Source organism: Balaenoptera physalus (assembly GCF_965194825.1).
Source record: "Balaenoptera physalus genome assembly, chromosome: 21".
NCBI lineage: Eukaryota > Metazoa > Chordata > Mammalia > Artiodactyla > Balaenopteridae > Balaenoptera > Balaenoptera physalus.
Genome location: NC_138902.1, coordinates 26061655 through 26350012, shown reverse-complemented (window position 1 = coordinate 26350012; position 288358 = coordinate 26061655). Strand labels below are relative to the sequence as shown.

The window sequence follows — 288358 nt, the reverse complement described above, 5'->3', positions numbered from 1 at the left end:
AATGTGATACATGGATTTTTCTATTTTTTAAAATAAATCTCAAAAACTGCATTTAACATAGTTTCTGTGTTTGGAAATATTTATATTGAAGGAATTAAATAACAGGTATACATTTTTAGGAGATATGGCTGCGGTCTGGTAAGATTATTTGTGGACCAAGGGACAGTCAGATGCCATCAATAATTCATATATATGTGTGTGTGTGTGTGTATATATATATATATATATATATATATATATATATATATATATACACACACACACACATATATATATATACACATATATATACATATATATATATATATATATATATATATATATATATATGTTGTTTCTCAGCATGGTAGGAATTTTAAAACCTTCTAAAAATGTGGAAAATAAAAAAAATATATCATTATAGCTAAATTGAATACAAGCTTGGAATTTATTTGTTCTGCTTGTTAAGGGCCTGAGCTTAGAGGAAATTTCTGCCCATGAAAAGAGTTCATTTAGAGATTAGGGAGAGAGCAGTGGTGGCCTGGTTTTCCAGGAGTCGGCTCGAGGGTCATGTGTATGAATGTCCTTAGCTTGTACTGTGGAGGTAGAGAAATTCAGTCTCCTCCTCCTTCCATTCAGTACCTATATCATGAGACTATAAAAATTTGCTTTTTACAAGATAAGAAATAGGAAAGTGTATTTGCCTCTACCACCTCTTCCTGGCTGTAAAAATAATGATGTTTATGAGGACCAACTACCTTGCTAGCATTTTTCCTATCTTGTGTTCAACTCTCATAGCTTTACCCAGGAGAAAAATTTCAACTTTTCCCAGGAAACAAAATTCTATTCATCAATTTTATAAATTAGGAAACTGAAACACCCAGAGGATAAATAAGTGATGCAGGATCTGAGAGCCAGGATTTGCACCTGGTCCAGGATGGCTTCTCCAGGACCAACAAATGCACTCAGACCCTTTCAGGAAAGACGAAAGGGACAGAGAAGTTGTGTCCATGCTGTTTAAAAACCCACACCAGAAGCCGCAGGGCTCACTTTAGATTCTATCCCATGAGCCAGAGGTTGGTGACGTGGTCACACTGAATCATAATGGAGACTGGAAAATACGGTCTTTATTCAGGAAGGCTGTGTTCACCTAAATGTTTTATCTATAAAAGGAGGGAAAGCAGATTTTGGTGAACAACTCTGTAACAAATGATAAATTTCCATCAAATTGTTCCATTTGAAAATTATTCTTATTCTTTTGTAACTTCATCAATGGAATCTGTCACTGAGAAGACTTTCAAATTGAAGACTCAATAGTTTACATTTCCAATTGCTAGGTTTTCCTTAAAATTTAACTCCAGGAATGATCTTCTGATTTGGATTAGTGAGGAGTCACCCAAACATAAGAAGAAGAAGCATACAATATTCACCCATTGAATTATTGCAAAATGAACCTTATATTAACAAGCAAACAAAACATTGAATTCATTTTGTATCTTGTACTGGGAAATTGAAAATTTTCGTGACCAATTTAAAATTTCAGCATTTGAGGCAGTAGTGTTCAGGGGGTTTTTGAAGGGTAAAAATAGGATTTTAATTCTCACTTTTCCACAACTTGGGACTTAGATTTCTTATTTGTAAAATATACCTAATAATAAATGCTTAATAGAGTGCTAAACTCAATAAGGGGTATGTACTCGTGTGTGTACATCTACATGCATATGATTTCCTTTATACAAAAACCATTTAGTAGTCATAGTTTGTATACAACTTCGGAACTTGATATTTTTTACTAAATTACGTATTGTGAGCACTTCTTCATATATAAAAACATGCATCTACACTTGTATTCTTAATTGATTTGTGGTATCACATTCTGTTGATCTCAGTACAAAATTGATAAAGTGCATAGGGATTAGAAAGGGAGAAAACATTTTGCATTATTCACGGGTGACACGCCTTTTACATTAAATTGATGAACATTTGAAAAAAACTATTTGAGTTAATAAGAAACTTTCGTAGGTGGCCTGGGTTTTTACACTGTTCTGGTAAACATTTAATAAACATACATGTGTGCTTGGGATACATCAGTGAGTATAATTAATATCCTTGCCCTGTTGGAGTTTACATTCCAGCAGAGAATGTAGGCAATGAGAAATAGTAAATATAATAAATATATTACATAATGTGTTAGAAGGTGATAACTGCTATGGAAAAAAATAAGGCAAAGTCAGAAGATTTAAATATGCTTGGAAGAGGTAGAGTTTTCAGTTTTAAATACAGTGTTCTAAGTAAGCATCTGTGAGAAAGGGACATTTGGGCAAAGGCATGTAAAAAAGATATGAGACATAGCCAAGCAGTTTTCTAGAAAAAGGGCACTGCAAGGAGAGGAAACAGTCAGTGCAAAGGTCCTGAGGTGACTGAGTGCCTATCTTAATTGAGGAGCAGCAAGGATGCCTGTGTGGCTGGAAGACATGAAAGGAGGGAGAAAGAGGTAAGACATGCTTGAAGACTAATGGGAAGCTGAGTTCTCTAAGGGGCATTGTTGGGACTTTCGGTGTTTACTATGAAGAGAATGGGGAACCATGGAGGGTTTCTGAGCAGAGGAGGACCATGATATGATTTATGTTTCCAAAGGATGCTCTGGCTACAGAATTGTGAGTAGACCACAGAGGGTAATCATGTATGCTGAGACCATGGCAGTAACCCAGGGGAAGTGTGATGATGGCTCTGATGACAGTGGTAATGGGAGGTAGGGAAACGTTGTCTGATAGATTTTGTGGATAGATACAGTTGGATTACCTGAAGGACGACATGGGGTATGGGAAAGAAAGAGAGGAGGTGGAGATGTGTCTGTGGTTTCTGGACTAAGCAACAGGCGGAATAGAGTATCATCAACTAAAGGGAAGAGACTGTGGGAAGAGGACCATGAGAGAAGATCAGGGTTACATTTGGACATAATAAATTAATACATAGGACTGATTCAGTAGGGAAGGAAAAATTGTTACTATAGGTGAGGGAGTGGAGAAATTCTGGAGCATTAAGTAAGCAATAAAAATAGGATCTAGTGCCCTTTGAAGGGGCTGGCTTAGCAGAAGACAAATAGTTAATTTCTAGAACTAGGAAGGCAGAGAATATATATACAGATGCTGCTAAGTGGGCATATGTGGTGTCAGCATTCTGTGGAATTTTACTTATGGTGGTTTAATTTTTTTCCAGTGAAGCAAAAAGCAAGGCTTACAGCTTAGAAGAAAGATGGGGAAAGAGATGATCAAAGTTTGAAGAACTAATAGAAAAGTGAAACAGTCATTTAGAAGAAAGAGTGATTGGGCTTTTCCCAATATGCTTGCGTCAAAGCAATCCTTGTGGGCCTAGTTGAAATTAATAGTCATAAATTCAAAGTAAAACTAGAGACATCATTTTTTGGTTTTCTGTTTTTCCAACCACATTAGCTGAAAAGATACAAGCCCAGAGATGCAAAGAATTAGATTTTACCAAGGCTGTGTTTTTCTCCAAGTGAATGTGACAGCAAGAGAGAGGCAAGAGAATTGAGATCACATACAAGGGAGTGATTAAAAGTTTGCCCCCATGGAATTTTGTACCGATTAAAGAGGACAGAGGGGCAACATCTGGGCGAAATAAAATGTCAAGATGGGAGGATGCATGGGTGGGTAATCCTAGTGAAGAATTAGAGAATGTAAGAGTTGCATAAGGGAGAAAGTAAACTGAAAAGGTATGAGGCAGAGAGGTGCCTTCAATTCACAGAGAAGTCACAGGTATCAGTAATAACTAGATCTAGAGTAAGATTATGGAGATAAGTTGTTGGGTTAAGACAAAGACAAAACTCTTTGGGATAGAGAAGTTCAAAGAACTAAGCACACAAGTTTATTGAAGGATTGTTTGGATGTGTGTTAAAATAATAGAGTTCAGACGAAAATCAAGGAGTTAGGAGCCAAGCCATAGAAAAATGAATGACTGACCCAAGAATGGGTGGATAACACCAAAAATGGAAATAGGGAGTAACAGAGTCTATTGACATTAGAGTTCTAATGGAGGTTTCACATAGGCAGGAGGGAGAATGATCTGGGACTGGTAAAGAGGAGTGTCAGGGGACCACTCATCTATACATCTCTGAGTGTGAGGAGCAGGGGTACCAGTCACCTAAACACTCACAGGTACAGGGAACTTCCCTGGCGGTCCAGTGGTTAAGGCGAAGTCTAAGATCCCACATGCCTCGAGGCCAAAAAAACCCAACAAAACATAAAACAGAAGCAATATTGTAACAAATTCAATAAAGACTTTAAAAATGGTCCACATCAAAAAAAAAAAAAAAAAAAAGGAACTTTGGAAAAAACCAAACACTCAGTGGTACATACAAGGGCTGTGGGAGAGGAACTTCATGGGCTGCAGGGGAAGCAGTGTCCTCAGAGGAGCCAGATTTCTGTTAGATCAGGAAATTCAACACAATGTTTGGAGAAGAGATTCAGGGTGTAGATTTTGCTGATAATGGACCATTAATACCAGAGTACACAGTGGAAGATTCCAGCATTTAGAGGGGAACTGATAATGGACCATTAATACCAGAGAACACAGTGGAAGATTCCAGCATTTAGAGGGGAGTTGATAATGAAACAGAATAATGGATTTGGAGAGTCTTTATGAGGTTTAGAGGTTGTTAGATTAGGTGAGATTTGGAAGTCTGGGTCTCCTCATGATTATTGCTGTATTAGTTCCCCAGGGCTGCCTTAAAGCACCAAAAATTGGTGGCTTGAAACAACAGAAATTCATTGACTAGACAGCTCTGGAGGCTAGAAATCTGGAATCAGAGTGTCATCAAGGCCAGGCGCTTTCTGATGGCCCTGGGGCAGAATCCTTCCTCTCCTCTTCTAGCTTTTGGTGTATGCTGGTAATCCTTAGCATTCCTTTGCTTCTAGATACATCATTCAGATCCCACGGTCATCTTCTCCCTGTGTCTTTACATTATCTTTCCTCTGTGTGTCTCTCTGTCCCAATTTCCCCTTTTCATAAGGACAACCGTCATGTTGGATTAGGGCCTACCCTAATGACCTCATTTTAACTTGAATACAGTGTAGAGACGCTATTGCCAAGTGAAGTCACATTCTGAGGCATTGGGGGTTTTCAACATACCATTTTGGGAGGACACATATCAATACATACAATGACATAAAGAGGAAGGAAGAGCATAAAATTAGTTGTGGTGGACTTAAAAGAAATCGAACTGGCCCGGCTGGGAGATAAGAGACAGGGAGGACAGCGTGGGGTGGGTGATTAGAGCTCTTTTTTCACCCATTTGATAGAACAAAGGAGATTTCGAAAGACAAGTACTTATTCCTAGCCTGCAATAGTCCCCTTTGCCTATAACTGGAAAAGCCCTGAGTTACTCCTAGCAGACTATTTCTTGGCAATTTCCAACAAATTTTAAGAAATGTTCTTAAAAAGAACATTCTCCTTTGAGTTATTTACGTGCTAAACAATCACAGATTGACTTTGATCAGCTCTTCAAATTCACTTTCACTAAGCTCTAAAATTGAGTGTGGCATATCCAATGCCAGCAGATTAAAAAGAATCTTTTTTCATTAGTTTAGTTAGTTCCTCTATTTATCTCACCTGAAGTAATGACTTCTTTAATTTCATGTGCATTGCTGTTGCTCATTAGAGCAGTGAATTTCTGCAACAGGGAAAATGAAGGATTCTAGGCAGATATAACTGATTGAACTGAAATCCAGGTAAGCCTGATATATTTCAGAAATGGAAAAGCCACCCACCGGTTCTCTGGGATGCAAAATGCTGTGCTAAAGGTACATCCTAAATCAGTCATTTCTAATTCCTTTCATGTCGGGGTTATTTTTTATTACTTTATACATGTACTTATGCATGTTCAGGGCTGAGGGTTGGCATTAAATAAAGAAGTGGATTGAAGGTTCTCAAGCTCAGTCTTGTGCACATTTATGGAGGGTATAATTTTCGTTGTCAAGAATGAGAGAGGTTCACATTCTGATAAGGCAATTTCTTCTTAATAATTTTTATAGTAATTCTTATTTCAAAATAAATATCTTTAAACTGATAAAGAAGTTAAGTATGTGACTTAAAGTACTAAGTAAACATCATGTTAGAAATATAACTTTAAAACACTTGTCCATGTTACCACTTTCTTTTACAGTTATGTTATACTCTAACTAAAAAAAAACACACAAAAAAAATGAATTCAGGGTCAAAGGTGGAAATTCCTTTTAAACTCTTTCCCCTCTGGTCACATTTACTCGCTAAAACAAAGAGAGCTTTTACAAGTAATTTGGCATTTATCCCCACAAATCCTTTATTAGTGGACTTAGATATAAAATGTGTATACCGCAAAACATCCTCACATAAAATGAAATTCAAATTCAAATAAAATCTGTTTTTTATTGTGCTGATTGCTTTTTTCTCTTGACAATGTCTTGGAGAACTTGTCACATCAGTACCTACAGTTCTACCTTATTTTTTTAAATTGTTTAAGAGCCTTTGTTTCTGTGGAGGTTTGTTTAACCAGATCCTAATGATAGGTTTTTCACTAGTTTTCATTAGGGCATGTAATATTATAATGACCTACCTAGTACCTTCCTCTTTTTTTTTTTTTTTCATTTATTTATTTTATTTTTGGCCGCGTCGTGTCTTTGTTGCTGCGTGTGGGCTTTCTCTAGTTGTGGCCAGCGGGGGCTACTCTTCAGTGTGGTGCGCGGGCTTCTCATTGCGGTGGCTTCTCTTGTTACGGAGCATGGGCTCTAGGTGCGCGGGCTTCAGTAGTTGTGGCTCGCGGACTCTAGAGCACAGGCTCAGTAGTTGTGATGCACGGGCTTAGTTGCTCCACAGCATGTGGGATCTTCCTGGACCAGGGCTCGAACCTGTGTCCCCTGCATTGGCAGGCAGATTCTTAACCACTGCGCTACCAGGGAAGTCCCATTCCTCTTTTAAGTTTACATTTGTTTCCCGAAGTCTGAGGAAGAAAAATGAATTGTTGGTTCCCATGAAATAAGTATTTACATTGTAATGGATATTGTCAAATTCTCTTCCTGAAAACTTTGTAAATTTAGATCCTCACCAACAGCAAATAAGTGTAGCAATTTTCCATATGTTTGAGAATTTCATTTCGTGAAAAATTATTTTACCAAGGACATGAAATAGAATTTGTGGTTTTCTTTTTTGCTTTAATTTATTTTGATTTAAAAATTTTTTATTTTATTTTGGAGTATAGTTGATTAACAATGTTGTGTTAGTTTCAGGTGTACAGCAAAGTGATTCAGTTATACATATAGAGGTATCTATTCTTTTGCAAATTCTTTTCCCATTTAGGTTATTACAGAATACTGAGCAGAGTTCCTTGTGCTATACAGTAGGTCCTTGTTGGTTATCTATTTTAAATTTCCTTGATGATTAGTGAAGTTGTACAGCTTTTAATATATTTATTAATAGCTTTTAATTATTTTTCTTGAATCATCTATTCATATTCTTTGACCATTTTTCATAGGGTATGTTTTTTCCTTATAAATATGCAGTATATCTTTGTAGATTCTAGAGACTTATTTTTTCTATATATATTAAAATTACTTTTTCCTAGTCATAGATTAGTCTTTTAAATTAGCTTAAGCCTCCTTTTGACATAGAAAAAATTTGTATTTGTACATGTTTAAACATATAAAACTTTACCTTTATAAGTTTTTCTTTTTTTGTGTGTGTTGTTTATGGAAGTCTTCCTTGATGTAATAATACAATAAAAACATTTTTATTTTTTCCCTTATTTATATCTTTGATCTGTCAGGAATTTATTTTTAGTTTCAGTATGGGATATTTTTCTAATAGATATATAATTACATTAGATATTCAATTGCCCCATCACAATTTATTGAATACTCCATATTTTCACCAATAACTTGAAGTACTTTGTGATAATCATTGATACATATTTACATTTACAGTGTTTCTGAGCATTCAGTTCTATAGTTCTGTTTTCTTTTATTCTTCACTGAAACATTTTTAGTGACTCTAGTTTTATATTCTGCTTTGTCACCTGTTAGACAATTTCCCCTTACCTCTTCTTTCTTTCTCTTTCCAATAACATAAAATCAGTTGTCAAATTCCATAAAAATATTTGTTCAGATTGCACGAAACTTATATATTTATGAAGGGAAAAAGACCATCTTTTAAAATAACATCTCTTCATCATCTTGATAAGTATCTCCATTAATTGTGGTTAAATATTGTATTTTTCATTTATATATTTAATAGATCAGTAGCCACAAAATATCTCATATAAGTATTTGATTAATTTGTACTTTGTAAACAATGCGTTGCTCTGTGAATGGGATATTTTCTGTTTCATTATATTTTTAATTGGTTATGAATAGTTTCTAGCAATCCATTAATTTTGTTGTTGGTAGTGATATATTGAGTAATCTTGCTGAACGCTCAGTGCTATTTAGTTTGCAGTTATTTGTCTTGATTCTTAAGTAGAATATCATAATCTCTGCAAATAAAAACAGCTGTGTCTTTTCCTTACAATATTTCTTCCTCTTTTCTTTTATATCAGCTGAACTGCTGACTTGATGAAAACACTTCTAACTGTTCAACGTGAAGTAAAAATTCTTGTGTGTTTCTCATAGATACCCTATATCAAGTTTTGGAAACCCAACAAAATGAAATTTAAAAAATCTGGAATGGATATTAAATGTTACATCTAGATCTTCTGATTGTATTAATTTTCAAGCTCTACATAGTATTTCTTTATACTATCTAGCTGTCAAAAAGCCATCTAATTTTTGGCATTTTTAAAATCAATTATGATCTTTGTTAATTTGCATTTATATTTATTTTAAAGTTAATTACCTGCAATTTTTCCTTATTATTTATTTCTACTTTCTTTAGATTTTTAAAAATTTCTCTAGTTGAAACAGAAGTGTATTGATTTCCTAGGACTGCCATAACAAAATACAACAAACTGAGTGGCTTAAAAAACAGAAATTTATTGTCACAAAGTTCTAGAGACTAGAATGTCTCAATTCAAGTTGTTAGCAGAGTCACGCTCCCCCTAAAACTTATAGGGGAATCCTTCCTTGTCTCTTCCCAACTTCTGCTGGTTTACTGGTAAACGTTGACATTCGTTGGTTTGGAAGCACATAACTCCAGTATTTGCCTTTGTTATCACATGGTGTTCTCCATGTATGTCAGTGTTTCTTCACATGGTCATCTTCTTATAAGACACCAGTCATATTGGATTAAAGGCTTATACTTTAGTATGACCTCATCTTAACTAATTACAGTTGCGATGACCCTATTTCCAAGTAAGGTCACATTCTTATGTGCTGGGGAATCAGGACTTCATTACATCTTTTTGCAGGGATTCAACCTTTAATTAACAAGGGCTTAGTTTCTTTATTACTAATCTCTTTGTTTCTATTCATCAATTCTGTAAATTCTCATCTCAGTATTGTTATGACCACATATCGTAAGATTTGATACATATCTCAGGGAAAATTAGGCACAGAGAATAAGCTCTATTATTAACTAGGATTTAAAGGATAAACATTTCTCTTTAGAACTGAGGGAACAGTTTTTCTTGATAAAGATGGTCAGAGAAAGAATAGAGAGATAAAAATATCACCTGCAGAGAATATTGCTAAAAGGTAGAGTAAGCGATAGTACGTGAAGCCTAATATAAATAAAAATGAGGGCATTTGATATTGAAATGTCATAATGAAGATGAAACATGAGGCAATTAAAAGTTTTAAGAGGTCAACAGAATATTGCAATGGGGGAGGAACAGAGGCAGCGTCTTAGAGCCAATCAAAATGGTACTGGCAGGAGGAAAGTAGAATTTAGTCTTATAGAAAATTGAATTGTAGCAAAGTTTTGAAAGTGAATTCTCAGGGAAAACTAAATTACATATTTATTAAAACTGTGCAGAAAGTATAGACTGGATCTCAGAATTAAGTTTTAATTGCAGAAGTAGAATTGGAGCACACTGAGATCACAGATGAATTCTCTCATAAAGCTTCTGGTCTGGTGCTTAGCTGCACTGTCTTGGGCAAGAACACCTCATAACCTTATTGCTGTGTTTGAAAATTTGCCTAGAAAGAGATCTAGGAGGAGTCTGAAGTTGCAATCAAGAGGTTCAGTAGCCAGCACTGTGTCTGCTGTACATGAAAGGCACTTATATTTCTTAAAAGAAAAAAAATCAATCAATGCTTTCAGTTTACAAAGAGCGGACTGCAGGGGTTGTTAGGAGGTAGTGATAAATTTCTGACACAGCAATATGCCCTAATGGTCTATTTGCACATCAAATATTGAAAGGAGCAAAAACTGTTTAAAGTAGAGCAGGGACTTTTGGAAACCTTGAACAACACTTTACTCACCTCACTTATGATTTTTAATGGCTATTTTATGGTAACCAAACATAGCTCTAAAAATGATAATTTAGACAGGATCATCATGAATAAATTCCACAGCTTTACGTGTTATTATCCTACATCTAGTTATGCAGATGACTTTTAAATCTCAATAAATTAGGTGGTTACATAATATTCAGGGAAATTAAAGCAAATGGAACATCAAATGTGAAATGACGCTGGTATTTATCACATCAAATTTAAACAAGTCATTGTGGTATTTACACTTTAAATTTATATGTATAATTCAGTCCAAACTGCAGGGAAACCCAAGAAAACATTTATGATAATACATTGTGTACTTCAAAATTAACAGCTTGAGACTTCTCCTCACTAAACTTCTTTCTTATATATTTTGGAGAAAAATATATAATAGAAAAAAGAATATTTGAACCCTATTTACATGGAGTATAGATTACTTGATCAAGACTTGCTTTTAGATTTGATATCCATGAAGTAGTAAAATAGCATTAACATGCTCCTTTTTTAGTCTACTCTGATTCTTTTAAGGATTTCTGTTTATAAAATTGTTGGAAGAACCAGAGCTACTGAGATGGTTTCATTTTTGCAAGGTGCACTACTACAAACTACAAAAATCTGAGCCCTTAGGAAATAGCCAAAGGATGACAAGTGAGAAGTGGGTTCATCACCTTTGTTTATAATGCAATGTACTGAGTGAACACTAACTAACGTAGAAAAGATTATGCTGCACTTTATTTTTGGTCTGATTTGTACACTATTTTTCTGCAGTCTATGTTATGTTGTCTATTCGAGATTATTCTAACTTTCCATAGCAAACACACAGTTTTCAAATAAACAGTTGTTTTGAGAGTGATGTTTCCATTATCATGGTCACTGCAACAGTACCTCACATCTCATCTCTTTTCACTACTTTTAACAAACTAACACCATTTTTGTTTACTCTTTTCTCTCACTTCATGCAGTAAACCTCTAATTTGATATCAACGTATACATGTGCAGAACGGGCAGTTACATTTAGAATTGAACACACCGTCCCCACTATTAACTCTTGGCCTGGAGAAACCTTATTTATCCTGTTTTCTCGTTCTCAAATTAAATGGCATTTCCTCAAAGAAAGCATTCCTGATTAGCTCCTTATCTAAATTAGGCTTCCTTCTGTTGGTCTCTATCTAAATCAGTTTTTCCTTCCAGTGTTTGTAATTCTATTTACTTTGTATATTCACTATTTGATTGAATATCTCTTCAAGAGCCGTAGCTCATCATGAGTTACCATACTGCTTGGTGCGTAGTTGGCTTGCAATAAGTATTTATGAAAGGAGTAAATGATTGGGCTTTTTATGTCCTCAGTAAAGAAATAAAGGTTAAATAAGTTATTTATAAAGCATGTAAAATGGTGACCAGCCCTTGATAAGTGCTCTATAATTTTTTGGATTGAGATTTGTTATACAGTATGAATTCCCAAAAGTGGAATTGCTAGAGCATAGGGTTTATGCAATTTTTTTTTAGTAATTGCAACTAATTAACTTTCTTGAGGTATGATTTATATACCATAATTTCCCCTGTTAAGTTTATAATTTTCTACATAAATATTTTTAATAAATAAAAACACATTCTGAAATTGTCAGACCTACTGCTGTATTCTAACAGAAACATACAGATCTTTTACTTGAGTCATTTTAGTTATTATTATTGTTATTTTTTCCCCCAGATTCTCATTGCAAAGGCAAAACTTGGAAATGCTGGAAAAAATAAACAAACACAACCTCTATCAGTTTTTCTTCATGCCTCTAACCACATATCTTAGGGTGAGAGATATTTTTATTATTGTTTGTGTTAAGGGGCACAATTGGCTGTCCAAACCCTGGATGTGAGCTAAGCTATATTGAATTACTTAACTAATGTTTTAAAACAATGAAGGTATAAATTGCTACCCACTTTAGGGTAGTTGTCCTGGCCTCAGTGTGGCACCCTGACTGTTCCTTCATGAGATTCTAGATTCCATGGGATTGAAATTGCTAGCTTAAGAAGGTAGAAGACACTGCAGATGGTTTATTTAGTTGGCTAACTAAAACTTGGCTTTAGTGGTGTAATGTGAGGAATGATTTTGAGGAGCTGGAAGTTCCTTGGTATTGTAAAAGAAGAAACCTAAAGGTTTAGGGTGATTGGTATCTTGGAGTGGATTTATTGTGCGTGACTTAGTCATTTATCACCGCACCTGCTGTCAAGCTCATCCCTAGAGGTTGTGGCCTTCCACAAGGTGCTGAGAAATCTGTTGGTATCAGGAACATCAGCATCCTTAAGTGCCCTTCAGTGGTTGTCCTTTGTCAGCCAGTGATGTAAGGAGGAAGTGATCCCCTGGAATAAGCGCCCTGATTTCAGTGAGGAAGCAGCAGTGCACGGGCAAGATGGGAGTGGTTATAACAGGGAACAAGGCAGCAGTGATTTATGAAATGGTTAGATTTTATGAATCTTTGGTTGAGGCTGATTGATCGTAGTTTCTCTAGAACCCAAAATATGGAAAACTCACTGAGTCCCTTTTTATTCTTTTTAAGTGAATAAACTCTATGTATGATGAAAAACAGTGACTGAGGTATTACCCTGGGGAGTAATAAACTCTCTCACTCAATTTCCACATCTGAATCACTTCATAGTCCCCAACCCCTAGGAGTGTGTGGGAATATGGCTACCTTTGGGAAGAAGGTTCCTGTGATACTATCGTTAACACATTATAGATTTTCCTGCTGTCTTTCCCTAAAGACACCAGTCACCTTTCATCAGAATCAGTGTGCTCACCTTGGAGGGCTACTGACCACTGGCTCTGAGTTGACGCCTGTCCCCAGGGCACACAGTGCCTTTCTTGTCTGCTAGGTAGGGTTGTGCCTTGTGGGTATCAGTTGATAACTGGAGTTTTGTCTTAACCTCTGTCTCGTAGTTGGCCTAGGAGCTCATAAAATAATTCTGAGTTAATATCCCAAGTGCTCCAGAGTATAATTGGCATCATAGAAAATGGTAGGATGTGGGCAAGGGTGCTTGATTCTGATGATCAAGTTGAAATAGAGTGCCTTCTACGCAACGCGGACATGAAATCAAATCTTCAATCCAGGGCATCGTCTGTTGAGAGATAGAAGTTAAGAGAAAATAAAGAAATCTTGGTAGGCATATTCTCTAAGAGACCAAACACCAGAAATGTAGATTTGGATACCTCACCGGGTAAGAACCCGGGCCCACTAAGGTGCAGGCTGAGGGAAAAGGGAACATTGATAGGACCAGGGAGAGTAACATAAACGCTGATGAAACCTTCATGAACGTTGCAGAAATGATAATAATAATAGCTGCACATACTCTTCTTGCTCTGTCATGTACATTTTAGATTATATATCTTTTTTTTAAATTAATTAATTAATTTTATATTTATTTTTGGCTGTGTTGGGTCTTCGTTTCTGTGCAAGGGCTTTCTCCAGTTGCAGCGAGCGGGGGCCACTCTTCATCGCGGTGCGCGGGCCTCTCACTGTCGCGGCCTCTCCCATTGCGGAGCACAGGCTCCAGACGCGCAGGCTCAGTAGTTGTGGCTCACGGGCTTAGTTGCTCCGCGGCATGGGGGATCTTCCCAGACCAGGGCTCGAACCTGTGTCCCCTGCATTGGCAGGCAGATTCTTAACCACTGCACCACCAGGGAAGCCCCTATATATCTTTTTAATCATGTCCTTTTTTTCATTTTTCTACTGTTTTATATTGAAGTTTTGGTGGTGGTCACCGTTAATAGTTTTTTCCCCACAATTTATAAGACATGAAGACAGCATTGTGAGTGTAAAAGAGAATTAACACTATCCAGAATAGATGTAGTAATTAATGAGACTTTGGGTTTTCCCTTTCAGGGAGATTATGAGTATTCTTTCATTTGAGGACACATTGTGTTACATGGGAGCACGTTGCTCTTGCTGTTACTCAGGAGTTTAAATGTGAGAAGAAACGTGTGCATATGTGTGGAGTAGGCAAAGGGCCAATATTGTAGATTGTTTCAGTCAGTATTAATGCCAAGACCCCCAGCTAGATTCCAGATGTGACTTAAGTTCCACTTGATCAAAACTTTAATTCAAAACTGCATTATATGGAGAGAGAGGCCAGTTACAGGTACCCATGTGACTGTCCTTGCCCTGAGAGAAGGGGGTGGCTCTGGCCCCAGCAGCTCTGGTGGCAGCTTCTGGATTCTGCTGCTTCTTAACTCTGATGGAATCAGCATTGCAGTTCCTTTGGTGCTCCAGTTTTGCCTAGAGTCTGTTTCTGCACCTTTCAAACAATTCATTGACTAATCTACGTTCCCTATTGCTTAAGTTGAAATGATTTCTCTTGTCTAAAACTAAGAACCCTGATTCATACAGGAAATACTGTTAAAGCCTCATATCATGTAGGCATTCAAATAAAAAGACACAAATTGGCAAGAATCCTCTAACATCCCTAAATCTTTTTACAGCTGTTTTTTTGAGGATAAGAACCTATTTGTTTATTTATAAATTTATTTATTAAAAAATTGTATATATTTAAAGTGTACAATGTGATATTTTGATGTACATGTACATTGTGAAATGATTGCCACGGTCAAGCAAATTAACATATCCTTCGCCTCATCTAGTTGCAGTTGTGTGTGTGTGTGTGTGTAGTGAGAACATTGGACTGGATTTGATTAAATTTTACTGTGAGCATGCATCGTATTTTTGATGAAGATATAAAAATGTTAATTATTATAATACTTAAAGACTACCAGGAGCCTTTGAAACTGGGCCTAAGGTGGGGTTGAAAACAGGAAGCTGGGTTGAGAATCTATTTAATGTACAGTAGGTCCCTGTGTTCAATCTCCCACCATGCACAACTGGTTGATTGACCTCCCGTTCCAAGGACGAAGGATGAAGACTTACTTTCTGATGAGGGTATTTCAGAGAGACCCTGATTAAGGGAAATCTAGCAGAGCAGAGGGGGAGTACCATACTAAAATCTGGCGATTATGTAAATCTAGGTGCTGAGTGTTAACAATCTCTTCCCACCCCCGAGCTCACTCTTATTATTCAGCACCATTGGGCATAAATGTTCTCGGATGACTCTTAGTAACCTAAGAATATAAAATACTTATGACCCAAATAACTGATATTAGGAGTCATTTAATAAACCAACCCAATCAGAAATAAGAAGCAGCACTGGGAGGAAAATAAATTTTAAATAATACTTGCAAATTTAAAAGTTGTAAATGCTTTAACATTTTAAAATAATACCTGCAAAAAGACGAGGAAATATTATATCCCTTAAAAACAAAAGGACACTATTAACAGAGAAATTCAGAGATCCAAAAAAGAGTTGCCAGAAATTGAAGAGCTTAATAGATGGTATATTAGTCTGCTAGGGCTGCCATAACAAAGTCCCACACACTGGGTGGCTTAAACAATAGAAATTAATTTTCTCGTAGTTCTAGAGGCTAGAAGTCCAAGAGTAAGGTGTGCACAAAGTTAATGTCTTCTGAGGCCTCTCTCCTTGGCTTGGAGATGACCATCTTCTCCCTGGGTCTTCACATGGCCTTCTCTCGGTACATCTTTACCTGTCTGTGTTCAAATTTCTTCTTCTGATAGGGGTCCACTCTAATATTCTCATTTCAACTTAAAGGAGAACTCTTTAAATACCACATTTCCAAATACAATCACATTCTGAGGTACTGGGGTTAGAAATTTGTGGGAATGGGAGCACAAAATTCAGTACATACAGATGGCTTGCAAATGAAAGTTACAGAAATGACCTATTAAGTAAATTATAAGTTTAAAATACGATACATAGAAAAGTTTAAAAGTATGACAGGATTAGTTCTTCAGGTTGAACGTAATGAGTTCCAAATGGTACAGAGCCTCCCCCCACCAAAAAATTAAATTAAGACATTTTTACAGTCTGGCATGTTTTGAGTTTTTTGATTGAGAAGATCTACCAAACGCCTATCACAATTAATTAAATGAATACCTACCGTAAGACACATCATCATGAAATGTTGGAACACTGGGGACAAAGACAAGAACATTTCACCTGGATATAACTAGATATTAGTTCATTTTATTTATACTTTATTAATAATTAACGAGTAGGCTCATGGATTTGTTCAGCTCAGAAGAGATCACTTCTTCGGGACATTCGCCTATTTTCTTTAGTTGTCTTACTTCTCCAGTTGTCACAGTTTGGATCTCCAGCCTCCATCCTATTCATGTTCTCACTCATTTTTTTTTTTTTTTTTTTAATTTACTCTGACTTTGGGAATGGCCTCCAATGTCGCTGATTTGATTTCTCCAATATTAGCCCTAATTTTCACTTTAAAAATTTTAATAATAACAAACTCCATTACTGCACTTCATCTTTCTTTATTCAATCTAACTCTCTTGCCATATCTACTTTCTTCCCGGCCAACTTTTTTTCTAGGGTCTATTGCCCAAACATCTCATCTTTCATACCAGAACATCCTTTTTTTGTGAAATGTATTGAGAAAATGGAACAGATTACCTATAAATTAGTATTTGCTCCTTTTGTAGAGCCTTCCTTCTAAGTTTTGAATACAAGGTTTCTTTTTTTTTATGTTGCTTAGTCTTTTTATAGGCTTGCCATTTTTAAAAAAATTATTTATTTATTTATTTGTTTACATTTTATTTTTGGCTGCATCAGGTCTTAGTTGCGGCATGCGGGATCTTTTGCTGCGGCATGCGGACTTCTCTCTAGTTCTTCTCTCCAGTTGTGGCACGTGGGCCTAATTGCCCCATGGCATGTGGGATCTTAGTTCCCCAACCAGGGATCGAACCCCAGTCCCCTACATTGGAACACAGATTCTTTACCACTGAACCACCAGGGAAGTCCCGCCATTTTTTAAATTTGTGTATTTATTGGAATGTTCTCTTGTGCTTCATCTGGAAACTGGTTTGGACCTCACGTTTGTCTTTCAAGAGATTGGGCAAGCTCTCCACATTTTTCCTTGTTCTCCTCTTAGTTTCTATTGGAACCCTTCTTTCTATTAACTGGAGGTTTGGTTGTCATGTTCAACCCCTAGACCGAGTTTGAGGGTCTGTCAGATGTTTTTGTCTGTGTACTGACCTGAGGAGGTGTCTCCAGCTCTTACTGCCAGATTGCTAATGCCTAAGCAGGAGCCTGTCCTTGTTACTTTTAACAATTTGTTGTTCTGCTCTTATCAAAAACAATTCACTATGAAGGCTGTGGAATGTCAGCATCCCCAGGGTTTGTGGATGAAGGAAATGGCCACAGGTCCACTGTGGTCAGCGCGGGACCTGGCTCTGAAGGAAGGAAGGGGTGAAAAGGTCACCCCTTCCTAATCCTTCACCTTCCTAATATTCTGTGTCAGGATTCTTACCACAACCAAAGACACAGCTTTTCATCTTTTCAGTATTTTCATGAGAATTTCATCAAGAAGCTAGCTGCCACTATCTAACCTCTATGTTTTATTTTGTTTGTTTTTTTGTTTTTTTTTTAACCTCTATGTTTTGATGTCCCTCACAAGACCTGGGGGCTCCGTCCACTCTGGTTCTGAGTTGACTCTTTCATCTCCAGGGATAATAAAAAAGGCTTCTGGGAACTTTCTCCTGATTAATATATCTTCTTCAGGGTCTTAGTCTTCATCATTTCCTTTGTTTTGCCTGAAAGACTTCTGCCGAATTGAGCCAGCCATCATATATCACTTTTCTATAATATAAATGAGTTTAAACTCACTAGGGATCCTTTTCAAAATTCTAACAAATTCACTGTGTAGTTTTAGGATACACATATAATTTTACCAAAAGAAATTTTCTATTTTAGACTCTCTTGGGCTAGATTTCCTTTCCTTTGTATAATCCTTTAAGTTTTCTATTATTTTACTTATCTTACTGGTATAATCTGAGGTCAGATTTATAAAGCATTCAACAAGAGGTTGCTGTAGAAATTGAATCAATAAATAACTGTGCATTCAGCAACATTTTTCTCTCAAGCTTTATGTGCATTTATTATTATTCATAATTTAACATTTATTGAGCACTAAGAATCATATTCTGTTTGGAACAGAAAAGTAGTTGCTATTCTGCCCAACAGACTTATATTCTCATAGAGAATTCAATTTGTACAAGGTTTCGAAACTTAACCCTCACTGTTAGATAAATCAAGGGAGAAAATAGACTGTAAAGTCTGAACAAACTTTGATTAAAATTAATTTTTGCCCATGAAACCCTGACTAATGTCTGTGTGGAGATTAAAATCTTGCTAAAAGCATGATTGACATTCAAGAGTATTAACTGAAAGGTGTGACCTTGATATCTGCTGTATAATTACAGGCTTGAACACTAAATGAATCCAGTTACAACTGGATTGAACAAAACAACTATCTGCCCCAGAAACAAAGTCATTTGTGTTTCAAAGAATTCCAGGAAATCTTGGTCTGCTTCATTGTTGCTGCTAACATTCAGATTTAGTTTCAATGGGCTTTGGTATCCATTTTAGTTGAGAAATTTAGTAGCTTCTCTAGTTTATTCAGAGAAGGTTCATAGGCAATTCCACAATCTATGTGTCTCCTCTTGGTTTTGGTTTTTATGATTTAAGTATAGCTTAAACAAAGATGAGGACTGTTCACAACTGCAGTACTTATTGTCTAAAAGCAAGATCTAACTCTCTATGCCTCATTTTTACCCTAGTCTGACCTGGAACTATGCTCTTGATTCTGACCAAATAAGACAATTGAATTGTGAGGACAAAGCAGATAGCTATTATTGGCCTACCGTTTTCTCCTGATAGTCCATCTTCTACAGAAAGTGATGAGCTGATCTTCTATTTGCAACATTGGAAGCAGAAAACATTTAAAAACAAACAAAACAATCCCACAGACTCTAGAGCTTCAAACACACTGTAATGGACCCAATTAGTTTAATTGATCTTTTTTCAGTCACATACCTATTGACAGACAAGGATTAGTACCTATAAATAACAATACTTCATGTGATGAGTAGGTACATAAATTTGAATGGTGAATGGCACCTCATCAGCCAGAAGCAAAGGTATAAAGTTGGATGCTTTCAGCTTCAAGCAATAGGAATGCTTGATTCCAATAGGCATTTGAATTATCTCCTTCTACAATAAATCTACAGATAAGGCAGACTCCAGGTTCGTATGTCAAGACTCTGGCTCTCTTGGTTGTTATGATTCTCTTAGTTTCACCCACTTCCATTGCTTAGCTTCAAGGCCAGGTTGGTGGAAATAAATTCAGCTTTAGCAGTTTCAAACATCGTTTGTCCTGAAAACAATAGAAATCAACTATCTTTGTGTCTCTTCTATAGAGGCAAGAAATGTTTCTGAAGAGCTCTTTTGTAGCAAAATTTTCTCACTGCCTGCTATCTAGATCTGAGTTATTTGACCTTCCCTAAACCATTCACAGTAAAGGGAAATGAGATTTCATTTGGTGTAGATGGATGTTGAAAATGGAAGCATTGTGACCATTACAGAATGTCATTTGCGTAGGGTAACAGCACATTTTTTTTTTTTAAGTATCTTAAATTGAACTTTTTAGAAGTGATATGCTAATAAAAGCTTGGCCTTTTAAAAAATAACATGTTATAATTCCTAGTGGTTGTCTTTTACTTTCCTATTTTGTGCCTTAAAAACAAATTTCTTCCAGGTATAATTGCCTTCCATTTTGGTCTGATAAAGTTTCTATGGATCTCATACCCCTCTGCTTTATATTTTTACTTACAATTGCTTCTATAAACATACATGTTGATAATTGCTTTATATTTTCCTTTTATCTGGAAAAGTAAAAGCTTTTTAAAAATTGCTTCTTTCAGTATTTGAGGAATAAAACTTGACCAGTTTTATCAAATTTCTTGGATTATTTTATGCACTGTTTATTACTTAGAATGAGTTATTGCTATGGTTTAACATATATAGTCTTTTATGATATAATTCTGAAATTCCACATAATTCAATGACAAATCTTTCCTCTATTTCTTAAGTACTCTTTCTTTGGGGGAGAGATTATTGGCACTTTAGAGTTAAATTTGTCCTGTTTAATAACTCTAAAACTTGAAGCAGACTGAGGTCCTGATTCCTTTCTTACACTTAGCAAATGAAGGCAAGGCCATAGGATTTGGTCTTACCTAAAATTACTGAAGAGAAGGGAGAGGAGCTTTCATTAGTGTTGTACAAACTGTGTGCTATGGATTGAATGTTTGTTTCCCTCCAGATTACATCCTGCAGCCCTAATTGCCAATGTGATGGGATTTGGAGGTGGGGTCTTTGTAGGTAATTAGGATTAAAGGACGTTAGGAATAAATGTTTGTCGTGTAAACCACGCAGTCTGTGGTGTTTTGTTATAGCAGCCCAGAGTAAGACGCTGGCCTACAGACAATGCTGTACTATGTAAAGTTTGTTACTGTCATGTGATAAGTGCAGACACTGAGAATAAGTATTTGGTTTACTCCATTTGTTGCATAGGGTATAGGGCAGTTTGTATGTTGTAGACCTCACAAAGCCAATTGACAGTGGAGAGAGCTGCATGCTGTCTGTCGTGGGATGTGGTGTTTTAAGGCGATTTTGTCAACTGTAACCTGTAATGTTACTGAACTCAGGTCTGGCTGCTTGCTGCTCAAAAGCCAATACTTGAGAGGCAAGTGTTGGTAGAAAGAAAAGTTTGCTTTATTCAGGAGGCTGACAACCTGGAGAGAAGGCAGACTCGTGTCCAAAGACCAACTCCCCACTGCTGATCAGTGGGCCAGAATTTTTAAAAGGGGAGTTTCAGTGGTGTATAGGTGGAAGGAGGGGGCTACCTTCAGAAACAGCACAGTCGGCTCTGACAGTCTTCTTGAAGTTGGTGATGCAATGGTCTGGCCAGCATCATCTTGATCATTTTAAGTACAGTTAATCTTCAGTTCCAGGGTTGGTTTGTTCCCATTTTCTTGAGGCCAGTTCTCGGAATTGTGACAGCTTATGTCATGGCTAAGGTTTGGTCATCATGTAGTTAACTTCTTCCACCTGGTGAGGGTTTCAGCATCTATAAAACAGCTCAAAGGATACGGCTCAGAATATTATCTGTAGCCCTTGAGGAGGGACTAAAGGTCCTTGGCTTTAACCAAAGTATTATTATTTTGTCCTGTTTGACTGATTTCCTTTGTTTCTATTTTTTTCACTTCTCTGATTAAACATATTCTGTGGCTAAAGTTTTTCTAGAGACAAAAGGCAGGCAGAGGACATGGGAGGATGGTGTCTGTCCTGGCAAGGCCCCAAGGGTCCTGCTCCATTTCAATAAGTATATAAAATCCAGAACCCATTTGTTTCAAGAAAAGGTAATTGAAATTTAACTATAACTTTATAAGATACAACTAGCTACTGATGAAGAATTGAAAATGAATTTTGTAGTACAGCATCAATCCTTTCATTTTGGGTAAACATTAAGGATGAATATGCTGAGCTTGCCCAAACTGCTCTAAAATCTCTTCTTCTATACCTGTCTACTCTCCCAGCAAGACTGCTTTTTATTTTGTGACTATTATTAAAATAGCTTAGATGTATATTGTATCCTACCCTATAAGTAGCATGTCTATATAACCAAATTCATAAGCTAACAAGAAAGAGACAGACTCATTTGCCACAGTTGCAACTTTATTGAAAGATATACTGTTCATTCAGAGTGCCAGGTGTGCTTATAGCTGTTTAATATGGAAAATCACTATTTCAAGCACAACCTTTTGTATAAATAAAATTGTGAAAACAGAAAGAGTTACAACATGTATAGATTTTGGAATTCTTTTATTTTTCCTATGTTATACTTTTAAAAATTTGAGGCTTTTACTTGATGTGTCTGCTTTTATGTCATTGTTCTAGTTATTCATTTTTTAAATTTTAACAAAATATTGGTATAAAATAGATTAGGGGGAAACAGCCTGATCCTTTATAACAAATATTTTGAGAAGCACATCCCTAAGGAACAGGGCTAAATCTATTCTAATCTTATATGGGATTACTGAGTAGTGAAAGTAAAGATACTTCTTAAATAAAATTCAGCTTTAAAATGAAAAGAAACAAAAATAATTGTGTAGGTTATATCTACAAAGATCTCCAGAAAAAGTACTCCTCCCCTTTCAGAAGGTACTAATCATGAGCCTCAGTATCCCCAAATTTTATTCATAAATCTCGTGGGTATGGGGATGGAGGGAAGAAGCAAATAACCACATTATAACAGAGTTGTAATTGAGTCATGGATGAATCTAGGGATGTGGCTATAGAGAAGATGCATATGAGGAAGAGAAACAAGCCTGTAGCCAAGGCAGAGAGAAAAAAATACAGGGAAAATAGAGACAGACATAGTGAGAGCCAGCAAAAATAATTAACTTTCCGTCCACCATATTGAGAAGGTCTTCGCATCCTGTGTGTCTAGGGTAGAAAGTAGACTAAAGAAGTCATGACTAAGTCTTAGAAAGTGATTTCCCCAAGGCATGCAAAATTTTAAAAACACATTGAATTAGCTAGGAAGATGGTGCCAGAAAGAGTAGAGAAGAGTGAAGAGAAGCCAAGTGGCCGGAGAGTGCTGGCAGCTTTAACGGGTCAGGGTATGTGATGGGTCCTGAGGAAGGCCAATTCTACAATGGTAGCAAATCTAGTCAACTCATCTATTATTCAGTAAAGACAATACATAATATTTAAGGAGAATTCACTTTGTACCAGACACGTGCAAATTGCTTTATAAAGATTATTTTACTGAGTCCACATACCAATCCTATGAGGTGTCATTATATTATCTCCATTTCATTGATGAAGAAACTGAATCTTGGAAGTTTGGGGCAATTAGATGCTCTTGTTAATGACTATACTATCCTGCTTCAACAATTATATTTCCTTTCATATGAGTTTTGGTTAAGAGATCTTGTTCCACATTTCAGATACCACCGTAAGTTTGGCAAGTAAGGAAGGGGTTTTGTGTTCTGACCACATTCTGAAAGTAATTTCCCTGAGATATTACATGAACTTGAACAAATACGAGTTCTACACATTTTGAGGGCAAATAAAAGGGTGAAATTAGGGGAAAAATTTAGGCCTTCAAAAAATATTAGACATATTAGAATAACTCTTTTGACTCAATGATTTGAATACATTGTTATCTAACTTTTATCTACCCAATAAGGTGTCTTTGAAATTAATTCATTCCCCAGTAGAAGAAATTGGAAGACATGGAAACACAAATTTTCTTGAGCTGTGACCCTTTACGCAGGGGACGGTATGCATAAATATAATGATGAGCTTTGTTGGAATTTCAGTATTAGAACAGGAAGGCTACTCCTATCTTCTGTTCTTGGCAGACACGACCAGTGGTTCAAGACCCTCTTTCTTCCTGAGTTCAGATTGGACTTGAAAGTCTCAGGAATTAGTACACCAAAATGCCATTATCTACCAATGGATTACAGCTGATACCAGAGATGATCCCTATTTGCCATCCATGGGTTAGGGGAATCCCACAGCAGTCTTTATTCTCAGTTGTATATTTTAAGCTTTACTATAAAGTTGACAAAATATTATATAAATTTTGAGCAGAATATTGCTGTAATAACTACAATGTCAGTTGCCTTAAACATTTGCCAAAGCTGCTCCAACCACAGGAATTCTACAGCCAAAACAATTTTTTTTATAACTTCCTCAGTCTTTGAGCACATGTGACAGTCAACTTTGTTTAGCTTTTGAACTCTGACAAAAATAAAGCCTCAGGTGGAGCAAGGAGGAGAAGAAAGCCTCTGTGAAACAAAATATTGAAAAAAAGTGCCGACCCTGAAGAAAGAAGAAAAGAGAGACTGAAAAATAGATATTTTTACAGTTTTGCTTCATGTGCAAATTGTAAGTTGCTCAAACAATTGATATAGAAAGATCTCCATTTTTATTATGTCTTGCTGCCTTTTCTGCTTCAGCCCCTTAACTGCAAGTAAATGTTTATGTCTTCTGAAAAATACAGAATAATTATGTAACAGAGTGTCAAATCCTCATAGGGAACACACTGCACTGGCAGTTTTATAAGGCACTACTAAATTGCTAAGAAAAGAAAATTACATTTGGATGAGTGTAAACGAATGTTGAATGAATAATTATATCTACAGCTTTTAATATATTGACCAAAGAATATGTGCAATGCATTTCTTAAGGTTTTAAGCTATGGGTTCATTGGAAAACAATCTATTGTACTTGTCATGCTGCTCTGAAGGCTAATAACTAGTTTTATTGGGAACACTGTGGCACATTTATATCCCCACTGCTGAAGTGTGGTCGCTGAAATGTGGTGAGAGAATCAAGAACAAGCACCCTCAGACAGAGCACACCACCAGCCTGGATTCGCAATTACTCAGTTCGTAGATGGTCTGGGCTCACTGTTTCTCCCTCCTTCAGCTTTTGTATGAGCTCTGTACCCCCAGAGGGAAGGCAGTATATCAGGTGTTTTATACTGGCTAGTCCAACAGAGGGTTTCATGAAATAGTAATTTACAAATATGGTACAAATGAGATTTCTGATTATTTGTGCATTTCAGTCAGTCAGTCTCCCTGTCCCAAAGTCATATGAGATGACTGTGCACTGTTTATGGTACTCACAGTAGGATTCTTTGCATATTTTAAATAAAATTTACAGCAAACAAAGACACAACCATCTGTCATGCTTATGTAATTTGGATTTTCATGACCAGTCCTTTATAAAATGTGTGCCATAATTTAAAAAGCTGAAAATCTAGGATGGAATGAAATTAAAAACCCTTTCTTCCAATTCAAAAGGTCCAGAACACATGCTGTTTACCTTTGGGCCAATTATACTCTTAATTAGAATTAATTTTCCTGTATGAATCTCCACCATAGTCTATCGTAGAGTTGTATTAAATTAATCCTTAATTAAAAAAAACCTTTGCAGCAGTGGATTTTTTGATCTAATGCTAATCTTATTGCACAAATTTTGAGTCTATACAGTTTATGTTCAATCATTAAGTAAAAAATAGGAACTGAACACCCACCATGTGTTAGGCAATGTTTACATTAGAGATCAACACAGACAAAAATCTGTGTTTTAATGGAGTTTTATTATGAGGGAGGGAGGACACTCAGTTGGCTAAATGTGTGAACATTTACAGCACAAGGGTAAATGCTAGGAGTTGTAATAAAGTGGGGAAGTGATGGTGATGGTAGGCAGCCATGAGTTGAAGTTGTTCACAGGGCAGCCAGGAAAGGTCTTGCTGAAAAGTTCCTTCTGAAGGAAGCTCTGGAAGGAGCAATGAATGTATCTGGGGGGAAAGCATTCCAGGCAGAGGAAATAGCAAGTGCAAAGGTCCTGAGATGGTTGTTTCTCTCACATTTCAAGGAGCAGAAATGTGGTCAACTCTTCTGGCTGGAAGAGAGGAAATATCAGAGGTCAGGGTGAAGGTCAAGAGGTGAGAGCAGTGAAGCAACAGAAGTTCTGATCTTACAGGGTCTTGACAGTCACATGAAAAGTCTGAGTTTTATTCTGAAAGATATGGAAGGGTTTGAACTCAAGAGTGAAATAATGATCCTATATTTTTACAGTATCCTTCATACTGAGAAATCAGTTACAAAGTTATTGCAGTCATTTTAGAGGAGAGAAGATATTATTTTGGACCAGAGTGGTAGGTTGGAGGTAATGAGAAGTGATCTGGCACTGGATATACATTTTCCATATTTTTTGTTTTGTTTTTTTGTTTTTGTTTTTTATTGACGTGCAGTTGATTTACAATGTTATGTTATTGTGGAAGATAAATTATACATTTAAATTGCATTTAAATAAACAAAAGAATTTGATAAGGAACATAAAATATTTTTTCACCACATCTCATCCAAGTAAGAGATACAACTCATTATTCTGAAATATCAAATTATAGAATACAACCCATATTTTGAGGAGAAGGAATTATGTTTGAGACTTATTCTTTTTAGAAGTTCCCACATAATTCAAACTTCTTTTTCCGTGGGAGATTACGTATCACCAAACCGTGACATATTAGGCTGCATTATGAGTTTGCTAATATTCAGTCATTCTTAACCTACAAATTAGGAATTCCATATAGTCCAAACTAATACATTAAACATATTTACCTCTTAATAACTTATAAGTATATCTTAAATATCTCTTGATAAATGTAAGATCAACTACCTTCCTCCAGAAGAGATCTAATCTCTTTTTTGCAGATGAGAGTGATTTTGCTTGAGATGGTATATATTCCTAAATTGTAGTCTAATATATAGGAAGATATACTTACTTTAATTGAGTATGCATCAATCATAAGCAAGGAATCGAAGCAAAGCAGTAGAAGGCAGAAATGCCACTGTATGTCACTGTCATGGTAATTTTTAAACTCTAGTACAATATTTATAACATTTTTAATCAGCTGGGAATGACCAAAGAATGTTTCATTGCTTTTCCCCTGTAAAGTACTTATACAGATTTTATTGCTGCTGAATAAAATGCAATTTATTTTTGTATACTGATTTTGTATCCAGAAACCTGATATTGTAAATACATATTGGGAGATTTTATTTTGTATTTTTGCTGTAAATAATCATCATACGAAAATAATGAGAACCATATTCCTTCCTTCCCAGTTGTTGCAAACCTATACTTATTTTTCTTGACTTTGCTGAGCTGGCTAGAACATTTAGTACAATGTCAAAAAAAAAATTGGGTATAGCAGGCATTCTTGTCCCTAATATTAGAGTGAATGTTAACTTCTTTTCTCTACTAAGAATTCTGTTTGCTACAGGTTTATAAATTTATGGAAGTTTAATTCAGTTCATAGTTTAAGTTTTGTTTTTGGGGGTTTTTTTCCACAAATGAATGCTTTTCTTCATCTTTGAGGTGATTAAGTGTCTTTAATATTTTTGTATTGGTGAACTTCATTCTTTCTAATGTTAAAATCAACCTCTCACTTCTGGGATAAATTTATTAATGTTTTATGAATAACTGAGTCTATTTGCTAGTATTTGGTTTAGTATGTTCACATTTCTATTTATGAGTGAGATTGACATGCCGTTTTCCATTTTTTGTACTATCTTTGTTAGATGTGGATATCAAATCAAATTTACTAGTCCTGTAAAATGACATGGGTAATACTTCTCTATTTGTATACTCAGAAGTATTTATTTTATTTTATTTTTTAAAATTATTTTTATTTTTATTTATTTTTGGCTGTGTTGGGTCTTTGTTGCTGTGCGTGGGCTTTCTCTAGTTACAGCGAGCAGGGGCTACTCTTCGTTGCAGTGCGTGGGCTTCTCATCGCGGTGGCTTCTCTTGTTGCAGAGCACGGGCTCTAGGTGCATGGGCTTCAGTAGTTGTGGCTCACCGCTCAGTAGTTGTGGCATGCAGGCTTAGTTGCTCTGCGGAATGTGGGATCTTCCCGGACCAGGGATCGAACCCATGTCCCCTTCACTGGCAGGTGGATTCTTAACCACTACACCACCAGGGAAGTCCCAGAAGTATTTATTTTAAATTAAAATAGTTTGTCCCTTAAAAGTTTGGTAAAACTCATCTGCATAAGGATGTTGGCCATACTCTGTATTCAGAATTCAATTTTAAATGCCTGCTTACTTCATCAAGTTCCCACCTTTACAGAGTTTTATTTTAAGTTCTCTTTTTCTATATTTTACATGTCATTTTTAGATTATTTTAGATGGGAGCGTCTGTCAGAGTGTTTAGTCTATGTACTTCCAGAAATGGAAGTTCTCTCTCATCCATGTTAATATTTATTCTTATGCTTATTTTATATGGAGATCTCTGCTTTGGAGGGTAAAGAAACTTTCTCATATGGGGAAACACTTTTCTTCTATTTGGTCTTCTTTTGAGTGAAGAAGGAAAAGAATATATTCAGGGTGAAATAATAGCATATTCAAAAGTCCAGAAGTAAGAGACCACTTGTCTTATTAGGAGAACTGAAAGTAACTCACCATGATTGGGCTTGGGGAGTATGTTATCTCATTCCTACTGGAGATGTGGACAGGCATAAAATCTTGGAAGGCATTCACAGAAAACTGAAAATTTTGAATTTTATCCTGAGAATAATGGAGAGAATTTGGTGATGATGATAATGATGGTTGTATAAATATATACTATTTATTGAATTATTACCATTTATTATGCCCTGTGCTGTAAACTATATAGATTGTTTTTAACCCTCAAAATAAACCTGTGAAGTAAGTTTTGGGGATTTTAAGAAATAAATACACATACATCAATTCACTATGTAGAGGGTGTTCTGGGAACTTGTGGTATGAGCAGATTTCAGTAAGAATGAGTGATTAGAGATGGCTAGAGTCTATGAATGGATAATATTAATAATAGTAGTAAAGTAATAATATTATGAAGCAAAAGAAGTATCTTTTCTTTTTTTATATATATATTTATGTATTTGGCTGCACTGTGTCTTAGTTGCAGCATGTGGGATCTTTAGTTGCAGCATGCGGGATCTAGTTCCCTGACCGGGGATCTAACCCAGGCCCCCTGCATTGGGAGCACGGAGTCTTAGTCACTGGACCACCAGGAAAGTCCCAAGAAGTATCTTTTTTATTGAAGTATAGTTGATTTACAGTGTTGTGTTAGTTTCAGGTATACAGCAAAATGAATCAGTTATACATATACATATATCCACTTTTTTAGATTCTTTTCCCATATAGGCCATTACAGAGTATTGAGTAGAGTTCCCTGTACTATAGAGTGGGTCCTTATTAGTTACCTATTTTATATATAGTAGTGGTATATGTCAATCCCAATCTCCCAATTTATCCCTCCCCCTGCTTTCCCCCCACCCCGGTAACCGTAAGTTTGTTTTCTACATCTGTGACTCTATTTCTGTTTTGTAAATAAGTTCATTCGTATCCTTAGATTCCACATATAAACGATATCATATGATATTAGTCTTCCTCTGACTTACTTCACTCAGTATGACAATCTCTAGGTCCATCCATGTTGCTGCATATGGCATTATTTCGTTCTTTTTTATGGCCGAGTAATATTCCATTATATATATACATATATATATATATATACCACATCTTCTTTATCCATTCCTCTGTTGATGGACACTTAGGTTACTTCCATGTCTTGGCTATTGTAAATGGTGCTGGTATGAACATTGGGGTGCGTGTACTTTTCGAATTAGTTTTTTTCCGGATATATGCCCAAGAGTGTGATTGCTGGATCACATGGTAACTCTAGTTTTTTAAGGAACCTCCATACTATTTTCCATAGTGGCTGCACCAGTTTACATTCTTACCAACAGTGTAGGAGGGTTGCCTTTTCTCCACACCCTCTCCAGCATTTGTTATTTGTAGGCTTTTTGATGATGACCAAGAAGTACATTTTTATACTGTAATCTTTTCCATTGTATAGTAGCAATATTTTGCCCATATCACATATTTATTTGCTCAGGTATTATCTTTCTTTTATCATCAAAGCTGAGCCTTAGAAAATGATGTTATTATATCACTCAAAATTAAGCTAAATTTTTATATCTCCCAAGGGAATTAACCTTTTATTTTGGAGGAAGAAATATTATTTAATTGTTCCACTGTAACCATCATAAAATCAGTAAAAAAGGAAAAATGTAAGAGATGTACAAAACTTCTTCTCACCACTCTGTCAAAGAACAAGGGGTACTCATTTCATCCAACTACATGAAAAGATATTTCAGGTTTCAGACTGATTTCTTGTGTCATTTATGTGTAAGGATTGTTTGGTTGAACTGAAAACTTTCTAATTTTCTAGTGGCTATATATTATATTTATGTATTCATTCATGCATTAATCTTTGTGCATCAAGCATGTATTGATAATCTATTATATGCCAGGGGTTAGGGACCTATAGTGATGAATTATAAATAGTTCAAGACTTGCTAAACTTGTAGTAAAATGGAAAAATATCCACATTAAAAGTATGCAAGTGAGAATTCCAGGTTGAGATAGTAGTGTAAAGCTGCCCACAGCATTTCCCATTCCAGTATCTAACCAAGCATTCCTTTATGTACAGAAGTGACAGGCAGGCCTTCTCAAATATGAAAGAAGTTGTACAATACATCACCTGTATATTGTATATTATAATTGTAAAATGTATACTGCAATAGAATTGATAAAATAATTCAACAAATTATGTACTGCATCCTTGTAGGGAATTCAGGAATGGCAGAAAATTTGATCCAGTAGTGATTATCAGAATTTCTATAAGAAAATGTGTGAAACTGGTTGCAGAAGAGATTGAAATATACATTTTGTTTACAAAAATAAGGAAGTGATCAGAGTGGAAGTGAGAACTATGAGAGTTTCAAGTTTTAATCTCTGAATCTGGTAATATCTAAAATTAAAACACATAGTTAAATAATACCAACTGAAGTCCTTTGCTTTAATTACTATTTATTCCTAACCTCTGAGGGATCTTTTAAGAGAACAATCTCTCTTATGATAAAGAAATTTATATTTAATTTTTCAGCAGGGTTTTACTGAGGTTTTCAGTTTTACTTGAGATGTTCTTTTACTAAATTTAAATAAATCCAATTAAATATTGTTACTAAAATAGCATTAACTGTATGAGCACATTTTAAAGATTGCTTTATCTCCTGACTGATCAGTCCTTCTACTTGCATATGTCGTATGAGTCAGGATCTGGTCCAAGAAACCGAGCTCACACGCCAGGTAGTCCAATGGAAGGACTTGACTACTGGAGACTAATTGCAAAGATGTTTAAAGAGCTGAAAGGCTAGTAGGGGCCATTTAGAGAATCTATAGATTAGCAACACCAAGAAGTCCGTATCACCCTACAGCTGGAGATGATAGATGTGATGGTACCTCAGTCCCAAAGCTAGGGTTACCAGATTGGAATGGGTTGACTGAATGTATGTGAAAGCTGCATGGTAGCAGCCAGAACCACAGATTCAGGGACTGTCCAAAGTGAGCTGCGGCTATGGAGAGAAATACCTATTGACAGAGAAGCATCTCAAAGCAGAAACAAAAGAGAACTAACTCTTCCCAGTCTTTGTGATCCTGTCAATTCCTCATAACAGCAAAACCTAGCCAGAACCCAGTGACCAAGGATGGCAGAATATGCAGAGAAAAGGCAGAATAAACATGCAAGTGGCTGGTACATCTGTCTAAAGAGATATTTGAGTTGATAGTTATCTTTTGCTTAAAAATGATTATTTCTAAATGTTGGACTTTTGGATGATTTAAGTTTTCTTATTTTTACTATAGGTAAGCTAGAAGAAACTTTCAAATGCTAGTTGTTGAACTTAGTATTTGAACTTAGACTGGTAAATGAGTGGGGAAGAAGTGTTTAAAGTGGAGTTCACCACAGTGGAAAAATTATTAGAGTATTTGGAGAAGAATACCTTGGCTGTTGCTACCACAGGTTACACAGCATAACGATTGGTAGAGCAAGATGAGAAGACAGCAAGGCAGGGATGGAAAGGGACCTTCCTACTTAGAAGTTTGAGTTTTTCAGTTTGCATTGGACCATTCTGAAAAGTTTTTAAGTTACAAAGAGACACAATCACAGATGTGGGGTTTTTTTTTGTCTTTATTGTAGTATAATTGCTTTACAATGTTGTGTTAGTTTCTGCTGTACAACCAAGTGAATCAGCTATATGTATACATATATCCCCATATCCCTCCCTCCCACCCTCCCTATCCCACCCCTCTAGGTGGTCACAAAGCACCAAGCTGATCTCCCTGTGCTATGCAGCAGCTTCTCACTAGCCATCCATTTTACATTTGGTAGTGTATGTATGTCAGTGCTACTCTCTCACTTCATCCCAGCTTCCCCTTCCCCCCTCTGTGTCCTCAAGTCCATTCTCTACATGTGCATCTTCATTCCTGCCCTGCCACTAGGTTCATCAGTACCGTTTTTTTAGATTCCATATATATGCATTAGCATATGGTATTTGTTTTTCTCTTTCTGACTTACTTCACCCTGTATGACAGACTCTAGGTCCATCCACCTCATTACAAAGAACTCAATTTCGTTCCTTTTTATGGCTGAGTGATATTGCATTGTATATGTGTGCCATATCTTTTTTATCCATTCAACAGATGTATTTTAGATCGACTGCCCTGATAACATTAAGGAGTATAGTGGAGGCAAAAATAATTCAGAAAATATTTCCTGGGTCTGCATTAAAGATAAAAAATGAAATGTTACAACAGTGTATTTACATCATATGCATGAGTTAGTAATTATGCTTTAAACTTGCAATTATGTTTGAGAGGTGATCAACTTAGTTCTGGAAAAGACATTTGTGTTGTCTTTAGGTGAATACTTTCCTTACTTGATCTAATAGGGATGTCATTGGAATACAGACTAATGAAAAATTTAGGAAATTTGATAACTCATTATAGTTGGCAAAAATATCATATATAACTTGTTGAATAAATTAACCCTGGGTCTAAAACTAATTATCCAAGAATTCCCCATTAACTCTTAAAAAAAAAATTCAGTTTTCAAGTATTGTTTAATGCCTAGTGTATACATATAATAATAGGTACTGAAGAGAAAATATAAATGAAGTGTAATATATTTACCTTAAAAAGCTCACAAGTTAATGGAAGCTATAATTTGCATTCAGTATTAGATTCAGTGATAATGTCAGATTGTATACAATGAAGGGCAAATTGAATGGTTGGCAGCAGATGTCATAAAAGCTCAAATAATTGGGACACCAATATGGAATGATTTGGATGAAGAAAACTTGATAAAGTAAAGACATCTTAGGATCTTCCTAGAGTTTTATGTCATTTTATTTTTTTCATGATTATCACCATTTCATTATTCCTAAATGACTGTTTTAAATATTTTTGCAGCCTGTTGATACAGAATTATTTATTAACAAATGAAATGATTGCATTAGGTTTTTCTTTATTTCACAAAGAGCAGAAATAATTATGATCAAAATGTAGTCCAGGTGCCTACGTTTGTTTTTTGGTTCTTCCTTTCATTTTTCTTTCAATGAAAATATATTCATCACCACATTGGAGCACTAATGTTCAAATTTAGTTTTATTAAACCCATTGGGTATGTATATCCTTGAATTATTTCAAAGCCACTGAAAATATTAATTGATGAAGTACCATACTGGTGACATGGCAGATAATGATTTGTTTTTCAAAGAAACCCTTTGGCATAGTAGATGACATACTTGTTCATTTATCAGTATATGTAGAGACAGATCACAAGAATATAAAGTAAAGCATTAGTCTATTATACCATAAAATTTTTTTGAAGTATTAAAAATAAAAAATAGGATTCAGTAGGTTGATTTTGCTTAAAATGTAATGACATATTATCTTTAGTTTTAATTTAGGAATCTTAAACTCGAAATGTGAGCTGAAATAGTTCTCTCTGTTCCCTAGTTTTGCCAGAGTGATGAATATTTGGTATGATTTTCTTTCTGCTGGTTAGTCATCTTATGGGAGACAGCTTTTTTACCTACTAGTTTAAAACCAACCTTCTTTGAGGTTCTGTTTCCCTCCAGTCCAACCATGAGGTCATCATGTTGGAGCTAGCAATTGACAGACCCTGGCACACTGCCCACAGTCAGGCCCATGACAAAGGCCTGCTCCCTGTTCCATAACCAGGAAGAGTGGCCTAAGAATTAACATGTGAACCCAGCAAAGTAATTGAATATTTTATCCAATGTATTTCTATATGGAGTTGGCACAGAAAAGCCTCTTTCTTCTATGATGTAAGTATCAGAGCTCTGAGCCCCTGAAGACCTTGTCTTCCTTCATGCAGAGAACTGAGAGAGGCAGTAGCCAACAATTTGCTTCGACTGCCTGAATTCCCTGATTGAAATCATGTTAAACTGAAACTACTATAATTTGCATCTCTCTCTTCATTTCTGTGTGCAATTGAAGTATCCTTCTGTAAATCTCCTTATTTTAAATTCTTTTCTTAAATTTCTTGAAACCTAAGAATATCACCTGTTATATACCTTCCTCATGGCAGTATCTGAAAAATAATTGCAGGTCCACAATATTTTATTCTAAATCCTTGGTGCCAGATACAGTTCAGAATTTAGATATGTCATGTAGAATTCCAGGGTTTGCAGGGCAGCACTCTGGAGGCAAACTCATTAAGATTTCTATAGTAATATAAATGAACACTCACACTAAATGGGATTAAAAAGAGTTAGGAATGTTCTGCTGTCGGTTCAGATCAGTTTTGTTTCCAAATGAGTTTTAACACCAAACCCAGGAAAAAAACTTGTTTTCAGGGATCTTTGGATTTTGGAATTGCAGAAAAGGATTGGGAACTGTACTCTAGTTTATGTTCACTATTAAAGAATATATCTCCTAATCTTAAAGATAGAATTTATAGATCCATACCTGATGAAAACTTGTAGTAATTATCTCATACATTGCCCCCAGCCATTCCTGTCCCCCACCTACAGGCCATTCCCAGTGTGGCAATATTGTATGTGGGGATGAAATTCATAGGATGAATGTGGGCATTTGGGGTTGAAATGTAAGCAACAAGACTTCTATATCTATCCATCAATCCATCCATCCATCCATCCATCCATCCATCCAGGGACAGAGAGAGACAGAGAGGGACAGAGAGAGAGATTTATTTTAAGAAACTGGCTCAAGCAATTTTGGAGGCGGCCATCCAAAATAGGCAGAGCCAGTGTCCCTGTTCAACTCCAAAGGCTGAAAGCTGCTATGGAACCAGCAAGAGCAAATACTTCTGTTCAAAGGCCACCTGTCAGGTAGGAGAATTCTCTCTCACTCAGGGGAAGGTCAGCCTTTTGTTCTATCCAGGTCTTCAACTGATAAAATGAGGCCCACGCACATGATGGAGAGCAATCTTCTTTGCTCAGTCTACTGATCTAAATGTTAATCTCAGTCAAAAAACTCTCACAGAAATACCCAAATAATGTTTAACCAAATGTCTGGGCACCCCAGGGCCCAGTCACGTTGACATGTAAAATTAACCATCACAAGATAGTGTAAATATTTCCTGTCTGGGACTGCTTTGTAATGTGATATTTAAATATCATATATAAGAATAGTCATAATTTTTCTTCCCATTATTTTTTCACTTATTGCTGTTCTACTAAAGTGAAAATAGATTCACTCAGTCATAGGGTATTTAATTCATTTGTAAATCATGCTCTTTTCCGCTTAAAATAATTCATAAATTTAGTATAGTGTATTGTCCTTTCATCACCATTGACACTCTCCCCTGGTTCCTCTTTGAGTTCCCAGTATTCCTATTACAAAGGGAAGCTGAAGGAAATATTGCCTGAGTTTCCATATGTTAATTTATTTCTGTGAAAACCAGAAGTTGACAGATCATCATATAATACATTGCCTATATTTTGATGATTAAGTTAGTCTTCTGAAGAAAAATCACTATTTGAGATTTTGTCTTTCATCTTACAAATGTGAAATAAAAATTAGTTTAATTTTGTAATTAATTTCTGTTATCCAGCATTGATTTGATTATATTTCTGTCATGTTACATATTATTCATATGAGGATACCTACTTCACTGCCCTATGTAGTTGAATATAAATTTGACTTTAAAATTTTTTTTTAGGAAATGAATATATTGCATGAAAATTTTCCTATGTCACACAGTCCAGTTATTTGGCTTTATAATTTTATTCCAAGTCATAAAGAAACATTGTTCCCCCCCCCCCCAAAAACAATGGAAGGCATGAAAATATGCTGTGTCTGACAAATGGTCTTTCTTCAAGACAATGAACTTATAACCTGCAACGGAGAATTGCTAGTTCTAGAAAAAGATATACTGCTAATTATTTATAGTATTTTTCCCCAACCAGTCATATAGAACTATTATCAAATAATATCTCACCAACATCCTCACAAATACCAATGAAATCACAGGGATTACCAATGATATCATTTCTTGTAAATAAAGATCATAAATGTACAACTTAAGTAAATTAAAAATCACTGTAAAGTTGCCTATCAGTTAATTCAACATAAATGAAAGCTTCAAAGATAAATATAAAACCTTACTCTCTGTCAGGCATTCAGGATACAAAGGTGAACACGCCTAATGCACTCCCTGCCCACACACAGAATATAAATTGCAGGACATGTTGTGGATCATTGCTAAGAGCCCTCAGTTTGGCTTTCCAGCATTGTCCAGGCCCTGGTGCTTCCTTTGGTTAGTGTTGTTTCTGGTCAGGTTGCTGTTTCCTCATCAATTCTAAGGGAAACGATTCTTGAGAGCTATTTTCAAATATTAAAAATTTAGTGTTTTTTTTAAGAATTTCAACAGGAACATTAGCTTACATTTATTGAAATGGATACATTTTACCATATACAAAGATATACATAGCATACGCACAAAATTTCAGGACAGCATTTGATTGTTTTTTTAACAGTACCTTTTTGACCTTCACACATATAGACTGTTTGATTTTTACAATCACTATTGCTATGTGTTGGCATGCCTTTGAGGTTAAGGAATAGAAAAAGTATAAGAAACTTAAAGGCAAAAACAATTTAAGTTGCAAAACAGCAAGACAGCAACAGAAATAAATCGTCCCCTGCTGGGAAGTAAGCTGATTAAAGATGATAACCAGATGCAAACAGGAAGCACAAATAGATAAATTACATAAGGTCATAGCAGGAAGTGAAAGTCAGTACTTTCACAGTGAGACAGCAGTCCAGCCAGTACTTACTTCATGGAAGTGTAGATCAGAGTTTAAAGATCCAGATTGGAATTCTTGAGTCCCTTTCTCTAGTTCTTTACTTTATAATACCCTCGTGTCACCCACACATATTTTGGTCAAACATAAACAGTCAAAACATACACTGGGTGGACATTGTTGAAGACTGTTAGGGGTTTGAACACTGGAAAATGATTTAGATTTTTACATCTGGCAGTACAGTCACTTCTTGAACCATCCCATAAAGTCCAAAATACCTATACTTAAGAAAATAAAATAACTTAAAAGTTAGGCAGGTTTTCAAATTCCACGACGAAGCTGAGAGTGAAGGACTCCAATGTCCCAGGAGATGGCAAAATCACAAGTGAGAAAGAAGCTGGCTTTCTTAATTACCAGGTGGAAGGCAGACCTTACACATCTCAGAGGACTGTCACAATATATGCAGTTTCAACCTTAGTGACTTCAAAACAATAATAGCTTTATAATTGTTAGGATTTTCTAGTAAACCAAGAAAGGATCAGATGAAATTTCAAAAATATGCATAAACCATTCCCTATAACAATACTTTAAGAACTGAGATAGAAGACCTTCAAGATGGTGGAAGAGTAAGATGTGGAGATCACCTTTGTCCCCACAAATACATCAGAAATATATCTACATGTGGAACAACTCCTACAGAACACCTACTGAATGCTGGCAGACCTCAAATCTCCCAAAAGGCAAGAAACTCCCCACGTACCTGGGTAGGGCAAAAGAAAAAAGAAAAAACAGAGACAAAAGAATAGGGATGGGACCTGCACCTCTGGGAGGGAGTTGTGAAGGAGGAAAGGTTTCACACACTAGGAGCCCCTTCACGGGCGGAGACTGCAGGTGGCGGAGGGGGGAAGCTTCGGAGCCACGGGGGAGAGCGCAGCCACAGGGGTGCGGAGGGCAAAGTGGAGAGATTCCCGCACAGAGGATCGGTGCCGACCAGCACTCACCAGCCCGAGAGGCTTGTCTGCTCACCCGCCGGGTTGGGTGGGGGTTGGGAGCTGAGGCTCGGGCTTCGGTCGGATCGCAGGGAGAGGACTGGGGTTGGCGGCGTGAGCACGGCCTGAAGGGGCTAGTGCGCCACAGCTAGCCGGGAGGGAGTCTGGGAAAAAGTCTGGAGCTGCCAAAGAGGCAAGAGACCATTGTTTCAGGGTGCACGAGGAGAGGGGGTTCAGAGCACTGCCTAAACGAGCTCCAGACCCGGGCACGAGCTGTGGCTATCAGCACAGACACCAGAGACGGGCATGAGACGCTAAGGCTGCTGCTGCCACCACCGAGAAGCCTGTGTGCAAGCACAGGTCACTCTCCACACCGCCCCTCCCAGGAGCCTGTGCAGCCTGCCACTGCCAGGGTCCTGTGATCCAGGGACAACTTCCCCGGGAGAACACACAATGCACCTCAGGCTGTTGCAACGTTACGCCACCCTCTGCCGCCGCAGGCTCGCCCTGCATCCGTACCCCTCCCTCCCCCCAGCCTGAGTGAGCCAGAGCCCCTAAATCAGCTGCTCCTTTAACCCGTCCTGTCTGAGCGAAGAACAGACGCCCTCAGGTGACCTACACGCAGAGGGGCAGCCAAATCCAAAGCTGAACCCCAGGAGCTGTGTGAACAAAGAAGAGAAAGGGAAATTTCTCCCAGCAGCCTCAGGAGCAGTGGATTACATCTCCACAGTCAACTTGATGTACCCTGCATCTGTGGAATACCTGAATAGACGAAGAATCATTCCAAAACTGAGGTGGTGGACTTTGGGAGCAATGATATACATATATTTTTCCTTTTTCTCTTTTTGTGAGTGTGTATATGTATGCTTCTTTGTGTGATTTTGTCTCTAAAGCTTTGCTTTTACCATTTGTCCCAGAGTTCTGTCTGTCCTTGTTTTTGTTTGTTTATTTGTTTTCAGTATAGTTTTTAGCACTTGTTATCATTGGTGGATTTGTTTTTGGTTTGGTTGCTCTCTTCTTTCTATCTTTCTTTTTTTTATTACTTTTTAATTCTTTTTATGTTTAATAATTATTTTTTATTTTAATAACTTTATTTTATATTATTATTTTTTCTTTCTTTCTTTCTTTTTTTCTCCCTTTTCTTCTGAGCTGTGTGGCTGACAGGGTCTTGGTGCTCAGGCCCAGTGTCAGGCCTGTGCCTCTGAGGTGGGAAAGTGAGTTCAGCACATTGGTCCACTAGAGACCTCCTGGCTACACATAATAGCAAATGGCAAAAGTTCTCCCAGAAATCTCCATCTCAATGCTAAGAGCCAACTCCACTCAACAACCAGCAAGCTCCAATGCTGGACACCCTAAGCCAAACAACTAGCAAGACAGGAACACAACCCCAACCATTAGCAGAGAGGCTGCCTAAAATCATAATAAGGTCACAGACACCCCAAAACACACCACCGGATATGGACCTGCCCACCAGAAAGAAAGAAAAGATCCAGTCTCATTCACCAGAGCACAGGCACTAGTCCCCTGCACCAGGAAGCCTACACAACCCACTGAACCAACCTTAGTCACTGGGGGCAGACACCAAAAACAACAGGAATTATGAGCCAGCAGCTTGAGAAAAGGAGACCCCAAACACAGTAAGGTCAGCAAAATGAGAAGACAGAGAAACACACAGCAGATGAAGGAGAAAGGTAAAAACGCACCAGACCAAACAAATAAAGAGGAAATAGGCAGTCTACCTGAAAAAGAATTCAGAGTAATGACAGAAGAGGTGATCCAAAATCTTGGAAATAGAATGGAGAAAATACAAGTAACGTTTAACAAGGACCTAGAAGAACTAAAGAGTAAACAATGATTAAGAACACAATAATTGAAATTAAAAATTCTCTAGAAGGAATCAATAGTAGAATAACTGAGACAAAAAAACGGATAAGTGACCTGTAAGATAAAACAGTGGAAATAACTACGGAAGAGCACAAAAAAGAAAAAAGAATGAAAAGAATTGAGGACAGTCTCAGAGACCACTGGGACAACACTAAACACACCAACATTCGAATTATAAGGGTCCCAGAAGAGGAAGAGAAAAAGAAAGGGACTGAGAAAATATTTGAAGAGATTATAGTTGAAAACTTCCCTAATATGGGAAAGGAAATAGTTAATCAAGTCCAGGAAGCACAGAGAGTCCCATACAGGGTAATCCAAAGAGAAACATGCCAAGACACATATTAATCAAACTATCAAAAATAAAATACAAAGAAAAAAATTAAAAGCAGAAAGGGAAAAACAACAAATAACACACAAGGGAATCCCCATAAGGTTAACAGCTGATCTTTCAGCAGAAACTCTGCAAGCCAGAAGGGAGTGGCAGGACATATTTAAAGTGATGAAAGGGAAAAACCTACAACCAAGATTCCTCTGCCCAGAAGGGACCTCATTTAGATTTGATGGAGAAATTAAAACCTTTAAAGACAAGCAAAAGCTAAGAGAATTCAGCACCACCAAACCAGCTTTACAACAAATGCTAAAGGAACTTCTCTAGGCAGGAAACACAAGAGAAGGAAAAGACCTACAATAACACACCCAAAACAATTAAGAAAATGGTAATAGGAACATACATATCGATAATTACCTTAAATGTAAATGGATTAAATGCTCCCACCAAAAGACACAGACTGGCTGAAAGGATACAAAAACACAACCCATATATATGCTGTCTACAAGAGACCCACTTCACACCTAGGGACACATACAGACTGAAAGTGAGGGGATGGAAAAAGATATTCCATGCAAATGGAAATCAAAAGAAAGTTGGAGTAGCAATTCTCATATCAGACAAAATAGACTTTAAAATAAAGACTATTACAGGAGACAAAGAAGAACACTACATAATGATCAAGGGATCAATCCAAGAAGAAGGTATAACAATTGTAAATATTTATGCATCCAACATAGGAGCACCTCAATACATAAGGCAAATGCTAACAGCCATAAAAGGGGAAATCGACAATAACACAATCATAGTAGAGGACTTTAACACCCCACTTTCACCAATGGACAGATCATCCAAAATGAAAATAAATAAGGAAACACAAGCTTTAAATGATACATTAAACAAGATGGACTTAGTTGATATTTATAGTACATTCCATCCAAAAACAACAGAATACACTTTCTTCTCAAGTGGTCATGGAACATTCTCCAGGATAGATCATATCTTGGGTCACAAATCAAGCCTTGGTAACTTTAAGAAAATTGAAATCATATCAAGTATCTTTTCCAACCACAGCACTATGAGATTAGAAATCAATTACTGGGAAAAAAATCTGTAAAAAATACAAACACATGGAGGTTAAACAATACACTACTAAATAACCAAGAGATCACTAAAGAAATCAAAGAGAAAATCAAAAAATACCTAGAAACAAATGATAATGAAAACACGATGACCCAAAACCTATGGGATGCAGCAAAAACAGTTCTAAGAGGGAAGTTTATAGCAATACAATCCTACCTCAAGAAACAAGGAACATCTCAAATAAACAACTTAACCTTACACCTAAAGCAATTAGAGAAATAAGAACAAAAAACCCCCAAAGTTAGCAGAAGAAAAGAGATCATAAAGATCAGATCAGAAATAAATGAAAAAGAAATGAAGGAAACAATAACAAAGACCCGTAAAACTAAAAGCTTGTTCCTTGAGAAGTTAAAAAAATTGATAAACCATTAGCCAGACTCATCAAGAAAAAAGGAGAAGACTGAATAGAATTAGAAATGAAAAAGGAGAAGTAACAACTGACACTTCAGAGATACAAAGGATCATGAGAGATTACTACAAGCAACTATATGCCAATAAAATGGACAGCCTGGAAGAAATGGACAAATTCTTACAAAAGCACAATCTTCTGAGACTGAACCAGGAAGAAAAAGAAAATATAAACAGACCAATCACAAGCACTGAAATTGAGACTGATTAACATCTTCCAACAAAGGAAAACCCAGGACCAGATGGCTTCACAGGCGAATTCTATCAAACATTTAGAGAAGAGCTAACACCTGTCCTCCTCAAACTCTTTCAAAATATAGCAGAGGGAGGAACAGTTTCCAACTCATTCTACAAGGCCACCATCACTGTGACACCAAAACCAGACAAAGATGTCACAAAAAAGAAAACTACAGTTCAATAGCACTGATGAACATAGATGCAAAAATCCTCAACAAAATACTAGCAAACAGAATCCAACAGCACATTAAAAGGATCATATACCATGATCAAGTGGGGTTTATCCCAGGAATGCAAGGATTCTTCAATATATGCAGATCAATCAACGTGATACACCATATTAACAAATTGAAGGAGAAAAACCATAAGATCATCTCAAAAGATGCAGAAAAAGCTTTGACAAAATTCAACACCCATTTATGATAAAAACCCTCCAGAAAGGCACAGAGGGAACTTTCCTCAACATAATAAAGGCCATATATGACAAAGGGACAGCCAACATCATTCTCAGTCATGGAAAACTGAAACCATTTCCACTAAGATCAGGAACAATATAAGGTTGCCCACTCTCACCACTATTATTCAACATAGTTTTGGAACTTTTAGCAACAGCAGTCAGAGAAGAAAAAGAAATAAAAGGAATCCAAATGAGAAAAGAAGAAGTAAAACTGTCACTGTTTGCAGATGACATAACACTATACATAGAGAATCCTAAAGATGCTACCAGAAAACTACTAGAGCTAATCACTGAATTTGGTAAAGTAGTAGGGTACAAAATTAATGCACAGAAATCTCTTGCATTTCTATACACTAATGATGAAAAATCTGAAAGAGAAATTAAGGAAACACTCCCATTTACCACTGCAACAAAATGAATAAAATACCTAGGAATAAACCTACTTAAGGAGACAAAAGATCTTTATGCAGACAACTCTAAGACACTGATGAAAGAAATTAAAGATGATACAAACAGATGGAGAGATAGACCATGTTCTTGGATTGGAAGAATCAACATTGTGAAAATGACTATACTACACAAAACAATCTACAGATTCAGTGCAATCCCTATCAAACTACGAAGGCATTTTTACAGAACTAGAACAAAAAGTTTCACAATTTGTATGGAAACACAGAAGACCCTGAATAGCCAAAGCAATCTTGAGAAAGAAAAACAGAGCTGGAGGAATCTGGCTCCCAGACTTCAGACTATACTACAAAGCTACAGTAATCAAGACAGTATGGTACTGGAACAAAAACAGAAATATAGATCAATGGAACAGGATAGAAAGCCCAGAGATAAACCCCCGCACATATGGTCACCTTATATTTGATAAAGGAAGCAAGAATATACAATGGAGAAAATACAACCTCTTCCATAAGTGGTGCTGGGAAAACTGGACAGCTACATGTAAAAGAATGAAATTAGAACACTCCCTAACACCATACACAAAAATAAACTCAAAATGGATTAAAGACCTAAATGTAAGGCCAGACACCATCAAACTCTTAAAGGAAGACATAGGCAGAACACTCTATGACATCAATCACAGCAAGATCCTTTTTGACCCACCTCCTAGAGAAATGGAAAGAAAAACAAAAATAAACAAATGGGACTTACTGAAACTTAAAAGCTTTTGCACAGTAAAGGAAACCACAAACAAGTCGAAAAGACAGCCCTTATAGTGGGAGAAAATATTTGCAAACAAAGCAACTGACAAAGGATTAATCTCCAAAATATACAAGCAGCTCAATATTAAAAAAACAAACAACCCAATCCAAAAATGGGCAGAAGACCTAAATAGACATTTCTACAAAGAAGATATACTGATTGCCAACAAACACATGAAAGAATACTCAACATCACTAATCATTAGAGAAATGCAAATCAAAACTACAGTGAGGTATCTCCTCACACCAGTCAGATGGCCATCATTAAAAAATCTACAAACAATAAATGCTGGAGAGGGTGTGGAGAAAAGGGAACACTCTTGCACTGTTAGTGGGAATGTAAATTGATACAGCCACTATGGAGAACAGTATGGAGGTTCCTTAAAACACTAAAAATAGAACTACCATACGACCCAGCAGTCCACTCTTAGGCATATACTCTGAGAAAACCATAATTCAAAAATAGTCATTTACCACAATGTTTATGGCAGCTCTATTTACAATAGCCAGGACATGGAAGAAACCTAAGTGTCCGTCGACAGATGAATGGATAAAGAAGATGTGGCACATATATACAATGGAATATTACTCAGCCATAAAAAGAAACGAAATTGAGTTATTTGTAGTGAGGCGGATGGACCTAGAGTCTGTCATACAGAGTGAAGTAAGTCAGAAAGAGAAAAACAAATACCGTATGCTAATTCCATATATATGGAATCAAAAAAAAATGGTTCTGAAGAACCTAGGGGTAGGACAGGAATAAATGCACAGACGTAGAGAATGGACTTGAGGACATGGGGAGGGGGAAGGGTAAGCTGGGACGAAGTGAGAGAGTGGCATGGACATATATATACTACCAAATGCAAAATAGATAGCTAGTGGGAAGCAACCACATAGCACAGGGAGATAAACTCAGTGCTTTGTGACCACCTAGAGGGGTGGTATAGGGAGGGTGGGAGGGAGACGCAAGAGGGAGGAGATATGGGTATATGTATATATATAGCTGATTCACTTTGTTATAAGGCAGAAGCTAACACAGCATTGTAAAGCAATTATACTCCAATAAAAATGTTAAAAAAAAAAAAGTTAGGCAGGTTCTCAATTTAAAAAAAAATCTAAACATAAATTTGTCATCCTGAGTAGAGCAAACGCTACAGGGAAGAAGACAAAGGGAATTAATATGAAACTAAATCTGAATTGAAGGCCTCCTTGCTGATTTAAAAATAGGCACTTCCCTGCCAATGAAACAGAACATGTGAATATTCATTTGTTACCGTGATAATTAGTTTGCTTCCTTAAGAAAGTGCCAGTAGCAGCTGTAATTGGCACAATTACCAGCTTAAAGTTTTGTCTTTCGTCTTCCATTTGAAAATTTAAAGAAGTTTGATTATCTGTACTAATCAGGCTGACAAGTGATATGTACAAAATATCTAGTTCGTCTGAAAAAGAAGTTTCAAGCCATATATATATTTGGTTTCAATGACCCGAAGTATTCATCTCAAGAAAGTTTACTTCTATCTGCCAGTTAATAATTCTTCTGGAGTATTTTTGATGAAATGAGAACCAGCCTCGGCTGTGTCAGATAAATGTTTACATCATGCTTCTCCCTTACACGTGCTTACAATCTGGTGGGAGAAATGATTTGCACAAATTTGTCACAAGCAGTACAAGGAAGCATTTAATGGCTCAAGTGTATGACATCAGCTATTCAATTTGTGCTAGCTGGACAGCTTGTTTCCAACTAATTGGGAGGAAACAAACCATGGCTCTCCTGCCTTCTCATGCCCGGGGTCTTTTTACATCTGAGCCTACGGAGGCCCTGCTCTGGAAAGCTCAGCCAGATTCTAGAATCTGACTTTTCTGCACATGTTTTTATTTTTCTGATGGCCTTTTCTTTCCACTTTTCTCCTGTCAAATTCCTACTTATCACCCTGCACATTCCAAGAGGGGGCCAGCTTCTCCAGTAAGCCCTACTGGACCTTCCAGACCGAGTCAGCGTCCCCTCCATGTGCTTCTGCAGCACCCTGGGTGAGCCCCTCCCGTGCCCACCCCACTGTACTGTAAGCACAGGCCCATTTGCCGCCCTCCTTCCTGATTGGACACAGAGCTATGTTCAAGCACTTAGCACAATGCGTGTTTCATGAAAGTAAGGGGGATGGATGAATTCAGTGAAAAGAATGAAGTAGAAAGTGCATCTGTTCTCTTCCAACCCCTAACAGAGAAGTAAGACTTACAGCGCTGTCTCTGGAGCTGAGATCTGGTGGTCATACACGGACTGCCGGGCACACACGCTGTGGTGTTGTCATTAGCAATCACACCTGGGATGGTGCTTCTAGCCCCCTCTCACCGTGGCCATTTCACGACCTCCTCTCTCACTCCCTCATGTACCATCCATTCCTGAGTACAGGACAGTTTACTCTAAATCTCTCTCAAATGTCTCTACTTTTCTTATCACTTATAAAACATTCTAGTCCAAACTACTATCATCTCTCACTTGGACAAAAAGAAGTTTCACCCAAAACAATTCCCTCAACTCTGCTTTTACTTTCTTTTAGGCTTTTCTCTTCACTGAAGCCAAAGTGATAATCTGAAGACACAGATAAGGTCAGAGTAGTTTCCCTTCAGTGCCTTCCCACTGCTTTGAGAAGAGAGACCATGATCTTTAAGATCACTTATACCACGATGCTGAATCTGCCCTCCCCAGCCTCAGGTCCCACCAACTTCTGCTTTGTGCCATGCACTGAGCTACAGCTGTATTCACTCAGTTCCTTCAGGATGTTAAGCTCTTTTCTAACTCGAAGGCTTTCTATCTGCACTTTTCTCTTCCATTAATCCTGTTTTTCTGTCCCACCTAGCTCACTCCATTCATTCCTGAGAGAACAGCTCAAATAATCTTCCAGGAGAGCTTTCTCTGTCCTCCTGATTAAGTCTGGTCTGTCTACTCTTCCAACACCTGTACTTTTCCTTCAGTATTACTCACTACGACTTGTAATCCTATATTCACAGATGTTATATCAAATTAATCTCTGTTTACCCTACCAGGTTAAAAGCACCCTAGAGATGAGGACCGCTTTGCTAAATGTATCCCTAATGACCATTGTAGGGCACAATGACATTGTAGGGCCTACTCCAAAAAATTTGTTGAACAAATTAATGAATTAAAACTGCAACAAAAAACAAATTGAAGAATCATGAGTTTAACAAACAGTAAGATTATGAGCTTTTAGTAATAACAAGGACAAGGGAGAAACAAGTTACTAGAGTATCATGCTGAGGGTAAAACTAAAGCATGCCCTCATATGATTTCCTTTTCCCCAAACATGATTGGAATGGTGAAGAATAACTGTTTTTAAAGAAACTGGCAAATGAACAGCAGACATAGCAGGTATATCAACATAAGAATTGATTGGGCACACATAGGGCTCAGTCTTCCGCTGTACATTTTGCATTGAGAGCAAAGAGGGCAGAAGGTGAGCAAGACCTATTGGGCTAACATTGTGTGAATATGTGAAAGGAGATATCACAATGGAATAGCCCAGTAGGAAAATCAGACTCTTCCCCCTTTGTTAATAGATATTAATGTGAATGAGTTCATTTGCATTTTTTTCCAATTACACATATAAGCAGTATCATGTGAAAAAAAGATACAAATGAACTTATTTGCAAAACAGAAATAGACCCACAGACATAGAAAACAAATTTATGGTTACCAAAGGGGAAGGAGGGGGAGGGATAAGTTAGGAAGATGGGATTAACATATACACACCACTATATAAAAAATAGATAACCAATAAGGACCTACTGTATAGCACAGGGAACTGTATTCAATATCTTGTAATAACCTATAAGGGAAAAGAATCTGAAAAAGAATATATGTGTGTATGCATATATATGTAACTGAATCACTGTGCTGCGCACCTGAATCTAACACATCATTGCAAATCAACTATACTTCATTAAAAAAGGAAAAACAAAAAAAATAAAAAAGAAATTAATATGAATGAGATGAAAAATAATGATTGTAAATTTATTAAATCATCTAAAAACTGTATTTGGGTATGAGGAAGTTTATGAAAAGGAGGAAAAGCTGAGTAAATCAGGGAAACATTCATGACAGATGTTGGCCTTGATTATGGAGTGTGAGGTTCTTCCATGTGTGAGAAATAACTTGTATGAAGACTTTGATGAGAATGTTTTCCTATTCTTACAACCTTAGAGAATTGGAAGATTAAAAGTATCTCCGTTACTTCAATTATCAGCTGCCACAAAGGCCTAGCCAAATACAGGTGACCAGGGCTAAGTTAACTGTCTCTTCCTAAGAAAATTAGGCATTTTTAAACTTAATAATTTCCCTAAAATATAAAAGGAAAGAATGCTTGGAGTGGACCAGTGAATAAAGGAGAAGGGGGCCAATTTTGGAAGATTGAGTATCTTACATGCAGCTTTTGAAGTTTCTTGCCTGGAGTGTATCCAATATTTGAGGGCTTAAATATTACCTTTCCTATCTTTGGATTTTTTTATATGAATGATATATTATAATGTTGGTTGGTTCACGTTTTTTATTTCTCTGCTTGCAATCAATATTTGTTTAAATCTTTGTTTTCTTTGTTGTTTTTGTAATTGCTTCCTTCTCACCACTTCATTTATAGCACCAAAACAAAGAGGTTGGTAACTTTGGGCCAAATTCTCCTAATTCTGATCCAGATTTGCAAAAATGAAACAAAGGCAACATTTGTCAGTTTTCTGGCAGAGATGCTTATGTTGGGCAATCATTTGTGTTGTTTTTGGAAAAGGAAGGCCAAAAATCTTATTTTCTCATTCCTACATAAAATAAATTCTGGACTGTATGACAACCTTCAATGCCAGCTCCAATGTGTAGAATTCCAGCAGTTGGATTTTTTTTCTGAAATGACTTCAAAATTCTGTGCTTCTGTTTGTTGCTTTATAAAAAAGCACCCATCTTCTTATTCAAAATTGCAAGTATTCTCCAGATTATCTGCTCCCTCCTTAAACCGAATACATTGGTTCTGAAAGTCAGTTAGGATCAGTGTGGCTTAAAAAGACAGATCATGGGCCTTGTAGCTCTCTGCTGAATAAATCTATTCCTTTTTTCCTCCTCTTCCCCTCACTCCTCCATCAAAGTGTCCTCTGTTGCATTTTTTCCCACCCAACAATGATCCCCTGTGGATGTTGATTAGAATTTGGAAAACAAGAGCTGAACATGTACTTTGAATACCCTACTGCAAGTTTGAAAAGTGATTTGGCATGTTGGGCTGGTATCTCAACTTCCTTTGGAACTTGACCTTTGAAGTGAAGACGTTAGGATACCCGTTGGGTTATTCCTTCTGCAGTATAATGACTCTCAAGGAGCATTAAATTCTGACACTTCATAACAATAAGCTTCTCCATGCTCTATATAATTTACTTAGCTCCTTTGGTGCTAATAGGATCTAACCCCAATATGGTGCACAACATGGCTTCCTAGACAAACATAGGTCCAAGGCAAGGACATAGAATCTATGTTTTCTGCTGTGCTGCCTTGACAAAGCTGCTTTCTCCAGTGGTTTTTTCCTACTCTACTCTCTGCTTGCTTATTTCTAGCATTCCAAATGGTGAAGTGATGCTGTTGCATTGCACTGTTTGTATGGAAGAAATTCAGGAATGCACTCAGGAGGTGCAAGTGTGAATTCATGTTAGTTCTAGAGACTAGCCAAATTTTAAAACTAGTTTTAGTTACAGAGACGTTGTTTTATATTACTTGAAAGTGTTTTTTCTGTCTTCTAACTGAATACTAGTTGTAGAACTTCAGCTTTTCTTCAGTTAGATAGGAAAGATTCATTGGTTCTTGGGAGTCATCCTTTGCCAGGCATAGTGCTAATTTAGGTGTGGCAGTATCACAAGTGTGTTCTATGACACAAAGATACACTTAGAGCTTTCCAAACATGAAAATTTCTTATTTTTATTTGCTTTGGATAAGATAGATTATACTTTTCCAAGTGGGTGTGTGTATCAAACATCACAATCAATAGATTTCCAACATAACAACAGACATGTTATTAAATAATGTAATAATGTATGCAAAATTCCCACTACCTAGTAGAAGCCTAAAATGGAAAGTCAGTCAACCATCTTTGTTTTCTAGGCTAGCTAGGAATTACAGAATAAAATGTGGGGAGGAAGTTGTGAAGATACCTTTTCCTCCTTATAAAGATTCAAAAAGGAAAGCATTTTCAATTGCCTGCTATGAGATTTTGAGATTTTATAAGTATTCCCTATAGGCTTTAGGGGTTATTTTCTTATTTCCTGTTTAAATATTAGTTACAGAATACTAATTATACAATACCTATAGTTATATTTCACAAATAATGTAATTATAAATGTTGATAAATTGATTACCACTAATTACAATATTCTGATAGAAAACTAATTGTAAAACTGACTCTGTACTCTGAGAAAATGTAGATGGTAGTAGTTGCTACAGTCTATTTTTCTGCTCAAATAGCTGTACTTTTAATAATTTTATTCCAGAGTTTAAAGAAGCAGACTATACGTGTCATTTCTTTGCTTGTTTCATTTCTGTTAAGTTAATATTTTTGTGGTTAAATGTACTTCAAGCACTTTTTTCAAACTCATACAATTTGCTTTCGGGTTGAGGCAATTTCAAAACCCAGATAAGTGGCTGAAGCAGAAAGTTTTATCTCTGTTAGCAATAAATCAACAAATCCAATTAGGAAAATGCGTATCTACAAAAACTTGACAAGACGATATAGTCAGCTTTCAGTTTTATAGGATCAGCAACTTAAGGCAGGTACACATAAAACAAGCTCAAATATATTATTCAAGAAATGGGCCATAAAATTCCATTGTTTAATCAGCAGAAAAGATTTGTCAAGGGGATAAATTGTTCTGTGGACCCTGCAGGTTTAATCTAAACCTGAATCTTGGTTTGTAGTGCACATGACAGCTTACCCTGAGGCCTGAAAGGATGAGCTCCCCTAGGACCACAGGTGAAGAAAATCTCTCATACAAGGTTGACTGCACCCACCACTACCTTTTCTCTTAGAATAATACATAATTAGCTAATGACTTCTTCGAAGTAAAGATTGGTTTTACTGATAGAATATCTTTCTCTGAATTCTCTTGAAGTAATATATAATTTTATAAATCATAGTGACATAATTCAACTATTGGAAAATGTCTTTCAAAAATTTCGTAGTTGTATTTTTATAGTATTTACTTCACAACAGATATAATTTCAGTCCTGGGGAATGCGTTACAGTCCATGTAAAAGTAAATGACAAGGTCTAGAAAAAAAGAGTTGATTGATTTTAAGTTTTAACAAAGTTTTATTAAATAATAGGTTGGCATGCTGAGGGACTATGTAAAGAACATTAAAAATATTTGACCCTGTCAAGGCATTATGCTAAATTAATACATATTATAATTTTTAATGTGTGGTTACTCTGCAGTGCTTAACCTCTGTGAATATTGATCGTTTCATAGCAGAAGTTTTTAATCTTTATAGCTTAAAAGTTGCTAAACATGAATTAGGAGGAGGTGGCAGGGGGTGAGACTGAGGTGGGCTGATAACATATCTTTCTCCCATTCTTCTGGAATCATCTCCATTCAGTTTACTAGTCCAGGTAAGGGAGATCCTTTTGAGAATTGCCTCTAAAGAAATAAGGCATGCTAATATTTGACCCATGATGTGAAGTGTACACAGTTTTTGTTGTTATTGTTCATGTAACAGATCTTATGAGCCCACCCTATAAACCAGGCAACTTTCTGAGTATGGGGGCTGAGACCAGTGAACCAAACAGACTAGTTCCATAAAATGGAGAAGAGGAAAGGCTGAGGTGAGCACATGTGACTCCTTGTCCTAAACCCACCAATTAGAGGAATCAGTCCTCTTTCTTCAGGGTGGAGTGAACAGGGATCATGGAAAGAACTAAGAGCCAGCCAAAGTCAAGTGGGAGTCTCTTTTTGGAAACGTGGAGTGGAGAGATTGAGGCTCCCTCTGGCTTAAACTAGGCACAGTCAATATTAAAATGGGAACATTGTAGGAGAGATAACAGATTAACCTTATCTTTCATTTAGATTTCAGGGCGATATTTTCTGTGAAGATCTTTTGTAAATGGGCATCAGGGAAGGCTCTAGGAACACTAGAAGTAGTGATAGTCAAAATACTTAACACGTAGTTTGTCATGGGTACTGACTGGTCTGAGTGGACGCTGGCTATAAACTACCCTATGGTCACATCAAGGTATACTGGTGAATCTTGTCACTGGGCACTGAGGAACTGAGGAAAGATCAAAGTAGAGAGTGACCAGGAATCTGGAGTAACTAAGTATAAAGTCATTCACTTTTGCTTTCTGACACCTGGCCTCAACATAATTCTGATTCTAATTTTAGTAAATTACATGATCAAGAATTACTTTTACTCTGAAATTAAAAAGATTGCATTCAACTTTTAAATTATTTGGAAACATAGTCACTTTCCCATACATTCTAGATATAACTTTTTATTTGGTAATGTATTAAATGTTTATTTAGCTCTTTGACTGACTGGAGTTTTGAGCTAGTGTCTAGCTGTGCAAGTAATCTTCAGTGTATATGCTTATTCTTCCTTTCAGTAATTTTTAATTTTTAAAGTATTTCGTTGTGTGATTTTATTATTTTTTATTTTGTATTATGAAATGTTATAGAAGTTCTTGATATATTTTCAGTAATCTCACTTGATTTGTCATTATCATCAATGCTGGGTACTTTTAAGGCATTTTTAACTGAGGGCCAAGCCATTAAAATAAATGTATACAGTCAACTTTTAATTGTATCATGTAAAATATTGTGGCTATATATATTAAAATATTTTTCTAAAATTATTTTTATAATCTTATTTATAATTTTAATGTTTTCAAGGACTGTCAAAAACATTCACTTTCATAATCAAAAAAATTTTGCATCAATTAAGGCTTTTGTACACATAAGCTTGATACATTGGATTGCCTTTTTTTTTAGGTATGGCATAATTTCATTAAAATAAAATTGGAGAATTTTATAGTAAGCATACTTTTATTCAGTTGCATTGTTTTGAAAAATAACACAACTGTGTTCCCAGCTATTGCTAAAATATATGTGTGCTTTAACTAAAAACTTAGAAACTTAGATATATTATAAGTCAATAACAAAAACACAATTTCCTTCTAAGCCTGTTGCTAACTAGATCTTGTTAAGGTGTATTGATTTAGTAGTATTGTACTTTCCTGCCCAGGAATCTCAATGAAGATAAATAAAAAGGCAACTGCTAGATTTTTAATTAGAAAAATATATAATAATGACATTATTTTCTTGGTATATACACACACATACATATACATATTTCAGTTTTATAACCAAAGACACACAGCTTTGGATTTCACAGCTCATTTAATATTTATTAATTCAAATTTCAGTATCTAATGATTTATTCATTTAAAGTTTTATACCATGATAATATATTATAGATTAATTTTTGCAACCTGTATTTTTAAATACTAGAAATTTGATCTTTTATATTAAAATATCTAACTTGCTAAATTATAAGAACTGAAGATGTGTAATACAACATGGAACAAACCTCATTTTTCAGAAATATTCACAAAATACCCAAATTGTTACCTGCAATTTAACTGACTTAATTTAGAAGGGTGAAGCGTAAATTCTGCTCTACTCAGTACACTCGTACTTCCAAGAAGACAGAATTTATGAGGATAACACTGGCACAGAACCCACCCATAGCTTAATTGTCCACTGTGATTTGAGTGGATAAGTTTAAGCTACACATCAGTGTCATAAGATTAAAATGATTGGTTCATATGTAGTGTAAATTAAGCTTTCAACCTTTACCACTGGAAAAGGTAGTTTGCATTTTGGGTTTTTCTTAATCTTGGACCTCTCCAGTCCTACCAGTATGTACTATCATCATGTTCCATTTTTCTTTCATTAAGTGAGAAAAAAGAAGGGGATGGGTCAGAATGGCTTTGGAGACTCCTGGCACTTATGTGAGTATGTCTCCAAAGCATGTAACTCAGATTCTCTCCAGAGTTCACAGAACCCCTATAGAAGACAGTTATGCAGTTATTCTATCCCTAGCTACAGGAGCCAATATGGTTAGGAATATAGGCTTTGGCATCACATATGGATTCAATGCCTCCTTTTAGCACTTACAATCTGTGTGAATTTAGGTAGGTTAATTAATGTTCCTCTGCTTCAGTTTCCTTAGTTTAAAAAAAGAAATTTTAATGGTCTTTAAGATATAGGCAGTAATACCTATAAAACCCTGTCACAATAGTTACTGTCTCTCAAATGTTGGATAACAGAATGTGGACACTCAGAAATGATCTTCGTTAAGAGTTTGTTTGTTATCATAAACAAGTTCAGCTTCTTTCTGATCACTTGATTTTTTACCAAAGCAAATTAACTATAACCACCTTTGTGATAGTTGCTTACTCATTATTTCTGAAAGTATGACTTGAGTCTATGCCTTTTAAAGAAGGAATGACACATTCTTTATTGAATGAAGTTAAATAAAATTGATCTCAAAATTTCCTTTCTTTTCCTAATTTCAAAAAATTAAGATACTGAACTTTAAGGTTGAGAAATGTTTTTATGCTCAAAATTGTTTAAATCATGTCCTGGAATAGAATGAGAGTTAGAAATAATGTGCCTTTATGGTGATTAGCACACATTAAACACTCCTTTATTTAGATGCCAAGTAGTACTGCCATGTCACAACTCTTTGAAAATGAGTAAGTTGGATTTTTGTATGCTACTGAGATTATAGCATCCTTGGATATTACTTTTTCTGAATCCAAATTGCAACATGTTTGGGGTTAAATTATGCCCCCCTGCAAAGATATGTTGGAGTCCTAACCTTCAAAGTCATTTTTGCCAGTAAAATAACATATTCACAGACTCTGGGGATTAGGATGTTGACATCTTTGGAAGGCCATTATTCAGTCTACATACCAATAGTAGTATATTTGTAAAATATGTTGCTCTAACTATCAAATCTTAAACTTTTAAAAGCTGATTTTTTGAAATTGTTCCTACAGAAACAGCTGGGGAAGAAATCCTACAGAGTTGATACAACTGCTACATCTTTTCTATGATAATCCATTCATTTATTCAGAAAATATTTATTAAACACCTATTGTGTTCCAAGCACTATTTAGGTTTCTCCCTCATGGAGTTTACATATTAGTTGAGGAGGGAGGCTATAGTAAGTAAACAAATAAATAAATGCTATAGTTTCAGGTCCTGAGAAGTGGTCTAAGAGAAGAAATAAAGATGAGTGAACTGATACTGATGGATTGCTATCTTGGATGTGACATTTCTCTGCAGGGAAGAAGCAAAGTGAATACTTGGGTGTAGATTTTTCTGGGGAGAAAAATTTCTACTAGGTGGTTGTTTGCATCAAAGATACACTGTTCTTAAGTGAATAATAATACATTAACTCTTAATTTAAAAAAAGAAATTTCTCTTAATCATTTATCATGCCAGATATAACCTAAGGGATCCTGTATCCTGACACAAAGTAGCAAATGATGACGCTGTGATGACGCTGTCTCACATGTGCTATGTGGCAACAGACTCACTTGAGGCCTATGACCTCGGATAGAATCAGCTCCATAATCTTCAAAAAGGGTAGCGCTCAAGGTCATTAAATTCTTTACTCACTGAGGTGGAGATCAGATGCATGTGGCCAAAATTAAAAATATTCTACCCCCATCTCTCTCTTTATATATATAACTCTTTCTATATAACTATATATATAATTTCTATATCTAGAAGAATAAATGGTTGACTTATTCTTGTATGTGAAAAGGGAAAATTAATTACATATGAAATTTATACTTTTATTTTTCAACTATTGGTTGATATATAGCTGTAATATATTAGATGTTACAAAAGTTAATGTATATCTGGTTTGATACAGAGGCACTCAAATAAACCAAGACTTTAAATTACATGGTATATCATTTTGGAAAGTAAGGATTAGCAAAAGGCCTGCAATCCATTCTCTCCCTTTACCAGATTATCCAAGGAAAGAAAAAGAAAAAGGCAACCTGCCAAATCACCTGGCAACACACTAATGGTATTTGCTGATGGAAGAGTTGCTAACTTTGAAGTGATTTTAGCAGAATGCATCTGGTCTTTCTAGATTTACTGATGACAAACAAATCTGAAATCTGTGGATTGGTTGAATGTATCATCTGTTATGTCAGTATCAGAGCATAAAATGGAGATGCTTGACATAGGCAGAATAATGCCCCCCCAATGACGTCTACGTGCTAATTCTTGGAAACCTTGAATATGTCACCTTACATGGCAATGAGGAATTAAGGTTCCAGATGGCATTAAAGTTTCTAGTCAGCTGACCTTAAAATAGGGAGATTATCCTGGATTATCTGCATATACCCAGTGTAATAACAAGGATCCTTAAAAGTGGAAAAGGGACGCAGAAAAGGTGAGAGTAATACAATGTGAGAAGGACTCCACCCACTGTTTCTGCTTTTGAAGACGTAGGAAGGAGGTCACAAGCCAAGGCATACTGTTGACTTCTAGAACCTGGAAAAAGCCAGGAAATTGGTTTTTCCTTAGAGCCCCTAGAAGGGAATGCAGCCCTGTCAAACCTTGATTTTATCCCAGTGAGACCCACCTTGGATTTCTAATCTACAGAACTGTCAGATAATAAATTTCTGCTATTTTAAGGCCTTAGGTTTGTGGTGATGCATCCACAGAGATGAATATAATATTTCATGATCAAAATGACTTATTTTGTGTAAGTGATGATGCATCCAGCCCTTAGAGAACTCATTTGCTAAATCAGATTTAGCCAGGCTATGTCCTGATGCAGCAAAAAGCACCTTATGAGCTATATTGGTGATCCATTATTTTTTGCTTTATTTCTGCCTCATGGATACGTGTATCCTTGACATCTATAGTAAAGTGTGATACGGTCTAAAATCTCTTATTCCTGTGAGTCTGACTTAGCAAACCATTTCTTTGAATATTCTTATTGCCTATTTTTTCTAAATGAAACCATCAATGGTATATTATTTTTCAATTCAATAAGTGTTTAAGAAGATACCATATCTCAGTACAGATTAGATGGTATATAAATGCATAATAACTGAATGAAATAATTACTACATCAAAGAACTTACAATCTACTTGAATCATCTCAGTTACATCTGAATAGATATCAGAACACCATTTGAAGGCTTATTTTCCCTCCACACAAGATGAGAATCAAAAGTATCTGTGCTGGGACTTCCCTGGTGGCACAGTGGTTAAGAATCTGCTTGCCAATGCAGGTGACACGGGCTCGATCCCTGGTTAGGGACAATCCCACATGCCGCGGGGCAACTAAGCCGGCGTGCCACAACTACTGAAGCCCAAGCGCTAGAACCTGTGCTCCGCAACAAGAGAAGCCACTGCCATGAGAAGCCCACGCACATCAACGAAGAGTAGCCCCCGGAAGAGTAGCCCCCGCTCGCCGCAACTAGAGAAAGCCAGAAAGCCTGCATGCAGCAGCGAAGACCCCATGCAGCCAAAAAAAAAAAAAAAAAAAGAAAGAAAAGAAAAGTATCTGTGTTGATCTCAAGAAAATCCAACAAAAATTTTCATATCTCTACAGTACTGTGGAGAGACCTTGAGTCCTATTACTGAAAAAAAGAAAATCAGTCAGTTCTGGAGAGTGGTTTGAGCAGAAAAGAAGATGCTAAGATAAGTTGCTTTATTCTTTGTGAACCTAAGGGAATTTTATACATGGTATACACAGTCTTCAAGAGCTGTTTGTTGAGAGTAGTTGAGTCATCACAGAAGCCAGATAGGGAAAATAATTAAGTCTGATCCATCATGCTCTGCTTTTGTCCCCTCTATTGATGTAGCAGCAATAACGCCAACTCAATAAGGTGAAATGTTCAAACCTGTCAAGCCAAGAATAAACAAACACATGATCTAGATCATTACTATAACAGGAAAAAATTGGAAAAGCTGGCTTAGACATTGCTGTTATACTTTAGTATGTAACTGTAGCTTCAATTTTGAGAAGATTTATGTTGTGATGCTTCAAACACAATCAGTACAAAAGTCTAGGTTGAAATAGCAAGGAGGACCAAAATAAAAATAAGAAAATCTCTGGATTGAGGAAATTAAACTTGTCTAAGAGTCCTGACAATTATCAGGGATTAATATCTGATTAACTTTCTGTAAACTAGAACTGAAAATAACTTAAATAATTAACTGAGATTATTGATTGATGTTATACAAGATTACTTAATGTATGTAATGATTACCTAAAAACAAAAGTAATGATTTCAGAAATGTGCCAAATTTTATTATATCAACTCAGAGCTTTATTATTTTATTGTCTATTATTGTTCCTATTTCACTTGAAAAATAAAGGAAATCCACAGTGAATTGAATACACACTTCAGAAGGCACTTAGATGTGAGGACGATGATAATAAAAATAATGATGGCCAGCACTTATTGAGTACTTACTATATGTCAGACACTGCATGCTCTTTGACTACCTGCATTATCTCACTTACCTCTTCCAACACCTAATGAGGTTGGTCTTTTATAGCCCTTATTTATATGAGGAAGTTAAAGTCAAGAAAGATTAGGTTACTTGGCTTGATAATACATGCAGTACATAGAAAACCTCAAATTGGAATCCATGCCTATGACACAGTACATGCATTTAACAGCAATCTAGGTAACTTCTCACTGATACTTCCTTCTTTATTTACCTGTTCTGTCCATCTGGAAAATGTCAGTTCATTTAATACTCAGATCAAAGGTCATTACCCATTAGAATATTTCTCTGACTATTCTAGGCATAGTCTAATGCACCATCCTTTTGCTAATCTATAGAAAACATTAAAAAGTTGTTTAATTTTAAGCTTTTCTATAACTGAGAGCATTATTTGATAGAAGTTCTTTCATGAACTGATAAGTACAGGATTACTGATAATATGCAATTTACAATCAGAATGGGAATAGCCAAACATCACTTAACACAAGAACATTGAAAACACTTAATAATTTCAAGGGATTTGCCGGCATCAGAATGGATGTAGAAACACAACGAATGTCCAGACAGTTAGATTTGCCTCCTGAACTTGCTTATTGTCCTGACTCTATTGAGAATTTCCCAATTTAAACATCACTTCACTTTTTCTTCTTCACTTTCAATGTGTTAATTCTAATAGCTGCCTCTCTCCACCACCATCCTTTCTGTCTCCCCTTCCCTCCCCTCCTCTCTTTCTTCATAACTCTCCCTTCTCAGAGGTCACTAACAGTTTGCTTTCTTAAGCAAATTGTTAAAAGATTAAATTTGTCTTCAGCATATTCTTCTCCCATAGCCCACACTAAATAACATATTGACCTTGCAGTTCTAACTACCAGTAAAATGTCAAGGTTGAAAGTATAAACTAATTAATATAATTAACTTACAGGTATCCTAAGCGTACGGGAAAATCTCTTTCATCACGGTTGTAATGGAGCCACTGGGATGATTTCCGGCAGTGGCCAGCAGTGAGCAGCCCTGGCAAGCTTCGGTGGGTACGCCTGGCTCTAAGATCAGCCTCACACTGGAAATTTAAATACTTCAAGTTATTTCAATACATAAAAGAATACAATGCTAATTAAAGTAAAATGAAAATATATTGTATGTGCTGGCGTGACATATCTGTGAGTGAGTAGGAAGATACCCATCATCCTTGAAGGACTGTATTTTCCTGGCACATGGTTACTTGGGTATATGCCCTGAGATGTTTAGAACATCAGTTATGTCTGGGTGCTACTGTCGCATGCAAACGGTGAACGATTAGACAGAGCAATCTACAAAAGTCAAAATCCAATGAACTAGGTCTGCTTCCCTGACTATTCTGGGACCATTTTCTGTGCAGGACAGTGTTTTGGTTGTTTATAATGATTGTGTTTACTCTCACTGACAAGTGATAGCCTTTTGTGTAGAGGTATAACCAGTCCCTAATGTACTTCTGGCATTTCCAGCCAGAAACGTTTATTATTGGAGATATGCTCACACACAGCTCAGTATCTCTTTGCTGAAACTGCCTCCTATTTCCTAGCATGAAATTACAACCTTTGGGAGTCCTCATGTTCCTTTATATTATGATGTGATGGCAAAGACAGAATAGGATAGCCTCAGGAGGATATCTCTGAGAAACTTGAAATAACTGACACGATGTGACATCCCAGTACGTTACTGAGGATCTAAACAAAACCTGTGAAGTGTCTTTAACCATTTATTCATTATTATTAAAAATTGTGGGACTTCCCTGGTGGCGCAGTGGTTAAGAATCGCCTGCTGATGCAAGGGACACGGGTTCGAGCCCTGGTCCAGCAAGATCCCACATGCCGCGGAGCAACTAAGCCCGCGCACCACAACTACTGAGTCTGTGCTCTAGAGCTCGGGAGCCACAACTATTGAGCCCACATGCCACAACTACTGAAACCCACAGGCCTAGAGCCCATGCTCCGCAACAAGAGAAGCCACTGCAATGAGAAACCCTCGCACCACAACGAAGAGTAGCCCCCGCTTGCTGCAACTGGAGAAAGTCTGCGCACAGCAATGAAGACCCAACGCAGCCAAAAATAAATTAATTATTTTTTTAAAAAAGTATTTACATTTTTTATTAAAAAAAAAAAGTTATGAACAACTTTCCTGAACTTGATTCTTTAAAATTAAATCATTCTAATTTCTTCCCTCAAAATCTTTTAACCTAATCATCAGGGCTATTAACATGCCCAGTTAGGCAGTTATGACATTAACTAAAAATAAGAGCAGAGTTTGAGTGAAGGAGTTGCATTTTATTAACATTATGCTATAACTTCATCACCCAGTTGTAGTAACAGCAAGCAAGTTGTTGTTCAGAACTGGCACAGATACTCAGTTACCCTGTTGGAGTTCAGCTCCTTAAACCCAGGCTGACATTTGCAGTTGCTTAAAGTGATTTTAGACCAAACTTGCTTCAAGGGCATATTTTTCTGTAAAGTTGGGTATTTCAGCTTAGCATAATGCTTTTTGTAAGACTTTTTGTAATGTTCTATTATAAAATAATGGTAACATGGCAACTGTGGCTTTTGAAACCAGTTCCATATAAATATACAAAATAGATTCTCATGTGTTTGTGTGTGTGTATATATGTATAACATATCTGTTCTATATATAATATATAATATAATACGTATTATATCAAATCATATAACTGATCACGTTTCAGTCCTATATATAGTATATATAATATCTGTTCTATATATAACATATATATAATATATACATTATATATATAATACGTGTGGAATTTATTTTATATATAATATATAAATATAATGTATCAAATCATATAACTGAACACAAGGTCGAGAAAACACTAGAAAATGAGAAAACATCGAAATCAATTTTTTAAATGTTAGGCTACGTATTTCTCTCCTAGAGCTGCCAAAACAAGGAAGCACAGAGCGGCTTAGAAATCAGAAATCTGTCTCACGCTTCTGGAGGCTAGATGTCTGCAGTCTAGGTATCAGCAGGGCTGTGCTCCCTCTGAAGCCAGTGGAAGGTGGCTCCTCGCCTGTGTTTTCCGCAGCTGCAGCAGCGTGCTCCTGGGCTTGAGGCAGCTTAGCTCCGGTCTTCGCAGGGTATCTCCTTGCATCCCTCCCCAGTCTTGCCTCTGGGCATATCGGTCTCTGTAACCAAATTGCTTTTTATAAAGGACACCAGTCATATTGGATTAGAATCCACTCTTAACAACCTTTTTTTAACTTCATTATCTCTGTAAAGATCTCACTTCCAAATAGGGCCACATTTTGAGGAATTGGGAGTTAGGGCTTCAGCCTACATTTTTTTAGGAAGAATACAGTTCAACCCATAGCAGGTTACAAATATTTTTATTTTAATTTGTAAATTTTCCAAGATTTCTCCTTAGAAGCCTATGCATTTTGCCTTTTTGTGCCACAACACTTTATTATCAGGTTCCATTGATATAACATTTCTGCTTTTTGTGAAATATTGGAATTCCCTCTGTTCATAGCTAAAAGATTTATTATACCTAGCTTTGTTCCACAGATAAGGTTTGAGGCAAAATTGAATCATATGATAGTGATTTATTAGAATTCAATTATGACTGTTGTTTTATGTAAGTCTCTGTCTAAAGGAAGGCAAATAAATTACTTTTGCCTAAGAATTTTGCTCAACATAGATTGTTGTTTTCCACATTTTATTGTTTTTCAAATGCTTTCACAAACAATGTTTTCCTTTCACGTCAGGTGTCTACTGTGTTATTCCAGTTCTATTTCTGGATGACGGTGGAGGTTTGAGGGCATGAGAATAGCTTGTTTGACTTATCAAATTTTTAGTTGCTATGGAAAATTATCTTTGTCCTTTCTTTGCCAGTGAAGCATAGCACTGAATGCGGGGAATGAACACACAGGTGTTCAGGTGTCATTGTCTAAGAACTGGTGCAGGATCACTAAGTAGAGCATTTCCATATTGGGAATTTCAAAATAGTAGCTTGAACTTTATATTTCAGTGAACTTAGCACACAGCTTTTATTGAGAAATAAATGAGTTTTTTTTTTTTTTTAAATAAATGTCTTCCTAGTTTTCTAATAAAAGATTGTGTCACGATTTAGGTTGCCGATGCTGTGATGCCACTTACCATGCAGGACCTTTAATAAGGCATCCGCTTGGTTTAGCACTTGAAAAAGATGGTAGAGAATTCAGGATTGGGCAGAGGAAGCAGGTGAACTGTGATGCAGACCCAAGACAGTCTTGGTTAACTCCATGGAAAGTTCTGGAGGTAGAATGGCCCCTCAGAGTTGTCCCTAGTTGGGCTGAGCTGGCCAGGCCAAAGTCATCTTTCAGAGATCAGTCATTAGATGTGAGCCATGGGGAGAAAGGCTGCCATCTTGGGGAGACAGCCTTCTCCAGCCGAGGCAATCCCTGAAGGAGGTGACAGCTGACAGATACCTGTGCAGAGCCCACCCAACAACTGGGCACCTGGACAGCACATCACGGTGTGCACCACAGGGAAAAGAATCATATACTAATTTTGAGATGGGCTTTCAACCATACACTGCTGGCTATGTACCAGTAATGTGGATCTACACAAGCTATAAAAAAATTTTTTTTAAGTTTTATTCATTGCATAACAATTTAAAAAACCCTAAGCTTACTTTTTATTGGTTTTCATTTTCCTTATTAATCTTACTGAGACATCACATAACTGAACATTGCTTCACTTTCATTGTAACTTGAATTAGAGAATATTAACATGGGGATGTTTCTACCCAAAATTGCTAATCCTGTAAATCATCATCCTGATCTGATGTACATCATCTTGATCTAATGTTTTTTAATGTGAAGAAGTGTGCATGCATGTGCGTGTGTGTACACGTGCATGGGGATATGCATGTAGTCCTATTTCCATGAAGACATGCATGTAGTCCTGAGAGCAACATCATTATGTTACCAAGTACTTTACAATTGTCTTTGCTATAGCCGGAGAAAATATGATGGAAAAATCTAGGTGCTATTCCCATATTCCCAGCATTGTCTTCGAATTCTGCCATAAACCAAACAATATCTTGGATTCAGAAAGTCCAAATCTATCTCATTTGTTGAGATTTCCACCTTGAGTGTGGGTAATGCCTTTCGAAAAATTGAATGGAGAAATAGTAAACATTCAGTTTTGTCAGCAGAACCTTTCTGAATTGTGCTAAAGTAAGAAACTGAAAAAACACAACTTGTTTTCCAGTGACAAGGGGAATGATTTTTAGGGAAAACAGATATATTTTAACTGAATAATCAGCAGTCTTGATGGGGGAGCATTCAAGAGAGTGCAGGAATGTGACACTATTGCCGGCTGTCATTTTCCTGTCACATTTGTCTCTAAACACATAGGAGTAAATCTGGTCAGTTGTAAGTACACATTGCTAATATATAATGTCTGCTTAGTATTGATCCTTTTCTATTCTGAGGTTCGGTTATATTGGCTTTATAACAGCTCCTGGACTATAACAAAATTTTCCATTCTAATCAAGTGAGTTAACATGCCTGTTTGGGTTATTGAAACAGATTTCTATATGGTTTCCATATGTCTCCTACTCAAAATCAAAACAGTCAGTTTAAATTTCCAAATATGCACCTGTGTTTGAATTACATCTCTGCTCAAAAAACTCTATGTTGTCTAGGAAAACATAGGCAGAACACTCTATGACATAAATCACAGCAAGATCCTTTTTGACCCACCTCCTAGAGAAATGGAAAGAAAAATAAAAATAAACAAATGGGACGTAATGAAACTTAAAAGCTTTTGCACAGCAAAGGAAACCATAAACAAGACAAAAAGACAACCCTCAGAATGGGAGAAAATATTCGCAAATGAAGCAAGTGACAAAGGATTAATCTCCAAAATTTACAAGCAGCTCATGCAGCTCAATATCAAAAAAACAAACAACCCAATCCAAAAATGGGCAGAAGACCTAAATAGACATTTCTCCAAAGAAGATATACAGATTGTCAAAAAACACATGAAAGAATGCTCAACATCATTAATCAGTAGAGAAATGCAAATCAAAACTACAATGAGATGTCATCTCACACCAGTTAGAATGGCCATCATCAAAAAATCTACAAACAACAAATGCTGGAGAGGGTGTGGAGAAAAGGGAACCCTCTTGCACTGTTGGTGGGAATGTAAATTGATATGGCCACTATGGAGAACAGTATGGAGGTTCCTTAAAAAACTAAAAATAGAACTACCATATGACCCAGCAATCCCACTACTGGGCATGTACCCAGAGAAAACCATAATTCAAAAAGAGTCATGTACCACAATGTTCATTGCAGCAGTATTTACAATAGCCAGGACATGGAAGCAACCTGAGAGTCCATCGACAGATGAATGGATAAAGATGTGGCACATATATACAATGGAATATTACTCAGCCATAAAAAGAAACGAAATTGAGTTATTTGTAGTGAGGTGAATGGACCTATAGTCTGTCATACAGAGTGAAGTAAGTCAGAAAGAGAAAAACAAATACCGTATGCTAACACATATATATGGAATCTAAAAAAAAAAAAAAAATGGTCATGAAGAACCTAGGGGCAGGACAGCAATAAAGACGCAGACCTACTAGAGAATGGACTTGAGGACATGGGGAGGGGGAAGGGTAAGCTGGGACGGAGTGAGAGAGTGGCATGGACATATATACACTACCAAATGTAAAACCAGTAGCTAGTGGGAAGCAGCCGCATAGCACAGGGAGATCAGCTTGGTGCTTTGTGACCACCGAGAGGGGTGGGATAGGGAAGGTGGGAGGGAGGGAGATGCAAGATGGAAGAGATATGGGGATATATGTATATGTATAGCTGATTCACTTTGTTATAAAGCAGAAAGTAACACACCATTGTAAAGCAATTATACTCCAATAAAGATGTTTAAAAAAAAAAGCTCTATGTACCTTAGTGCTTATAAAATTAAGTGAAACTTCATCTTGGCTGCAAGGTCATTTTTAAGATTGTTTCAGTCCATATTTAAGCTCTGCATTTACACTACTCTTTCTGATGGCTCATATTAACTTCCAACCTGCATGAGCCAAATCAAATGAAGCATAATTGAACTCCAGGATCTTAAATTAGAGGTTCATATGATGATATATACCTCCTCCCCTCTCGCATGTTGACAGATAGGTTACTTGACTAAATTTTTAGTATTTCCCGTGTTCTAAAAGTTTTGCAAAAATAATTACTTTCATTGTATTGAGTCTTCCTGATTATAAATTTCCTTCTTTCCTCTCTTCCTTTCTTTCCTTTTCTTTTTGTTCTACAACCCATTGTTCTTCATCCCTGGAATGTGGAGAACAATATTAAACAGTATATTCCAAGATGGATTTGACTTATAAATACCACAGTTGTAAGATGACTCCATGCATTCAGCATGCTCTTCATTGTTCTTTAAATTACTTTATTTTTCTTACTTTTAAAAATGATACAATAACTTTCTGAATTGATATTCAAATAAACACACATGTATTTATTCCACAATTTAAATTTTAGGTTTTTTTTAAAAAATCTTATTTAGTATGCCAGTCTGGCAGTAATCACTTTACTTCACCATTCTTTCATCTGAGCAGACCATTTGAACTTTGTGCATAAATATAATCTTCCAGTCTATTTGTGTTTGGAAATTCTAATTATATTCTTTAATCTTTGTGTCTAAAAAGAGCTTAATTAGTGTCTTAGACAACTGAGTTGATAATAAGGGAAATGTTTTTTGATAAATTTTCCAATGATGCAGCATAAAAAAAAATAGATGAGAACAATTAAGAAATCAGTTTTAAATAATTATGACAGAAATTGAGATTCAATATAATTTTGAAGAAGAATACAGAGCAAATGTAACAGAAACAATAGTCAAACATTAAAAATTAAATACAGCTTTCCTGGGGCTTCCCTGGTGGCGCAGTGGTTGAGAATCTGCCTGCCAATGCAGGGGACACGGGTTCGAGCCCTGGTCTGGGAAGATCCCACATGCCACGGAGCGACTAGGCCCGTGAGCCACAATTGCTGAGCCTGCGCGTCTGGAGCATGTGCTCCGCAACAAGAGAGGCCGCGATAGTGAGAGGCCCGCGCACCACGATGAAGAGTGGCCCCCACTTGCCGCAACTAGAGAAAGCCTTCGCACAGAAACCAAGACCCAACACAGCCATAAATAAATAAATAAATAAATAAATAAATAAATAAATAAATACAGCTTTCCTTAGGCCAAAAAAAGATGAGGAAGATAGATAAGGAAAAAACCAGGTGTAACCTAGGTAGGGGAGAAAAAACAACTTATCTACAAGAGAGGCAAAGTTAAGCTGACTGCAGACTTCTCAGCAACTCTAAATGTTAGAAGACAGTGGAGAAATATATGCAAAATTTTGAAAGGAAAAATATTGTAAAGAATTTTTTTCTCATCCAAACCTGTATTTCTTGGGTAAAGACAATAGTAAGACAACTTCAGTTATTCACGGACTTAAAATATGCATTATTCTTATTTTAAAAGTACTTAAATTTGATGACCAGCAAACCAAAAAATTGGATAAATTTAAGAACCAATTAATACAAAAATTATTCATACAATATCTGACTATAAACACGCAAACCAAATAAGCATAATATAGGTATCTATGCTATTGTTAACCTCATTACAAAAGTTGAATGCAAATGTTAAAAAATGATATTTAAACAGAAAAATCTAATTCTAAATGTAGCCCTTCAATTCCTAGATCCTATTAACACCTATTGGGAAGTAGTTAGGCAAGAGAAATGAGTAAATAAATAAATAAATATTCTTCCTCCTTTTGTGTGTATATGTTTGTGTGTGCTGTTATTAAAATGTAATTACCAATTACATTTTAAATGTATCCTTTCATATCAAGATACATACCAAATTCACATGACACAATTTAGGCATCTCTATTTGCAAATCCCTGAGCCTGACATATCATATTCCCTTCCCAGTGTGTATCATGTGTTCTATTTCTGGAATGCTTTAGAAACAACCTGTACTTCCTGAATGTCAGGATCCTTATTCACCAAATAGATAATTATTTATTCTTCAGTGCTCACCTCTGGGATGTACCTGACCTCCTCCATCAAGGCAGAGTTAGTTATGTCCCTTTCTATCTCTCTCTCTCTCTCTGCTCCTAGCATTCTGTGCATACTCTTCTTCTGTTAAAACTCAAATGATATATTCTTTCCACTACATTTTTAAGCACCAAAGAGCAACAGATATGTTGGATGAATCTCAGAAATACCAGTAGATAGCACAGTGCCCTGAAATGAGTTAGCTCTTGATAGATAATTTCTGTGATTTGATAAAAAATTTTGATACAGAAGTAGGAAGCAACTGAGAGGTATTAGTTAACATTGGAGACTCTGAGATAAGAATGAGTGGACTCAGAAGCATCTTCAACACAGTAAAGGCCAAATATGGAAAATCCACAGCTAACATTATACCCAACAGTGAAAGACTAAAAGTTTTTACTCTAAGATCATGACCAAGACAAGGATGTCCACTTCACCACTTCTATTCAACGTAGTATTGGAAGTTCTAGCCAGAGCAATTAGGCCAGACAAAGAAATAAAAGGAATCTAAATCCCTTTTAGAATTTTAGTAAAGTTCCTTTTAGTAAAGTTATTTCTGTTCACAGATAACTTTAGCTTATATACAACATCCTCTAAATATTTCATAAAAAAACTACTAGAATTAATTAGAATCAATAAATGAATTCAGCAAAATTACGAGATACAAAATCAACATGTAAAAATTCATTGTGTTTCTCTACAATAACAATAACAATGAACAATATAAACAATAAACAATATAAAAAGAAAATTAAAAAATAGCATCAAAAGGAATAAAATGCTTAGGAATAAACTTAACAAAGGAGGCAACAGACTTGTACATTGACAACTATAAAACATTGCTTAAAGAAATTAAGAAAGATGCCAATAAATGGAAAGACGTCCCATGCTCATGAATCGGAAGACAATATTGTTAAGATGTCAATACTATGCAAAGCAATGTACAGATTCAGTGCAATCCCTATCAAAATCCCATTGATGTTTCTTTGCAGAAATAGAAGAAAACTCTCCAAAAATTCATATGCAATCTCAAGGGATCCTGAGTAGTCAAAACACTCTTGAAAAGGAAAACAAAGTGGAAGAACCTTCACTTCCTGATTTCAAAATTTATTATAGTAATCAAAACAGTGTGATACTGGCCTGAAGACAGATCTATAGACCAAAGCCCAGATATAATTCTCACATATATTGTCAAATGATTTTTAACAAGGGTGTCAGTGGGAAAGGATAGTCTTTTTAAAAAATTGTGCTGGGAAACATGGATATCCACACGCAAAAGAATGAAATTGAACCCTTAGCTTAAACCATATAAAAATTAACTCAAAATGGATCAAAGTCCTAAATGTAAACCTAAAACTATAAAACTCTTTGAAGAAACAAAGAGGAAATACTCACAGCAATGGATTTGACAATGACTTCTTGGGTATGACACCAAAAACATAGGCAACAAAAGAGAAAATAGATAAATTGAACTTCTTCAAAACAAATAACTTTTGTGCATCAAAGGACACTAACAAAAAAGTTAGAAGACAACCCACAGAATAGGAGAAAATATTTGAAAATCATATATCTGATAAGGAATTGATATCTAGAATATATAAAAAAACTCCTACAATTCCACAATAAGGAACTCAACTAAAAAATAGAAAAGAACTCGATATACATTTCTCCAAAGAATGTGCACATATGACCAATAAGCACATGAAAAGAAAAAAGCAAATCAAAACCACAATGAAATACTACTAATGTGAAAAAAAAAAAAGAAAAAACAAGTGTTAGCAAGGGTATGGAGAAATTAGAACTCTAGTGGGCTGCTGGTGGTAATGTAAAATGGTGTATGGTTGCTCTGGAAAATAGTAATTGTGAGGCCTTGCAACTTAAACATACAATTACCATGTGAGTCAGCAATTCCACTTGTAAGTATATATCCAAAAGAAATGAAAGCAGAGCTTCAAACAGTATTTGTATACCAAAGTTCATAACAACATTCTTCACAATAGCCAAAAGGGAGAAACAACCCAAATGTCCATCAACAAATGAATGGTTAAACAAAATATATACATGCATACAATGGATTATTATTCAGCCTTAAAAGGAAGGAAATTCTAATATATGTTACAGCATGGCTGAAACTTGAGGATATTATACTAAGTGAAATATGCTAGACACAAAAAGACAAATATTGTATTATTCCCACTTATATGAGGTACCTAGAACAGTCAAATTCTTAGAGTCAGAAAGTAGAATAGTTGAGGGAAGAAGAAAATGAGAAGTTATTGTTTAAGGGGTACAGAGATTCAGTTTGAGATGATGAAAAGTTCTGGAGATGGATAGTTGTGATGGTTACACACCAATATAAATGTGCTTAATGTCACTAAATCATAAACTTTAAAGTGGTTCAAATGGTAAATGTCATTTTATGTATATTTTACCACAATTATATAAAAAAGAATGAATTAACTCAAATCTAAGCCCATAGAATTCTAGAAGTATGAACTCCACATCTGTAAAATAGAGATACTATGCCTATTTCATACGATTGCTATGAGAATTAATTGAAGTAACATATATAAAAATGTAGCACAATATCTGGCATGTTAAGCGATAAAAACAATTAAATATTAAATTTATTGTTATGTGGCATTAAGTCAGATATATGTCATTTTATCCTTTGCCTTAAAGTAGATTTCTGAAATGCATTGTCATTTTTATAAAACATAGAAAATTCCCCATTTTTATCATGTGTTCCCGTTTTAAATGTTTGTCTTTGTTCTGTAATTTCCAAATGAAAGAGAAAATCCTTCTTAGGTTTGGAAGCTATCAGCAATTTTAGTGCTCATGAAAAATATTTGAATTCATTTATTTCTTCACAACTAATATGCTTTTATTACATTGGGTAAAATGAATTATAAATGATTTTTAATAAGCAACTTTAAATGCCAAAGCTAAATATGTAGATATGCATTCTCTAATCTACTTTTAATGATTTTAAAATGAATTATCTAATTTTTATTTTATAGTACCTGTCTGAGAAAGAGACAAAGCCTAGAATTAAGCTAAAATGTAGAGACAATGAGGCTATGGTATAATTATATTTAAACATCTAGAGCAGTAACTAACATATATTAGTTTAATGAAGAAAGCAATTATATTAACAAAAATTCAATTCCTTGATACTGTACATTAATATTCCATTGACGATCTGCAATTATGGATCAGTTAGAGTTTTTAGTAACACCCTTTTAGTTCAGGATCTTCATCCAAAATATCAGGCCACTGGGAGTTAACCAATGAAAGATTTACTAAACTCTGCTCTTCCATTCCTCCTATGTTCCAGGCATTATAGTAAGACTTCTGCATACAGTGCCTCTAATCTTGAATTAATTCTAAGGGCCAGATAGAAGAGATGAAGCTCAGCTTTTGAATTATGCCTGAATCACACAAGTAATAAGGGCATATACAGATTTAAATGCAGGACTATTTCCTTTTTTATACCCATAGGAATTTGCAATGATGTTCTCCTCTATTCTCTGATGTATATTTATACTTATTTCATCTCATTTTGACCCAGAAACTAAGCAAAGCAAGCAAAGCTATCTAAATCTCTAGCCCTGACTTATTATACAAAATAAAATTACAGATCACTCCATAATAGAATTCAGAGTGAATTTGATGAGTTTCAGAGGAAATCTTCTTCAGAATATTCTGTATTGAAAATTCTCTATACCTTTGCTAAGACATTAACTATCCAATTTCAGACTAAGCCTAAAAATTCTAAATGACTTAATTTCATCATGACTCTCATCAGAAACACCAGACCTATACTCCTAAGAGTGTTTCATGGCACCAAGTACAAGATCCTTTAGAAGTTCCCACCTTGCCTCCCCAACTCCCATTCTTTCCACCTCAGTCTTTTTGCCTATCTTTAGCTTGCTCTTACAGGTAGCAGACCTTTCATGAATATCTCACCAATTGTTATTCAGTGACATGCTATTGTTCTGTTAACGCAAAGTTGTGTGGTTAAGAAGTCCCTAAAAATTTTATCAGATATTTAAATGAGATGTGCATAACTCAATATAAAATACAGTTTCATTACCTACAGAGTAGTTGGGGTTTGTAGTCACATGCAGGATATTTTTAAAGAAGCATTGTGTTCCCCTTCTTTATTCTCTGAGTTGCAAACTGAAAAAAAAAAAAAGAATTCTAATAAACCAAAAATTACCTATAAAATTAAACAGACCTGAATTAAGCATATTACATGTTTCTTATCTTGCATGGTAATCAGGTTTGTTTTCTGATTGGTGGGGAGACTTACAAACTATTTTGCAGACTTTGCAACACTAAAAAGGACAATTGCAGTAAAATTCTTCCAATTAAATAAGATTCTTGGGAAAGCAGATTTGCTGAGTCAGGAGACTGCTTTCCTCAGCTCTGCTCATTCTTTAGAAATTACACATTTAACACATAAAACAACACATAACAGCACTATTTTACTGTGAAAGAAAAAAAATTTGATAAAAATATACAATGGTATGTATATAGATAAAAATGTGCTTTATGTGAAATACATATCTCTTATTAGACCAAATTGAAGTATGGCTGAAAAATATGTCATTTTTTCACATTGTCAGACTGAGGTATTTTTGCATGTTGCCACATTGCAGCAATACAGTTCTGTACATGTATTTGATTTTGTTGTCTTTTTCCTACTATTTTGTCAGTGATAAAATAAGCAACAAAACTTATCCATGTAAGTAACTTCAGCAGGCAATGACTTGATATGTAATGATCTCATGGGCAGAATTCTAATAAGCAGTCTCATGAAATCAGAGATGTTACACACCTTTAGATAATATTATTCTACCATGAGATGGCATCTAGTAAGCTATTTCCTGAATTTCAATTCTTTGTTGCTGGATTGGGTAAAATAATTTAAAATATTGCATTCTTCATGTAAACATGTTCACAATATTTTGTAGAAGAATGTGTTTTCCTAAGATTATCAGAAAGAAAGATGGAGTACAGGAAAATTGTATGTCTCAGAATTTTTTTATTAAGTGGAGAATATTTAGGTTGTCAGCACATAGAATACAGATATAAATAACATATCACATATGATTGTTTGTCCCTAATGATTTCCAAGTCCATCATATTAAAAGTTTCTTTCTATTTAATTTTAGAAATGTGACAATATCTAATTGCCTATTTTGCTTCTAGTAATGATGTAAAAGTCACAAAAGAACATCACGCATAGCCTAACATGAAAAACAAGCCAAATAATCTACAAAATCATTGTTTTTGTTTGTTTGTTCTACCAGCAAGACCTGAAGACTCGATGAAAGTTAATCAACTAAATTCTAGATAGTGACATCACTTTCTAGGAGGTAAGAGAACTATGGTGGTGGAGCTTATCACCTCATCTCTGGTGGAGTAGTGGTAAGACGAGAAATTTACCATAGAAGGGGTAAAGAAACTGATAAATTATCATGAGCTTTTTATGGCTGTATATGGACTATTATAACAGATTAAGATGCTGGCAAGCCATAGGCATCATGTGAGTCTGAACCTGGCTACCAATTTTTTCTCACAGATTTTCACTTGGTGCCTGGGGGTTCTTCACAAAAGACTAGGGTCAGAGCATGATAAATCCACTGAAGGCACTTCAGACTTTCAGCAAGTGAAGGCTGAGATTGGCACAGGAAAACTGAGAAATTTTCCAAGACATGCTTGGCTTTCAACTCTGGAAAGCTAAAGGTGGGAAACCTGAGAGAAAATGCTCATAATTATTCTTAGTTGTCACAAAGTGTAGAGCATCTGTACTCCAAAGATGAGGCGGGGCAGAAGGCAAGAGTCAAGGCCAAGGGCAGGACTGGAAGACAAAGAGCAGGATGAAGGGAAGTTATCTTACAATTTCTAAAGCTGGGTCTTGGCTGTAAAGAGCAAATGGCTTAGCAGAATAACACCAGTCCTCAGATACCAAACACTACTGAAAAAACATTTCTGATCTTACACTCAAAGCCAATGGGAAATTGTAACAAATAAAATTCATAACAAATAAAATTTCACTGTAGATCTTACTGACTTAACTTATTGACTCTAGTAGCTTATCAGTATAAGGAAGTATATCTTGCAGGTTTAGTTTTTGACATCACAACATAACAGTTTCTATTTTTATTTAGTACAAAATAACTAATGGCCCCCCCAAAATACAATAAGAAAGAGCATTTAATCCAAAATCAGCAAGATAAATAGTCCATATAGATAAATACAGAGATGACTGTAAAATTAGAAATGTCAGAAAAGGTATTTAAAGTCACTACTATGATGAAATTTAAAATGTCAGAAAGAGACTTTAAAATAACTGATAAAAATGCTAAAGTATTTGGTGGGAAAGGTGGCCAACGTGTGTGAACAGATGGAAAATTTCAAAAAAAAGAAATAAACTACAAAAAGGAGAACCAAATGCATATATTAAATAAAATATAAGACAGAAAAAAGAATTCATTAGATAGATTTTACATCAGAGTAGAGGCAACAAAGGTAAAAAATCAATGAACATGACAACAGATCAAGAGAAAGTATCCAAAGTGAAACAAAAACAGAAACAAGAGAGGGAAAAACAAACAAAAGAAAAACAGAACAGCCAGTGTCTGTGGCAATCTGTAAAAAATTAACACAAGGAGGTGGAGCTAAAAAGCAAAAGAAGAGAAAAATTGGAATTTCAAAAATATTCAATTCACTGAAAAGAAGACAAAAAATAGGAGCAATGAAACAGAGGTAAAGTAGGATAAATAGAAAATAAGTAACAAATATTAGACTTAAGCCTAATCTTATCAGTAGTTATGTTACCTGGAAATGGACTAATGCCCCCTCCCCGCAATTAAAAGCCCAGGATTATCAGAGTGGGTGAAAAGTAAGAGCCAACTATGTTTGGAATAAAAATAATTATATTTAAATATAGAGAAAGAACTATTTTAAAAGTAAAGCTGTGTGAAAATGTACGATGCAAACACTAAGCAATGGCTGTATCAGACAAAGTAGACTTCAAGGGGAAGAGTATTACTAGAGATTGAGAGAGATAATTTGTAATAATAGAAGAATCAATACTTCAATGAGGCATAGAAATTTGAAATATGCACGCACTTAACAGAATTTCAAAGTATGTTATAAAAAATTTTACAGCATGAAAAAAGATATAGACAGATCCGCAACAGGGGCAGATTTCAGTAATTGGTAAAACAAATAGACCAAAAAAAAAAAAAAGTTTATTAAATACACAGATTTTAACAACACTCTAAAACAACCTGAACTAATTGATATTTATAGAAATATTATATCCAACTACTTAAGGGTATACATTATTTTAAAAGACACAAGGCATTTAGTAATTCTCAGTATATGTAAATGTACATCATAAAAATATTTGTCTGACGACAATGGAAATATATTCAAAATCAATTAGGAAATGATATGTTGGAAACCCAAATATTTGAAAATTAAGTCAAAGAAGGAATTACACAAAAAATTTAAAACACAAGATTTTGAATGACAATGGAAATTTGTTGGGTACATCTAAACTAGACTTGAAAAAAAAATGTATATTGTCATGTGCTTTTATTAGGAAAGAAGAAAGTAAAATTAATGGTCTAAGCACCCAACTTAAAAATATGAAAAAGAGAAATAAAACCAGAGCAAAAGAAAAAATAAAATTGTATAAATAACTGAAATAGTAATAGACAAAGACTAGCTTGAGGAAATTAACTCAAAAATTATATTAAAAACAAGAAAAAATTACTTTTGTATGAAAATGAAATATGTAGGACAATGCTAACTAGGACTTAGAAAATTATAGCTCTGCTTATATTTGAGAAGAAAATAGTAAAACTAGTCATCTAAACCTTAAAGCATAAGAAAATAGAAAAAGAAGCAGAAACTTAAACTAAACTAAAAGTAATTGAAATAGAAATGGGCAATAGCCTATGGTAGGTGTGTGTTGACTGGAAAGGGTAATGAAGAACCTTCCTAGGATGATGGAATTATCTGTTTTCTTTTGTGTGGTAGTTCCTGAGCATATGTAATTGATGAAAATCATGGAATTAATCACTTAATATCTGTATAATTTATTATATATAAATTATATCTTAATAAAATATATCCAATTGCATAAAATTTTCTAACCTTTACTTCTTAAATATAAAGAATCTCTTTAAAAATATTTGAATTATTGTCCTGACTTGGTCCCAAAGTTTTATCTAAGCAGTTTAACTACCTATGGAGATAAATTTTACCTTACATTGTAATTGTGTTCAGTGTTTTTCAACTATTAGCTATTTCACACCTTAGCACTAAAGGTAGAGATGTTCTGGAAGCTGCTCACCTACTTAAGGTTAATAAAACTCTTCCAAAGTTTCAGACTTACAATTATCAAATAACAACAACAATGACAGACTGGGAGGTGGGAAATAAAAGTAAGCCCTGAAATTGTATTCATCTTGTCGAAATAAGCAGTTCAATCAGAAGAGTTAAAATTTTGCTCATAGGTTTTACATAGTATGAATAAATGAATGCTTTTCTTGTGCTCATTGTGTAAATGAGGAAACACTGTAGAGAGTGAAGATGGCTTGTATTTTAAAAAATTGGAATAGAATAATATTCTAATTTGGGTTTTTACATGGTTCAATTTTATGTCTCTTTTTAAAGTAAGAGGAAAATAATATTATAAAATCCACATGGGAAAACAATTATACTCAGAAGTTTAACACCAACTATTTATTTGAATTTTTATTTATTTGATTATTTTAAGGCTTCTCAATAGTTTTTACACAAAATTTTATTAGAAAAATTGTTAAAATACATAAGATAGAACAAAAATGAACAGAACACGAAAAATGAACAGAATATCTCTGATCTGTGGAATAATTTTAAGCACCTAACATATGATGTTTAATTGAAGTTCTTGAAAGGGAAGGGGGCAGAAAATCTTTAAAGAAACAAGGGCCAAAAATTTCCAAATTTTTGTGAAAATTATAAACCCACAGATTGAAAAAGATCAATACAGTTCAAGCACAAGGAACAAGAAGGAAAAAAAAAAATCAAGGCACACCATAATCAAATTGCACAAAACCATGATAAAGTAAATACCTTATAAGCAGCTGGAAGAAAAAGACACATTAAAAACTGAGGAACAATAATTAAAATGACAACAGATTTTTTTTATTGGATACAATGCAAATGAGAAAACAGTACCTTCAAAAAGTTGAAAGAAAAGGTCAATCCAGAATTTTATAAGCAGCAAAAATATCTTTCAAACCTGAAATAAATAATAAAAACTTTTCCAGGTATTCATCACCAGTCGACCCCGAAAATAATACCAGATACATAAATTAAACAAAGTAATAAAAAGCATTTATAATGGCAACTACATAGATAAATACACAAGATTCTTTTCTCATTATTTAAATTCCATTAAATAATAACAACAAAATACTGTGGAGTCAATTACCTCAGTATCTACCTTAAAAATCTAGAAATAGGAGGTAAATTAAGCCCAAACTAAGCAGAAGAAATAATAAAGATCAGAGTAGTAGAGATGAATGAAATAGCAAGCACAAACACAAAGAGAAAAACCATGAAAACAAGAGTTGACTTTGAGATAATAAAGTTGGTAAAATTCTTGCTGGGCTAATCAAAAATAAAACAGAGAAGACACAAATTACCAATATCAGGAATGAGAGAGGTGACAATACTACAGATTCCGTAGCTATTAAAAAGAAAATAACAAAATATATTTAATTACTTAATGGCAATACTTTTTAAAGCTTAAATGACGTGGACAAAGTACTTTAAAGACATAAACTAACCAAACACAAGCAAGAAGAAATAAAGAAATTTGTAGCTAAACATTTTCCATGGGAAAAAGAAAATTCCATGGGCTAACAACTTCATTGGTGAATCCTATCAAATTTTTAAGGAGGGAATGATACCAAGTCTACACAAATCCTTGTGGAAAATTTAAAAGGAAGAAATATGTTCCAACTCTATGAAACCAGCAAACTCTTATACCAAACCCAAAGACATTAATAGAAAACAATACTCCAGAATAATATTCCTCAAAATCCAATAATATGTAAAAACGTTAATACATCATTATAAATAGAGTTTATCTCAGGAATCCAAGTTTGATTTAATACTTACAAACCCATAGACATGTAATTTAGAGTATTAACAATATGAAGTGCTTATGGATGAAACTGAGAAAAGTTAAGAACTACCTGTACACTGAAAACTCCAAAGCATTGCTGAGAGAAACTAAAGAGCATTTGAATAAATGAAAATATATTCCATGGATAGGAAGATTCAAATCATTAAGATGTAAGCTCTCCTCAAAAGCATGATCCATACAAGAAAAAAATAAATTAGAACTCCCCAAGATAAAACAATTTCTGTCTCCAAAATACATTGTTAAAGGAATAAAAAAAAGATAAGTAATAGACTGGGAGAAAATATTTGCAATTCATCTGTCTAACAAAGGACTTATATCAAGAATATGTAAATCTCAAAACTCAAAAATATGGAAACAAGCAATCCAATTAAAATGGTCAAAATATGTAAACAAGCACTTCACCAGGTAAGATACACAAATGGCAAATAAGCACATGAAAAGATGCACAACATCCCTAGTTAATGAAATGCATATTAAAACCACAATGAGATGCCCCTGAAGCTCTATTAGAATACCTACAATTAAACTGACTGACCATTCCAAGTGTTGGTGAACAAATAGAGTACCTGGAAATCTCATCCACTGCTGGTAGAAATGTAAAATGGTACAACTACTTTGGAAAACTGTTTGGTAGTTTTACAAAAAGTAAAACATACACTTAGCATATGACCAAGCCATTCCACCCCTAGGTGTTTTACTAAGAGAAATGAATGCATATGTTTCTACAAAGATATGGACATGGACATTCATGGCAGCTTCACTGTATAAAGTAAAACATGGAAGCAATGCAAGTAGTCATCATGAGAAGAATGGATAATAAATTATATTGTATTCACATAATGAAATACTCATAGCAATAAAAAGTAATGAGCTATTTATACATGAAACTTTGAAGATTTTCAAAATAATTATCCTGAGTGAAAGAAGTCAGATAATAAAGAATATATATTGTATGGTTCCATTCATGTAAAATTCTAGAAAATTCAAACTTATGCATATGATAGGATGCATATCAGTGATTGCCTGGAGATCAGGCTAAGATGGGATGTGAGGCAGATATAAAAGGGGGTACAAGGAGACAAGAGGATGATATATGTGTTATCTTGATTGTGGCAATTGTTTCATCAGTGTATACATTTTCCAAAACATCAAATTGTACACCTCAAATGTACAGGTTATTTTGTGAAATTATAGCTCTATAAGGCTGTTAAAAATGGAAATGTATATTTTGCTGGTGAAATAAGATATATTGTTAAATAAAATAAAAATAGGCACAGAAGAATGTATACAGTATGGTATGTTTTAATGTAAGTAAGGGAGAGTAAGAATATATTAACATATGCTTATATCTGATTTCAAAAATACTATAAAGATTAAAAATTGGGCTTTCCTGGTGGCGCAGTGGTTGAGAATCTGCCTGCCAATGCAGGGGACACGGGTTCGAGCCCTCGTCTGGGAGGATCCCACATGCCGCGGAGCAACTAGGCCCGTGAGCCACAATTACTGAGGCTGCGCGTCTGGGGCCTGTGCTCCGCAACAAGAGAGGCCGCGATAGTGAGAGGCCCGCGCACCGCGATGAAGAGTGGTCCCCACTTGCCGCAACTAGAGAAAACCCTCACACAGAAACAAAGACCCAGCACAGCCATAAATAAATAAATTAAATTTAATTTAAAAAAAAAGATTAAAAATAAATTAATAAAAGTGGTTTGCCATGAGAAGTGGGCAGAGAGGAAGGTGATACAGAAACAGGAACAGGAGTATAACTTATCAGGATCTATGTCTACTAGGGTTTTGATTTTTGCAGCATGAAAATATATCATCTATTTCAAGGAAAAATTAACTACAAATATGTACCCAATTGAAATTATAATTTTTGTAATTATATTGTAATATAATCATAATAAAAGTATATCTGCCAGGTAAAAGAAATCATAAGAATGACCTATCTACTCATGAATCAAAATAAGCAGATGTAGAAAAGGTTGTGGTGTGGAAATAAAGATACAACAAATGAGAATAAGCAAAGTCCATTTATTGAGACCTTGCCATAACAAGGGAGCCAGCCACCATCATTTGCATTTTGGCAGAGACCCAAATGCCGGCAGGGGAGTGGGAAATTTTTATGGTGGAGGAAAAGGGAGGCTTCAGGTATGCCCTGATTGGAGGCTGTTGGCCTGAGGAAGCTGTAGGAAGACTAATGAGGAGTGGTGTCCTATGTGATTGGTTAAGTGTGTGTATTTGGCTTTCTCGCTTGGTCCTAAATTGGAAGTAGGGACAACATGCAGGAAAGCTATCGTTATTAATCATGTCCTGGCTGTTTGGGGCTGCTTGTTACAGAGCCTGTTGTTTGGCTTCCTGGAGCAATGCTGTTAACTAGAGAAAGCAGTCTCGCTTCCTCCAAGTCTGACTTACAGTGGACTGACTTCCTGGGCTAGTTATTGTAGATAAGGGATCGATTTCCTGGGAAGGTTGCTGCAGGCTGTGGGTCAGAGTTCTATTTTTATATTTGGTCTGGTCATTGTTCGTTTGTATATTTAGTCTCTCAGTGATAAAAATGTTCATGATGAAAATTGAATACATTTAAATGTTGGCATTTGAGTAAACCTCTGTGGGCACTGTGGTGGTGGAATGAACATATATATCATAAAAACCAGTAGATGGGGATTTATGATTAGGGAGGAGATCTTATGATTTATGATTAGGGAGGAGATCTTATGATACTAAGGATAATGATACCTTATCCTTCTTTGTAGGAATGTAATCAATATCCTATAAAGCAGAAAACATTAGGTATAAAAATATATTGATTCTTGCATCTTAATGCTTTTTTGTAATCTATTTTTATAACCTTAGAGAGATATATTGTGGTAAAAAAAAAAAAATTAACTGGAATCCTAAAATTCCTTCACTTTGGTCCAGTTTCTTTTTCTCCTGTCAATTTCAAGTAAACAAATGTAAAGCTTTTATTAATCTGGCATAGGATGATTACATTTTTATAAATCATTTCTATATATGTAGCTAGCTGGTTGTCCTTTCTGTATGTTGGGGAGTTTGAGAAATGTTCTTGAATGCCAGAGCTTTATCTCCTGCTGTTCACACATCCCAACCACCATAGGAGCATGCCTAGACTAACCTGCTGGAAGGATTCATGAGAAGCACGTAGAGAAGAATGGGTTTTTCCTATTTACTCCAGCTGACCTAGCTTGTCCAACCTGAGGTTTTCCTAGATAAGCACGTTTGAATCCCAGACATAGATGGGAGCCTAGCAGGGATCTGAAAAACTGCCCAGTCAAACCCAGGTTAAATCACCAGCCCACAATGAGTTAAATAAACAGTTGTTGAAACCATGAACTTACTAGGTAGTGTGTTATACAACCACAGAAGCATATACCAGAGGGAGGAATTGCCATAACAACAACAATACAATTAGTTAAAATTTGAATCTGTGACTGGATAACAGGAAGAATCTGGAATTAGGTGATGAAATTGTTAAAAGAGATTGAAAAAAATGATTCAATGCAATGGTAAAATAATTGGTATAATTGTTGCCTGCCGTAACGTGGGTGACAAAAAAAAGTAGCAAAGCTACACTGTCTAAAACAATAGCCACTAGCTGCAAGTGGCTAATTTAATTTAAATTAACTAAAGTTAATTTGAATTAGAAATTTATTTACTCAGTCACATACCCACCCTTCAATTGTTTAATAGATACGTGTAGAAAGTAGAAACCATTTTAGACATCACAGATATAGATCATCCCCATCATCTGTTTGATATTGCTGAGGGAATTTTGGATTTCAACCACATGATTGTTGAAATTGGCAGACGTTCAGAAAGGCAGAATGCAATTATGCAGAATGTTGAAAGTGTCAGCAACTATATGGTTATGTATAGCAACGAACTATAAGAAAAAACATAAGCTAAAGAAAGAACTAGCAAATTTACAAGCAGAATTTTGAGAAAATATAGAGAAACGAGGATTAGTTGAGTTGGAAAATAAATCTATTTCCCACCTCCAGACTTTCTATCAAAGTAGAATACAACCTGGAGGCAAAAATCAAACCAAGGTCTGATAAGACTTCTGGATGCCTCTTGCAGTTATAAAGTGAACTACTAGGAACCTTAAGGACATTGTCATACAACAACTAAAATTAGCAGTTCTTAAGTCTGGAGAGACAAAGGAATGTCTAAAAAAAAAAATGGGTGCTTGGCTTTTGGTGCAGGGAATGTAATATAATTGTATCATGGGAAACCCACACAATTTCTGAGAGTGCTTATATTAGAAAAAGTAGTGTGATCTTAGTTTAAAATGGTGTGATATTATCCAAAGTGCAAAAAGGCATCTAGGGCCCCAACTTTCTACAAGAAGGACCAGTCTGAAAATGTTGCTCAACGGATATAATTTTTAATGAAGTCTCAGAAGTGGCGGAGCCAAGATTCAAAGAGATATTGTACTGGAGAGGCATCTCCAAGGAGCATAACTAAGCCTTGATCTGAAAACATTCCCTATGTACAGATCAGAAGTATCTTACAACATTTGCTCAGCAGGATTTCAGAATTGTTATGGACCAGTGACTATTATGCTCCTTCCTCTATTCCCCTTTTTGAATAATAGTGTTTACTGCAGTTTTCTTGTTCCTGTCTCATGGTTTGGTATATGGAAATGGGATAAATTATTTTAGTTAATTGGTCTCCTTATCAATAGAGACCACATCAGAATAGATAAGTCTGGCTGCAAATCATGATATCCTGGGCTCCAAGCTTAATGCAAGATTGGATGAGGTTTTAGAGATACTGGATGAAGTGGAGCATATTTTACACATGACAGGGTGTAGCCAGAGAGTGAACTGTGATTTAGTAATTATACTGATTGCTCAATATTAGTTTCTGTTATTGCAGGTGGATAGTCTGAAGCACGTTTGATTCTGGGCTCAGTCATATGAATGGTTTGGCTAACTGAGGTCAGCAAATGTGATGCTTATGGGCTTGCAAACTGTGGTTTGCTTTGCACCCAGACTTTCACTACAGAAAAATTCCCAGCGTAGTCTACTGAAGGAATGTGAGAAACATGTTAAAAAGAGTTACGACATCCTCTTTATGTCCATTTATGCCAGTTGGCCCATTTGTTCCTGCTGACACCATCCTAGAACAGCTGGTATCTAGCTGACTCTTGGACACACATGGGAGTTCTGGGGAGCCCAGTTGAGCCACCTAGCTAAGCTCAGCCTAAGTTTTTGATCCAAAGTGAGCTAAAAATATGATTCTTTCTTAAAGTAATGATATATTTGATGGATTTTTATACAAAATTAGCTCATTTATTCAAAAATCTATAGTATTTATCTGATTTTCCAGTTGTGTTGCATTCAGAAACAGAAAATAAGGAAGTGCTGGCAGACTCCTAGTACTCATAATTTCTCTTTCCAAGTATTCACTACCCATTCTTTTTTATATTTCTAGGCCCCAATGTCTTGTAGTTATAAAATCCACTGTATTCCCTTTCTGTGAGAAGAACTACATTTTCCAATTTCCAGGGATCACACTGATCCCTCCAACTGGAATTAATTTGCAGTGATTTCAGATAGGAAAGTAAAGTCTCACAGTTTCTCTGAATTTTTATCTCCTCTTGTAACTCCAACTTTCTTAGAACAAATTCTTTGTAGAATTTTGAGAAATTTCCCACTGAGTCGTGTACATAGTATGACATACAAGTTATTAAAAAGTTTCAATGCTTCTGAGGACTTCAAGTTGCTGTACATAATTTCCATTAGCAAAAAGAGAGATAAAATAAGTATCATGCTTTGTCTATTCATTTCATTGGTTCGTAATAACATTTCCTTTTAGTGTTTTGTAGCAGTATCTTTTATAACGGTCTGAAATTTAATCTTAAAATCCCGATGATTAAAAAATTCTCGAATTTAATTAATACTGTGACATGTTTTCCTTAAAAGTTTTCTGTAATTTTCCTTCTGTAACAGACATTTTATTTTTTGTATTTCAACCAGAAGTTTATAACTTGTGAGTTTGTTTCTTACATAAAACTTTGACTCTTTGTATATTTTCTTAAAAGTTTTATTTGTTTTAGATTTTTAAGGGTTAATATCCTAAATCTTAGCATATAAAATTCTGCTGTTTAGTTAAATTAACATGCATTGATTTCTACTAATCATATAACTTTCCAAGAAGGTTTATTTAATCTTTAAGTAAGCATTAATTTCTTTGGGAGTGGGACAAGTTGAGAATATAAAGGCATCAAATGCAGGCTATTGCTTGCTTATATATAGAAATTATTTCCATGTAACAAGTACTCTCTGAAAAGATACATAGTTTCATAATATTTACTCTAAATACTTATAGAATATGTCTTTTCTGAAGACTGCAATTTCCTCTTGGACATAAAATCTGAAGAAATCAATATGCTCAGTCACTATCATTTAATGATTAAATTTTCAGAAACGTGCATCTTCCTTTTTCTCTATTTCGACCTTCGGGGTTCACTCTTCCGTTAAAGGGAGAAGTTTCCTATGTTCTCTCTTGCATAGTCAAAGGACTTTTCCTAATGTTTAGGAAGTATACTGCTGATTGATCATTTAACTTCAAGTAGCAAGTATGAAAATACATGTCATGCTTCTTCTCATATTGAATTCAATTTTTAAAAAATAAGGATTTTTTTTCCCCCACAGAATGGATGGTGACACACAAAGTTTGGAAAATCACCCAATACTACCGAACTGAAAGATTATCAAAGAAATTTTGAATCAAACTTATCTTCAACTCTGAAATGCTGGAAATTGGTTGAGAATATAAAATGTTCAGATAATTTCTAAGCACAGAGTAAAGGCGATTGCCCTCCATTAGATTGTGATGACAATGAGTAAACAAAGATTAGGTATAAAATTGAATGAATTATTTAAGACCCAGATAAAATGTAATCTCCCTTAGAGATTAATCAATTTCTAAACTTTGGGCAAGATAAAGTAACACAGAATAGCTGGAGCAAAAAAGGACCTTGACTGCCTTAGAGAGCATTAGAGAGAATAAGAAATACTTTAGACTGAGGTAAGCTAATTGAGGAATATGGGACCACAGCTGGGAACTTATCAACTCGGTTTATAATTAACATTAACTAACTATAAAACTAGTTTCCCCTTAAAATAACCCTTTTTCCATTGCACTGTAAGATATCAACCCTTATGGTCCATACCCATGCATGTTCTTCCAGCCCCCGTTGTCTGCGTTAACTAAGACTTGCAGATCTTTCAGTGAATGATCTCTTTCCTTCTAGAGCAGAAGAGGCACTTCCCAGTGAGGCCATGCCAAGTCTTGATCTTACTGCTCAGTTAGAAGCAATGAGGGGAGGTATGAGCAGATCCAGAGGAAGACAACACAACCACCTGGCGAAGGTGAGGCATTTTCATGGTCTCTAGGAAGACCCTTTCTCTAGGAAGGGGAGGTGGGGCCACTTCAGCTGGCCCAAAGGATTTAGGGCAATTTGGTACCCTGGCTTTATTACAGGAGCCAGATTATATGACCTTGTCAGATATTCTAGTTTGGCTTTCTTTGGAATTTTTTTAATCTCACAATCTGATCCTGGACTCAATTTTCAGCATAGTCTGAAAATATAGTTCCCTGCTGCTGAAAATGAAAGGCCCTTTAGATACTGACATGAAAGCCTTCTGGCTTTCACACCAGGACTTGAGTTAATAATTGACTACAATGGGACTGCCATTTTCTTCCTTAAAGGTGTCAATGGCAATTAACAACAATGAGCTGTTTCATAATTCTTGTATATTTATCAATGTATCCATGTCTTTCATGCTCAATATGTTGCCTAAGTCAGTCCATCCTTTTCATCAGTCTCCATCCCAGTTCACCTCAGGTTGTTGGGCAGTCAGGCATTCAGATCATTCTCAGTCACCCCTAGTCCTAAGGTCCATATTGTCATGTGCCATGTGACTGAACCAATTCTAAAATTCCACCATGAAGAGTCAGTTTCCTAGGACCACTTTTGGTACCAGCTCGTTGATTTGAGTTCTCCTAGAAGCAGTCTTTGAGGTGAATTTTTGAGTGTTAAGTAGTTTGTTTGGAAGGTGAAGTCAGAAAACAATGGTATGGGAAGTGAAAGAGGGAAGGCATAAAAGCCAATAAAGCAGCTTATCAAGAAAGTTATCACTGTGGGCAATTACATCTCAAACCTGTTGCGGAATTCTGGGAAGCAGCAGATCATGCCTTGGAATTCAGAGAGGTGAAAGATCTAGAATATTTTGCAGTTCCTATATAGTCAATGTTTGAGGGATACTCCTAGTGTATGTCAGTTTCTGAATACTTCTGGACTGCCCTTTAAACCTGAGGCAGCTTTGGAGGGGCTGGTGGTTGAAATTTAGGCAGCAATGTGCGAAGTAAGTTCTACACTGATATGAGCAGCACAGTGATACATGTACTACGGTAAGAAAAAAAAAGTTTTAATTAAAATATTTACTGGTCCTTGTACTCTCAAGAAGGATAAAAATTTTAATTAACATATGTCTGATAAATTAAGTATTCATGTTTTAACCTCTGGGATAACCTATTTAAAAACAAGCAAACAAATTATTTGGAATAGATACCATGCTGTGTTGATAATTTCCTTTTGTCTCTAACAGTAAAGATCTCCCTAAGAGGTCAAACTTGTAACTTGGTCTCTTTTCCCTTGGAACACATTTTCCAAATGCCATTAGGCTCTAGAAGTTTTTGTATTTATTTTCTAGAAATGCTTAGAAACATCACAGTCTCACTTAGAATTAACCTGAAACACTTGGCCATATTATATTAGAATAATTTTTTCTGACACACAGAAATACAAAAAACATTCAACTGAGCACATATTTTTGAAAAAATAATTAGAAAATATACTCCAACAGATTACATATTTTTATACCCATGTTCATACCTCATATAAACAAAAGAAAATGAGATTGCCATCAGATTTTTAGACACTAATATTCAATGTTAATAAGAGTTGAACCATACTTAATGATACTCAAGGAAAAAAACTGTGAGCCAAGGATTTTATAATTAACTACCCTTTCTTTCAAATCAAAAGCCTACAGAAAAACCATTTTGAACACAAAATATCTCAGAAAATATGGGCTTCCTGATAATTCTACTCCTGCAGGATGTGTTTCATTTAAACAAAAGGTGACTGGGAAAACCATAACAGACAGAGGCAGATTGATGGTGAGTACTGAATATTTTTGTTTATAAAATTAAGAACAAAGAAATCAAAGGCTGGTTTCAGGTGACAGAATATTAGTATAAATGTTATACATTCTGGCAATGTTGAAACAGCCCAACTAACAAAAGATAAGAAGAGAAGAGTTATTATAAAATAAGCTCACCTACTGGCTCACAGGTAATAACTTAAATACATAAAATATTCTTAGATTTTTCTTTGCAATTTTTAAAGTATTATATCTCAGATTATTTGGATTGGCCGGTACCAAGCTACAGATGGTCTGTGAAGTAGTTTATACAGTATGAAGTATCAATGTAGTTTTGTTATGTAAGATTCATTTCAAATTCTTCTCTAGCATGTTAAAATGGCAAATATCTTTTCTGGGAAACTATACAGGTTTACATGGATTTTATTTCTTTGAACCATAATTTAATCCTTTTATGAGGCAAAGCCCAAATTCTTTTTTGGTGACTGCTTTAGAAATTTACATGCAGTTTAGTTTTTGAAAATTTGTAACATTCTCTTACTAACTCCCTGTGCTCAAAGGAAGACATTAGATACAAACTTGTTACTTTATCTTCAAAACTTCATACTATTAATTTGAGGCTTTAGGATGTGTTACAACACCTAAAATTGAATTCATTGACTTGATCTTAACCATTCGTACCAATTGTGTTTTCTGGTGCCTTTTTTTTTTTTTTTTTTTTGTAATGACATCATGCATTTCCAACTGCATGGAATTCAAAACTGTTGAACTTCCTTTTATTTCATAGGTTTCTTACCACTCCTCCTCCTGCAAGAATAATTGGTTGCATGTCTTGGTCATTATCTCACAACGCCTTGGTTATTTTCACAGTGCCTCCTCACACTTCTTACACTGCCTTTGCATTCTGGGGTCACTGCTGGCTCGTGTTCATAATAGCGGGAGCCTTCTGGCTAGCAAGGTCTCTCTAGTGCGCTGTGTGCACCGCAGCCAGAAATGTTTGAAAGGCTGCTCTTTTCTTTTCTTTCTTTCAATACACTGATTGATTGATTGGCTGCATTGGGTCTTCGTTGATGCAGCTTTCTCTAGTTGCGGCCAGCAGGGGTTACTCTTTGTTGCGTTGCGTGGGCTTCTCATTGCGGTGGCTACTCTTTGTTGCAGAGCATGGGCTCTAGGCCCGTGGGCCCGTGGGCTTCAGTAGTTGTGGCTCGTGGGCTCTAGAGCGCAGGCTCAGTAATTGTGGCTCACGGGCCTAGTTGCTCCGCGGCATGTGGGATCTTCCCAGACCAGGGATCAAACCCGTGTCCCCCGCATTGGCAGGCGGATTCCCAATCACTGCACCACCAGGGAAGCTCCTGCTCTTTTCATATCACATCTCTGCTTGGAAATTTTCAGTCATTTCTGTTAAATCCAGACTCCTACTACAAACTCTCTTCTGATTGTCATCTCACATTTTCCGGTGATTCATTCACACTGATCTACCTGTGGTTTCCCAAACTGCATGACATATGTTGAGAGGGTCTCGAGTGGTAAAAAAGCATAGACTCTGGAACTAGAATTCCTGGCTTCCAGTCCTGGCTCAGCCACTTGGGAGCTAGATGAGCTTTGAGCCTTTCTAAACTTCTCTGTGCCTTGTGTTGTCATCTGTGTAAATGACACAGCAGTAACACCTCTTTGAGTTATGAGTATTTAAGGAACCAGCAAATGGGAAGCACTTAAGATGGCATCTGACACAGAGTAGGTGCTCATCAAATGTTAGCTGATGCAAAACATTTCTGGATGGTCTTGATTTTTGTATTTCTATTTGTTTTCATTTGCAGTTGGTTTTGTTAATCTTGCTTTACAGAGTCACCTTCTGAATAAACAGAGTTTAATTGATTAATTTTGATTTGGTGTAAAAGATGACAAAAAGCTGATATTGCTGATTTAAACATGCTGGTAGGCATTCTTACTAGATCTTTTTAATGTAAGATAAATGTCTTAAAAGGGGGGAGAGTATCTTAGCTTGGTTGTCAGATTTAAGAATTTAAAAGGGCATTATTCCTTTGCTCTCTTTATGAGTTTATGATTGCCAATATTTCTTTAGATAATTATGTATGTTTTTGTGAAAACTGACTAGCATTCTGCTAGTTTGTAATTGAATAATTTGAACATTTGAAACTTTTTCAAACAATAGGAATATGTGATATCAGTTTTTACAACCTATTTAATACCTTTCTTTTTACAACCCATCAAGTAAACACTGTGTTAACTTGTGACTTAAGGAAAAATGGAGTTCATACAGGTTTCAGAGATCTTAGTTTAGAGGGAATTGAAAGATAATTTTGTCTAGTTTTGTTATTTCTCAAGTGAGAAAACTTGACTTGCCCAGGACCACAGAGTTCATGTATCAAATCCAAGATGAAAACCTAGGTTTGCTAAATCCATGTCTTTTGTTTATCCACATATGCATAAATGTTTGTAGACTTGTACAACACAAATCCAAAGATTCAGGATTTTCATGTATTATTCAGTCTCTTAAATATTGTATTTGTATATTCTGAATATTACAATCAATACATTTTGTATTATTTTTAAGCATTAATAGAGTAATATATTTCAAAATGTTAGTCTTCTTCTATGTTAAACTTCCTCTTATTTTAAGGATTTGAGTCAGAATTTTGGGGGTGATTCAGTACATTCCAAACAGTTACCAATGGCACCTGCCTTATAGAATTATCTGGATATATGTCCAGACTTATTCATAAAGTGAGATTTTTGTGCAATTTACTTTGTATTCAGGCCTTCCTACTACAATCAACTTGCTTATACTAGTATAAGTTTTCATTACATTATGTTATTTTTAAAAATACTTTAAAAATTATAATAATGGCATTTACATTGCACTAAAATTATTATTCTAATCTAATGTTTTTACTGTGTTTTCAAAAAGCATGCATCCCTAATGTGTCATGTTTAATCAGTGAATTTCAACATAAAGTCTTATTCCATGTAATATGCTATCATGTTTTACACCATCTGCATTAGGACTTCCAGCAAAGCAAGGTGTTGTTATTTTATCCCTGAAGAACAATTATCATGTACTCATTTGCTTGGTTAATACGGATATCTTCATTTCACTGTGCAAGAGCAGATGATTGCCTTTCATTCTGTGTCACTGTAGGAGAAGTAAGCTGATGAGTAGTATGTGCGTAGAAACATATTAGTATATAATGCTCTAGCTGCATGGTCACTCTTTGATTCAAAGTGGAGAGCAGATGAATTTTTGTTGCTCCTTTTGGAAACCATTAAATCAAAAGCATCATAACTGAAGAGATTTAGAAAGCATTTTAACTATTAAGTAACTTTGTTTTATTTATTTTTAAATATATTTCTTAGAAATATATTTCTCAGGTTGAAGACTCCCCCACCCCCCAATTAATTCTCATATCATCCCTGTTAGGTAGACCTCAGTGATGTAACAGAAGAACTCATTATACACATGAGCAACTTGAGGCAGTGGGAAGTTTGATGTTAATGCCAAACAGCATGTAAGCAATGAGGCCAGGAGCAGAAGCAAAGCTTCCTAATTCTCAGCAGTGCTCTTGTCACTAAAACACATGATTTCCTCTGTAAGAATTGCAGGGGAGGACCTTCAAGGTGGCAGAGGAGTAAGACGTGGAAATAAACCTCCTCCCCACAAATACATCAAAAATACATCTACATGTGGAACAACTCCTACAGAACACCTGCTGAACGCTGGCAGAAGACCTCAGACTTCCCAAAATGCAAGAAACTCCCCACGTACCTGGGTAGGGCAAAAGACAAAAGTAAAAACAGAGACAAAAGAATAGGGACGGGACCTGCACCAGTGGGAGGGAGCTGAGAAGGAGGAAAGGTTTCCACACACTAGGAAGCCCCATTCACTGGCGGAGACGGGGGGTGGCATTGGGGGGAAGCTTTGGAGCCATGGAGGAGAGCGCAGAAACACGGGTGCAGAGGGCAAAGCGGAGAGATTCCCGCACAGATATCGGTGCCAACCAGCACTCACCAGCCTGAGAGGCTTGTCTGCTCACCTGCTGGGGTGGGTGGGGGCTGGGAGCTGAGGCTAGGGCTTCAGAGGTCAGACCCCAGGGAGAGGACTGGGGTTGGCTGCGTGAACAAAGCCTGAAGGTGACTAGTGCAACACAGCTAGCCAGGAGGGAGTCCGGGAAAAAGTCTGGACCTGCCTCAGAGGCAGGGAGACCACTGTTTCTGGGTGCACGAGGAGAGGAGATTCAGAGCACCGCCTAAACCAGCTTCAAAGACAGGTGCGAGTTGCAGATGCTGCTGCTGCCACCACCAAGAAGCCTGTGAGCAAGCACAGGTCACTATCCACACCTCCCCTCATGGGAGCCTGTGCAACCTGCCACTGCCAGGCTCCCGTGATCCAGGGACAGCTCCCCCAGGAGAGCACACGGCCTGCCTCAGGCTGTTGCAGCATCACGCCGGCCGCTGCCACCGCAGGCTCAACCCGCATCCGTACCCCTCCCTCCCCGCAGCCTGAGTGAGCTAGGGCCCCTAATCAGCCAGTCCTTTAACCCCCTCCTGTCTGGGCGAAGAACAGATGCCAGAGGGCAACCTACATGCAGAGGCGGGGGCAAATCCAAAGCTGAACCCCGGGAGCTGTGTGAACAAAGAAGAGAAAGGGAAATTTCTCCCAGCAGCCTCAGAAGCAGTGGATTAAATCTCCACAGTCAACTTGATGTACCCTGCATCTGTGGAATACCTGAACAGACAACAAATCATCCCAAAATTGAAGCCGTGGACTTTGGGAGCAATGGTACACATGGGGTTTGCTGTATGTGAGAGACAAGTTTCTGATTTTTATGTTTATTTTAGTATAATTCTTAGCACTTGTTATCATTGGTGGATTTGTTTATTGGTTTAGTTGTTCTCTTCTTTTTTTTATTTTTTATTTTAATAATATTTTAAAATTTTTATTTTAATAACTTTTTTATTTTATTTTATTTTATTTCGTTTTTCTCTCCCTTTTCTTCTGAGCCATGTGACGGACACGGTCTTGGTGCTCAGGCTGGGTGTCAGCCCTGAGCCTCTGAGCTGGGAAAGCAGAGTTCAGGAAATTAGACCACCAGAGACCTCCTGGGCCCACGTAATATCAATCAGTGAGAGGTCTCCCAGAGATCTCTGTCTCAACGCTAAGACCCAGCTCCACTCAATGAGCAGCAAGCCCCAGTGCTGGACACCCCATGCCAAACATCTAGCAAGACAGGAACACAACCCACCCATTAGCAGAGAGGCTGCCGAAAATCTTAATAAGGTCACAGACACCCCAAAACACACCACTGGACATGGTCCTGCCCACCAGAAAGAAAATATCCAGCCTCATCCACTAGAACACAGGCACTAGGCCCCTCCACCAGGAAGCCTACACAACCCACTGAACCAACCTTACCCACTGGGGGCAGACACCAAAAACAATGGGAACTACGAACTGGCAGCCTGCGAAAAGGAGACCCCAAACACAGTAAGTTAAGCAAAATAAGACAGAGAAATACACAGCAGATGAAAGAGCAAGGTAAAAACCCACAAGACCAAACAAATGAAGAATAAATAGGCATTCTACCTGAAAAATAATTCAGAGCAATCATAGTAAAGATGATCCAAAATCTTGGAGATAGAATGGAGAAGATACAAGAAACGTTTAAGAAGGACCTAGAAGAACTAAAGAGCAAACAATGATGAACAACACAATAAATGAAATTAAAAATTCTCTAGAAGGAATCAATAGCAGAATAACTGAGGCAGAAGAATGGATAAGTGACCTGGAAGATAAAATGGTGGAAATAACTACTGCAGAGCAGAATAAAGAAAAAACAAAAATAATTGAGGACAGTCTCAGAGACCTCTGGGACAACATTAAATGCATCAACATTCGAATTATAGGGGTCCCAGAAGAAGAAGAGAAAAAGAAAGGGTTTGAGAATATATTTGAAGAGATTATAGTTGAAAACTTCCCTAATATGGGAAACGAAATAGTCAGCCAAGTCCAGGAAGAGCAGAGAGTCCCATACAGGATAATCCAAGGAGAAACACTCCAAGAAACATATTAATCAAACTATCAAAAATTAAGTACAAAGAAAAAATATTAAAAGCAGCAAGAGAAAAGCAACAAATAACGTACAAGGGAATCCCCATCAGGTTAACAGCTGATATTTCAGCAGAAACTCTGGAAGCCAGAAGGGAGTGGCAGGACATATTTAAAGTGATGAAAGGGAAGAACCTACAACCAAGTTTACTCTACCCAGCAAGGAACCCATTCAGTTTAGACAGAGAAATTAAAACCTTTACAGACAAGCAAAAGCTAAGAGAATTCAGCACCACCAAACCAGCTTTACAAGAAAGGCTAAAGGAACTTCTCTAGGCAGGAAACACAAGAGAAGGAAAAGACCTGCAATAATAAACCCAAAACAATTAAGAAAATGGTAATAGGAACATACATATCGATAATTACCTTAAATGTAAATGGATTAAATGCTCCCACCAAAAGACATAGGCTGGCTGAATGGATGCAAAAACAAGACCCATATATATGCTGTCTACAAGAGACCCACTTCAGAATTAGGGTCACATACAGATGGAAAGTGAGGGGATGGAAAAAGATTTTCCATGCAAATGGAAATCAAAGAAAGTTGGAGTAGCAATTCTCATATCAGACAAAATAGACTTTAAAATAAAGACTATTACAGGAGACAAAGGACACTACATAATGATCAAGGGATCAATCCAAGAAGATATAACAATTGTAAATATTTATGCACCCAACATAGGAGCACCTCAATACATAAGGCAAAGGCTAACAGCCATAAAAGGGGAAATCGACAGTAACGCAATCATAGTAGAGGACTTTAACACCCCACTTTCACCAATGGACAGATCATCCAAAATGAAAATAAATAACGAAACACAGGCTTTAAATGGTACATTAAACAAGATGGACTTAATTGATATTTATAGGACATTCCATCCAAAAACTGCAGATTACACTTTCTTCTCAGGTGCTCACGGAACATTCTCCAGGATAGATCAAATCTTGGGTCACAAATCAAGCCTTGGTAAATTTAAGAAAATTAAAATCGTATCAAGTATCTTTTCCAACCACAACACTATGAGACTAGATATCAATTACAGGAAAAAAATCTGTAAAAAATACAAACACATGGAGGCTAAACAATACACTACTAAATAACCAAGAGATCACTGAAGAAATCAAAGAGGAAATCAAAAAATACCTAGAAACAAATGACAATGAAAACACGATGACCCAAATCCTATGGGATGCAGCAAAAGCAGTTCTAAGAGGGAACTTTATAGCAATACAATCCTACCTCAAGAAACAAAGAACATTTCAAATAAAGAACCTAACCTTACACCTAATGCAATTAGAGAAAAAAGAACAAAAAAAAATCCCTAAGTTAGCGGAAGAGATCATAAAAATCAGATCAGAAATAAATGAAAAAGAAATGAAGGAAACAATAGTAAAGATCTATAAAACTAAAAGTTGGTTCTTTGAGAAGATAAACAAAATTGATAAACCATTGGCCAGACTCATCAAGAAAAAAAGGGAAAAGACTCAAATCAACATAATTAGACATGAAAAAGGAGAAGTAACAACTGACACTGCAGAAATACAAAGGATCATGAGAGATTACTACAAGCAACTATATGTCAATAAAATGGACCACCTGGATGAAATGGATAAATTCTTAGAAAAGCACAACCTTCTGAGACTGAACCAGGTAGAAATAGAAAATATAAACATACCATTCACAAGCACTGAAATTGAGACTGTGATTAAAAATCTTCCAACAAACAAAAGCCCAGGACCAGATGGCTTCACAGGTGAATTCTATCAAACATTTAGAGAAGAGCTAACACCTATCCTTCTCAAACTCTTCCAAAATATAACAGAGGGAGGACACTCCCAAACTCATTCTATGAGTTCAGCATCACCCTGATACCAAAACCAGTCAAAGATGTCGCAAAAAAAGAAAACTATGGGCCAATATCAATGATGAACATAGATGCAAAAATCCTAAACAAAATACTAGCAAGCAGAATCCAACAGCATATTAAAAGGATCATACACCATGATGAAATGGGGTTTATCCCAGGAATGCAAGGATTCTTCAATATATGCAAATCAATCAATGTGATACACCATATTAACAAATTGAAGGAGAAAAACCATATGATCATCTCAGTAGATGCAGAAAAAGCTTTTGACAAAATTCAACACCCGTTTATGATAAAAACCTTCCAGAAAGTAGGCATAGAGGGAACTTACCTCAACATAATAAAGGCCGTATATGACAAACCGACAGCCAGCATCATTCACAATGGTGAAAAACTGAAACCATTTCCACTAAGATCTAAGATCAGGAACAAGACAAGGTTGCCCACACTTACCACTATTATTCAACATAGTTTTGGAAGTTTTAGCAACAGCAAACAGAGATACAAAGAAAGAAAAGGAATACAAATCTGAAAAGAAGAAGTAAAACTGTCACTGTTTGCAGATGACATGATACTATACATAGAGAATCCTAAAGATGCTACCAGAAAACTACTAGAGCTAATCAATGAATTTGATAAAGTAGCAGAATACAAAATTAATGCACAGAAATATCTTGCATTCCTATATACTAATGATGAAAAATCTGAAAGAGAAATTAAGGAAACACTCCCATTTACCATTGCAACAAATGAATAAAGTACCTAGGAATAAACCTACTTAAAGAGACAAAATACCTGTATGCAGAAAACTATAAGACACTGATGAAAGAAATTAAAGATGATACAAACAGATGGAGAGAGATACCATGTTCTTGAATTCCAAGTATCAACATTGTGCAAATGACTATACTACCCAAAGCAATCTACAGATTCAGTGCAATTCCTATCAAGCTACCAATGGCATTTTTACAGAACTAGAACAAAAAATTTCACAATTTGTATGGAAACACAAAAGACCCCAAGTCGCCAAAGCAATCTTGAGAAAGAAAAATGGAACTGGAGGAATTGGGCTACTGGACTTCAGACTATACTACAAAACTCCAGTAATCGGGCTTCCCTGGTGGCACAGTGGTTGAGAGTCTGCCTGACAATGCAGGGGACACGGGTTCGAGCCCTGGTCCAGGAAGATCCCACATGCCGTGGAGCAACAGGGCCCGTGAGCCACAACTACTGAGCCTGCATGTCTAGAGCCTGTGCTCCGCAACAAGAGAGGCCACGACAGTGAGAGGCCTGCGCACCGCGATGAAGAGTGGCCCCTGCTCGCCGCAACTAGAGGAAGCCCTCGCACAGAAACGAAGACCCAACACAGCCAAAAACAAATAAATAATTAATTTGTTTTAAAAAAAGCTACAGTAATCAGGACAGTATGGTACTGGCACAAAAACAGAAATATAGATCAGTGGAACAGGATAGAAAGCCCAGAGATAAACCCACGCACATATGGTCACCTTATCTTGATAATGTAGGCAAGAATGTACAATGGAGAAAAGACAGCCTCTTCAGTAAGTGGTGCTGGGAAAACTGGACAGTTACATGTAAAAGAATGAAATTAGAACGCTCCCTAACACCATACACAAAACTAAACTCCAAATGGATTAAAGACCTAAATGTAAGGCCAGACAGTATAAAACTCTTAGAGGAAAACATAGGCAGAACACTCTATGACATGAATCACAGCAAGATACTTTTTGACCCACCTCCTAGAGAAATGGAAAGAAAAACAAAAATAAACAAATGGGACATAATATAACTTAAAAGCTTTTGCACAGCAAAGGAAACCATAAACAAGACAGAAAGACAACCCTCAGAATGGGAGAAAATATTTGCAAATGAAGCAAGTGACAAAGGATTAATCTCTAAAATATACAAGCAGCTCATGCAGCTCAATATCAAAAAAAACATACAACCCAATCCAAAAATGGGCAGAAGACCTAAATAGACATTTCACCAAAGAAGATATACAGATTGCCAGGAAACAAATGGAAGGATGTTCAACATCATTAATCATTAGAGAAATGCAAATCTAAACTACAATGAAGTATCACCTCACACCAGTCAGAATGGCCATCATCAAAAAATCTACAAACAATAAATGCTGGCGAGGGTGTGGAGAAAAGAGAACCCTCTTGCACTGTTGGTGGGAATGTAAATTGATACAGCCACTATGGAGAACAGTATGGAGGTTCCTTAAAAAACTAAACATAGAACTGCCATATGACCCAGCAGTCCCACTCTTGGACATATATCCTGAGAAAACCATCATTCAAAAAGTCATGTGCCACAATGTTCATTGCAGCAGTATTTACAATGGCCAGGACATGGGAGCAACCTAAGTGTCCATCGACAGATGAATGGATAAAGAAGATGTGGCACATATATAGAATAGAATATTACTCAGCCATAAAAAGAAACGAAATTGAGTTATTTGTAGTGAGGTGGATGGACCTAGAGTCTGTCATACAGAGTGAAGTAAGTCGGAAAGAGAAAAACAAATACTGTATGTTAACACATATATATGGAATCTAAAAACAAATGGTTCTGCAGAACCTAAGGGCAGGACAGGAATAAAGACACAGACGTAGAGAATGGACTTGAGGACACGGGGAGGGCGAAGGGTAAGCTGGGACAAAGTGAGAGAGTGGCATGGACATATATACACTACCAAATGTAAAATAGATAGCTAGTAGGAAGCAGCTGCATAGCACAGGGAGATCAGCTTGGTGCTTTGTTACCAGCTAGAGGGGTAGGATAGGGAGTGTGGGAGGGAGACTCGAGAGGGAGGGAATATGGTGATGTATGTATACGTATAGCTGATTCAGTTTGTTATACAGCAGAAACTAACACAACATTATAAAGCAATTATAGTCCAATAAAGATGCTAAAAAAAAAAAAAGAATTGCAAAACTCTTTTGCACATTTAAATGTGATGTAATTTTTTTTCTATGAAAAGAGAGTGAGGCATTCATTTGCTAATCAAAGCATTTGCAGTCACAAACACCTGTGTATACAATGGTGGAATTTGATGTTAAGTAATAGAGTTGGAAGCAAGATCACAGTCTCTGAGCAATCACAGTTTCAAACTTTTGAACAGTTTATTCATTTTGTGGCCACGAAGCATTAGAGGAACACTGATAGGGAGTTTGATAGGTAATGTGTGACCGGTGAAATTCAGGTAGTTCTGATTGTGTCCTTGTGTATTAATATTGCAGAAATGTAGTTCAGCATCTGGATAATTCTATCTGGTTTTGGACTAATCATTTATGAATGCTGTTTTTAAAACTTCCTCTTCTTTCTTACTTAGTGACATAGAAATTCAGGTGGTACTGTAGAGAACTTTAGAACATGATGTATTCCACCTTATTTAAGGAACATGCTTTCAATTCCAAGTAACCTTTTATCAGGTTTACTTTATTGATCAAGTTAAGATTTAGCTGTGTGTTATTTCAGCCCAGTCAGTTTTGTTTCCTACGTGTTTTTATCCTTGCACAAAGTGACCACATGTTTATGATTGGAGAAGGGAATGCACTGTCTTGATATATATAACTAATTTTATGTTTTGTGTGACAGTAGTACTGAGAATCAATTTCAAATGATTCCTCCAAAGTGATTCAAGTGGTTCATGACAGGATTTTAAATAGAAACCAGATACATGTATCCCCATGCCAGCATTTGACTAGAAGTGCTAAATAGAAACATTGCAGAGAAAGAGAAAAGCTTTAAGTAGATCAGTTGTCCAAATTAGATGATTACAAGATACAAGATATGTGACTTCTTGTGTTTGGCTTATAGTTAGCATTTGTTACAGATTTGTTTATTTAGAATGTCTTTTCAATTATAATTTTTTGGCTGGAACACATAGAATTTAAATCAGGCATATAAAAGCAAATCAAAAAAACACCTTTTAAATTTACCCACCATTGTGTTCAAATACTTAATATTCAGTAGCAAATGTACTTAACTACAGAAACAATGTCTTTACATCATCAACCTTTGAACATCTCCATTTTTTTCCTGTAGTTAGTCCCCTTAAATGCAATTAATCAAATACTACTCACGAAAATCACTTTGTTAGTTGCTCTGAGACAGTGTGCAGTATGGTAGCCACTAGCTCCAAGTGGCTGTTGAGCACTTAAAGTGAAGGTAGTGTAATCAAAGAACTGAATGTTAAACTTTAGAAATAAATTAATTTACAATCAAAGTAATCAACAATCAAATCAGCATATCATATTTTTCTATTAAACACAACTTTATTGTTTGTAGGAATACTTTTTTACTTTAACTATTTAATCATGTTAGCTATTGTTATATTGTAGTATTCAGGTATGTGCATCATTTCTATTATTACTCATAAACTCATTACTACTATACTCAGTGTCAATGGATTGATTCATTTTGAATGAATGAAAAAAGTATTTGTAACCTAGCTAGACAGGTACATACCAAAGTTTATGTTGAGTTGAAAGTTTTCAAAATATTTCAAAATAATAATGATTTTAAACATTTTTATTACATGATTTATTATGCAAAAAGGTTTTAATTTTCAATATAAATGACTGCATAAACGACAAGAAAAAATTTAAATAACAAATTATTAATATTAATAAATTAGAGGTACTTTTCAATTTGTGCAAGGTCCCTTTATATATAATCTTAATATTACTGATTTGAATTTAGTGATTTCACTTAATTTGGAAACATAGTTTTGAAACAAATGCTTTTGCTTCAAAGTCAAATCAGTTCTTATTAATAAGTTGAACTAGTTTTGCAAGGCAGATATGAGTATTAAAGAAATATGATTCTGTTACTTGATTCAGTTTCTGGAAAATATAAGTATGGTTAGAACAACACTGGCATATGAATCTTCTTCTTCAACTGTAAACTTTTAAAATCCAAGTATTTCTGATGAACATTTAGTATCTGAATTGAAGTATGCTATTGATGTACCAAACACATCAGAATTTAAGGACATAATATGAAAAAACAATGTAAAAAAACTTAATAATCTGTATTTAGTTACACATTTAAATAAAATATTTTAGATTTATTAGGTTAAATAAAATATATTAAAATTAATTATATCTTTTTTTTACTTATTTAAATGTGACATCTAGAAAATTTAAAATTATATATGTGGCTCACAGTATATTACTATTGGACACGGCTCTAAGAGATAGAAATATACTTAAGTGTCACTCTCTCCTCTCAGTAGTTGTATAATATAATGTGGGAGATAGAGGTATACCCAAGGCTAAAAAACCAGAATGAAGGCACAGCAAATAAATGATTTTTTTGTTTTTTGTTTTTCCCTAAGTCCATTAGTTTTCAGTGATCAAGCAAGTACTTGGTCATTCAGTTGACAGAGTTATTAGTTGCTTGCTGCAAGCAAAGTACTAAAATAGTTTTATCTTCTGATAGATTTGCGATGTTTTCCAACAAGCTCTTGGGGACAGAAAATCATAGATGCTCTTTTTGTGGAGGTATCAAGACAACCTTTGAATATACATGTCTCAAGTTATGAAGGGAAGTTAAAGCTAAAAAAATAGAGACTTTGGAGTCATTGGTATATTTGTGACAATTAAGGTTATGTTTAAGGCACAGATGGATTGCCCTCAAAAACGATTTATAAGTTCATAAGAGGAACAGGTTATCCTATACTAGAGCAAAAAGTCTTCGTGTTTCAGGGGGTCTTTGAGATACACCCTGAAAATGATATAAATTTTTGGGAAAAACATTAAAAGAGAATTAAATTAAATTAAAAGAATTAAATTAAATTAAAAGAGAATATAGCAAGACCAGTGAATGGACACGATAGAGTGATGCATATTGTGCTGTGTATAGCAAATATTTTGTATTGGAGAGCAATAGGTTAGCAATTTAGGTTGGGTTATGACTTCCGAAGTTTTAAATGGTACTATATAAAGAATATGAACAGTACCCTATTATCATTAGGGAGCAGTTAAGAAATTTTGAAAGGAGAATGTTCTGATCATAGTAGAATTTTCAGAACATTACTCCAGCATTATTGTGCTGGGCAGATTAAATTGGACAAGCCAAAAATGAAGAAAGTGGCTTGTCAGTCAAGTTATAATTTATAAATATATGGGTTAAAGTGTTGATAATGCACAAAGGAAGAAATAGATGCAAGAACTAAAAGTAGAGTTTGATTTTTTTTTTTTAACGATTGAAAGTAGCATTTAAGTAGGCCTTAGTGAGTGACGATATGTAGAGGAATAAGATATAGGGACCAGCCAAGGATGAGCAATATTTCCACTATGGCTGACACGAGGCAGTTGAAGTTCAGAAAAAAATGTATATTTTAAAAGTATAGTAAATGCTAGCAGGTAGCTGAAAATATGACTAAACAGAGGAAATATGTCAGTATCAGAAATATACACTGGGAATTCTTCCTTAATGGATGAGAGTTAAAATAGTAAGGAAAAAATTGTCCCCGTAAGAGAAATTATAGGACAGACTAGCAGACTACAGATGATTTTAGGAATGCATTTATTTTGTGGCCAGAACAATAGAGAACATCAGTTAATTATACTTAGTGAGATTAGAACAAGAGAAAGAGAGAAAAAAAGATTGAGTACAAGGAGGTAAATGGAATGAAGACTTCTAAGAAAGAGAACATCGTATGAAATGTTGAAAAAAATCCTGAGGCAAAAGATCTAAGAACAACAAAGAGCAGTGAAATGCCAAATCATAAATTTATTACAGAAATTGTTATTCCATACACTTAATTAATCAGAGACATATTATTTTCTTATAAAAAATGAGAATAATGAATTCTTCCAGAAGAAACTAACAAGAGCATCTAATGCTTGGTGAGTTTACTAGATTCTAGGAATAATTATACAAAAATTCCCTAAATTGCCAGCTTGTTGATCTGGAACTCTTGGAATAGTAACAGTTAACAGTTTTTTAAGAGGTTCTTGACTCTTACATGTACTAATCTGTTTTAGTCTAAATAATATTACATAGTAATATATTTTTTTATTTCTATAGATAAAATAGAATTCATTTTTAAAATGTGTAAGATTATACTATTTTTCTGATTTATTCAACACCACCCTCTTCCTGTAAGATTTTGTACCTGTAGAACTGCCATGTGTTTCAGTTATCTGTTGCCATGATAATGCCACAATAATGAACAAAATGATTGAAAACATAACATCATAAGGCAGCAGCCTTCTTTATTACTTGTGAGGTTGTTAGTCTTCCAGAGTCATCTTCTGGTCAGGGCCAGACTTGGCTGATCTTGCCTAGGTTCATTTTAATGCATTTGTAGCAAACTGAAGAGTTGTCTGTGGCTGTCTTGTCTAGGGTTGCCTCAGTTGGGTGAATTATCTCTTCTCAGGATGTGACAGGGGTCCAGGAGAAAGAGTAAAAATGTGAAAGGTCCTGAAGGTCTATGTTCAAAAATAGAGAACCACCACTCATATCACTATCTTTTGTCCAAAGTCCATCACAAGACCAGCCCTTATTTAAAGGTGGTGAAATACTCTCCATGTCTAGAAGGGAGAATCTAGGAAGTCACATTCCAAGCATTGTGGATACAAGAAGGATAAGAAGTTGTGAATATTTATACAAGCAATCAACAAGTCCAAGTGATTTGGCCTGCCTTGTTGGAGGAGAATATTTTCTTGCCCTATTGTCTGATTTGGCCGTATGATGTGCTTCGGCCAATGTACTGTGAATAGAAACGTTGAAAGTCTCTACCTCTTTATGAGCCATTGCATCCTTTACCCTCTCTCTTGATCTTTTCTCTCTACCACAAAAACAGCTTGTCGCTGGTGGGGTCTGCTTAGTAGCTGAAATGCTGCTATTAAAAGACACATGGAGTAGTCCTACAACCAAACCATAGCCAGCAATCTTCCAGTTGAGTTAGAAATAAACCTTTCTTATTATAAGTCACTTAGATTTTTTTTATCATAATACAACCCACCATGAGCTATTATAAAAGTGTTATTAGGCTTTACATTACTAAGCACTTTCTCAACCAATAGATATCAAACGTAAACCTATTTTCAAGTGTCTGTCAATACACCCTTTTTTGTATTGTAAGATATCCTCATACAGTAAATATTAGAATCTATGTCCCAAGGTAGTTGTTTCCATGAGCTGCAAAAAAAAAAAAGAATATGATGTGAATCATCCACATGGCTTTTCTCCCTGTCATAGAAATGATCTATCTGTGAGTCTCTTGTTTCTTTCTAATTGTACCTTCAGGACTTTTGAAGCCTATTGAATAAGTAGCCTATTGACCTGAGAATCAGAGTGATAAATTCTACCTTCAAGAATAATAGATGAAAGTGGGAGGAGGGCATATGAAACCAAGAAATATTTATAACAGAGAGTTGAGAATGTAGAATTAAACCACTATGTAAACAATGACAAATGTCTTAAAAACTTAAACTCTGAAAATTCTACTTATTTGTTTTGCTATATCATATAAATGAAATCCTTTCTTTGTTTTCCACAGAAGAAAATAGTTGAGAGTTGATGTACAAAAACTCACCCTGTGCTATCTTGGATTCACAGAGAGTATACCCTCAAGAAATGGTTATTAATGATAGCTTTTAGAAATTAAAAAAGAAAGACAATTGCTGGAGCAGTTTGAAAAATAGTAAGTGGTTCATTGGAATCCAGCCCAGTTTGAATATTGAATTTGGAGGCTTACATATCAGGAAAACATTTTTTCTTATGTTTCTACCATTTTTATTCATTTTTTTCTCACATGTTTTAAGATACAGCTTTATGAGGTTAGAAAGGAATAAGATAGAGACAGAAATGTTATAACAAATGGAGTGAACACATGGCAAGGTGATAATGACACAAACACACAGGCAGGACTCTCCTTTTCCACCACCCATTCCCTGGTATTTCATCCTGATTTGAAGTAGAGAAATACCTGTAATACAAACTAGCCAGAAATCCATTCCAGTTTCAATTTAAAGTGAAATGAGAAGCTGAAGGGGAGCATGTTGAGATATGTTTATTTTATGGCCCTTGGAAAGATTGATTTCAAAATCTCTAGCAGAATCTTGAGCGTTCTAATTCTGGAGAAAAATAGTTGAGGCAACAGATCTCTGGTTCAGGATTGCCACAAATTCATGTATTTATGGGCTTCAGGATGTTTGCAAAACCCCAGTCATATGAAGTTCTTATTAATCAAGAAGAATTTACTGAGTATCTGTTATGTAGAAACCCTTTCCCCTCAAGTTTTTTTTTTTTTTCCTGTATCTACTATAGTCAAATCGCTTTTTAGTGTCCATTCTACACTGAGCAACATATACTTTGAAAAGCCAAGGATGGTTATTTACTTATGACTCCTTCAGACTCTTCACTTTCTTCTGCTTGATCAACTTCCCAGTAAGAAAAAGCAATGAAGAGATAACACTAAGTTTTGTACAAATGCTAGTATTTTACCTCTTACTAAGAAAAGGTATAAATTTGTAATGATAGACTCAGCTTTGTTGCAGTGACACACATCCTCAAAATTCTCTGTGACTTAAGACATTAAAAAAAAAAAAAGTTCCATGAAGGTTTGTACAGGGCTCTGCTCCACACAGAACTTTAGGGACTCAGGCCAACAGAAGCTGTGTCATCTTTTAGCTCCACCATCAGGAATATGCCATTTTTGTTGCTCTGGCATGAAATGACACAATAGAGAGATATGCTCTGGAATTAAATTCTTAGTCTGAGAAGTGACATGTGTCACAAATGTCTGCTTCCTATTGGGCAGAGCCAGTCATGTGGTCCCAGCTAAGTGAAAGCTCAGAATTAGAGTTGTCTGCCCACCTAGAAGACAAAACAAAACTTAAAAATCAATATTGGTGAGAAATAGCAATATCTCAGATTTTAGTTCATTTAAGTTAAAAAAATTGTTGAAGATCTTTGAGAATAACATTGTGTCAAATATGGTGACGTATGCATAAATGAGCAAAATGCAGTCACTTTGCCATAGTTCAGAAGGAGTCATACTGAATCTGCAACAAATCGTATCTCTGCCAACAATATTAGTAATAATAGGTAACATTTACTCTACACTTATTACATGATAACTAAATGAATACACTCAAAAACTAGAGAAGTCATTTCTATTGCTTTTTTCCCATTTTACAAATAGAAAAGTGACACAGAAAGTTGAAGGAACTGGCAAAATTTGATTATAAACTATCTTGAGACCAAAGATGTGATGATAGGAAAATAATAAAACACTTCTATTTTGTTCAAAGCACTCAAATTAATAAATCTCTTTCTATTATTTAATTGTCTATATCCAGACTGCTCAATTAAGATAAAACATGTGGGTGAGCCATAGTTAATTATAACCCACGGCCCTTAATTTATTCAAGTTACTCTGGGAGTCATTCTAAAACAGAATGAATTCTGGATATGATCATTAATCTTTTTTGTCTTATCTTTAATAATATATTTCACTTAAAAAGTTTCTTTTTCTTTTCTTTTTTTTTTTTTCGAAGCATTCTTACTATCTTGGGAATATTTCATGTGATAAAATTTATTATATGCTGGATGATCTGTAAAATTTTATTATTTAGTAATTTTGAATCAAATTTTAATATTAAAATTGTTTAGTGTCAGGATTTATTAATTAATGAACATAGACTTATTTGATATTGGCCCTGTTCAATTCAATGGAGATACATTATAAATAAAATTGATTTTCATGAAAGATTATCAAGAAAATAGAAGAAACAAATAAAAATATTAATAACAATAATAAAGAAAAAATTACAGAGGAGAGACTATGAAGAAAATAGGAGAAAACTTTGAACACTGTTTTGTCAAAATGTTTTACTTAGAAAAACGACCAATTCCAAGGAAAACATAGCTTTCAAAACTAACTCATAAGAAGCTTGAAAAAATTTATAACAAATTAAAGAACTTGAATACATTTAAAAATATACAACAAATAGTTTTTAGATGATTTCAAAGTTTAGTTCACCAAACTATCAGATAGATAATCCCTATAATCATATAATTTCTATTATTTACAAACTTTGCCAGAGAAAATAAAAAGAGAACACCATCATTTTGCTTTATAAGACATATAACTTTGTTATCAAAATCAGATAAGGATGAGATATTCTCACTCATCAATACTGATGCAAAAATTACCCATTTGAGTTTATTCAAGAAGAGAAGGCTGCTTCAATTTTGGGGAAATTTTGTTTACCTAATTCCCATGCTAATAAAATGAAGGAACACCACAATATCTCAATAGATGCATTAGAAACATTTGAAAAACTTCAGTACCATTTTATTTTTAAAATACTTTCCAACTAGAAACAGACTGGATCCTTACCACATTGAATGATGTCTACTACTAATATAAAATTAATGTTAAACATTAGAAGCATTTTTAAAAATAAAAAACGAAATAAAAAGGCCATTGTCATGCCTTTTATTCAATATTTTATTTGTTGAATAAAAAAAGAATTTCAGGGACTTCCCTGGTGGTGCAGTGGCTAAAAATCCACCTGCCAATGCAGGGGACACGGGTTTGATCCCTGGTCTGGGAAGATCCCACATGCCGTGGAGCAACTAAGTCCATGCACCACAACTGCTGAGCCTGTGCTCTAGAGCCCGCAAGCCACAACTACTGAAGCCCACGGGCCACAACTACTGAAGCCCACATGCCTAGAGCACATGCTCCGCAACACGAGAAACCACCACAATGAGAAGCCCGCACACCGCACCGGTAGCCCCCACTCACCGCAACTAGAGAAAGCCCATGGGCACCAATGAAGACACAATGCAGTCAAAAAATAAAAGAAAAAAATAATTTTAAAATATAAGGGGATATTTAAACTTTTGAAAAGAAACCAAATAAATATTAATCACAAATGAAATAATTGCCTACATAGGATACCACAAGAATTTAGCAAAAAAATTATTGTAATTCATCAGATAATTCACCAAGTGGCTCGATTCAAAATCAGTATACAAAAACCAATTGCATTTCTCTGTGCCAACAACCTAAAAATCTTTTTTTTTTTTTAAGATCTTTATTGGAGTATAATTGCTTTACAATGCTGTGTTAGTTTCTGCTTTATAACAAAGTCAATCAGTTATACATATACATATGTCCCCATATCTCTTCCCTCTTGCATCTCCCTCCCTCCCACACTCCCTATCCCACCACTCTAGGTGGTCACAAAGCACAGAGCTGATCTCCCTGTGCTATGCGGCTGCTTCCCACTAGCTATCTATTTTACGTTTGGTAGTGTATATATGTCCGTGCCACTCTCTCACTTTGTCCCAGCTTACCCTTCCCCCTCCCCGTATCCTCAAATCCATTCTCTAGTAGGTCTGCATCTTTATTCCCAACTTGCCCCTACATTCTTCTGATCATTTTTTTTTCTTTTTCTTTTTTTTTAGATTCCATATATATGTGTTAGCATAAGGTATTTGTTTTTCTCTTTCTGACTTACTTCACTCTGTATGACTGACTCTATGTCCATCCACCTCACTACAAATAACTCAGTTTCGTTCCCTTTCATGGCTGAGTAATATTCCATTGTATATATGTGCCACATCTTCTTTATCCATTCATCTGTTGATGGACACTTAGGTTGCTTCCATGTCCTGGCTATTGTAAATAGAGCTGCAATGAACATTTTGGTACATGACTCTTTTTCAATTATGGTTTTCTCAGGGTATATGCCCAGTAGTGAGATTGCTGGGTCATGTGGTAATTCTATTTTTAGTTTTTTAAGGAACCTCCATACTGATCTCCATAGTGGCTGTATCAATTTACATTCCCATCAGCAGTGCAAGAGAGTTCCCTTTACTACACACCCTCTCCAGCATTTATTGTTTGTAGATTTTTTGATGATGGCTATTCTGACCAGTGTGAGATGATCTCATTGTAGTTTTGATTTGAATTTCTCTAATGATTAATGATGTTGAATATTCTTTCATGTGTTCATTGGCAATCTGTATTTCTTCTTTGGAGAAATGTCTATTTAGGTCTTCTGCCCATTTTTGGATTGGGTTGTTTGTTTTTTTGATATTGAGCTGCATGAGTTGCTTGTATGTTTTGGAGATTAATCCTTTGTCACTTGCTTCATTTGCAAATATTTTCTCCCATTCTGAGGGTTGTCTTTTTGTCTTGTTTATGGTTTCCTTTGCTGTGCAAATGCTTTTAAGTTTCATTAGGTCCCATTTGTTTATTTTTGTTTTTCTTTCCATTTCTCTAGGAGGTGGGTCAAAAAGGATCTTGCTGTGATTCATGTCATAGAGTGTTCTGCTAAGTTTTCCTCTTAGAGTTTGATGGTGTCTGGCCTTACATTTAGGTCTTTAATCCATTTTGAGTTTATTTTTGTGAATGGTGTTAGGGAGTGTTCTAATTTCATTCTTTTAAATATAGCTGTCCAGTTTTCCCAGCACCACTTATTGAAGAGGCTGTTTTTCTCCACTGTATATTCTTGCCTCCTTTATCAAAGATAAGGTGACTATACTAGCATGGGTTTTTCTCTGGGCTTTCTATCCTGTTCCATTGATCTATATTTCTGTTTTTGTGCCAGTACCATACTGTCTTGATTACTGTAGCTTTGTAGTATAGTCTGAAGTCAGGGAGCCTGATTCCTCCAGTTTCATTTTTCTTTCTCAAGATTGCTTTGGCTGTTCGGGGTCTTTTGGGTTTCCATACAAATTGTGAAATTTGTTGTTCTAGTTCTGTGAAAAATGCCAGTGGTAGTTTGATAGGGATTGCATTGAATCTGTAGATTGCTTTGGGTAGTAGAGTCATTTTCACAATGTTGGTTCTTCCAATCCAAGAACATGGTATCTCTCTCCATCTGTTTGTATCATCTTTAATCTCTTTCATCAGTGTCTTATAATTTTCTGCATACAGTTCTTTTGTCTCCTTAGGTCGGTTTATTCCTAGATATTTTATTCTTTTTGTTGCAATGGTAAATGGGAGTGTTTTCTTAATTTCTCTTTCAGATTTTTCATCATTGGTGTATAGGAATGCAAGATATTTCTGTGCATTAATGTTGTATCCTGCTACTTTACCAAATTCATTGATTAGCTCTAGTAGTTTTCTGGTAGCATCTTCAGGATTCTCTATGTATAGTATCATATCATCTGAAAACAGTGACAGTTTTACTTCTTTTCCAATTTGGATTCCTTTTATTTCTTTTTCTTCTCTGATTGCTGTGGCTAAAACTTCCAAAACTATGTTGAATAATAGTGGTGAGAGTGGGCAACCTTGTCTTTTTCCTGATCTTAGTGGAAATGGTTTCAGTTTTTCACTATTGAGGACGATGTCTGTGGGTTTGTCATATATGGCCTTTATTACTTTGAGGAAAGTTCCCTCTATGCCTACTTTCTGGAGGGTTTTTTATCATAAATGGGTATTGAATTTTGGCAAAAGCTTTCTCTGCATCTATTGAGAGGAACATACGGTTTTTCTCCTTCAATTTGTTAATATGGTGTATCACGTTGATTGATCTGCATATATTGAAGAATCCTTGCATTCCTGGGATAAACCCCACTTGATCATAGTGTATAATCCTTTTAATGTGCTGTTGGATTCTGTTTGCTGGTATTTTGTTGAGGATTTTTGCATGTATGTTCATCAGTGATACTGGCCTGTAATTTTCTTTCTTTGTGACATCTTTGTCTGGTTTTGGTATCAGAGTGATTGTGGCCTCGTAGAATGAGTTTGGGAGTGTTCCTCCCTCTGCTATGTTTTGGAAGAGTTTCAGAAGGATAGGTGTTAGCTCTTCTCTAAATGTTTGGTAGATTTCACCTGTGAAGCCATCTGGTTCCGGAATTTTGTTTGCTGGAAGACTTTTAATCACAGTTTCAATTTCAGTGCTTGTGATTGGTCTGTTCATATTTTCTATTTCTTCCTGGTTCAGTCTTGGAAGGTTGTGCATTTCTAAGAATTTGTCCTTTTCTTCCAGGTTGTCCATTTTATTGGCATATAGCTGCTTGTAGTAATCTCTCATGATCCTTTGTATTTCTGCAGTGTCAGTTGTTACTTTTCCTTTTCCTTTTCTAATTCTATTGATGTGAGTCTTCTCCCTTTTTTTCTTGATAAGTCTGGCTAATGGTTTATCAGTTTTGTTTATCTTCTCAAAGAACCAGCTTTTACTTTTATTGATCTTTGCTGTCATTTCCTTCATTTCTTTTTCATTTATTTCTGATCTTTATGAATTCTTTCCTTCTGCTTACTTTGGGGTTTTTCTGTTCTTTCTCTAATTTCTTTAGGTGTAAGGTTTGGTGGTTTATTTGATATGTTTCTTGTTTCTTAAGGTAGGATTGTATTGCTATAAAGTTCCCTCTTAGAACTGCTTTTGCTGCATCCCATAGGTTTTGGATCATCGTGTTTTCATTGTCATTTGTTTCTAGGTATTTTTTGATTTCCTCTTTGATTTCTTCAGTGATCTCTTGGCTATTAAGTAGTGTGTTGTTTAGCCTCCATGTGTTTGTATTTTTTACAGATTTTTTCCTGTAATTGATATCTAGTCTCATAGCATTGTAGTCGGAAAAGATACTTGATATGATTTCAATTTTCTTAAATTTACCAAGGCTTGATTTGTGACCCAAGATATGATCTATCCTGGAGAATGTTCCATGAGCAATTGAGAAGAATGTGTATTCTGTTGTTTTTGGATGGAATGTCCTATAAATATCAATTAAGTCCATCTTGTTTAATGTATCATTTAAAGCCTGTGTTTCCTTATATATTTTCATTTTGGATGATCTGTCCATTGGTGAAAGTGGGGTGTTAGAAGTCCCCTACTATGATTGTGTTACTGTCGATTTCCCCTTTTATGGCTGTTAGTATATGCCTTATATATTGAGGTGCTCCTCTGTTGGGTGCATAAGTATTTACAATTGTTATATCTTCTTCTTGAATCGATCCCTTGATCATTATATAGTGTCCTTCTTTGTCTCTTGTAATAGTCTTTATTTTAAAGTCTATTTTGTCTGATATGAGAATTGCTACTCCAGCTTTCTTTTGACTTCCTTTTGCATGGAATATCTTTTTCCATCCCCTCCCTTTCAGTCTGTATGTGTCCCTAGGTCTGAAATGGGTCTCTTGTAGACAGCATACAAACGGGTCTTGTTTTTGTATCCATTCGGCCAATCTATGTCTTTTGGTTGGAGCATTTAATCCATTTACATTTAAGGTAATTATTGATATGTATGTTCCTATTACCATTTTCTTAATTGTTTTGTGTAGGTCTCTTCCTTCTCTTGTGTTTCCTGCCTAGAGAAGTTCCTTTAACATTTATTGTAAAGCTGGATTGGTTGTGCTGAATTCTCTTAGCTTTTGCTTGTCTGTAAAGCTTTTAATTTCTCCGTCAAATCTGAATGAGATCCTTGCTGGGTAGAGTAATCTTGGTTGTAGGTTTTTCTCCTTCATCACTTTAAATATGTCCTGCCACTCCTTTCTGGCTTGCAGAGTTTTGCTGAAAGATCAGCTGTTAACCTTATGGGGATTCCCTTGTATGTTATTTGTTGTTTTTCCCTTGCTGCTTTTAATATTTGTTCTTTGTATTTAATTTTTGATAGTTTGATTGATATGTGTCTTGGAGTGTTTCTCCTTGGATTTATCCTGTGTGGGACTCTCTGTGCTTCCTGGACTTGATTAACTATTTCCTTTACCATAATAGGGAAGTTTTCAACTATAATCTCTTCAAAATATTTTCTCAGTCCCTTTCTTTTTCTCTTCTTCTTCTGGGACCCCTATAATTTGAATGTTGGTGTGTTTAATGTTGTCCCAGAGGTCTCTGAGACTGTCCTCAATTCTCTTATTTCTTTTTTCTTTATTCTCCTCTGCAGTAGTTATTTCCACTATTTTATCTTCCAGGTCAGTTATCCATTCTTCTGCCTCAGTTATTCTGCTATTGATCCCTTCTAGAGAATCTTTAATTTCATTTATTGTGCTGTTCATCACTGTTTGTTTGCTCTTTAGTTCTTCTAGGTCCTTGTTAAACGTTTCTTGTATTTTCTCCATTCTATTTCCAAGATTTTGGATCATCTTTACTCTCATTATTCTGAATTCTTTTTCAGGTAGACTGCATATTTCCTCTCCATTTGTTAGATCTGGTGGGTTTTTGCCTTGCTCCTTCATCTGCTGTGTGTTTCTCTGTCTTCTCATTTTGCTTAACTTACTGTGTTTGGGGTCTTCTTTTCACACGCTGCTGGTTTGTAGTTTCCGTTGTTTTTGGTGTCTCTCCCCAGTGGCTAAGGTTGGTTCAGTGGGTTGTGTAGGCTTCCTGGTGGAGGGGACTAGTGCCTGTGTTCTGGTGGATGAAGCTGGATCTTGTCTTTCTGGTGGGCAGGTCCATGTCTGGTGGTGTGTTTTAGGGTGTCTGTGGCCTTATTATGATTTAGACAGCCTCTATGCTAATGGATGGGGTTGTGTTCCTGTCTTGCTAGTTGTTTGGCATAGGGTGTCCAGCACTGTAGCTTCCTGGTCTTTGAGTGGAACTGGGTCTTGGCGTTCAGATGGAGATCTCTGGAAATTTTCCCCGTTTGATATTACATGGAGCTGGGAGGTCTCTTGTGGACCAGAGTCCTGAACTTGGCTCTCCCACCTCAGAGGCACAGCCCTGAAGCCTGGCTGGAGCACCAAGAGCCTGTCCTCCACACGGCTCAGAATGAAAGGGAGAAAAAAAGAAAGAAAGAAGAAGATACACTAAAATAAAATAAAGTAAAATGAAATAAAATAAAGTTATTAAAGTAAAAAAGAATTATTAGAGAAAAAAAATTTAAGTTATAAAAAAAAAACAAAAATGGACAGACAGTACCCTAGGACAAATGGTAAAAGCAAATCTATACAGACAAAATCACCCAGAAGCATACACATACACACTCACAGAAAGAGAAAAAGGGGAAAAAATAATATATCTTTGTTCCCAAAGTCCACCTCCTCAATGTGGGATGATTCATTGTCTATTCAGGTGTTCAACAGATGCAGGTGAATCAAATTGATTGTGGAGCTTTAATCCGCTGCTTCTGAGGCTGCTGGGAGAAATTTCCCTTTCTCTTCTTTGTTCGCACAGCTCCTGGGCTTCAACTTTGGATTTGGACACGCCTCTGCGTGTAGGTCGCCTGAGGGCGTCTGTTCTTTGCTCAGACAGAACGGGGTTAAAGGAGCAGCTGCTTCGGGGGCTCTGGCTCACCCAGGCCGCGGGGAGGGAGCGGTTCAGAGGAGGCGGGGCGAGCCTGCGGTGTCAGAGGCCGGTGTTACATTGCAGCAGCCTGAGGCGCGCCATGCGTTCTCCCAGGGAAGTTGTCCCTGGATCGCGGGACCCTGGCAGTGGCGGGCTGCACAGGCTCCCGGGAGGGGCGGTGTGGAGAGTGACCTGTGCTCGCACACAGGCTTCTTGGTGGCGGCAGCAGCAGCCTTAGCGTCCCATGCCCGTCTCTGGGGTCCGTGCTGATCGCCGCGGCTCGTGCCCGTCTCTGGAGGTCGTTTAGGCGGCACTCTGAATCCCCTCTCCTCGCGCACCAGGAAACAGAGGCAAGAAAAAGTCTCTTGCCTCTTCGGCAGCTGCAGACCTTCTCCCGGACTCCCTCCCGGCTAGCTGTGGTGCGCTAACCCCTTCAGGCTGTATTCACGCCGCCAACCCCCGTCCTCTCCCTGCGATCCGACCAAAGCCCGAGTCTCAGCTCCCAGCCCCCGCCCACCCCGGCGGGGGAGCAGACAAGCCTCTCGGGCTGGTGAGTGCTGCTCGGCGCCGAGCCTCTGCGCAGGAATCTCTCCGCTTTGCCCTCCGCACCCCTGTGGCTGCGCTCTCCTCCGCGGCTCCGAAGCTTCCCCCCTCCGCCACCCACAGTCTCCGCCCGCGAAGGGGCCCCTAGTGTGTGGACACCTTTCCTCCTTCACAGCTCCCTCCCACTGGTGCAGGTCCCGTCCCTATTCTTTTGTCTCTGTTATTTCTTTTTTCTTTTGCCCTACCCAGGTACGTGGGGAGTTTCTTGCCTTTTGGGAGGTCTGAGGTCTTCTGCCAGCGTTCAGTGGGTGTTCTGTAGGAGCTGTTCCACATGTAGATGTATTTCTGATATATTTGTGGGGAGGAAGGTGATCTCCGCGTCTCACTCCTCCGCCATCTTGAAGGTCTTCCTGTCCCATAAGATTCTGGTGCAGTACATCTAGTATGAGGCCCAAAATTTTTCATTTATGCCAAGCAATTTAGGTGATTCTCACGTAGTATCATACTTTTTAAATGTTAGTTTAAAATGTGATATGTAACTCAGAAAATATAATAAAAGAAGCAACAAGGGAATTAACATGATACACTAGAAAATACTTAGAACAGAAGAAGGCAATAATGGAGGAATAGAGGAATGAAAAAAACCTAAGACATATAGAAAATAGCAAAATGGCAGGCAGGAATATTATCTTATCAGTAATTACAGTAAATGTAAATGAATAAAACACTCCAATCAAAAGGGATATATTTTGAAGCTCCTCCTCCCTAAAAATCTTGATAAAATGTTTACCACCAAATTATGCTTATAGAAATTAGACCAAAATATATAGAGACAAATCATATGATCTAGGCAGAAAGACCCACTGTCATAAATATATCTCTTCTGAAATTGATTCAAATATTTGATGATCTTTACTTAAAATTCCAACAGGGATCTTTGTGGAGCTTGCCAAGTTAATCATGGCTGAATGTGTAGACTAAAGGAAACACTTATATACTGCAAGTGGCTATGGACTTTGTGCATGTACTTTAAAAATTTAGTGTGGCATTCTCTGATGGAGTTAAAAATACATGTATACTTTGCATCTACAAAATCCTAGAGAAACTGTTGCCATGTATACCAAGTGACCATCATCAAGAGTGTTCATTGCAACTTTGTATTTAATAGCAAAAGAAACCCCCTAGAAATAATCCTAATGACTATCACCAGAAAAATAAGTAAATACCCTGTCTTATAATCATCTAAAATAATAATATACAACGATGAAAATTAAGGTATCATCCCTTCACTAGTCAGCATGGCTAAATCACAAAAACAGAACATGATAGAATACATACAGTATGGTATCATTTATATAAACTCTATAAACTTACAAAACCTAACTCTGTATCTTTAATGGACATACATGTGTAGTCAAACTATAGTGAAAAACATGAGAATGAGTAACACTAAATTTAAATGATATTAACACTTTTATGAGAGAAAAAATTTATGAAGGAGTGGCAGAAAGAGGCTTCCAGGTCTTTTTAAGTACTCAGTTGCTTAATCTGGGAAGTAGTTCCATAGGTTTTTACTTTATTATTCTTTATACTTTAAGTATACATTACATATTATTTTTCAGGTTTGAAATGTCACATACCAAAAACAGTTTCCAGAAAAAAAAGAAAGAAAGAAAGAAAGAAACAGAGTAGTTATATTAGCATTCTTGTTGGTGTGGGAGTAAGATGAAAGGGGTAATACATTTTAATCAGAAGAACCAGGCAAGTTCAGGAAACAGAGGTAGCACAAAACAAGAACTGGGGGGCAAAACTGTTCACCTTATTTTAGGGCATTCCCTCCCCTATTAGCAGAATTATCCCTCACAAAATGAGTACCTTACATTTGAGTCTTTACAAAGTCTCTCACAGAGTAGAACACTCTTAATTCTTTATTTTGAACAACAACAACAAAAAAAAACCTTTTGGAGGAAAGATATAATAGCTGAAAATTACCTCAGTCTGTGATACTTTTAAATAGTTATAAAGTTCACCAGAGGAAATCAGCAAGACAAGGATTGAGGGATAGTCACAACCCTACTGGGAGCATCTACTGGCAACAGCCCCTCTGGACATTATCGGAATGAGTCCTAAGAAAATATTAAAATTCCAAGAGTCATGGACTCTTATTTACAAGATGAAGGATTTTGAAACTTTAGTTAAAATTTAGACTCTATTTTGATGAAAGAATGTAAAAATGCAAATTTCAGTAACCATTGCGAATTGTTGTTTTATGTATTGCTAAACAAAGGCTTGGAGGTTTAAGTGGCATGGTAAATTTAAGTAAATTTAAATTCACTGATGATTCCTTGTTGATCATCTTTGCTGCCTGTAGCTTTATTTCTTTTTTCAACAAAGAATGAAGAGAAATATCCCCGCCTTTGGTAAAGCTATTTGGGTTTTATGCTTGCAGTGTTTTGAAAGAGTAAAACATTGCCTAAAAGAAATTTTTCTTCACTACGACTGGATGGCAGTACATGACGCTTATAAGTAGGCCATAAAAGCTTTGAAATATACATCTTTTAAAAATATATAAAAACTTTAACTTACGTCTGATAATTTTCTCCCAGATTATATCCTTAAACCATGCTTGTATATGTGTTGGGTGACATATGACTTCATTATTGCTATATAGCTCTGGTTCAGGCCAGCCCTCATGAATTCCAAAGAATAAGTATTTCTCACTCTAAACCCTCAACTGGTACAAAGGTTTCTGAATCATCAGTAAAGGTTGGTTTTGCATCTTCTTATACCTGAATGTTTCTTTTTAGCTTTCCCCAGATATTCGTGCTTGCCAAGCCTGTTCAGAAAAGTACTTAAGCATTCCTGGACTCTTGGTTGAACAGGGCGAGCCTCATTCCCTGTAATCGGATAAAAAAGACGCTTTCATTTGTTGAACAGCATGATGTAGGATTGTATCAACCATGCTTCTCGGAGAAAGGTGAGTGTGACTGCTACTAAATTAATCTTTCCTTAAAACAAAACTAAATTGTGTTTTCTGGTAGCTAATCATATAACAGGTAAATTCTACAGTTCAGGATAAATACCACCTGCTGATAATAGTTATTTCCTTATTCTCAGTTTTTTAATTAATTATATGGTAAAGTGGTTTTAGCAAACTCTTGAAAACTATACCACAAATATTACTTGTAAATTAAATAAATAAGTTCACATTTCAACATTAAGATCCAAAGTTATAAGGACACCACTCTATGTATTATCTGATAAAATGTGTGTTAGCCATAAATAGGTAGAATTGGCCAAGATAGGCATTTACATTGAGATATGGTTTCCTTAGATATTAAATTGTAGATGTGATTAAAAAGTGGCAAAAACAAAAAATTTTAATCAAATTTTATAATATACAGTTTTTATATGAAAAAAGAAGTATTGAATATCTCTAGCTAGAAATAATAGTATTCTGCTTAATAGTCTACTGCTTATGCATGTAAAATAGATTGCTTAAATTATAGACATTCATATAGAAATAATCATGTTTGGCAAAAGTCCATGACCATTTTCTTGAGATTTACAGAGGAAAAGATGTATGTTTCATGATATAAAAATATATTGTTAAGATAATATTTACTTTATTTCACTTCTTCAAGCATCTCATAAAATACTAGTAGTTAATTTTGGAGGTTAAATATTAATATTTATAAGACATTTGTCTTTGTTATTATGATATACCCTTGCTAAAATTGTTAAGATATATTTGGCCAACATAATAACTCTCTACAGAATTTTTTCAGAAAGGGGAAAAATTAAAATGGTTCTCAAGACTTGATTATTTAAAAGTACTTGCGTTGTACACTTCAAAATATTTAAGGGAAATAAAAACTTTGAGAAACCTATTTTGAAAGCTAGTATTTAAAATAGAACCTGGAAAATCCAGTGCTTTAGGAAAACAGAGATAAACCCAGAGGGATGCCCTTTTATGCCAAGAGGTAAGATTTTCTCCAACTCGAGGCTCTCTGATCCCCTACTGTACATTGTTTGAGTTCCATATGTGCCATATTCTCATCTTTCTACAGAGGAAGAATTATTTTACATTTTCTGTAACTATGATGAAAGATTCCACAAAATAGAGTATGATAAGTATAGTTCTTCTATCTTTCGTTTTTAATTAAGCTAGTTCTTGTACTTCGTCTTTTTCACTGTTACCAAGCAATGGAGTCCCCATCAACCCAGATCCTCTTCCACTAACAACTGTTAGGGCAGGATAAGAAAATTAACTGTTATATAGTAAGTAGGCACTTGATAAATGTGCACTGAATTAAATAAGAACTTTATTGTCAGGGTCCTCATATCTAAATTGTCTCTTTTGTGCACGCTGAGTTTCAATGAAATTTTTTTTAAAACTTCCTTTTCTTGTGATTTTTTTGGAGATCCCTTCCATAAAGGTGTTTTTACTGAATATCTGTTCTACCTGTGAATTGCCAGAAACACAGTCAATTTGAATAATATAGAACATAGGAGCATAAAAACAACAAGAGCAAAGAAAAAGAGGATGAAAGAGATTTTTAGTACTTTTATTGCTGGATTTTTTTCCCAGAACTTTTTAGATATCTCTCTTTACCTCACAGTTATTAGAGCATGGCAGGAAATCTTTTGTTATTATTATTTTCATTTGAATCTGCAGGTGCCTTGATCTTGGAATTTCCAGCCGCCAGAACTGTGAGAAAAATTTTCTGTTGTTCATAAGCTGCTTAGTTTATGGTATCTTGTTAAGTCAGCCTGGCAAGGCTAAGACAGGAGCTTTCCAAAACAAGGGGCAAACCGCTCCAGGGATCTAGTTTGATGAGAACATGAAAACTTTTGTTCTCACCACTGACCTCTAAACCGTAGCACATCCTTAGAGGTGTGTGCACCTCTGGCACACACACGTATGTGTTTGTATGTATGTGGTGTGCATATATGCACGTGTTTTTATGAGTGTGCCTCACTGCATCTGCTATCCAAGTCCCTGATGCTGCAGCTCAGCTCAGGGGCCCGGAGCCCCTTTGTGCAACTATCACTATTATTACTGCCGCCAGCATGATGCTTGCTCCTTACTCCATCTATCTTGTGTCGAATACCCAATGAGTGAAGTCTGGCACCAGTGTGTCTGATTAGCAAAGTTGGGATCACATACCTTTGTCCTAGAGAGGCTGGAATTAAGTACCAAGAGCGCAGGTTTCCTCCCCACTAAGATTCATAAAGTGGGAATTGCCCGGAGAGGATTGGAGGTGCTGGTTCTCTGCAGTGGACATTGCTTGCTGTCCGTAAAATCTGTTTTCTCCTTTTCTTGTACATGTGACCGAACTACATTTCTTTATTATTTTTCTTTTATATTTCACTGTAACATGCGGCTGAGGTCTTTCTAGTGGCACGCGAGCAGAAATAACACGTGCACCTTGCAAGCTCAGGCTAAAGATAATGGGCAGGACTTTTCTGACCTATCTTTCCCCTTACGGTCAACCAGAAACCAGAGCAACTCAAATTTGACCATATAATGACAGTTTCCTAGGGGACTGCAAAGCAATAAGACAAAAATGACTCTGTCCTTGAGTTACCGTGTAGAGAACAGCCCCCTGGCAATTGGAACTCCATTTCAGTCTATTACATGGGAGGAGGATAAACTTCCACCCTCTTTAATCCTCTCCTCTATTACAGTGTCCTGTCCTTACCTTGACAGCCTCCAAAACCAATCACTAATAGCTAGTAGGGTGTTCTATGTTTAGCTATATTTATTTCACCTACTGTAAGCCTATGTTATTGGTCAAAAAGAAACCAGTGAACTGTAGTGTGAACTTTAGTTACTATTTTTATTTTGTTTGTTCATTGGAGATTATTCAATTTTAATTTACGTTTCAATGTAACCTGTTTCTTGAAAAACTGTTTCTGAAATGCCAAATGTATTTTCAAGTGTACACATTGTGACCTTTCTTTGTAATACACTCATGATTCTTTAAATTATAAAATATTTCTAGCCTGTATTAGTGTTTTGGAAGATATGGTTTTAGATTCCAAACCATTTGATCACCCTACACTCTTGCATGTAGTATTTCTTCAGGCCCAAATATCTTCTCATTGTCCTTGTCTTATTAGCAAATTCTTATTTATCATTGAAATCCCAGGTCAGATGCAATCTCCCGTAAGTTCCCCTATAAGCAGTCTTCTGTATTGTCTCTGTCCTATCTCTGTATTTGTACATTATTCTATTTTCACAAGCCCTGGATATTTTTAATCGTTTCTTTACATCTCTGCCTCCCATATTGAATTGTGAGTGCTGGTGAATAAGCTCCATTATGCCTTTGTTTTCTGATATCTTCACATTACAAATATTTTCCAGTTGAACTTCATTACATTATAGTGAAGCCATTAGTACACTCCTATAACATAGCAGTAAGCACACTTTTCACTTGAGTATTTGACATGAAATAACATGTGTATTAATATTTCTAGCAATTCTAGCTGTTACTTAAATTGTGTGTGATTCTGTTCTACTTCCTCTCCAAAACACAACATAAAACAAAAGCAGATAGCAAAGATTTTTATGTAAAACTACTTGATATCTGGAAAATAAAATTTCAATATTTGAATATCTCATTACAAGCTTCAATCCTTCCAATCTTCCCAATATCTCTTTACTACCTGCACTTTGCTTTATCAGTTCTCTCAACTTTAGTATTTATTCTCCCAGTTTATCAGTTTCCTCTTACCCTTAGTAACCTGCCTTCTAGTCAAATGAGCTATTATTTAACCAGCCTATTCCATATTTGTATTCTTCTCCTATACAAGTTCAAAAAATTCCTACACAGGGATACATTCTAAAATCTGCATTTTTCATATTTAAAATGGAACAGTTGAGTTCTAATGGGAAAGGGGCATTTCTTAAATGACTTTTCCACCTCGGATTAATAATTCTTATTCTCTACTATCTCATGAAAATTCTTATTAACATTTAATTATATTTTATTATTTTTTCACTTTTATCATTAAGTGTAGTTGCCACCATCCCCCAAATTGCCTTTACTTTCTCTGAGTAAAAAACATCCTTTTATATTTCATCAGGAAGAAACCTCATTATTCATAATCTCTTAAATTTTTAAGACTTGCCACCTAACCTGATTTCAATACTTTATTTAGATGTAATTGGCATATAATAAGCTGGACATAAACTGTACACTTTGATATGTTTTGAAATATGTATATACCAATGAAACCATATCTACACTCAAGGAAATGAACATATCCATCACCCTAAATTTTCTGTACGCCTGTTTGTAATCTCTCCCTCTCACCTCTCCTGCCCCCTCTCCCTCTTCCCAAACACTGATCTTCTTTCTCTCACTCTAGGTTAATTTATTTTCTAAAATTTTGTTTAAGTGGAATCTTTCATTACACATTACACTTTTTTTCTATAAAAGGCTTCCTGCACTCAGCATAATTATTTTGAGATTCACAAGGACTACATGTCTCAATAGTTCATCTCTTTTTATTGCTGAGATGTATTTAGTCATATTGATATACCACAAGATTTTTATTTATTCAACTGTTGATGGGCATTTGGGTTGTTTTCAACTGGGGGGCTATTAGAAATGAAGCTGTAATGAACATCTGTTTGTCTGTGTAGACCTATGCTTTCATTTATCTTTAGTAGGAGAAATACGGTAGGTATATGTTTAACTTTTTAAGAAACTGCCAAATTGTCTTCCAAGTGCTTGTATCATTTTCTATTTATATTGGTTTTTAGAGTTCCAGTTGCTTGGCATTGTTTCCAACATACAATACAGTCAGTCTTTAATTTTATTTGTTCTACTAGGTGTGATGTGGTCTCTCATTGGGTTTTAACTGCATTGCCATGATCATTAATAATATTGAGCGTCTTTCACCTGGAGCCCTTTTATTTACAATCCATAAATCTGCTGTGGTAAAGTGTTCAAATTTTTTAACACATTTCACTAGGTTTTTTATTTTCTTATTGAATTTAATGACTTATTTATATATTCTGGCAGTGATAATAACCCAATTTTGTTCTTCTTTTTAAAGTTATTTTGGCTACTCTAGATCCTTTGTATTCCTGTATAAATTTTAGAAACATCTTGTTAATTTTGTTCAAAGAAACCTGCTCTGAATGTGATTGGATTGGGTTGAACCTATAGATCAATTTGGGGAGAACCAATGCCTTAAAATATTGAATGTTTAAATCCATTAACATGGCATTTGTGATGTATTATTTTGCTAGGTTTGCTGAAACAAAGTGCCATAGACTGGGTAGCTTAAAAAACAGAAATGTACTGTCCCCCAGTTCTGGCAGCTAGAAGTTCTGAAGTGTTAGCAGGCTTGACTTCTTTTGTGTGTGAGGGAAGGATCTGTTCCAGGCTTCTCTCCTTGGCTCATCGATGGTCATGTTCTCCCTTTGTATCTTCACATCATCTTCCTTCTGTTCCTGTCTCTGTGCCCACATTTCCCCTTTTTATATGGACGTCAGCCATATTGGATTAAGGCCCACAATAATGACTTCACTCTAGCTTAATTACTTCTGCAAGGACCCTATCTCCAAATAAGGTCACATTCTGACATGTGAATCTGGGGGGACACAGTTCAATCCATAACATGTAGTTAGTGGCTAACATAGTGCATAGTATAGCTAGAATATCTTACCAGCATATTAAATATTTGGCTCTCAAAGCATTGGTCAGAACTTGTCACATGATCCTGACTCCAATGAGTGTGGGAAAGTGCAGTCTTACCCTGTGTCAGGAAGGCAGGGAAACAAAGCTATCTGGTGAATAGCACTGATGATCACTTGCTCTATGATTTGATTTTTAATATTTTTATAGTAAACAAAGAAGGAATTAATAATCAAGGCAAGATACTGGCAATCACATTTTTCTTCTACACAGTAGTCATTTTTCATATACATTAAAATGTTCTATTATTTCTTTTTAGTTTCCTGTGGTTGTAGAAAAATGTAAGGCTGTGATAACAATAATATTTTGATTATTCTATTCATGGAATTTATATAGTTGGAAAACTGTAGAAGTTTCTATATGTAATCAGATATCTTATTGAAATGTTATGCCACATGAATTCCCATTGATAAAAGGAGAGGAAATCGTGGCAAAACTAAATCTTATTAAAGTTTAGAAGGATATTAAGAAAAAGGATGCCTTCTTGAAGAATAGGACGTTCTACATTTATAATTTGCTATTTAATTTCTAATTAAAATAAAGAACTGAATTCTCCATGGCATGACACATTATGTAATACACATGCTAGAAAACACCTTATAAAACCTAACACATGCTGTATGGTAAATGCTCTGTGGAAACTTATGTCTCTTAATAATATTGAGTTTTATTATCTTGTGTGTTTAATATCAAATTTCAGGGCAGAAATTTATTATTGATTTGGCTTTTCTTGTTTTGGCCACTACCATTATATCAGCACATAATTGAGGGACCCAAAGTAATCCTCCTGTATTTTCCTTCCGTTTAATATTGTAAGCCTCAAAATGTCCCTGTTTATATATTGATATCATCTATCACAAAGTTATTTTCTGCAGGTGCACGTGTTCCTTTGTTTGCTGATCTTAGCTTATTGTTACAAAAACAATTATAAAATGTGATTTCTTGTCTACATAAACAACCTTCACTTTCTCAGTTTTTAAAAGTGAGACTCACAATGCTAGGACACTGTCATATATTATGGTACTTCCCGGAAGATATCTGTAAGCAAATATAAAGGAATGCTCTGGGAAATGAATAAATATTAGAAATGGAATAAAGGAAATAAGAAATAATTCTCAAAGTGTAAAACACTTAAAAGAAATTTAAAGTCACTCTAAACTTGCTCCTTACTTCAGGCTTAGATTTATAGAAAATTGATTATTGAAAGCCCATTTAATTTTGTAAAATATGTATCTCACATTACATTAATGGAAACCATTCAGTGCTCGTTAGAGTAGGTGGGGAGGGCAATATTTAGTACAAAATTTAGGAAGAGGAGATAATTGTCTTGTTTCCTAACAAATCCAAAAACATAAAAATATATATAGAAATATATATCCCAAAAATATAGAAATATTTTAAATATACAGAAATACATAGATGATATTGATTTAATCTGAGACATATTTAAGTTTATACTGAGATATTTCTGAGATATGTTTAAGTTATGCTCAATAATTATTATAGGTGAAAATGATAAAACTGTAAAGAACATGATCTTGTTCAGCTCATATGCTTGTGCATCTCAGAGTTTATGGTGTCATGTGGTTAGCTCTCTGGTTCATTTTATTCTTAACTCATCTACTAAACAACACTCACTATGTTGTTTATTCAACTCTAACTTTAGTTATCCATAGAGACACACCCTTGAGAAGTGGAGGAGGGGGAGCAGGGCCAGTGCGACCCTGCAGTTACTCTTGTCCCCGTGCCCTCACTGCCATTGCTGCCAAACCGCATGGGAATGAAATTCAATGACAGTTGTGGAGGGACTTGGAAATTGCTAGGCAAGTGCAAAGAAATGATGATGCGAGCCCTCAGCGCAAGTGGATAGGAGAAAGTTGCATTTTGTGTTTCCTTCTATCAAAGTAATTCTGCTATAGATCTACATTCCTCTGGATAAATAGCTTTCTTCCTCCACTATGGTTGTTTTCCACTTCCTGCCTCTTGCTAGACCACAGTAGAGTTTCAAAAACTGCCTGTAGATGAATGTAGATGGGTGAAAAGTAAAGGAGGTGTTTCCATTTATTTGTGAGCCCCTTTCTAAAAGTTACTTTTTAAATATTTAATTTATTTATTTTCTTTATTTTTTTGGCTACGTTGGGTCTTAGTTGGGACATGTGGGATCTTTCGCTGTGGCGCACAAGGTTCTCTCTAGTTGTGATGTGCGGGTTTTCTCTCTCTAGTTGTGGCACAGGAGCTCCGTGGCGCGGGGGCTCCCGGGCACGTGGGCTCTGTAGTTGCAGCATGTGGGCTCTCTAGTTGAGGTGTGCCAGCTCAGTAGTTGTGGCACGCGGGCTTAGTTGCCCTGTGGCATGTGGGATCTTATTTCCCCAACCAGGGATTGAACCCACGTCCCCTGCATTGGAAGGTGGATTCTTTACCACTGGACCACCAGGGAAGTCCCTAAAAGTTACTTTAAGTGGTGCTTGGAAGAGGTTTTCCTTTGGTTCATACTTTAGTTTATTTAGCTTCCTGAATTTTGATTGCTTTATCTATCTATTTATCTTTTATTAGTAACTAGGACTAAATGAAAAAAGAGCAAATTAAAACAAAAATAGTATATACAATCAATGATATTTGAAGACACATTGAAAGTGTCTGAAGTAATAATTAGGATAATAAGGAGAAATCATTTTGTAGATTTGTAATATATTTTATTGGTAAGTAATTGTCATAATAGTGACATAAATCATCTTGATAAGTATGGAACTTTAGAAATTTTTTAAAAAGACAAAAGACAGAACAACAACAACAAACAAAACCCAAAACCACCGTGATCAGAAAACTACCTGAGAAAAATTCTAAGCAAAATCTGGTGTATGAAGTTGCAGAGACCAAAGGGTTATATTTGTAGTAGAGTTGGATACCGTAACCAAAACTTGCTTGTATTTCCTTATCAGATTATTTAAAAATAACTTAAGTCATAAATCCTGCTGAAAATGCACAGTGAGCTTTAATCTGTTATTCAAATATGACTGGCAAAGTATGTACTTATTAGCATGGTTAATGAACCATAAGACATATTATTCATTGTTTTATTCAAAGTTGCTCCTGCTAAAAATCTTATTATCTGTACCTGCAGCTATAACTAAAGGGATGAATGTAAAACTGACGTTGCTTCCTAAATCATGTGAACTAAAAATAATTCTGCAATTTAAAAAACTAAACCTGTTTGCTACTGCCCTTTTGTTTTGTACAAGAATCACATCATCTCAAATGTTCTGTAAGAGTTTGGTTGCAATGTTCTTAAATTCACCAGTTATTCAGAACTTGTTGATGTGCTTCAGTGGAATTTTGTAGAATACTGCTGTCCCTCAATATTTCATCATACAGTGAACAGCTAACTGATAGCTTCATTTACTCCTAAATTTCACTCTTCATCAGGATTTCTGGGATCTGCTTTTATTAGTATTCCCTGACCTACCATTCCTACGTATTCACCACTTTCCAATTCATTTCCTCTGTTACAAATTGATTTGCATTCCCCATGAAGCAAATTTGACTCTGGGTCTTTGTTCATATTTTATTAACAGATACCATCCTGAGATAACTATGTATGGGCATAGCATAGTGACCAGCACACATGGTGTGTACAGTGGTCCTTGTTTGCCTGAGATGGAACCGTTTCCTAGGACATAAGACTTTCAGAAAAAAACAAACAAAAAAAAACAACAAAAAACAAAAAAAACAGTAAAACCAGGCAAATTAAGAAGATTTGGTTACTCCAAATATAAGATTTTTTTTCAATAAAGGTAAAACCCTTTTACCCACATTGTTTTAAATATTTCTTAGTTTAGATGAACAAAAGATACTACTACTCCCATTCCAGAATTATATGAAAGATTTTTGTTTATGAAATCCTGTAAAGAGGACCCTGATTGCCAATGTCACCTCATGTAACTCACCACGTTGGCCCTGAGCTTTTGTACATAGTGATAAGAGGTTATTCTGAATAATGTTGCATATGGATTTGCCAACCCAGCTAGAGTACGAATACAAAAACAGCTCCATTTTATATTCCAACATTTTAACATATAAGTATCTATAAAATGACATCTATTCCATAACTTAGCTGTGAGGATCAAATGAGGTAAAATGCCTAATAAAGTCAAAAGGCTTTAAACCCAATTATTATGGTTGGATAATTTATTCAATTTGTCTTTTCTTTTTTTTTTTTTTTTTGCTGTTTTTTTTTTCCCCATTCCATGACTCAAGAATGTTGCCTAGATATTTTGTGCTCACTTGGCCCCTTGTGAGATTACAAAGTTGAAAGAGAAACACCATTTCTGCACATTGTTTTGGAAGCCATGCTAGAGGGATAGGGTTAGAAAGAGCAGGAAGAGAGAGAAGGCGTGCCATGGATGGGGGCAAGGTCGGCTACAGAATTTGTGAGACCCAGGGCAAAATAAAAATGCAAGAGCCCTTGTTTGAAAAGGAACAAAAATGCTTCTTCTTTTCTTTTGTGGTCTCTCTCTTAACCAGTCATGGTGTTTTAAAATTTGCAATTAATGTCACACTCCCTCAGCACGGGAATACTCGTGGGGGAATGCAGACCCTCACAGGTAATACCTTGGGCCCCACTTGTGACTAGATTCGTGGGCATGTCATAACTCCAACCCTCCCAATGGCCACGCCCAGGCCCCCACTGGGGGCGGAGGATGACAGCAGTCACCAGGTAGAGATAGAACCATCTCCACCCTAGAAAGGTGGTTAACTAAGCTTTCTGAATTCCAAAATTGTTAGCAATTCTCTTGCTTAAATTTGACTTTAAAGGGTCATGTGATCTTTAACAGTGTAGATATCAATGACAATGTCAGCCTGAACACAGAGGCTCTTTCCCAAATTTTGGGCAATATATGATGATCTCAGATTCTTGCTCAATATTAGGGAGTAGGAATTAACACCATAAAAAAGAGAGGCATTCACATCCACTTAATAAATATCACAAAGTCATAAATTTTGATCTGAAATTGACTTCATGCTCTAATCTACAGCTTTCTCAGGTGCCCCTCCCCCTACCCTTTTTGGTAATTATTAATCAGATTTTTCAGAACCTTAAAAGAATATAACCTGAAAGTTTGGGGGTCCTATAACAAAGTGTACTTGGGAATCTCAATGTATATTCAAACTTGGAACTCTAAATTCAGAAAGCGCTCAGACTAAATATTTCTGCATTCAAATATTAAGTTATTAGAGATAAGTACAAAGAGTTATCATTTAATATGAAGAACTGTTTATCCATTAATAGGTGGGTGGTATATATTTAAAAGCTCATCATCTCTATGATTTTCATTAGAATGGAGCCAAGCTGAAATATGTCTTAAATATGGCAAGACTTTTTCTGTTTTAACAAACTCTTGTTGCATAAAAATTAGCTTAAAACTTAGGTTAAGCCGTCTTGGCATTTTACAGGTCAGGAAATCAGAAAGCGCTTTTCTGGGTAGTTCTTTTTTGGAGTCAGTTATACAGTTGCAGTCAGACGTCAACAGTGTGCTGTAAAGAAAGAAGTTCAGGTTAGATGAGTGAACGATGGGAGTCCATGCGGAGAGAGACCCTCACGAGGGGTCGCCTGCTGCAGTGCCCCGTCTTTGATTAGTGCATAGTCCTTATGCACCAGGTAAGGATTGGAAGCAAGGACTTCATCTCTTGTGCAACCCTTTTAATTTGTTATTTCCTGAACCCAAATATGTTTTCCACTGTCAGTGGCAAGATGCTTTGACCTTATTCATATGGCTGAAATTCCTTTCTTTTTCGTGGGAGAGGAGATGGGAAGGCATTAGAATGTTTTCCTTAAATGGACTCCCATTTGTTAATTTTAATGTCAGCATCTTGAGATCTCCTATGAATTCTTGCAAAAAAAATTCAGAGATAATCTTAATCTCATTTAGATCTGAGGTTTTTCCCACCAGACGGCTTCCCCAGAACCAATCACAAACATAAGAGCTGGTAATGGCATAATGTGTTATAAACCACCTGACAAACTTCCCTTTGTCTAGAGGACTGTTCAGTCAATTCAGATAAAGTCAAATTTAATTATTTCACCAGAAGACTTCAGGGCAAAATTACAATTTCTGAATTTCATTTAAAACAATTCCAAATCCTTAGGATTATATCAGCCAATGCTTCAATTTTGTCTTAAGAGATTTGTTATTGCAACAATGTGTTTGCCATAGTCAAAGGATAATTCTTGGTCAAAAATGCAAAACATGTTTTACGAATTTCAACATAATGCAAAAGAAGCATGAAAAAGAGTTTTGTAAATTACACCAGTAATTCAGTGCAATACCATGCATTTAGTCAATGTAGATAGTTCAGAATAAAGCAATAACTAAATCTCCCTTTGATAAAACCATTTGGTCAGTTAGATTATTCTTATACTGACCAAAGTATTTTTTGTCTCCCACTATCATTGTCTGTGATTACGATTAAAAATGAATTCTATTTTGACCAATTTTCAGTGGATTCATTATATATCTTTAAGTTATACAGTGTTGCATATAGCTTAATAATAAAATTAATTATACAAGTAAATTACTAAATATGTTTATTGTTTATCAATCCCCAAAATGCAACATTCCTTTTAACTGACTTCACTGGGATTTTTCCCCCCATTGTTTGGTAAGAAATCACCTTTCTCTGAAACTATTTTAAGAAAACTATTGCCAGTATAATTATAAAAAATGTTCTTTATTTTCAAATTATTAAATTTATAATACTTGTCATTGAAATTTTATTTCATTAGCAGTAGAGAGTAAAAGTAAAAAGACACATGTGCATATAACATATAAATGCATGTATAAATAGAAATACATATTTATACGTGTACATGTGTATATACAAATGTACAAATTCGTGGGGAGTCCCTACATTCAAAAAAATTTCCAGAGATGATTGGTGAATCCATTGTTAATTATTTAAAATATGTTTTCACATAGAAAAAAATCATCTGAGGCCAGACCTCAAAAGGGTAATTTATTCTTAATTAATATATAGTTCAAATGGTACCATTTCAATGCACTAAATGTGATCAGTCAGGTACTGTTACTACTGTTGAACTATACCTTGATATACAACTTGAAAGGTGAGGAATAAATCTCTCTTCATCACTGGAGGAGATAGTGACAAACAGGTTGACTTCAGAGCTCTGGCAGCAGTAGCAGACGCTGTTTCAAGCACCCTTGTGATGAGAAATTCAAGAAAGGGAACTCTGGTAGCAATATACGGTCAACTTCTAGACAAGAGGACTGCATTAAATTTGCCAGTATTTAAAATTGAAGAACATATGAGTAGATTGTTCTACAAAGATGAATGGTAATAATTTGAATGCATATGTATGTGGGTTTTCAGGTATGCAGGCAACTATATCATTATAGAGGGGAAGACACAAGAAAACTCCAGCTATTTCTCATTTAAGAGTAGAAAAGTATTTGCTATGATTTCAGCGTTTGGTGTCAAAATGACAAGGTTGAAATCATGCTCCACAGCTTACTAGCTTTGTAAACTCGGTCAAGTTAACTTTATGCTTCATGGTCCTCATCTGTAAACTGGGGGAAACAATGACCATTTCAGAGATTGGAGTAAGGATACAAATGAGAGAATATAGGTTATATGCCTGATCTAATGCCTGACACATGGTAGAAGCTCAGTGAATATTAACTACTATATTGGTTATTTACTGCTGCCCAGTGAACTGCTCCAGAACTTTTGGCTTAAAACAAGCAACATTTTATTTAGCTCTGAACTCCATGAGTTGACATTTGGGACTGGGTCCCATGGATGGTTTATCTGCTTTTCAGCTGGGCTCATGCATGTGTCTACAGGTTACTTTGAAGCTTGGCTGGCGGTCTCTTAAAATCAATGAAACTAACTTTCGTCTGTTGACAGTTGACTTGGCTTATTAACTTTGGCTTGGCAGTTCAGGATTCCAAGAGAACAGGAGTAAAAGCTGCAAGGCAACTGGAGGCCTAGTCTCAGGACTTGCACGATGTCACTGGTGCAATAATAGGTCAAATCATGTCAGAAATCCAGCCCAGATTCAAGCAATGGAGAAATTGACTCTATCAACTGATGTAGACTTGCCAAGTCTTGTGGCCATTTTTGCAACTTTTTCACATCTAGAATTATTATTATTCTCTGTGATGGACACAGTTCTTTTCATTTAACAGGTGCTCAGTATATGAACATTGATACATATATTCTGAATTTACATATGCTTATGCATAAAGTTTAGATATGAAAGAAGCAAGTTTTGTCCACTAAATGTAATGAACTTGTAGTATCATGGAACCTTGAATTAGAACTCACTTTTGAAATGGATACATTTTTTGATAAACCAATAGAGGTCTGTTGAAACGGAGTCTCTTATTCAGTGACTTTTAGATGACCCAGGACTAGAACATGAGGTCTTTTGATTCTTGTGTGATGTTCTTCACACTCTAATGAGGTCATTATGAACTTGAATGTTTAGCAACTTCACATTCTGTAAAACAACAGATTAATGGAATGACTTAGCCATAAGTTAGTAATAGTTTTTTTCCCTATACTATATAAAAATATATTAAGTATAATATTTATTCTCTCCATTTTACCCATCCCTCTGTCACCTAATTTACATGGAGACTAAGCAAGCATTATTAATTTTCAAAAAGATATGATATATCTTTTGATGAATTTGTAATAAAAATGTAGAGTGTGATTTAATAGGGAAATAACTATCTCTTTATAAAAACCGAAAATGAAATCAAAATTACTACACAAGCAATATCAAAATACCTCAAGATGATGGATAAAGATGACATTTACAAGGTTTGGTACTACCAAATAGTAAAGTTTACAGGAAATTAATCTAATATTGGAGACATATCATTTTCACAGGAGCAGAATCATAATTCAGCTGTCTCTCCCTGAATTTTGACAAGGTCAAAATTTACCACTACGCAACACAAATGCTGTAGCTGGAGCAGTTTCATCACATGCTAAATCAGTTTCTGTATAATTTCACATATAAAATCAAATTCTGTGGAAAGTATCTGCCCTTAATATATTAAAAAATAAAACAAAAACCTTGGAAACTTTATGTTCAACTATTACAGAAAAAATAAAACTGTAGTTTGATACATAATTAATCAGAATTATCAGCGGCTGAGTTTCATCCATATTGCTGGGAATTATAACGCAAAACAAAGCCAGCTGTTTCTTTTAGCATGTCAACTCCATTACTGTCTCAAGAGCTATTCTGATTAAGCCTAACATGATATGATCACTTTCATCACTTTGCAGCTGTTTAGATTTCAAAATCAGCATATGCTGTATATTCCTAAACCTAAGTAAACTAGATTCATATCTGTGTTATTTAAATGGTTGCAGAATTAATTGGCATACTTTCACCAAGATGGTGGGTGTTTTTCTTTTGCTTCCAGGTAATACATGCTCTTTAGTGAGGCAGATTTTTTTTTTTTTTTTAACCAGGTAAATGTTTATACCCTGAGATCCAGGAGTTCTACTTCTCAGACTTTACCCTATGGAAAGTATGGAACCTTTTTTTTTTGGAATTTTATTCTATTTTATTTTTATACAGCAGGTTCTTATTAGTTATCCATTTTATACATATTAGTGTATACATGTCAATCCCAATCTCCCAGTTCAGCCCACCACCACCCCCACCCTCTGCCACTTTCCCCCCTTGGTGTCCATAAGTTTGTTCTCTACATCTGTGTCTCTATTTCTGCCTTGCAAACCGGTTCATCTGTATGATTTTTCTAGATTCCACATATATGCATTAATATACGGTATTTGTTTTTCTCTTTCTGACTGACTTCACTCTGTATGACAGTCTCTATGTCCACCCACATCTCTACAAATGACCCAATATTGTTCCTTTTTATGGCTAATATTCCATTGTATATATGTACCACATCTGCTTTACCCATTTGTCTGTCGATGGTCATTTAGGTTGCTTCCATGACCTAGCAATTGTAAATAGCGCTGCAGTGAATATTGGGCTGCATGTGTCTTTTTGAATTATGATCTTCTCAGGGTATATGCCCAGTAGTGGGATTGCTGGGTCATATGGTAATTCTATTTTTAGTTTTTTAAGGAGCCTCCATACTGTTCTCCATAGTGGCTGTATCAATTTACATTCCCACCAACAGTGCAAGAGGGTTCCCTTTTCTCCACACCCTCTCCAGCATTTGTTGTTTGTAGATTTTCTGATGATGCCCATTCTAACTGGTGTGAGGTGATACCTCATTGTAGTTTTTTTTTTTTTTTTAATTTTTTTTTATTTTATTTGTTTTTTTTATTTATTTATGGCTGTGTTGGGTCTTCGTTTCTGTGCGAGGGCTTTCTCTAATTGCGGCAAGTGGGGGCCACTCTTCATCGCGGTGCGCGGGCCTCTCGCTATCGCGGCCTCTCTTGTTGCGGAGCACAGGCTCCAGACGTGCAGGCTCAGTAATTGTGGCTCACAGGCCTATTTGCTCCGCGGCATGTGGAATCTTCCCAGACCAAGGCTCGAACCCGTGTCTCCCGCATTGGCAGGCAGATTCTCAACCACTGCGCCACCAGGGAAGCCCCTTCATTGTAGTTTTGATTTCCATTTCTCTAACAGCTAGTGATGTTCAGCAGCTTTTCATGTGCTTCTTGGCCATCTGTATGTCTTCTTTGGAGAAATGTCTATTTAGGTCTTCTGCCCATTTTTGGATTGGGTTGTTTGATTTTTAATATTGAGCTCCATGAGCTGTTTATATATTTTGGAGATTAATCCTCTGTCCGCTGATTCATTTGCAAATATTTTCTTCCATTCTGATCGTTGTTTTTTCATCTTGTTTGTAGTTTACTTTGCTTTGCAAAAGCTTTGAAGTTTCATTAGGTCCCATTTGTTTATTTTTGTTTTTATTTCCATTACTCTAGGAGGTGGATCAAAAAAGATCTTGCTGTGATTTCTGTCAAAGAGTGTTCTTCCTATGTTTTCCCCTAAAAGTTTTATAATGTCTGGTCTTCCATTTAAATCTTTGATCCATTTTGAGTTTATTTTTGTGTATGGTGTTAGGGAGTGTTCTAATTTCATTCTTTTACATGTAGCTGTCGTTTTCCCAGCACAACTTATTGAAGAGACTGTCTTTCTCCATTGTATATCCTTGCCTTCTTTGTCATAGATTAGTTGACCATAGGTGCGTGGGTTTATCTCTGGGCCTTCTATCCTGTTCCATTGATCTGTATTTCTGTTTTTGTGCCAGTACCATATTGTCTTAATTACTGTAGCTTTGTAGTATAGTCTGAAGTCAAGGAATCTGATTCCTCCAGCTCTGTTTTTTTCCCTCAGTATTGCTTTGGCTATTTGGGATCTTTTGTGTCTCTATACAAATTTTAAGATTTTTTTTGTTCTAGCTGTAAAAAATGCCATTGGTAATTTGATAGGGATTGCACTTTCTCTGTAGATTGCTTTGGGTAGTATAGTCATTTTCACAATATTGATTCTTCCAATCCAAGAACATGGTATATCTCTCCATCTGTTTGTGTCATCTTTGATTTCTTTCATCAGTGTCTTATAGTTTTCTGAGTATAGGTTTTGACCTCCTTAAGTTGGTTTATTCCTAGGTATTTTATTCTTTTTGTCGCAATGGTAAATGGGATTGTTTCCTTAATTTCTCTTTCAGATTTTTCATCATTAGTGTATAGGAATGCAAGAGATTTCTGTACATTAATTTTGTATCCTGCAACTTTACCAAATTCATTGATTAGCTCTAGTAGTTTTCTGGTAGCATCTTTAGGATTCTCTATGTATAGTATCATGTCATCTGCAAACAGTGACAGTTTTACTTCTTCTCCAGTTTGGATTCTTTTATTCCTTTTTCTTCTCTGATTGCCATGACTATGAAAACTATGTTGTATAAGAGTGGTGAGAGTGGACATGCTTGTCTTGTTCCTCATCCTAGTGGAAATGCTTTCAATTTTTCACCATTGAGAATGATGTTTGCTGTGGGTTTGTTGTATATGGCCTTTATTATGTTGACATAGCTTCCCTCTGTGCCCACTTTCTGGAGAGTTTTTATCATAAATGGGTGTTGAATTTTGTCAAAAGCTTTTTCTGCATCTATTGAGATGATCATATTGTTTTTATTCTTCAATTTATTACTGTGGTGTATCACATTGATTTGCATATATTGAAGAATCCTTGCATCCCTGGGATAAATCCCACTTGATCATGCCATTTGATCCTTTTAATGTGTTGTTGGATTCTGTTTGCTAGTATTTTGTTGAGGATTTTTGCATCTATATTCATCAGTGATATTGGTCTGTAATTTCCTTTTTGGAGTATCTTTGTCTGGTTTTGGTATCAGGGTGATGGTGGCCTTGTAGAATGAGTTTGGGAGTGTTCCTTCCTCTGCAGTTTTTTGGAAGAGTTTGAGAAAGATGGGTGTTAGCTCTTCTCTAAATGTTTGATAGAATTCACCTGTGAAGCATTCTGGTCCTGGACTTCTGTTTGTTGGAAGATTTTAAATCACAGTTTCAATTTTATTGCTTGTGATTGGTCTGTTCATATTTTCTATTTCTTCCTGGTTCAGTCTTGGAAGGTTATACCTTTCTAAGAATTTGTCCATTTCTTCCAGATTGTCCATTTTATTGGCATAGAGTTGCTTATAGCAGTCTCTTATGATGCTTTGTATTTCTGTGGTCTCCATTGTAACTTCTCCCTTTTCATTTCTAATTTTATTGATTTGAGTCCTCTCTCTCTTTTTCTTGATGAGTCTGGCTAAAGGTTTATCAATTTTATCTTCTCAAAGAACCAGCTTTTAGTTTTATTGATCTTTGCTATGGTTTTCTTTGTTTCTATTTAATTTAATTCTTCTCTGATCTTTATGATTTCTTTCCTTCTACTAACTTTGGGTTTTGTTTGTTCTTCTTTCTCTAGTTCCTTTACGTGTAAGGTTAGACTGTTTATTTGAGATTTTTCTTGTTTCTTGAGGTAGGATTGTATTGCTCTAAACTTCCCTCTTAGAGCTGCTTTTGCTGCATCCCATAGGTTTTGGATCGTCATGTTTTCATTGTCATATGTCTCTAGGTATTTTTTATTTCCTCTTTAATTTCTTCAGTGATCTCTTGGTTATTTAGTAACGTATTGTTTAGCCTCCATGTTTGTGTTTTTTACGTTTTTTTCCCCTGTACTTTATTTTTAATCTCATAGTATCGTGGTCAGAGTAGATGTTTGATATGATTTCAGTTTTCCTAAATTTACTGAGGCTTGATTTGTGACCCAAATGTATTCTATCCTGGAGAATATTCCATGTGCACTTGAGAAGAAAGTGTAATGTGCTGTTTTTGGATGGAATAGCCTATAAATATCAATTAAATCTATCTGGTGTATTGTGTCATTTAAAGCTTGTGTTTCCTTATTTATTTTCATTTTGGACGATCTGTCCATTGGTGAATGTGGGGTGTTAAAGTCCCCTACTAAGATTGTGTTACTGTCAATTTCCCCTTGTATGGCTGTTAGCATCTGCCTTATGTATTGAGATGTTCCTATGTTGGGTTCATAAATATTTACAATTGTTATATCTTCTTCTTGGATTGATCCCTTGATCATTATGTAGTGTCCTTCTTTGTCTCCTTTATTTGTACTTCTTTTGAAATATCTATCATATTCTACTCTGCTGCTCATTCATACACATATTTTTTCTAGAAAATTGCTGGTGGGATTGTAAAATGGTACAGCCAATATGGAAACAGAACAGTTGTTCCTCATAAAGTTAAAAATAGAAGTACCCTGTGGTCCAGAAATTCCAATTCTGAGTATATGTCCAAAAGTATTGAAAAGCAGAGACTTGAACAGATGCTTGTACACCAGTGTTCATAGTAGCATTATTCACAAAAACAAAATACAGAAGCAACCCAAGTATCCATCCACAGGTGAATGGATCAACAAAATATGGTATAAACATACAATGGAATATTAGTCAACATTAAAAAGGATGGAAATTGTGACATTTTAAAGCAGGGATGAACCTTGTAGACATTATGCTAAGCAATATAAGCTAGTCACAAGAGGACAAATACTGGGTAATTCCACTTACGTGAAGCCTAAAGTAATCAAATCATAGAGACAGAAAGTAGGTAGAATGACAGTTTTCAGGTGCTGCTGGGAGAGAGGAATAGGGAGTAACTGTCTGAGGGATACAGAGTTTCGGTTTGGGAAGAAGAAAAGAGTTCTGTAGATGGATGGTGGTGATGGTTGCACAACAATATGAATGTACACTTAAAAATGGTTAAAGCAGTATATTCTATGTTTCATATATATACATTTATATATATATGTTTCACATATATATATATCCACAGAAAAACTTAAAGAAATAAAATATGTTGGGTAAATTTGCTTGTGTATCAGAAAGATATAATTAGGGTTAAAGTAAGGTTTGGCAAGATACTCATGGTAAAATTGGTTAAATATGCATGGTAATATTTCAAGGGAAGTGATTAAAGAATAGATATAAAGTTTTCAACTTCCAAACCAGTACAAAAAATAAAATAAGGGAAAAAAGCCTAAACTGATCCAGGAAAAGGAACAAAGGAAGTAAAACAAGTATAGAAAATGCAAGCCAGAGGAAATACTAAAAGTAAGATAGTAAAGGAAGTCCAAATGTATCAGTAGTTACATAAATGTAAATTGTTTAAACTTGGTAGTTAACAGAATAGAGACCATAGCATTGGAGTAAAAAAAAAAGTAAAACGAAATCGGTTACATGTGTTTTAAAAACATGTTTAAAGCATAAATATGTGAAAAATTTAAAATAGAAAAAGAAGTATCAGGAAAATACCGACCTAAAGAAACCTGGGGAAGGTAATTTAATATCAGACAAAACAGACTTAAGGAAAAAAATTATTGTGTGGATAAAGAGGTATTATATTATGACAGAAGTTTTAATTCAGCCGGAAAATAAGATTCTGAATGTGTATAGATGTTATAGTATAGCCTCACTCTATATAGTGCAAATCTGAAAGAATTTACTAGCCTATTATTAAAATTTTAAGACAGATCAAAGGCCAAGAAAAGCCAAGATGCTCCTGAAACATGATAAAATAGAGGGACTTTCCCTTCGAAATATCACTATTTAGTATACATATTTTAATTAAAGTATTATGGTAGTGGGCAGGGATAGTGTATGAGAAGGCTCACTTACAAGCAAGCTGAAGATATGCAAAATGGTCTTCATAATCAATAAAAAAAAGTTTGTTCCATGAACTTTAAGTATTTTTCTAAAACATTAAAACTCTTTTACTGTTCCTTATAAATGTATAGAGAAAGAAAAACATAATAAAACTAGAATTTATTTAGTACAACGTTAATGGAAAACATTACAAACATTGAGAATTACAATATTTTGTTTCTTTGTAAAAAAAATATCAGTAGTGGCTTGAACAATGTTTGCCTTCTTCTCATTGAACATATCCAATGATATGGAGCATGCATTTTTCCTGTGCCTTGGCCAAATGTTTGGTTGAGCTTCCAACAATTTATCCTTCATGCTTTGAAGGTTGTACAATATCTCCAAGGGGTCCTTTGATGTGAGTCTTTTGTTAGTGTCATTTCCTCTGGGACATTATCTTTGTCATCCCTATCACATTCCTCAGTTATGTTGATAAGTTCAGTGTCACTAAGTTCCCCTGGCTGCATTATCTAGTCTCTCGAATGGCAGCGCATCAGCATTCCCATGTCAACTATTTCATCTATAACTCCATTTCTGTTCAATTTGAATTTCACTTCTATTGTCAGCACTTTTCTTTCCTTTGTTGCATCCTCATCATTTTTGGTCAGTTTCCTCTTTTGATTATCCATTCTTTTTAAATGCCATATGGGTTTATCACTGGGAGACAGTGCAGCACACCTGCATGCTTTGATGTCTATGCCTGAACTGAATAAGAGACACAGAGTGACCAGTAATCAACAGGCTCTGAAAAAAAATGACATGATTTGTCACTGACCATGGTAGGCATCTCTTATTTATGTAGCAATTTGTGGACTGTAGAACCACAATGAAGTTTGTACTTTATGCAATTATTCACGGTTAATATACCATGGTAACTAATATTTGAACCATGCTGTTGGGGGACCAGTGTTACTTAACTGAACCATGGTAACTGAAATATTGTGTATCAGAACCATGCAAATCAAGGGATGTCTGTACTTTAAAATGTTTAGAAAGAAATGATAGAGGATATTTTTATCCTCTTGAGATAGAAAATTATTTTATAGGTGAGACTCCAACATACCATAAAAGAAGATATCAGCAAATTTTTCTACATTAAAATCAAAAGCTATTGTTACTCAATAGACATCATCAAATGGAGAGATAATAATAGCCACTTATATAACAGGAAAAAAAGCTAGTTTTATAAAATATAAATCATTAAGCAAAAATCAAACAAACTAATAAAAAATGTAAAACAATTTGAATGGGCAATAGATGAATAAATACCTACAGTCAATAAACAAACAAAAATATGTTTGTACAGAGTTAAATGTATATTGAGATCTTAATTAGACCTACTAAAATGCTAAAAATTGAAAAGCCTAATAATAGCAAGTTTTTGAAAGAATATTTCTGTTAAACTCTTGGACATTATCTCATAAAAGTAGAATTTATGCATACCTAATTAGTGTTTGAAATGTCTTTATTTCATTGTCCTTTTTTTTTGTTTGAAGACCTGTGTGTTACAGATCCCAGACTCTCTCTTTTTTAATTTTTAATAAATTTATTTATTTATTTATTTTTGGCTGCGCTGGGTCTTCGTTGCTGTGCATGGCTTCCTCTAGTTGCAGTGAGCGAGGGTTACTCTTTGTTGCGGTGTGCGAGCTTCTCATTGTAGTGGCCTCTCTTGTTGCGGAGCACAGGTTCTAGGAGCATGGACTTCAGTAGTTGCTGTACGTGGGCTCAGCAGTTGTGGCATGAGGGCTCTAGAGCTCAGGCTCAGTAGTTGTGGTGCACGGGCTTAGTTGCTCTGTGACATGTGGGATCTTTGCGGACCAGGGATTGAACCCATGTCCCCTGCATTGTCAGGCAGATTCTTAACCACTGAGCCACCAGGGAAGTCCTTCATTGTCCTTTTTTTTTTTTTTTTTTATAAATTTATTTATTTGTGGCTTGTGGCTGAGTTAGGTCTTTGTTGCTGCGCGCAGGCTTTCTCCAGTTGTGGTGAGCTGGAGCTACTCTTCGTTGCGGTGTGCCGGTTTCTCGTTTCAGTGGCTTCTCTTGTTGCGGAGCACAGGCTCTATGGTGCAGGCTCAGTAGTTGCGGCACACGGGCTTAGTTGCTCCGCGGCATGTGAGATCTTCCCGGACCAGGGCTCAAACCCGTGTCCCCTGCATTGGCAGGCGGATTCTGAACCATTGCGCCACCAGGGAAGCCCCATTGTCCTTTTGAAAGATTTTTTTTGCAAGATAAAAAATTCTAGATTGACAGGTTTTTTTTTTTCAGTACTGTCCTCTAAAGATATTGTTCCTTTGTCTTCTAGCATTCATTGTTTCTGAAGAGAAATGACAAACACATTTACACCTTTTTCCCCTGTATAAAACTTGACATTTCTTTTTCGCATTGCTTCTAAGATTTTCTCTTTACCGCTGACTTTAAGCATTTGATTATGCTGTGCTTTAGTATAGTTTCCTTCATGTTTCTTTTGTTTGGGTTCATTGAACCTCTTGGAACTGTGGATTTATACTTTTCAGTAAATTTGAAAAATTTTAGCCATCATTCTTCAAATATTTTTTCCATCCCTCCATCTTTTCTCTCCTTTGGGGATTCCAATTGCACATATAATTAACCACTTTAAATTGTCCGCAGCTCATAATGGTCTGTTTTTATAATCTGTTTGTTTTGATACTTTCCCCACTGTTTCCTTCTTTTGATACTTTCCCCACTGTTTCCTTCTGGATAATATTCCAATTCACTAATCTTTTCTTTTGCACTGTCCGATCTGTTATTAAACACATCCAGTGTCTTTTTAAAAAATCCCATGCATTGTAGTTTTCACCTCTAGAATTTATATTTGGCTATTTTTATCTTTCATGTCTGTATATAACATAAGATGCTTAATGTTTCATCTACCTTCTTGAACTGATAGGTTGCACAAATGATAACTGTTTTGATGTTATTAACTATTAATTCTATCACATGTCATTTCTGAGTCAGTTTCTAATTATTTTTCTCCTCATTATGGGTTATATTTTTCTGCTTCTCTTCATACCTGATTTTTTTTTTTATTAGATACCAGGTGGTGCTGGATATTTTTGCTTGCCTAAAAATATTTTGGAACTTTGCTGTGGGATGCAGTCGGGTTACTTGAATTCAATTTGATTCCTTCAAGTCCTACTTTTAAGCTTGGTTAGGTTGTACCAGAACAGTATTTATTCTAGGGCTAAATTTTACCCACTGTTGAGGCAAGATCTTTCTTAATAAGCTGGTTTTAGTATTAAATACTATTACAGTGTTAGTACTGATGATCCCTGAGTTATAAAGTTTTCCACTCTGCCTTGGGAATGGGTGTTATCCCTAACCCACTGTGATCTATAAGCACTGTTTCCTGTATTCTTTTGGGTAGTTTTCCCCCCAGCCTCAAATAGCTTCCTCATGTATGTATTGATCCATCAGGACTCAGTTGAATATTTGAGAGGGACTGTGCACATCTCAGGGGTTGTCTTACTGTGTACCTCTCTCCTCTCCAATATTCTGTCCTGGGAACAACAGAGGCTTGACTTCTCCAGATTCCTGGCTCTACTCCTCCCAGTGCTATGATATGTACACTCTCTCCAGCAAGTAAGACTGGCATTCATAGGTGTCACCTCATTTGACTTTTGTCCACCATGAATCCCTGTGGGGTTTTTCTTTTGTTTGTTTGTTTGTTTTTTGCCCACTGGCCAATGTTTTCTGTGCCAATGTTTCATATATTTTGTCTTTTATTACTTATTTCACATGAGATTGTGAATCCAGTTCTTGTTATTCCAACTTGAATCAATGTGTAGATTATTATAGAAATTTACTCTGTTTTAACTACTGTAAAAAAGTGTTATAAAAACCAGTGAGCTGTATAAGTCAAAATACACTGCAATGTCTTAACAGTCAGGCAGCTTGTAACAAGTACACAGATACTGCAGGTTGGATAGCTGTATACCTCTCTTGTGTCAGAGAGAATATTTTCTAAAACTGTCACCTTTGATAACTTGGAAAGCAGACTATATGCCTACTAAGTTTGCTGTTCTAGAGGAAGCATTTGTATAGAGCCAGAATGTCAATGTGGATCAGTGGTTCCTTGAGAATTATAGCAGGGTACTATAAAAATAAACATGGGCTTAGGCAAAAATTGGATGCTCTACAAGCGAGCCATGGAAATAGTTCATAAATTCAAGCCATTTAGGGTTGGAAACCTAACTGCAATTTCATTTCCTCCCAAGACTGGTGTTTCAGATAGCCTCAAGATATATACCACTGTGTGTGTGTGTGTGTGTGTGTGTGTGTGTGTGTGTGTATGTGTGTGTGTGGTTGAGAGAGAGAGAGAGAGTAAAGCATAAAAGTAAATAAATGCAGTGGGAATAAGTACCATATCCAGAAAAGATTTTGATGTGATTACTAGCACATAGATCTCACTGTAATCACATTTTTCCAAAAATGTTTTATATTGTTTGGAGAATTTTATTACTGATGAAATCTAAAGCTTGGCCTGAAAAGTATGTCTAATTGACACTTAATATAACTCTTTGGATCCCAGACTTACACCATTTGAAAGTAGACTACCGAAGAGTCTCATTGCCCAAGAAGGACATACTCTCCTATGTGCACTAAACTCTGGTATTAGAGGATTATGGCCAAGTAAAGAACATCTAAGAAGGTGAATTCAGAGCCAAGAAGAGCAATGGATGATGTATTTCCATTGTTCAAGGTGTTTTCTCCATTGATAGTAAAGACTGTCATGGTTAAAACTAAGCTATGCATAACTTTTGAACAAACACTTTGACTCAAAGAGGTTATCTGAGAAAATTTTTTCATGTGTGTACAAAGGAAGCTTATTTTAGCATTATTTATTAAAGAATCACACAACACAGCCATAAGAACCATTTTATAGATATATAAGTTCAGATGTGGGAAGAGATCTAAAACTTGTTAAGATTTTTTTAAGAAACGCTATATAAGAGTATGCACGGTATGCTCTCATTTCCGCAAAGAAAAAAGAAAGGAGTGCACTGTATACGTAAAAGTACAAATATGTATGTAACTGTGCAAAGAAAGCCAACACATGCCCTCCGATTGCTTATGAGAGTTGAGTTCACTCTTGAGATGGAATGGGTTGCTGAAGTATATCCCTAGTTTATTGGATTTGAGGTTTGTCAAAATGAGCACTCTGACACGTAAATCCTATACAAGTAACATTGTATTGCAATGAACAGTGAAGGAACGTATTGGGACACTTCAGTCGAAGGCAAGTTAAAAGAGCTAATTACTTACTCAGTTTTCTCAAGTTGCTCAAGGAAGCTACCCTCGGCTTGGTGGTGATGGTATATTATAGCTGTCCTCTCTAAGATAATTATAAATTGAATGAACTTCCAAGTGAGTACATCAAAACTCTTTTTATACCCCCAACCACATTACTTTGAATTTCTATATAGCCATTTTAAATTATTGTTGATGCTACACTATTCAAGTTGCCATCTGATTATAAGCTGTGTTATGGATAAAATTTTTTGCTAAGCTACAAATCTCATTTTATTTTATGGTCCACAAGTGTAGTTTTCATTCATTTGGAAAAATGACCAGACTGTTAGCTTGTACAGTCAGTTATCTGTGACATCAGGAAAGGACTTTGCATGGCAGGACTAGGCCAGACTTACTGCAAAATTGTAGGAAGGGGAGTTATTCTAAATTTGCATATTCATGTTTTACTCATACAAGCTTAAAAGAATTCTCGCAGAGCCATCAACCACTAGATGTGTTGAAGAAGCTGATCTATGATTCCAACATTGTCCTCATCTAATGGAAATGAAGCTCCCCTTCTTCAACTCTTTGCATTTCCCAAGATAAGTTTGAAAATGCTGCCTACCATAGGACCTCTCTTGAAATTTTATTTGGAATATTAGCATATTAAAGTGTATGTAAACAGAATAAGACAATGATTTTAAGTTTATCTAATCCTACATTTCTTTAACAGAGGAGGCATATATTATTTCCTAAAATGCAGCTACTAACATCTCTCAGAAGAATGTTTTCTGGGAAATACCATACTGGGTTTATCTTATCGAGTTTTAATAGTTTTCCTTCAGACAGGACACAATTCATACCATTACAGATCTCCAATATTATTAGTCTCCTTCCTTGAGGTTACATAAAGTTTGGTTATTTCCAAATCACTTTAGTTCCTGCCATTAGCTACTCTCAGAGCTTGCTACCACAGATAGATAATTCCATCCCTTATGTGTAGATGCAACTAGTTAAAGACCACGAAGTAATCTGATTTCAAAGATCTTGATGCTACAGTATTTGTATTGGGGAGGTGGGGGGGATTGAAGGAGAAAACCATGAAGTAGCAGGTGTCCCTCAGTGTCATTCTCATGAAGGGTATCTAATCTCGTGCTTTTCCGCACACATGCATGGATTTGAGGAGGGAGCAAGGCGAAGGCTACGTGGCCGCCCGTCCCGCCCTGCCAGTCGCAAGCCACCTGCCTCCTAAGCTCTTTCCCTGTTATATTTCATATACTGGGTTTCCACATATGATTTTCCTGTGGGCAAAAAGGGTATGCTATTCCACATACTGTAGCTGAAAATGTTTGGTGATCACCGTTCTAGGTCTATGCCTTTATTTCACAGAGAAGCAGACGGAGGACACAGAGAACCTACATGACTCACCACAGGTTCCAGAGCTCGTGACAATAGAGTCAGCTCTACTTCTACTAAACTGTTGCTCCCCTTATACACAGTGAGGTTGTTTATGACTCTCTTGTTAGAAGTGCAGAAGGCGTTCCTTAGAGATGTCTCTCTAACCTCTTCAGTTTAAAGAGGAGGCACAATGGGTGTTTAGAGAGATTGCGTGACTGGCAGAGGGGGCAGGGGGCCAGGTCATCTGATTCCCATCAAGTTCTCTGCAGGGCTATCACATGCTCTGTTTATTGCATAGAGAGTGTCCTTGAAAAATCCTGTACCCCAACTATTCCAAGAAGTTTGCTTGTAATAGGGCTGCAATCCAAATGCAATCTACACGAAGTCAGGAAGAGAGGCTTCTGATTTTTCTGAACTCATTCCAGAAACAGTCAATCTCAACTTGGAAAAACATCCCGATTTAGGCAGCCCCTTCTTGCGGGGTACAGGGAATGATGATATCAGGGGTATCTCTTATTTTCACATAGATCACAGCACGTTCCATGTGGTGATTCCATATACTATAGCTTCCCAGTCAACAAAGCAAGGAGAGGACCTCTACCTCATATATGAAATAAGATATCAAAAAGGATTTCAGAAATAAGTGTATTTATACTATGCACAGTCACTGCCGTTTCGTGTGCGTATCAGTGCATTTTAAATCCTCTAGAGGGCTGAGTGAATACAATAGTTTCAATTGATTATACTCAGAATTGTCCCAAGAGGTTTCTTAATTTTGTTGCAGAATGTCATGACGCAATTCTAATCCATCTGTAATGGCTACTGTTGTGATCATGCCCCTTCCTCAGCAGTTAATCATGCAGTAGTCCAAGGTGAAGGACCAGCAGGACAGCTATGAAATCACACTGCTACCCTCAAATATGTTAAATATTCAAAACTGTACACAGCAATAAAAATAAGCATTTAGTTATAATAAGGCAATAAATAGCTTTTATAACATTTACCTTATTATTATTATTATTATTTATTATTATTTTTGGCTGTGTTGGGTCTTCATTGCTCTGCGCAGGCTTTCTCCAGTTATGGCGAGCAGGGTCTACTCTTCGTTGTGGTGTGTGGGCTTCTCATTGTGGTGGCTTCTCTTGTTGCGGAGCATGGGATCTAGGCATGCAGGCTTCAGTAGTTGCAGCACGTGGGTTCAGTAATTGCGGCACATGGGCTCAGTAGCTGCAGCACACGGGCTCTAGAGCGCAGGTTCAGTAGTTGTGGCACATGGGCTTAGTTGCTCCATGGTATGTGGGATCTTCCCAGACCAGGGCTCGAACCCGTGTCCCCTGCATTGGCAGGCGGATTCTCAACCACTGCTTCACCAGGGAAGTCCCTACCTTATGTTTTAAGAATGTGTTATATGAAGTAGCAAAGAGGAAACCCTTTCCATCTTTTTTTGTTATATTTAGTCCTTTAAAAATCTATATAACTGTGTTTTTAAAATAATTTTTAAAAAAAATCAATGCAAAAATCCTTTTGGTGAGTTGTGTTTTGATAACCTCTCTACAGAAGCTATTCTGGGCATCCTTCACCACTTGCTTGTGTGCATTATCTGTAATTGTCTTTTAATAGACTGAGACTAAATTATTAGAAAAAAATTGCATTGCCAGGGAGTAAAGGTTGTCAGATACTATTGAGACGTAATACATCAAATGTTCAGGTGTTCAGCTTTATCTCATAAGCTGTTTATTTTCAGGACACAGGTTTAAAAAAAAAGTTTTCAACCTTTCTAACCTGTTCTGATTTCAAATGAGCAAAGTAATGAGCACTAACAACAAGGGGAACAATAGAATTAATGAGTCCTGGACAACAGCAACATATTAGATAAAGGATTTGTGACTAAAAGCAAGATAATAATGTAAGCTTTTTTAAAACCAATGAGCAAACATTTTGCTCTCAAAACTAATTAAAAGTTCTTAAGGAAAGAGTTTTCTTCAATGGCTTCATGTTAAAACTTCAATGGGACTTACAGTGGCTTCACATTTTTCAAGAAAAATGTACTTTGTAAATGGAAGATTTTGTGATTATCAAAGATCTGTTTTTTGTCTTAACATTCTCATGAATGCAGTATAATTGTGGATATGTAATCCATTTCTAAACCAGCTCTGCATGGTGAAAAAGTTAATAATAATTAAAGATTTGATATCATAATGAAATAATTAGAGATCAGAAAATTTTTAACTATTTTATTTTCAATTATATTTTCCCTTCAGTTGACCTTCATTCACCTTGGTCATGGTTAAACCCTCTGGATATTTCTACCATTCATGTCAGGAACAAGTGACTGACAACTATTTCCTCCTCGTCCATCATATATTGGAGTCCCTTCCATATTTTTCTATTAAGATTTTTCTTTTTTAATCTAGCTCTATTATTTATTTCCATAACCACAGTTGATTCTTTGTATTCAACAAATGACAGCCTTCTTGTCCTTTAAAACACAGATCATTATTTGGCCTCTCAATCTTGTAATTTTCTGAGTACAAACAAGGTTACATGATCTTGTTTCTGATCTAAATGTAAGTAGTCTATTCCAATCCACACTCTCTAACCTCAGCTTTAAAAAATGCTAATATGAAAAGCCTCAATATTTATGTTCTCCTTGTGCCATAATTCCACTTTTTGGAGTTCTCTCTATGAAAATGTGTGCAGAATTTTATTAAATGAGGTTCATAACATGGTGTTATTAAATAGAAATCATCAGGAACCAAATATCCAATAAATAGGAATGGGCTAAATAAATTATGATGGGCTGATTTATTATTTATAAAATAAAGTAATGAAAATAATTTTTAAATATTTATTGAGTTGAAAATATATTTATAATGAATAAAACTAAATGAAAATCTATTCAGTATTATGCTGTTTTTTTAAACACAAGTTTTTAAATATTCATAGAGAAAAACTGCAAAATATTTCATCATATTTTGCATATTATCTTTGTTTAGTGGAGTGAAATGATAATTTTTTCTTTTGGTTTTCTAAAATTTCTAAATTATTAACAATAAATATATATATATGAAAATGAAAACTTTATTTAAAAATACATGTATTCTAGGTTGGTTTCTTTTTTCTTCTTATGACAAGAGTTTTCTTTTTAACCGAAGCTTACTGTTACATAAAGAACTTTTGATGACTTGCATATTTTTTTGCAAAGGATATAAGCAATGTCATGGATGAATATTTCTGTGCATATTTATAATCTTAAGGCTGCATTTGGAGTCAAAACCTGAAATAGAGAAACTGCAATGCTCTTAATTTTTATTTAACTCATGTTTTCATCATTATAAATAAAATTTTATCCAAAGCAATTTTCAGATTGTTTTCTAGACCTCCCCACTTAGGAAAATGGACAAAGACCAACCCTTTTCCTTCCTTTGCCCATAAAATTCTTAAAGGCAAGGACTGTATAACACATTGCTTTTATGTTTACTCTTATATGCAGACTTGTGGGTACTAGAATATGTTTAATTAAATATATTAAAAAGATGATTAGATTTATGTCAATGTACTTTCATTGCAGAATTATTAGAGAAATAGAGAGAAATAATTATAATGTCCCCACCCTGAGTAATTTTGGTTCATAAATGTTCAGGTACTTTTCTATATTCACTTGTAGAATTCTGTGCACAGTATATTAAGTGCTTATATAGTGCTTAAAATTTCTTAAACAATATGCTGTTTTTAATTTTTGTGTGGTGATATCCATTTTTCCATCATTTTTTCTGTGAGATGGGGTGAAGGACCATGCTTAGAAAGAAATATATATGTATATATCCCCATATAATTTATTCATTTGCATGATTTTCCTTCTCATAATAGAATATGTAAAAGTTTATGAATATTTTAATACATAAGTAAATACAAGTTTACTATATTTTTATTTTAAATGAATTTTCTTACTAATATTCATTAAAATATCAGTCTGTTATGCAGTCTCCTCAAGCTCCACAATCACCTTCTCCATTCTCAAAAAATGTGCTCATTTACTCCTTCTTCCAAAGCAGTAACATCATCAAATAACATCTTTCTCACACTCCCTCCTAAACTCCTAAATATATGGTCTGAGTGGACATAGGATAAATACTCATTTCCATTACTGCTTCCCTCCTTTAGTTTCAGAGGATGGGTTATTTAAACACTTGAAAGCCATTTATCATAAATTCCCTCACAGCAGGATTGTATTTACTTCCCCCTTTCCTCCTTATTTGCTAGTCATCTTTTTAACTTTTATTAAAGTATGTTTCTAATTTCCTTGGTTTTGCTGAAAAGGAAGAAATTGGAGTGATAGTTTTTTTAAATCTATGTTATTTTTTAAAAAAAGAAAGAAAAGATTTGATAAAAGAAATTTCTTACATAAAGTCACTTCCTTCTAAGAAGTATAAGAATAACATAGGGGCTGATCAAAGATAAAATGTGATGTCCAGTTGGTAACTCAGATGGGTCAAATGCTTCATTCTATATTGATGAGAAGAAAACTCATCAATAACTTATAGCGAAGTTCAAGCTATTTCTTCTCTGGTTCATCAAAAGAATTTTCTCTCAGTTGAATATCATTCAGAAAACTTGCAGAGCAAATTATTTATTTTAACGGCTGTAAAAGAAATGATGAAACTTTGATAAGCTTCTTTCATAGACTGAAGAATCTGTGTTTGCTCCTTTAACAATCCTTTTTATTTTCCCTAAACATGATAGTTCATAAAATAAGTAATAAGGGAGTCTTTATATCCTATAAATCTTGAGGAGATACCAAAGGCAATTTTTTATGAAGATTGTGCTTTAATAGGCTATTCAGTCAGATCAATTTGGTAGTTAAAGCACACACACAGAAAGAGGATGGTCATATTTCCCCACCAATAATGTTTTTGCTTTCAGTTTTTTACTTTTTCTTCCCCCATGCATAAGTACTTCAATTTTTTCTCAGTGAATGTTTGATATAGTAACATTGATGTATTAACAGATTCATTTTAATTTCTGGTTTTTTGTTTTTGTGCTTGTGGCCCTTTCACCAAAAGAGACCTTTATGTTGAAACATTCTGATGATGAATAATATTTTCATCTTTGAGAACCAAATAGATTTTCAAAATTCATAGCAGAGGGAATAATCTTGAAATTAGAAGATTTTAACTGTCAAGAGTATTTTAAATCACAATAGCCTAAGCCTTGAAGAAGGCAAGGAGTAACGTGTGTCCCATAATCAGTAAGTTGACAAGAGGGTATAGATATGGAAAAAGCAGTAGGATTTAAATTCTAACCACCAACTGGCTGTACATTTACTTGAAAAGTGCCTCCCCCCCAAGTAAATAATGGTATAGCAAAAGATGTTTGAAAGCTGTGAAAGGCAGAGAAAGAGAGCTGAAAGAGAAAGGGTGTATTGGGTTTCTTTTTTTCCAGATGAATCTATAACAAAAACCAATTCTTATTTCCTTTATGAAGGCCAGCTTCATCTGTTTACTTTATGAATAGCAAATGGTTGCCTTTATAATATCGTATTTACATGCTATACAACTGAATTGTGTTGAAACCCAATTTGACAAATTATTGGTTTTGTTTAAGCTAACCAATACAATCATTCTGTGTAACTGGAATCTCTTTCCAAGCTCAATTGTTTGATTTAATTTTAAAAAATTTACTTGTAACTATTTGAAAATGAATTAATTATAAATGACTTAAGTATATTATAAATGAGAGTTGGGAGAACAACTGGACATCTGAAATTGCACAAAATAATTTTCAATGATTTCTGCTTTGTGATTCCCTAGAAGCTAAGAATTTTAAGTGAAATTAGGATCCTCAATGTAAGAGAGCACATTTCCCATCAGATTCCTTGCTTTCTCTCTGAACAGTTGTCAAGAGGAGGCAACCTACCTACTATTAACGGGATACTTAAATTCTTTCACAGGATGTAGATCTCTGGTTCCTGTGAACTATCTGAAGTGCTCTCAATGTGGTGAAATTATAAATGCCTTTCACCATTAGGTTGAACATTCAATTAATCAAGTACTGTTCTAATTTTCCTTAGAACCATTTTGCTAGAAAATATATTTAACCCTGCCAGTGGTTTCCCAAGCATATAGGAATAATCAAACATAAAGGTACTTAAGATGTTCTAACATGTACTGTCTCAGAAATAGCTGTATGAAAATGAAGTGTTAGAATCCATTTTTATATTATATACAATTTCATAATTTATTTTAGCTCTGGATAGGTTGTCATCTAACTTATAGAAAAGGTATGAAATATTTGCAAGATGCTTAAATATTTTTGGCTAAGTGATAGGTACATGATTAGAAAATTAGGCTCAACTTGATTCAAATGTTTTCCAAGTTAATAATTGAGCTTGATTTTTCGAGCATGTAATTGTCACTTAATAACTCTGCACCAATCTACTCACAGTGTTCTGGCCTTCTGAAAGAGTTAAAAATGCTTCCAAAACTAATATACTCCCAAGTTATAGCTTATGCCTTGGGAAAAATCTAGATGATGATGCATCCCAGTGACTACATTTTGAATTGCCAGAACCAATTATGGGTAGTTAAGTTCCCTATCTTTCCCCCAAAAGGCTATATTAAAAGGAAACTATGAGAAAAACTATCAAAAAATCAGAAATTGCTTTTTTACAAATAAGTGAAAATGTTAATTGACCTATTTTCAATTTCCAATGAAATAAAATCAAATTTTATCATTCTTAAAACAGCTTACTGATTCTTGTAATTGAAGTGTATATGAATATCTGTTTTGTTGAGAATTTATATGATGCCTGTTACAAGAACAAAAACAGGGTGTAAAATGTTTCCATACTGATTGAACATTTCATTGTAGAGAGGCACCACAGTAAACTGTAGCTGAAGTTGTCATTCCAAGGATACAGTTGTCAGCTGCCATTATATTTTTTAAATTGAAATATAGTTGATTTATAATATTGTGTTAGTTTCAAGTATATAGTAAGGTGATTCAGTTATATACATATATTTTTTCAGATTAATTTCCATTGCAGGTTATTACAAACTACTACTATACATAAAATACATAAGTAGTAAGGATTTACTGTAGAGCACAGGGAAATTGTGCTGTGCTCTACAGTAAATCCTTACTACTTATGTATTTTATGTATAGTAGTAGTTTGTATCTGTTAATCCTAATTTATCACTCTCTCCCCTCCTTTTACCCTTTGGTAACCAAAGTTTGTTTTATATGTCTGTGAGTCTGTTTCTGCTTTGTATATAGATTTATTTGTATTATTTTTTAGATTTCACATATAAGTGATATCATATAGTATTTGTCTTTCTCTTTGTCTGACTTATTTCACTAAGTATAATATTCTCTAGGTCCATCCATGTTGCTGCAAAGACAATATTTCATTTTTCTTATGGCTGAGTAATATTCCTTTGTATATACACCACATCTTCTAAAACCAGTCGTCTGTTGATGGGCACTTGGAATGTTTAAGTGTCTTGGTTTTTATAAATAGTGCTGTTATGAACATTAGGGTGCATGTGTCTTTTCAAACTAGAGTTTTCATCATTTGGGGACAGATGCCCAGGAGTAGGATTGCTAAACCATATGATGGTAGCTCTATTTTTAATTTTTCAGGGAACCTCCATACTGTTCTCCATAGTGGCTGCACCAATTTACATTCTCACCACCAGTGTGGAGGATTCCCTTTTCCCTACACCCTCTCCAGCATTTATTATTTGTAGAGTTTCTGATGATAGTCATTCTGACTGGTGTGAGGTGATACCTCATTGTGGTTTTGGTTTTGGAGTAGTTTGAGGATAGGTGTAAGTTCTTCTTTGTATGTTTGGTAGAATTCTACAGTGAAGCTGTCCAGTCCTGGACTTTTGTTTGCAGGGAGTTTTCTTTCAGATTCTATTTCACTTCTAATGATTGGTCTGGGCAGGTGGTGTGCAGATGAGGTGGGCAGGTAATGCCGGGTGGGCAGCAGTGGTTCAAATTTTCTGTTTCTTCTTGACTCAGTTTTGGCAGGCTGTATGTTTCTAGAAACTTGTCCATTTCTTCTAGGTTGTCCAATTTGTTGGTATATAACTATTCATAGTATTCTCTTATGATTTTTTTGTATTTCTGCAGTATAGGTTGTTATTTCTCCTCTTTGATTTATTATTTTGTTTTTTTGGGTCATCTCTTTTCTTCTTGGTGAGCCTGGTCAGAGGTTTGTTGATTTTGTTTTTTTGGTTTTTTTTTTTTTTTTTTTTTTTTTTTTTAACTAGCTTTTGGTTTTACTGATCTTTTCTAATTTGGGAGGGAGGTGTCTTATTTTATTTACTTTCTCTCTGATCTGTATTATTTCCTTCCTTCTGCTGACTTTGGGTTTTGTTTGTTATTCTTTTTCTAATTCTTTTAGATGGTAGTTTAGGTTGTTTATTTGAAATGTTTCTTGTTTCTTGAGGAAGGCCTGTGTTACTCTGAACTTCCCTCTTAGAACTGCTTTTGCTGTATCCCATAGATTTTTTTAAGGTTGTATTTTCACTGTTCTTTGTCTCAAGGTATTTTCTGATTTCTTCTTTTATTTAATCATTGAACCACTGGGTTTTTAGTAGCATGTTGTTTTGTCTCCATGTGTACATTTTTCCTCTGTTTTTCTTTCTGTGGTTGATTTCTAGTTTTATACCATTGTGTTCAGAAAAGATGCTTGAAATAATTTCTATCCTCTTAAATTTGTTGAGACTTCTTTTGTGACTTAGTATGTGGTCTATCCTAGGGAATGTGCTATGCACGCATGAAAAGAATGTGTATTCTTGTTTTTTTTAATGTATGTCCTGTAGATATTAAGTCTAACTGGTCTATTGTGTCATTTAGGGCCTCTGTTGCTTTATTGATTTTCTGTCTGAAAGATCTGTCTATTGATGTCAGTGGGTGGTAAAGTCTCCTACTATAATTGTATTCCTGTCAATTTTTCCCTTTATGTCTGTTAGTATTTCTTTTACGTATTTAGGTATTCCTATATTAGGTAAATTTATGTTAATGAGTATAATATCCTCTTCTTGTATTAATCCCTTTATCATTATATCATGTCCTTCTTTGTCTTTCTTTATGGACTTTGTTTTGAAGTGTATTCTGTCTGATTTGACTATTGCTACCCCTGCTTTCTTGTCATTTCCAGTTGCATGAAATATCTTTTTCTGCCTTCTCACTTTCAATCTGTGTGAGTCTTTTGCCTTGTAGTGAGTCTCTCATAGGCAGTATATTGTAGGGTTTTTTTAATCCCATCTGCCACTCTTTGTCTTTTGATCAGAGCATTTAGTCCCTTAACATTTAAGGTAATTATTGATAGGTATATAGTTATTGACATTTTAAAACTTGCTTTCCAGTTGATTTTTTAGTTCTTTTTATTCATTTCTTTCTGTTTTTCCTTTTGTAGTTTGACGGTTTTCTTTTGTATTGTGCTTGAGTGTCTTTCTTTTTGTTTTTTGTGAACCTATTGTATGTTTTTGATTTGTGATTATGGGTCAAGTATGTTGACCCATAACTGTAGCTACTTACTTTAGACTGATAGTTATTTATGTTCAAATGCAGTCTAAAAATCTACATTTTTTACTCCCCTCCCCCACATTTTGTGTTCCTGATGTCATATTTTACATCTTCATGATTATACCTGTAGTGTTTATTGTAGTTAGTAGTTGCTTTTACAGTGTTTCTGTTTGTTTGTTTGTTTGTTTTGTTTTTTAATCTATGTACTGGCTTATTTAAGTGATCTTCAACCTTTACTATATATTTGCCTTTCCTATGGGGATTTTCTCTTCCCTACAGATTCTTACTTCTTTTCCCTTTAGAGGAAACCTTTCAACATTTCTTTTAGGGTAGGTTTACTATTGCTGAATTCTTTTAGTTTTTGCTTCTCTGAGATATTCTTTATCTCTCCTTCCATTCTAAATGATAATTTGCTGGGTCGAGTATCCTAGGTTGCAGTTTTTTCCCTTTCAGGACTTTAAATATATCATACCACTCACTCCCTTCTGGCTTGCAAAGTTTCTGCAGAGAAATCAGCTAATAGCTTTATGGGGTTTTCCTTGTAACTGTTCTTCACTTGCTATATTTAGAATCTTCTCTTTATCTTTAACTTTTGCCAATTTATTTATGATACGTCTTGATGGGGGTCTATTTTGTTTTATCTTGATTGGGACCCTCTGTGCTTCCTGTACCTGGATATCAGTTTCTTTCTTTAGGTTTGGGAAGTTTTTAGTGATATTTTCTTCAGGTACATTTTTGATCACCCTTTCTCTGTTTTCCTTCAGGAACCCCTATTATGTGTATTTTGGCATGCTTTATATTATCCTGTACATCTTGTATGTTGCTTTTATTTTTAAAAATTTGTCTTTCTGTGTGTTATTCTGATTGGGTGATTTCCATTATTCTACCAAATCACTTATTTGTTCTTCAGTGTTAGTCTGCTATTCATTACTTCTAGATTGTTTTTTATCTTGGCATTTGAGTTGTCTAATTTTGATTGGTTCGGCTTTATAGTTTTTAGTTCCTTGTTACAGTGATCTGCATTTCTATTGATAATCCTTCTTAATTCTTTTTTATAAATTTATTTATTTTCTTTATTTGTCTTTAGCTGAGCTGGGTCTTCACTGCTACGTGCAGGCTTTCTCTAGTTGTGGCAAGCAGGGGCTACTCTTTGTTGCACTGCGTGGGCTTCTCATTGTGGTGGCTTCTCTTGTCGTGGAGCCTGGGCTCTAGGCACGCGGGCTTCAGTAGTTGTGGCTCGTGGGCACTAGAGCGCAGGCTCAGTAGTTGTGGAGCACGGGCTTAGTTGCTCCGTGGCATGTGGAATCCTCCTGGACCAGGGCTCGGCATACTCCTCCCCAGGTGCTATCAACGCAAGACGTGCATTTCCGTGGTGCCACCAGGTATGCATACCCACAAAGTTCACTGCAGCTGGACCCGCTCCCACTGTGTGTGTGTTGACAGTGGCCTCAGAGGCTAGCCCTGCCCCTCCCTTGTGCTTGCTGACAGTGGACTCCAAGGTTTGGCCTGGACCACACTCCAGGCCCTCTGGGCTGTCTCTGCACAGCTAGACCAAGCCCTCTTCCAGAGATCCAGTGCCTAGTCACTGTGAATACTAGCAGCCCCACTGGGTGCCCATTTTGAACTGGGAAGTGTGGTGAGGTGACAGCTCTCAGTGCAGGTCAGTCTCTGCCCTAATTGCTATAAGCCAGCACATGCGCACACCTCACGAGTGGAGTCCAGACTCCTTGAGCCCTTCTATCTGTCCCAGTGGACCTTCCAGCAGTCAAGGGTGTTCCTCAGGGCTAGGGCCTACCCATTTGGATCTTCCCTCATTCACAGCTCTCTTCTAGGGGCACCAGTCCCATCCTGATGCCTTTGTTTTCTATCCTTCTTTGTTATGTGGAGATCTTTCTTGCAACTTCGGTTGTATGAGATCTTCTGCCAGTTTCCAGTTAGTTTTCTGTGAGAATTGTTCCATATGTAAATGTATTTTTGATGTGAATGTGGGGGGGAGGGGAGCTCCAAGTCCTCCTACTCCGCCATCTTGATCCACCCCTCTGCCGTTACATTTTGATGGTTGGTGGCAACGGTAATGATGGAATAAACACTTTATCAAATACTGCCTTTTTAAATTTTATTTATTTATTTATTTATGGCTGTGTTGGGTCTTCATTGCTGCACACGGGCTTTCTCTAGTTGCAGTGAAGGGGCTACTCTTCATTGTGGTGTACGGGCTTTTCATTGCAGTGGCTTCTCTTGTGGCAGAGCATGGGCTCTAGGTGCACAGGCTTCAGTAGTTGTGACACACGGGCTCAGTAGTTGTGGCTTGCAGGCTCCAGAGCACAGGCTCAGTAGTTGTGGTACACGGGCTTAGTTGCTCCACGGCATTGGGATCTTCCTGCACCAGGGCTCGAACCCGTGTCCCCTGCATTGGCAGGCAGATTCTTAACCACTGTGCCACCAGGGAAGTCCCCCAAATACTGTGTTAACTTAAAAGATTTAAGTTAAATCCTCCCCTAATTTAAATATAGTATAGTAACTAGCTTATAATATGTAATAAAATATAATATTCAGAAGTAAGTAAAATCTTTACCCCTTGAGTGAACTTAGACTTTGCAACTAATTAGTAGAATTTAAATTCAAAATATATTTCACATGGTAACTTCTCAGAAAGTGACAAAGGGTATTAGAGACCCACATTTCTAATTTCCCATTAAACACTATGGATTGTCCAGAAGCTAAGACCTAAAAATACAGATCAATGTTATAAAGAGTACCATTTTCAAGGGTCATCACACACAAAAAGCTAAATACCTAGGAGTTAATTTAACCAGATATATGCAGTTAAGTAATAGATTTATGAAGAAAGAATGATTTTACCCATAGAATGAAATAAAGCAATTATAAATACATAAAATGTTTTATGCAGGACCTGGGGCAACATTATGTTTTATTCTAGGCAAAAAAAGAACAATTTCCTATCCAATGACTAATGTTTCAGGCAGCGGCTTGTATGGACTTTGATACCAGAGAGATTTGGATCACATCCAGGCTCTAGAATATGACAGTTACATGACATTGAAAAAATCACCTATCTTCTGTGAGCGTTTTGCTCCATATCTATAATAGGAATATCCTCTCTTCCTCTCAGGTTCCCAGTAGGAAAAAACTGAGCAGGCAGACACAATGTGCCTAATGCCCAACTTTGGACATGATAAGTATTGAGCTGTAATTAGTGTCAGTTCTCTTCCTTTTTGCTTCCTATGACTAATGTGAGTTTTCTATCTTGCTTGAGAAAATGCAGTTCTGTTAGAGAACATGGGAAAACAAACTAGGATGAATACAAAGTGTTAAACATAGTAAATAAATACTAAATAAAACTAAGTAGGTAAGTAAGTAACTAGCATGTGAACATAGACAAGAGTCATGAAAGATGTTATATATAGGGATTAATTTAGTGGCTAGTAAGATATGTTAAAGCTCAAATAAATGGAATATATCATAGAACAAGCAAAAATTTTCATTCTAGATTAAAAAGAGATAAAAAGCTAAGTCACAAATACTCCACCTCTGGGTCTCTAAGTCGGCCACCTATTGGCATTAAAGAGTGTAAGTTCCTTCTGGCTCCATATATGCTCTGTGCAGAAAGTGTAGATAAAATTCCTGTCTCTTCTGTAGGTCAAATAGCAGCTCCAGCTGTGATGAAGTGGAATTACTCCTATAGCTCTCTGGTAGAGCAAGTGTGTGTTGACCACAGATACCTTCCTTCTGTTGGGGCCTCTTACTCAATTCTGGTCCCCGCAGACCATGTCCCTTGATGAGTTAGAGGTAGAGAAGTGTAAGATCTGACCATGGCTCACTTCCTGCTCCAAGCCTGGAGAGCCACAAATCAAGTCTGTCGGGGGACATGGTTAGAGCTTTAAATATGATACGAGATTTCTAAAATTTAAGCTGAGAATGTTAAAATGATGGAATAATTATGGGACTGAAACCATATGCTGTTAAGAGACCAACTTCCCAGCAGTGAAGGGAGTTTCAACATTGCACATTTGAAAGCAGCAGCTGAGAAATAATAGAAACTTTTCTTCTTTATACATAAGGAGTTGAGACTCCTCTAATCACCAGTTACACAGGTAATAAAACCACGATTAACCACAGAATTAACAATAACTACAAATGTTCTTAGAAACTTTTAAATTAAAGCAATAAAAGCTAAGTACTATAACTGAATTCAGACAAAATTTCCCATCTTTTGTTGCAGATGAAATAGCTACTTTTTCCTTTAAAATTGCTGATTCCTGTAAGAAAGAAAAAAGGCGAAAATGTTATCAATTATTGGATTATTTAGTTTCTATTTCTTTTCCTGTATGTATAAAACCAGTTTTTACCAACTTTTAACAAAGTCAATCTAAAAAAGTATTTTTAAAAGTGGTAAGGAATAATGGTGCTTGAAGGCAAGAGATTTTGTCTTCTTAGATGCTTCTGGAAGGCTCTTACTGACTCTCAAAGCTAATTATTTCTGGGAAACTTATCCTTTGGGCATCTCAACTGCCCTGCTGTTTGTTCTTTTCTTGCGGCATACCAATTTCATCATCTCTTTTGAAGATAGGGGCCCTTATAGGTAGGAAAGATTTTCAGAAGGTATAGTGGGCACATATGGTTTTTATTTGCTTTGTTTTGTAAACACCAAATATCTCAACATTATATTAGAAATTCTGGGATATAAAGAAAGTACTGATGTTTGAAGCACTGTGTGATGTCCTAATAAAAATTTTTAAAAAAATATATGTCCTGTGTTCAGTTGTTATTTGGCAAAAGTAATTTTAAAGTACTCATGATATAGATAAAGCTTTTTGACAGATTTAAAAACCTAATTCCAGGCAATGTAGAGGAAGACTATAAAATAAAATGTTCTTTACTTACTCTTAATGTATAATATAAGTTTTTTTGGTAAAAGGGCGTTTTCCTTTATCTAAATGTACATGTAATCTGTCCTGATTCTGTAAAGAACAAAAACATAGTTTGTGGTTAATTTCTCCATATCTGTCAAAATTAACATGAATTAATCAAGGCTTTAGTTTGTGTGTCATCTTCACCTACAAGGAACAGCCTACAAGTGTGTAGGTCTGAAATAATTAAACAGTAAAACCTCCAAGTTGCTTCATCTCAGGAACTATAGTAGCATGCTTTTACACATGGGGAATCTTTTTTGCAACTTCAATCTAATGCAAAATCTACTCTCCTGCCAAAGAAAAGAGAGCAATGAACTTTTATTATCACCGCAAGACTAGGAAGGAGTGGAAAGTTAACAAGAAGAGAAAACTTGAGACTGATAGAATTAAAATTTCTATGCAAAGTATTAGCAAATTAAATCCAACAATATATAAAAATGGTAGCATGTCAAGACCAGGTATGGTTTATCCCAGCATAACAAGGTTGGTTTAACATTTGAAAAGCAATATAATTCATATATTAAAAGAATAAAAGAGAAAATGTATATGATCATCTCAAAGATGCAGAGTAAGCATTTGATAAAATTTAACATTCATTTATAAACAAAATATGAATGATCCATAGAGAATGGCTGAACCTGAGTAGAATTGGCTGTATTATCAGTTTTGGAAAAAAGTTGTGATACTTAGAACATGGTGCCCAAAGGCATGAGTACAGTACACATGATGGTTAATGACCAACCCATTGGAGTTGATCATAACTGATGGAATCTCTGAGAATGACTCAACTCAAAATTCTCATTTTGGGTTTTGGGTTTTTTTTTTGACCATAAGTGCATGGGTTTATTTCAGGGCTTTCTACGTCTGTCTTTGTACCAGTACCATACTGTTTTGATTGTTGTAGCTTTATAGTATAGTCTGAAGTCAGGGAGCCTGAATCCTCTGGCTCCATTTTTCTTTCTCAAGATTGCTTTGGCTATTCAGGGTCTTTTGTGTTTCCACACAAATTTTAAGATTTCTTTTTTGTTCTAGATCTGCAAAAAATGCCATTGGTAATTTGATAGGGATTGTATTGAATCTGTAGATTACCTTGGATAGTATAGTCATTTTGACAATATTGATTCTTCCAATCCAAGAACATGGTATATCTTTCCATCTGTTTTTAAACCCAAGGAAAAGTATGAGCAGCTTCAAAATGAAGAACAGGTATCCTAACAGGAATATAGTGCACCATCAAGGGCTATATGGGAATACATTTGCAGCAGGTAGTAACTCCAGAGCAAGACATTGTTTTTAGCTGAGAGCAAAATTTCCACCCCTAGGCTAAGGTCAAAGGAAAGAAGTAGAGTCCATGAGATGCCAAATTTGCAGAATCATGCCAAAATCCCAATAAAGTTAGTTGAGGGATATTTTCCAAGACTAAAAGAGGAAAACTTTTCAGCTTCTCAGTTGTCAAAACCAGGACTCCAAATGGAACTGGAACTGAGCAAGGTGACATGGTGATACATCCTGAAACACTTATGTAAATTTAAATGCCAACTGAGGAGAGTTTAGTTTGCATTTTAAGATTAGACTCCATATGCTTTTTTTAAAGGCTTTATAAAAATTTTGTAATACATGTACAATTGCATAGTTCATTTCCATAACAAAACACAGATATCAGCTGCTTGAACCTGATTAGTAAACAAGTAAGAACTAATTCAAACCAAATATCATCTGGAGAGAATGCAAATCTAAAATATATAGCCGAACAAAACAAAATTATAATTAAACAAAGTGTCTGGAAAACATTTACCTCACCTCACAATGAGCATTTTTCTGAAAACATTCAAATATTGAGGAATTAATTTCATTTTTTAAAAAACATATTTTAAGTGACAATTATAGGATATTAAAATTTTGTATGAGAAAGCAAAGTATACTATTAAATAAATAAACAAATTTATAAGATAAATATATAAGATAAACTTATAAGATAAATTTATCTTTATAAGATAAAGAGCAGGGAGTATTTTCTTTATTTTTTGAAGAAAGTAAGATTCTGACTGAAAGTTCAAGTGACACTGTGGAAATCTGCAACAAGAGGGGATGTCATGAAGGCAGCTTTTCTTTTTCTGAGGAAAAAATAGGCATGGGCTACAGGACTATTTAAAATGTCTCATTTACAGTATAAGCTCAGACATAGATGTAATTTTTACACCTATGAGTATTTGTCCGATTTCTGTCTCTTCCTCACCATTGGGTATCTATTCTTTATATGTAAATAAGATAAGGTAATCGATAGCCTTATTCAATCTTCATCATTTTCATCATCAAAGATTGTTCCTATGTAGATTATTGGACATTTATTGTAGCACTACATAACTGATTAAAAGAAAATGTGTAAATGAAAAATGAAAAAAAAAAAAAGCACTTGAGCAGAGAATTGGCCAAACCCTCCAGTCAGAGGGAAGAGGACACCTTCTTTATCATATAAATGAAGACATTTCCCATTAAAGAAAAAATGTCAGAAAATGAATAGGCATTATTGTCACATTACCCAGATCATTTAATTTTGTTTTCTCCTCTCTTACAAAATTTGTCACAGAACGAGTAGATGACATTGGATATCTGTGCACTACTGCTGGTACCTTAACTACCAGCCTGATTTAGGGATTCTTCTATAACAGGGATATCTTTTCCTTTGATGCTTGGACAATTCAAGCAGATTCATCGCCTCTTCTCAGTCATAGGCATTTGCATTTTTGCCTTCTTACTTATATGGGCTTAAGTTTAGCAGGGCTTTTATTTCCAAGTTCAAGGAGAAACAGTCTCTGTCAGAATGTGATCTTACATTTGCATAGAAATAAGTTGATTCTGACAGTTGTTCACAAGCACAACAAAAACTGGGTAAAGTGAGATGTCATCTTAAACTCTGGGATGAAGGTAGCCACAATCTTTTTTTAATTCCTGTTCTGCCTTAAACAGCTTATGTTTTGTCTGCCATTAAACTGTTCTTGTATCATCAAGAAGGGAATATCTTTCCAGTGTCACATAGGCTGGAGTAGCTTCACTTGTCTCTTGGGCACTTGAAGAATATTGTTGAATTTAAGAATTTTTTGGAAAATGTCCAAAGCAATGGGATAAAGGTAGAAGGATTAATATATATACCACTGTCCTATGCTTTCGTGTTGTAAACTATAGATAACGTCGCTATCAATATGTGCAAGTCTGGTTTAAAAGAGCAGCAAAGGCTGACAGGCTCTTGTTTCCAGCTGCATACAAATGAAGACTGATTTTACTCTGTTGTCAAACTCAGCGTCTCCTTTCTTTTTCTTCCTCTCCAAGGTTTATCCACAGCGAAACGCTGAGTTATCTGATTGTTATGGGCTGTGAGGTTCTGTCTGCTATTGCCCTGCCCCACCTTCTTTGCATCCATTAAACATGGGTTCTTATGAAAGCTGACACTGTGTCTTGCCTTGTAGCCTGCTGGGGTTTCTTTTCACCCATCCTGTCTAAAGCAATTTCATTTTACCTGCAGTACAGCAGCTGTTTATGTACACTTTTGTCATCCATCCTCCACACATTAACACAAGTTCTATATTTCAAAGGAATAAAAAAGTGACTTTACTGCTAATAAAAAGGCTGTATTCCAGGAATTCATTTTCAGACAGACTAGCTGAAATTTAAAAATTGTTAGAACCTTGCTTAGAGCTTACAAAACACTCCATGTTATCCTAATTTTTGCCATCATCATCCACATCATAAATATATAATGGAGATAACAGGAATACTGCCATACTTACATTGATGCATAATCTTTCAAATTTCCTTTTTTGTGTGTGTTTTACTCAGTAGATTTAGGTTTCAGATTTTGAAATGAAATTAGTTCAAACAAAATGATTAAGAGAAATTTCAGTGGTTTTGGAAAAAAATCTCAAAAATTTTCTCTTCAATAGTTCCTCTTTTGTCTGAAACACAAAGTGGATATTAGACATTTAATTCCCAATGTCTATTGACATAGTCTCCTTTCCCCCTACCCTGTAGTGAATTTTGCTTCCTTTCTTCAGATGAATCTTTCTGTTCAATAATTCCCTCTTCAGCCATGTCTTATCTTCTGTTTAATCCATCTATTAAGGCTTCATTTTTAATCTCAAAAGTTATAGTTTTCATTTCTGGAAGTTCTATTTGATTCTTTTCCTCTATTCCTGTTCTTTCGTGGTAATCTCTAATTGCTACCTCACATTTCTTTAGTCATTTTATATGTAGTTATTCTACATAGCAATTGTGTATTCTCTGACACTTTCATCCACAAAATTCCTTTGTGGGCATAATCAGTTGTTTAATGTTTGTGCTGGTGCCCCCTCTTGGTGCCTTGCCTCCCTGTGTTCTTGGTGATACCTGTGTGAACTCATATCTGTTTGTTGTCCATCTGTGTGACTAATGAGTAGCTTTATTGGAAATGTTCTCTGCCAGGGAAATTTTACATCAGCTTTTGCTAGAAGTTGGCATACTTCAAATTGGAATATTTGAAGGAGGAAAATGGCAGCACTTTATCCTTCTTCAAGTGCCTCAGCACATTGTGGGCTCCCAGGTTCAGTCCCCAGGTCTGGCTACTGGCCCAAGGCTCAGTGTTTGGGTTGGAGCACTGTCAGCAGCATTTGTTATCAGGCGAGCTTGGTTCTCTAGCTTCCTTGTTGCTGACCACTACCAAATCCAGTTTGGGCTCATAGTTTGTTTTTCTATTTTATTTATCTTTGGAGAAGGTTCATAGAAAAATTTTACTACTAATTATCTGTTTCTAAGAATGAGGGCCAATGAAGGATTTTCTGGTCTCCATTTGTTAGACCACAGAATCCTTCCATAATACACATTCATTGGTTTAGATCTGTAAGTCCCTGTGAACCAATGGACACTGCACCCTCAATGAATGACTGCACTGTAAAGGCACGTCCTCTGCAGGACCAATTTCTTCATGCCTTTCTTGCCTGGTTCTCTCTTTCTCTTTGTCCCCTCCATCCATGTTTCTTGTGACTGGGACTGTGTAAGTCATGACAATAAACTGTGGGCTAGCAGAAACCAGCTCTTGTAATAGTCACGATAAAGGAATATTTCTTTTTGGCCCCATTCCACTGGCCCACCTTTCCTTGGAATTAACTTTCCAAAAGGGCTATGGTATAAGTTAGATGTGCTGACATTGGCATAATATTACAATATCACCTTATATTTCACACAAACTAAGTTACCTACCCTAGAAACCATAGGCTATCTATTTATGTTTGGAGTAGAGAAATACCTGAACTTTTCTTTGGATTATGCTCTACTTCAATCAGGATAGAAGAAACAGCATACATAAGGCAAAGATGAAGGAATGTTTCTAGATTTCTCATGTACCTGTTTGAGAAATTGAACTTAAATTTAATAAGAATGTCATAGTGATTTGATGTTCAATCATATACATACTGATTTTATTTTTTCTATTTTTTCATTTATTTGTGGCCTCATGACAGTATAAACAGCCAATAAAATGAAAAAGCAGCCTCACTGAAGATTGCCTAAGAGAAAAGCAATTTTTTTATAAGCCTCTGTAGAGATTTTCAGAATCTTCCTTCCTCTTTTTAATTTTTCAAAGTTATTATATATATATTTTACCTTTTGAATTAACTTTGTATTTTAGAATTATTTTAAATTTACAGAAAATTTGCAAAGATAGTACAGAGAGCTCCCATACACCCTTCACCCAATTTCTTCTATTGTTAACATCTTACCATAATACATTTGTCAAAACTGAGAAACCAACATCAGTACATCACTATTAACTACACTTCAGGCTTGGTTTGGCTTTCACCAGTTCTTCCCAAGTTCTGAAGATGTTTGTTTTGCGACATGCATCGCATCTTGGTAAAATAAAGTTTAATAAAAAGATATATTATATATTTCTTTGAGGAATAGTAACAAATGGGATATAAGTTCTATATAAGGATAAAATAAATAATGAAATGCCTCTCAGAACACGAAGGAAATAAAAAAGAATATACATTTTTATAGTGATTCATAACATAGTGTTGAGTTGGTGAAAAAGTAGAGAACCAGCTTTGAATAAATGTGTGCTCTTTCAGAATAACATCCATGATACAGAAAGAACACATCCTACTTCTCGTCTCAAATTTCATAATTAATAACACAAGATTTCATATTATTCTCTATAGACTGAAAGGTACAACTGGGCAAATAATATAGCTTAATTTCTTTCCCTGGAAAATTTGGTACTTTGCACCAAGTTTGAGTTCCTTCCAATCACTTGTGACATTGCGGAAGAATGGTAGCTACCCTCAGGAGACTGAAACAAATATGATGCTGTTGAAACCAGGAATGCCAAAGTCCATTTTATCCTTCTGTCTTTGAGGAGTTTATAGCCTGCAGATGTAAATGTACATTTGATCCTATGGATGGAATTTAGTGCTATAGAAATGGATGATAAATCACATACATAGGGAATATAAAGAGAGAAAATCATGAAAAGCAGGGGCTTGAGAAACTTGAAGTTGAGACATCAGGTAAAGGATAAACTGGCAAAGGAGACCAGTAAAAGGGGGCCAAGACTGTTGATGAAACCATGGAGAATACAGTGTCACAGAAATCAGTGACAGTGTTAAAAGTGGTAAACTGTGTGAAATATTCTAAACTTACAAATCCAGTAATGGTTGGAATGTTTGAATAGGGATTGGCGGTAGGTAGGCCATTGGTGGCATTGACAAGAAGCATCTGGGTGAATGGTGAGGACGAAAGCCAGACAGGAGGGGGCTTCAGAGTGACGTGTAGGTGGGAATGTAGAAAGTTTGTCTGTGTCTTCAACTCTCTTGAGTAATTGGAGTCTCAATTGAAGCAGAAAACAAGAGCATGACAACAAAGAATGCAGAGTTAAGAAGAGCTTCTAATTTCATGAAAATAGTCAACAAACATAGGTTAAATGCCTACTATAGTCCAGGCCCTCTTCCAGGTAATGGAACTACAACACTGACCAAGACTGAGAATGCCTGTCTTCTCGTGGAGCTTACATTCCTGTGATGGGAGACAGAAGATACACTTGATAATTCAGTAGAATGTATATGTTCCTTGGTGATAAATACTAGTGAGAAAGATAAAGCAGAGAATCAGAGAAGGGCTATATAAAATGACAGGCAAGATTGGAGACATGTCTCACTGAGAAGGTGGCTTTTCAGTAAAGACCTGAAGGAAGTGAGAGAGCTACCTGTGGCTATTGGAGAAGAGCATCAAATTCAAGTGCAAAGGCTCAGGAGAGGGAATGTGTCTGATAAGGTCCACCAACAGAAAATAAAAAACAATGAAAAAAACTACTGTAGCCAAACGAGGAAGAATAAAACGAGAGAAGATCAGACAGATACTGAGGCACACAACATGCACATTGTAGCATTCTGGGGAGTCACTGTGGAGAATCTGTCTTTTACTCTGAGACAGGCAGCCACTGGGGGAGTGACAAGCCAAGACTAACATTTTAACAGGATTACTGTGACTGTGGTGCTGTGAGTACTCTCCAGAGGCCAGGGCAGACGTCAGAAGATCAGTTGGGAGCCTATTTCAGTAACTAAGGAAAGAACACGGTGCCGAGGTCAGCACAGGGCCTGCTAGGTTCGTGACACATGATAGAATTCTGTGTTTCTTTTGAAGGAAGAGCGGATAGGATTTGCTGATGGAACAGCTGAGGCTTTTGTGGGAAAAGGAGCAGTCAGAGGTGCACACAAGGTTTTTAGCATCAGAAAGGGAAAGAATTGAGTCCCCATTAAATGCGATGTGGATGGCTGAAAGGGGAGGATGGTCTGGAAGAGAACAGAGAATATCAGGAGCTCAGATTTTGTTAAATTAAGGGTGCCCCTTAGATGTCCACATGGAGACATCAGTTAGACTATCATTGGACATGCAGACCTGAAGTGCAGGGGAGACATAGGAGCTGCAGGTATAAATGTAGGAGTTATCAGGTTGTAGATGATACTGGAAGCAATGAGACTGGATGAAATCGCTTAGGAAATCAGCATAGATAGGAAGGAAAAGATGTTGGTAACTGAGACTAGGGTTACAGAACTTACAGGTTAACACATGGGAAGGAAGTAGCAAAGGAGTCTGAATAGGAACCAACAAAAATGGTGAGAGGAAACCCAGGTGCTAGGATATCCTGTGAAGGAAGTGTGTCAAAAGGGCAAGAAGATCAATTTTACCGAATGCTGCTGCATTAAATAAGATGGAGACTGAAAAGTTCAATCAGTGTTAAGCGTGGTGGATAAATGTCAACATGGAAAGGAGATGAAGAGAGCCTGAGAAGTCAGGGCTGGGAAGGCCTCTTCCAGTGGGGTTGTCAGAGAGCTCTCACATTTGGGGTGAACCCTGAATGAGGAAAAGGAGCCAGCCACGCAAAGATGCAGGAGAAACGCAGCTCAGAGGAATATAAAGAAACGTGGCCAGAATTAGCTTGGCAAACTCAAGGAATGGTAAAAAGCCAAATGGCAAGAGCAGTCTTAGCGACAACAGTCAGCGCAAGGGAGGCACCAGCAGAATGGATTGTGTAGGTGTTATAAACCTGGTTTATAATTAGGAACATGTCTCAACTACAGTGAGATGCCACTGAAGAATTTTAAGTAGGGAAATAATATATGCAGCAGGGACTCTAAGGCAAAAAAAGAGGAAAAGAGTACTAAAGTCACAGTTTTGGAAAAGAGTATTGGTTAGTGACAATAAATCCTGGTTTGTTAGGGATTGTCCTGGTTTCTCCATGTTGTCCCAGAAAAATTATTAATATTTCCCATGTTGGATAGAAAATGTTCTGGTCTTTCTGCTATCAGTTCACGTATTGGCAACATTTTCTAAAAAATGTGTTATAACATTGCAACACAAAATATTTTCCTTTCGTTCTATTTTGCAAATGATAGAGAATGATTCTGGTGAGAATGATTGAGGCAGCACTCCACCCAGATGTCACATCATGCTTCATACTAGACCCCTTTCTCATTTCCACTCCAGTGCCAGAATTTTATGAATTATATTGTTTCACATTAGTTTGAGAATTATGAGATAGTTCTAAACCTGCTTCAAGAAATTATCCAAATGGATTGTAAATCATCTTTTTATTATCCCCACAGTTGCTGCTGAATTGTTTAGGTAGGAAAGAGGTATCAGCCTCTTTTATTAACTTGGACAAAAGTGGAAAAGCAGTAAAATGACCAGAAAAGTGCCACACAGGGGCAATGAATTTGTGATAAAAGTGAGTAGGATTTTGTTATTCATATTTGCTGTTTGGCATCCAGTGTTTAGAAATAGACAAGGGGGCCTTACTTTATGGACAATAAATTATTCAAAACCTTTGGGTTGTAAAGTTAAAGCATTGAAATACCAAATATTCTTTCTGGTCTGTTCTTTCCCACTTTCCTTCATTACCATGTAGCTAGGCTTTAACTATTTAAAATGGAATCTGAGAAGGAAAAGCAAATAAAGCATGAAGCAGCTTACTTCCACCAGAGCAATGAAAGGCAACAAAATGGTAGCATTAAAATCTAAAGTATTTAAAAATCTCAGAAATCCAATCCAATTGAAGTTTTCTAGGAACCAAGCCACACCCTTGTTCTTGGCAATTTTAAATGTTTTGCTATTTCCATATCCACTGCAGTCAAATGTGATGTAACTTTTCTTCTGAGTTTTTAATATTTTACTTTTACTACTGTAAAGAATCTAAAGTATAAAACTTAATGATGTAGGGTCTAAAACACAAGTTATGTGGAAATAAACTGTGAACATAATTATAAACAAAAGGGAAAAATGTAAATATCACAGCTTGCATGTTCAACAAATAACCCTTGGATTTTCTCAGAAATAATTGTTTTATTCCCACTTTTGATCTGTGGGCACCACCATTTGGGACTTTCCTGTAGGTTCTGTGATAATTTCAGCATTAGGAGAATGACTGACAGTCAACAAGTCCTTCTGGAGACATCAACCTGAAGTGGGAATTATCTTTCTAAAACATTTATTTCCAATCAGCATTTGGAGTGACCAATGAGGTCATTGCTCTCATTAAAACAAAACAAAACAAACAAACAAAAACTTAATAATATCTAGTTATCCACAAGGTAAAACATCTCGATAAGTTGTATATTGTGAAAACGTCATTTCACAGACCAATCATTCTGTCTTTAACTTCTACCACTCACCCCACAATTAACTTTCAATTCAGTCATGCATTTTGCATACTTCATACTTTTGCTCATTTTATTTCTCTTCTGATGCTTTATTTTTAAGACCATATTAAATGCCTTCCTTTCTTTGAAGCCTTCCATGACCGTGAACCCCTGGGAAGAATGAATCTCTCTCCCCGCTATTTTCCATAGAACCCTGTTTCATGGAGGTGGCACTAAACTGTCTTGAGCACTATGCCTGGGTGGGTGGCTTCAGCTTTGTGACAGTATTAATCCTTAGGACTATACTGTGTGGAGTAGATACTGCTTCTGCCACCCTATAGTTAAAGCCACTGAGAGATGGGTATTGACCATTCAAAAGGGAAACAGAGCCATTAGGAGGGGGAGCCATGATTCACTGCCAGTTTTGACTGGTTCCACACCCTGTGCAATTTCCATCATGTAGTTCGACCCTATCATATTTTACTATGGTTACTTTTCCAGTCACCTCGATAGACTCACTTAATATTTGTGAGTGCAAAGAAAGAGGCTCGTGTATTTATGTCTGAAATATTTAAAGTTCTAAATTACCTCCAATGTCCAGCTTAGGTGTCACCCCAGGGCCCAGCAGCCAGCCCAGCCAGCGTGGCCCTTGTAACCCACAGCTTAAAGTTGAAGGGGCTGAGTTCCACCATCCCTCACCTCCCTCCAGCCCTGCTGCCTCTGAGCCTTGGTGCTACCTGTTATCTGCTGGAGCAGGGCTGGCCAAAGGTGGGCCTGGCCCACTACCAGATCTGCCTGAACCAGAATGGAGGTCTGGGGAATGGGTAGTTTTCTCTTCCTAAAACTTCCCTTTTCCAACAAGCTTTCTAGGCAATTCTAAATGCCTCCACCTGGGCAGAGGGGAAGGAGGGGGCATGGTAATCTGCAGAACTGGTCTGCTTAGATGCTGTGCTGGGTGATTTGGAGAGGCCAGCTGTAAAAAGCACAGTCACGCTTTCTCTGGACCATGCTCTATGCACACTGGGGTGTATCCTCCTTTCCGGGTACTCAGGGATGCATCCTCTTGCTTGGGGGGCACACTTCTGCCTCTGCATTTTCTCTTGGTTCATTAGGTTGCTGAACTTTCAAATAACTTTCTCATAAGACCAAATCAGGGGGAAAAAAAAAAAAGGTCCTTGTGTTTTAATGTTTGTAGAAGATGTGACCAGGCCTGAGGGTGGCACTGTCCTCAGCTAGACACTGATTGCAAGGCTGGGCTTTATTTGTCTTTTTACAGTCCTTGGAAAAAATTAAGGGCTGCATGATTGTTTGCTAAATGAATTTTAATGAGGTAAAATATGATTTCTATTTGAATCATCATTAACGAAGAAGTTGTATTATCCTCAGGGACACATAGCATAGCAGATGTATAATTTCAGAGAAGTGTAATAGTCAATTAAAACTTCGCATGCTGCTGTTTCTGATTCATAGGCTCTGTAAATTAGCGGTGTATTTGGGTCATTTTCCACCTCTTTTTTCTATTTCTTTTCTTTTGTATATTTTACCAATGAGTGTTCACCAACATTGCTCAAATCACGATTCCACATCTTCAGAGATGTTTGGTCCGCATGCAACCCAGAGAGATATATAGGACGGCTGTGCCTTTACAAACTATTTGTTTTTAGACATACAATTCCATGGACTCCTCACACCTTTCCCTTGTAACCTGGAAATTCATTCATTTCTTCTGAGCACCTATTGTGTGCTAACCAGTGAGGGCACAGTAGTGAATAGGTTTTTAAGCTGATCTCCATCATTACATTTTTTCCCCTTACAATCCATTCTTCTCAGAGCAGCCAAGGTGGGATTTTAAAAACAGAAATCAGAAAATGCCATTTCTATAGTTAAACCCTCCAGTGGCTTCTGAATGTAGTAGTCTAGGCTCTTGGCCAACATTTGCCAGGTCCTTCCAGATCTCCGGTCCTTTTAAGGCTTTGCTACGTGGGTTACCATTTGTTCACTACTCTCCAGACACCCAGGGCTTTCTACTCTAATACACCACACCTGTCCCTACCACAGGGCCTTTGCATATGAGGTTCCTCATCTCAGCCATAAAGTCATCTCCTCAGAGAACTACTACCGAATCCATTTTTCAAAAGTTACTCTCTGCCCCTACCTTGGTACCCTTAGTTACTTGGTGGCATGTCCTATGTTCTGCACAGCAATTATGCATGAGTGACAGTATCTTACTTATTTACGAATAATTTTATGTGAATGCCTTGTAGTTTCTTCTACACCTACCTTATTTCTAATTTCAGACAAGGGACTCTGTGGCCATGGAGCTATGGAATCTGCCATTGCACTTGCTTAATAAATACATGGTGGGTTACAGTCTTCACATGGAGATGAGGTTAAGGATGTCTTCTGCAAAACTGTGCTAGGACTCCACTGCCATCATTTCAGGAAATGACATTTTATATACTTAAATGATCTCAGCTCTGCTTTTCTCACCTAAGTTACTCTGAATATGGGGCTCTTTTTTTGTCCTTGTAGTTTCTTTTGTTTTGCTGTCTTTGTCTTGAGATGTTAAATGCTTGTTTAGTTATTACTTGAGGATCTATATATATATGTGTGCTTTAAAAATTATTTTAGGTACAACTCCATGTATGTTTGAAATAGCATTACTTTTCAAAATGCAAAGCAGCCTGCTGGAGATCTTTAACATACATTTAGTGTTTAGCATACATCTGTTATGGTTTATTAAGGATATGTATCCTGAGGGAAGGTGGCAGAAATACTCAAAGGCACATTACATGCTAAGATTGTAAAAGCAAAAATAGTTTTACTGGTTTTCTTTGGAGGATGTTACATTTCGAATTGAGTTGCCCTTGGTTATGTACTTTATTTCCTTTATATTTATAATCTTTAACTTATAGAATACTGTATTTTTTTCTTAAAATGATTTGCTTAAGTATTTATAAAGAATTACTCATAGACGATCCACATCTTCCTATCTAATCATGTTTCTGAATTTCTTTTTGAATACCAGCCTTCATATTTTAGAGAAATACACCAAAAGTAAAATAATACAATTCAAAAACATTGAAATATTTGGTAGCTTTATTTTTAAAAACTGTGTCTGAGAACTGATGAAAAAAAATTTCTAAAAACAAGCAATGTATCATTTAAAACCTCCAGGTAAATTTTTATATGTGAAAACAGAAGCAAAATTCCTGCTAACACACTGACTTTCTCTATTCGTTCTGTGCAATGAACCTTTGTCGAAATAAGAAACAATCTGACATGAAGGGTTCAGTCAGTGAGAAGCTGTTCTCTTCCTTCCCCAGGTTGTCTCGCTCCATTGCCCTCTATCTGTTCCTGTGTTATCTTGTCTGTTTTAATATAGTGTCTTTCTTATCTACATGAATTATGAAAATTCATTTGCTAACTAAATCTTGTAAAATTCTGTTATCAGTGACATAGTACATGTATGAAGATTTGGCATCAAAATTCTTTAAAAATCAATTCATAGGATTTTATTTTTTAATCACAAATCAAAAAAGTTCAATTTATTAGAAGGTAGAGCCAACAGATGTAGACCTGGCAATTAGGTTTCACTTAAAGTCACTTTACATCTCTTTTCAGGTTTTAACTCTTTCACAGAAGGACTTAAAAAAATTTAATTTAATATTAGTATTGTATTATTTTATATATTATATATTACATGTTATTTTTTTCTGGAAGTTTCATCCTCCTTCAACATTTTACAATCAATTTATAGGGTTTTTTTAATTTCAGATTTTTTTTAAAATTGAAGTATGGTTGATGTACAGTATTATATGAGTTATAGGTGTATAATATAGTGATTCACAACTTTTAAAGGTTATTCTCCATTTATAGTTACTGTAAAATATTGGCTGTAATCCCTATGTTGTACAATATATCCTTGTAGCTTATTTTATACTTAATAGTTTGTACCTCTTAATCCTCTACCCCTATCTTTCCCCTCCCCACTTCCCACTCCCCACTGGTAGCCACTAGTATGTTCTCTATATCTGTGACTCTGTTTCTTTTTTGTTATATTCACTAGTTTGTTTTATTTTTTAGATTCCACATATAAGTGATATCATACAGTATTTGCCTTTCTCTGTCTGATTTATTTCACTTTGCATAATACCCTCCAAGTCCGTCCATGTTGTTGTAAATGGCAAAATTTCATTCTTTTTTTGGTCTCTATTGTCTGTCCATTTAAGAATCTTCCCTGCGTTCTTTTCTGAATTTAAGTTTTATGCTTCCATATGTTTAATACAAGTGACTTAAATTTTATTTTTGTAAATTTTTACAAATTTACAGGGTAATATTAAGGATATTAATATCCTTAATGTAAGGATAGGATAAATTATATAAAGGATAATGTTAATGATGAAAGTTCACCCTATAATAAAAGGAGATAGTTAAAAGCATTCTAAATCTACCACCCAGAGGCAAATACTATAAACATTTGGATGAACATAATTTCAGATATTATCTACTTATTTATCTATCCTCTCTCTCTAGCTATAAATCTATAAAATCAGAATCACTAAGAATATTCTTTTATAACTAGGCTTTATTCCCCTAACAGTAAGCTATGAAAAGTTTGCATGTCAATAAATATACAGAAACATACATATAGATACATATATAGAGAGATATGTATTTTTATTTTAATAATTACTAGATATATAGAGAGATACATATATGTAGGCATATGTATGTATTCAGAGGCATATATCATAATATTAACAACTAGATAATTTATTATATCAACCATGAAATATCTAATAAATATGTAATATTGTGTATAATACATAGAGTGTAAGTAATAATAATAAAGTATTTCTCTGCCCCCCACACACTTAAACAATAGATTATTTATAATTGCCAAAACTTGGAAACAACCAAAATGTCCTTCAGTACATGGATGGACAAACAACTATGGTACGTTAATGCAATGGAGTATTATTCAATGATAAAAATAAATGAGCTATTAGGTCACAAAAAAATGTGGAAGAACTATAAAGGCATATTGCTAAGTGAAAGAAGCCAATCTGAAAAGGCTACATACTGTCTGATTCTAACTATATGACATTCTGGAAACGCCAAAACTATGGAGACAGTAAAAAGATCAGTGGTTGCCAGGGGTTATGGGGAAGGAGGAGGGAAGAATAGGTGGAGCAGAGGGGATTTTTAGGGTAGCGAAACTATTCTGTTCATACAGTGTATGACACTGTAATGATGGATACATGACTTTTTATGTTGTCAAAACTTATAGACTGTGAAACACAAAGAGTGAACTCTAATGTAAACTATGAATTCTAGCTAATAATAATGTATCAATATTGGCTAATCAATTCTAACAAATATCCCACACTAATGTAAATATTAATAATAGGAAAAAACTGGGGGAGGGGTGAAGGGAAGGGGTTTATGGGAAATCTCTGTACTTTCTGCTTAATACTTTATGAACCTAGAAGCTGTTCTAAATAATAAATCTATGAATGAAAAAAATAAAGTGTATCACCAGTATTTTTGAAATTCTCTGGTGTTCACCCAGATTGCAGGCTGAAATTTATCCATTCATGAGCCTGAATCTTGAGTTAATAATTCATCCATTTTCCTTCATGGTTTTGCCAGTATTCTCCAAAATAAAATATTTTTTTTTCCAGTTTTAAAATTTTCATAAATGTAATCTAATTATATGTATCCATCTAGAATTAGCATTTTTTCTCCACATGTTCCTGAAATCCATTTATGCTGATTAGTTCTTGCTTGTTCATTTTCTCTTCTTAGAGTAAGCCATTAAATCAATAGACCCAATTTAGTTATTCATCCTACTGGATATTTGGATCTTTTTGTGAATTTTTTGTTTGTTGCTTTCTGCTGTAATGAAGAATGCTCCTATTAATACTCTTATGAAAGCTTCTTCCTAGTCTGCAAGTTGTCTTTATATTTTCCTAACAGTGTCTTTCAAAGAGCAGACATTTCTAATTTTGGTAAAGTCAGTTTAACAATTTGTTATTTTATGAATCATGCTTTTGTCGTCACATCTAAGAAACCTTTATCCACCCCAAAATATTAGCAAACTAACTCAGCAACCTAATGACAAATAAAATAAATTGTTAGGGAAAAAATTTGGTTTCCTCTAGGATTGCAAGGTGTTTTTCATGAGAAAATGTATTAAAATAAGTTAATCAAATTAAAAATTAAAGTGAAAAATCATATTATTATCTCAATAGACCCAGTATAACAGCATTTAATCAATTCAATGCAATTATAATAAAGACCGTCAGTAAACTAGATGCAGAGTTGAATCTCCTTAATCATCAAAGATATCTACCAATATGCAGAGAAAATGTAATTCAGAAATGTTAGAAGCATTCTCTTTAATATCAGAAACAAGTAAGGATGCCCCCTATGAATACTTATATTCAACCTTGCACTTGTAGACATTGGCAGCCTCCAAAACAGGATAAATGTCTATATTCTAAAATATTTTAAAAGAAGTAACAAAATTGTCATTATTCACAACTAATAAGCTTTTATATAGAAAACCCAAAGAGAGAATCAGCAAGAGAATTTAGTAAATCATTGGATACAAATCCAATATATAAAAATTAAATTTGGGCTTCCCTGGTGGTGCAGTGGTTGAGAGTCTGCCTGCCAGTGCAGGGGACACGGGTTTGAGCCCTGGTCTGGGAGGGTCCCACATGCCGCGGAGCAGCTGGGCCCGTGAGCCACAACTGCTGAGCCTGCGCGTCTGGAGCCTGTGCTCTGCAACAAGTGAGGCCGCGGTGGTGAGAGGCCCGCGAGCCACGATGAAGAGTGGCCCCCGCTTGCCGCAACTAGAGAAAGCCCTCGCACAGAAACGAAGACCCAACACAGCCATAAATAAATAAATAAAATAAATTAAAAAAAAAAATTAAATTCATTTCTACACACAGGAAACAGTTATAAATGCTATACTAAAGGTTGTATTCGCAGTAACAAAAACTCCAGTATGTTACCTATGAATAAATCTAATGAGAGTATGCATCATCTATGGAGAAAATGAAAACTTGCATGGACTTGAGGATATGGGGAGGGGGAAGGGTAAGATGTGACAAAGTGAGAGGTTGGCATGGACATATATACACTACCAAACGTAAAATAGATAGCTAGTGGGAAGCAACCGCATAGCACAGGGAGATCAGCTAGGTGGTTTGTGACCACCTAGAGGGGTGGGATAGGGATGGTGGGAGGGAGGGAGATGCAAGAGGGAAGAGATATGGGAACATATGTATATGTATAACTGATTCACTTTGTTATAAAGCAGAAACTAACACACCATTGTAAAGCAATTATACTCCAATAAAGATGTTAAAAAAAAAAAGAACATTAAGTCCTAAGTAAATAAATGGAGAAACATACAATGCTTATTGATAGGAAGGCATAGAATTTTCAAGGTGTCAGTTGTGCACAACTGGATCTATAGATTTAATGAGATTCTAGTTAAAGTACTAATAGATGTTTTTGGTAGAATTTATCTCTAAAATTTATATCAGTGAGTAAAGAGCCAAGCAGAACTATAATATTCCTAAACATGGATGAAACTCAAAATAATTATGCTGAGTAAAAGAAGCCTTAAAAGAAAAAAGAGAACAGTACTATATGATTCCATTTATATAAAATTCTAGAAAACGTAAGCCAAATTTATTGACAGAAAGCAGATCTCTATTGCCCGGTTAACAAGAAAAATGTGGAAAATGGCAGGAAGGAAGGATTACAAAGTGGCATGAGGACATTCTAAAGGATAATAGATAGGTGTTTTATCCTAATTGTGGTGATGTTTTCATGGCTGGATGTAGGTCAAACATATCACATTTTATACTTTATATATTGATAGTTTATTGTATGTCAATTATGCCTCAATAACATTTTAAAAATAAGTAATCACAAATTTTTTAAAAAATAGATGCCCTTGTTTGTTTGATCTTTTTCTATACAAGATAAACAGCCATGGAAGTATGCAAGCAATGCAAAATTTTAGAAAGGCACAGTAAAGCTGCATCCCACTATCATCCTCAGAAGTGCAAAATGATGACTAACAGCGCTTTTTTTTGTCAACAAGACCATGAGAAACTAAAAGCAGCTACAGATGCTCAGTGGAGCCAGTCTGGACCATAGCTAGCAGGTGGAATGCACTGACCTGTTGCCTGCAGCTCTGTGTGAATATTTATGGGTCTTGACTGCAATCCATTCTCATTCTTATTTTAGATTTGCATGCCTAGTAACTGAAGGAAAGTTCTAACTTTCTAAGAGACATATCACAGAAACTGTTATTCAGTTTGAACCCTCTGCTTATATATTATCCGATCACAGAAACAATTTTACTGTAGGTGCAATATTACAGTGGTCTAAGAAGCATCATATACAATGGGCTTATCGTATACCTATATATGTGAAAAGAAGAGGATTGATTAAAAATTAGAATAGCTTGTTGAAATACCTACTTACTAAACCATCAGGATAAGAAAAGACTGAAGGGATGGCTTGCACAATTTAATGAAAGTGTGTTAAAATTTAACATGCATGGAAATAAAGAGGGATCATCATTGGTTAGATTGTTGAAATATCGTGGGAAGATAGGGAAGAAGCGATAAGAGATGACACAAGAACTTACCAGTACATAAATTTCTTTCCTACTCCTATTTTTTTTTTTTCTCTTCCTAATCCTGTAGCACCAGGATCTGGATTGTATTTATAAGTTCCGGATGAAGGATTGGTTTCTAAGTATTACCCACGGCACTTCCTCAAAATTTTGCTACCCCAGTTCCTAAGCAGGTGGTGGCCTGGGTTGTTTGTTTCCCTCACCCGCTTAAGCTGAGATCAGTGATTTCTGCGTCTCTCCCATGTAGGAGATGAGATAGTCCTACAAATTTGTACTTAATCCAGATTAACCAGATTCATATTGCTGCCAACTCTGTGCGTCAGTCCTTTGATGGAACCTGATGGTCCTCCCCACAGGCTCTGATGAAAATTAATGCTAAATGGCAGGAAGCGGCAGTGACTGCTCTGAGAAAGGAAACCCATAAACAACCATTCAAAAAAGTAATGCCTATATTAACTGGGTGCCTTTTGAGAGGCTGAAAACAAGATTATAATCTCTTAGCTATATTTGCTAATGCCCGAAAGACTTGGGCTATTTGCTTACAGAAACCACCTCATTTGTTTTGAGCCAAAAGTCTAGTGTGGACCCCCGCTGATTTAAGTCGCATGCAACCTGGAGTCGCCCATATGCTATGTGTCAGTGACACTAACAACACCTTGTGAAGAAACACTGGGAATAATTCTAATGTTACTTCATCTGTTCAAGTGTAATGGCCTGGGATCATGCCAGTAGAAGCACAGGGAATGATTTTATAAGAGATTTATTGTCCCTCTAGCCTATGAGAATTCATAATTGGACAGTGTAATTTGCATAGGTGCTTTCTAACTGCCAAGGTCCACTCATAAACAAAAACCATATGCACTCAATAGTGTGATCAAGTTATTAAACTTGACTAGGATTTTTACCAGTGAGGAGAAATGGGCATTAATTAAAGATTAGGCCCAGTGGGAAACCATATTAGTACAACTTTATGGCATGAAACAAGGCATATATCTACACCCATAAGCGATCTGGAATCCAAAATTAGCTGAAATTTACTTTTGATTTAGACCCTAATTCATGATAACATTTCTTATATGGGTAAGGGCTCCTTTGAAAAGGCTGGGATAATGCTATTATATTTAAAACTGACTAATGTTGTAAATGATCTTTTTCTAACTCATAATGGGACTGCTTTTAATCCTAATATTGGTGTAGTTGGTGCAATTAAATTGGATTGATAATACTGATATTGATATCAAATGGAATGGGAGATTGAATTAAAACCTTCACAAAATGTTCTTCTGTTGGAAGCTGATTGGATAGAGTAACTAGCTTTAGTTAATAATTGAATAATTATTAATTAGTTGATCTATTGATACCATTCCCAAAGTTCAAATTTTGGTAGTGAAAGGAGGTAAAAGAGTTGTCGAGTTTTGCATGATTACAAACAAGTAGGGTAGGAATATTTGGAAATGGACATGTTTTTCTGAAGCAGTGTATATTTCATTGAATGATACAAGTAATTATCATTTTTGTTATTGTTCTTTGCTTTTTCTGTTTTGTAAGTTGTGCAAAAGTTACAGAAATGTGATAATGAACAGTTTATAATTTTAAAAATGTGAACATGAGTCAGAAGTGGGGAATGTATAACGTAAAGAAATCCTGCAGCTGGATTGGGGCAGCTCTATGCTCATCTTTGGAGATGCCTGGGGTTCTGGTACTGTCCCTAGGCCAAAATGAGGATGAGATGCGCTAACTAGTGATTGATGGTGTACTGTTTAAAGTTCAGAACTGTCCTTTGGACACCAAGGGCTAGCCTTTTTGTCTTATTTTAGGATATATGGAATGATGACTTAGACCTGGTCATACAAGTTTTACAGCCTGGCTTGGATGTGTGACCAGTGGGGCATGAAAGATCCCACTGGAAGCTTTTGCTGAGGCTCCTCTGGAGCTAAGATTTCCAAGGCATATCTTGGTGTTTTGCAACCTGAAGATGAAGCACATCCTGAGCTCCCAAGAAAGGCCCCTGTGGGGCTGAGCCTGAAAATCTCTCTGATTCCAGTGCTGTCTGCATTCACTTTCTCCTCTTCTCCTTCTCCTCTATCCTTTTGTCTTTATTAAAAGCCTGATGTGACTCAATGGGCACTGAGAAGTCTGTGATTATCCCCAACCGGTGTAAGTGACACATTTCAGTACAATTTTATCTCTATGAAATTTGTTTTTGTACTACATACAATTACATCTATCAACAGTTTTATGGTTTCAGATTTTGCTAATATTAGTAATAGCTAATATTTATTGAATGCTTATTATGTGTCAGACACTATTCTAGATACTTTTAAAAATATTAGTTCATTGGTCCTCAAAACAACATTGCATGCAGGTTAAAAAAAAGAGGAAACTGAAGGGCTGAAATCCTAGGAGTAGATTCTTCCAGGTCTCTCTTATTAAGATATGAACCAAAGCAGCTGGGTCTGAAGGTCTGTGTAATTCCCTTCCATTCTTTGCTACCTAATATGGTATCATGGTATCAGGCTTAGAAAGCTTTTTCTCAACCCCAAATTATAAAAATATTTGCATATATTTTTTCTCCTGTCCTCATTTCTTTCATACTCAATTATTTGCAGTTTCTTAAACATTTAATAGTTTCTTATTTTGTTCAAGTTTTTCTCTTTACACAGAAGACCTTTTTCTGTGCCAAAGCCCCCTTTTATTTAATTCTTCTTGTTAGTTATGACTCTCCCCGCCACAGCAGTCCAAGCTCAGTGCCCCTATGAAATGTCCCTGTGACAAACTCTGAACTCAGGTGCTATAAGGACTCTTAATGCTAGATTTTAACCTTTTTTTCCTGATGTGCATATATTTTCCTAATGTGTATTTTAACCTCAAAATGGAAGCTTCTGAGATCAGAATTATGCCTTAATTTTTGCATCTGCAGGGCTCAACACAATTTCTGAGACATAGTAGCTGTTAACGAAATACGTGTTAGCTAAGCGTGCCAAGGTTTATATTTTTGTTTAAAACAATTCTGTCCGTTTGACAAGTTTTTGCCATTTGCCTTTATTATTTGGTCATTTACTTTCCCCTGCTTTCTATTCAATCAAATATCACTGGTTTACTTAGGTTTTTCTTTATGGGGATTCTAACCACTGAACCGTCAACATTCACTTTACTTTTTTTGGTTGAAACAAATGGAGTGTGCAGTAATATATAAAAATGATTATCCTAAAACACTAAGCAAAATATAGCAAAACATAAATTGATATTTGTAGCAGGACATAAATTGATATTTATATATGTTAAAGTTATAATTTTCTAAGAGGAAAAAAAACAGATTCTACAGGTCCTACTTTGGGGGGAATGCTGAGTTTCCTGTTCTGTTCTAAAATCTCAAATACATCTCTTTTAGCTCATTCCAAGAATATGTACCATGAATTTCCTAAAGAATATTGTCAATTATTTCTTCTTTAAGAAAGGTGAAATGAGAATCTCAGTGAATATAATTAGGTTCATTTATTAGGTATGCTTGAGTTAGAATGCTAGGTCTTGAATTAATGAGTTGGAGACAACTTGGGACTGGTTTTAATCAATCAGGAAGCTAAAGCAATTCTGATCTTGTTTAAGAGTCAGTAAACCAGTGAGATTTCAGACCTGCATCTTATGTAACAGCCTTGCAGTAGATTGCCGTTCTTAGCTTACAACATTCATTCTGTTTGGATATGACCCAATCCTACCCCACTTATAATGGAAGCCACAGATTGGCCAAGAGAGCACAGCCAAGGCATATCCAAGAGGATCCATTAGCATCACACTTGTCACCATTCTCATTTGGGTCAATATGAATAAATACTTCAATTAGAAGAGTTTCCTGCCCTACTTCAGGTGAGAGAATAGTGCCATCTCTTATTCTTTGTATTCATAGGAGACTCCTTTGCTTTTTATTTCTACTTATTTATTTGTTAATCTTGATTTTTTTTTTCTTATTAAGTATTTAACTATTGTAGGGACCATCCTTAGCAATTGGTAACTTCATTTTAAAAATATTTCTCACTTTTTATAATCTCGTTCACTCTCCTTTCCTAAGACTCAGTGTCTATCCTGAAATCGATGAGGCTTCTCTGGACATACACATGGGGATTTCTCTAAGCTGTGTCAGGATGCCCGCTGGCTCTTATGGGAGGGAGACAGTCACATCTTTAAATATCCCTGTTCATGGGATCTAGCAGCATCGGAGCTACTTCCCTCAGTAAATACAGGATCCCAGGACACAGCTTAACTATCACCTGCAAAACTTCCATTTTAAAGTTGGGCTTCTTTTCTCCTATGATCCAAGTGCTTTTGTCCTTATATCCCTTCTCCTGAAATATTTCTAAAGTGTGGAACTTTGCTGGTTTCACCTTTACTCTCACTTCCACCCATCTGTCAGTGAACCACTCTCTCAAGAGCAGTTCCTCTCCCTGCCAGAGGTCCGGGTCTTTGACTCTTGGTCTCTCTCTGCAACTCATCCAGCCAGGCTGTCCCCTGGTACCATTATCCAAACAATGTGGTCATGCTCATGTCAAGATCCTCAGGGGCAGCACACAAGATCTGCCCTGTAAGCCAGTTCCCATTATGATTCCCCTTTCTGTGCTCCTCTGGCCTCACACGGCAGGAACATATTTTCCTGGAGTGGCTTGGGATGCTCCTTGGACTCATTCATCTCTAGATGGAGGAATTGTAAGAAGGTCTAGTGGCCTTTTTCTCTGGTCTGGTTATCACTCTTAAGTGCCCCTCACAGGATATCTAAAAGTGTGAGTCTAGGGAAAATGCCATTACCTAGGAAAGAGCAGAGCTTCAGACCAGCTGAGAATTGAATTTAATTGTTCAAATATATTTCTCTGTGACTTTACCAGCCTTTGGCCTCATACACAGGAGGGGAGCCTTAATCTTTCATTGCATTTCGAATGCAAGATGTGAATACAAAGGAAGCTTCACTAAAATTCCCACAGCAATTCAGAAGTTAATGACTTGTAATAAGGTTCTGGAGCCACCAATTCCCTGTTCCACAAGCCAGGCTGTGATCTATGGGGTCCACTGTGATCTATGGGGTCCTTTATGAAGTACATCTAGGACGTCAGGGGTTCACGTTAGGAGCAAGGAAAATTCACCCTGATGAAATCTCATTCCCTGAAGTCTTTGTCGCAGTTCCAAAAAGAGAGTCCTGGAAAACTTGCTCTCCAATCTAGAGATTGGAATGAAATAAACTCAGTTCCCCTGTGATAGGAATGCATGTAAGTTTATTCATGCTTGCTTTGTCTTTTCTTCCCCACTACAGCAGGCTTTTGTAAAGATTTACTGCATCCAGGAGCTGTGCTAAGCCCTCTACAGGCAAGGTTCTAAAGGACTCCGCCAATACCCTATGGACTGCATTGTTAACACTTCTGTTTTAAAGATGAGGAAAATGATGCTGATAGAGATAGTGTCTCCATTTTTTCAAATTCTTATTTTAAGTTCAAAATTATCGTCATCAAGAAGTTAGAAGTAGACTTTATAATAATTTTTTTTTCCCACTTGGGCACTTCAAAGTACTACATTAGATGAGAAAAATAATATATGTGCTTGTGTATGTATGTATATATGTGTGTGTGTGTGTGTGTGTGTATATATATATATATATATATGTCGTTATAATAGGATTCAGAATCATAAAGTAAGTTTCAGTTTGTGCTTACCCTTTTTTAGCTCCTGTCCTAGCAAATATAACTGGCTTCCAATGAACAGACTTAAGAAGGATTTTGTAAAATTTTACTTGATTAGTAAACTTTCCTAGGAAGGTATGGGAGCAATTCTTTGCTTCAGTAATGATACAAATTTAGGCAAAGCAGAAGGGAAGAGGTCCAGATTTATTGCCTACCCATGACTCTGGAATTTAATCACTGTTAATCCTGAAAGCTACCATATTTCCTGCTCCCTGTCCATGCCCATCAGTTAGGAGAACCAATTGCCAAATCTTAGGGAGATTCAGCCCATGAGTGTCATCACCTCTGTTAGATGTGGCTGCATGGGCCCAGCAGAAAACGCCATTGAGTGAAGTAAAAAGATTATGATTCTATTCTACTTACTGAAGTGTTCCACAGTGAGAAGTCCAGTGACTTGGACACCCAGCCATCTCCTTGTTCCTTTGTTCAATTTTGTTTGTCTGTTTCATAGGCTGGCTTACATCCCAACATGGACTCCCATATACTAGGGAAGACCTGGGCTTTCCTCCTACCCTGAAGTGCCACTGAGGCCAAAATTTCCAGTCTAACTTACTAAGATAACTAGTTAGGTTTTTTATTACCCTTGAAAAGTAGTCCTTATTTCAAATGCTGCCATATCTTCTCTTAAATTTAGTGAGATTTATTTTCCCATTTCTTCTTCATTCACACAATCTAAAATATTTCCTCATCTTGATTTAATTCCGTTGAAATTCAGAATTCTATAGACAGAAAATGTGGACCAACTATCTGGCATCATTTAATGTGAGAAATGTATCCATTTGCTTAGATTTATTCTTAACATAAACTGTATTTTCTTAAAGCTAAAAATTTGGATAAATAACCAATTTTGAATCAGTTGATGAAATAATAGAAAGTAAAATTATGCTGCAAATTTTCACTTTAATAAAAGTATGAAGGAGCAAATCCAGATTTCTTTACTTCCTGGGATCAGTTCATTTTTCCACATCAGTCCTCTTAATCACCAATTGCTTATTCTTGATGATAATGGGAAGGGAACATATAAAGTACATAATCCCATAAAAGATTGTCATTCTCTATGAACATGAAATAAAATTACATTATGATTCACTTTTATCTGATTCTTTATATTTAGACCATCCCACCAGTGGTTTTCACACAGAATCAATCAAAGAGCTAATAGGCACTCTAGCAGCTACGTGAAGACATACTTTGGTCTACATAACAGATTTTTATAAAAGTTTTGAAAGTTGCTTCTAGATTGTTCTTTACAGAAACTTCCACAAATTTGTTAAAAGCAGACACACAAAAAAGGGAAGAGCGCCGTTCAGCAAAAGTTGGAGGCAGGTTTGTGCGATTCTAGGCCAAAGAAATTTTTAAGAGGGAATGACTAATGGGTCAAGGATGTGGCATTAAAGAGCAGGTCTCAACTATATTTAAATACAGAGTGAAGAATAAGCAACAGTAACAACTGCCTGGTCTCCTCACCCCACCTCAATTCCCTCCATCATCTGCTGAGTCCTTTACAGGTTCCACAATCTACAGGTTCTTCTGCTTTGGGTTAAATCATTCGTGCTCCTCCCTGCACTTCTGCTAGGCAATAGGCCAGGGCAACTAGGCAACCAGATTCCCCTCTCTCAGGGATCATTGTCTTGTGCTGCCTTGTGTCTATTATCTGAAAACTGTTTTCATGTATTTTATCTAGTTTTACGGTTGTTTCAGGCAGGAGGAGAAATCTAGTCTCTATTGCTCCATCATGACTGGAAGCAGAAGTTCTATTTATTTTCCATCTTAGGAAAAAAAGAAACAAGAGAAAATTAAAATTTACATCTGTGTTTTATATTCATATTGAAACTGGCAGTTTCATTTAGTCCTTCTGTCACATGCTGTATCAGGGGTTATCTTGAGAGAAAAATGTTTCTTAATGCAAGGGGTTGGTAGTGGCCTTATTTCCTTTTCAGAGTATTGAAATTAATGTAACATTTCTGATTAAGAATATCAGGAGTTTCTGTTATCTAGTTTTAACTACAGTGAATGGCCGAGTATTCTAAAATATTCACCAAGACAAACCATATATTGAAGATAATTAAGGACAAGGGAATAATAAAAAAAAAGTCTTTTGTTGTCATGTCTACTCTAAGTATGAACTCTTCATCAGACTCATTATGAGGCAAAAACCTTGATGACCTAATTGAATATGAGAAGTTACAAAAAAAATTAAATCATTGAGTGTTCTGAAATACAAAATTGCACGTATTATTGTGAAAAATAAATTGGATTGTGAATGGATTCTGTGTTTGAGATATTTGCTAATAATACAATGAAAACTTCACGATTAGCAAGATATTTGAAGAGTACAACAAAAAGACCAATAAAACAGAACAAGAGCCCAGAAGCAAACCCATACACAGAGGGTCATTTGATCTGTGACACAGGTTACAATGCGGTGCTGTTGGGAAAAGAATATCTTTTAAATAAGTGGTACTAGGTTAATTAGATGTCTACATGGAAAAGACCAAATCGAATCTCTATTACACAAAATACAACAATCAGTTCCAGCTGTATTATACAGCTAATATTGAAATAAAACAATAAAGCTTTTGGGATAAAGCATAAGAGAATACCCTCAAGACCTTGATGCAGGCAAAGATTTCTTCTAAAAGCTACAAAGTTAAAGAAGAGTTAAAAGAGAGAAGAGTCAACCAGTCTCCTGAAAGAAGATTATTTTCTATATATGTTTGACAAAGGACTTACATAAAACATAGAAAATCTCCTATAAATCAAAAAGGCAAAGTATCAACCCAATAGAAAAACAGACTAAAAACGCAAATAGCATTTCACATATGAGGATATCCGAAAGCCAATAAACATATAAAATGGTGCTCAAATTGATTAGTCATCAGAGAAAGGCAAATTAAAGTCACACATATAACAGAGTGGCTAAAATGAAAAAGGCAGAAAATACCAAATAAGAATGAAAAGCATCTGAAAACTAATTTCCTGATTAGTTGCACCCATTTGCATGGGTGCAAATTGGTACTAATAGTTTGGAAAATTGCTCATCATTACCTACTAAATCTGAATATTCACATACTCTGTTATCTATAAATTTCACTCTTGCGTATTCACACACACACAAAATGTTAGTGTTTATAGATACTTTTTATCTCGAGATAACCCCTGATATAGCATGTGACAGAAGGACCAAATGATACTGCCAATTTCAATATGAATATAGAATATAGATGTAAATTTTAATTTTCTCTTGTTTCTCTTTTTCCTAAGATGGAAAATAAATAGAACTGCTTCCAGTCATGATGGTGGAACATACCAAAACACATATGCAATAATCTTTATAGCAACATTATTTATATTAACCCAAATGAAAAAAAAACCTAATAGTCAATTTAAAGAAAATTGTACAACAATTCAAATGATTTCATTCATTTAATGGAGAGATTAAGGACAATTTAAATTATGTCACGAATGTATAATCTGTAAGCCTCAGTAAGAAAGCCAATACAAATATCTATAGTAAAAAAATGCATAAAATCAAGCTATTAACTTTGAATTCTAACATTCTTTTGAAAGTCTTTGATTCATTTTATTTTTTTAATTTAATTTTTTAATTTTTATTTTATTTTATTTGCTTTCTTCAAGCCAAGTGCTGAATAAACATTTATAAAAAACATCTCTAATAAAAACAAAACAGTAACTGTTGACACCGTAGCTATTTCAAAAGTAAGTAAAGTAGTAAAGAATTGTCTCTTACCCAACTTAATTGGACCATCTAGACAAGGCAGAGAAAAATCCAAACCCAAGGTCAGTGTAACTTCTGAAGACCTCAGGATGAATCTATACACAGGTAGAATATGGATAGAGTGCATATTTATACCAACTATTCAAGTATATGTGTACTTTTGTTCTATTTTCTATTGAGTTATGGAAATAATATGCATTAGGACAGCATTTCACATGCTTATTGAGGGTCTGCTTTTTTTAATGTATTCAATTGTGGTTCAGTCTGTAAAATGGACATAAGTATAGGTTCTTAGGAAGAAATGCATAGATTGGAAGTGGAAGGCTATTAATGTTATTGAATTTGGTGTTCAGAATAGCAGAGGGAATCTTTCCATAGGTGAAGTGTTAGAGATCCTTCATGGGTACAACCAAGAAAAATCACTATCAAGCAGGGGCATCTGAGCTGAAGTTGAAAAATGTTATATGACAATGTGTGCTTGAAACAAAATGTTTTAAAAGAAACATATAATATTTTTAAATATTATAAATGTATTAGAATAGAAATGTGTAAGAAATAAAACTTTGTTTTTAACTTATATTCTAGTTAGTTAGAAATAGTTGTTTGCATGAAGAGATGAGAAAATGAAAAGGCAAAATTAATGGTACATTTTCTCTGACCTGGATTTCAAAAATAAAATTCTGACCCCTAACACCTGTGGATTATATCCTACATTAAGTCTGATCATATGTAAACATGGAGTGAATAGAAAAGGGACCAGGCAACACCAATATGTCCAAATTTCTAGAGAAGTGCTAGATGGAAATGAGAAGTTTGGTACTTCAAGTGTTCTGGTTTCTTAAGCAAACTGCCTGCTGTTAGTTCTGTTTTGAGTCAGAAAACAAAACAGCCTGGAGATGGGACAATTTACCTGGAACCATGGAACAAACTAAATTATTAGACTCCAGTGCTAATCTTTCCATCTAATATATTTGCTGTGATTCTTGCTAATAGAGAAATGGTCTGAGACCAGGGTCCCCCTCAACCTTGCCTCTTTTTTTCCATCTTCTGTACATGGGATGAGGAAGATTTGAGTGGGGAAGTTGTATAAAAATGAGAATCAGGAGATACAAATCAGGAGTGAAGCTAGAAGGAGGAGTTCTAAAGATTAATTTGGAGAAAAATGACCCAGAGGCATTTGATCCACTTAAAATACATCTATTTGTATGTGTATAAAAATACCTGAAATACAGATAAAGTTCATTGCAGTAGTATATTCTTAGTAGTTTTGTGGATAATTTAAATTCACTTGTTTATAACTTCTCTATTTTGCAAATTTTCATAAATGAAGAAAACAAGAAAGGTTACATATGTTATTTTCTTTTCTCATCCATTCATTGTATATGAAACCATAAAGACTTGGAGTGAGTATTAATATATACTTTCTTCACGGTAAGGCAAGTCAAGACAATTGTCTTGGGAATAAAATCTTGGTGTAGATATAGATATCTTATACATTTTGTATGATTTAGCATAAAATTTTTATTGTTTTTTCATATTCTTTTCCATTATGGTTTATTACAGAATACTGAATATGGTTCCCTGTGCTGTACAGTAGGACCTTGTTGTTTATCCATTCTCTATGTAATAGTTTGTATCTGCTGACCCCAAACTCCCAAACCAACCCTCCCCCACCCCCACCTTGGCAACCACAAGTCTGTTCTCTATGTCTGTGAGTATTTCTGTTTCATAGATAAGTTCGTTTGTGTCATTCCACATATAAGTGATATCACATGGTATTTGTCTTTCTGACTTACTTCACTTAGTATGATAATCTCTGGGTGCAAAATACATTTTTTATTGATTTTAATTTTTAAATTGTCACATTAAAGTGCAGTTATGGTGTTTTAGGAATATTGAACCATAATAAGCTACAAATAAGCTAAGAGGTCAAGTGTTTTACTTCCATCCTAAATTTTTATGTAGACTTGGCCTCATTGTTCAAGTTATTTTTTTTAATATTTATTATTTTATTTATTTATTCATTTTGGTTATGCTGGGTCTTAGTTGTGGTTCTCGTGCTCCTTAGTTGCAGCTCATGGGCTCCTTAGTTGCGGCCAGTTGGCTTCTTTAGTTGTGGCACTTGGACTCCTTAGTTACGGCAGGTGGGCTCCGTAGTTGCAGCACGTGTACTCCTTAGTTGCAGCTTGCTGGCTCCTTTAATTGCGGCACATGAGCTCCTTAGTTGTGGCAGGTGGGCTCCTTAGTTGCGGCTTGCAGGCTACTTAGTTGTGTTTCACCAACTCCTTAGTTGTGACATGTGAACTCTTGGTTGTGGCATGCATGTGGGATCTAGTTCCCTGACCAGGGATCAAACCTGGGCCCCCTGCATTGGGAGCGTGTGTCTTAACCACTGCACCACCAGGGAAGTCCCTGTTTAAGTTATTTTGAGATTAAAGATCCATCCCACTACATATACATATATATTTATATAAAGCTATATGTGAATATGCATAAACACTCTAGTATGGTGACTAATTCTGCATAAAGTTAAAAACTTTAAAATTTTTCATGTATTGCTTCTTATTCATGATGTGGTAATGCTCATTCTTCATCAAAGTGGAAACTTTCTTATTTATACCTTGCAGTTGCCATATAAGAGTTCATAAATTTAATATGACAATTTTGTCTGTACTTATATTTTAAGATACAGTTTCCTAATTGGTTACAATGTATTGCTGTCATGTTTCTAGAGTGACACTTAACCCCAAACAGTTATAGCCAATTACAGTAAAACCTATTGAAGCTCATCTTACAATCTTCAATAAAGAAGGGGGATAATGAGGGAAGAAGACACTCTGTGTTCTTTGCTTCTCAGAAATTTTCCTTCCACCTGGACTATCATTCAGTGGAGGAAGAAAAATTAATTTAGCTCCTTGCTGCCTGAGTGACTACCTAAGATTGAGTACAATTATTTTTTGATCCATTCATTCAAACATTTGTCATTAACATTTCCTCTGGATTGTTCGTAAAGAAAGGTGAAAGATTAAAAAGATATGGGCAGTATAGCTGATAGTCTACTGTTCACCTTGAGACAAAGGACTTCCCTAGCTCAGCAAGTGAAGAGCCAGTTGACACAGGCCAGATATAAGTGCACGGAGGATTTGAAACAGTGGGAGAGGAGCATACAGCAGGAGTTGTCTGGTGAGGAAAGATTTCATCTTGATAAATAGCTTGTGATCATTCTCATTCATTCTTTAGTTTCAGCTTCACCTCAGGCAGAAGAATATGTGCACATACAGGGAGCAACTTAATGCCATTTACTTTATTTTAGCTGCCCTCCCCCACTCCCCATGCCCAAGGTAAACCTGATACAAACTCTCATGTGCAAGTAGTTTTTTATTAGTGTTTGTTTTAGTTTTAGGTTTTGGCTGATCCTAGGAAGAGACCTGGAAAGAGAAAAAAGGAAGGAGTTAAAACAGTACAAGGATATTTTATCAAGTTGGCCAGTATTATAGCTATGTCTATGAGACTCAAGCCCAGACCTGAAGAGACTTAAATAATGTGTCTCAGAGTAGTCTACCTGAAGAAAGGAAGAAGACCATTTCACCACCAGTTTCTGTCCCTGTTGGTCAAGGCTAACCTTACTTCTTTAAAGAACCCTCCAAGGTTCCAGGTAACCCTTGTATCAGAGTGACATCATCAGCAAAACTCTGGGATAGAAACAAGTGGTACCTGGTAAGGGCTTTGGGCAAATCTGGAGGGGTGTCCAGTTTGTGGGTAAAGCCCACTGTGAGCTGGATGCTTCAGTAGCAGCCAGAACAAAAATTGCGACCCAGACTGTGCACTGGTGCACAAGAGGTATCTAATGGAAATTTCAAATATTGTACAATAAAGCATTACTTTTAAGAGCATACCTCTCTAGTAAAGAGAAGCCTAATAGAATATTATTTGAACTTAATATGAACTTAGTATGATTTTGTCAATGTGCACATTAGGGTGGAGGAAGAAATGGGAAGGGAGCAAGCCCTATTTCCACCTCATAGTTTTCTAAAAATGTGCCTTATTATTTTCCAGAATGATTTCTAGACTAACTTAAATGTCCAAACTGGGGTTTAGAATGTTGAATAAATCAGATAGTGCCACATGTCTTTGTTTTTCTTTAAATTTAGACAACATAATGCACCATACAGGTTTAGAAATTGTAATAAATTTCAAAACAGAAATACTAAACCAGTTATAATAAAGAAACCTCAGATCTAGTCTATTCAAGTTTATTTTCAAATTTTAATAGGAGTATAAGGAATGTACAGTGAACCAGAGACTCAGATTACAGAAATGCTAAAAAGAGCTTTACAATTCTATGACATATAAGCAGGCTGGGGGCAAAACAATCTCATAAGCTAGGGAATTAAAACTCACTTGACTTTTAACCTATGTGCACACATCTGCAAAATGCAGAGCAAATGCTATAGTGGTACCATGGGAAATTGTCAATATTGATATTGCTTATAGATAAAGGGAACTCACAATGTGAAAGCAGGCTCAGCAAATCAACTTAACTGTGTCAAAGAATTCCAATTAAATCATTTTTGAGAACTGCTCCATTTGAATATTCACCATGCCTTTGATTAAATCTGGCATTAAATCTATATCAGTTTAATTTAATTATAAATTGTTTGATTTTAAAAATGATATGTTTGTATTTAGTTTCTTGATCACACTGTTGCAGATCACAACTTATAAAATGGCACCATCTTGTTGGCAGTGTTCAATGAATCAGAGCAATGCGTTTAGAGGGTTTTTTTCTGTCATTATGTCTGATATTTTAGAAGGAAATTGTCTACAAATAACATTTTTCTTTATGTAGACTATCATTATCATATCTTAATTCTGTTATGTTTTCACAATATGTGCAAACTGTCAATTGGATAAAACACCATTTCACCGTCTTATAAAAAGACACACTTAGGAATATAGACAGTGCTCACTTTGAATGGTAGTGTGGGACAGTGAAAGGACTGTGCCAGTTGAAAATGTGATAAGTAAATTTAGCTAATAAGAAAAGACACAAGAGTTCCATTATGTTTTATTTATTTTTTTAAAATTCTGAATGTCAGCTATAATACTTGTTAACATTTTTGGAACTATTTCTTTATGAAATTTTTTTTTATTATTACCCTCCCCTTCACCCATTTCTACCACCACCCACCACCCACCTCTGGCAACCACCAATCTGTTCTATGTATCTACATGCTTGTTTTTTGTTTTTAATAGATTCCGTATGTAAGAGACCACAGTATTTTTCTTTCTTTGTCTGACTTACTTCACTCAGCATAATGACTTTGAAGTCCAGCCATGTTGTCATAAATGGTAAGATTTCATTCTTTTTATGCCTATATAATATTCCATTCTATATATATATATATATATATATATATATATATACCACATATTCTTTATTCATACATTAATGGACACTTAAGTTGCTTCAATGTCTTGAAAATTGTAAATAATGCTGCAATTAAAGTGGGGGTGCATATATCTTTAAAACTTACTATTTTTGTTTTCTTTGGATAAAAACCCAGAAGTGGAATTGCTGGATGATATGGAAGTTCTATTTTTAATTTTTTAAAGAACTTCCATTTTGTTTTCCATAGTGGCTCCACCAATTTACATTCCCACTAACGGTGCTCAAGGGTTCCCTTTTCTCCATATCCTCACCAACACTTGTTATTTCTTGTCTTTTTGATAATAGCCATTCTAACAGGTGTGAGGTGATATCATACTGTGGTTTTGTTTTGAATTTCCCTGGTTACAAACAATTAGTATCTCTTCATGTACCTGTTGACCATCTGTACGTCTTCTTTGGAAAAATGTGTATCCAAATCACCTGCCCATTTTTTCATCAGATTGTTCTTTTGCTGCTGAGTTGTATGAGTTCTTCATATATTTTTGGTTATTAGCCCCTTATCAAATACATGATTTGAAAATATTTTCACCATTCAGTAGGTTGCCTTTTAATTTTGTTGATGGTTTCCTTTGCTGTGCAGAAGTTTTTTGCTTTGTTGTAATCCCAACTCATTTATTTTTGCTCTTATTACTTTTGCTTTTGGGGTCAGATTTAAAGAATCATCTCAAAGACCTATGTCTAGGAGATTACTGCCTATGTTATCTTCTAGAAGTTTTATGGTTTCAGGCCTCATGTTTAAATCTTTAATCCATTTTGAGTTAATTTTTGTGTATGGTTTAAGAGAGTAGTCCGGTTTCATTCTTTTGTATGTAGCTGTAACTGTAGTACAGTTTTTCCAACACCATTTATTAAAAAGACTGTCCTTTCCCCATTGTATATTCTTAGCTCCTTTATGGTAAATTAATTGACCATATATGTGTGAGTTTATTTCTGGGCTCTCTAATCTGTGGCATTGATCTATGTGTCTTTTTAATGCCAATACCATACTGTTTTGATTACTATAATTTTGAAGTATAGTTTGATATCAGGATGCATGTTGCCTCCGGCTTTGTTCTCCTTTCTCAAGACTGCTTTGGCTATGTGGGCCCTTCTGTAGCTCCACATAAACTTTAGTATTATTGTTCTATTTCTGTGAAAAATGCCATTGCAATTTTTATAAGGATTGGATTGAATCTGTAGATTGCTTTGGGTAGTATGGACTTTTTAACAATATTGATTCCTCTAATCCATAAGCATACAATATCTTTCCATTTATTTATTTCATCTTTAATTTTTTTCATTACCATCTTATAGTTTTCAGTGTATGGGTCTTTTACCTCCCTGATTAAAGTTATCCCAAGGTATTTTATTCTTTTCCATGCAGTTAAAATGGGATTGTTTTCTTAATTTCCCTTTCTAATAGTTTGCTATTAGTGTATAGAAATACAACAGTTTTTTGTGTATTGATTCTATATCCTGTAATTTTACTGAATTTGTTTATTATTTCTAATCATTTTTTGATGGAGTCTTTATAATATCATGTCATCTGCAAACAGTAGTTTTTTTTTTTTTTAACTTTTTATTTTGTATTAGAGTATAGCCAATTAACAATGTTGTGATTGTTTCAGGTGCACAGCAAAGCAACTCAGGCATACATATACATGTATCCATTCTCCCCCAAACAGTAGTAGTTTTACTTCTTCCTTTTCAATTCAGATGCCTTTTTATTTTCTTGCCTAATTGCTCTAGCTAGGACATCTAATAATATGTTAAACAAAATTGGTGGGCTTCCCTGGTGGCACAGTGGTTGAGAATCCGCCTGCCAGTGCAAGGGACATGGGTTCGAGCCCTGGTCTGGGAAGATCCCACATGCCACAGAGCAACTAAGCCTGTGCGCCACAACTACTGAACCTGCACTCTAGAGCCTGCGTGCCACAACTACTGAAGCCCATGAGCCTAGAGCCTGTGCTCCGCAACAAGAGAAGCCACTGCGATGAGAAGCCTGCACACTGCAATGAAGAGTAGTCCCTGCTCACCGCAACTAGAGAAAAGCCCGCACGCAGCAACGAAGACCCAACGCAGCCAAAAATAAATAAATAAATAAATAAATACATTTAAAAAAACAAACAAAAAAAAACCAAAAGTGGTGAGAGTGGGCATCTTTGCCTTGTTTACTGGACATTTACCAATTGGTTAAAGCTGGATTACTTTCCTTACATGGAGCAAAGAGAAGTCTTGGAGCTGGGTTAGGTAACTTGTGCTGAGCAGGCAATTGCTGATTGGTTGACATAAGACCTCCTTTTCTGCGAGAGCTGAGCATAGAAACTTAGTTAAATTTTGGTTTGCTAATGTAGGTCTTAGCATGAGTGGCTTCATCTTGTCCCAGTCTGGTTACTTTAACAATGATAACTAGAAATCATATCAGAATCATTCAAAGTGAAGATGGCCCATACAAAGACACTAGTAGGTTAAAAGTTAAAGGATAGACAACAATATTCCATGTCAGTACACACAGACTCACACACATGCACGCATGCACATGGACACTGGATATAATAATATCAAAAAAGTAAATTTTAAGAAATAGTAACAGGCTTAAGAGAGATTGTTCATAATAATATGGTCAATTCAGGACATAAAAAACATAAATATGTAAAATCTAAAAAAAGATACCAAATACATGAAGCAAAATCTCTTATATCTGGAAGAAGAAATAGATAAATCTATAAACATAGAGATTTGAACATCACTTTCTCAATAATTCAAAAAAATAGAAAAGTGGTAGGAACATTTGAACAACAGTTAGACCTAGTTGACATTTATAGAATAATTCACCAAACAACAGAATACATATTCTTTTAAAATGCACACAGATTATGTACTTAGATAGATGATACTTGAGACCATACAAGAAGTCTCAATAAATTTATAAGTATTGAAACCATAAAAATATGTTCTCTGAGAGCAATAGAATAAAAAACAAACAAAAAAGAATATCACTAATATTCCCAATACTTGGAAATTAAACAGCATGCTGTTGTATAACTCATGGGTCAGAGAATATTAATGGAAAATTAGGAAATATTTGGAACTGGATAAAAATGGAAATACTACAATCAACAATTTGTAGAATGTGGCTAGACCACATCATTAGAGATAAATTTGTAGCAGTCAACATTGTATTAAAAAAGAAGGGCAAGCTTAACCTGAAAAATAGGAAAGAAAAGAGTAGAAATTAATGAAATTGAAAACAGTAGAGAAAAATCAGTCAAACTGAAAGTTTTTTCTTTGAGAAGATGAATAAAAGAATAATCCTCTCACCAGACTAATCAGTATAAAAATGGAAAACACATTAAAAAAATGCGTGAAGAGGGTAAAGATACAAACTCCCACTTATAAAATAAATGTCACGGGGATGTAATGTACAGTATGATTAACAACACTGTATTGCATATTTGAAAGTTGCTAAGAAAGTAGATCTCAAAAGTACTCATTACAAGAAAAAAAAATTTGTAACTGTATGGAGATGCATGTTAATTAGACTTATTGTGATGATAATTTTGAAATATATAGAAGTACTGAATCACTATGTTGTATACCTGAAACTAATATACTGTTATATGTCAATTATACCTCAATTTTTTAAAAAAGTCACTGGATACCTAAAGAAAAGTACTTAATCCTAGTAACTTCGTCAATCTTCCTTACCAAAAAAAAAAAAAAACCAAAAAGGGAAAACACAAATTATCAATATCTATCATGACATCTAGTAGTCAAGGTCCTAAAGACTTTAAAAAATAAGTGGGAAATAATATGAATATCTTTAAGACAATATATTTGAAAACTTAGAAAGAATAAATAAATATCATAAATGACACAAACTAACAAGCTTCACAGTGGAGAAAATAGATAACCTGAAAAGCCCTATAACTTTTTTTTAAAAAACTGAATATAGTTGATGTACAATATTATATGTTACAGGTAAACAATATAGTGATTCACAATTTTTAAAGGTTATACCCCATTTATAGTTATTATAAAATATTGGCTATATTCTCTATGTTGTACAATATATCCTTATAGCTTATTTTATACCTAATAGTTTGTATCTCTTAATACCCTACCCCTACATTGCCCCTCCCCACTTTCCTCTCCCCACTGATAACCGCTAGTTTGTTCTCTCTATCTGTGAGTCTGCTTCTTTTTTGTTATCTTCACTTGTTTGCTGTATTTCATAGATTCCACATATGTGATAACAAACAGTATTTGTCTCTCTCTGTCTGACTTATTTCACTTAGCCTGTAATATTTATCCTCTAATCAAATAATTTTAATAAGCATAATTGTTGCTTTTATTACATGATCAGGTGGATTCTCAGTATTGGCTCACTGAAAGTTTGTCCATTGCACCCTTCTTCTAGATGGAGATATTGAAAGTAAAAAAACAAACAAAAAACTACATTTCACATTTTCCAGACTCCCTTGCAGATTGAGCCTGAGTAAAAATTATCCAATTAGAATAACTCTTTTGCAAATTAGAAAGTACAATGAGATAGAGCCCATCTTCCTGGTGTCTTTGCCCTTTGCTTCTGACAAGCAAATACATGGGACTGTACAACTTTCCTGCAGCAAAGTTCTGGAGAATGGTATTCATTATTCAGCTCTTTGGATGAGAAGCAGTTGAAGAGGCAGAGTCCTGGGTCCTCTTCTTTGGGCCCAGATCCCTCCTTTGGATACCTCAGAGGTAGTAGGTACCCTGAGAGTTCACCCCTAAATTGTCTGGGAGACATTCCAAGAGCCCCAGCCTAGATTTGGCCCCTTCAAACCTTTCAACAATTTTGTAGATACCTTATTCCCTGAATTAAAAACCTTTCTGCTTAAAACTCCTAAATACTTTAAAGATCATTAGGTCTCTCTTTTGGTGGACTGAACTCCTGAGTGAAATTCAAAATATTTAAAAATAAATAAATTAATAGAAATTCTTTATAAGCAGGGGTTAGCAAACTTTCTCATAAAGGGCCAAATAATAAATAATTTAGGCTTTGTGGGATATGTACTCGCTGTCACAAATGCCTAATTCTGAAGTTGTAGCAAAAGCAGCCATAGACAATATGTAAACAAATGGACATGACTGCATTCCAATAAAACTTTATTTATAAAAACAGGCCATAGTTTAGTATAAGGATAAGATAACTCAGGTTTTAATAAATATTTGATTCAAATGTCTTGAAAAACAAGTCTATTTTTAAAATGACATTATTTTATTAAATTCCATGACTCAAAATAGATGCACATACATTTCAACAATTTTCCTTTTGTTTTAGTAAATAACAGAAAATATGATTTGAATTCTTGTGGTTCATGAACAAAATGGTATTCTTTTTCACAGAATCTGTGAATGTCATGAAACTGATTCCATTCTAAAGATGTCAAAACATTTCTGAGAGTTCTATTAAATTCATTTTGTTTGGAATTTTATAAACTATTCTTAATTACATTTTGTGAAATTCTCTAAAATTAAGGTGTTTTATTTTCTTTGAAAAGAGACAAAGTTATTAATCTAACAAACAAATTCTCATACTAAGAAATAGTATTTTCAATACTAATTTAAGTATGTTATGTTTTATGCATGTTATGGCATGTTATTTTTGGTATCATGTCATTTTCTTTATATTGTGTAATTCGATATTGAATAATCTTTATGATATTAAGATTCTATTATGCCTTTCTGCTTGAACTTGCACTTTTCATTGCCTTAGCCCCAAAGTGACTCATGTTACTCTGTTCGTATTTTTTCAGCCATAATAGTCACATGGCCCCACAAGTAGGCTGCAAAGTTTGATCTCCCAAACACCCAGGAAGGAAAGGAGAACTCACTGTTGATGAGTCCTAGCAATGCGTTCCACATGCCCCTTCTAGATTCTAAACCCAAGCACCATGAGTGTTTTATTGTTATATTTATTCCACCTGCATGTCTGTCAGAGCAGCTAACTCATAACAGATCCTCAGTAAACATTTTTTTGAAATATTGATAATGTCAAAGAAATTGACATCCACGAAAAATTACAGAAAGTATATATTTCACAGGTCCCAAAATGGACACAAAAAATATAACGATGTCACAAGAACTATTATAACAATACGGATTATAACTGGTATTATAATAATACCAATGAATACTTATGATTATCTGCTCTGTGAAAGCACAGCTATATAAACTTATTCAATTTTCACCATAAATGTATGAGATAACGTTCTCCTTCATCCTGTTTTAGAGTTGAGGAAGACTGTGGCACAGTGAGGTTAAATAACTTGCCCCAAATCACGTAGCTAAATAGAGTAGATCTGGAATTTGAAGCCAGGTAGTTTGGCTCTAGAATCTGTGACTTTTTTCCTATGATGTGAAAATGCTAGAATTCATGAGCAAATCAACCATGATGGTGTACATAACAAGAATCTTTCCAACCATTTTAAGGTTTAAATGATTCATTTAAATTGCTGAATTATCAAGGACAAAAATAATTCAGGAGAGAAGTAAATAAGAATATAGAGAATATAACAACCCATCTTGTTGACATCGAAGTGTACTCCTCAGGTGAATTTACTGGGTAAAATGGCATGCCAATATTAAAAATGAGTTATCAGAGATGAAAGAATTTTGCTAATCAGTTAATGTTTCCTAAGAGATTGCTGTTTTAAGAAAAAGTATTGTAATATTAATGAAGAAGATTCAATGTTGGTTTTACATTTTCCAATTTTAACCTTTTAATTTACTGTATACAATGTAACAATATACTCACAGAGGACATACCAGATGCCAAGCACTGTTATACGTGCTTTACAACTATGAACTTATTCAATTCTAATAGATCTTTTTGAAAATCAGCTTACTGATGAAAAACTGAGATAAAATAACATGCCTGATGTCACAGCAAGTTCCAGAGGCAGGATTCAAAATCTTGGCAGCCATTCTTAGTGTCCAGACTTTACTTTCTATGCTCTTAAAATAAGACTCTTGTATATAATAATAAGTAAATTATCGTAAGAAATTAAAAATGTTTAGTTCATGTTCTCAGGAACAATGAGGATTCTATCATGGGTTTCTTAAATAAATAACACAGTGTTTCTTTATTGAATAGTTTTTTACTAGCTGATTTATACTCTATCTTTGAAGACCTCATCTTGCTTGTTTTTTCCTATGTTGTATGAATATAGCAAGTGATTTGGATGCAAAGAGTTTATTCTGAGACATAATAATCTCAGTAACCAATTTTCTAACAATCTCCTTAATCTGCCTCAGCTAGTAGGTATTTTGAAATGTAAGAAATACAGTGTTTTGGGTATAGGTTTTGGAGACAGGCTGGAATATTTGATATGCCAGTGTCTCCCACAGTAAAAACAAAATGAAATGAACAAATGAACAAAATCTCTTCCATCTGATGTAAAAACAACCAGGGAAGACTATTCCCTTTGGTTAAATCAGTGCAATGTGAAGTCTGTGTAAACTTGTTGTAAGCATTATGACAGATGGAAAAGGACTCATTTAAATTTAAAAAACCTTTTGCCTTGCAAAGGAATTTTCTTAAGATAATTTGTATTCATATCTAAATAGTAGGCGCCTGAAGATTAAGCACTGCAATTGCCATTTATATTACAGAGAAAAATGCAATCTTGAGCAGGTTATATGAATTCCATTTCTTCATTTTTCTGAATCATCCTCTTCTTTGAACTATTATTTGGAAGATGGTGTTGCTTTTTGTCTTTTATGGGGTTTCTTCACTTTGGTTGATGATAAAAAGTTGCCATTTCCTTTCATCCTCATTATCATGTTCATTGTTCTCCTTAGTTGGGTGCTTTTTGGATGATGTTCTGTCCTGCAGACAGCTGCAGGACTCCCTCAGATCTGTTCAGGCATCAGAGCCCAATTAACAACATTCTAACTATTCTTTTCATCTTAGATATGGGTAAATTAAGGTGTTTACCTCTGAGTAGCTAAGGATTGAGTGCATATTTTTAAGTGGGTCTTTACTAAAGATCACAAAGCCTATCTCCATATTACATATCTAATGAAGAGAAATAGAATATGACCAATTTTTATGTAAGAATTCATTTATTCATACTGCCCATGATTCAGTAGAGAGAGCATTCCATTTATAAAGTTACCATTGGAATCATGTAAACTATTAAACTTTGAACTCTTCACAACTGAATTGGGGAAAAGAAAAAAGTCCTAGACAATGGTGATTAGCCAGAGAAGAATAATCCGTATTCTTGAGACCATCTGGTTTCTCTCCATCGGCTTCTATTTGGTTATCATCGTCATTGTAGTAGTAAGAACTCTGGCTAATGTAAGCAGCAAAAAAAAGGACTTAAAGACTCTCTGGTCCCTGTGGTCCAATTAGTGGGAAGATTGGAGAGCCCAGCTTGAGAAGTAAAGTGGGCTAAGCACGCAGGCCCAAAGCCGCCTTCAGTTAAGGATGCTACTCATAGCACCACCCGCACGGGATCCTTGATAAGAAACTTTTCTCTGGACTCTCGTTCCCACCATTGCTGTGAATTGTTTCCTACCTATTCTAAAATCTTTGTCTTATTTTCTCAACACTCAGAATTCAGGCAGGATTGAGTCACTGGCCTGGCCTTCAGTTAGCAAGGGGCAGGAAGAGAAACCTTCTTGACCTTGCAGCCTTGTGGACCCTGGCTCCCCAGAAGATATATACTCACAGTGGGGGATTTACTAGCAACCAAAAGGGTTTCTAATGCTCTTTAGTCAAACTTTTTGGACCCATTTCAGTCATCATTATCATATTCACAGGTAGTACAGTGTTGCAAAGGATGATCAGTTAACAAACAATTTGGGTTCTAATTCAAACTCAGTCATTTACTATCCTGATGGTTTTGGCTAAGGAAGTTATCTTCTCTGAGCCTTTGTTTTCTCAGTTTTAAACTGGGATAATGTTATTCTGTCTAGAATGTAAGGTCATTGTAAGGAAGGATATGAGGTAACCTGTGTAATATTTCTTTCAACTTTTGTCCATTCAAAAAAAGTATTAAGGGCCTACTAGGTGTGAAACCGAAAGAAAAAAAAAAAAAAGTAACAATATGTGTCCTAAAGAATGTATTATTGTGGGAATTCCCTGGCAGGCCAGAGCTTAGGACTCCACACTTCCACTGCAGGGGCATGGGTTCGATCCCTGGTCAGGAAACTAAGATCCCATATATAGTGCAGCACAGCCAAAAAATAATAATAATAAAACAAAATAAAATAAAAAGTTAATCAACATTAAAAAAAGAAAGTATTATTGTAAGGTATTTTAATTAACATTTTAATTAAAAATATACTGAGAATATGCATGTTCTTATTCTGTTTGAAAAATAGGACAAATAGGTGAAAAGTCAAACAACACTATGATAAATAAGAAATTTAAGAGAACAGAAAATTAATGCTAGGATATTCCTCCACCACCAATGCCTCTTCTGAGACATATTTCTTATCCTAATCCAACCAATTTTTTTGTGAGAGAGCTGGCATTCTCATAAAACCCCACCTCTAGGGGGAAATGAATGGTCAAATGTAACCAATCAGAACGCATTCCTGAAGCCTTTGAAGTTGGAACCATTTATAAAATATGTGCCTTGGTCAGAAAAACTCTTGTGTAGAATACATCAGTGTTGAATAAGGGATTCAGTGTATCTGTTAACTGGTGCTGGGGAAAACACTGAAAGCAGGAAAGGCAAATCCACATCCTAAGCAAGTGTTTATTCCAGTGAGGATTAAACATTCTTCCCTGGAAGAGGCCAGATTAGGTTTTAGTATCTGCCTCTGCTGTTGAAATATTGGAAACTCATTCACAATATCCAGATCATCCTTGTTGAGAGGAAGCCCGTGTTGTTCAGCTCAGGAGTCACTTTCATCTCTTTTGCAATATGACTTGTACATGTACTAACGGGGGGGAAAACTGGCTGGCTTTCACCAGAGGAAGTCATTTTGTCAGTCAGATTATTTGGTCTCCACAGTGGGTGCCCTCTAGTGGACATTTACACCAGAAATGAGTGTTTTCACACTCTTGCCCCTTCTGAAAGTTTCACTCATATATCATTTCCCCAGAATCACAGCTTTGCGACATTAATATTTGATTGTGCCCTGATCTCAAGAGTTTTCCTAGTGATGCAGGAAAGCTTTTGGATTACTATCCTGATAGGGAGGGGGAAGTTTCATTAGCTGCTATTTGACCCTTTCCACCATAAGAGTTTTTGCTCCATAGATCAAGGAACCAATGTGCATTCGTCCAATTGTTAAATATATCTATTCTCAATACACATTTGTGACTGGAGAAATAACCATAGGATGGGTCTGTAGTCCCTTAGGATCCACTGTGAAATGGACTTGGGCCAAGAACGGCATGAGCTTTGAGTCTCTATTTAACAGACACCAGTGAATCACCTTGGTTTATTGCCTTAGTAACCTCTGGAGAGGGCATCAGGGAGGTTTACGATATAGTCTTTGTTAATAAACAGAATAGTGTTCTCCCCAAATTCATATATTGAAGTCCTAACCCCTAGTTCCTGAGAATGTGGCTGTATTTGGAAATTGGGCCGTGAAAATGGTGATTAAGGTAAAATGAGGCCTTAATCCAATATGACTAGTGTCCTTATAAGAAGAAGAAACTTGAATGAAAGACACCAGGGGAACGTGAGCATCAGGGGACAGCCATGTAAAGGAGAAGCAAAAGGGCAGCCGTGTGCAAGCCAAGGAGAGAGGCCTCAGGGGAAACCAAACCTGCTGACAACCTCATCTTGGACCTCAGCCTCCAGAGCTGTGAAAGATAAATTTCTATTGTTTGAGCCACCCTGTCTATCTAACGTGGTGTTTTATTATGGCAGCTCAAACAAACAAACAGTCCTGGGTTAGTTTTCTACTGCTGCAATAACATATTAACAAATTTAGTGGCTTAAAAAGCATACAAGTTTATTTTCTTACAGTTCTCTAGGTTCGATGTCCAAAATAGATCTCACTGGGCTAAAATTAAGTTGTCATCAGGGCTGCATATACTTTCTCAACACTTTAAGGGAACATCTATGTTCTTGCCTTTTACAGCCTCTAGAGGGCACTCACAGGCTTTAGCCTGTGGCCTTTTTCCTCCATCATCAAAACTGGAAACTTTTTCCTCTGACCCTCTTCTTCTGCCTCCCTCTTCTACTTTTATGGATCCTGGTTATCACCTTGGACCCACTCAGATAATTCCAGAATAATTTCCCTAAGTCAGCTGATTAGCAACCTTAAATCCATGTGCAAACTTAATTCCCCTTTGCCTTGTAACATAACATTCTTCTGGGAATTAGGATGTGGATAGCTTTCTGGGGGAGGACATTATTCTACCAACCCTAAGTCCTATCACCAGCCATGGGTTATTCTTAAAAAGTAGTGGATTTTTTAGCTATCACAGTTCTGGAAATGGGTATGATAATGAAATCTCCACAGTAATGAGAGTTAGGTTTCTGCCTAACAGACCCAGACATTTTCTGCTTATATAGGTCAAGTAGCCCTTAAGAGACCACCAACATCCCCAGATAATAAGTATTTATTTCATTTCTAGACAATTAACATGAAGAACCAACTCTCCTTCCTTTCACAAATCTGCTGGGCTGCCCATTTGCCAGACCTCATCAGAAGCCAGAGATCAAGAGAGCTATGTGTTTCAGTCCAAAAAGTCAACCTCTTGGGGAAAATAGAAAGGTAGAGAAAGGTGGAGAGTGGATCTGGAGTAGTAAATGAGAAAAATTTAAGCCCACCATCTCTCACCATCAAATCCATTATCAAGTCCCATTAAATTTGCCGTTTAATATCTCTCTCCACTTCTCCCCTTTACCACTGACGCCACCCAAGTCCAAGCTGCCATCAACTTTCCCCAACACCATTGCAGTAATTTCCTAACTAGTCGACTTGCACTCAACCACACTGCCCACATCCAATTTGTTCTCCACGTTGCACTCAGTCAACTTTTAAAATCCAAATATGTCTCATTCATCCCACTTCAAAATCATTAATGTCTTTCCACTGCTGTTTGGTTTTTTTTTTCATTTATTTTTTTTGGCTGCATTGGGTCTTTGTTGCTGAGTGCGGGCTTTCTCTAGTTGCGGCGAGCGGGGGCTACTCCTCGTTGCGGTGCGCGGGCTTCTCATTGCGTTGGTTTCTCTTGTTGCGGAGCATGGGCTCTAGGGCACGCGGGCTTCAGTAGTTGTGGCACGTGGGCTTAGTAGTTGTGGCTCGCGGGCACTAGAGCGCAGTCTCAGTAGTTGTGGCACGTGGGCTTAGTAGTTGTGGCTCGTGGGCACTAGAGCGCAGTCTCAGTAGTTGTGGCACGTGGACTCAGTACTTGTGGCTCGTGGGCTCTAGAGCGCAGGCTCAGTAGTTGTGGCGCATGGGCTTAGTTGCTCTGCGGCATGTGGGATCTTCCCAGACCAGGGCTCGAACCCATGTTCCCTGCATTGGCAGGCAGATTCTTAACCACTGCACCACCAGGGAAGTCCATCCACTGCTCTTAAGATAAAGAAAAACTCCTCAGTTCATGGCCACCTACCCAACGCTCAGCCTTAGCTGGAACCTTGCTTGCCACTTTTTCCATTTTTACCCCGGCCACACTGGCCTTGCTCTGGTCTTTGACACTCTTCATGTTCCTGTCTTTTTCAGGCATTTGGATGCACTGTGTTCTGCACCCAAGACTGTCTTTCCCCCTTTTCAGCAATTCAGTTTCCACTCCCTCTTTGGATGGTAAGTGTCCTTTTCTGAGTTGTCAGACTACATAGACATCCACTATTGCTTTTTGCCTCACTACACTTTTACTGTCTTTCCTGTGCCCCACGGGAGATGCCAGGAACTACATTGCTCAGAATCACCTTCCCCAGATGATTCCTGGTTCGAGTCGGCTAAGGAGTAGTGTTTTCAAGAGATTTGGAAATCAGAGAGAGAGCCCTTTATTCTCTGAAAGCTAATGGAGGCAGATCAAACAGCAAAAGATCTGAGCTTTGGAAGCACTCCTGGAAATCATCAGCCCTAGCTTCTGAAGATATGGGAGAAAATGGAGACGTAGAGATGAGTAATTATGTGCGTTCATGGAAACTAAGGATCCAAGTGGCATAGTGGAAAGAACATCACAGAATATAGATTCTAGTTCATGCTCTGTCACCGGCCAGGTGTCCCTCGATAAATTTTTTGAAGAGTCTTTAAGTTCTCTCATTTTAAAATGAAGAATTTTTTGCTATGAGTAGGAAAGAATATGGCGCATGTGAAGTTGCTATAAAGTGAGTGATACTCAGTTTGCTGCAATTCTCTTAGCTGTGGTAGAAAGTTCTGTTCTCTTTTGAGACCCTAGGCTGACATCTCATAATGATTCCAGGAGACTTCTGGATAACAATTTACTTAAGGAGGGAATTCCCTGGTGGTCCAGTGGTTAGGACTCCAGGCTCTCACTGCTGAGGGTCCAGGTTTCATCCCTGGTTAGTAAAATTCCACCAGCCGTGTGGTGTGGCAAAAAAAAAAAAAAAAGAAAAAGAGGAAGAATTTGCTTAATGAATTTTGCTCAAACTTAAATTGACACTTTTACCACATTTAAGCTTATTTAAACTACATGGGTCTGTCACTCTGAAGCCAAACTTCCCTAAATTCAGGTCATTCATGTTTTAAAAATATCACTTAAAAATATCACAATCACTTTTTTCTTAACTGGCATTTTTGTGTCTCTTTAATAAGACATGAATCACGAGGAAGGAGTGATTTCTTAATGTTGCTTGAGGGAAATTAGTCACTAGTATTTTGTACATACTCTACCCCCCCTTACCCCTCACCACTTCCCTAACTATCCGAGGAACCGGTGACTTTTAGGGCTGGCACACACTTTCTTGACTTGCAGCATGTCTTTTGTTGAAAACTGGAGTGGATATGTCAGGTCAGGTATAGGAACTGAGGTAAACAGCATGTTAGTGTGAGGTTTTATGGTAACTTCGCTAGGAGTTGGGCTGTGTTTAATATTTGCTGGAGCTGGAGCTGTCAGAGGCTAAAATTTCCTCCAGTGTCTGTTTCTGTCTCCTCTGTAGTTTGGGGGTTTCCCTACAAACTTCCCTTAAAAAAAGAACTTTGCAGGTCTTTCAGCTGTAATCCACTCTTATCCTACTGGAGCCCAAGAGGCGGTAAGGTATGGGGAGGGGAAGTGTTCTATAACCGATTAAATCCCAGTCTTTCACTGGGCCCTGTCCCCGACCGTGACCTTCCCAAGGGTTTCTTAGCTCCTCCCGCTCCCCCTTCAGTAGGGCGGGAGGGAAGCTGGAGGACGGTAACTGCCCGTCAGCGGCCCAGGTGAGATAAGGCCCAGGTGAGATAAGGCCCGGTGAAGGCCTTTCCCTGGAGAGTAAGCCTTTAATACGGAGAATGCTCCGGGGGAGGGGGGACATTTCAAAATGGTTACTTTCCCCTCCCTCTGCCAGAGGCGCCAGTTGAGTTTTTGAGTTTTCTTGGCTCTTCGCTGTAAGAACCTGCTGGGGTTCCTGGGGATAAAGCCCAGGAAGTTTGGGGTTCCCCCCTGAGACTGCGTCCCCAGGAGTCCCTCACTCTCACTGGCCCTCACTCAGCCTCCAGCAATTCGTCCAAATTACAACGTAAGTGTTCTCTCTGGTTTAGGATTCTAGCGGCTCTGCCCCAGGTAAGCGGAACTCAGCTGTGAGTTTTTGTGTTTACCTCTCTAAAGTTTGCCCTGAGACCTCAATTCTCTGCCAGCTCCAGGAAGAGTCACTGGTTTTCAGTGTGTTCCGGTTTTTTTCTTATTGTAGGGACTTACAGGCTCTTTAGATATCTGCACTTTCTTTTTTTTTTTTTTTTTAAGGTTTCACATTATTTATTTATTTATGTTTGGCTGTGCTGGGTCTTCGTTTCTGTGCGAGGGCTTTCTCTAGTTGCGGCGAGCGGGGACCACTCTTCATCGCGGTGCGCGGGCCTCTCACTATCGCGGCCTCTCTTGTTGCGGGGCACAGACTCCAGACGCGCAGGCTCAGTAGTTGTGGCTCACGGGCCCAGTTGCTCCGTGGCATGTGGGATCTTCCCAGACCAGAGCTCGAACCCGTGTCCCCTGCATTGGCAGGCAGATTCTCAACCACTGCGCCACCAGGGAAGCCCTGCACTTTCTTTTAAAAACCGTATGGTTTTTGAAACAGTATGGTAAAGTGCGTTTCTCCAAGGAAAGTAAGTATTTTAGTCCCTCTACCTCACTGAGTGTGGATTATATTATTTTATAATTATATGTTAAAACATAGAAACATAAATTTAGACCTAAATTCCATAGGTCTCTAGTTCTAACCAACTTTTGGTTACAAATATATTTTACAAATATAATGCATTTGTAAATTAAGTTTAAAAACCCTACAAAAATGCTAAAACTTTAATCAACTGTGTCACTTTAGGATCCTGTGGGTGAACCAAAACATTTTTCATAGGCTTAGCAGAAGGAAGATACACTTAGTTCTGATTCTGTACTTAGTCTATTTATGTATTTTAACTTCAATAATACTTTGGAAGGAAACTTCTGTTCATATAAAGTTATATAAAATGATACTGATAACATCAAAGTTTTTCTTATGATCATCAATCAAAAGCTCTGCTAGGATGCAATTTTTCAATGCCAATTTTGATGAGGTATCTTTTAATAGTTGTATAAAGGCTTTATATTCACATGGAGAGATGTGTCCAATGCAACATTATTAAAACTTTTAATTATTAAAACAGTAAGTAGATAGTAAGAATTACTATCTATTACTTTGAGTCCAGAATAGGAAAAAATATTATCTTTGTGCAGATTTATCATGTAAATACATGGTATCATGTACCTTGTAACTAATGACCTGTTGCAATTTTAGACATTCAAAAGTATCACTTTATGAGTATAGAATGTATCTTCCTTTGAGTTCAGCTTGCATTCTTCTACCACAATGAGCGCTGAGAGACTCAAGTCAATTCTTCCAACCCATTTCTTTATTTAACCATGAAACTTTATTTGAACATTGGGCAAAATGTTATATAGTCTTTAATCTAGACAAATATGTCCATAAGCAACAAAAACGAAGTCATGGAATCCCATAGCAGTAACTGATGATAAAGCAGCTATTCTGATGATCTGGAATATGCCCATGTTTGTAGTTTGTTTTCAATATAACGTTTGTGCTAACGGCCCCTGATAATACACACACTGATCTCAGACTGAGAAAAATGCGTTTGGCCAAGTTTTGAAATCAGACTTAATTGTATTTGAATACCAGCCCTGATGACTCATAGCTCTATGATCTTGACAAGTTTACTTAATATCTAAGCCTCAGTTTCTTAATCAGGAAAATGACCTGACAAAGTTGCTGTGAATTCAAATGAATCAATGGATGTAAAAATCCATTCCCTCCCTCTGTTCTTTCCATGAATCATTAGCTTGACCTGAACATTTTCTACCTGGTTCCCTGGTAAGGTATCTTACAGAGAGTAAGACCTAATAGATAATATCATATAATATAATACATTATATGATATTCTATACACACACAGATTTTTTTGTTTTAAATGATTAGGTTGACTGAAGAATGTGGAAGTAATCAAATAGAGAAGTGGTTAGCATTGTGGAAATAAAGATATATACATAACAATATTACAGAGACATCCTTGAAATATAGCCCACTCTGGCAGAAATGGACCTCATTGGGGTAGAAAGTTGGTGGCTTCACTTGTTATTTCCAGAGTCTGACTTTTCTAATCATGTAATATTGACAGGGCTATCCAAATTTAGCAATATACCTAGGGGTTCTTAAACTTTAGATTTTTGTTTTTTCAAGACCCTCAAAGGACCATAGTCTATAATAAGATGTATATAGAAACAGTTATAAAGGAAAGAGAGTGAGTTCTGATGTTAGTCTCCAGTTCCTCTTCACGAAGAATTTGGTGAACTAGTGTGGGTAAGGAATAGCCTTCATGCTGGTCCAGCCTGGGTCCTCGTCTGTGATCCTACACTTGTCTAAAGCTGCCTGGCCAGCATTTGTGCTGCCAGCTTCAACACCTCTGTTACTACTCTTGTTAGCCTTTGCAGTAATGAGAATGGCCGTGGGACACTGCTACTTTCTTTCTCTCAAGCACTTTGCACTGTTCCTGCATTCTCTCTACCAGGCATGTTATCTCCTGGGGGGGGGGGTAGTGTTCTGTGGTGCCCATGGGCAAGGCAAGGTCATTTTGACCATCTTTTGGTAGAAAGTAGGATCCCTCCCTGTTTGGAGCACCAAGAAGTATCCATGGAATATAAATTAAACACCTTCCCCCAAAAGAATCGATCTAAAAATTAGCTCATGCATGTAATGTTGTGTGTTTTTTATTATACGTGTCCTACTGGAACTTGAATGTGATTAAATAAATGAGATTAAAAGTGTAAAACTCTGACAGGGGTAGAAGATGAAGGTCATTCCTTTGCTCCGATTCCATGCCTGAGACCCCTTTCCTGTATTATACTCTTGGGGAAATAAGTAACTTTTTAGGTGCTCAAAAGAGATCGATAGATAATGCTAACATCACTATAGACAGAGCTGAAGTGAGCAGTATGGGATTACTACTTTTCCTTAGTAAGAATCCTTTCCTCCTGTGTTTTGTGTTTGAAGCTAGAGATAAGGGATATAGGGAAAAGGATTAAGAAAAACAAATCACTTAAACATGGAGTCTTCCCTCAAGGTTATATAGTACGAAAGAGATCATGAGAATTAGTGGAAGATAATGAGATTAATAGAAGATAAATAATAATGAGAATGTTATAGAAGGCAGACATATCTTATAAAAAGGAAAAGATCAGTCCGCCATACATTATGTACCCTGTTACAATAACTCCGTTTCTTTTTCATTTTACTTCTCTTTTTCTTTTGTGAAGTCCTAGATGGGAAGAGGAATGAGTTATCTGACAAATTTAGATTTTGCACACTTGTGCACTGAGGAGAGTACTATTGAAATACATTGTTAAGAAAGATTTCCAACATACAAATGTGTCATTTCCTTTCTTCATGTGCCCTGCTGAAATATTATGTGATAAAGGTTTTAGGTTTCAATTGTTAAGAGAGGGAAGTGGATAAATCAGTGCTGCCGTCTTTAGGACACACGGTAAAAGAAGTTTACTTATGCTTTTCCCAAATTGCTTCTATTGAGTGTATGTGTCTACTCTGTGTGTTTGTGTGTGTCTAAACGTATGTGTGTATGTGATATGTGAGAACTATATACATATGTGATCAATAATTTGTGGTAGAATTTTTTTATCCTATCCCTAATTATTTGATTTGATTGTTTCAGTGATAGAGATTTCTGCTAGATTTTCTGTGGGTGAAAAATGTATATGTGTGCTGAACTAGCAAGAGATTTTTGGCATATAATTGTGCATATTTTATTAAAAATTATTGGCTTTATTCAAAATATGACTAAGTATATTTTAATTAGTCTCATCTTCTTAGTTTTTACATAATACTTTTGACTTTGATACTTCATATTGTCTTTACTGCTCATATAGCGAATCTTGGTTGGGCATCGATTATGTGCACTTCCCTGAACTAGATATAGGGAAAGGATACGAAAAATAAAATACAGTCTCTGTCTTCAGGAAGATCATGATCTAAGGCAAATTGGCATAATATAATTTGGGCACTGTAAGGGTGTGAAAGTGCTCTATATAACTACCGTGGGGATACAGGAGAGGCCACAACTACTTCAAGAGGAGAAAGAAAAATCTTCATGCAGGTGTTAGAATTTAAGTTCATCTTGAAGAATGATTAAGATTTACACGACATAAAAAATGGGGGTTAGGCGTCTCATTGGCAATGTGAGAATACTGATAGAAAAGTCATAAGAGTGAGATTATAAATGTTTTACACAGGGTTTAGGAGCTGTTGTTCTGGTAGTACACTGCCTACCTTCAGGCCCCAGCTCCCCCTCTCCCCAGTGGTGTTACGTTAACTAGGTACTTCAGTGTTTCAGCTCTTGGTTTCCCAACCTGTAAAATAGAGAAAATACCTCATGGTGCTGCTGTGAGGATAAAATAAGAAGAGTTCATGTTAAAAAAAAAAAAATTGGTGTTTTAAAATAATGGTGATTCATTTACTGGTGGTTGTCTATGTACCAGACAATTTACAAAAATTATTTTTAATCCTCATAATAATTCTATAAATTGATATTATAACCATATATATGGTTATATATATATAGTCATGTGTATGTGTATATATATATATGTATATATATAAAGAATCTGCAATCAAATAAATTAAAATATTTGCCAAAGATCACATAGCAAGGAAAGGACACAGCCAACATTCATGTCTAGACCTCACATTAAAGAATTGAAGCTCTTTCTCCTTCACTACAGAGGATGAATGTGAGTAGCATCAGGGACAATATGAATGTTTCCAGGCCTTACCTTAATCCCTCTTATGGATGTGTTCTGTAAGTGTAGAGCTACTGGTTTCACAAACATGTTAACTTTATGTTCACTTCATGTGGGTTTTTAACTGTTCACAAAATCAGAGTTTTTGTTTTTAAATAATAAGATTACAAAGTTATTATGTACCCCAAATCTTAACAGTGAAATTAACATTGAGAGTTGGAGGATAAATTCAAATAAGACATAGTCTTAGAAAAAAGAATGTGCATTAAATTATATTACGTAAAAGAGTTTTTTCATATCTCTGTAAAGAAAGATACCCTGGGGAATGTATGAGCAATTGATATGAATAAATAAAAACTCAAGAAGAAAAATAAATAGTAAAAAATAACATGGAAATAGTCTTTCCACACTAAAAGTAAAAAAAATGCAAATGAAAGCCACCTTAAGGTATCATTTAACTCTTACTAAAATCTAAATAATTCTAAAATAAACATTGTTATTGAATAGTGGTGAATTTGGTTTAAAACATAAGTGACTGGAATCTTTGTAAATGTGTACGATCTTTTTAAAGAGCAGTCAGACAGTAGATACTAAGAAGTTTGAGATAGTCTTCCTGTCACCTGGTAGTTCAACATATAGTGAATTATCCTAAAGAAACATTTCGAAAGAAAAAAGCTAAGTTATGAAAATATTTACAGCATCATCATCTATATTAGTTAAACATTGCCCTCCAAAGAACAGGGAACATTTTTTTAAAAAGAATTATAGGAAAATGGCTGCATAAATAAGATACATATATTTGATGAATTATTATGTAGCACATCATTTTTAAATTTGAAAAAATAGTTCAAAGTATAAAGTTATTGATATGATTTTAAGGGAAATGCATAAGACCAAATGATAATGTACACTATGGTATCAATTTGTAACATGGATACACTCAATGTTTTTCTTCTATTAGGGGGATGGGATGATAGAAGTTTTGTCCCAACTTATCTTTAATAGTGTTATAATGTTTTTATAATAAAAACAGGAAAAAAGAAGAGTGTGTTTTCAAACAGAAAAACACTGAAATCCTTTCATTGTTTTTCCTGTTGTAGCTTCTCTAAACTTTTCACCCACTTCATGAAAAGCTGATAGTGCAGAGATGTGTTTCACTTCTCATGAGAACATGCTTTCAGTAGACTATACAGACTCAAACGATTTCATAATTCTTTGTCAGCGCATTGACATTTGTTAGGAATAACTTTATGTGAAGTTACTTTTTCTCTTAACTTTGGAAAAGGCATTTAAAGGCACACTTGGATTATGTGAATTGTTCACTGGCTGATAACAAAACCTCACATGTGTATATTCTCTAACATTACTAAAAAATTTATACTGATAGAGTAAGGAACTGAAGGAATCTGGTAAGTCTCACGAGTGCCTTTGAGGCAAAAGTGGGAACCTTGAGGGTGAGATTTTTTGTTTCAGTTTCCTATTTACACACAATTCAGAGAAAAACTTTTTATTTCCCAAAGTGTAGCAGAAGAATTTTTTATATTTCTGCATTAGTGAAATGCAGACTTTTCTTGAGGCATAACCCCAGGTATAAAATCCAGTCATCTTGCAAAATATTTTATCTTTCATTTATTTTTGGAATTTCTTCTAGTGATGAACACATGCTAAGTGGCAGGAACTCTCTAGTCATTGAACCAAAGAGATAAAAACTCCTGAATCATGGATCTAACTTGGGCAAAAAGAGACAGACAATAGACAAGATAAACAAGGGAAATGTATTTCATGTTAGACGGTGGTAAGTTTGGGGCTGGAAATCAAGGCAGGAAGGAGAAGAGGAAGTGAAAGAGGTAGGCTGCCATTTTAAATCTGACGCTGGAGAATGGTCTGTCTGAGCTAGTGAGCTTTTAGTCAGGACCCGCGTGAGATGAGAGAGTGTTCACATGTTTTGAGCAGAGGAGTGATATGGTCTGACTTACTTTTTTCAGAGGAACATTCTAGAGGCTGTGTGGAAAGTAAAATGGAAGGAACTGAATGAAGCTGAGAGACCACATAGGGAGCTATTAAAATCGTCCAGGTGAGAAAGATGATGGGGCTTAAGCCAGGATAGCAGGAGGGGAGGTGACGAGAAGCAGTCAGTTTCTGCTTAGGGTTTGAAATCAGACCAGCAAGGTCTGATGGTAGATTGGATGTGGAGGATGACAGAAAGTGGGTGACAAGGAGACCCCTAGGTTTGGGCCATATTAGAAACCCAGATGGTGGTGTTGTTAGGGAGATGCACATCCAGGTCTGGAGTTAAAAGGAGTGGCCTGGGTGGGAGATGAAGACGGAGAGTCATCAGCCGTATAGATTGTATCTAAAGCAATGAGACTGGTGAGCTCACCGAGGAAGTGAATAAAGATAAAAGGAGGACAAGAACTGAGACCAGGTATACTCTGGTGTTAATAGTTTGGGAGATGAGAAGAACAAGCAGGAAAAAATAACCCTGTCCTCCGTGTACTACCTCAGTACTATCTTCAGCATCTCTTCTCAACAGAAAAGCATGAACGTGACTAGATTTCCAGTATACACTCAAGGCATTTCATGTTTATACATGTACTGCTTCTTGATCTCTCAGCATCTGCTTCTGCCTCTACCATACAAGTCACGCAGCTCAAATTCCGTGTGGTAGGTTATGGGTGACCTGCATGTCTTGACATTCTTTTCTTTTTTCCCTGACCCTGACTTCCTGTTCTACCAGAGTGTCAAAGTTTCTTCCTTATTTTTAGTACTGCTATTCTTCCCTTACTAGCCTACTAAATGTGTTTGTTTCTATCTGCCATATTTTTTTCCTGAAAAATAATTTCTACTGTTTGACTTTTTTCTCCTAGTCTTTGTTAAAGTGCTACATTTTGATGCTTGTTCATCAGTTCTTTTGAATTTCCTCCTCCTTCTTAATGCCTCTTGGATTCGCCCCTCAATTGCCTACCCCACTGCTACTATCTAAGATGCCTGGCTGGGTAGATAAAAATGAACTGAAATCTAAAAATTGGGATCGAGTGGAAGGAATGGCTTTGAGGAAGTCAGGAGTTGCTGTGCTACCAGATACGGGTCTTTGGGTGAGAGTGATCTAGAATAAAGTCCTGGCCTCTGGTTTGAATGACCATGCTTTTCTAGCACTGCCATATTAATTCTGTATTGCCATACACCTGATTATGTCATGTATGCCTTGCTACACAAAAAATAGTAAAAAAAAAAAAAAAAAAGAATGATTATAATAATAAACAGATGATATAAACGGGTGGCATGCCAACATCAAAAATCCTGGAAAAAGAAAAGTTAGGTTGATGTGGAAAGTACACCATTGTAGCTAGCTGTATTATTTAAAAAAAAAAAAAAATCTGATTCTGAGACATGAGATCTGAGCTGGATATATTGGCCTGGTCAGGATGCATGTAGTGGTTCTGCCATGGAAATAGATGAGATTCTCAGCGACTATGGAGACTAAGAACAAAAGAAAGAAATAACAGAAAATGCTAGCCATCTTATGACAATGTCATCTATGATTAACTTAATCTATTTTTTTAATGGAAAAAAGTATACTGATATTTCATACAGATCATGATTAACTAACCCTTGTTATACACTGCTCCAGAAAACAAACAAAACTCATGGTGCACCCAGAGTAGCCAAAGGGAAATATTTTTCATTCATCATGCCACTCAACAGATTTTAGTGTTCATCTCCCTTTCAGCCCTCTATACCTCTATAGCCCAGATATTTATTTATTTATTTGTTGGCTGCACCACCCAGCATGTGGGATCTTAGTTCCCCGACCAGGGATCGAACCCATGCCCTCTGGAGTGGAAGTGCGGAGTCCTAACCACTGGACAACCAGGGAATTCCCAGATATGGTCATTTAGTCTAATCCACTTGTAAACATTTATTAGAGGGTTTTCTTTTTCAGTTTTAATAAATCTACCCAAAGAAATCACAGTTTGAAATACAGTAATGTAAAAGATGTATATTATCATCTAAAGCCCATAAAAGATAGATCAAAGTGTAGAGGCCTAAAGAAAAACAAAATTGAGGACTTCCCTGGTGGTGCAGTGGTTAAGAATCCACCTGCCAATGCAGGGGACATGGGTTCAATCCCTGGTCCAGGAAGATCCCACATGCCGCGGAGCAACTAAGCCCATGCATCGCAACTACTGAGCCTGCGCTCGAGAGCCCGCAAGCCACAACTACTGAGGCCCGCGCAAGCTAGAGCCCGCCCGCCGCAACTACTGAGCCCACGTGCTGCAACTACTGGAGCCTGCGCTCCACAATAAGAGAAACCACTGCAATGAGAAGCCTGCGCACCACAATGAAGAGTAGCCCTTGCTCGCCACAACTAGAGGAAGTTTGCACGTAGCAACAAAGACACAATGCAGCCAAAAAAAAAAAAAAAAATTTGTAACTCACTTTAATAAAAAAAATTGAACTTAATCTCTATTTCAGGATGTAAGGGAAATCAGCAAAATATTTAATGGACAATATATTTTTTGTTACTAGTAATATAAACCAGATCCCTATTGCTAAAACAAAAGATAATTTTTTTGCTTACTTTGTATAGGTACATCTTCAATATTATATTTGGGTAGATTGTGAAAGCGAGGTCAATTTATGACATTAAAAAATGAAAGAAGAGATTGATGAGTAGGATGCCCCCAGCTACATGCCTCTCTGGCCTCTTCTGCTGACCCTCTGTCCAGGACTCCTGATTCCATGATTCTGATTCGCTCTAGCCCCCATGTTCTTCATGCCTTTATGCCCTTTAACATATTTGCCTTCCCTGGAATATTCTCACCCCAAATTCCTGCTCATTTTTCAAAACTCTGATAAAGTGTCATCTTTTCTATGTTTTCACCTTGACTACATACTTTCCCCAAAGAGTTAATCCCTCCTCTTTGGACTATGCCTGTGCTTTGTGTGTATACATAACACATTGTGATTTTTTATAAAGATTTTAGTCTTTCATTTCAGTGCATAAATTCTTTGGTGGTCGAGGATATTCTACACATGTTGTCTTTGACATCCTAGACACTTGCACGGCGCTTGGTATAATAATAACACATGACAGAAATTTGTTGGACTGGCCTACGTGAAGGGACAGGTATTTCCATCTGAAAGTCATTGTTTGAAAATGTCTCAATACTTGCCATCTATTTCTTTGTTTTTATGATATAACATGTAACACTCTAGAGCCAATTTTAAAAAATGAGATTCTTTCTTTCTCCCAAGAAAAGTTTTTTAAGCCAACGAGGCCCTGTACGATCTAAATTGCAAATGTATTTGAAAATATATGTGGAGCTTCTGAGCAAGTATATGGATGAAAGTAACATTCATCCTGCTTTATTTGAAACCAAGATTAGATCAGTGGATTCTCATTCTGGATTTGCTGCTTTCTTTTCTCTTTAAAATAATAAAATGTTTAAGTTTTCTGTAAAAAGCATTCATATAGGCTTTGACAAAGATCTGTAATATATATATTTAAAGGGTTAAGCACACAGAGAGTGTTTTGAAAGATATCCCCGTAATGTTTTGAGGAATCTGTATTGTTGCTGATGCTCATGAAGATATGCATTTTTTTCATTAAAACAAATCTTTATTAAAGACATGTTAACTGTCAGATTGCTCAAGGCAAATATTGGAGAGAGAGAGAAAGTTCCTTACTTTTCATCCACATTGGATATACATGCTGAAGAGTGATTCTCAAAGAGGGTTGGATGTTTGGAAATGTGTGGAGATGAAGTTTCTGGATTTTTTGGAGGGAGAAGCAGTGACATAATGATTAGGAGACATTGTTGATATTTGATGGGTGGCAGCCAGGGGTGGTAAACATCCTACACAACTAAGACAATCCTTCACAAAACAGAATGGTCCCAACCAAAATGCTAGTAGTGTTTCCTTGAGGATGCAGTGGGATGTGGTCATGGCTATTTGCCAATTAGAACTGACAAAACAAAAAGGAATGCTGAGTAGGAACAGGCTAGAGACAGTGGCAGTGTCCCAATAATATAACATGGTCACCCAGCTCTAAGATTGGTTCCTGTTCAAGGAAACTATCAAAAGAGTAAGAATGTAGAATAGAAAAAGAAAAAAAAATCTGAATTATGGGCAAAACCTATTTACCAGTAAGTTCTCTATCAGAAGAAACAAACCTTTTTGGTCCCCCTACCTCTAAACGTCCATCTTTTTTTAAAAAAAACAAAACTATATGAGACTAGTATCTTACACAGAACAAATCAGATCATTCATTCAACAAATATTTATTAAGTATATTCTATATTCCAGGTTGCTTTAGGTTCTGGTAATATAATGTTGAACAAAACCAGACATGGTCCCGCCTCTTATGTAGCTCACAATCTAGACAGATATATCAGATTTAAAGTTTTCACCTCTTTTACAAAAATATTCCCATTTAGAAGACTTAGTAATATAAGGATGTTTCCTTTTTTTTGTTTGTTTTGTTTCTCTTGTTTTTGTTTTTTGTTTTGTTTTGTTTTTTGCTGCGTGGGCTCTGTTGCAGTGCGCGGGCTTCTCTAGTTGTGGCGTGTGGGCTCTCTAGTTGTGGCACACGTGCTCAGTAGTTGCAGCATGCAGGCTTCTCTCTAGTTGCGGCACGTGAGCTTAGTTGCCCTGCAGCATGTGGGATCTTAGTTCCACAACCAGGGATTGAGCCCACGTCCCCTGCATTGGACAGCAGATTCTTAACCACTGGACCACCAGGGAAGTCCCAAGGATGTTTCCTTTGTATATAGGTGAAAATGGAATCATAATATCTCAACTATTAGAGCCAAAGCCATAGTCAAACATGTGGAGAAGAGGCTGGTAGACAGACTGATAGGAAAAGATTTCTAGGTACATAGCAGGGGTGTCTAAATGTATATACTTTGTGAGCCCATCCTTTATAAACTGAGTTCAAAGTTTAAAAGCTTTGCCACAGTCCTAATAGTTTTTTTTTTTTTTTTTTGGCTGCATTGGGTCTTCATTGCTGCGCTCAGGCTTTCTCTAGTTGCGGTGAGCGGGGGCTACTCTTCGTTGTGGTGCACGGGCTTCTCATTGTGGTGGCTTCTCTTGTTGCGGAGCATGGGCTCTAGGTGAGCGGGCTTCAGTAGTTGTGGCGCACGGGCTCTAGAGCGCAGGCTCAGTAGTTGTGGCGCACAGGCTTAGCTGCTCCACGACATGTGGGATCTTCCTGGACCAGGGCTCAAACCCGTGCCCCTGCATCGGCAGGTGGATTCTTAACCACTGCACCACCAGGGAGGTCCCCCAATTGCTTTGAACTGTAGTTTTAAAATGCATTTAGCTAAGTTTTATTGTCGTCTCATTTTTAAAAATTGTTTTGTTCATTCGTTTTCCATGGCAAGTAAAAAACTGTCATCCAAATCAAATAATAGAGTGAATTAAAAAGGGGGAAATGGCAGGAGAGTCTGGACCTGAATTAATCAATTTGGTTTCCTGTAATAGTGAATGTTCCCAGCTAATCGTTTATTTAGCTTCACATCTGCCTAAGAAAAGAGAATGTAGGTTCTATAAATTCCCCCTCTGCCCGCTTCCTCCGGAGTGGCTGAAGCATTTAAAGAACACACTCGTTGGTCAGATCAATAGGATTTACAAAAAACTAAGACCAGGTTATGGAATGATACAGGTACAAACTGCAAAATAAAGAATCTCCTTGGTAATATTTTTAAAAATATATTGACAGGAGTTGAGTCACATCCTTACCTGTCAATACCTCTTCCCAAAGTAGGATGAACGTTTGCATATGAATGATTTTCCTTCAGTTTCTGGAGGAGACATGAGTTTGGTGTCCTGGAGCTGCCAGTACACTCAGTTACAACTTCAGCTGTGCTAAATCCATAACTCAGCATTAGAGAATATAAATAATGATCAGAAGATGTTGGCTTTAGGCTAAATTTATCAATCAAATGAACTGAACTGTTTCCAAGAAAAAGTCATACAATTTCTTTTCACGGCAAATGTTCTTAAAATGCAGTCCTCAGATGGGCAGCAACAACATCACTAGAAAACTTGTTGGGATTGCAGTTTCTTCACCCCTACCCTAAATATCAGAAACTCTGGGGGTGGGGCCCCCCAATGTGTTTTAAAGGAAGCCCTTCAAATGATTCTGATGCACCTTAAAGGGACATAGACATAGACTGGGTCATAAAATATAATAGATTGTGCTTAAAAAGATACAAGCACATATTTGAGATGCTGCCAATGTATATAGTGAAGGAAGTCCTGAAAGAAAAATATGTGAGAAAGAAAAGAAAAAAAAAAAAAAAGGAAAAGAAAGGAAGGGAAGGGAAGAGAAAGGAAAGGGAAGGGAAGGGAAGCGAAGGGAAGGAAAGGAAGACAAAGGAAAAGAAAAACTAAGTTTTTCCTGGCTCCTAATCTTGTGACTAGACTTTGTTAAATCTTTCTAAAGGAATAAAGCTGATGCCTTGGCAAAAGAAAACTTCGCTCATGAAGCTCTGATAAAAGACCACAGGAAACATTTGTTCCAAATTTTGCATAACTGTTTGCTCTATCTGGAACCTCTGATAAAAGATGACAGGAAATATTTCCTTCAACCTTTCAGCTACTGTTTGTTCTAAGGGAAATTATTTTTTTCTTTTCAGCTAAATGGTTGTTTTCTGCCAGTTGGGTTTTTTTTTTTTTTAGCAAAGAGAGCAAAGTTACCTCTCACTCTAAAAAAAGACACACCTACAATCACAGGTACACATTTGTACATAGAAAGATACATGAGTGGGTTCATGTAAATCTGTCTTTTAATGTTAAAATTAAAACTTATGGGTAAGTATAATATGTTGCTATATATGGCAGATATGTAAATTTAACTAACTAATTATACTTGTTCCCTTGCTAAAATTGGATTTTAATTATAAATTTCAATTTGAAACTTTTTACCAAAGGGCCCTAGCAATTCCGTGTGTAATTATCATATTTTCCCACGTGTTTGGTAGAAGTATGGAACCGTGGGAGAGCTCTCCCAATCAACAGGAGGACACTGATAGTTGTACAGAATCTGTGAAGTTTGATGCTCGCTCAATGACCGCTTTGCTTCCTCCGAGTAAGTAGAATAAGAGTTTTTCAAAGCTGCACTGATTGCCCTTTACCTCCTTGTGTTTGTAGTTCTTGTACCTATCATCGGAATAGTGGCAGGTACAGTATTCTAGAGTTCTGCAACTCAGCAACTCATCTTGTGAATTAATTATTGCAGGAGCAAAAAGAAGCAATCGTGGAGAATGTCCTTAGAGTTAGTGACACTATGTAAAATTATGGTCTTGAGACTTACCCTAGATGTGTATATTCCATCTGCCAGGTTGGATTTCAAATTTAGTCACCTGACAGATGGAATATCCCATCTTGCTTATAGTGTGGTTGCTCCTTCTCTTTTTTAAAAAATTATTTATTTATTTATTCATCCATTTTTGGCTGTGTTGGGTCTTCCTTGCTGCGCGCGGGCTTTCTCCAGTTGCGGCAAGCGGGGGCCACTCTTCGATGTGGTGAGCAGGCTTCTCATTGCGGTGGCTTCTCTTGTGGAGCATGGGCTCTAGGCGTGCAGGCTTTAGTAGTTGTGGCTCGCAGGCTCAATAGTTGTGGCTCGCGGGCTCTAGAGCTCAGGCTCAGTAGTTGTGGCTCACAGGCTTAGTTGCTCTGCGGCATGTGGGATCCTCCTGGACCAGGGCTTGAACCCGTGTCCCCTGCATTGGCAGGCAGACTCTCAACCACTGTGCCACCAGGGAAGCCCTGCTCCTTCTCTTTTTTCCTTCAATTTTCCCCCTTTTCTTTATTGTTTTCTTCTCTTTACTTAATTTTTTTCTCCTTTTTTGTTCAATCCCTCATAGAACATTATTGAACAATGTCTAAACTTTTGTTTTAATTTAGGAGTTTACAACCTGGAAACAAAATTTCCTTCTTTTTTATTAAACAATAAAGACAATGGCCATAGGAAAGAAATTTGTATTCACTTAATCAGAGAAATGTCTTCCTTTGCTAGTAAGATTCCCCTCTACATTGAGTTATCTTTTCTACAATTAGCATCCCATTATGTGAATTGGTGTTCCATATAAGCAAATGATACTAAAATATTACTATGTTCTGAAATATCCAGAGAATGGGCTTCATTGATCCATTCCAAAGTTTAATCAAAATGTGAGTCATTTTATTTCATTTTTTTCACATTATATTCAAATCATAAGAAGCATCCAAATACAAAACTATTGAGATGGAATTGGGAGAGACAATTTGCATAATTATCATTGACAATAATGTTTCTCTTATCTCACTTAAAATCTGAAAAAAGGTATAATTATATAGTTGCATGAGGAATTTTATTTTCACCCAGAATATATTCCCATGTGAAGTAGAAGAATGAAATTTAGGTTTGCATGTATGTTGGTATGGTATCAATACTAAAATTTTCCAGCTAGTGCCCCCAAATGAGACAAGTACAACTTGCAGAGAATAGTAACTTTGTCCTGGATGTTTAGTTAATGGATAAGAAAATCAAATGTCCATACTGATGCCTGTATTGGCTTCTTCTGTGACTGTCCCTTTCGCTTTCTACTGAATAAATGAGAACCTATTTTTTTGTTCCCTTTTTATTCCAATAGGTTTGATGCTAACAATATAATTGGAGATTTCAAAAATTTTACGTAAGAAGAGTAAGTTTTCTAACAGTAGGTTGGGCTTTTGTTTTTCAGATCCTAAAAATGGCCCAACTCTTCAAGAGAAAATGAAGTCTTTCAAAGCTGCACTGATTGCCCTTTATCTCCTTGTGTTTGTAGTTCTTATACCTATCATCGGAATAGTGACAGGTACAGTATTCTAGAGTTCTGAAACTCAGCAACTCATCTTGTGAATTAATTATTGCAGGAGCAAAAAGAAGCATTCAGTCTTTTGTATATGGGAGATTCATAAGGGTGACTTCACATCACAAAGTGTTCCTCAAAGTTATTTCATGAAAAAATAGATTCTGCAAAGTTACTAAGTAAAAAAGATGTTTTTAAATAGCATAGAAAATGGAAGTTTGAGATAAAAATATAAGTATGTAAAGGTAAGATGGAAAGAATTAGACCATTTCAAAAATGTTATCCTCTGAAGTCCTATATATTTCTAATGGTGCATCATAAATTTCATGGTAAGTATTCTAGTTTCCAATGTGAGGATATAAACATGATCATTTACATTAATGATGCCTAAAATAAGCCAGTTGTTCAAGAAATACACTTCTACTCCTAGTATTGAGAGCAGAAAGAAGTATTCCTGTGAGTCTTCAGAGGAAACCTCGTAAAATAATGGCCTATCCCTCAGTAATATTCGTACAGTTTATATGGCCACATATTTCATAAGGGTATTATTTAAAACATCTCTAAAAATAACCTGCTAGCATCCTTTCAAAGAAAAAGAAAAATAGAACACTTTGCTTGGGTTCTACATGATGTTTTTCAGGTACAATTTTTTTTTTTGGAGAGTTTGGCTTGAATTGCGGATAAATTTGAGGATTTCTACAGAGGTGGATGGCTTGCGTATAACTCAAGCAAATCTGTAAATATTATTTTCCTCGGGAGCATTTTTGAGGGATTTGATTGGCATTTGAATTTATATACCTTGTAGCTCTCCTCTTTGTGAGCGGCAAAATGGACATATGCTCGAACAAGAGATAGGCTGGGAGGAAGATATATTTTTATGTGCATACTAATCAGATTAATAAGAAAATGCTCTTAATAAAGGCCAAACCTCCTCCGCCAAGAGACAACGTAAAGAATATTCCAAGACAAAGCCAAAATTCTACTAAGGAAGAAATGATAACGAAAACAACAATAACTGTAACATTTTTGTAATGTTTCTGAGCATGTACTATGTTCAGGCACTAGGCTATGCATTTTCCAGATTATCTTAATACACCTTACAGTTACCCTTGAGCAGACGTATGCTCACCCTCATCATCCACAAAAGGAAACTGTTCAGCAATGGAGTTGGAGTTCCCACCCCTGGCTCCTGACTCCTAACTTCTGTGGTCTGTTATCTCCCAGTGCAATCGGGTTTTTAGAGCAAAATATGGTTGGCCAGTAAAAAAACAAAACAAAACAGAGTTGTCATAATTTTAGCCAGGAAAATATTTTCCATATGTAAAAATCAACTCCTACTTTGAAACAAAAACAAAACAAAAACATTAGCCAACCACAACAAACGGAACCAATCAACCTGTCAAACCAACCACAGCCATCTAAGTAAAAGAACCTGACATGTTTGTCATTAAACAACTAACTTCCTGATGAACTGAGATTATCTATGTGCTGTTTATGTATATGCTTATCTGTAGTTTGAAATGCATAACTGAAAGATGTGTCATTGTTAGGGATCATTAGCTATCAGCCAGTTAGAATTTGATACATTTCATCACTTTTATACAAGCCGTGGCCTACAGAGCCAACCTGAGGGAGCGCAACTTCTTTCTACTAGGCCCAGGCAGAATACAAACTGAAGCCTGGAGAGACTTCGGGGTTCTAACCAAGTTCAAAAATCTCTGGGCTAGTCAACACATTTTTTCTAGGGTTGACAATGATAGATTTGAAGTAGCTTTGTTTCCTAAAACTATAGCATGTACCTATTAAGACTGACAAAAAGCTAAAAATGTTCAAATCTTATAAGTTCACATTAGCACCCAAATTCACCAGAATTTGAAACAGATCTCCCTGTGTCTATCATACTTGAATAAGAAACACTGACAATCCATTTACAGCTGTAAGTTGTAGGTCAGAATATTTTCCAAAAGAAAACTAAAATGCAATACATATCTCTACTTGATATCCAAAAATTTCAAATATAGACAAAATGTATCCCTGAAATGATAGAAATTACTCTGTTTTGGCAAATATAAATCAGTAGATAAAGTGTTATACATGAAAACTCTATTTAAAGTGTCTTATACATTGAAAGATATTTCTTAATTATAAAATCTTCTCCACACGCTACCTTTTCTTCAGAAGCTACTAGATCACTATCACAGTACAGCGACATAGAATAATGTTTCTGAAGAATAAGATATAATCTAAGATTAATGTATATAAATTGTTACTGATACACTGAAGATCCTTTAGCTCAAAATAATATAAATTTTTGGTAGAAAAAGGTTTTGCCAACATGAAAGAGTAAATGTGATCTGTAAAATCACATATAACTCTCTCCCTAGGTCTTTGCACAAGCCATAAAATTTGCCTCCTTTCAAATGTAAAATAGAAAAGTCACAAAATGGCATCTCTCTGATGATAATGAAAGAAATGAACATTTGAAAATATGAACTCTGGCATTCTTTACCTAGATTTCTGATACAGTATTAAATTTTTTAAAGAAAGTAAGGATTAAATTAGTTTTCATTCAAGATTTGGGAAAATAAGCAATATTGTGTTTTTAAATCTGTAAGCAAAAAATAGCCTTTATTGTCAGTTCATGTTGAACTTGGTATTAAAGAAAAATCCTTGGTCACATGACATTTTGTTAAATCAAGTCTTCCCTTTCTATACTGTGAAGAAGTTTTGCTTTACCCATATGAAATAAAAAGTATTTCCAGTGAAAGTAAAAGTTATATGGTTGAGTAATTAGATCAACATGTCTGAAGCATATATGTGCGTTAATATACGATATTTGTTTTTCTCTTTTGGGACTGACATATATATACTACTATGTATAAAATAGATAACTAATGAGAACCTACTGTATAGCATAGGGAACTCTACTCGGTGCTCTAGGGTGACCTAAATGGGAAGGAAATCCAAAAAAGAGGGGATATATGTATATGTATAGCTGATTCACTTTGCTGTACAGCAGAAACTGACACAGCAGTGTAAAGCAACTATACTCCAATAAAAAATAAGTAAATAAATAAAGCACAGATACTACCTTTCTCATGGAACACCCAACCTCCTCCCAATTTTTTTATATTACACAACATTAATTCCCCTTGTTATCAGTATTGGGCATACAGATATTGAATCTGAAATATTAATAATAATTAAAATATTGAAAAGTATCAAATGTATATTATGTGCCAGGAAAAGATCTAAGCACTTTGCATATATCAGCTCATTTAATTATTTAAACACTGACTAGTAGTATCCCATTTATACAGATAGTGAAATGGAAGCATGGACCAATTAATTTGCTCAAAGGCACAGCTTATAAAGGAAAAGCAAGAATCGCTAATCCAGGCAGTTCTCCTCCAGAACTTGGATTATTAACTGCTACCTAAAAAAGCAGTAATTATCATAAAAGAAAATTTTTTAAGGGACAAGTTTGAGATAATTTTGCAAATATTGTTAGTTTAGATTTCTGATTGTTAAAGTCAAAATCCATTCCCAGTCATTTTCTATTCCCAGAGTCGCTCAAGCAGTGCTTTATATATAGTAGGTGCTTAATAAATAAATCATAGAATTGATGAATCCATGAGTGAGGCTGTCAATCCAAAACTTGCTCCCTACACTTAATTTAATAAATGTGATGAGATCCAAGTAAGAAGTATACTATTTTGTATAATTTATTGATAAATTTAGAAATGTAAAATAATGCACATGCAATATGGTCTCAGTTGTGGATTATATCAAAATGTAGTTACATATTTTATTAATTCAAATAACCTAATTTTAAAGAGACTGTAACTAGGAAAATATGATATAATGTGTTTTTTTTTAATTGGGATTTAATTGCATATATAGTTTAATACTTAATATAATCATAGCTACAATGACAACCATCATCAAACAGCTTCTTTAAGTGAACATGGTGAAGACTCTGTAACTAAGATAATATCTTTCAAGGATAAGGCACTTTAATTTGAGTAGAGTTTGCACACGTGCCATCTGTGTGCTACTTGATTTACATGCCCTATCGCATTCAACCTCAGCACCACTGTAAGATAGTTATTACTTTTAGATCACCGGGGAAACCTAATCAAGGAAAAGATAAATAATTTTCTCAGAGTAATCCAGCTAGTAATGGAGGAATGGAACTAGATTCCAGAACCAGGCAGCTTGTTCCTGTGCAAATATCAAGCTCTCATTTGTGTAACAGGTACCCTGAGCTCAGGGTGGAACATAGTGTTTTTCATGTGTAATCTCATTTAAGTCTCTAAAACCTATAAAGCTGATACTACTGCCATATCATTTTATTAAGAAAACTGACAGATCAGATATCACTGTTTATGTAGATATACTTTTAAACAATAGTAAGTTACTCTTTATTGCTCAATAATGGTCAAATATGGAAAATCTTATGCACTCAAATTAATATGGATGAGACTGATATATACATAGCTAAAAGGTATAAACAATATAGATATATAAAGAGAGATGAAAAAAACAATAAAATCTTAACCGCCACTGATTATATAAAATGGTGTTTAACATTTTCTTCATTGTGTATAATTATATATTATTTTTATCTGCAAAAGTAATGTTTATGCTTTTCATTTTTTGAAACTCTAAACATATTTCTCTAGATCCTTTCAGAAGGATAATTAGCTTGTTTAGAGAACATATGCCCATTTGGAAATATATATCGGCACTTCCGCATGCCCCCAAATAGCATTTAGTAGAATTTTTTTATTCAGGAAATAATTACTTATAAGATTGTTCATCAAACTGTTCAATATATTAGTGGAAACAGAGGCAAACTAAATGAGTTTTGTTAAATAAATTTGGTAGAATCACACATAGAATACAATGTAGTTATTCTAATTATTTTTGTAAAACAATATTAAATAATATGCAGAAGTCTATGATAGAGTGCTAATTAAAAGCTAGTTTCCAGATTGTATATAAAATCTTGCTTTTATGATGATAATATGATAGTGGGAACAGAAATTTGATAGGCATATGCCAAACTGTTAGCACTTAATTCAGGACGGTGAGATTAATGGTAAATTATTTTTTCTTATTACTTGTCGTTTCTAAATTTTCTGCTATAAATATATGTTTTATAATAAGTAAAGAGGAGTCTTATAAAAACAATATTTTTTAAAGTTAAAACAACTTCTTTTATCCAGTCTCCTTCTCTACCAACAGTAAATTAGTTCTGTGGAAACTGAAAATGATAACACTCTGCTAGCTTAGCGATAGGATAAGGAAGAGGAGCCAACACTTTATTCGTACAGTGGGTAACACTAATATTTCTACCTTTATTGATACTACATATTGTTTCTGTCACATTATCATTTGTCTTCATAATAACTAACCTACTCAACATGTTTACTGCAGACATTGTGTTAAGCATTATCTCGTTTTACTCTAACTGCACACCTGAGGACCAGCATACAGTGTACTTCATGATCTCTAGAATTTACTCTTACTCTCAGAGCCACGTGCCACGACCCAGAAGATTCATCTAAGCAGCAGTTCAGAAAGAGTGACTTAACTGTGGGATAAACTCTAATGTAAATTGGGAAAAGGAGACAGTTTCCCTCTCAGCAGTATGCCTACCTTGGTTCATACTTTGTATATTTAAAATACATACCTGATTTAGGATACCGTTCAGAACGTTAGAATGGGATGAAGTGATGTGGAATGGAATGGTGGATGCATTTAAGGTTACAGGGCATGACTCTGTTTATTTTTACTTAAATACGCAGCTCAACTCCTGAAATGGGAAATGAAGAATTGCACATTTGGTTCAGTTAATGCAAATGATATATCTCCAAGTCTCGCAGGAAAAGGAAATGACAGTGAAGATGCAATGAGATTTCGAGAAGTTGTTACGGAACACATGAGCAACGTGGAGAAGAGAATCCAATATCTTTCAGATAATGAAGCCAATCTCATAGATGCCAAGAATTTCCAAAATTTCAGTGTGACAACCGATCAAAGGTTTAATGACGTTCTTCTCCAGCTAAGTTCCTTACTTTCCTTCATCCAGGGACATGGAAATGTAATAGGTGAAGTCTCCAAGTCATTAATAAGTCTGAACACCACACTGCTTGATTTGCAGCTCAGTATTGCAACATTGAATGCCAAAGTCCAAGAGAATGCATTTAAACAACAAGAGGTAAGAGGTTTGTATTGGAAGGTCATACCTGGGATTGAATCCAGACTCTCTTAGGGTATTTTAATTTTATAAATACTGTTAGAATGCCTCTTGAGACTCTCGAAACCAATTATAGTTGTTAGATTATCTTAGCAGATTTGGACAGATAGATACTCTGCATTTGCAAATTTTATACGAAACCCAAACTTTCTTCATCATCAAAGGAATGAAAACCTTATTTACATGGGCGAAGTACAAAATCTAAATTTTAAAATAATTTGTCACTCCCAAGAAACATCCATAAGTTTTTATGTGTAAAGGTAACTATAATTAAAGAATTAAAGTTTGAATAATGTATACAACATCTTATTACCATCACAGGATCAAATACACAAGACAAGAGAGCAAGACATATTCCAGACCAGTTGCTAGCAAAAGTTTCTTTGCAAAGGCCCAGATACAACCCTTAGGTTTTGGGGACCACATGGTCTCTTTTGCAACTTCTTAACTCTGCCACTGTAGCACAAAAGCAGTCGTAGACAACACGTGGACAAATGAGTGAAAATGTGATCCAATAAATCTTTCTTTTCAGAAAAAGACTTTGACCCATGAATCATAATTTTCTCACCTTTGCTCTAAACTATTCTGTGGCCAACCCTCTGGGTTACTTTGTTTTGATGAGAAAGAAATTAAGAAGCAAGTTGTTTAGTTCAATATTGAATTATTTTTTGTTGTTGGGTAATTATAATTGTTCCATTCCATGAAAATATAAGCATATGGATAAAATTTCATTACTCATGTGAAAAAATAATCTTCATACTACAAGGTATCTAAGCCCTAAGATCATAATTAATGTGAAATCTATAAATTTTCCACCATTAGCTCAGCAAGGCTGGCATCTTTGTAGTAGATTTTACTTGAATAGACCATTTCTTAATTAATGAGCTTGTTTTCTGTATAGATACAGTGTTATGCAGTAGTGATTGTTAAAAATGGATGTCCCTTACAGAGAGCAAAGAGAAGCCTCTGAAGCTGTAACATCAGGTGGCAACCAACTAAATTAATGACTAGAGAATAGACTAAACAGGTTAAGAAAGAACACCCTACATGTTTATTTTTTGTAAGATGCAATCACTGAGAAGACAGTGACATTGCTATTTAAATATGGAGACTGTTGGTGAACCTCTTCCTAACACCAACCTTGATATTCTGTCTCTGATCCTTGTCACATCTTCCAAAATCTGACTGTTAGTGTTTCCCACACGGTTAATAAGTACCCAAGCATATCAAATGCTATTGGAATATCAAGGACTCAAGCTATGGAGGAGTTAGAGAAAATTCTCAAAGAAACAACTGTCCCCAGGGCTGAGGAACAGAGGAAAGTAAAATGTCAGCTATGGGAGTAGAAACTGATTAAATTGGAGGGAAAGAGGAAGGGAGAAGAAATATTACTTTGTGTGGAAACAGTATCAGAGGAGCAGTGAGACAGGATGTGGAGAAAACGAAGATGGACACGATGAAAAAATAATATATTTGATATTAGTAATGTCCCCAACTCATTAGAGATTATAGAATATCTATGAACCCCTGTACATGAGGAATTGAAACCAAATTGGAAACCGTTTGGAAGGCAGTAGAAGTGCTGAACCTGTTTGAAGTGATACTTAATAGAAATAACCAAAATCTGGTGATCAGTGAGCTATTCGGACAGATTGCACTTATATTTTGGAAGGGGTCCCAGTATTAGATGTGGAGGTACAAGGGAAACGAGGAACTTCCAAAGTTAATTTTTTTTTCAAAGCTTTTTTTTTTTTTAAGACAGTAGTCATCTGTGGAGATTTGGAATCTAGGTGAGTGCTAGTGTGTGTGTGTGTGTGTGTGTGCACGCACGTGTGTGCTTGCTCACTGAAAACAATATTTGGAATCTCATTCTCATCGCTTAAAACAGTTGTATTCATCTTTGAATCTTTAGCCCAATGCAGGAATAAATAAATTAAATGAATGCCTCAATCAGTAAATGCTGTTTGAGGAAAAGGCTTATAAGTAATAGCAGCGTAATGTTTAGCAAGGACAGACCAAGCATTAATTTGAAAGAAAAAAGAACACTGACACAAAATGAAAGAGAGACGTGGGATTTATCCTCTCCATTGTACGTACAAAGGACTGTAAGAATGCAAAAATAAATGCCTGTTTCTAGCAGTGCCACTGGTGATAGACTGTGGACAGTGTGTGTGGGTGCTGTATAGCACTTTAAAAAATATATCAAATGCATTTTCTCTCTTCCTAATAAAACTTATTTCGAGTGAAATATGGTTAATGTGAGCACCACATGCAGTTTTCAAAGAAGGAAAGAAAAGGCAGCCGCAGCTTTAGGTATGAAAATCATCGGCGGCTCCCAGGGTTTAGGTCGCAAGATCACCAGCTAGTCCCCTGACCTTTGCTCTGTGGATATCAGGAACTACCTGACAGCTGGAGCAATTTGCAGCCATCTAAATGACATCGAGCATATTTACCACGTTGCTGCACTCTGCAAACATCCGTGATCACTATCCCACCTTTATACCATTAGTGTACACGGAAGATGCCAAATAGGGATGGAGGCGGTAGAGGGTAGAGAAATGCTAATCTAGAACGAGGTTTTGGATGGGGGAAGGCCATTTGGAGCAGTAAAAACAGATGTCTCTCTGCTTGAGTACACTGCTATTGCAGAGGCAGATCTGGTACATGTTCATTTCTTTCCAAAGGTTTTACTTGACTCTCTTGACCCTCTCCCTTCAACTTGTCCGGTCCAGTGAAGGGAGGTGAAATTTTCTGTTCATACCTGGATTAATTAACAATAAACCACTGGTTTATTTCTTTGTGCAAATGGGAAATGAGAATCTATCAACAGTTAAACCTAGAAGTCCTTAGGAAAGTATAGAGCATACCATGGAAATAGAGGACGCAATAAAAGAACAGAGAGACAGAAAACATTACCAGGATAGATGAGAAGGTTAGGTACACTGGAAAGAGAAAGCCCAGCGCCCAAAGGAAAACCAAGCAAAAGACTTGAAAGGAAAAGCAATAAAGAAAAACATTGTCAAAAACTTTATGACTAGATACTTAATTTGAAAAGCAAATTAAACAAGGTTTTATTATGTTTACTCTTACTCTACAAAGTTAAATATATTGATGATACCTAGGATTTGAGTGCAAAAGTAAGCATTCATGTACACTGAGAAAGAGTTAAAAAATGGTCCCATATGTTAGGAGGTTGGTGTGGCAGGAGTGAACAAAAATTTTAATATTTAGTCCCTTTGATCAGATCCACTTCCAGGAAGCTGTCCTATAGAAGTGCTTGTATAAATATGTAGATATATATAAAATGGTGTTCATTTCAGCATTATTTATGTGCAGCTCAAAACTCTATCAATAGGTATCAAATAAATTATGAGAAATACATACAATACAATTCCACTAAATTATAGAAAATAAAGCCGTCTCTAAGTATTTTAGTAGGTAAATATTCTTATATTATTGAGTGAAAAATAAAAGCATAATCCAGAATGTAGTACAATCTGTCTTGCTCACAGTCTCCAGATATGCACGCATGTATGTAAATACGCACAAAATATATATGTATTTGAAAACGTAAAGTAATAATGAAATCTCAAATGCAGAGGCAATAAAAAAACTGAACATAAGGTATTGTTAACATGCTAGTTGAGATTTTATTGAATCTGAAAAGCTATCCTTAATGTTCATTACCACTGAGAATTATGACATTAAACTTTGTTATTGCTATAAAACAATTTAATATACAAATCTATTGAATTTAAGGAACTGTAATTACTCTAAGTACAGTGTAAAGAATTTCGCTTTGGATAAATTAAAAACCATATGACAAGTTTTTTATTTTATTTTATTTTTAGCATTTTGACATGTATATATTTGGGAATAGAAGCATACCTTAGATATATATTTAACCAGTTTTTTTCTGGCAGAGGGTGTGAAAATTCAGCCATTCAGTTAAAAGAGGAATGCTTCAAAACCAAAGAATTACTATTTTAAAATTGTTCTCTAATTTCTATATTCTTATTCCATAATATTACTGTAATATTATACATTTTTTAAAAACCTGACTTGTAGGACTTCTTAAACTTATATATTTGATAATTATGTGTGCAACAAAAATTGCGGATGTTTGCTTATGTTTCACAGGAGATGAGTAACTTAGATGAGCGTGTGTACAATACATCAGCAAAAATTAAGTCTCTGGAAGAAAAACAAGTGCATTTGGAACAGGAAATAAAAGGAGAAGTGAAACTGTTGAATAACATCACTAATGATCTCAGGCTGAAGGATTGGGAACATTCTCAGACACTGAAAAATATCACTTTAATTCAAGGTAAAATATCCTCTCATTCTCCAGAAAATGATATACTAAAATGCACTGATATATGTAGAAATTTGATATTGGAAATTCTCTGGTTTTAAAATAGTTTACTACAAATTTTACTACAAATATCCAGAGGAAGGAGCCTTGAGATCATATCAAGACATGTTAAGATGACAGTATCTTGGTATCCTCTAAATGGTGATTTTAAAAAAAGCAAAAAACAAATGAAATTGCTCTTATGGTTTAATGAATTATTGTTCAGAATTTCTCATATGTACAAATACAAGTTTTCTGTGAGGCACAAAGTTCTCTACCTGTCTGTAAATCAAGCTTGTTAATTCTATTTTTCTAAACTTACAGATTTTTTCTTCTTACCTGATCAATTGTATTATTAATTAGAAAGGTCTTTTGAATTCTCCAAAAAAACAATGTTTGTCAATTTCTTTAGCTCCTATGAGTAAAACAGGGTGAATTGAACCTTACTGACTTCTAAATTAGTATATATATCATATATATTTCTATACTGGGTTTTAGTCATTATTTACATTTTAACTTTTTTTTTTCATATTTTACTTTCAACCTTTGTTATCCTTTGTATTAGGCTTGTCTCTTGTAAAGAACAGTTCTTAAAATTTACTATGCAATCTGGCCATCTCTTTCCACCATATTTATTTCTACTGTCATTTTGTGCTCCGTTTCTGTCCAGTCCCATGTTCCTTTTGCTTTCCTTCCATGTCAACTTTAGAATTATTTGAAATTTTTCTCATTAAACTTTTCTCTCTATCAAAGGCACCAAAAAATTTTTGGAAACCTTATATTTATTTTTATTTTGCTGATAGTCATCCTTAAAATTTATCTTAAAGTCACAAGTTGATCAGTATCTTCACCTTCATCCTCAAATATACAAGGAACTTAAAACGCTCTGATGACCCTCTTCCCCGGTTTCCTGCTGTCTTTGAGTATAGCTCATTTCTATTTTATGTATTTTTTAAACCAAGAATTTAGTCAAGATTGTTTTTCTTACATGATACAGACAATATTTATATAGATTAGCCCATGAGTTTGCCAGTTTTTCCTCCTCCTAAATGTATCTGTGACATCTCTTCTGGGGTCATTTTTTTCTTCCTGAAGTATTTTTTGGAGATTTGTTTAGTGAAAGTCCATTGGTGGTGAGATGTTTTGATTTCTTTTTTCTATTTTGTCCTTGATCTTTAAAATTGTTTTACCACATACATATTTCTTAGGGTAACAGTTATTATTTTTATTCGTATTTTCTTCTGGTTTATGGCCTTTCTTATTGCTTTTAAAATGATTATGACCACATTGCTTGCCATTATCTTTGTCTTTAATACCTGCAATTTCACTAGTCTGTGATTTTTATATTGACAGTTTTTGCATGTGGCATTTGTTTTACTTCATTTTCTTCCTAAATCCACTTATATTTGTGGATTAAGTCTATCATAAATTTGGGAACATTATCAGCTTCAGTCTCTTTGAATATTGCCTCTTCACAATTCTCTCTATCCTTTCCTCTGTAATACTAGTTAAATTCATGTTGGATCTTCTTATTCTAGCTACCATGTCTGTTAAGCTCTACTTTACACTTTCAATTGTTAATTCTTATTAGAACAAGAGAAACAGAAATCCATGTGATTTCATCTTACATAACACTAGTTTAGGATAATTAAGAAGTCTTAATATCCAAATTTTTACAAGAAAAGAAAAATTTAAAAAATAATTCCCAGAGACTATTTACAGTATGATTTTTGTTTCTAATGCTCATGATTTAGAAAAAGTAAATAATGTATATTTACAGACACATACACATTTAATGAGAATGGTTGTTTTTAAAATGCAAGAAAATGAGAAACAAAATTCAGGTTAATGATTGTTTTTGAAAAGGAAGAAGATGAATGAGATGGAAAAGTAGCTAAATAGATGGCTGTTTGTTGGGTTGTAAGGTTGCAGGTATATTTATTATTGTGTTTATAGCTAACTTGTATAGAATATATTGCATGTATTCTTTTTTTTTTATAGATTTCTTTCTTTCTCCCTTTCTTTCCTTCTTTCTTTCTCTCTTTCTTTCTCTCTTTCTCTCTTTCTTTCTTTCTTTCTTTCGGTTGGGTCTTTGTTGCTGCATGCGGGCTTTCTCTAGTTTCGGTGAGCGGGGCTACTCTTCTTTGTGGTGCATGGGCTTCTCATTGCAGTGGCTTCTCTTGTTATGGAGCACAGGCTCTAGGCATGTGGGCTTCAGTAGTTGTGGCACACGGGCTCAGTAGTTGTGGCTCACTGGCTCTAGAGCACAGGCTCAGTAGTTGTGGCACATGGGCTTAGTTGCTCTGAGGCATGTGGGATCTTCCCGGACCAGGGCTTGAACCCGTGTCTCCTGCATTGGCAGTCGGATTCTTAACCACTGCACCGCCAGGGAAGCCCCTATTTCATGTTTTCTTTAAGTATTACATTGAAACCAATGATAAAGAAAAATTGAATTAGTCAGCTTTCACTCTAACAATTAGACATTCCACTTGGGATTTCGAATTCCACTTGGGATTTCAATTAAATATCCCCAACTTTACAAATCCACACCCAAACCCTTAGTTCTTTTTCTCTCTCTCTCTCTTTTTTTTTTTTTTCGGTCATGCCACATGGCATGTGGGATCTTAGTTCCCTGACCAGGGATTGAACCTGCGCCAAACCCTTAGTTCTTGAGAGCACCTACCCTCATCCACCCCTCAAATCTGTTGCTTACCTAGTCTTGTCTGTCAATTGAGTCATTGTCCAACTAGTAACTCACTCCAAGATCTTGGAAGCAAGCTTTGATTTCTCTCTTTCTCTCACTCCCTGTATCCAATCCATATATGAGTCCTGTTAACTCTTCTTCCATACGATAAAACTCCTTCTCACTGTCTCCTCTGCTACGACGCTAATTCAAGCAACAGTATTACAGCCTGGTGTACTACATCAGCTTCCCAATTGTTCTCCCTGATTCTACTCTTAATCCATTCTACAGAGAGCAAAAGAGTGTTATTGAAATAATAATAATAATAACATGTGATTAGATCTTTTATCTCTTAAGATCCTCCAGTATCTTCCCATTGGACTTGGAATAAAATCCGAACTCCTACTTGATCTGGCACCCATCTACTTATCTGCCCTCTTTTCTAATTTTCCCTCTCTCTAGCTTGGAGAGCTGGAAGAATGAAAGTGCCATTGAACAGTATAAGTTAACAAGGAGGAAGTGCTGGTTTCACTTCTTGCTGTCATAATGTGCACTAGACAGCTCTCTCTCCCTTTAAATGTTCTCTTAGCTTTCCATTCTCCTTAGATCCACTCAGAATTACCTTTTTAGTGATAATTTCTCCCTCCCCATTCTTATTATCTCTCTATATTATGGTGTGCTTTAACTTCCTCATAGTATTTAAAACTACATGATACTGTTTAATATATACATTTGCTTATTTGTTTATCACAGATCTTCTCGAATAAAATGTGAGTTCCATGAGGTTGGGTCTTGTCTCTCTTGTCTATCTCTCCATACACAGCACCTGTTAGAGTGCCTGGTATATGGTGGGTGAGCAAATGTATATGCCTTAAAGGAATAAGTGAAAGTAACACTTCCTTTCTATGAAGTTACACTTTGTAATGGCAATGTCATTCTTCCAGATTTCCAAGGTAGAAATTTTAATTGTTGTTGTTATTTTCTCCCAAGAATACCATTAGTTCTTATGTTCCACATTCTCTAACCCCTTGTCACTCCTTTATATTCCATGTAAATTATTCTTATCACTGCTCTGCCAGACTATTGAAATAGTCTCGCAATCATTTCCTGCCTCAGTCTTCCAGACTACAGTCCTTTCTACACTCTTGTTAGAATGCAGCCTTGCATTCTTGTTAGAGGGACACCCTAGATTGCAAAGAGACTCTCTGTCACCTCCTTATTACACATACTTTTCTCTGCAGCGCTCAAGTTCTTCTATAGTGCTTCTCTTAACTACTTTTGAATGCCTCATTCCCTGTCTTTTCCCTTTTTGACACCAAATATTTCAATTGATTTTACTGTGATTCTGACATGCCCAATACTTTTTACATCCTTTCTCATGGCTTTTCCTTCACTTGAAAGAATATCTTTCCTCTTCTATTTGTATCTGAAAATATCTTATCTATCATTAATGTCCATAGATGACATACATGCAACCTCTTCCATGAAGCTTTCTCTGGTCCCACCATAGTAATACTCTTGCTGACATTTATATCTTGCTTACTTTTGAACATTAAGTATTCTTTCACAAGAGAATTCCTAATATGATTGTCATATCTAAAAATATCTCATACTGTCTTCTATCGAAATGTTGTCTCTTACTGGAAACAGTAAATTCATTAAAATTACGGGCTATTTTTTTATATCCTCTACAGCATCTAGTCATAATTTTTAATAAATATTTATTAAACTATAACCCAAGAGAGACATTGTATTAATTAATGAGTGCTTTATCTAATGTTGGTTGTAGGATCAGTGTCATTACTTTGTGTCCCTCCTCTTTTATATTAGCAATTACTAAATATTTATGAAGATTAAAGAGGTAAAGACATTTTAATATATTTCTCAAGTAATTATAGCAGTTAAAGTCTAAAGGACTAAATGAAATTTCATTGTTGAAATGGTGAAGCAGAATTTGGTGGGGAGCGGGGGATAACATGATTTAAAAAGACAAAGTTGTTTAACATTTGAGGAAGGAAGTTAAGAGAAGTTAAGAGAAATAAAATATGACTCATTGCTGAAAACAGTGTTTATTTGGAAAAATTTTAAGCATATTTTTTTACAGAAACTAAAAGCACCAAAAAAAGAAAAAAAATGTATCAACTGATCAATTGTCATGATAAGGAAGAAGAAGTGATTGATAGAATTTGAATTTGGAGATTTGTGCAATTAATTATTGGGATTTAAGAAATAAATTGTGTCTTTAACCACCACGTAAAAGAAAAATTCGTCTCAGGAATAATGAAAGAACAGCTGCCAAAAATGAAATCAATTAATTTTGGAAAAGTATAGCCTGGAACATCAGGAAAGAAGTATTCTAGTTCTGATCTTACCCAACTGGCTTTAAGACCTTGGGAATTCACTCTCTCAGACCTCTATATTTATGTTTGACTAAGCAAGCTTTAAGGCCTCTTCCAGATTAAACATCTCTAAGTCAGTGAGCATGAAAACTGGAAGAAAAAAAAAAAAAAGAGTCAGGTTTAAATAGCAACAGCCTAGAAGATTTGGCAGATTTTTATGGTGATCTAAATGTGAGGCAAGACTGAGAACAAAGTAGGAAATTAATGATCATAATGAACACGACATGGAGAAGCATAGCTCTGGAAATTTTGGCAGATATTATTAGTGCTATGTTATCATTTGAGGATTTTAAATGATGTGATGTTCCTGGGTTTTCTTTCCCAGCAAATTGGGTAATTTTGATCTATGATATTTTTTAATTACTGAGTATTTTAAATCAGTACATCTCTGTGGCTAAGTAGAAATCTTAGTTTTCCTTAAAAAAAAAAAATCATAGGGAGAAAGCTAATAGCGGATTTGGTGGTGTGTTTTATAGAGGGAATTGTTCATGGCAAATTACTGCTATAGCATTTATGAATTATCCCTGTAACTTTGCAGTTAGATGGTACTAAAGATGATGAAAAATAGTGGAATTCTTATGGCTTCTGGAACTAGGGCAAATCAGATGTTTTGAACAATATTAATCTAGTGTCCTTTGGCATATGTTAGCAAAAGAGCTGCCAGGAAGCATCATGTCCATTTATTGATACACAGAAGTGGCTGTTGATGTGATTATGGGACAGAATTTTGAAAGGTTAAATAGTAACTCAGAACCAAGAAGGTGACTACAATAGACTCGAAGTCTCCAGACTTAAAGTTCTTCCTTCTTTTTTTCCATAACGTGGCAGAATAAATGGCTACATTTCTTTACAGTTGATGCAGACATTTGTTTTTAAACTGAAATAAATGAATGAATGAGAGTGGAATAGACAAAATATATTCAGACCAGATTTTAATAAAAAACCCTCTAGATTAGTCCAACTGCAGTATGATAAGGATGTGAGCAACAGCAGGATTGGAGAGACCAGTTTTGGAAGGTAGATGAGAGCATTATGTTGATAATGTTCTCGAAAGTTCTACATAAGAAGCTAAGGGAAAGTAGTATATGATCTGTGTACTTCCATCCCTCCAAAATATCAAAAAGACACTTAAACCATTGAGATACTTTCCATATTTTGTTCTAGGCAGTAGAAGGCACATAACAAATTATAGAATTTAAACAGAACATAAAGGGTGAGATTAATGTTACATGAAGACTAAGATAACAATAAAAATGTAACATCCAACACACTCAGTTAGAACTCTTGAAGGAAAGACTTTACCTCGTTTTCTTACTCTGGGATTCAGGTACCTGGTATCAGCATTTTTATATAGAAATAGACAGAGAGGGATCTTTAACTCAGAATTTTATAAAATAACATAGATGTATTTGTTATGATTGAGTTAATGCTCCAACATTTGGGCTGTGCACAGTTACTATGCATAGTTACATGCAAAATAATTGAAAGGATAGTGAGTTCCATTTCTTACTTATTAAAGAAATGGTGAAAACTCTTAATCTCAGAGGCTAAGAGCCCAGAGCTAGTCTGTGTCCCTCGCTTCTTGTCTCACACCTTCTAGTTTTTCCTGGAATGTCTGTCTTGCTTTAGAGCCCTAATCACTGAATCAGAGTCTTTTCGTGTGCAATTTTTTTTCAAAATGCCATCCTGGAGTACTGTGGATTTGCTTCCCTTTAATTTGCTCAGCAAAATTCAAGCTGCAAATTGAGTCTTTCTGTCCTGCTTGCCCCCTCCATTGTCACTGTGCAGAGATGAATGAACTGCAGCTGTGTTCACGGTTGTGGGAATTAAAACCCCTTTGTTGGGAAAAACTACATTCTGCAGGAATAGAAGATGCGTAGATTCCCATTGATGTAGAACCATGACATCTCTTGTGGACACCTTAATATATGTTTCCAACATTAAGCTATAGCTTAGGAGAATTTGCTAGTTGTTACTACAACTACTTAATGCCCAGTAGTATGCGGTTTGCATGATGATTATGTAAAAAAAAACCCAAAAAACAAAAAATACACACACAACACAAACAGAAAATAATTGTTAGTAATTATTCTCTTAAGATGATAGAATTATGTATTATATTTTGCTCATTTTTTCTAGGCTTTTATATTTCCTATAATATCTAGAGTTACTATTGTAATGAAAATGCAATAAAACCTTACAGCCCAATGGTGTGTATGAAGGGAAATGGACGATGTGCCATTGAGAAGAGCAATGATATCTGGAAAATTAAGTCACCAGGGAAGGAAGGTGCTAAAACCCAAGTTGGACCTTGAAAAATCAGAAACAAATCAGAAAAATGGAGAGAGGCAAGGGACAAGGATTTCAAAAGAAGCAAAGAAAATGGACAGAATATACTTACTAATAAGATTATCATTATTTATGGAGCCCCTTCTTAGAATTTTTCAAGTATCATATCTACACACCTGATTAAAATTTGTAAACAAGTGCTCTCTAACCAGTGATGCTAAACGTAGTTGTGTGTTATCCTTGCTGTCCTTGAACCACGGAAATTGAAAATGACTCTTTTAAAACATCACTGTTTGATTATTCTATGGTATGTCCAGGTTCATTTCTTCCTTTTGGAATTGAGAAGAAATTGCTAAGTGTTCTGCTTTAAAGGAAAGGAATAACACTTGTCCTGTGGCACTCCATGTAGAAGAGGGACATACTCAGTGCCATCATTCTAAAGAGGTGATCACTAGATATCTGTTTTGCTGGGCACAGAAAATTCAAATGACTAAATCAGTGATGATCAAACTCAGTACTAGGGGGACACCTTGGTAATTGCCATGCCAGGTAGTCAAAATTTTCCCTGCAACCTCTCCAACTTATTTTATAATCTATATCTATCTAAGGATTCTACCTAATTTTTACTTGAAAAGTTATTCCTTTACTCATTTTCACTTTCCTGCCTTTCTCCGCATCTCTCCCACTTACCCAGCATTCTCTTTCTTCTCATTCTACCCATTCTTCAAAATCCCCTTCAAATCCTACCTCCTCAATTAAGTCTTTTCAATCATTGCTCCTCATGCTGATCTGCATTTTTCTAATATCCGAGGGTATCATTTTCAATGATAGGGTTTTTGGTTGTCTACTTCGTGTGGATTTTTGTTTTCCTTGAGGGTATCACACATGACTTGACTTATACATTTTCCACAGAGCATCTAAATTAATATAGTGAAATCTGCCTGGGGCTGAGGTAACAGGGTGATGTTCCCAGAAACTTAATCATCAACCTTCTGGTTCCAGCCAGTCTGGGGTCTACATACTAGGGGTCAGCATGTAGTCACCATCTTCCACATGGGTGAAGGGCTTAGTTTCTACAGATCAGCTCAAAGATATGTGTCAGATTGTTATGTATATCCATTGAGGAGGAACTAGGACTCCAAACTACCTTGCTTGACTGCTTCTCCTTTGTTTCTGCATCCCCTCACTTCTCTCATTGTTAACTCCTTGTGCCTGCTCTTTGGGGCTCGGGGAAGGCCTAGGAAACTAAAGCCTTTTTTCTGCAAACAAGAAACAGGGGACCTGGAGGGGTTTTGTACCCAGGAAGGCCCTGCAGGGTCCTGCTTGGTTTCAATCCCCCTTTTCTTTGATATTCCTCAATCCTGAGGGGAACAAGGGTAGGACAAGAAGGGGAATAAAATTTTGGATAGAGAGGTTAGTCATAAACTTGGCAAGGGAGCTCAGTTTTAGGGGCACTGGGTTTCATACCCAGTAGGTACACAATACGAATGTGGATTTGTGCCATCATTGACTCACTGTCTTTCTCTGCCCCCAGGATCTGAGAACCTAGAACACTGCTTGGCACACCGAAGTATTTAGTCCATAATTAGGTTGTCTAATTTAGAGCTATCTCATTGCACTACTCAGTAGCAGGGTATGCTTCCATTCAGGAAGGTTAGTCTATTCATTCTGTGTAATTGTGCAACAAATAAGAGCCTTTTGATTTACCTATATAACTGTCTTGACAAATGACAAATCTATTTTACCTATGCTTTAAGCCTATGATCAGTAATTGTCATTTATTTTTTAAAGGTCCTCCTGGACCTCCAGGTGAAAAAGGAGATAGAGGTCCCGCTGGAGAAGTTGGTCCACGAGGCATTCCAGGTCCAGTAGGTATGGTAACTACTCCATCATATACTGCAGGGCTAGGTAATGTACATCTGTGTATGTGTGTAGGGGGAATGAGTTATTTGACTGGTTCCCTGTGTGGCGTGTGTGTGTGTGTGTGTGTGTGTGTGTGTGTGTGTGTGTCTGCATGTGTATGTGTGTGTGTTGAGGGGATATCAAATGTTTTGGTAGCCTAATCACTATCATGTTCTGAATGGTAAGCAGTGACTCTTGATTTTTAAAGAAAGTTAAGTGTTTTAACAACATGGGGTTGTTCGTAAGTCTAGAGAGTGCTGTTCATATCACTGACTGCAAACAGTATTTGGCCGACCTAGTTTTAGGTCACATGTGAAGGAAAATATGAAAACCATCTTCACATTGAATATATTTGGAGGTTACCTGGATTTTAAGATACAAAAAAAAAAAAAAACCAACTAATGTAAATCAAAGGCAAATTGGATTATACTCCTTATATAGTCCTTAACTGGAATTTATCTGCTTAAACCTATGCAATCTCAGTGTAAATACTTACTAGAATACAGATGACTTTTCCCTTTGCCGTCAGCCACTCTGTATCTTACTTAGAGCAAAATTGTTTCAAATTATTTTCTTCTGTAATCTTGAAAGCAATATTTTGAAAGACAGTAATAGAAGACAGAAAAAGAGAAAGAGCATGAACTTTCTTTGCTCTCAAAAAAATAAAGATAATAACAGTAACATGATCATGATGGTATTCATGGCTAGAAATCAAATACCTGCACGCTTTTTGAAGGTTGGGAGTATACTGCTCAGTCTAATGGTAACTAGAATAGTTTGTGCTGCCAAAAAAATGTCTAAATACCAGGGACTTGATCGTATTTTTCTGTCTTTTGATTATATGAACTGTTCTTCTTTCTGATCAATGTATCAACCAGCCCAGGTTACATCAGAAAAACAATTTTTAAAAATGAAAAGCATGAATTTGACACATGCCTGCCCTTTACATCATAGTGCTTAAAAAGCCAATATATAAAGTTTACCTTAAAAAAAAAAGCTTTTAAAATTCTTTATATATATATATATATATATATATATATATATATATATATATATATATATATAAATTGTTGGTTTGCCTTTGAAAGTAATACCAGGTAAGATTCTTTATTCAGAAAAGTCTTTCTACTTGACTAGCACCCAGCAGATCTTAGCAATGGTGCATTAATGTCATAAGCGTGGGAAGTAACCAGTGTTATATTATCTGCCAGAGCGGCTATTGTCAAAGGTCTGTCAGCTCCTCCATTACAAATTGCAATTGTCAAAGCTTTATAACTCAACCCTAAAAGTTCAGTCTGGGCTACAACTTGCCTTCCAAAGCTTCATCTTGGGAACATCTTTTGTAGCTGTTTTGGAATCAAATAGAAAGAGGGATTTAAAAGCTTCAGCTTTTGTTACTACCATAGACGGATACCGTTGCAAAGCTGCTTTGATTCTTTAAGTGAAGGTTTAGTCTGCTGCTGTTGGTATTGCTCATATACACAAATAGGCATTATCTGGCCCCTCAAAAAAGAGAGGTAGATTTCATTGTTGGACTGATAAATTGACTCTTTTAGATTATTAGGTTGCCATTTGATTTGGTGCACTGCAGCAAAAATATTCAAGTTACTAGGCATCTCTCCTACCTAATTGCTGCATTCTGTTTTGTTCTTTGCAAGATTGCCTATTTGCCCCATGTTTGGTAGGGAATCAGGAAGTTAAAAGTATATGATGGACTGTCTTGATAATTCTACTTCCCGATTTAATCAGGTTTACTAAAATCCCACCTATAGGGACTTCCCTGGTGGTCCAGTGGCTAAGACTCCATGCTCCCAATGCAGGGGGCCCAGATTTGATCCCTGGTCATGGAACTAGATCCCACGTGCTTCAACTAAGAGTTCACATGCCTCAACTAAAAATCCCACATGCCACAACTAAAAGATCCCATGTGCCGCAACTAAGACCTGGTGCAGCCAAACAAATAAATAAATAAATATTACAATGGGAGTGTTTAAAGAAAAGACAAAAGAAACCCTGTACCAAAAAAACAAAACAAAACAAAAACAAACAAACAAAAAATACCTATACATGCAACTGAGCCCACTAAACTCAGCTTGACCCGAAACCATGATATGAAAATCTGAGAAGATATAAGTGCTTAGTAGTATTAAATAATCAGTACATTAAATATATTACAATTGTTACTTATGTACTGGGGTGGATATTATGTTAAACTGTGCTTTATCTCAAAATAATATAATAGAAATTCATTTCAGCATGCCATTTCCTTGGAAGCATGCCAAGGAGAATTACCTGACCTTTTACTTTAAAAAATGTTTACTGAATACTTTCCTTGTGCCTGGGACACACACACACACACACACACACACACACACACATATGGCTACATTATTGTTTGGGATTACAATGGAGTATGTAAAAACAAGAGCATGAGAGATAGAGTAATATATTCCTGCACTAGGACCTCAGTATTTTTTTAATAAATATTCTTTGATACTTCTCATTGCTTGACTTGTGATTTTTCTGGGACAAATCTTAAAAATCCAATTTTTAACTTACATTTCAAAGTTATCATTTCAGCTATAGCAAAATTCTGCCATTTGAAGATGCCTGATTAGACTATATAAGCCTTCCAGTTAAAACTCTAAGATTATTTTTTCCTTGTGTGTTTTTATTTGTAGTGACAATATGTTACATATTGAATATCTACAGTGTACTAAATGCACTAATGTTTCTACTTACTGTTACTGTTATCTATCAATTTTTACACGTGAAATTTTAGGAAAGACATTATTCCTCCATTTGGAGATTCACCTCTTTCATATCCATTAGTGAAATTAGATTGTTTCGTTATTCTCTCAAATCTTTATGCAAAATGAATTATTACCACTGTTTTTTGGTTTTTTTTTTTTTTTTTTATTTACCGTGTAGGTCCTCCAGGTCTTAAAGGTGATCGGGGATCCATTGGTTTTCCTGGAAGTCGAGGATTCCCAGGATCAGTGGGGAAGACCGGGAGGCCAGGTATTATGATAATGCATATTTTCTTCACAGAATATGTAAAATAAACACCAGATCATAGATATTCCTTTCAACTCCTTAGATAACAAAAATAGTCATCATAGTATAAATAGCAACACTCACATGCAGTTTATTTTGTGATCTGAAACATTTTGAAACTGATTTCTGCCCACCTGAGGAAAGTTTCTATGTCCAGAAGGAAAATAGTTCAATATAAAAACACAGCAGAGGATCTGTCAGCTCCACACCACTATAAATCACCATGAAGAATGGTATCTATCTCAGAATAAAGAGAATGGAAAGACTGGCAGAGAAAAACAAACAAGCAAAGTATTAACACCCCTTTAACCAAAACCGCCAAACCCTGTTAAGTTACAGTTAGCAAAATACAGGCAGACCTGCAAACCTATCCTTTGCAAGAGAACCTGCCTGCTACTGTATATTAGTACTTAATAATCACCATGTGTGGGCCCTTTACAGTTTACATACATGATGATATTATTTCTACTCCTTATGCCGCTAGCCTAAGCTTGAATTGTGAACTGTACACCGAAATTTTAGAAGAGAGCAGGGCACAGAAAAATGCAGAACCAATTAGCTGTATTACCAAGTGGTAAGTAATAAAACATTTGGAAAGTGGGACAGAAGTAACGGAAGCTGGAAGCTGTGGAAGTAGAAAGTAGAGCAGGACAAGATGTTACAAAGAAAGTCGTGTTAGAGCTGGCCTAAAGATGCACAGAATTTCTTTACATCTGTGGTTCTCAAACTTTAGCAGACATTAGAATCACCTGTAGGGCCTGTTAAAACAGCTTACCGGGCTCCACCCCCGGAGGACTTTCTGATACAATAGGTTAGGGGTTGGGCTCCCTGAGAATGTTGACTCCTCACAAGTTTCCAGGTGGCAGTGGTAATGCTGATCAGGGACCACACTTTGAGAGCCACATCTTCAGGTGAAGAAAACTGGAGAAAGAGAGACTGTAAAAATGAAAGCAGGGGTAGAGGTAATAAATCCCTTGACAAAAGATATTCTCAGGATATTACTTCCTTATTAGAAGACTCAAATTTGGTAGAAATATGAGCAGCAGTGCCTGGTACTAGTTTAGTTATACTGCAGATTAAAACAGTGAATGCATTCTTCCTCTACAAGAGTCCAAAGAGGGTAATAAAATTAGAAATAAAATCTACTAATTGTCATTTTCTAATTAATGACCCAGCCTGGACTATCTGAGTGATAATCAAAGCAAAGTGGTTTCAAAGCAAAAAGATTAGGAAAGAGCAGCCCTATTTATTCTCTATTTTCTCTCCTGCTCTCCTTTTCTTCCCCACCCTGCCCTCTTCCTTCCACATGTATTAAGTACTCAATATATATATATACAAGGGATAATGCTTGGTGCAGGGAAATGAGAAGTAAATAAGACACAGTCCTTAACTGATAAAGTGTACAAATATAAGAAGAGAAAGGGAAGACTTTCTTCTTGATCCATGGCAGATCTATAGAGCATTTACCATCCGACAGATTTACTGCAGAGAGTTCGGAGGATTTAATTGAAGTGTAACCTTACATATCTTCAAAACCCCTAGAGTACTCTGAATAGAACCTCATTAAATGAACTAGGTTTTCCAGCAATGTAAATAATGTGCTTCTCTCTGGTTAGACTCTTGGAGTCCATTCAAAGTCTGATTCTAAGGGTGAGTTATGGTCTTTCTTAGGAATGTCTAAAATTATAGACCACAACGAATTCCTTTATTTATTTGACAAACAGCTATCGAACACTCTGTGCCATTCACGGAGATATTTATAGTCGAATATATGGGTTTGGAACTCAGAGGGGAAGCCAGAGGTAGAAAGACAAAGTTGTAGCTATGCTCATATAAATGTTCATTGAAGTCAATGAATTTTAATAATCATTGATTTTAGTAATATTTTACGGGTAGGCAACAGTGAGAAGAGAAGGGGCCTAGGATAAAGCCTTGAGTGGTTCCAGAAGTACAGACTGAGCAGAAAAAGCAAAGCAGCCAGAGTGAGGAAGAAAACCCAGAGAAGGTGGGGTGAAAAAAACCCAAAGGAGTTTCAAAAGTTGGTCAAGTAAGATGCAGCCTACAGAAAGCTCTTTCCATTTGTTGCCGTGAGGATGTTGCCTTTATTGAGAGCAGTTTTGGTGGGGCCGGGTGGAGTGGGGTGGAAGCCAGATTGGGGAACGCCCAGGGGTGCCTGGTGGTGAGGCTGGTAGACAGCGGGGTAGAGCAGTCTGACTCTGCAGAGGGGGCGGAAGAGATCAGCTTTTTCATTTGATTTTGTTTTTTCTTTGAAAGTGAATTTGAATACTATTTAAATGCTGACAGCAAGGTAAAATAGAGAAGTTGTTGAAGATACAGAGGAAAGAAGGGTTAACAAGATTGTGGAAGGTTAAGAAGAAGGTGGAAGGTGACGAATTCAGGAAATAGGAAGAAGCATTAGGCAGAGGAGGGAAGATGTCACATCTGAGTTGAAGTAGCTGAAAAGAGTTGGGCTGGGCTAAGTGTGCCTGTGTGTGAAAATGAGGAACCCAGTGCCTTGCTCATGGCAGGGGCTCTGAGAATGCTTGAAGTCACAATGACGCTATTGAAAATACCTCCTCTTATATTGATATTTAAAGTTAGAGTGGTGGTATATTACATGCCATCTACTTCTTACTTTTCAGTGGCTTTCAGAAATATTAGTTCTTTATTTTTGACAGAAGTGTGACATATCTGACAGGAGGTGGTTAAGTCCAGGTTTTGACAAAGCCCTTGGGCTCGTTTTTAGCCTAAGGTGTCATTATAAAGGAGGGAGGAATCCCTGTTCTCTAGAAAGGATGTTTTTAATGTGTTCAAGTGTGAGAAAAGACTTCCAAGTGTCGTCTGTGAGGAAATCTCTGAATCATGCTAAAACGACATAAAACATTTTTTTTTTTATTTATAAGAAGAAAAGTGGGTCATTTGTTCAGATCTCTGGCTTGAACAGAGATCAAGGTTTCGTTAAAATACCTAAGACAGGGACTTCCCTGGTGGCGCAGTGGTTAAGAACCTGCCTGCCAATGCAGGGGACACAGGTTCGAGCCCTGGTCCGGGAAGATCCCACATGCCGTGGAGCAACTAAGCCCCTGCACCACAACTACTGAGCCAGCACTCTAGAGCCCGCGAGCCACAACTACTGAGGCCACGTGCCACAACTACTGAAGCCCGCACGCCTAGAGCCCTTGCACCGCAACAAGAGAAGCCACCACAATGAGAAGCCCCCGCACCACAATGAAGAGTAGACCCCGCTCGCTGCAACTAGAGAAAGCCCACACACAGCAACAAAGACCCAACTCAGCCAAAAATAAATAAATAAATTTATTTAAAAAATAAAATACCCAAGACAAACTACAACATGAAAAGACTTCCCAGAGTAATTTTACAATTATTTTCTAATTCTGATAAAAACGCTAGAATGATAAAATTAAGCTTGTTTATTATATTATCTTCTCTGAAAAGAATTAGAACTGATCAGTTATACCATTTTAACCGCCCCCCCCCCAATTTTTGTTTAATATCTTAGATTTTTCCTCTTGAGGAAAGCTAAAACTTTGGTATTATATCTCATAAAAGCCTACCATCAAAAAAAAAAAAAAAATAGAAAAGGTTTTAGGTACTTTGTGCTAAATTAATAATTCTTGTCAATTTAATATTACCTGAAATGACTGAATCACAATTAAAAAATGAATTTAATGGTGTACAGTATAATCATATATGCAAAGCAATTAGAGACTATTATACTGTGATAAAGAATGGTTGGCATTTCAAAATAAAATTTTAATTGGAAATAACTTCGATTTTTAAGTGCTAAATCTCAATTTTCGTGTTACTCATCACACATTATTTTGTATTTTTTTTAATCTGGTAAATTGGGGATCAAAAAAATCTTCTGTAAGAGGTGAATAAGGACAAGTGTTCGAAAACAAAGCATGGATGAGGCAAAGTAAGCTAGAGAAACAGACCAGAAAAAACAACAAAATAATGATTAAAACTGCAAAATAAAATGTAAAATAATTATGCCATAAAAAAGTAAAATGAAACGAAAAAATCCTCTCATTCTCTGAAAATAAAATCACGGAGACAGTTCTAGCTAAGTGATGTTGTAAAACAAATAAGAGCTACCATCTCTTACATGCATCTCTTAAGAGCAAGGCCCTTTATAAACATTGTTGCTAATTTTCAAGGCAAGTTTGCAATGGAAGGTACTATTTTTTCATTTGAAAGAAGAATAAACTTCAACTCAGAAAGGTTTACAGACTTGTTCTGAGCCACATACCTAATAAGTGGCAGAGCAAAATAATTCAACACAAGAGAATTTAAAATTGTTATTATTCCAAAGCTCATGATCTTTGAACTATGCCCTTTGAGCTCTTAGATGAAAAGAGAACAGTCCTTGATTTTGTTGGAGGAAATCAAGAACATTAATGAAGATTTTGATTTAGAGATAGATGGCTCTATGATCAGTCCTGCATTTATGCCAGGAAGGTGATTACTTACAAGACGTATCTGACGACTCTTGGAAGAAGAATCGATATGTGAGAACAGCACCCCTCTAGTGAGATGGAATTGTCATCGTTGAATTCTCTTGTTGGTACTAACGGCTTAACCTCTGGATATAGCTTTAGGAACCTTAGGTGAAATAGCAACCCATTAGCAAAGAGCAGGGTCTTAACAATGTTTCCATGTAAGGTCCTGACCCTTATTAGCACAGGGTCTGTAGCACACCTCTATAGTATGTGAATGAGCTTTCTCGAAGCCAAAAGTAACTATCTAGAGGTTTAGACACCCCTCACACCTTCCCAGCTTCCCACAAGACTGAGGTAATTGGGATCTCACCACTCCCAGAAATTCATTCACAGCTCCATCTTTGCTAGGCTTCACACAAAAGAAATAGAAAACAAGACAGACAAATTGTAATGGGAACGGAAAAACAAGGTTTGGGATGAGACGGAGGGTAGCAGGCTTTCTGGGAGAGGGAGGAAGACACAAAGAAGGAGGAGAAAAAGGAGTGTGAATAATCCCAAACAAACTGCTTACACCTCAGTTTTGCCTACTTTAGGAAAATGGAACATTTAATGTCCTGGTAAGTAACCTGAGATACTGTATGTATAGGACCTACCCATAAAATGCTAAGTTCATAAGAGGGTTTCTAAAATGATAGCTATTATTATTATCATCATCAACAACATTATTATGTCTGAAAATCTGTAGGTTGTTATACATTGTTATTCTAGATGACCTTGTGTTGCTCTGTCTCCATTTCAAGCACTGTGAATTGCCTACATTAAAAAAATTTTTTTTCCTTTTATTTATTTTTATTTTTTTAAAGGAAATTCTGGACAAAAAGGCCAGAAGGGGGAAAAAGGGAGTGGAAGCATGCTAAGTAAGTTTACGGTTTCTTGGTTTTTTGTGTGTGCCTTTGTAATAAACAAGCTTGTGATAGTGGTGGTCTGGGCTTGAGGCAAAGGTTGAGAACTTCAGTGTTGATCCCTGGGGATTCTCTGGAAGTCAGCCACAGTTTTCTACAAATAAACTGTGCTAAATGGTGTAAAACAAATAGATTAAGTTATACTACTCTAAATCTCATTACCCATTTGTATTTAGTTTTTGTGATGAGTGTAATTTTCTAAAAATTTCACATAGAAAATTGTTCAATTTTCAAGCCAATTTCAATCTGCTGAAAGAAAATCAAGCATATGAATAGAAACAATACAGCCTCCCTACCTACTAACTGAAATAACTGAAATGTTACTTATAAGAATTTGAACAATCTAAGAACAGACTAATTCTCTGACAGCTGGGGTATTTTTGTGTGTTTTATTTTGTTTTGATAAAAACTTGAAAAGTGGTATTCGATATCCCAGACCTTCAAAACTGCAACAGAATAGATTTCACAGCAGGGATCTCTGTGGATGGAACGCTGTCCTCATGTTCCAATGTAGAGAATCTGTAAATTGGATCTTGAAAACTAAATATTAGATGAGATATCTTCAGTAGTCACAGTGCCATAAGTCAATGGTTGTGTGTCTAGGCCAAATCTACCAGATATAATGAAAGGATTTTGAAAGGGAATGAGGAATCCACACTTGATTTCTCAGAAACCAAGGGTTCCTCCTCTGTGTTCCCAGTTGGAGCTGCATGTAATGTGTGTGTGTGTGTGTGTGTGTGTGTGTGTGTGTGTGAGTGTGAGAGAGAGAGAATAAGTGATACACACACAGCTATCATAATCTTTACCCATCAGGGGTCTGTTTTAGACAGATTTTTGCAAATCCTTTAATGGATCCCAAAATCTAGCAGTTTTCAGTTGCAATTATTGTTTAAAAAAATGCAGTACCAGTTTCTCTGTCTTAGTAAAAATAATTATTTTTACCTCATACACTGTGTTGATGCCACATTTAGGCAACTTAGGGTCACCATTGTGAATGCCAACCATTTAAGTATGGTGTAACCACATGATACTTTCTACAGTTGTTTTCATAATTGTTGCATTGTTGAAGTGTGTTTGCCCCTAAATTGAACAACACTGAGTATTGTGTGTCTCCTCAGAGTGCTTTAGTGTTAGTCAATGATTATTATTGTTGTTATTATTATATTAAGATAATAGAAACAATAGGAAAAATTCTCCTTTGTGTCCATTTATTCTTTGATGTGATCACTTTGATCTGCTGTTTTACTTTTTATTCCATTTCTTCTCCTTTCTCCTTGTCACTCCATTTATTTTCACTGAGCTCCTGTGTAACTCTTCCCTATCTGCATGCTTATTTCTATCTTTATCTCTACCTTTATCTTTATCTTTGGTTCTTCTTTATCTCCTTTTTGGTTCTTCTTTATCTCCTTTTCCTGAGACTTTCTCTGAGCTTCTTAACCTTGACTCTGGTTAAACTTGGCAAATAAGGGACATCTTTATTTTGTAGCCTGTTAATCTAACACCTACACTGTCTTTTGTTACCTGAGGTTATCAAATGCTTTGAATTTTTTTTTTTTTTTTCAGATACGTTCAGATATGTTTTCAGTTACAGATATTTTCATGGCTGTTTTGAAGTTTATGTGCTTGCTTTCTCTGAGGAAGTATTAAGAGAGATTTCTGTGTATAAATGTGTGTGTGTGTACATAGCCTCCAGATTCCTCTCCATGTACCCAGCCCCTCATGGAGAGTATATAATTCCATAATGTTTTAAAAAGACAGAAAGAATCAAATACAGAAACATCTATACAGTGTGTTCTGTTTTCTCCTTATTTAGGTTAATATGCCAATCATCTGCTATGGCAGTATATGTGGCTCTTTTCTCTCAGTGGCTACACACTATTCCATTATATAGTGCTACCATAATTAGCGTAATGTATCATTCAATTCCCTAGTCATGAACACTTGATGATTTTTCTTTGCTTTAGCTTGGCTTTAAGAAACAATGCTACATTCAGCACTCTTTTACATGATCTTGTGGGAATATTTTTTAATAGAGAATTTGCTAGCAGTAGAATCAATAGTTCAAAGGTGACGTGCATTTTACAATTTGATGGATTCTTGCAAATGGCTCCCAAAAGGTTGTACCAATTTGTTCCCTGTGAAAGTGCCTGATTCCCCACATATTCAATTAATTCTGGTATATGAAAATTTATATTGAATTATTTTGCTGTACTTTTAAAAAATATTTTTCAAGCATGGTTTAAATATAACAAAAATAATCATTGATTTCCTCTTTTATTTTTTTTTGGTTCAGCTTTTTAAAATTAATTTTTATTAGAGTATAGTTGATTTACAGTGTTGTATTGGTTTCTGCTGTATAGCAAAGTGAACTAGTTATACATATACATATATCCACTCTTTTTTAGATTCTATTCCCATATAGGTCGTTACAGAGTACTGAGTAGAGTTCCCTGTGCTATACAGTAAGTTATTATTAGTTATCGATTTTATATATAATAGTGTGTATATGTCAATCCCAATCTTGAAATTTGTACCCCCCTTCCCCCTTGGTAACCACAACTTTGTTTTCCACGTCTGTGACTCTATTTCTGTTTTGTAAATAGGTTCATTTGTACCATTTTTTAAGATTCCACATATAAGCGATATCACTTATATGATCTTTGTCTTTCTCTCTCTGACTTACTTCACTCAGTATGACAATCTCTAGGTCAATCCATGTCACTGCAAATGGCATTATTTCGTTCTTTTTTATGGCTGACTAATATTTTATTGTATATATATACCACATCTTCTTTATCCATTCCTCTGTCAATGGACATTTAGGTTGCTTCCATGTCCTGGCTATTGTAAATAGTGCTGCAATGAACATTGGGGTACATGTATCTTTTCAAATTATGGTTTTCTCTGGATATATGCCCAGGAGTGGGATTGCCGGAGCATATGGTAGCTCTATTTTTAGTTTTTAAAGGAACCTCCATACTGTTCTCCATAGTGGCTGCACCAATTTACATTCCTACCAACAGTGTAGGAGGGTTCCCTCTTCTCCACACCCTCTACAGCATTTATTGTTTGTAGATTTTTTTAATGATGGCCATTCTGACTGGTGTGAGGTGATACCTCATTATAGTTTTGATTTGCATTTCTCTAATAATTAGCAATGTTGAGCATCTTTTCATGTGCCTCTTGGCCATCTGTATGTCCTCTTTGGAGAAATGTTTATTTAGATCTTCCATCCATTTTTTGATTGGGTTGTTTGTTTTTTTGATATTGAGCTGCATGAGCTGTTTGTATATTTTGGAGATTAATCCCTTGTCGGTCACTTCGTTTGCAAATATTTTCTCCCATTCTGTGGGTTTTCTTTTCATTTTGTTTATGGGTGCCTTTGCTGTGCAAAAGCTTTTAAGTTTAATTAGGTCCCATTTGTTTATTTTTGTTTTTATTTTCATTACTCTAGGAGATAGATCAGAAAAGATCTATCACATCTTGCTGTGATTTATGTCAGAGAGTGTTCTCCCTGTGATTTCCTCTAAGAGTTTTATAGTATCTAGTCTTACATTTAGGTCTTTAATCCATTTAGAGTTAATTTTTGCGTATGGTGTTAGAGAATGTTCTAATTTCATTCTTATTTCCTCTTTTATGTATGTGTCAGGACCAGCATAACTCCCTGATCGTATTAGGGCAGGCCCCTTTGAAGATCAGGTGGGTTGGGCGGGACACCCTGTGCTACCATCTCACTAAAAGGACCTTCACCTCTGGACAAGTCACAGCACAACTGATTCCAAGATCCCTTTGTGGCTCCTCCAAACAACCTTGGTTCCCGAGTGGTGCCCGGCTTCCGCATGCCTTCCTCTCCTGGTCCTTGGTACTGTTTGGGTCTCTGCTCCCCTGCTCATACCTCTCCCCACTCCAGCACCCCACCATCACCACCCTCCTGAGCTGGGACGCCTCCCATGTACTGACTGGCGGGCTGTTCCTACCTTCCTCCGAGCCAGGCCAGGAGCCCTCTGCCACCCACTCACCTAGTGTCTCCTGAACCCATCGGGTTCCAGGAGAAATCTCATGGATACCGATTATATGTGCATTCTTTACCCTCAAAAATACCAGTCTCAACCAGAGATAGGGATGCCATAAAAGAATCCATTTGTTCATTCAGCATATGTTTATTGTGTACCTCCTGGAGCTGGACTTAACAGCTAATAAGATAGCTGTTGTCCCTGGACTTCCTGAACTAATTGTCCCAGAAAGACATAGACATGGAAACAGGCAGTTATGTAATAGAGTAGAGGTATATGGGGGGAAGGAACAGGGCGCCATAGGTGTTCAGAGTAGGTCAAGATTTTTAAATTCCTTAGAATTTTAAAAAAGGTAAATTGACTTTGATTTGCTTAGTTTACATTCATGTCTTCTTATTCTCCAATTTATGGCATATTTTTTTTCAAGTTCTATAGTGAGGTCAAGTGGAGCTGGGGCAGTTCATTCAACATTTTTGAATCAAAGACCAAAACTTGTTTCCTTAAAATACCTAGCTGTTTCAAGCAAGAATATTTTGATCATAAAAAAAAAAAAAAAAATGCTGAAAAAAAATGCTGAAATTGTTTTAGTCTAAAAAGCTCTTTTCACCAGCCTGCTGCATAAAAGCACATGTAAAAAACAAAGTTCCTAAGTGTGCTAGTTATGTTATTGAATAAAAACTGTAAAAAAAATTTTTTTTTAAAACACAACTCATTGTACTTTATGCTTTAAATATCCAGTATAGATCCTGGAGAAAAAGAAATATTTCAGTAGAACTGGAGATACTTTGTGTAGGTGAAGAAAGGGCTGACAGTGAGAAAGGAGAAAATGTAAGAAAAGGCAAACTAAAAAAAGGAAAAATGTGGGATTCCATGTTAGTTTTGAATGTCTCTCTATTAATCAACAGATTGAATTTTCTCAACTCTCCTTTCCTTCAAGGTTTAACACATAGTCCCAGGATTCACAACATTAAGATTCTAGTAGAATTCTCAGTAGTGTCCCTATATGTGTCTCCCCACTTCCATTCATTCCCCAGTGAAATGGGCATCGTAACGCCTACCTCACTGGATTGTTGTGAGGGTCACATAAGATATTGTGTGTACGCAGATGCTCTGTAATACTATAAAGTGCTTTACACTCATAAGGCATAGTTCTCAGTGGTCGTGGTCTCTCTGAACCGGAGCTGCTCTTCCTCGCTGGTATAATGCAGACATTTAAAATCTGTAATCAGGACAGGAGTGAGAGCCAAATGAAAATGCAAGAAGCTAAATAAATGCCATGGACAAAAAGAGGCGCTGGAGAATCAGATAAGATTTTACATTAGATAGAGCAACGCAAGTGTGACCAGATCACAAATCAATGAGTTTGAGCCGAGCAAAAGAGCATAAGTTATAAATAAAAGGAGTGACTGAACAGGGTGCACGCCAGAGGCCAGAAGCTGTCAACAGAGGTCAGAACAAAATGTCAGGCTAATAAAACAGGAGTTTCAGGCTCTGAGGAACAAAGTCTGAGCCCAAGACGCTGCTGATGAAAAAGCTCCGAGAAGTGTTGAAACAAATTAGAGTTGTCAATGGTACTCTGGGTCTGTGCCGGCTTGACACCAAAGTCTCCAGGAAAAAAAGGGGCAGAGAGGTATCAGATCATCCTCAGTAGTAGCAAGCTGGCAACGATGACGAGCCAGTTAAAGCAAACATCTGGAGATGAGTTGGATCTCTTTGCCTGTGGTTTAATTGGATAGGACTTCCTACCCCATTCTGTACCGGGGGGCAGGCAGCACCTGGGAGCCCTCTTCTTCTCCAGCAGTACTTGGTCCACACTTGCCACTGATGGCCCTGATCCCAGCGACCCTGGGAGACAATGTCAGGGGATTCGGTTCACCAGTTATCTGGCACCCCAGACTGCAAAGGGATTCTTAAGTGTGTCAAATACGAACCTGAACTTTCCAAATTAGGGGAGAAAGGCTTTTTTCTTTAGACAAAAGTAGAGGCTGAAATGCCCTGTTCAAATGCACAAATTACACCGAATTTAATAACGTGTAATAAAGAGCAAACAAGTCTGCACCAAGTTCTAAAGCTTGCCCTAATAGTTTGCTGTGTTCTCACCCTAACTTGAGAGTGTATGTGTTTCAAGCAAACAGAATTCCGGCCATACAATGAAACACTTTGTGTGAGGTTCTGTCCTCAACAGACCAATTACTAATGTGTCATTTGTTAGTGTTTTCTACTGTGCTTTTAACCCAATAAGACTGTAATTAGGATGTGGATTTAGAGCAAATGTCTTCCTTTGAAACTCATACAATGACATGAAGTAGCTGTATGTCTTTCATGTGATGTCTGCTGAGGACTGAGCACAGCCTCTAATGAATTCTGGTCTCTCTCCAAGCATTCAGTTGACCAAAGGAAAGGCTTCTCTTCCAACCGTGAAATAAGTATAATAATGAGCTTTTAGAAAATATTTACTCTCCAATGCAGGGGCTTTAATGCGTTATCTCATCTGATCTTCAGAAGAGCCTTTGAGGTAAGTCCTATCATCGTTCCCATTTTATAGATTAGAAACGGAAGCTCACCACTAAGTGTTAGAACAGAATCACAAAGCCTGGTGTATTGATCTCCAAAGTCCCTATTTGTAACTGTGACTCCATTCAACACTCCCACAACTAGCTTGATATATTTTTTATATATAAATATCACAAATATGTCATACGGAAGGTGTGGAGAGAGGAAGAAGGAAGGGAGAGGAAGAGATTTGTAAAGAGCAATTTGGTTTTCTAGAATGGGCCTAATCATTGAAAGACCTTAAGATAAGAGTTCTTACAATCTGAACTCCATTAGGTCAAATTCCCAAAAACCATTCTCAATTAATCTCTGTTAGTTTATGTTTCTTCCTTCATATCCCATTCCAGCCATTGCCTCCAGTCTCTTCCCCCAAGTATATTAACTCAGAAACATAGTCTTTCTAGAATGCTTACCTAGCCTCCATTATTGTATTGAGAATTACTCATATGCACAAGGGCAAGAAGCTACCCGCTAATATTGTATCTTTATTTCCGTAACTGGCTCAATTTGAACATTTTTTTTCAATATAATGTGGTTGCTTTGATGTCCTCTTGTTTTATTGTGTCTCTCGTTTAACCTCTCACTGTCCTTTTCTCAGTAGCCAAGCTAGGCTTCAGCAGAGCAGAGTGTACCTGAGCAGTGATGTCTCCAGCTGACTTAGATAAATGCTGCTCATTCTTGACAGTTATGTGGTGTTTCAAGCTTTATATGATTCCATAAATGGGCACTAAAAACGTATAGTATTCCATTAACACAATACATGTGTTTCTTTGTAGTATGTATAACTAATATGTCTTGTAAATTGAAATAGAGATTTAAATCAGTAGTGAATCCAGTGGTTAGCACTGGTCCTGTTTAGGAGTTATCCCAGCTGACTTACAGCCTGACTCTCACCAGAGCTAATGAGAAGGAAGAAAAAAAAACACATCAATACGGTTCCAGCCAGGTCTTTTGCATAAGCAAAATTTGAAATTCCTCCAGTTATGTGCCGGAGTTCAGATGGAGTAGAGAGACCCAACACACCACTTCCCCTGCCTCCACGACCTCGGAGGACCAAATGGCTTTCTTCTTCAGAGAACCAGGTCCTGGCTTCCTGTTCTGCAGTAAATGTAGTCTTACACTAATACAAGATTGTTTCTTTTGTTCCAATTCAAGCACTTATCGAATATAGGTTATAGGTTCTAGCCTTTTTTTTGGCCACACCAGGTGACTTGTGGGATCTTAGTTCCCTGACCAGGGATTGAACCCGGGCCCTCGGCAGTGAGAGCACGGAGTCCTAACCACTGGACCACCAAAGAATTCCCAGTTCACAACCTATCATTTGCTCCCTTAACCTGGCTTCTCTGGCCATGCATTGCCCTACAATGTGAATCTCAAGACGAGATTCCCTAGAACAGCACAGTTACTTGCTTGCACATGAAGTGTCCCAGAAATGTCTCCCACTGTGGCTTAACCTAGATCCTGACCCTTTCCTGGGGGTACTACAGTTATTCTTATCCCCTGCTTCACCTGAATTGTCACTCATATCCTGCTTAATCCACTGCGAAGTAAGAACTTTAAAGTTGTAATAGATTTACTCAATATCATCTGAGGTTTACTACAGTTTATTTTGACGCAACACATTCTCAGTCTTTTATTCAGTCGCTGAACTGTGGGTGTGCAGTGTCATCGTGGTTAACTTTGCTAAGCCACTAATTTCCAATGTAACCAAATGTCTACGACCCAGCTATTCTGCAGTCCTCACATCTTGGGGGTCAGTTCTTTAATATTGAAATAAAATTGTTTGAGCACCAACCTCACATTCTAAGGCAATTCCAGTGCCTCTTGTCTGAAGTAGATTGACGAAAATACGGAAAAATTATATTCCCCATGTCTCCTCATTCAAATCCCTGCCACGGCTGTGATAGTGGGTTTAATAGGGTTTCTAGAAATTCATGTGCTCCTGAAACCTCAGGATGCGACCTTATTTGGAAGTAGGGTCTTTGCAGGTGTAGTTAGGCTAAGATGAGGCCATGTTGGATTCAAGTGGGCCCTAAAGCTAACAACTGGCATTTTTATAAGAAGAGGAGGCCACAGAGACGCGGTGAAAACCTGGAGACAGAGGCAGGGATTAGAGTGATTCGGTTACAAGCCAAAGAACACTGAGACTGGCCGGAGTCGTGAGAACCTAAGACAAGGCAAGGAAGGATTTCTCCCCAGAGCCTTCAAAGAGAAAACAGCCCTGCGGACATCTTGATTTCAGACTTCTGACCTCCAGAACTGTGAGAATAAATTTCTGTTGTTTTAAGCTGCACAAATTGTGACCATTTAATATCATAGCCCTAGGAAACTCACATGCCTATGCATCTGTGGTCGCTCCTTTCCCCCCACGTCACTCATTCCAGCAGTGAGCGCCACACCTCGCCCTTCATTTGAGGATGTTCCCTAGCTCCACCTGGGGATCTAAGAGAATTTTACTGAAGACTGATTCATAACAGGAAAATGTGAGCAGAAGAGTCTACAACTTTCAAGTTGAACCTTAGAGTTTACTGTGTCGAAATTCCTGGCTAGATTAGACTCCAAATTTTCCTCACTGGCCGCTCTCCGCAGTCTCTCCCCTGCCATCAAAATACCTTGCATACCCCTGCTCCACTGAAATCTTCTCCCTCTGGTTTCTCCGCTTTACCAAAATACTTGTTTTCTTTGACTTCTGGAGTAAGATTCAAAATCTGTTAAATTATTTTTCCAAGAAATTCAACCTATTTCTCCAAACATCTGATATCCAGTGTAAAAAAAAAAAAAATCAGTCAATCTAAGAAAGAAATGGAAAATATTATTTGGGCCAAATTTGAGGATTATAACTCAGCAAGAGCATCTCAGGTCTGAGAACTGTTCCGCCCATTAGAAGTCAAGGCACAGTTACATAAGTTTTTTGAGACAGAGGGCTGTACATCAAATGATGTATTATTGACAGTTTACATGATCCAGATCTAAGGGTCATCGTGGTAAGTCATGTGATCCCGTACAAGATCAAGAAGGAATGTTATCTTTGAAGGAGTTGTCTTGCTAATGCTAGGAGAATGTTCTTTATGGTTGAGCAGGTATTTCTGCTGATGGGGGAGGTCTGGTCGATGCATAAGGCAGATACACGATGCACAGTAGAAGGGAGAGTGGAATCCAAAGGGCAGAGAAAATTTTTTTATGTTTAAATTTTTCTTGTCTTGCCATAAAATGAGTTTTATTTCACACCAGGATGTGCCTTTCATAGCTAAATACCTCATTAAGCTAATTATCTTAAATTAAAAAATCAGTTCCCTTTCTAGAGGAATTTTGCCATATTGCAAGGACTTCTGGGTCAACTTGCAACCAGACTTTTTAAAAAAAATTTTTGTTACATTTGAAACTCAAATATAATAATTACTATTGAGTAATAAATTTAACCCTAAATCCTAATTCCAATAAATGATACAAAACAAAGAAAGCATGACCATGAGGTAAACAATGTGATAATAATTGAAATGAAGTGGCTACACTCCTCAAAAGTCATTTTACATTTTAACCTCAGTTCTTTACTTCCACTCAAGTAGCAGTGATAGACACAATGCAAAGACACCCCATAGTCCACATTCTTCCTGACTTCGCTTTTCAAATTAAAATTTTGTCTACTAGAGCTTGTTGCAGGAAAGGAAGTGGGGCACGAGAGGATGGTCACGTCCCAGGTCTCGCGTGAGTCGCTGGGACTGCCACCAAGTGTGGGTTCTTGGCTTTGCGCAGGAAAGAATGCAAGAGTGAGCCAGAGTAAAGTAAAAGAAGTTTTATTCAGGGAGATACACACTTCATAGACAGTGTATGGGGCATCTCAGAAGGCAAGAGTCCCCAAAATATGGGTGGTTAGTTTTTATAGGCTGGGCAATTTCATAGGCTAATGTGTGGGAGGATTATTCCAACTGTTTTGGGGATGGAGTGGAGATTTCCAGGAATTGGGTCATCGCCTACTTTTTGGCCTTTTATGGTTGGCCTCAGAACCGTCATGGTGCCTGTGGGTATGTCATTTAGTATGCTGATGTATTACAATGAGTGTATAATCAGGCTCAAGGTCTAGTAGAAGTCAACTTGTCCGCCATCTTGGACCTAGTTGTTCTAACCAGTTTGTTGTGTCTTCAATGGCTATGTCATTCTTTTAAAGGTTGTGCCCTGACCTCTTCCTGTCTCAAGCATAGTAGATTCATAATATATTTTCCTAACTTTAAAGAAAAGACTTGTATATGAAGCACTTTTATAATTTATTTTGGACTCATAGATGGCTCCATCAGTGTCCCTGTGAACATGGGACTTTAAATAAAATAGATTTCTTCTTTAAATAAAATAGATTTCAAATATAAAGAAAAGAAGGAAGAACATTCACAACAAATAGTTAATACATAGTCATGTACACACCACCCGCATTTTAGAGGTGTTGTCCTTTTACCATACGGACTACACATATTTCTCTTTTAAGAAATATCATGTTAACTAGCACAGATGAAGCCCCATTTATGCCTGCCTCCCTTGCTTTTCCAGGTTAAACTTCTATCATGGAGTTTACATGTTTCTTTCTATTCATGTTTTTATATATTTACTACATATGTATGTTTACATAAATGATAGATGGTATTATTTTCTGTGTTTTATATAAATGACATTATACTATATCTCTCATTCTGAGCTTGTGCTTTCCCTCAATTTTATGAATTTCAGCTTAACTTGAATCATAGACCCTTTAAAACAGTAAGGACATTATTGACTATCTGGCCACCACTTATTTTAATTAAATTAATCTCAGTTTTAAAAATAATATAATTTCAGAAAGTAGGAAAAAGATTTTATATTCAATTTCTGTCCCCTGTACAAAATTACTGTCAATATCCTTGGATACTTCCTTCTAATCTTTTTATATATCAATTTTTTTTGCATATTAAAATGAAACATTAATGTTAATATAGTCACTTAAATTTTATATTATCATTTTTCTCTATTTTCTATATGATTCTTTTGACAGGAATGTTTAATGAGTCTAAAACTATCCATCTAATGTATACTATAATTAATTTAGCTATTCCTCTATTCAGAGATATTTAATATGTGTTTTACTTCCTCCTTTAAAAATAAGCCTTCAATAAACAAAACAATAATAACTACTGAACTTGTTAACTTTCACTATATTTGAAGTTATTTTCTCAGATTAGATTAGAAAACCTTTGTAAATTATCTACTCTTATTTGTTTTTTGTCTGGTATCTTATAAAAATATAAATGAGCTATTTGTGTAATAAATATTTTACATATTTTAATTTTACACACAGACTTTTAGAAATATATAGAAATTATCAGTACTCTACACTTTCCTCCAAATCTAGGGAATAAGAATAGTAAGATTGCCTTTAGAAAGTTAAACTGCAGTGAATCAGAGCAGAGATATGTCAAACCACCTAACCTGATGGAATATATTAACATATATAAAGAAAAATGTGTTAAGCAAAGAGCACTGGCCAAACCCAGAGGCAAAATCTCACAGCTATGTCTCATTGTAAATTAATAAATTAATTAAACGAATAATTCACTGATTGTGATTTGACTTCTTGTGCAGATTGCCCACAGAGAGAAAATGGCCTTGTCAAGTAGTTAAAGATAGTCCCGTTTTTGAGGCAATTACATTTCTGGTTGTAAATTGAATTGACATTTAGTCCTGAGAGTCTGTTTAACATTAGTCTGCCACTAAGAGATAAATCCTCTAAACTTACAAAAATCGGGTTTGGGAATATGTGAGGTTTCTGATCAGATCCTGCCACCAGACCGGTCCACCTTGGTGACTTCTGTAAAAATAAACATTTGGGAGTGGCACTAGTTACTATTACATGACTCTAATGTTTTAAAACTACACAATCTATTCCTGGATTATTATTTCCTATTTTCTTAGGCATTTACAGTGAATGATTGGGTCACCCAGGTATTTTACTTAGTGATTGGAAGTTTGAATACTGCAATAGCAAATTATTTTCCTTTTTAAAAATGTTTTTAATGTTTGTAACTCATGTTTATTAAGTGAGGAAGGGCTTATGCACCTGGACATTATTACATTAATTCAGTATTTAGCACTGAATTATACTTTGGATGAATCAAGAAAATAATTATAATTGTAATACTACATGTTAATACATGTTTGCTTTTCATGTTTCTGAGTGGCTCAGTCAGGCTTGTAGGAAATTGCTTTTTTTTTTTTTTTTTTTTTTACATGTTGTTGGATTACTGTTCCAACAAAATTTACTCAAATTAGAAAACAAAAGTTACTATTTCTTTAGTTAACTGAGTTCTGAAAACCCATACACTAAAACTCCATTTTCACATTACAGAGGTATTTCTGTTGTAACAATTACATCTTGCTTTTTTATATTATGGTGTTCTTCAAACTCATATTTGAAAAGATATATTTAAACAGAACTGTGTTTATTCATTGGCTTTACTAATTATTAGAGGATATTTTTATTTTATTTAGCACTAAGTAAATTATAAAAATTATTTTCTGTCTTTGCCTTTTTCTGTTCTTCAGCCAAATAATTTTTTAACAAATACTTACTAGAATAGTTCAGGCTGTTTAAAGAAATTTTCTAACTCTAAGTGAAATTTTTTGTGATACTACTTACACACTTTATCTGTTCTTAGGTTCAAAATGTGTATGTTGGTTTTAAAAATGGGAAAGAGACATTTCATGTTTATGTAAATCACTGCACATGATCAAAGTTTTATAAAAGTTTACTGTATATATGGCAATTTTGATTACTTAGGCATTGCAGAACAAAATTACTTTGTTGTAAACATGGTATATTTCTTCCCAAAGTTTACTGCTTTAGCGATTTCTCAAAATAAACGAAAGTTGTCTGATTTCTATCTCATCCTTTTTCAAAACAAGAAAAACACTTTGGGACAAAATCCAGGGGGCTTATATCAAGGAATATCTTTGCTATTTCTAAATTGATTTTGTCATTATAGTTACCTTGTTTTTCTTGGTAAAGAACAGGATGTTTGGTCTATTTTTATGTTTATGATATTATAAAATATCTTCTCCTCAACCTCCTGTATCACTGAAAGTCACTGGATGTATGTTCCAGTTTGTGTGTTAGTGTGTCAAGAAAGCAATCACTTTGTTAAAATTTTTAAAAATAGTATGTAAAATCTCTATAACATTCACAGACTTGTAGCTGTAAAATTTTAAAGTCACTGGAACAAAATCATTGCAGTGTTTTCATAGATGTAACTTATAAAAAAGAAAGAGTAGATTTACTCTTCAGATCTGACCAATATGTACAATGTTTGCAATTAAACTCTTTACCAATAGGTGGTGCTAGAAAGTTTAATATTTATTCCAATAATTGAACTTGCTGGAAAAATGTGCTCAATGCTTTTTTTTTTTTTAAAGCAAAAAGCAATATGTACATATATGTAAAATTAAGCCCTGCTTGTTTCTGTGACAGCACCATCTAAGACAGTTCGACTGGTTGGTGGTAGCGGCCCTCACGAAGGCAGAGTGGAAATTTTCCATGATGGCCAGTGGGGTACAGTTTGTGACGACCGCTGGGAATTGCGTGGAGGACAGGTCATCTGTAGGAGTTTGGGATACCAAGGTGCTCGAAATGTGCATAAGGGAGCTTATTTTGGACAAGGTAATTTTTTTGTTTTTTTTTTAATGAAATGTAGGCATTCTCCAGTACGTACAATCAAGTAGAGACAGGAACATATAGAATAAGAAGCAGGATTCTTTTTTTTAGGCCTTTCCTAGAAAGTAGAAATGAAAAGATAGAGATTTAAAAAAAGAAAAAGATGCTCTCAGACAACATTTAATGTCTAAATTTCGTTTAGACTCAATCAGTTAGTTGGACAATAGAGGAAAATATGGAAAATTACTGGTAAAGCAGAACAACAGGAACCAGTGAATTATATAGACAAGGCATGACTGCCTGGGAAAGTCATTTACATATCTGGGTCTTGTGGACAGCTGGGCAATTCCATGTGCTCCCTCATTCTCTCTTCTGTGGAACTGGAGGGTGGGTGGTGGGTACCAGCTTCTGCATTTGCTTCCCAAACCTTAGTCCACGATGGAGCACCTGTATTCTGAGAGGACAGTGAAAAACCATGAAAGAGAGACGATTTTACGGGTTCTCTATGCCTACTAATTGTGACTTCTCCTTTAAGGAACTTGATGAGAAATAAGGGAAGAGAAAGGTTACTTTCCCCTCTATTTGAGGTCGAATTGAATAATTTTTTTGCTGCATGTATATCTGTGTATTTTCATCTGGATGACTCAGTAACTTGTTCTATGAATGTATTGAAAGAGCTAGGAAGAAAATTTGCTGGAGACAAAATGAATGTTTACCCATGATATTTTTATTACCTCATTTTATTTTTCTAAATTGGCACCTAATAATAGGTTTTATGTATAATTAAACATATATAAGTGCTTCAATTCTGAAGGGCAGATTAGAAAAAAGTAGCCATATATAGGTAAACTAGAATTTTAAAGTCAGCATTTCCTCTTTATTTATTCTACTGTCCATATGTGATAGATAATTGGTATCTCTGAAGTTGATGTTGACCAAAAAAAAAAAAAAGATTTGACCATCTTGATTTTGTGTTATTCCTCTAGATAGATATGGGCAATAGGAAACTGTATGCAAAATAATAGAGATAAAATAGCAGTATTACCAGATAATCTTGTGTATGATGATAAAATAGTAGAGTATGTCAAATTATCATGTCAAAAGACTAAACAAGATAAGATAGGCTTCTTAAATTCATAAAACATATTGTTAAGTACTATTATGCTACAGTTTATTGAGTAATAACTATGTGTCAGGCATTGTGCTAAACACGTAAATAGTATTAATAATAGATCACAATATCCTTTATTCCTTTATGAAAAGAATTCATTTTATCAATTTTTAAAAAATTTATTAGTTTATTTATTTATTTTTTATTATTTTTTTTTTAGCTGTGTTGGGTCTTCGTTTCTGTGCGAGGGCTCTCTCCCGCTGCGGCAAGTGGGGGCCACTCTTCATCGCGGTGCGCGGGCCTCTCACTATCGCGGCCTCTCTTGTTGCGGAGCACAGGCTCCAGACGCACAGGCCCAGCGATTGTAGCTCACGTGCCCAGCCGCTCTGCGGCACGTGGGATCCTCCCAGACCAGGGCTCGAACCCGTGTCCCCTGCATTGGCAGGCAGACTCTCAACCACTGCGCCACCAGGGAAGCCCCATTTTATCAAATTTAAGAGATGAATTTTAGCAGGGATCCAGGTTCTCAAGTCTTTAGAGACCAGAAACGTGATTTAATTTCATAAAGAGGCTAAGCACAGACGGAAGAGAGTGGTGGTGTTGAAAGTTTCTGCACCCAGGTTCAAGCTCCCAGCTGTCAGGGTTTATTTGTTTTGTTTTGTTTTGGGTTTTTTTTTTTTTTTTTATGGCTGTGTTGGGTCTTCGTTTCTGTGCCAGGGCTTTCTCTAGTTGCGGCAAGTGGGGGCCACTCTTCATCGCGGTGCGCGGGCCTCTCACTATCGCGGCCTCTCTTGTTGCGGAGCACAGGCTCCAGACGCGCAGGCTCAGTAGTTGTGGCTCACGGGCCCAGTTGCTCTGCGGCATGTGGGATCTTCCCAGACCAGGGCTCGAGCCCGTGTTCCCTCCATTGGCAGGCAGATTCTCAACCACTGTGCCACCAGGGAAGCCCCCAGCTGTCAGTTTTTAATTTGTACCTTAGAGTTTTGAATAGAAGAAACAAAGGAAATAGAAAATATCCATAATTTGCCATCATCCAATAGATCTTTGGAATTTCTAAATTTTCCATTTCTACTACACTTTCAGAACTTCTTCCCCATCTTGAAAAGTGTCAGACCAAAATCATCGTTGCACCTGTAAAATTTACCTCCTAAATGAATTGTTTTAAACAGCAATAAGCTGGATTTTTTTTTTCCCCCACAGAAGGGGAAAAGAAAAAATTCCCTAACTCTTAGTCACTAGAAAATCAAATGAATCAGTGAATTGTTTAGGAAGACTAAACTGCCAATCTGAGTTTTCTACAATGTTCTATGAGGAAAGAATCCATTTCTTTGGTAACTAAGATCCATAGCATGAAAGGCCATTTATTTAAAATACGTAATTGTATAAAACATTTCAAATACAATCTGTGGTGGGAAAGTGAATAAGCCTTCTTATTCACTTTCCCATCACAGATTGTATTTGAAATGTTTTATACAATTATATATTTTAAATAAATGGCTCTGTTCTATTTACGAATATGAAGCCTTGCCATAGATTTCAAAGCTGTTCTTCCATTGAGGTTCTAAACCTAGATGGTAAACACACAATTGGAGACTATTATCTTAAGATTCCATTAACTTTCAGGCCTAGTCTCACAAGTAAAATATTCTTTTCCCCACAGCTTTTATTCATTCTTGCTTATACCTCTAGGGATTTCTAGTCTAAAGCACTGGTAAGAAAGGAATAAAATACGTATTCTGAAACACTGGCCAAAAAAAAAAGAAAGCTCATTATTTATATAAGAAACAATAGAGTTTAGTCTCATGTGAAATGAGTCATTTGGCTATATGGAGACGATTCTCTCAAGTTTTCTTCGGGTAACTGACTACTTCTCTAAGATTAGCATCCATTTTCAGTGAGGCTTTGTATTTATGGTAGCTGGTGAGCCTATACATTAGACTAGAGTTTTATTATAATAAAACAATGAGGTATATCAGAATTTTGTTTTTCCTCTCACATTCTCAAATACCTACCAAAGTAAACTGGAAAGACTAAAAGTTTTATAATATAAACTAAGGAGATAGGAGTTGAAACCTTAGCTCTGATACATCTCAGACTTTCAGTTCTATGAGAATAATAATAACAACCCAGCAGATTTATTTTAATCTGAAATGAGCTGCGTATAGGAAGTGCCCATTACGAAGCCGGACTCATAGCATTGCTCAAGAGTGACAGAGATCACTGGTAGCGGCACTGCCAGCTGTAAAATTACAAGTTTATTTGCCATCCTTGTTGAATGGTAGAACAGTCAGATCCGTGTTATACTGTAGGGCGATATTCACGGTGTTCCAAGGGTGGTAAAGTTGAATGTGGTTTTTCCCACAGTACACAGGTGCGATTTAAGAAGCGTCCTGTGTAACCTTCTCTCCTAATCTTCCCACTCTGCTCCACACACATCCAGCTCTGTTTTAGCTCTCTGCATAGAGTTCAGTCCCAAAATATTGAAGAATGATGATGAGAATTTTAAAATAATAAAGCAAGACGAGCTGGGAGAAAGAATAGAACTGAGGTGATTTGTTCTGGAGAAAAAGAATCTAAAAAATAAATTTCATGATCTGCTTCATTGTATATTGTATTTTAAGAAACAGGCTTGCATCATAAACTGATGTTGGATTAGTCATGGTAAACCGCCTTTTCATGTAAAGCTGTTTCAACTCCTCCTTTTTCCACTCCTCCACCTTAAATTTACAGTTTTACTCAGGAGGAAAAGAAAAAGCAATTTTGAATGCAGAACAGAGACTGGAAAGGAAACTTAGAAATATGAGTGGAGGGGTAGAGAGGAGGAGGAATGCACTAGAGTTTTAATTATGTGTCATTCTCATAGGAAAGTAAGAAGAATCAGATTAATACTATATTTTGCATTATTATCAAAATTGAAACAAGAAGAAAAAAGTTTATCTCCTTTGTATCTGTCCTCCCATTAAGGAAAGAATACAATTTTCTGGACACAGTTTCCCCCTCTCCTTTTTTTTTGTTTCTTCTTTCTTCTCATTTTAAAATAGCAAACCTGGCTTACCAGAGATAATCCTTATTAGCTTTAAGAACAATGAGTTTTGCAGTTACAAAGAAAATGATTTATAGGAACAAAGCTTAAAGCACACTCCTTTAAATGGGTTCTTTCATCTGGTTGCACCATTTGCATAAAGTGGAATGTTCTTTCCTTTTCCTGTGTAGACAAAAAGGTTGAATTAAGGAAGCGCTGAGAAGCTTCTGGTGCTTGCCATTGCACGGGGCAGGGAAGGGGAAGCGAGCCTCTTCTCTCCCTATGCAAGCTTTCCAATCTCTCATCCTGGTGGTCTCCCTGTAGCAAACTTGGATGAGCTTTGTCAGATGACAGTGGTAGTCCGGGAATTTGTTCCAGGCATATCTGAGCCTGTCGGCTGATGCAGGAAGTAAGAGCTGCATCTGGAGCAGCTATCTCATCTTCTCCTAAATTTAAAGGAGTTGGTGCTGAAGCTCTAAACTTAAAAGCAGAAACAAAAGAAAATTCTAAACATAAATGCTATCTTTTATTCATTACCCCTTTCACATTCCATAATCAATTTTCTGAGTGAAATTTTTAAAAAATTACAAGAATAAACTGAAGGAGATCAAAAATATAACTCTGCATCTCTGAACTATCCATTAGTGCTTAGAAGTAAAAACAATCTCAAAGATGAATAAAATATATCAATAGGTCAGAACTCTAATTCATATGTACTGCTCCCTGCGCACTGAAAGTTTTGAAATGTAAATGTTTAGATGTTGGGTATTATGGAACCTGATATAGAGCCGTTATAATAGGGTTCTTAACATGTCTGTTCTGTTACTTATAGTATTTACTTTAAAGGCAGTAAATACTAAGTATGGAATAATACTGTTTATCAGGTGTTTACTACATGATCTCACTCAGTACTTACAGTGCCTGTGAGAAACAGATACTACAGCCCCACTTTTCATATGAAATTAAGTAAAGCTGACAGAAGTGGCACAAAACGTGCCCCATTTACATAGCTGTTGCGGCAGTCCTGCAGAGAGCGCTCAACATCCATCCCTCACCCTGTCTCGCCACTAGGCAGACTGTCCTAAGTTCTTTAATCTTAAGAACTTCATTTCTAAAGAGCTTGCTTCTTCAGAATCTTAGGATCACAGAATTTTAAAGGGAAATGAAATCTTAGAGCTCCTTCGACCCCACCTCTCTATTCTGCCTATATAATAAAACAGGGAAAATAAGTGGCTTCTCCAGAACCACAAAACTAGAATCCAGAACTATAGTCTAAGTTTACCCATTCTCTATTCTGATTCCCATTTCATTTTTAACATTGATCCAAAAACAAAAACCCAGAGTGCTCTTTTTTGATCTTTGAGGTGCACATGAAGATAAAATTTTATGTATTTTATGCTACCTTGGCATTAATTTTTAATGCAGAAAACAATTTGGAAGGAGATGGGACATGAGTATTAAATAATTTTTTTTCTTAGGCTCGATAGTCCCAAATATATTAATATAAAAATAAAACAGCAAATCCTTGAAAATTATTTTTATAACTATCTGGGCTTCTTTGTAGTCAATGAATAGTTCTAAGTTTTAAATGTCATCATGTTCTGTTGCTTGGCTCTATTCTCTCTGTTGTTTTGAGAAAGTCATGCATCCTTTCTGAGTCTCAGTTTATTTACCTGTGAAATGGAAATAATTGCCAATATTTTACAAAGTTATTAGAAGTAAATTTTTAAAATTATACGTGAAAAGACGTAGCATGTTCACTGTGTCTGAATCTTTTCCACATAGCATAAGACCAGAGTTACTGAATAATACAATATATTTATCACATCCATATGTTCTTGGTGAGAAAAGCACTGAAATATGAGTTAGGGGTTCTAAATACAAGAATCAGCTTTGCCACTAATTACATATGTTACCTCAGTTGCTGCATCTCTCAGTCCAAGAGAGAATGGATTCTGATTTTTGTTCACTCACATAGGCACTCAAAAGAGATTTGTTAAATGACCAAATCTAATAATGCAGGGGATTGCAGTAAATCTTTGATTAAAGTCACGGACACTAGGCAGACCCAGGGTGGGAATACTGGCTCCATTAGGCATTAGCTATGTGACCTTGGGTGGAGTTACTTTTTCTCTCTGATTTTCACTTTCCTCAACAGTAAAATGACACTATAATAGCATTTATTAACTTTTTAAGGTTGTTTGAGAATTCAGTGAGATAACAACTCAAAAGTACTTTGAATATTTTCTGCCCCATGGTAAATTCTTAAAAAAAGTGGGCTTAAATGTTCATTGTTATTACTACAGCTTTGGTATTCTAATATTCATGATTTCCTCTACTATGGTTTCTAAAAACTTGTGCTCACATGTCAGCACATTGACTGAATAATATCTATCTTGTGCTTCCCCTATGGGGATGCCCTTCTGGATACTTCAGACATTGAGAGGATTCTCACCCTTAATTCTCTTTTCCTGGACTGTAAAAATTCTGCACTGCTGAGACATAAATCTGGTGACTAGATCTACAAAATGTAGAGTGAAAGCATCACTGTCCCCTGGGTACAGAAGCCATGGAACTATACTGTTCTCATGCTCCCAAACACAACAGAGCCATGGCTTTCACCAAAAGTTTTACTTATGTTTGTTTATACAATTTATAAATGTTCATAAATGCAATAAATATAAGATATAAATGTCCCACTGTTTTGGTTCCTTTACATGTTAAAATGGAAGTAGTTTTATTATTTGTGCAATTGTTATTATTTGCCTATTTTTTTTATGAAGGTTTTATTTATTTATTTATTTATTTATTTAGCTGTGTTGGGTTTTCATTGCTATGCACAGGCTTTCTCTAGTTGTGGCGAGTGGGGACTGCTCTTCATTGTGGTACACAGGCTTCTCACTGCGGTGGCTTCTCTTGTTGTGGAGCACAGGCTCTAGGCACGCAGGCTTCAGTAGTTGTGGCACATGGGCTCAGTAGTTGTGACTCGTGGGCTCTAGAGCGCAGAGTCAGTAGGTGTGGCAAACAGGCTTAGTTGCTCCACAGCATATGGGATTTTCCCAGACCAGGGCTCGAACCCATGTCCCCTGCATTGGCAGGCGGATTCTTAACCACTGAGCCACCAGGGAAGTCCTTGCCTATGTTTTTGAATAGCCCTTTGGAGCAACTTCCAAAAAGTTCTGATAGACTTTATATATTTAAAATAAACATGCATACACAAACATGCTCATACATACATACACAAACATGCTAATACATACAAACACAAACAGAAAAGAGACCATGATATGCCTAGTAAGAGCAGTTTGGAAACCAAAAAGTATTCCTGGCAAGGTTTCTGACTTTGAGATCATATTCTCCTAATCTTTTCCTTTTTATCTGCCTTAAAATTTCAAGTTGAAAAGTCTTAATACTCTTATAAACATTTCAGAAAACACTTGAGCTGTCCAGGTTACTACTCTTATAATTGGTCAGCCCAGGAAAACCTTTGCTTGTCTAATAGAAACATTGTTTGGATTCTATTGATTTAATTACTATTATATGAAATGAAAAATACAATATTTCCAGTTATCTTGATAATGTAAACCTAAATATAACTTGTCTTGTATTCGGATATTTCTGGTGAAGGTACAAATTATTCAAAAACTAAGTGAATGAACCTATTTATTTTCTATGTGGAAATCAAAATTTCCTAGTTCTAAGGGTAAATAAAAACATGTCTTCACAGAAAATATCTATATAAACATCCTATTAACTGTTCTTTTAGCTTATAGATTTTTTCTTCTTCAATCCAGCTTCCACATTTCTGCCAAACATACAATTCTAAAATATAGTTCTGATGATATTTCTTTTGGTGACTCGCAACATAAAATTCAAAAATGTTTATAGCATGGTCCCAGCTTTCTATCCAACCTTCCCAAAGAGTCCTCCTCCCCTCATTAATATACTTCGTGTTTTAGATGCCAGGAGACCATTAACTGTTCTAATACATCAAGTATTTTCATGCTGCCCCCACTATATGGAATGACTTCTTTTCCATACACGGAAAACCTCCGTTTTTTAAGGTTCAGTCAAATGTTATCCACATTGTGATTACAAAATTTCCAATATCTTGGAAATTTATTCATATATTATAGGCACATACTGCTATACAATTATGCATATTATTAACCATGCACGTGTTGTTAATTTTTATTTCTTGAACTGACATAATATTTGAAAAATCAGTTAATAATGTAATTATATGTGCCATTATTTATGCCTCTGTGAAAAACAAGTCTTCATTTAACTTTTAGAACTACACAAAGGTATGTTTCTAAGTCTTGAAGACGTTTCTAAATATGCTTTATATAGCTCTTGTGACTGAAAGAGAACCTTTTAACATCATATTGATTCAAATGGAAAAAATGCATTGTTGATTATGCTTACAGTATTAAGATATTTATTTACCATCCACCAGTTTTGCAAAGGTGTTTATTGAAATTTTGCTGCTAAATCATCAGTTTCTTGACAACATGAAATGTTCTTGAAAATTCATTAGGAGGTTTGCAATATTATATGTTTAACAAAACCCAATGAAATCATTCATTTAGAAGTTTTTCAAAGGTTCTGCTCCCAAATGTCTTAAGTATAAAAGAACGAACTTTTATAGTGATACACTTAAAAAATCTTTAGAGAATATCAGAAAAACATTTCCAAATATTCGTTTTAAAGTTATCTTTTCCTGCCATGAATTCCTTTCAAAAAAACAGTTGTTTTCTTATTCATTGATAAAATAATGTCCTTATCTTGAAAGTGGCGGTTACGTTCATTTAGTTAATTGTCTTCTAGGTAGCCTATGCTGACAGGCCATTTTTCCTTCTAATGTGTCTGAGGAAGAATTCGGACAAAAAGAATAAGTGTTAGCTGTGCCATTTTCTTGTTGTTTGCTTGTGTTTGCACTTAATAATCTATGGTGTTCTTGCAGGATATTTTATAAGCCCTTTGCTGATCATATTACTCTTGGTTTAATTAAAAATAGATAACATGTCCGGTAAACCAGACACATGCAAACTGAAATACACTGGAACCTAAGAAAAGAACTCCAGGATTGCTTATGTTCTAGATATGCCTTGTACAGATACATATAGATCATTAAATCATTGCATATATCCATTATTATTAAAGTTTATTTCCTTCCTTATTTTTAAAAATAAAACTATTAAATCATTAGAGGAAACCAATAGTTCTTTAATCTGTGATTTCATAGAACTCTTTATGCACCTTTGTTACACCTCTTATTACTTAGTATTTTAGTCGTTTACACAGTGACAGAAAATAAAATTTTCTGGGGCAGGGGGTTAATTTTTGAATCTTAATGCAGAGCACAGAACTTGTATATGGATAATGATAAACACATTTTTTTTTGTTAAATTGGTGAATAAATTAATGGCTGTGTCCCACTCAAACATAAACACTAAACTATACTTATTAATACAGTTGTATCTGATTTTTGCAGGTACTGGTCCAATATGGCTGAATGAAGTATTTTGTTTTGGGAGAGAATCATCTATTGAAGAGTGTAAAATTAGACAATGGGGTGTGAGAGTCTGTTCACATGCTGAAGATGCCGGGGTCACTTGCAGTACATAATGCATCATATTTTCATTCACATTTATGAAATTGCTGCAAAATGATTTTTATTACTTTGCTTCATTAAAATCAGCTTAATGAATATTTAAGAGATCAAGAATTTTGTCCACAGAAAAGGAATATTTAAAAATCAGTGGATAAACATATAAAATACCTTCAGAATTACTATATGTCTATATCTGAACCATTCTAACTTCTCTAGGTTTTCAAATGGAATTTTCTAATATAATGACTTATGTATTGAATTGAATATATTGAAGTTTAAAACGTCTAGATTACAAATGCCAGTGATAATGGAAACACATCCCAATCACTGGCTACAATTTATATCTTCACAAGATTATAATTTTTGTCTTCTTTGTAATCTATTTAGTTCATTTTAATGTAATTACTTTTTGAATAATAAGAGAGTTGGAAAGTTTTCTTTTGTGCCAAGTTGGCAAAATCTCCAATCCATACACATTTCTAAAGGAAGAATCTTATCCAGCTCTCAAGATCTCTGTGCAATACCTTAGCTGTTAGATAGCAATGTTCATGATATGTTTTGGCCATGATGAAAAACTCATCATGTTTTACATGCTCATATACTGAGATGGTCATTAATAACATGGCTAATAGCATGGTCATTAACAATAACACGTTTATTTGACATGGTCATGTATTGACAGTTTTTTTTTTTTTTTAACTGCACTATAAAGTTAGTTGAAAGCAGGACATACGAGAAAAGGCACAGGCCCACCATTGCTATATGTGTCCAGCTAATTAGTGGATCAAAAATGTCATTTTCAGCAAGGAGCTCAGTTTGCTATGCATTTTAAATTAATATGACTAATTACTTTGTTACAATTCTAGGACACTGTGTTTAAAAGGTAAATATATCTACTTATTCCATTTTAACTAACAGCATGCAATGTCTTGAGTGCAGAAGGAAGCTTCAACAACCCTCCTCTGTAGTCTTTCATGAAGTGAGTCAATATTTACAACCAGAGAGAGAGAGGCATCTTCAACCCTAAAGGGTTGATGACCCTGAGCATGCCAAAATAGTGCCAAGTTCACCCTGGAACCTGGTGATTGTGCCCTGCTGTCTAGGTGTACAGGCAGAAAGACCAGTGATTGCTATTGAAATTCAACTAAATCTAATCTCAGCCCTGAAAAACATAATTTTCAAGTTTCCTAAGCCCAACTCAGAGAAACTCATGATTAGAAAATAGTACTAGTACAGAATGGCTCTACTGTTCTTTCTTTAATGGTGATAAGCAAAAGCATGGGCTTAAGCATTTTTTCATACCCTGAAGTCTCACCTCACAGATAGTAACCAAATAATAGACTCCCTGCCCTCTCACTTGCAAAGGCAAAATTGTTACCTTGGAATGGGGACTATTGGAAATGGTCTGCTGAAAATGCATTTATTGTGGTACATTCTTCTACTTGTTGAACGTAGGTGATTTTCTCCAGTGGTGTATTTTTGTGATCAAGTGTTGAAGGAGTGCCTCAGCACAGAGCCAATCTGCAAATGCTGGGAGAGGTGGGTTTTGTTGTTATTGTTGTTGTTTTTGTTTGGGTATGTTTGGTTTTTTTGTAGGGTTCTGTTTGTTTGTTGTTTTAGCTCCTAACATTCAAAAACACTAGCTGAACACAAGCTAAAGAACAGAGACTTCAGTGACTACCCACAACAAGGAACATAGTCTTTGCAAAATTGTTCAGGGAAGTAACTTTACAAATAGACTCTACAGCCTTCAGCAAACAAATAAACAAACGGAAAAATCCCCAGCAAATCATTGGGAAGGGAGAGAATCTGCTTTTCAGAGTTACTGCATTATAATATTCTTATGTCCAGTGTCCAACAACAGCAGTTAAAAAAAAATCACAAGGCATATAAAGAAACAGGGAAGTATGACCCATTGAAAGGAACAATATAACTTGACAGAAAAAGTCACTGAGGAAGTTTAGGTGTTGGGCTTACTTGACAAAGTCTTTAAAATAACCACTAAAGTATGCTAAAAAAAAAAAAACAAAAAACAAAGGAAACTGAAAACAGTGTACTAACAAAATCAGAATATCAGTAAAGAGAATTTTTTTTACAAAGCCAAACGGAAATTCTGGATCTGAAAATTACAATTACTAAAATGAAAACTTCACTTGATGGATTTAACAGTACATTTAAACAAAAAGAAGAAGAATTAGCTAATTTGAAGATTGGACAATTGAAATTATTGAGTCTGAGGATGAAGAAAACATGAAGAAAAGTAAAGTAAGGTACCTGTAGGTTGCCCAAAAAATGCATTATAGGATTCCCTGAAATAGCAGAGAATGAGAGAGAGAGAAAGGAGAAGAAGGAGAAGGAGAAGGAGGAGAAAAGGAAGGGAGGGAGGGAGGAAAGAAGGAAGAAAAGAAAGGCGGGAGGGAGGGAGGAAGGAGAATATCTGAAGAAATAATGTGCAAAACTTCTCAAATTTGATGGAATATCCAAATATACATATCCAAGAAATTCAACAATATCCAAGTAGGATAGATTCAAAGTACCCACAGAAAGATACATCATAATAGACTGTCGAAAGATAAAGAGAGAATCCTGAAAGCAGCAAGAGAGTAGCAACTTGTCATGTACAAGGGACCCTCAATAAGATTAACAGCCAATTTCTCATTAGAAACCATGAGGCCAGAAGACAAGGTTTAAAGTGCTGAAAGGAAAAAAACCATTAGCCAAGAATTCTATATCTGGCAAAACTGTCTTCAGAAATGAAGGAGAAAGTAAGACATTCCCACATAAACAAAAACTAAGGTAGTTTCTTACTACTGGACCTGCCCTATAAGAAAAACTAAAGAGGTGTCCTTCAGGTTGAAATGAAAGAACACTAGAAATTAACTCAAAGTCATAAGAAATAAAGCAGCAGGAGTAGGAAAGTAACTTTTTTTTTTTTTTTTTCCTAACCAGGAGATGTTCTACTAATCACTGATAATTGTGCTAGGAACTTTGAATTTCTTATACTTAACAAGCATTATTTATATAACCAGACTTTTTTAAATTGAAAACTAATAATTTTAGAAATTATCTTGCACATTATTTTCCCTTTTTTCAGATAGAACAATTGCAGCACAGTAAGACAGATTAATTGCCAGAGATTACCCAGCTTTTAGAGAGAAGTCACACCAGGTTTCCCTATTCTCAAGTCATTGTTTTTTCAACTAAGCAGGAATGCTCTGACTCTCCCATAGACTTGTAGGGGAGATACTGGGCAAATCACCTTCTACAAAGATTTTGTTTCTTAAGTGCAATTCTACAGATCAGAAATTACAATGCTTGTATAAAAGGGGAAGAAAAATCAATAATCTCTATCTCTTTCACAAGAATGCTATAGTAAAGAAAAAAAAGACTTTAAAACAAAATACAAAACAGTGTCAAATCAGTGATATACGACAACAGTAATTGGTGTGGTAGTATTACCCAACTTTCTCCTCCTCCAACCTACTAAAAAACAAACACAAAACAAAAACAAACAGACAAAAAACCCTATACTATCTAGGCCAAATCCTCCCTGCCTTCTCCACTATGCTGCTGGATTTATATTTCATCGATGTAGCTATGGAAGAACTGCACTTTCCAGGATTCTTTCTCTCCTATGTTGTTCTGGTTTATCATGGCCCACCAAGGACATTTTTGCATGGGATTGAGAAACTGAGAGTTTAGCAGCAGCCATGGTCCTTTTTATGCTCAGAAAGTCGCTGAGGGGCAGCAGGGCACGGACACAGCATACACAGATGGTGCTGTGCTGCTGGCTGACTGGGTTTGCAGGACAGTAGAGCCTGTAGCTCCTGAACTTCTCCGTGGAGCCTCCTGCAATTTCTCTCCCACCTGAGCCAGGTGCATGTTGAGCTCTGTGATGAATTTACTACCTTCTCCTGCATGCCACCTGGGTCATCAAAGTTGGAGGAGTGAGAAGCTAATGCAGGTTCCAGCTCATCTATAGGGGTTCCATTTTGTCCTCACTCTCTTTCCCAGTTCACACCCATCCTCCCTCCTAAACAGCCACCACCTGACTTCAGACCCAGGACCAGGTACAAACACAACACACTTGCCTTGAAAACTTAATCATCAGCCACAATCCACAATTGCATGAGATTGAATCTCTTGAAGGGAACAAAGGAACAGTTGCTCTGGATTTTGAGACTGGTCTTAGGCAGAAGAGGGGACCCGAGAATAGAGGACATTTAATCATTGCAATGGGACCTCACTGGCAGTCCAGTAGTTAAGACTTCACCTTCCAATGCATGGGGTGTGGGTTCGATCCCTGGTCAGGGAGCTAAGACCCCACATGCCTCATGGCCAAAAAACCAAAACATAAAACAGAAGCAATATTGTAACAAATTCAATATAGACTTCTAAAAAATGGTCACATCAAAAAAGAAATTTAGATTCTCTTCTGGTTTATAAAGCATACAAGTAAAACATGGAATTATTTTGAACTACTTTGGCTGTTGAACAAGCTTTCTGAAAGCAACACTATGTTGAAACTGAAACACATGGGCCCAGGTTTTAAAAGTGTTACATAAAGTATGAAACTATTGTGCTGTAGGTTTTTCTACAAAAATGTCAATCACCCAAAGAATTTTTAAAAAGGAAATTACTATATTATTTTTAATAACTCTAGAATTGACTGTAACCCTAAAGCTCTTTGGGGTTCCCTGAATGAAAAACTTCAGGATTACATGCCTAGAGTAATTTTAGGTTAGGGGGAAAAGAAAAAAAAAAGATTGAAATACATTTGTTAATCATCCATTAAGAACCTCCCTAGGGCCAAGTCAGTTCAATCAAACCTACAGGAAGACATTTGAATTGTTTCAAAAACTGTCTTTGATGTTTCATGCTTACATCATTTCCCTAAAAAGACTGATAAAATTAATGACATAAATTGCTCATTTATTTTCTTTTATTAAATGGCATAAAATTGTCCTACTGTAAAGATTCAATGGCAGAATAAAGTGAAAACACAGCTGTTATTCTGAATAAGGGCCTATTCAAGAAGGCAAGGCTTGCTGACTTAGAGAACTAATATGTCATATCCAGGTCAGCTGCCAGAGTGATTATGGGGTAAAAGGGATAACCTGTGAGTTCAGTATAAAAGGAAGGAAGGACGGGAGGAAGGGCGGTTGGAGTGAAGGGCGGTAGGAGTGAAGGGAGGGAAGGAAAGAAGGAAGAAAAAGAAAAGGAGGAAAGAAGAAAAGAGATCCAAGGAATAGCAAGTCTGCTAATCACCACTTCATTATACACCAAAACTTCTGAATTAGAAGGTAAGTTGGTTTGTGATTTTTTTTTTTTTTAAACATCTTTATTGAAGTATAATTGCTTCACAGTGGTGTGTTAGTTTCTGCTTTATAACAAAGTGAATCAGCTACGGTTTGTGATATTTTTAACCTTCTTATGCTGAAGAAATGAGGTAACAATTTAATTGGAGAAAAAAGGCTCTTGGGACTATGGTAATATTAGACAATTATTTTTATCTTAATATTCAGATTCTAAAGTTGACTTTCTACCTACAGACAGAGCTTCACTCCACATTGCAGGTAGTAAGGGAACCAAGAAATTCAGGGGAGCAAATTTAGCATATAAAAACTTCCCACCGGTGGCCGTGGACTCCAATTACAATTGGAAGAAATCACCACCCATAAACTTAGGTTCACAGTGTGACAACAGAACAAACGTTTCCTATGCTAGAACACCATTTGTTGTATGTTTCATTTTTAAATAGAAACACAATATATTGTCTTTTAATCCTTAACGCTGAGAAAACATATGACATTAAGATGAAGTACAAACGCATAATGTTCTCTGTGTATTATGCGCTTCTCATAGGGGTGAAAAACTTAAGCAATTCGTTGTAATTTACCAAGTGTTTTCTCCACCAACAAGGCATTTCATTTTCGTCGTTTCACGAAAAGGCTAGTGTTTATTAGGAATCCCTGTGATACGGTCAGTGTACTGGGCTAGAAGGGAAAACCAGTCTTTCTCTCCTGGCTCTGCCTCTTGCTGGCTGTACGTTCTTTAGGGAAGTCATTTAACCTCTAAATTCTCAAACCTTAATACATAAATGGGAGTAATTGCATGCGATTTACCTAAAACTCAGGGCGTGCTTGTGAGGAGTAGATGTGAACATGAATTACTGACAGAACAGAAGTGATTCAAATACCCCTAATAATTACTAGCCCTCCCATGTTTGATGGTGTGAATACTAGTAAAGAAATGGAATGATTTTGAAGTTTCTTTTGTTTTCTAGACTGTGCCCTTTTCATTGGGACATGACACTGAGACCCACACACACATAGGATCATTGGGGTTCAAAATGTGACAGTGTTCTGTAAATTCGCATAGAAAGTTTACTGTGTATCTAGAACTTTGAGTTGACTCAGATCTTTTGGGAGGAGAAATGTTGTAGGAATAAGTTTAGTTTAACCTGGTAAAGGAATTACCTGGTAAACTGAAAAACATAGTAAGGGGGACATTTCCAAGGCTGCCTGGGGGTACGCACCTTGCCCCCTATAGAAGCAGCTTCAGGCCTGCACAGGAGTCCAGAGAAAGAAGACAGGAGAGAGACAAAGAAATTTGCAGACTGATCCTGAGCCACAGCAGAAATCTCAGATGAAGAAGCCAAAACACTCCCCAGGTGAATCTCCTTCCCTGTGCCTTCCGAAATGTCAACCCCTTTACTGAGTAGTTTTCTCTCGATATCATTTCTCTCTTATCTCTGCTGTTCCTTTCCTTTCCTCTCTCACCCTTGAAAAGGCCTGGGGTTTTATTGAAAAGCCACTAGACAGACACTGGCCTGTCCTAGAGAAAGCCTGCCAAGGTCTGCATCCAAACCACTTACTAAATTAAGTGAGTCAGCCAGCATCTGATACAGCACACAACCATCCGAGTCAGGTTGGGGAAAGTTACAGAGACTTGGGAAAACAAGAAAGAAAGAAGGCAGAAACTTGGGCCCTTCTTGGGAAGTGGTTATGGTCTAAAGAAGAAAAATGTGTTTTGGTGTAGAAGAGGTTCTTACAAGCAGGGCCACGAAGGGGTATAACTTTAACAACCTGAGAAGAACTCTAAGAGCTGAAGGAAATTCCTAGAAGGAAAAGAACTCCAACTCAGGAGTTTTTAATTGGATTTAAGAAGCATCTGGGACCCATTGTAAAGCTGTGGAAAGGAAAGTCGTATCTAATGATGATTGTGGCTAGAGAGAAGCTGGTTATCTGCAGGCTTGATGGGCTGGTGATGCAAAATACCAAGCATCTGTTTAGCTCAGTAATGGGCTCGTTCAAACTGAAAGTGATCCTGCTCTCCGCTACTCCACGGTCCCTGAGGGCAGCTCCCCAAATCTGGATTGAGCTGCACGAACCCCCTAACGAGTGGTGTGAAATTAAACAGGGTGATGACATGACACTTCTTATGCGTAACATTTATTCATCTTTAAGATAAGATATGTACACCTGCAACTCCTACTTTACAGCGCCACTGTCACAATAATATTAGACTCATACGAAAATATGGGTATGCTGTGTAAATGTTTTAATAACATTTAAATTAGCTTTATTATTATTGCTGTCTAGGAGGAGGAGGTGAGAGAGAGGCAGAGAAAATGTGCTTCCATTTTATTCCCAAGGAGTGAGTCTGGCTTGGTATAATTCCAAGTATAGAATTATACGTGTGTGTAGGATGAATTTTTAACATATGATAATATTATAAGTTTCTTAGTAGTTCTGATTAATCATTTTGGCATAATTGCCTTGCTTTATTGTATAATTCATGTTATGCCATTGCCAGGTGCCAGCATCGTTAGTAATAGCGATTCTGCTTTCATTTCCATATTTTTCTTAAATGGTTTAAGCAAGGCCCACCTTTGGCCTATATAAGGCACAGTGCTATGTGGAAAGTTTTGGGGACAGACCATGGTGGCTGGGCTCCTACCTCACTTACCAGTTCCTCCTGTTCTCAGATGGTCAGATGTGAGTTTGGTGCTGGTTCCCGTATACAAGTTTAAGCTACACAAACGTCAATCCTTGACTGTCAATTTTCTCATATGTGTATATGGTGAAAATAAAAGTACTTACAGACTTGTTGTTAAAATCAATCAAATAATGTGAGGAGCAGCTGAGGGTAATTTTTAAAGATTGATATTATTTAAGAAGTCATTTAGAAAGAAGGATTTCTCAATGTCAGAAGACAGTGCTGAAGAGGACTTTATTAACAGTAATGAGGACAAGGGGCAGGGCTCTGTAGATCCACTATAATTCCTGGGTGTTGCAATTCTAGCTCCCCACCCCTAGAGTCTCAGATAGACTTTTAGGATATGAAAGTGCACAGGAGGATGCTAATTTTAGAAATTCATTATCTTGAAGGATTGTAAACGTGTTTTTATAGTGATCAGAAGTTCTTTTAGATCCGAATATATGTATTTTTTTCGTATATGTGTATTTTTTTTTTTTAATTAATTTATTTATTTATTTTTGGCTGTTGGGTCTTCGTTTCTGTGCGAGGGCTTTCTCCAGTTGCGGCGAGTGGGGGCCACTCTTCATCGCGGTGCGCGGGCCTCTCACTATCGCGGCCTCTCCCCTTGCGGAGCACAGGCTCCAGACGCGCAGGCTCAGTAGTTGTGGCTCACGGGCTTACTTGCTCCGCGGCATGTGGGATCTTCCCAGACCAGGGCTCGAACCCGTGTCCCCTGCATTGGCAGGCAGACTCTTAACCACTGCGCCACCAGGGAAGCCCTATATGTGTATTTTTAAATGCCAAATGCATACTGAATTACAAACTGGAAAGATAAGATGAGTAGAGAATTTCTTTTTGCTTCTGTTGTCTGGAACTGAGAACTCCTGTAAAATTAAATCCAAACATTAAACAAATTGATTTCCCTCCCAACCAGCAAAGGGAGACGTAGGTCCCTCTCAGATTTACTGAAGGGAACTAATTAGAACTGATGCTTCATCTGGTCAACCTGGGATTCCCATGCCTGCTTCTAAGTTAAATTTAGGGTTCAGCTTAGTGTTTCAAGAGTACATTTCTTTTTCTGCATTGCCTCATTATGGACACCATTCGAATTCCTCTGTGTCCAAAATAAAACATACAAAAAGCCTGAGGATTCAAAGAATCAGATAAAATTCCCAATAATGTTAACAATACAGGACCAAATAGTAAGCATCCCTGTTGTTGAAGCCCTACCATCAGGAATGTCTCATTGAACAATCTTACTTCCCCTTTGCTTCTCAGATACCTACCTGTTTCCTCAATTCTTTCTCATTCTTCTTAGGCTCTAACCCAGCATCCAATGCCTATTAATTGCTTGTGCATCACAGATCTTCATCTTACTTTTTCTCATTATATATGTCCTCGACTAAGGAGTCTTACTTTCCTCCCCTAAATCTACCGACAAACATTGACCTAATAGTTTTCCTTCTCTCTAAGAGGACCTGTTACAAGCTACTGAAACAATTTTCTTCCTTACCTTATAGGTTAGTTTCAAAGAGAAAACACCACCATGCATTTTCTAAGAACTCAAACTGGGCAAGCATTTATCTAGCTACTATGGGGCCAAAAAATGAATAAAATATAATTGGTAAATAAGAGGTGGACAGGCAGAATTACCACGGTTATAGATGTACTGAGTTTATTACTCATAATCTCTAGAAGGCTGTAGCAAATAAACAGGCTCTGTTATTCAATACTTAATGACTCAGTCTGGCCGGTTCTTGCAATAAGACTGAACACACTGGAAACCCAGTTCCCACCAGCAGGTGTGATCTCTGATGACAAGCATAGTCATAATCCTGGTATCCATCCTGTTTCCTGAGAATGCTGAGCGTCCTTGTACCTCCAACAAGAGGCTTTCTTATTGCTTCTACTACATAAGCTGGTCAAATGACTGGATGTCTTTCTCAGTGCCTGATTATCACAGGCGCCCCCCACTGGCCTGGAGGACTACAGGGTCTCTGCTCTGCTTGCTGGGGTCTTATGGTCCCATTTAGTCCATGTCAGCACACTCTCCCTTTCCGTCAGCTGGGTTTTCTTGTCCTGTCAACCCTAATGTACCCCTGTGTATATTAAGAGAGTCCATGAAAATCACAACCCCAGCCATCCTGATTTCTGGTTCTGTGACTTATTATTTGGACCCAACCAAAATATCAACCCTCTACATACGCTAGTCAGCATTTGAAAGGGATGGAGCTCCCCACCCAACTCCCTGTCTTTCCTATACACCAAACTCATTGATCCCGTAGTATCTCTCCAGCTATCATTTGAAAATAGTTCAACTCTTTAATCACTTTATTCTACTGGCGACTTCATTCATAATATCACAGTCCAATGCTTCTCAACAATGCTCCATTTAGAAGCTAATGGCAGTAACTACTAGTTCAAGCACAGAACCGTTAATAGACCATAAGAAGGTATTTGTTCATGTAAACTATCACTCGTTGCTTTCCCATCATATCCTTTATCTAAGCACTGTGTTGATGGCTCTGCAGTAATAATTTTATTTTTGAACTTTGAAATAAGCCTTTAAATGACTTAAGCATCTCCTTAGCTGAGGCATAACCTTCCCTGAGTGTCGGTGCCAGTGCATATTCAACATTTTCTGACTTCTCATAGCATATTTTCATAAATTAAAGCTAATGGAAAGCAATTTACAACTTAGAAAATATAATAAATTAGTTTAAAACATTTTCTTTAGCTGAGTACTCTCTCAGATAATAATAAAAATGGCATCTGAGAATCAGTAGCTTTTATCAATGGAAATAGATAGAAGGGATTAGAAATAACAAAATTTTGTAATAGAAAAAACATGATTTCTCAACATTTATAATTTCTGAGGATTTATCAATAAAGTAGAGTAGGAGGAGATGGTGAGGGATAACACCCCCATTTTCCCTGGACACAGTGAGACCTAGGGGGGACCCGACTGAGAGAGTTGTCAAGGTTTAATTACACACTTTGCACTGAGGCATCTAAAAAGATACAATAAGATGACCCAGCCTGGAGACTGAACACAGAGATGGGGAACTGAAGTGCATAGCACGGTAGGTGAAAATGCACCATGGAAAGGGCACAGAATCCGAAGTCCAGGAATCCTGGGTTCAAATCCTAACTCTGCATTTTACAAGTTTACGTGTAACCTTAGGCAAAGTACTCAACCTTCCTTAGACTTGCTGTCTTATCTCTCATAGTCATGTAATAAGAATTATCATAAAGAACGATGGTCATCTTCTAGCTCACTGGAAGCCTCACTTAATGTTGTCACTAGTCTGTCTCAGTCCTTGGAAAAGCAGACCAGTGATCGCCGTATTTGCTGGTAAATAATAGGATTGAGGCTTCCGGACCAAAAGGGAAACGAAAGGATAGGGTCTATTGAAACTCAAACTGATGTTAACAGTGGAATGAAAACAGAGACTCTCCACCTAGGAGCCTGCAAAGTTGGGGCAGCATCCAAGTGGGATGAGCTTAATCACCCCAAGGAGGGCACGCAATTTGGGGTCCTAGCGTTCAGCCTCGGGACATGATGAGCTGCTGAACTCTGCAGCAAGGAGCTCTGTAGGCACAGTGCCCAGAGCAGCCAAGGATGTGGCATTGCTGCCGTGTCCCAGCCTCACCTAACAGAGGAGCAGCTGAATTCCAAGAGAACTTTCTACTCTTCTGCCTGTAGGTTGTTTCAGAACATCCTGCCTCAAGGTTAGATTGGTTTTCAAACTAAAGGCTGTTTTGTCAGAAGAGGAGATGACTCATTCTGGACTTCCCTCCTGGATTTATGGATAAACTCGTCCACTATTTCTCTACCAAACCCTTAGCAAGTGGTCTTCATTACTTAGGGGTCCATTGATAGGAGGTGCCTCCTGGGCTGTTACCCGGCAATGGTTTCTTGTCTAGGCAGCTGGGTATTGTTGAAGTACCACCTCCCAAATCTCAGAGATGGAAGCCATAGGACCTGTCTCACTATAACAACATCCCCAAACAGAAGCTGAGAGGTTGAGAAGCCAAGACTGGGTCTAGAACTCTGTTTGTTCAGTTTCAGGTTTACAGAACCAGGTTCATGTGCCGTCCCTGAGCTCCGCCGCTCTGCGATTCCTTGTTCCTTAGTCTCTTCCCGCAGGAAGGGGTCAAGAATTCTGCTCTTTTCCCTTTATTATCCCTGCAACCTCAGTCTTAGCTATGAGGGGGTGGTAGAAGATGGCCAATGTGGTTCCACAGACCTACAGGTTGCTGAACACGGTGTACTCTTGCTGCTGCTTTTCTACATCTTTTGGGTAGGGACTAGCATGAATTAGGCAAGTCCTCAAAGATATATGCTAGTGCCTATGTTCGATCTCTCTACCCCCAACAGCAATCAGGAAGTATGATTTTTAAATCTTAAATGTTTATTAAAAAAATCTCATAAAAGTCTGGAAATAACTTTGAAAATCAATGTGTTTGGGTGCTGCAAGAGGCAGGCACCTAGATGTAATTAGCAATGAAATAGATTGATTAGAGGGAACATCTGGAGGATAAAGAGGAAAGAGAGTAAACCTTCGACTGTGATGTAGGTTTTGATACTTGGGGAAGAAACGAGGGAAGGAAGGAGGCTTGGGTAGGAGAGGACCACAAAGCAGTCCTAAGAAAGTTTCTGCCAAGCCAATGGGGAGTCCCTGAGTCAAAGTTACCTGTCAGAGAGGAGACTTGAATTAAGCAGGACTGGGCCTGAATTTAGTACCCTGTGTGCTCCATCACTGGCTGGGAGCAACCTTGAACAAGTGCAACGTCACCTGCCTGAACTTGGTGATAGATCCAGAGAGATGTCAACCAGGGCCTTCATCCATCCACTATGCTTTCTACAGTAAGAGATCAGAGAAGTGCATTTCCATAGTCACAACAACATTAAGAAAGCTACAAACAAGGAGCAAGAGATTCTATCTTCATGAATAGAAAGTTTGGATATCATTTTTTAAATCCCCATTCTTCCCCAAATGACCTAGAGTCAACACAGTTCCAATTAAAATGGCAATGGGATTTTAAAATTTGTTTCTTGTTTGTTTTTGTTGGTTTGTTTCTTCAGTAGAGCTTGACAGGTGACTCCACAATTCTGTGGAAGAGAAAAAGTGGGGGGAAAGACACCTTTGAAGAAAAAAGAACTGGATAGGAAAATTTGCTTCTCCAAGTCTCAAATATCATCACACTACACTAAGAAAGGATGGCATTGGTTCTGGAATAGACAAATAGCGCAGTGGAATAGAATTTAGAGCCTGGAGTAGACAACCCATATTTGGAAGTTTGATATGTGATTGAAA

At 36.1% G+C, this 288358-nt stretch overlaps 1 protein-coding gene and 1 long non-coding RNA gene across 6 annotated transcripts; one reads left to right on the top strand and one right to left on the bottom strand.

Moving 5' to 3' along the window:
- Nucleotides 1-16645: 16645 nt before the first annotated feature.
- LOC309651665 lies at nucleotides 16646-29744 on the bottom strand. The gene is made up of 2 exons (XR_014258292.1): nucleotides 17903-29744; nucleotides 16646-17860 (listed from the first exon to the last, which is right to left on the bottom strand). It is a non-coding gene; the product is annotated as an uncharacterized lncRNA (long non-coding RNA).
- Nucleotides 29745-52719: 22975 nt separating this feature from the next.
- MSR1 (macrophage scavenger receptor 1) lies at nucleotides 52720-278528 on the top strand. Of its 5 annotated transcripts, XM_082444520.1 has the most exons (12): nucleotides 52720-59347; nucleotides 84953-86883; nucleotides 116437-116606; nucleotides 220845-220951; nucleotides 222588-222701; nucleotides 228509-228921; nucleotides 233101-233287; nucleotides 242477-242557; nucleotides 245519-245608; nucleotides 250971-251024; nucleotides 265122-265310; nucleotides 274935-278528. In XM_082444520.1, the coding sequence occupies exons 3-12, from the start codon at nucleotides 116590-116592 to the stop codon at nucleotides 275066-275068; spliced, it is 1386 nt and encodes a 461-aa protein (XP_082300646.1). In that variant the 5' UTR covers nucleotides 52720-59347; nucleotides 84953-86883; nucleotides 116437-116589; the 3' UTR covers nucleotides 275069-278528. The 5 variants fall into 5 exon arrangements, with proteins under 5 accessions (XP_082300646.1, XP_082300650.1, XP_082300649.1 ...); XM_082444524.1 differs by lacking the exons at nucleotides 52720-59347; nucleotides 84953-86883; nucleotides 116437-116606 and adding an exon at nucleotides 191684-192349; XM_082444523.1 differs by lacking the exons at nucleotides 52720-59347; nucleotides 84953-86883; nucleotides 116437-116606 and adding an exon at nucleotides 204789-206777.
- Nucleotides 278529-288358: the final 9830 nt, after the last annotated feature.

Bases quoted from the DNA above. Each gene is read 5' to 3' on its own strand.
- MSR1 (XM_082444520.1), top strand. The intron at 245,609-250,970 runs GTATTATGATAA...ATTTTTTTAAAG, and splicing joins GGGGAAGACCGGGAGGCCAG to GAAATTCTGGACAAAAAGGC. The intron at 251,025-265,121 runs GTAAGTTTACGG...TTTCTGTGACAG, and splicing joins AGGGAGTGGAAGCATGCTAA to CACCATCTAAGACAGTTCGA.